We start from the raw sequence: 281,696 nt of genomic DNA, 5'->3' as shown, positions 1-281,696 counted from the left end.
AGAACGGTTAACAAGAGCAACACCTGGAGTACCCATAGTTTGTTTACCCATTTGACATTGGTACATATTTCTTGGCGATTGGTTGAAATCAGAATATGGAGTTAAGTTAGCCAAAATAGATAGAATATTGGTTGGACTGAATTCGACATGAGAATGAACGTTGTTTTCAATTTCTTGTGGAGTAACAGCAATATCCATGTAGACTTGTTCGAATGGACCGACAATATCCTCTTTATCCAATGGTAAGTAACGAACAGGACGCATCATTCTAGAGTGACCACCAAATAAGTATAGACCAGGGTATTGACCTTTAGAAGAAGGTGGTACATAACCGATTTCCATATCCAATGGCAAACCTTGGGTCTTACCTTCAACCTTCAAGTATCTTAAAGTGTCTGCAATAATTCTACCTTGTTCATGAGACACCCAACCGATGATTTTACCATCAATTTGAACACAACATAAAGATGGACCAGCAGCAAAAGTGTGAGATGCAGGGGAGACACCTAAGGAGTATAATAACGCTGGAACCTCACTCAAATCTGTTTGCGTTGTTGAGATACGGCACTTATGGGCAAAATGGTTTAGAAGACCACAAGGAGAACCATCGGGTGTATGGACAGGACATAAGAAACCCCAAGATTCTGGTAACAATTTTCTAACAGTAGTAGTCTTCAATTGTGCGAAGAAAGAACCTCTATGCACCATTCTGAAATGCGAGATGAAACGGTAAAAATTAATCTTTTCAGCAACAACAGTGTAACCTGAAACTTGTTGCAAATCCAGACCAGATTGAGAAACTAGATTACCAGTGGATAGGAAGTATTGTAATTTAGAACCAATGTTTTCATTAATTCTCATCAAAACTCTAGACATGTATTTACGGTCCTTAAAGTTAATGGCCATACCACGGTTAATATCGGTTCTGATTTGTTGTTGAATACCTTGTAGATATTCGTCAATCTTTTCCTTGATGATCATACCATATAAGAACCCACCTAGCAGGACTTCTTGATGTTGAGTAGCATCTGGATTATCGGGAGAACACTCACCAGCAACCAAAGAATAAAGCTTTCTGATCATGAACAGTAACATCTTAGATTTATCTTCATTTTTATCTTGACCTAGATGAACAAGAACAATACGGTTCAAGACTTCTTGACCTACTTCATAATCGGACTTATCTGGAGAGGCTTGGAAGACAAAACGGAACTTATCACCTAAATATTGCAGGACTTGGGTTCTGTTATGTAAGGTTGGGTATTGTTTCTTGAACCCACGTAGTAACAATTCTAGACGATCAGTTAAGAAAGAGTTCGTGACGTCAGAACCAACAATACCATCGAAAATTTCTCTGTCGCTAGTGTCACATAGAGCCTTTAGGATCATAACCACTGGAATTAAATATTCGTTTTTTCTCCAAGAGAATCTGAAAGTAACTTGACCATCATTCAAATAATGCAAAACATTAGTTTGAGACGTTTGATCAGGTCTAACAGATCTCATTTGAATACCATATTGAGTGTAAGAAGTACCTCTGTTGGTGAAACTTGGTCTGATGATAGCCATAGGATGATTTCTACGTTGAACAATCAACATTCTGATCAATTTTTCAATACCATTAATAATGAAATAACCACCCATTTCATCGGATTCTTCCTTGTATTTAACTAAATCATAAGGAGATAGATTATTTAAATGACATCTGTTGGATTGTAACATGACTGGTAACCCACCACAGTCTCTCACTTCAGTGAATGTTTCTTCACCATCATTGATAGACCATTTCAATTTCAATAATAATTTACCTTTATAAGATGTTAGTCTTTGTCTAGATTCAGTGGGGAATACTTTTCTTTCTACAGCAGCTGAGACACCATCATTTGACATAGGCTTTGTGATCGAGACTTGTTCGACACTCACGGAAAGTTTATTCCCCAAATATTTGTCATTGATATGGTCAGGATCTGAACTTTCAGGTTTACCATCAAAGATAATTTTTTCACCAATGTCCTTAGCACCAAGATTCAGTAGACCACCACCTGGACCTTCAGTTAACGCATTGAAGGAACCGACATGTGGTTCCACTGCCTCTGCTAGCAATGGGTATGCAGATTTGTCCTTTGGAGGATTTATGAATCTGTTTTCTCTTTCGAGAGTACGAAAGTCTGCTGTTCTTGCACCGGCAGGAACTTTTATTAAGTTACCCATCGTGTCTTTTGAGTATGAGATCTTTGTAATGCTTTTTCTTTCGGCTAGCTTATCCTTACAGAAGATACTCAAGTGAGGAAACTAATGTGGGCTTAATATGTGTATGTATATGTATATATATATATGTATATATGTATATTTTGATGAGAAAGGAGTTCGAGATGAGATGAGATGAGCTAATCGATTATTTTTGCTCTTTCTTAGGAGGACAACCCAAAGGAAAAAATTTGAGAAAAAAAAATTTGACGAAAAAAAAAATTTTTCAGTCTATTTTCACGTGACCGAGACGGAACAGATTCTACCTTCCACGCTAATTTCAGGTCCGTTCCGTTAATCATTAAAGATAATTAAATAAGCAATACAACGATCATGGTAATTTAAAGAATAGATATTACATAAAATATAATAATTACAATAAAGCAATGACTACTTAGTCCGATGTACTTGAAAGGAAATAAAGTTTGAAGATATAAGTATCAAACCTAATCTGAATATATAAGGGAAGGGAAAGAAAGAAATACTGGTTGACAGATAATAAAATAATATCATATTTTTTTCCAATATATTCGTTGTTTCTTGGGTGTATTATTATATTATATATTCTTGGTTTAAAAATATATCTAATATATAAACATAATAAATTATTGGAAGTTGTGATGAATATGAATGTGTTAAAAGCAACAAAAAAATCAAAGAAAGAGGATATGGATTGTCTCATATAATAATAATAAAAATAATAAAGGATTACCTAACTCTTCAGAAATAATTATTTTTGATTTAAAACTTCCTTCAATCCAGTATTTTCTGGATTATTCTTCAACCTTAGAGTATCATCAGTAGTTAATTTTTTGTAAGTGAAAAAACAACCTGAACCTAAAGCTACACAAACGGCTAAGACTAGAGGAGTTAATTCAACAGGAATTTTTGTACCAGCAGATTTTTTCTATTAAAATATTAATAATAATATAGCATTATCCGTATATATATTCAAAATATATTTGATAATACAAATGTAGATGTGCTGTTAGTAAAAAAAGAAAACTTGAATTATTCAATGTATTAGAAAGAACATACTGCTGAGTTAAGTAATACTCTTGTGGGTAGCATCTTTTTGGAATTGTAGTTGTGTATATATATGTGAATGTATGTTTGTCCTGCAACTATGACTTGTTTAAAACAGACTTGGTTAGCTTAAGAAATATAAGATAAAATCACTTGAAAACTAAAAAAGCAGTAATGAATCGAATATTGAAAATTCTTCTAAAAAATATAGAGAAGGTTGTAAACAAACTATCCGAAAGTATTATTTATACCATCATCGAGAAAGTATACATTATATATATATATATATATACTACAAGTGATAAAGGGAGAGCAACCCCTTAAAACCCGGAGACAAATTACAGAAAATCAGAATTGAAGATGGATTTTTCGGACGATGGAAAGATTCAAAACAAATTCAGTTTTTCATCTATTACTATTTGTATTTTGTGTATATCCTCTATTTGTCTATTTATCTATCTATCCATATTTTGATATGTTGATATTTTGTTAGTTTTCTTCCATCTCTGTGTCCCTTGCCGGATTTTACTGGAAGGGAGAGTGGAGGGAGAGACGGCAGACTGGTTGTTTTTCTTTTGTGAAGGCTGGCCAATCAAATCCACCGAAAGATTATTCTTTTTTCTTGTTTGGTTACGCGGGAAGTAAAGTTAGGGTTTGGTAGTAACCCTGATACGCCCTAAGAATCTAAGGTGTCAACTAGGGTTTGATTTAATTATGTAAGTGCTTATTCAAGAGGAGAAGATGTCACAATCATGAGTATTTGGGATCCACTGTTCAATTGCATATTTCCATGTTGACGGTTATTTAATTAAAAGCTAACATCAGAATAGGGTGAGATTTCTCTTTATCACTTTTGTTTTTTTGTTTACAGAATTCCGTTTCGTTGGAACTTCTCTTTTTAAAGATGAAAAATAATTATTAAACATTAATTTTAAATATTTGGATTAAAAAAAAAAAAAATATGACATTAATGACGATTGTATACTTATAGATACATATATTTACATAGTCGAGTCTTTTTTTAATCAAAAGACCAATCGTGTCCTTATTTGTAAAAATTTACAACTGATTGCATGCTCTCTCTTTCTCATCCATATAGTGGGATATTCAAAGAAAAAACTTACATGGTTTTAATTACATCACATACCACTTCATAAACCAACCAACTAACTGCAGTAGAGGGGACCACTTTAAATAAATTAGCAGTCAGACCTTTATAATAACCTTTGAAACCTTCATTTTTACCAATTGTTCTTAAGGCATCATAAACACCTGTATAATGGAACCCTAATTCATTATTACCCATTGTTAGAATTTGAAATCTTCTTCTTAATAAATCAAATGGATATGTCAACGTTTGTGCAACACCTCCACTCACTGCACCAATACTTAATTTTAGAAAATTATCTTCCCAATATCTTTGTCTGGTGCCATCATTACTTGGAATATATTCTTTTAATTGTTCATAAACTGCAAAATTTAACGCAACATAAGGAACAATGCACAACATTGTAGGCCATACACCTCTGTATAATCCAACAATCTTCCCTTCTTCATGATAAACTCTATTTAATAAATGCCATATCCCAGGTGGTTTACTCATATTATTAGCTTTACCATGTTTTAAATGTTGTAAATTTGCTGTCTGTATAGAAAGTCTTGTCCTAACTAAGTCTAATGGGTAGGTAGCAACTACACTACAACCACCACAGAGACCTCCACTAAATAATCTTTGCCAGTTATTCAATTGTTCCTTACCAATACTACCATCAACATGGAAAAAATGTTTTTTAGAGTATTCATATACTACAAATTGAACAGCACTATATGGAAAAATCCTTAGACAGTTCACTCCATTACCACGGAACAAACCTTTTACGTTTTCTTCCAAGTATACTTGTTTGATAGCTTTGAAGATCCCATTATTGTATGAATTACCGGTGTGATTCTGAACCTGTAATAATATCTTTACTCTCTCAAATGGCGAAACAACTGTTCTAGAGATAGCACCTGCTATACCGCCAGCTATGAAAGCCATATTCGAGTCCTGCTTGATAATAGCTATCGTTGAGTTTGTCATGGTTGTAGCGACAAAATAAATTGAGTAGATAGACTTTCCCTTGGTTGATTTCAAATAGATATGACAACAATTCTTAAATTGAATACTAATCACCTTATTAATAAATAAATAAATATATATTTTTCAAAATTAGATCAAGGTTGTTCCCTATCTGTGATTAACTTTATTTCGGTTCCCTATTATTCAATATTTACCGATGTCGACCTTTTTCTTCCCATGTCGGTCTAATTTTTGCCAAATTCTGAGAAAGTCATGCCGATCTCATTTTCTTATTTTTTTACCAGCTAGCACGCGGTAGATGCCAATCAACCTTAAGTATGAAGAAAAAGATCTATTATTTCTCGATGCTCATTTCACAGAATGAATAATGCCAGTGACAATCAGAAATCATTAGATGACGTTAACTGTTACAGTTAGATATAGAAAAGGTGAAAGGTCTAAAGAAAAATTTATAGTACTGATATTGAAAAAATAATAAACTTCAAAACAATTCTAAATTGTTCTCTTTTTGCGGATAATATATAAAGTAATATCATCGAGAAAATTTCTATCAAACAATATGTATTGTTAAATAATTTAGTAAATCAGATCTTATATGCTATAGTCTGAAAGTGACATATCATGTCCTTCTCCTTTAGTCAATTACAAGAAATTTACAAATCTAAGGAACTTCCATTGAACTGTATTAATTAATGGATAATGAAAATGTACAGGAAAGTCAACTAGGCTATAAAGAGGAAATGTTAGTTCGTCAAATTAACCAAGCGCACATACCATTTATGAGAATCCTGGAGAGGGAACAATTAGTTTCAAATTTTAAACATACACTACTTTACAGAGGATTTCAACACAGGCAAAAGAATAAAAAAGAACTATATATTACGTATTATCTATCAGAAATCAGCACCAATTATACATTTTATTACTACTGAAATATAAGCAGTCCTAAAAGCTCATTTATTATTTCATGTCATCACTAAGTATTATCACAATAAAAGATGTTGTACATTGTCAACACGAGATGGAAATTAAAGATGAAGTTCTGTACGTAAACTATGCACAAATAAAAAAGAACAATCAGTTACACGTTAAAACTATGACTTGCAATATCTCTAGTTCAGATACAGGTTTCTATCAATTACTTTACCTTTTCTTTTTTCAAATCGCCAATTTTTTTTCTTTCGGTAAGTAACGATGTTGTAACTTTCATTGTTTGTTCAGGATCTGTACTAAAAAGTGTGGCGTCAAATATCTTCAGTAGAAATGTTGTAAAAACAGAATAACAGTCAACCACACGTAACAAAATGGCAATTATACAAGTGAATTAATATTGGAGCCTTAGAATACATATAAGTAAGAGGAGTAGTTTCACCTTATGAACCTAACAAGGAATTATTCGTTCGTTCATGAGGGTTGGGTTGTCGATTTATTATCATCAATTGAAATACTTATGGAGACAAAGTAAAGGGGAAATACAATAACACCGGAAGGTTACATGCAATAGTGAAACCAATAATTTCGCTATCACAAGTTCCACCTGACAATTTTCAAAGGAACATGATGGTACTATAGGCTTCCATGGAACTTAAACCTCACGCACACAACAAAAAAAAAATACATCTTATATTTGGCAGTCAATTTGGTATTATCTGATATTCTTATTAATGTTTCATGAAAAAGATCTGCCTGAAAGCCGATATACCGAGGGGGGGCATAATTGAAGCAATTACTTCACAAACTGTCGTATGGTTAAATGCCCAATGTGACCTTTCAACCTCTCGTTAAAAAAGAGATATATAGCAAGGTAATACAACTTTATGGGGTAATTGAAAGTTAATTACCTAATAGTATGCACCGAATCCAGCTATAGAACAACAAATAGAAAAAAAATTAATTAAAAAGGCCTCATTTTCGTATTTCGGTAAGGATATGTAGGTTATGATATGAAATCTCATACTCCCTCCATATGAGTAAATGTCAACGATCTTTCCACACCTTTCAAATGCCATAGGATATTTGCTGTATTATAGGCAACCCTTGCTTACTTTCCTACTGTCTGTCCGGAGGGTATCCCTAGTAAAACTAGGACGACTGACTTGCCAGCATCGATAATCCACATCATTGTTGGGGATGGACATGAATACCATAAGTTCCGTGGAACAAGCCGTGTACTGAAGTTCAGAATCTCTACGTGAATTTCACTGGCACATGCAAAATGATTACTCTATGAGCATTTCCCGGATCACAGTGAAAATCAGAATGTATAGTACAATGGACGTAGATTCACTCTACTTTTTATTTTTATTCGAAAAAAGAGAAAAGTTAACAAAAAAATATAAAAAACGCGTCGAGTGATTAACTTTACGCAGAATGACAAAAGAAGAAGTGAGATGAATCAATTCAATTAACTGTGGAACTTTTTGACTTCCGTGGCAAATTCTCTACGGCATTGTTGTAAAATATCTTATTCGGCATATACATTTCAACAGATGATTTGCAATGAACATGTTCAGATATTCGCGAAGAGAGCTACCTTCATCAATGGACTCCAGCTCAATAAATTTCTTTTTCTTACTCGTTACTTGGTCTAGAAATAAACGTAGTGGGCGTGCCTGAGGAAGGTGAGTCTATTCAATTAAAAAATTCAACGCCTGTAGGGGGAAAGGGATAGCAACTCCAGGAGATAACCTTCTTCCGTGAAAACTCATTTCCTCATTTGTATAAGTTATCTTTCTGGGCGAAATTATTTGTTCGGCATTATCTCTTGATTATTTTTTGATTTTGTAATATATATACTTGTATTTGTTGGGTGGAAGTAGTTAAATGGCAAACACAACAATTTTACCAATATTATTCGTACAACGAATTGAATATTATTATGTGAAGCCTGTCGTTTTTTGACATTCACAGTAAAGGAATATAGCGTAGTATCACTTCACCAAACATAGAAGAGACAGCAGTGTTGCTTGTTTGCTTCCCGTTTTCCTTCTATTTCAAGCTTATTTTCTCTCTTTTCTTTTCCAAATGAATATTTTTACCATTATATTTCATTTAACATACCAATTATAGATCAGTTTCATAAGAGAAGATAAAATTTCTTTTTTTCCACATTTTTCCCACATTTTTTATCTTTCTATGATGTTTCTTTAGGGTAGAGCCAGTTTGTCATTTTGCCTTAAATTCTATTGCTGAAACAATCAGTAGGTCAATGATTGAATACTTCTCCTTTTCTTCTTGTGCGAATTCAGGTAATAGGTTACGGCTATTAAAGCAAAGATCAAACTTAAAATAAATTCGAAATTGGTGGTTTGTAGGCAAGGAAAAAGAAAGAAAAGAGTAGTAAAACGATAATAGAAATAAACTTTATCTAAATGTACAAAACTCCAGTCCTTCAAAATGTATAATACTTTGGTGGGGCTAGGATGAAAAAAAGAAAAGTGTTACATGAAATGAATTTTGTCTTTTAGTTATATTAACAAGTAACATTCTTGTAATTGACCAAGTAATAAAAAGAAAAACGAATAAACTATTCAGTAATTGCTTACATTTGTATTAAGAAAATCCTATCCTATTAAAAAGTTTATTATTATTACCATTATTTTCAAAAATTCTGGAAGCCCCAGTTATTCTCTGAAACTTTTCCGTTTTGATTTTGGCGTCTGGGTTACCACTAATATAGAAAAAGGTATCATTTAAAGACGTTTATTATTAACTTCTAGATCGAGAAAAAGGTTTAAAAAAATGGAGTAAGAATAGGGAACTACAATAGATCAAAGAAGAATCTAGTTGTATTTTTTTGACCAGAAGTAGCAACCAAAAAAAAAAAAGTGATTCAGAAAGGAAAGGATAAAATGATTATCGAATAGACCATGTTCATATCCTTTTCTTGGATAACTATTTTCAACTAACAACTTCAAAGAAATTTCGTAGTGGAGTCATGACCTTTTTTATCAAAAAAAAGAAAACGGTCTTTAAAGCAATGAAGTATTTTGTCACACCACACAGAGAAACACGTACATGGCTTTGAAATAGTTTCCTAAAAGGGTAGTGGTTGCTACTAGTTACCAATTATTATCAATGCACTATGTGCATAAGTACTGCAATTGTGTCTAAGGAACAAAGCCTGATAACCCATCCGTTTGTTTCAAGTTTTTAAAAAAAAGAAAAAAAAGTTTCTGAGGTATAGTTTCCCATGGAGTTCTTTAATATATATATATTTTCTCATAGGTTCAACGAGACGTTAAACCTGTATATCTCCGTACCTCGAGAGGAAAAAAACCTAAAAAAAATTAACAGAGAGAAAAAGGTGTGCGAACTATATTCTTGCAACATTCATTTCAGTGAACTCATTCAAACACAGGTTCTCAACAATATTAATTAAGCAACCACGTAGGACCTCAAGTTTATTTATATACATATATATTGTAATAAAACAAATAATAGTAATATTATTATTTATTTTGTGCCTTTGTTCAACTTGTTTCCTAGAGGGATTTCTTCAGTAAATCATGATTTGCTATGCGGATCGTACTCTTCGTTGTTAGTAGTAACTATGCAAAAACCAGGCTAAAAATTATTATTTTAGAACAGAAAGATTACCTCGTAGTGAAGATAAATGATTGGGACCTAGATTTCAATGGATATTTCAGCTTAATGAGTGCTAAGTCAAAATACCGTAGAACTTCTTAATGAAGTGTCAGTCCTATTTTTCGACTATCTCTCTCCTTTTTTTCTTTTTCTCTTGCCATTTTCAGTAATAAATGAAGTTTCCCATTGTTCAAATATATATACTCAAACAGACATATATGAGTATATATATTTATATATATATATGGTTGATTAAATTATGTTTTTAGAATTGATGGTATGTGTTTCCGTCAAAAAGATGATTTAATGTTAGACACATTTCGTTCTTCATTATTCTTAATATTTCTTTATTTGTATATTTCTCTCAAATATTAATTAAAATATTTACGAAAAAATAAATTTTACTAATAGTGAAGGATAATAAAACAAATTAATCTTTCAATTTCACAATTAACGTATTCATCCTTTTTATATAAATTTAATATAAGTTTATTTTTTTTTTCCAACTAAAAAAGAAAAAAAAAAATTAAAAGAAAGAACTTCTCCAATTTATTTCTTTATATTACATTGATTGAAATAACCAAAGACAATAAATAGGGAATCCAAAAAATAACAACCAACCCCTCAAGTAAAATTTTAATATAAAATTGCCCACCATACCACGAATAAAATAGATTTTCGTTTTATAATATTTTTTTGCTACAATGGATTTAACACCAAGAATTGTTTACAAAAACTACGTCTTCAGTGACAACCCAAATCACTACAGTAATATCGTTGCCCAACAACAACAACAACAACAATTACCAGTTAAGTTTAGTTATTTACCATATCCTAACATGGCAGTAATGTCTGACGGTAATCCAATAGCTGCAGGTTCAGCTATTACGTCAACAATCAATACACCAGGTGTGTATTCGAATTATTATAAACCAACAATTTCTGCTACTTCTTCTCCACCTTATCAATATCAAACTAATATTCCTCAAACTAAATTTTATGATACTCAACAAATTCATTACAGTAGTAATAGTAATAATATTTCACGTGTAAACTCAAACTCTAATTTTAAGTTACCTCCTATCTCCAGTATTATGGGGCCAAATAATAATAAAAATAATAATCAAAATGAATCTGTTGTAAGTACTCCAACAAATGATGGAATTGTGACAGGTCACATCCTTGACAATACTCGTAGTAGTTATTCATCAAGTAATTCATCTCCAATTACACCAAGAAGTAAAATGATGGTTGTAATGGGCAATCCTCTAATGGTTCCCAATGTAGTAACACCCGTTTACCAAGATATGGCAAGTACTGCTAGTACTACTGCTAGTACTTATGCAGCCTTATCACCAGGTTCTTTGACTCCACCTGTGTTTGTTACTCATTCTCCTGTATCTAGTAACAACGGTGAGACAGTTTCTCCAAAGATTGGCAGTGCCGCAACTGTGTCAAATAATACGAAAATTGAACCAAAAATTTATAATTCAAAACCTGAAAGAAAATCAAGAAGAAAGAAATTTGTGTGTGATGGTATCGGTAAACATCTAAGCCCCGAAATCAGACAAAAGAAACAATGTCCTGTTTGTGGAAAGAAATGTTCCAGACCTTCTACATTAAAGACCCACTACCTAATTCATACAGGTGATAATCCTTATTGTTGTACTAGACCAGGTTGTACTAAAAGTTTTAATGTGAAGAGTAACTTACAGAGACACATTAGAAGTCATGATAAAAAACTATCAAAGGCAATAATACAACCCTCTCAAATTACAATGCAGTTACCACATCAACAGCTGTACTGAACTTCAAAAGAAGAAGGTACGAAAATAGAATGTGAAAAAACAACAACAACCACAAAATAATTTAGAGCATGGAAAATAAAAATTACAAAACATAATATAAATTTTGAGGAGAACATACATAAAAAGTTTATTTTATTATTTTGTTGAGAAGGGGAATTACCCAAATCGTATTGTGAAAAAAGGATTTTCCCTTCTCTGAATCTAAAGACGTACATTCGTCAGAGATAACAAACTTTATAGTTTATTTATTTCTGATTCCTCGACATTTTATTTACTACATTTTACAATTAAAGTTAGTAACAAAATTAATTTTTGTATTTCTTTGTAAACGACGCTTTTAATGATGAGGGCGATCCCTTTATTATTATCAATGATAATTCTAAGAATATGAAATATATCTCAGTTACTTTTCAAGACTGTTCGAATGGAGTTATTTCTAAAATAATTCAACAAAGGTCAAATTCCTTTTCATGACCTTTTTATTCTTTTATTCTCTTCTATATTATTCCTTTTTTTATCTGAACATTTCTAATATGCTCATTCGTACCTTGCCATTTGAATTGTACAAACAAGATACACGATACTTTGAAAATAATATCTCTCTTTATAATTAATAATGTAACTTTATTTTTTGTAACTTTCCAAGTGTTTAAGAGGTCGTTCTGTAACTCTTTTTTGTGATGAGTAAAAACTAAAATATGGCTGGACCTTTTTCATAAATTTATTACTCATCATTGATAAAATATTACTAAAACCTGTTTGATCCTTCCTTTTTGTTCTTTTATTTTAAGCTTCATGTGAGAGTTATGATGTAAAATTATACTTTTATTTGCAATCCCTCTCGGGGTCTACTGCGGCAGTGCCTATTTGTTCCGGTATTTCCCCAACAACACGTATGTTTGAGAGTAAAAGAAAAATATTACAAAAGAAAATTTCTGTATGCGCAAAGCAAAATTATTAAGGAAAAAAACAACAAAAGCGAAATGTGAAGAAATGAGGGTGAAGTGAACTGTGACAGAAGAAATTCAGAAGGACGACGTCATTTCTTCAATGCAACATCATCAACAAAAAGAAAAATGAAATTCTACATTTTTTACTCAGTTTATTTTAATGCCAACTTTACGCAGGTAATAATATAACGCAGCTTATTTTTGAACACATCCTTCTTTACAGCTTGTTGTGGGTACTATCGGAGATTGACTGTAATTTTATTTTCTCTGTACATTGTTTATAGGGTGCTGTTTTTTTTCTGGGGAGGTTCGATCTGTCAAACAATGCTTAGAAACTGAATATGCCTGAATTCCGATATGTGCAGACATTTCAAAATCGATGGGCCCATTGTGTATCTTCGATAATAATATTAAAAATATTTTCTTATGGTATTTACATCTTTCTTTTTGGAAGTTTAAAAAATTAGAAAAGATATAATACGGTACCGAATAGATTAATACCGAGTAAGATCCCCTCAACAATGAATTAAGATTATTATTTAGTACTCAAGTAAATGTGAATGTTAAAAGTGTGGCTAGAACAAGCGGAGTTGCTTAAAGTCATCCCCACTTTTAGTGTAATATTCATTTTTTTCTTCTATTATTATTTTATAAAACTATATACCAAGAAGATTAAACTGAATGATGTCGTTTACACTCTATTGTTAACCCTCAAAAATTTAAAGAACAAACAAATTACACTAACCTTTTTTCTTTCTTTTTTGTTTTGGCACACAAGCCAATCAGATTTTCCTTTTTCAAAGATAAAAATAACAAACATACAAGCACACAAGCACATAGAGGCAAGAAAAAAAAGGGTAATCGATGATAGCTAATTACGTAGATATGATAGGAGTTGTGTCATCTAGTGTCATCTTCAATCATATATTACCCTTTAAAAAATAATATTATGACATAGGTTTATTTTCAAACTCCTGTTAAATTGTTGAAAACTTTATATCTAAACTCTTTCCTTTCTATAAATTTAATTCGTCAGATAAAATTGCTAATGATATAGCTTCTTTCTCTCTCCGTCCTCCAAGAAAAAAAAGTAATAACAATATAGTGATCATTTTGTCGTCATTGGCTCGTCAATGCGAAAAAAGCAAGACGTAAGTAACTACCAAATCGTGCATCATAGTATTATTTTTTATTTACTATGGAAAAGCAAAGTTACTTTAATAATGTTTAGGGCAGATCCTATTTCTCGCCTTTAAAATAAGTCAAAGATTGTATTGGTTTCTCTCTAACTGCCCCATCCCTTTTTTCATTTGAGAAAGAAAGAAGGGTATAGAAGGTGTAATAAAAATATCCTCTTTTTTTTTAATAAAAAATGTAAATGTAGACGTCAATATTATGCAGCCGATCTTTTTCTATATTTCTATAATAATTAACCTTTTTTTTAGTATTATTTCATTTCATTTATTTTGTTCTCTTTTATTTTCTGAGGGAATAAGAAATTTTCTATAACATTTCCACAAGGAAAAGAACGAAGAAGACAGGAGAACAATGAGAGACCTCAGAAAAAATAATAATTATTAAATAAAATTTATACATTTATTATCCTTAGCTTCGCATAATGCATACGAAAGGGAGTAATTAAACTAAAAATTACCTGCCGGATCGTTCCCCCATGACAAAAAAGACACAAACTAGAAATTCACACTAAACAAAGGCAGAACTAGAGAAAGAGAAAAAAAAAAGAAGAGGATATTTGTATGTCAACTCATAATAAAACTAACCGTTGTCCTGAACAATGTTCGCTATCTCCCCCCATTCAATCTTCAATAAAACAAACAAACGAAAGGTCACATTATCCCAACAATATTCCATATAAAACGAACAAACAAACGATAATGCACCAAGAAAATAGGGACACAAGCCCCACCCTATTTTAATGGAAAGATTCTTTTTACACGGTTTTTCTTTCTTTTTCTCTTGTATTTTTTTATATTTTCACCAGAGAAAGACAAAGAGGAACAATTAAACTTCATTTACGATCTGAGTGTCTCATTTTGGTTTGAGAGTACGGCATTGATTGATACACGCCGCGACAATATGAGTGATGAACATCTTAATTTTTTCCCTTTTTCTCTCCCTGCGTGAATACCGTGGTGATAAATGATCGATCTATTTCCATCATAATTGAATTGCACAGCTAATCTGTATCTTCCAAGAAAACAATCCCGAGAAAAACCGAAAAAAAAAAAATAAACCCCGTGCCTGGTGCACCGTTTCTCTCTTACCAATCTTCCCACTGAGATATAACTTGGTAAATTTATGTGTACGTCCGCGTCTAGTCTACCCTTTTTGGAAGCATGTAGACAATATGGACAACGCTTTCCAATAATAATAATAATAATAATATCGGTGTCGATTAATAGTTTTTTTTGTTATTTTAATGAATCTGTCTAATTCACTTAAGTCCGTAAGCTTTCTCAAAGAAAAAGAAATAACTGGTAATATCTAAATAGTTTTAAAGTTTTTGTAACAACTAGTTTTACAACTGTACCAAGAAAGAAAGCAAAAAAATTACAAAAGAAAAAGGTATCGACAACAGGAATATAATTTTTGTTAATGATATTAACAAAATGGTTGAATATGGAAGCAAATTAGTGCATAAAAGAATAAGCATTGAATCTGTAACGAATGTGCTACAAGATTCTCACATTTTAAACTTAACTCTGATCATTTTGTTCAATACGATATACATACATAATCATTCTTCATTTTAAAAAAAAATTAACGTAGCTAACAAAGGCAAGAAAAAACAATAAATAATAAAAATAAGACATTTCCAACGATATTCCTCTCTTCTCTTATTCTTCTCAAAACACACACAAGAAACAAACAGTTAGATAATTTCTTCGATTACATTTAAATAACTACCGACATTTATTACTACCGATAGTTACTATCAGTAGTATCCGTAAATATTATTTATGTTGCCTGCAATCTACACTGCTTAATTAAACTATTTTCTTATTTCTCTCTCTTCAACATTCTTTCTATGTTTCTTTAATTTATTTTTACGTCTGCGCTGCATCTTTTCCATTTGTGATCTCATTACAATCACCTTTTTCTGATTTTCTTTCATTCAATAAGTAAATTGGAGAATCAAAAATAATTTATCTTCTTCTTTTTCTTTTCTTTGAGTGATTGGCAAAATAAAATTAGTACTATAGTCACAGAATATATCAAATAAATAAAGTTAATTAATAAAGATCTTATGGTAGATAGGTAGTATTTTTTATAAATATAATTAATTAATTAATTAATGTATAATAATTTATTAAGCTAAAATAGTGAATATCGGTACTACTACTACTCATATTTGAAAATATATATTTTTCTTTTTTACACACACACTTTCCCTTATATGTATTTTTTTTAAAAAACTTTAATCCCTTTTCATCATCATTACAACGACAACATTATTTCTTAAAATTTATTTTTCTTGTCATTTGTAATCATTATATCATTTTGATATCATATATATATATATGGGTATACTTCTTAAGTAAACCGGACTTCCCAAGGTATCATTTATATCCTTCAAATAATCATAGAGAAGAAAGATATTAATAATTTCATTATTTTAATTTCTTTTCAATAATTCAAAAATTACGACATCATTTGTACGATACTTTAATTCAATTTCCATATTCAGTCTATGTGTTGCCTGAATATTAATTAATTAATTTTAAAAATAAATATATATTCAAAAATTCAAAAAGATATCTCTAAGACAACGTCTCATATTATTTATTACTTTCTGAATAATCTTCATCCTAACAGAGAAAAGTGACTGAGATAACATACACTTAACAAACCAACCAAAAAAAAAAGATCTACCGGTAAATCAACATTTTATTGTCATTATCACATACTGTGCCACATTCGAATAAATTTGTACAGATAAATAAATCCTAATATTATCAAATAATATTATTACACTGTCGTTTTAAATCTAATTTATTTTCTTCCTTTAAGTTATAATCATTTTTGAAAACAATATCAACCAAAAAAAAAAAAGATAAGGTTGATCCAATTTAAATCCTAAACATTTTGATTACTTTATTATCATATCATTCTCGTTTTTCTTTCTTTTCTTCAAACTTACTTACTTCAGCAAACTTACCTGTTTAACTTTTATTCTGATTTTCTTAATTTTTTTCTCTTTCACACTTTCAACAAACTCGAAAAGCCAGAAAAAAAAGTATTCAACTAACTACAGACATAAAATAGACTTTTAAAAATAAGAAGATTGATTCTATCTTAAAATAAATTATTTTAACAATTTAAAAATAATAAAAAAGAGATATTTTAGTATATAAAATTAATTCAATTTTTATTCCAAAATTTTTTTATTTCCAAATATTATTTCTTTTTGGATCAACTATTCAGGAAAAATAATAATACTATAACTACTAATCATTTCTATTTCTGTTAAACTGATTAATATCAGCTTTCAAAGTTTTCAAATAATAATATTAATAATATTATTATTATTACCATCATCATAAACTAAAATAATGGAAGATATATATTACTACGTACCATCTAGTCAACGTTCTCAACAGGTACCCCCAAAATTACAACCACTAACACACAGTAATAATCAATTACAACAACCACAATCACAACCGAATCAAATGTTGACATATTACTCTCCAATGTCAAATGTTATGATTCTTCCTCAACAACAAGATTTTACATCACAATTCAGAAACTCTCAATCACATCCTCAATTATATCATTATCCTCAATTAGTATATAATAATCAAATGATCAATCCAAGATATACTAATTCAAATGTTTCTGTATATAATCCAATGATAGCTCAATCACAAATGATTAAAGATATACAACAACCATTAAATAATAGTCCTGACAGGATTCATCATACTACTGGCGGTACATACAATGATGAAAATATTAGTCCCACAACAGTATTACAAAATAATATACCAATTGTGACATTACCACCATTATCATCATTAGTCTCACAAATTAAACCAACTTCTCAATCTTGTCCAGATATTTCCACATTGATGTCTGAATCTAAGTCATCAATTACTACTATGAATGCTAATAATATAAAAGATTTTACACCAACTATAGCGTCAAATTCGTCATCATCACCATCATCATCTGGAATTACAAACAATAGTCAAATTAATCAAAGAAATTGCATTCCTTACATATTAACGTCAACCGTTCAACCAAATTTACAGAATGTCAATAATAATAATAATAATAATAATAATAATAATTCAGAAATTAATTTATCATTAAACTTAAAAAACCAAAATTATCCGTCATTAAACCCAAATCTATTAATAAAACGATCTTCTCCACCAAATTTTACAACTTTTTCACCAAAACAGGAAGAAGCTATCAAATTGAAACAGCTTTCCCCAACAATAATGCCAACAAAAATGTCAAATGACAATTTACAAAATTTAATATTTAAAAATGAAATTAATGTCATGGAACTTACTGGCAACAAACAAATCAAGCGTAAATCACCTTCACAACAAAGGAAACAATGTCCAATTTGTGGTAAAATATGTTCGAGGCCATCAACTCTAAAAACTCATTTCCTAATCCATACAGGTGATAATCCTTTTAAATGTTCCTGGATAGGTTGTAAAAAAAGTTTTAATGTCAAGAGTAATATGTTGAGACATTTAAAGTCGCATCAACATAAACTAGAAAAACTTGCCAAGAAACAAGCCGATCTACTAAATAAACAAAAGTCCAAAAGCTTAGAGAGTACGAAAGGTAAAAAAGTCACAAAGAAAGTTTAAATATAGGATTGAAAAACCCTAAACGATGAATGAATTTTCGTAATTGAATGGAGATGAAGTCTTCTATTTTTTTTTTTGGCCAGACCAGACCATTCAAGAAATTAATAATAATAATAATAATAATAATAATAATAATAATATCCTTATGAGAATAATTGACGCTTTTTCAACAAACTTATTCATATATATTGCTTTCATGCAAAAATACGTAATACTAGATATAGAAATTCTAATTTTTTTTATTAAACGATGACATAAATAGATAGAAAAAATCTTAATTTTTTTCTTAAGTCTCTATAATGGAAAAGGTTACCACCGCCTACCGAAAGGTATAAAAAATATAATAATACTAATTAATTATACAGGAAGCCTAGCCTAGATTGAAACCGTCATGATATCAACTGGGCTGAGAAATAGTTATGTTAAGAATACATACCTAATGTTGAATAACCAAAAAAAAAAAGGAATGCAATTTCTTATATGAATAATTTACACAGTAAATAAAATAAAATGTGATACCATTCTATCCTATCTTCTAATATCTTACAGAACCAAAGGCAAAAACTTCTTTCAGTTAAAAATAGAACAATCAAATAATCATCAATATCTATACATATTTTTTTTAAAAATAGAGATGACTAACATATGCGTCAGAAGATATAAATGAAAGGTAAAAGAAAAATAATAATGAATGATGTAGTCTCTTCTGGCTTTACATTTAATTTGTTCAATTTAAATATGAGGAAGTTAGGAAAATGAAAATAAAGTCGAAAAAAAATATATATATATTTTTCGTCTAATAATATATTATCCCGATATGCTTAAGAATATGTTTCGATTAAGGTATCACGTAGATTACCAGAAATAGATTCCGGTTGAGCATCTTGTAAACGGAAGATACTTTCAATAACACTCAATTCTGGAGCAGTAGTATCTAAACCAGTGACAGCTAAGTAGTCATTAACAACCATACCAGCGCCAACGACTGAAGAACCACGGTTGACGGTACCGGCAACTAATGGAACTTGCAACAGAGAAGAAAGTTCTTCTTGATCTTGAATGGTAGTTTGAGGATGCACTAGACCACCTTGATTACTCAAGGAACAGTATGAACCGACTAGAATATTACCAGAGATGGTTTGACGGAAAACTTCAACACCTAAAACATCACTTATCAGTTCTTCGGTTTCCCTGTCAATATCAGGGTGAACCAAAGCAACATAATCGTTACAACAGATAACGTTACCTAGAGCAGAAAGTCTTTCTTCAACTCTTTGGATCTTAACAGAATCTGGCAAACTGTTTCTTAGATGTTGCAATTCTTGGTCAGTGGTTTGTGTTGGAACCAATAACCCTCTACGGTTACCAGCGGTCATTCTACCAATGATACGTGTACCAGCAATAGTAGTATGAGCAATTGGAATAGAGTCACCTAGTTCAGCTTCGAAAGCAGAGTAAAAGTTTTCGGAACCACCAACAGCGACCAAACAGTATGTGTTAGTCAACTTGGAGAATACACCAATTTCGTTAGAGTTTTCAAATTGAGTTCTGGTAGCCATTTTTTCGTTATTAATCCTTAAAGTTTCGGTTTCTATCAAAATACTAATTAATATGATCACTTGAAGTTTATCTTTCGATATATGTGTTTCAAAGGCTTTTCTTCTTTAGGATGTATTTAAAAAATGTAAGCGCAATAAATAAACACAGTAGAATAAAATACAGTGATTCTTGATTTCTGATAGTCTGAGTTACAATGTAAATACGAAATAAGCGTTCTTATATATAAAGTTTCTTTATGTTCTTTTGTTAAGATCATCGAAGCTGGGGGGGGTAGGAGTTCTGTAAACTCTTCGGATTTTTGCTATTCTAAGCTCATCGCCACTTGAAAGCCAAAGAAAAAAAAAATTTCAGTTTGAAAATTTTTCTTACACGATGGCTATCGCGAACCACGACATTGAAAATTTAGTCGTTGAGGGTAATACTTCATGATATCTTGCTGTATATCCATATAAAATACTATGAACATCTATATACTGTTATTCTAAGGATGTTTTGGATTGATGCCACCTCTATTCAACGAACCATTATAAGATTTTTGACTTGTTCTTCAAGATTACGTCACTTTGCCTCACGCTAATGAGTAACACTCTTGAGACTTAGCATGTGAACAATCTTCTTGTCCGAGCCTGTTGACTTATCAGCAATCTCACATACCATACCTATCGGGCCCTTATCACAGTCAGCACATATGAGATATTTTACACATTTGGTGATTGTCCATATCTTATCTTCATGAGAAAATACAAAGTCGTCTGCAGTTATCAAGGACCCTTCTGTTACATCAGTGATGTTAGTTGCTGGAATATCCCTTGACACACCAATGTTATCAAAGTCCCAGACATCACCCACTATTAGAAAATCACTGTTTTTGTTATTATCTTGTTCAACTTCTTTACGATGTCTCATTAGGCGAAATGTGTCAAGAGCAGTATTTGGTAAACTGATGATATTTGCGTCATTGATAGTAATTATTTTACAACCACAAGCCTCAAATGCACATACAGCTTTAGACATATTTTATTCGCGTTCAATTAAAGCAAACCTTTCGATATTATTTACCTTCTAATTTTATTCAAACATATATATCTAAACCTATATTTAAGTGTTGAGATCTTCTAACTTTTTATCGTTAGAATTGTGTCCCTGCGGCTTTTACGCTTGATAGAAAATTTAAGTTCCTTTGAAATTTTGATATTTCACTATGAGCTAAACATCACTCAATAATATATAAATTCCTTTTGGATGATTGTAGAATTATTTCGAAATTGTTATGCATGTTAATCTTCTTACATAGAAATGTATAAATGTATATAAATAATAGGAACCATCGAGCTTTATTTATTATTATCTTAGTCCTGTTCTGAAACTTCAGTTTCTTTGTGAGCCTCTTTATACATTCTTCTCTTAGATCCTTCGATCATTTCTTGTTTACGTGCTCTCTTCAAACGGTCTACTCTAGGAACTGTACTGATTTGCTTTCTTTCATCTTTACCTTTACCCCTCTTCAATTGTTGTTTCTCCTTCTTTGTCAACTTTGATATTTTGTCCATCCACTCAGATACTTCACAACCACTTTGCTTCATAACGTTAATTATAGGTTTAATAGCAATAGAGTCTAGTTTGGTATAAAGAGTAATAGCCTTACCAGAACGACCACCTCTACCAGTTCTACCAATTCTATGAACATATGCTTGTGCAGTTCGAGGAACATCATAATTGATGACTAAATTAACACCTTTGAAATCAATACCACGGGCTAACACATCTGTACAGATCAAACACCACAATTCACCAGACTTGAATCTTTCAATAATCTTTTCTCTCTGTGTAGGCGTTCTTTCAGCATGAATAACATCAACATTCATTTTATCATACATCAATTCATGATATAAAGCTTTGGCTCTTGTAATCGATTCTAAGAAGATTATTATAGGAGGCTTGAATTCTCCTTCCTGTACGAGTTGTCTGATTGCAATCAATTTACCTTCTTCATTACCACAATAGACCAGTTTTTGTTCAATATTGGAGTTGGCAGCTTCTTTATGACCAATGATGATTCTAATCGGATCCAACATGATGCTATTGGCAATCTCTTCGACACTCGAAGGAATTGTGGCAGAAAACATAGATTTACGTAGATTCTTAGTGTTACAAAGGCCTAAAATTGCATCGGATTGTTCTACAAAAGTCTTGTCAAATAATTTATCAGCCTCATCAAAGATTATATTCTTTAAGTTAGATAAATCTAGAGATTCTGATTTCATTACATCAATTAATCTTAATGGTGTGGAAATGATAAGATCATATTTCTTGTCGCTGATGATTTTATTCTTTAACTTCATACTTAAGGATTTAGAAAGTAATGCAATTTGTAATGGTCTCTTTTTATCCAAATATATTCTACTAGCTAGCTTGATAGATTCAATAAATATCTGATTGGCTAGTTCCTTAGTAGGTGATATTATCAACCCCTTTAATCCGATTGTTTCTTTATCATTAATGATCTGTTGTAATAGAGGGATTAGGAAAGCCAACGTCTTACCAGAACCAGTTGGTGCACATGCTAAGATGTCTCTATTCTTCAAAGTCATAGGAATACCCTCACATTGAATTGGCGTAGGTTCCGTAAATTGGTTTTCAATCAAATTATTTAGTAATCTCTTATCAAACGAGAATCTTGTAATTAAATCTTCGAACGATCCAATTGGTAATGGAATGTCTTCACCTGTTATATTACCCTTGTATGATTTACGTAAAGTTACAGCCTCTTTCTTGGTGGTAATTTTTGGTCCAATATCATTATCTTCAGTAACATCATCATCCTCATTTTTATCTTTGTTTTTTTCATCATCGGAATTATCATTGACATTATCGGAGTCTTTTTTCTTTAAATCGTTGACTTTATGGATAATTTTTTTATTACGAAAAAAGTCCAGTTCTTTAGTCATCCGATGCTCCTGTCTTTCACTAGATTCAATCTTAGTTTCATCCACTTTACTGTAATCTACGGAGTTACCTTTGCTGACACCAGCAACATTTTTGTTGATAGCTGCACCTCTAGTTAGTACTCTAAAAATGTCCATATTTTTGTCCCTATTTGCTTGTTATAGTATTGCTGTACTAATATTCTTCAACTTATGGATATTACGGCTTCATAAAACACCTGTAAGAATCAATGATTGTTCAACTCCAATAGCTCATCTCAAAAAGTACTATTCATTTTCTCTTACATTAGCAGATAAAATTTTTTTTCACCCTGCCGAGTGAAAAATGGCATCTCATCTCATCGCAAAAAAACTTTCATCAAGATTACCCTGAAAATTAAAAAATATATAAAATCGCTGGAACCCATCAGATCGGCCACACTACGAGAAGGAAATAAACAGCATTACTGAATATTGAAATAATCTGATGTTTTGAGTTGAATATATAATGTTTTATGAATGTATATAAGTGTGAATTATAATTGTTAATGTCTTGATCTTTTTAATGGACAAAGAAGAAATTCGTTCTCCTTATATTACCTAGCGCTCCCGATACTCTTCAGGTAATCATTGAACCTAGAATAAACTGATTTGTCAAACCTGGCAAAATTGTTATCCAAATCAATAAAAGTCTTAGCTACTTCACAGCTCTTATAATAGTAGTTTAGATAGTTCGAACTGTAAGGGTCTATAGTAGGTCCATATAACTCCATGCTAGAATTATAAGCAAATTTCTTGGAATTATTCTTAGCTTGTTGAGAGAATATAGCCAAGGAAGCTACAGAAGAGCCAATATCAGTAGATCCTCCAGGTGAGGTTTTAGAGTCACTTCCAAAATTAGGCACCGGGAATGAGTTTTTAAATAGTTCATATGCTGCTAGTGTAAACCCAAATTGAGGTGAACTTCTTAATACTCTAGCACCTCCTCCCTTGAAGAAACTTCTAAAACTTTCTTCTTTCAAGATAGTTTTAAATGCATGGAATATACCGTTATAGCTAGTTTCACCTTGCTTTGGTTCAATCTGAAGTCTTGTCTTTGCAACATCAAATGGAGTCGTTAAGAATGCAGCTGGCATACCTGCAAGACCACCAGCTAATAATAATTCCCAAGTCTTTAATCTATTTCTCTTAGTCTTGTCATTTGGATCGAATTGGAAAAGATCTTTTTTCAAATGAGCATAAGTAGGGAAATATATAGCAGAAAATGGAACATCTCTCATTAGGCATGCTGCCACACCTTTGTATAAACCAGATAGACCTAGCCTTCTAATGATTTGAATTGCCGTAGTATCTGCACTACCCACATATTCCGATTTCACTTGCAATCTAATCTTTACAATTTCAATAGGATTTGTGAAAATGACTTGACACATCCCAGCAGATGCACCTGATAATACTTCTCCGCTTACACTCAATTGATTCTGATTACCGACAAGTCTTTTCCTCATGAAATCATTAACAGTCAATTTAATTGCCTTTTCTGGTGCTACACCTATCAATTGGAATCCAAGACCCGAATATAGGCCTCTAATACCTTCTGCTTTAACAACCTTTAACAAACAGTCAATAGAGTTCTTATATTTTGCATTAGAACGTTGTGCTTGCATTCTTGTTTTGATAAAATCAATAGGATACACGACCGTAGCACCAATACAACCCGCAATTGAGCCCAAACAAAAATTATAGATAGAATCAAATATTGGATAAAAATAATAATTCACATATAGAGAACTATTTTTAACATTTTGCAATTCTAGAATATGAATAATATCATTCAAATAATTTGGATTAATAATTTTTGTAAAATCTTCAATGGTCAAACTATCATCATCTATATCAAAGTCAGATATAACATTACTAGAGCCAAATATTTGTTTAAACAATGATTTTCTATGGCCTGGAATATCCATATATTCTGATATATCCTGACAAAATTCATTAGATTGATCAATATAATTATCATTAAATAATTCCAATTCAGTCTTTGGTTTTTCATTTGTTCCATACATGTATTCCGTTCTAATAAAATCATTTATTTGTGAATCTTCATGGAAATGTTCCATCTTTTGGTCATTATTTTCATCGTGTGAGGTAAGTTTCCTTCTATGCAATTTTTTTGAATTTGAAATTATCTTAAATAATAAATCGATTTGTGTTGGAGAGAATCGTGTTAAATTATTAACTTTATTGTATTGAGTATTTAATAAATCCATCAATGTTTCCTTATCAATTGTATATTCTCTTAAATCGCTGGCGCTCAACCCATTTCCACTTGCATGTTTCAATAATACTTCATTCAATAAATCGAAATTCTCGAACAAATAAGTTACATCTCTAAAGACACCATAAGGAATTGTTTGATCATCTCGTTTCAACGAACCTTGTGGAGTAATATCAACTAAGGAATCGAATATATCATAAGAGACTTTATGAGAATAGAGTCCTTTCAAAAGTTGTATTAATTGATTCCTTGTTATTGTTAGACAATTCTGTCTTGAATCCAATTGAGATAGTTGATCAAAGCCTTGTTTCAATCGATCATTCTTTAAATCGGTTTGTAACATTGTCATTAAAGAGTTCAAACTAATAAATGCATTTTGATTATTATTCATTTGCGAAATCCCACCATATGGGAATGTTTCATAAAGTTTCCAAAGAGGTAGATTATCCCAATCAAATAACAAACCACTACCCTTAAGAGAAATTGTATTATTTTTCATAGAATCCTGTAATAAACCGATTGTCTTTTTAAATTGTGATACATTTAATAATAAATCATTAAAATCTAAGAAACGATCACTATAATTAATAGTTTTCATACGATGAGTATCTATTTGAGTACCACTATTTTCTATTATACCATGTTTTAATTGTTCAATATCGAATTTTCTAAAAAATTCATATAATAAAATTAAATTATAATCGTTACATTCTAAAATATTATTAAAATAGAACCAATCATTAATGGTCAAATACCCTTTATTATGTTCATCAATAGCGAAAAAGATACAACCAAATGTATTTGTAGGTACATGATTTAAATTGAAGGAATGGTCTGTCAAAGTAGAATATAATCTCTGTGAATTCGAGATCAATTCAATAAACTCGTCATATGAAAGTACGAGTTCTCCATTTCCATCTTTAGATTCAGCAGCGTACTTTTTAAATATATCTAATTGTTGCAGTTTTTTCCTGCTATTTGAGTTAATCTGTTCCATGATGTTACAATCGGATCATACGTAACAAAAAACAATAACTGTGTGAATGAATGTATGCTATATAAACATATATATATAAATGTGTGTCGAAATATCAACGGGAGTGTATAACTAAAACAAAAAAATGTAAATTAATGTAGCAAAATAATAAAATATAGTGAGTCTTATTCGTTCATAACAAACGTTCAAATAAACTACCTCTTTCTATATCCATATATATATATATATATATGTAGTTATTCCTCAGCTTTATAACACTCTACCCTCTCCCTTTTCCCCCATACCTTAAATAAAACTTATTACCATAGCTATTCTAATAATACTTTATATAATATTTTCAATATTTTTCAGTATTTTCTTTAACTAATCATCTTTCTGACCCTTTGCTTCCCCTCTCGCTTCCCCCCCCCTTTCTTCACGCCCACCTGCCGTACAAAGAAAGAATCACACAGCGACAATTTCTCGACGACGACTGCGCGGGCAAAAAAATAATTATTTTTCAATTTTCTTAACTATGGCGGTGTTTGCAGCCGTAAATCCGGGGTAGCGGTGACAAACTGAATAGAATAGTACAATATATATATATTTCATAAAACTGAACTAATGTCGATACAACAAACCTAAATGATATATACAGATTTACATGTATGCACGGCTGAACTTCAATCTACGTGCAGAGAACGAATAGTTCATAGTCACGACCATCAGACGTCGTACATGTTGTAACAAGTATGTGAGGCTTTACCTAAAGATCTCTCCAGACAATTCTCTAGAAGACGGTTGAATTCTTTACCTAAGTCCCAGTAACTCGTAGAAAATATCGCAATGATATGCATTAGGAAACCACACATATTTTGTTTTCTTGGAATAGTGGGTATTAAGTTTGCCTTTTGGAAAATTTCGTTGTGGAAGGAGATTACATCTTGATCATTACGAATGTGTAAGTGTTTGTACATGCGGATTAAATAATCATCAAAGGACTCCACAGGAACATATTTTTGTTTCAAATTTTGATTGTACTCGTTACGTAATGCAACTTTTGGATCACTATCACTGGAATAACTTGATGAAATACTTTGACGTTGGTTTAATCCATTATCCCAAATACTAACTTCAGGCCCATATAATACAAAATTTAAACTCCAAATTAATAAAGTCACTAATGCTAATGTGTTTGGACGAGTCATATAGATATCAGTGTTCAAATCATAACTATGATCCACAGTAATATTTGTTGGATCATCTTTATCTACACGAATAAACATTTGGAATAAAAATTGATATGCATAGATTAATGTGACACCACCATTATATTTATCCTGGGCAAAATTTAAAATCTTTTGATAAACTAAATCAAATTCAGTTTCTCCTACTTTAACATTCATACGCCATGGAACACCTGCAAAAATATAATAATCATGATGAAAGATTCTTAATATCACTTGAGACATATGATATACAGGTAATTTACAATCTAATTCATTACGATTCCAATCACATACTTGTAAGATTGGCTCATTAGCAAATTCATCATCTTCATCAATAGTATTATCTGGTGTTAAACAATTAATAGTTTCATTACAACTTTGTTGGATTTCACAAAACCAATAATTAATTGCAAACGCCATCACTTCTCTCCATGTCATTGTCTTCGCAATTTCTTCACCAATACCCTTTATAAATGCACCAACACCAATCAATGGATCAAAAGCTTCTTCTTGACATTGAAACATCATAGATAGGATACCTGCCAACAGAATTTTTTTCCCAAATATACTTTGATTACCATTATCAAATAATAAACTTATTTCATTTTCATTTTCATTACCGTTAGAACTGCCATTAGCACCACGCATAGATGTATCAACTACTTCCTTATTATCCAATTTTTTCAGAACATCTCTTATTAAACACTTCAAAGCAGATAAAAATGTAATATTCTTGTATTTCGATGTACCATCTCCAAAGAATCCAAATTCGGACAATTTTTCAAAACTTAAATCATAACTTGACCATAATTCATCGGGACATGGTAAGTCCAAGTGTATTTGTTTAAAACTAATAAATAAATTCATATAACCAAAGATAACAGCATGGGTCACATCCATATAAAATGCGAAAAATGCTACTCTTTTCAAACTTTCATATTCAACCCACCTTGTTACCACATTTTTAATCTTTTCTTCACTTAAGAAATCATCTAGTTGTGTGCCTTTATCAGCATGATTATGTCTTTTTTTATCTCTTAATGGATGACCACCCAATGAAGGAGTTCTTCTTAATAATTGCATAGTAGTACCATGATGTAAATAGGATCTCTCATGTAAATATCTATTTGTACATGTCTTTTCATAATTCTCTAACAGTAATAATGCCTGAATAATATAAGTATGAGAGGGTGGTTGGAAATCTGGGTGAGAAAAGATCATCCATCTCAATGGACCACAGATAGGATCAGAAATTGTTTCTCTATATTGAGGACCTAAATAACTAGCACCTGTCATAATCAGAGACAAGATCAAAATATCTGGTTCATTATTAACCTGAAACGATGGCTTGTGTAATAAACCATATTTTGGTTGAAAATTATCCCAAAATGATTTCAAAGTGATCTGTAAGACTCTTTGCGGAATAGATTTTATATCAGGAATATGTTGAAATAAGGCCATACATTTAGCCTCCGATAGTGCGTATTTAGTTTTAGGATCTGATGAAAATAAAGATGGAATCGCATTCAACGATGATTTTAGTTGTTCTTTATATGAATCCATTACATCATCGATCTTCGCATCAATATCTAAAGGACGGCTTGGCTGTGTGTCTGCACTATTACTACTTGATGAAGAGGCCTGTCTCCTCATATCATCAATATTTGATTTCTGTTTTCCCAAATTATCAATTACATCTTCACCACGAGTATCAAAATATCTTAATTTTGCCTGTGGAATAACTTTTGTATTATCCTTTGAAGCATCTATTGATGAGCTTTGACGTCTAACATCTTCTTCACTAATTTTAGAGTGTAACCCGGGTTCTGAAGAATGACGTTGTAAATCAGTAAGTGATTGAGCTATCTTGAAATTATTGGGGACATTATGTATTCTACCATGCGGTATCTCAGTAGTAGATAGTTTCCTATCTGGTATTGTTACATTTGTAGGCGATACGTTAGTGCTTATACTTTCTTCTACACTACGATCAGTAACAATATTTTCATTATCGTTATTATTAGTATCAGTGGTTGTAGGCTCATCATTAGTAGAAGTGAATGGGAATATAGAGGAGTTAATCTCACGCATAAAATGCTGTAAGGGATCAGGATTCAAATAATCCACAGAAAATAGATCTTGAGGTGTTCCTATCGGATTAGTCATTGGATGCCCGAATGGTGTTGTCCCTTGACTTCCTATCTGCTGAGACATTTGTTGTGGTGTCTGTTGCACTTGTTGTGATGGATAATGTTGTTGTGACTGCTGTTGCTGCTGCTGTTGTATTTGCTGTTGCATTTGTATTTGTTGCATCTGGTACTGTTGCGCCTCATGGGATACCTGTTGAGGAATAGGTTGCTGCATAGGTTGATGCTGCTGCATATGTTGCTGCTGCATCGGTAACTGTTGTGGGGCAATACCTACATTAACATTCGGTATATTACTATTATTATTGTTAGTACTATTTACATTGACGCCTTGAACATTATTACCATTACTGTTACTATTAATATTTCCATTTATCAAATTCATATTCATTTTAGGCTTTGTATCTGGAGCCCATAACCAATCAAAAAAATTCGAACTACTACCATTATTATTGTTACTATAGAAAGTCGTACCACCGATATTACTGGGGTTATTGTTATTGTTATTGTTATTATTATTATTACTCATGTCATTAGATCCGTTATTAATGTTTGTCATCGTTACAGAACTTCTTGAATTAAACTTCTGTGATAAAAGACCACGCATAGAATTCCCAGTGTTAGCTGAATCTTGTGTAACTGCTGGAACAGAAGCAGATCTATCTATCTTCATAGTAGCTTTCTTAGTTCTTCTCTTTTTTGGTGCAGGAACTGCAGTTGCATCTGGTACAGTCACAGATACAACATTTTTTTTATTTTTCCTCTTCATGACTTTCTTTGGAGTATTAGAACTGACATTATTACCAGCAGTATCAGTGGCACTCTTTGATTTATCTTTATTTTTCTCTTTACTATGTAATCTATTCTTTTCCTTGGTATGTCTTTTTTCATGTCTTACCAATAGATCTTTTCTAACGAATGTCTTCCCACAAGCAACTCCAGTTTCAGGAAATGTATATTGACACGTAAAGATCTCTTTAGGCCAATGGTTCAACTTATGCCTACCCAAATGTTCTTGTCTAGAGAAACTCTTATTACAATCTGGATGAGGACACTCATACCTCTCATGTTGTAGATGTTCACTGCCGTCGTTAGAGCCGTTACTGTTATTAGAACCGGTATTGATTCCGGTTGTGTACATTATAACAGCGTCACCTGACACTGCTTCTGCACTTGTTGATGCACTCGTCGTAGCCATCACCTCTTGCTCTGGTGTCGCAGATACCATCTCTTTCTCACTGAAGCTCTTCTTCTTTTGATCTACTTTCTTGTCGTAAGTTATGAAATATTTATATATATATGACTCTGTTTTATTTATCTGCACTACTATTATTACTAACTTTTCCTCTCTCAGTTTCTTTATTTTGACCAAGAAAAAGGGACCTTTAAATTTCAGCGAGGCAGGAAAAAAAAGAATTTCAGCTGTTACTGAATGAATCGCATACAAGACATTCCAAGTTGCAAATCATCACTTGTTTGGGGTCTCAAGAGGGTTATGGTAGTGGGATGCGGGCCGGAATGAGAACTGAATTAGTAGTAGCAGTAGTAGAAACCTCTTTCTCATTTACTGTCTGTCTGTCTGTCTGTCTCTTTGCTTGCTGTGGATGAGGATAGCAACGGCCAATCAGGGACAAATATGGCAAGAGAGCAACAGAAAAACAAAAAACTTAAAGAAGTGGGAACAGTGACACAGACACAGACATACTTAGTAAGAGACAATAAGACAACGAGATAGATACCGTCAATGTACTGAACCGGTGACTATCATCTGGGAACTATCATGCAAGTTTTTATGTATTTTTGTTCACTCCGGGGGATTATCGACCGCGAAAGCTTCTACCCCATTGTTATATCCGGTTATCTACATTATATATGCATATATACGTATACGCATGTTGCATTGTATTGTATCTGGACTTTGTATTGTTACATAACGAGTACAGAACATGTATTGAATTAGTTGCTACTGATATGGTCGGTTAGCCTCGTGCTGATTACGATATGCACATATTCTTGGTTGGGATGCAGATGACATTGAATTACATTGGATCAACCTTACATACCGAGTGCTAACCCTTCGTATTGACTTGATGTATTGATATAGTACGTGTCTCCATCTTGATCTGGTGTAGACATATCAAATAAGGTGTCTTTGTGTACTGCAAACCACAACAACAGTGATTCGGTTTGACGCACTATCGATTGACAACTTTGGGTGGCCATTGTAGTATCGCTCATTAATTCAGGTAGTACACTTAACAATCTTAACAAGTGTATCGAACCATATACGTTACAAATATCAATTTTAGAAGTAGTGATAATATTAGTAGTATTAGTAGTAGTAATACTACTACTGTCATTCTTCCCACTGGTACCTTCGTCTTGTTTTTTATGTAGTTGTAAATTTTCTTCCAATCGAGCATATTGTAATTTTTCTAGTCTGTAAAGTAATAATTTGGATAAACATTCATTGAAATATAGTTTCAAACCAAGAATATATTCTTCTAATATGGATTGTTCCACTAATGAGGTCATTCCTCCAGATATGACTTCTTGTTGATAACTTTGTAATATTCCATTGATTGTTTGATTATTTGTTTTCGTCGAGGGACGTGGTAATTTGCATAATTTCTTGTTTTTCGTAACGAACTCCCAATCGTCTACTAAGACAGACTTCAGTTTCAATGGAATATGCATAGTAATCTTTGGCAAATTTTGATTTAACATATTATAATATTGTTGTGAATATATTCCATTGTTCCCACTCAACGATCCGTTCCCACTGGCATTGGTGTTGCTACCGTTGCCATTACCAGCATTTGAAGATGAATGTTCATTGGTACCATTGGTACCATTTTTCCTACTATGATCTGTCAATTTGACAGCACTAGCACTTCGACTACGACTTTGGCCTGTCCCTGTATTTCCAGTATTATTTTTACCTGTAGAAGAATCCTGACCACTACCACGTTTCTTACTTACACCACCCGTAGGCGTACTTTGTCTCTGTTTTTGTCTTTTCAATTCTTGTTGTTGTCTCTTAGCATCCTTTGCCTCCTGTACTAATTGCTTCCTTAATGCAATATTAGTGTCATTATATTCCCTAATACGTGTGCTTCCGATCCATTCATCCCAAGTGGCTTTCCACCCTTGATAGTGAATGAAATAACATTGTTCAGAGACCAACTCCTGCGGGATACTCTCGATATCCTGTTTGATTCTCTCTTGATCCTGTTCTTCTTCGACAAAACTAATTTTCTTACTATTGGGATCCCAAATACGTAAAATCTTAGCTTCATAAAGCAATGGTCCATGAAACGCCAGACATTTCCCGTTTAGTTCCAGCATTATTCAAATCTAACTAATCTATATGTTGATATCCTATCTCCAAAACGTTCCCTAAATACAACGACAAGTAACCAAAGTGTTGCACAGTTTCAAATAATAAATAAATGTTTATATATATCACTAGCAACGTGAAATGTATTATCTTGACAATCAAAATTCGCGTTTCTTTCTCTCTCTCTGAAAAATTCGTTGTTTTTTCCTCTTCTTTGTTTTGGCTGTTTGATTAAAATTCCTTACTTTGAGAAAGACCTTTTTTTTCCCTGATAATAAATAATAAATAATATATAATAATAATAATAATCCATTACAATTTTATTTTATTTGGAAAAAAGCATGATAAAAAGGCTGATACAACAGTGAATTTGAATCTGAACTTCGTATAAACACATAACCACTACATACTGCCTGCCATCATCCACAAAGAATGCCTCCACGCCATCAACATATAGTGGGGATACACTACGCTCTGGGTCCCAAGATTGGTGAAGGTTCCTTCGGTGTCATATTCGAAGGGGAGAATCTATTAAACAAGGACGCCAGAGAACCTGTTGCGATTAAATTTGAACCAAGAAACTCGGATACTCCTCAATTGAGAGACGAGTTCAGGGCATACAGGATACTGAACGACTGTCGTGGGATACCGCATGCGTATTACTATGGACAAGAAGGGATGCATAATGTTTTGGTCATCGACCTTTTGGGTCCCTCCTTAGAGGACCTCTTTGAATGGTGTGGCCGTAAATTCAGCGTGAAGACTACTTGTCTATTGGCTAGACAAATGATTCAACGAGTGAGAACCATCCATGAACATGATTTGATATATAGAGACATCAAACCTGATAATTTCCTAGTGTCTGAATTCCAATTGAACCATTCTTCCTCTACCTCAACGTCGTCGTCGTCTTCATCTTCGTCGTCTTCACGTGCCCAGCGTTACGTCACACAGAGTGCTGAGGGAGATCCAAACTTAATATATATGGTGGATTTTGGGATGGCGAAACAATACCGAGACCCTAGAACTAAGCAACATATTCCATATCGAGAAAGAAAATCATTAAGTGGAACCGCTAGATATATGTCAATAAATACACATTTTGGTAGGGAGCAATCGCGAAGAGATGATTTAGAGTCCCTAGGTCATGTATTTTTTTATTTCTTAAGAGGTTCATTACCATGGCAGGGTTTAAAAGCACCAAACAATAAATTAAAATATGAAAAGATTGGGTTAACAAAACAGAAATTGGATCCTAACGATCTATTGATGAATGGTGCTATACCTGAACAATTTGCTACATATTTAAAACATGTAAGATCATTAAAGTTCGAAGAAGAACCAGATTATGATTATTTAATAGGACTTATTGACGATGTATTAACACAATGGCATTTGGAAGATGATAACCATTATGATTGGATGGATCTAAACCATGGTGAAGGTTGGAACATTACGGTGAATAAAAGAGCTAACTTACACGGATATGGTAATGCTACGCCGCGAAACAATAATAACAATCACAACAATAATAATAACAACAACAACAACAATAATAATACTCATCAAGAGACATCACAGCATAATGACACTACTAAATTGAATAGGATATCACAGACAAGCCGTTCAAAGAACAATCATAATTCAAATAGAAGAGCCGAAACACCAACAACAAGTAGACCTATACGCCATACAAACTATGATTCGATGGGGACACATTATCACAATGGGAATCAATCAAATAGATTGGAGAATCATCGTGACAATTATTATCATGAACAGCAACAGCGAGAATGCAGTCCCGATGATAGCATGTCAATAGATAATCGTGATGGAAACATACTGACACGGTTGATTACTGGATTGTGTTGTTGTTGTTGTCGTTAGACAAATATATAAATAACTAAAATAAAATTGAAAATCCAGATATATTTATTTAGGAAAGAAAGAAAAAATGAAAAAGAGTGCATATAATACACCTTTTTTTTTAATTTTTTTTTGGTAGTTTGTGTTATTAGATAATATTAGTACTTGTATAATCAACTATTTAATTAAAATATTGTTGTTGTCTCTACCATTGTTTGACAACTTAAATTCTTTAAAGCCAATTTATTCATTGAAGAATCGTTACCATTCTTTATCGGAGACAAAGGTTCAGGTCTTAAAGTTGCGATATCAGCATGATCATCCTCACTATATGAATCAAACAATGAAGTTGCGTCAGAGTCAACACCTGTAACATTTTCATTAAATGTGATGGGGGAGTCCATGATGGTTATGCTATCCATGGAAGTGCCAGTAGAATAAGTTGGTGATACAGGAGTTTTCGATGAAGTAGGAGACGTAGACATCTCTATGTCGACAATTCTATGCATACTTAATTCATTCAACCCATGAGCAATCACTGCATCCTTCCATAAAGTCATACCTGAAAGATTTCCATTTTTAACCAAAGTGTCACCACATTGCAAGACATTTGAGGCGTTGTGATTACGAGTCACTGAATGTAAACCATTCTTTAAATAGCAATGCTGTGTTGTTGAGTTGAAATTGAAGTTGAAACCAGGACGTGTAGCTAAGTCCCACCTAGTCAATGCACCCATATCGTCCAAAACCGATAAAGTTTTATTGTTTGAGTTATATTTCAAAGAACGTACCGAGCTATTTGAGTCCAAATGACATTCCCATAAAGGTATTGACGTTGTGGAAGGTTGTTGTAACATTCGAATATCGAACAATTGAACAGTCCCGGCATTTGCTTTCCCCAAGGAGATCGTATGGTCGTCTATCCATTCAATAGCAGTAATATTATTGTTGTTGTTACCAACAGAATAAATTGCTGGTTTGTTGGCGTCTCTGACGTCTAAAAAGGAAATTCCATTTACTTGGCCTAATGCTACCAAGGGAGTGTCTTTATGTAGAGCGAATTTATTAATCGAGGGGAAATGATTTAAATACGTTGGTGATTTATTCATTGAAATGTCATAGATGAATAAAGATTCGTTAATCAACGAGACAAATCCGTTATTTGAATTCAAATCACTTTCCAATTGTCTTATTGGCATGGCACCATTTATAACAGTAAGATCATTATCAAAAGTCATAAATTTTGAATGATTAAATCTTGAGACAATTTGAGAACCATCAGTTGCTGAAGTAGTAATTAAATGCACGTAACCATTCTGATGTGCGGTTAACAATAAATCGTTATCATGGTGACGCCTTGAATGAAACTCTACAAAAGACAAAGTTGTCACTGGGTTATTTTTTGGTAAAGTTACATTGTGTAATTTATTCAATGAGATTTTTGAAGAACTGTTGTTGTTGTCGTGTAATTGAAACAAAGATAATTTAGTTTCATTACTTTGGTTTGTGTTCGCAATACATAATCTATTATTACTTTGCGATATTGCGATATCGTTCCATGTATCATTTTCCTCAGTCAATTGTCTTGTTGTCCAATAGTCCGACTTCAATTTTTGTGTCGTATAATGATCATTATAATCTTCTGACACTTTACGTAAATTCTGTTTAAAATGTTGGTCGTTCGCATTATAATGGTTCAACCAACTCTTCTTATTATATGACAAGCTGTTGCTGTTAATATTGTTATACATTGCTGGCTGGCGGAATACACCTATTGGTTCGTAATATTTCATCCTGTGTGTATGTACTATATATGTATATGTATATGTATATGTACTATATCTGTATATATAAACTACATTGCAATAAGAATATTATATACAGAGCTGATCACCACCACCACCCCACCATTCATATATATATATATATATATGAATATGAATATAAATATATAGGAACCTATCATAAAATAGTAAGAATATCACCAGCAAGTAGTCATCACAGGATATATATAGTTACACTCTCCATAAATACATGTAAACATAAACAAACACCAACTAACGAGTTGTGAAGATCGTGATGATGATCTTCACCCAGTGCTTAGTTAACCGTCACTCCTTAATGTAGCATAGTACTAATATTAACAAAACCGCAGCAAATAAATAAACAATTAACTGGCGCGCGCACACACGGCCGTACACACCGCAAAATACATCAGCTGCGGAATGAAAACAAACCGAAAAACCGAAAGAAAATTCATTCAACTTTCACTGCACTGCTGGATGAACTGATGCATTACCTTACTGAATGAATAGATTACTGAATAATGGTTTATCCCCTGGCGATAGCATATCTGCTACTATTACAACATAATACAGCACAGCATACAACACAGCACACAACACCGTCCGTATTCAATGTAATATGGTATAGCCTGTGCTAATACTATAATTATAATGACTTGGCTTAATTTGTAGACAGTGTGGGTGTTACCCTCCCCTATTCACACCCACACACCACGTGCACTCTCCTTCTCTTGCTCGATTTCGCTCATTCTCTTGTCATCATGAGGGAAGTTTGCAGTTGTGGCAAAGGGAAGGTAAGAAAATAATAGCAATAGTAGTAATAGTAATAGTAATAGTAATAGTAATATCGTTCGTTAGTGCTTACGGGTTGTAGTGAGGAAACATAAAAAGTAATTTATATCCCATTAGTAAGTGATCCATATTTGCAGCCTATATACATATATTTGTAAATATAAATATAAATACAAACACAGAACGTTATATACATTTCATTACATATTCTCATTCACAACATACAAGGACTATACAGCATACTGATCAATCATTAAAGCTATGTCTATCTCGGTGAAATTGGTAGCGGCAGAATCCCTATACAAGAGGGATGTATTCAGATCACCGGATCCATTTGCTGTATTAACAGTGGATGGATATCAAACAAAATCTACTTCGGCAGCCAAGAAGACTTTGAACCCATATTGGAATGAAACCTTTAAATTCAACGATATCTCGGAAAGCTCCGTATTGACTATTCAAGTATTCGACCAAAAGAAATTTAAAAAGAAGGATCAAGGCTTTTTAGGTGTAGTTAATATTAAGATTAATGATGTCCTAGGTGATGTTAATGATTCTCACACTGGGAAAGAAGAAACAATCACTAGAGACTTAAAGAGATCAAATGATAATTTGGCTGTCAGTGGTAGATTGATCGTTGTAATGTCAAGAATTAATGATACCACTCCTACTGCTACTGCTACTGGTACCACTGGCACCACTACTAACCGTACTCATGCTGCAACAAGTAGTACTTCGAATTCACGTACTACTGGGAATGGAACTCATAGATCATCTAGAGCAAGTTCTTCTACCAATAATACAAGTAATAACCATTCTACTTCGGGTACGACTACAGCTACCGCTACTACTGCTGCTCAATCTGTAGAAAATACTTTACAAAGTGGTACAGCAGCAACTACCACAACAGCTCAAACTTCTACTACTTCTAATGGTAACAACAATGGTTCAAATAGACAATATTCTTCATTCGAAGATCAATATGGCCGTTTGCCTGCTGGTTGGGAAAGAAGAACAGATAATTTTGGTAGAACATATTATGTCGATCATAATACTCGTACTACTACATGGAAACGTCCTACTGTAGGACAAACGGATGAAGAAAGAAACGCAAACACAGAATTGGAAAGAAGACAACATCGTGGGAGAACTTTACCAGGTTCAAGTTCTTCAACTAATGGTTCTGAAAATAACGTAAGCGTTCAAGTTAATAATAGTAGTACTACACCAGCAGTAAATGGTGCTGTTGCTGCTGCTTTTGCGGTGTCGGGCTCTACAACTTCAGGACTTGGCGAATTACCTTCAGGTTGGGAACAAAGATTTACTCCAGAAGGACGTGCTTATTTTGTTGATCATAATACAAGAACAACAACCTGGGTAGATCCAAGAAGACAACAATACATCCGTACGTATGGTCCAACTAATACTACTATTCAACAACAACCTGTATCTCAACTAGGTCCTTTACCATCAGGTTGGGAAATGAGATTAACAAATACAGCAAGAGTTTATTTTGTTGATCATAATACAAAGACTACGACATGGGATGATCCAAGATTACCTTCATCATTAGATCAAAACGTACCGCAATATAAGAGAGACTTTAGACGTAAAGTGATCTATTTCAGATCACAACCTGCTTTAAGAATCTTACCAGGTCAATGTCACATTAAAGTTCGTAGAAAGAATATCTTTGAAGATGCTTATCAAGAAATAATGAGACAAACTCCAGAAGATTTAAAGAAAAGATTAATGATTAAGTTCGATGGTGAAGAAGGTTTGGATTATGGTGGTGTCTCACGTGAATTCTTCTTCTTATTATCTCATGAAATGTTTAATCCATTCTATTGTTTATTTGAATATTCCGCTCATGATAATTATACTATTCAAATCAATCCAAATTCTGGTATAAACCCTGAACATTTGAATTATTTCAAATTTATCGGAAGAGTCGTCGGATTAGGTGTATTCCATAGAAGATTTTTGGATGCATTCTTTGTCGGTGCGTTATATAAGATGATGTTAAGAAAGAAAGTCATGGTACAGGATATGGAAGGTGTCGATGCCGAAGTGTATAATTCTTTGAATTGGATGCTTGAAAATAGTATTGATGGTGTTCTTGACCTCACGTTTAGTGCCGATGATGAAAGATTCGGTGAAGTGGTTACTGTGGATTTGAAACCAAATGGACGTAACATTGAAGTTACAGATGAAAACAAAAAAGAATACGTTGAATTGTTCAGTCAATGGAAGATCGTAGATAGAGTACAGGAACAATTGAAGGCATTTATGGATGGTTTCAATGAATTAATACCCGAAGACCTTGTTACAGTCTTTGATGAAAGAGAATTGGAACTGTTGATCGGTGGTATTGCAGAGATCGATATCGAAGATTGGAAAAAACATACAGATTACAGAGGTTATCAAGAATCTGATGATGCTATCCAATGGTTCTGGAAGACCGTTAGTGAATGGGACAATGAACAAAGAGCAAGATTATTACAATTTACAACAGGTACATCAAGAATACCAGTCAATGGGTTCAAAGATTTACAAGGGTCTGATGGTCCAAGAAGATTTACAATTGAGAAAGCTGGTGAAATACAACAATTACCAAAATCACATACCTGTTTCAATAGAGTGGATTTACCACCATATACTGATGTTGACTCCTTGAAACAAAAATTAACGTTGGCCGTTGAAGAAACCATAGGTTTTGGTCAAGAATGATGCAATGATATTTTTTCCCCTTTTCTTCTTATTACTTCTTTTATTCCCTTTCACAAACTCCTACTTACTATATATATATACATATGCTCTTTAAATCATCGTTTGGGATGAATGATATAAAGAGCAGCAATTTTTGTCAATCCCCCCTTTTTTTCTATTACAATATAAATTAGTCAAACAACAACGTAAGTTATCTGTTAGAATCAACGATTGCTGATTAAAAATATGGCAAGCAATAATATTATACATAACCGATATATAGATTTATTTAACTTTTTGGTTTTATAATTTCATACCCAAACCAACCAAAAAAAAGAAAAAAAGATTACAATGAATAACTTATAAGATAATAAAGGTTAATGTTTCTATTTAAATTTTATTGTACAAAAGAGGAATTATTATATATATTTAATAAAGGATGCAAAAAGATGAGAACCGATTCAAAAAAATATGTGATTTGATTATTTTTCTAATTAATATTTTACCTGTAGCTTATACAAGTAGAACTGCATTGACACAACCGTCTCTATCTGGTTCGTTAGTAATTTGAGCATATTTACCCCAGACAACTTTACCACCAGAGGTAACCATACCTAACTCCGACACGTTCACTTCAATAATGGTACCTTTCGTCAGTACACCTAATTGTGTATACATTGGAGATTGTGGATTCTTTTTGACACTCAAGATTGGTAAAAACACAGTGACACCTAATTCTGGATGTGTGACGTTGGCCTTCTTTTGTCTTAATGCACTGGGTCTGATGATACGTTCCGTTTTAACCGGTCTTCTAGTGAAACCTTCACCAACAAATGTATGTTTGGTGATCATTCTCTTCCAAGCTTTTGTCTTCGATTTACCAGTTTTCACAACTCTAAACATTTCTTCTTCACTGATACCCCTCACTTTTGGTAAAGGTACTGAGAACTTATCAGCTTTCTCCAATCTCTTCTGTTTAATGGAAGAAGAAATGGCCTTTGCTGTGTTAGTTTGTTCTCTATCCAACAAATATGTAGGTAAAGCGTCTCCATTTTCATCCATTGGCTTGGATTTACCTTTCACCTTAGATTGTTCATGAGCACGGATCTTCTTCTTCATTGCAACCTTCTCAGCATAACGCTTCTTAGCAAATTGCTTACCCTTCCAACCAGTCAGTTTTTGAGCCTTAGTGGAGATCTTGTGAGCTTCCCTGGCCTCTCTCTTACGCTTACGCTCCTCGTAATCTAGACGACGACCATGTTGCTTAATGTGTTGTTCAATATATTCGTTTTGAGGCATTGTACAAAGTTAGTAAAGTGGTTGTGACTATCCTTCTTTTATATAAAAACAAACTGTGTAAAAGAAACGTTTATGACGGTGATGATCATTAGCCATTTATTTAAACCTTTTAAGTTCATCACTTATTACTCTAAAAGCTCATCGCTCCTACAATGAAAATTTTTCTTTTTGGGTTCTCATTGAGACAAAGCTCGTGCTGTGTGATGAGCCGTGAAAATTTTTTTGAATTTTGCGATGAGCTATATAACTATCAATGACAGTAATGAAGGTATAAGAGAGATACATATTATAAGTCGGAGATCAACCAGGATTATTAGGTGTACTAGAGTTAGTAAAATACTCTGAAGATTAAACAAACAATCCAAAAAAATATACAAGGATGTCTGAACTAAACAAATTGTTAAAAGAAATGCATGCGTCTCTAGATGCAACTTCAGAAGCCATCAACAAATTGGAAACAATTTATGAACATCCATCTCAACACAATGATATTGCCTCTCATTTAAAAGTGGATGAGAATGTTAAAGTCTCGTTACTCTCCTTGAAGAATGGATCAATGTTGTCATATCTTTCTTCTTTACTTTCCATTATTGATGATAAGATGGATCCGAAGGTTAAAGACCCTACAACTTCTAAGGGCCGTGAGACAAGTATTGAGAACCGTGTTGTATTAGAACGTGGTGTAAAACCATTAGAAAAGAAGTTAGGCTACCAATTAGATAAACTTGTGAGATCATATACAAGAGCAGAGAAAGAATATAAAGATGTCGAAAAACGTATTACAGAGAAGGGTAACCGTGCGTCAATGCACTCTAGCAGAGGTGTTAACGATGAGGAAGAGGATGCATCAAGTAGTGATGAAGATGATGAGCTGTCTTATAGACCAAACATGATAAATGCAAAGACAAAAACAACCACTAAATCAAGATATACGAGAGAGAGCGAATCTCAATCTAACGACAATAATGAAGAAACAAAGGAAGAAAACCGAGAAAATGATGGTATCTATAGACCGCCAAAGATAAACGCCATGTTACCTCCACAAACTACGATACATTTCGAGGATAAATTTAGTGTCAAGGATCATAAGGACCGTAGTAGTCACTCTAAGATGCAAGCTATGGAAGAATATATCAAAGATCAAGCAGAACAACCAGATTGGGGTACTTCCATCGGTGCTGATATCTTAGATCATGGTAGAGGTGGTATTAAATCATCTAGAGATACAGAGAAGGAACGTAGGGTGACTACCTTTGAAGAAGAAAATTTCACAAGAGTGAATCATATGGGTATGAATAAGACAGAGAGGAAGAAGCAAAAACTAAGACAAAGAAATGCCAAAGCTAATGTTATTGGTGGTGAAGACTTTGGTATTTTCAACTCAAAGAGAAAGATGGAAGAAAGCACCTCTAGGCGGTCAAATAAAAAACCTAGAAGTGCATGGGACAGAGCTAAGAATAGAATGTAGTAGCATTATTATGTATACAAATTTGATAATTAACAAAGTTCGTATTTATTGATAAACAAAAGAGTTCTAATAAAAAAATAACCTTTGTTAAAATAATTTATTTAGTTCTGTGTGTGCCTTGCAATTGCACAATATTTTAAATCGAAATTATATCTGTTCGGCATTATTTTAGAAGAGTGCTATCCGATATTTAAACTTTTATTTTACTACAAGTGAATCGACTTTCTTTACTCACCATTCATATAATCTTCTGATAAAATAATTATAAAATATCACATACACAGGGAATGCAGTATGAGTAACGAATATGTCAAGCGAAAGGTGGCTCTGAAGGACATGAATCCATGCATGATATGTTCTAAACCAGCAACCACCGTTTTGTTCAATCAAACATTAAAAGATTTGATATACACATGTGATATACACCTCATAGAAAATCCAGGTTTTGTTGTACCAATCCACTCTCAAGAATATAATAGCACCGTTGCAGAATTACAACGAGTGAAGCTTCAACTAAAAGTGCAAGCGTCTAATGGTTCCGGTTCATGGGATACGTGGGTTAACAAAATATTTACAAAGAGGAATTCTTCTAAGGACTCAGAAAATTCAGATGATACCAAAAAAGATGAGACTCCAACTCCTGTGAAAGAAGACCAGGATAAACTACCCGCAATAGATTATCAATCAGAGTATAACAAGCTTCTAGATAAGATGACAGAACTTCAAATGAAGGTTAGAAATTTCAAATTGAATGACAATATGTTTCAACACAGACTACAAACTAAAAAAGCTCAACAAATTGCCATTGCAAAGAGAAAGAAAGAAGAAGCGAATTATTCTAATACTAAACCAGAAGAATTAGAAAAGGTGTTCAGCTTCCCAACCGTCCCAAGTAATGATCCAAATAAAAAAGGACAATGACATTCTTAGTCTTAAAAATCTAATTAGATAAAAGCAATCATTTGTAATATACCTGTTTAACCTTGTATTTTTTATTTTAGAAGACTGATGAAACAAAAATAACGCAAACTTATCTGAGTGAATATAAATCACATGCGACGACCGATGTTTTACGGGCCAGGATGGCATTACTTATAGAGGCTATAAATTAGGCTACTATTGCATGTAACTGCTTCAAACTCGAATAGTAGTTACATTGTTTCTCATTTCCTCAATGATAAACACTTTGTGCTATGTCAAATCATTTATAGGTTGTCCTTCTAAGTGAGAAATGGTTCTGATTCAGCGCAAGCGAGAACTGACACAGTTTCTTTCATACACTTGATTACAAAGAATTATATACATATATATATATATTATCTAATTAGTGAAACGAAACAATACCAAAGTTCTAGGTGCTGTATTCGTATTCTCTTGTGTAGTTCTTGTTTCAATTTAGATACTGTAGCATCTCATTATATAAGAATTTCAGCTTATTTCATCAACTTTTTCTCTGTTTTCGCTCTACCTTTGTTTCTGCTCAAATAAGTAACAATTTGAACTAATTTTAGTAGATGAACACATATCACGAATCATTCATTTCACAACAGAAAATAACAAAACAAACACAATTTTTTCTGTATTTAATAATCAATTATTGAGAGATCTCAACAATTCAACAACAAAACACCCTTTTTGAAGTAGTTTACATATTACCTTATCTCACCATATTTATTAAGATAAACTTTTATACAGGAATTTAGTTGCCTAATAAATACAACATCCCATTTCACCTTAGGCCTATACCAAACTAACAAATTTATATATGAAAGCATACTTTTGACATTGATATATTATCACATCATACACATAAAGTTAAACTGGTGAAGAAATAACAAAACCATAATATGTCAGGCGGTGCTTTCGACTCAACAGAAGTAGACATTCCGTTTACATTACAAAATGAACTAAGTTCATCAATGGTAAACAATGACACACCTTTGACATTATCACTTTCCAAGAAGAGTAGCAATCGTACAAAGACATCACAGCACCCATCACATTATTTGCATATTAGAAACCCCAGCATAGACTCACTTAAGTCGAACACCACCATAGATAGAAATATATTAAAAATAGATAGTAAGTCATCAGATAGACTCTCTGAGTTATCGTCTTCCTCAATGGAATCATTGAATATGTTGTTAGAGAAGCAACGATTAAGACAATTAAATCACCCATTGCATCAAGATCATATAATTCCTTCTAATAACCCAAACGTTGAAATAAGGCCAGTAAAGGAAACGAACAGAATTTCATTGACTTATGATCCAGTCTCTAAGAGGAAAGTACTTAACACGTATGAAATAATAAAAGAACTAGGTCATGGCCAGCATGGGAAGGTGAAACTGGCGAAGGACCTAGTAACTGGACGATTGGTGGCAATTAAGATTGTTGACAGACATGAAAAGAGATCGAGAATGGTACCTAAATTGTTTAAAAAAATAATAGAGAATGATAAAATTAAGAAAGAAATTGCTATTATGAAAAAGTTACATCATAAACACGTTGTTAAATTGATTGAAGTTTTAGACGATTTGAAATCAAGAAAGATTTACTTAGTTATAGAGTATTGTTCGAAAGGTGAAATTAAATGGTGTCAAGATGATTGCATGGAAATGGAAGCAGTAGGACCACCTGTGCAAGACTTTCAATCCATCCGGTCAATCACTAGAGGAGTTATCTTAGGTCTGGAATATTTACACTACCAAGGAATTATACATAGAGATATCAAACCAGCAAATCTTTTATTATCAGCTGATAATGTGGTTAAAATATCTGATTTTGGTGTGTCTCTAGCATCTACGAGTATAATGATTGACAATACAGTAGAAAATTTGAATGATCCTGACGCAAGAAAGAAGATATTGAGTAGGAAAAAGTCAAGTGAAGCATTAGATGAGCTAGAACTCGCTAAGACTGCTGGTACACCCGCATTTTTTGCACCCGAAATATGTTTAGGTGATGAAATGTTTACAAAATATAACGTTGATAGGAATGAATTATTCAAGGGATCGTGTATTTCACTAATGATCGATATATGGGCTCTTGGTGTGACATTATATTGTCTCTTATTTGGTAAGTTACCATTTATATCTGATTTTGAATTAGAGTTATTCGAGAAAATCTCAAACGAGGTTGTCGAATGCCCATCGTTCAAAGAACTTTCAACAAATGGAATTTCGATGATATCATGTGAAGAAGAATACAATGCTGCAATTGATCTGGTCAATAAATTATTAGAGAAGAACCCTGCTAAGAGAATCACAATTGCTGGTATTAAAAAACATCCTTTTGTATGTTGGGATTTTGAACATACAGCTGGGTTTGACCAAACACTTGTAAATATGAAGAGTGATGAAAAGGACATCTTCCAACAAGATCAAAAAGATACATATGAACAGATTTCCATCACCAAATCTGAATTGCGTAATGCAGTGTCAGGCGTCGGTAAGAAAATTAAGGAATCAGTCTTAAAATCTTTACCGTTAAGGTATTATTCCGGCAAGACTACTAAACAAAAGGTAGATGATAGATCAAAACCTTCGGAAAATAATTACTCAGGATTTGACTTTTCCAATAGTAGGGATTCATCATCATCCTCGTTGAAGTCCACAACAAATTCAGATCATTCTCTACAAAATGCTTTTTCCGATTCTGAGATTGCTTCCAACATTACCAAAGGTCCAATATCTGATATGAAAACATTAGAGAAGATTGGTAGTGATGCAAGTATATTATTAAGTGAAGGTTCAATAATGACAGACGCATATGGCCATAATGTTCAAACATCTAAATCAGAGTCAGAGATTAGTATGGATGACAAATTGGAAGAATCACGAAGTTACAGTCAAAGTGCTATACCTTCTTATGAAAATGAATTGCGGGCTTTCGAAGAGAGACGGGAAAGAAGCAACAATATGGTAGATTTGCCAATAAATTCATCTTTTGCTTCATTGGACTCTTTTTATATTGACAATTATGCCATGAGTAAAGTTGGTCTTCCTGACGAAAATAAACAAAGCCCCTCGGCCTTCCAAAATTCTGGGAGTTTTTTAAATAATACGCCAAGTATTAATGCGAACGGTTTGAATTATATGTCATTGAGTTCAGCATCTTCCACCCTGAGAAAACCTTCTTCTGCTGCTGCTCTTAACTTATATGGTAGAGGTACTCCATCAACTAGAACATCTACACCTAGGATAGTTAGACCCCAACGATTCCCTGCAAGACCTATCAACCCCCATCCAACGAATTCCGTTAAGAAAAATGACGATGCCCCCATATCTGAGCGTAGGGCTAGACGAGGAAACTTTATCGATATATTGAATGAGAGTGACAGTAACAGTGAATCAGACAGCGATGTCCGTTCGACGTCATCATACTCATCATCTAGCTCAGCAGGCTCTGCATCTTCGTTTGGATCTTCGAGCTCATCAGGTTCGGGTGTATCATATGCATCAGAAGAATCATTACCTTTTGAGTTTGCATAACTATCACTATATTCAAAAGGGATAGTAAATCATGCTAGGATGTACGGAGTTAGATTGCATAAAGAAATATTACCCATATATAGAAATTCACAGGTTTCATTTGCTATTAAATATTTAATTACATAAACTTCTAGTGATATTTATGCATATATATCATCCATGACCAGCTAACTGGCATTAGCAATGATTGGTAATCAAACAAACATTATTGATAGAACCCTCAGTAGTTCTATACATTTTGATTAGGAAATTGCATTTGTTGTTGTTGTAGGTAGAATTGTTGTTGTTGCTGCAGTTGTTGTTGTTGCATTAATAAACGCTGCTGGTCTAATGGGAGTTGAGAAAAGGCGGATTGCGACATAGGTTGGGATACTACTTGCTGTGGTGTAGTTGTAGGTTGGGAAAATAGTTGTTGGTATGGCTGTGGTTGTTGCGATTGTACTTGTTGTAGAGATGACTGCTGTGCTAGATATGGCATTACTTGCTGGAATGGCTGTTGGGCTGCTTGTTGCTGTATTTGTTGTTGTAACATTTGTTGCTTCATTAGTTCTTGTTGCTGTATTTGATATTCAGATATTTGAAGATTGGATGATGCTTCCGGTGCCAAACCATCAAATATTGCTGCCTTCGGTTCTTTAGAAGTAGTAGTGGTAGCTCCATCGAATGAACCATCAAACACCGCATCCTTTGGTCCATTATCGACAGGTCTTCTTGGTAAACTAGGTATACGACCACTTCCATAATTTGAGCCACTATATCTATCGGAATTTAAAGAATTACTGCTACTACGGCTTCTATCATCACTATTATAATATCTAGAATTAACAGCTTCATCATTATATCTTAGAATCTCAATAGCATTTTCAATATTACCATGAGCCATAGATAAAGCCTCTATAATATTATCTTCATTGTTAAACCTTCTATCGTATGATTCAATTTCTCTAACATGTCTTGAATATTTACTTAATTCGTAATCTCTAGCTCTCCTATTTGTCAGTAAAGGATACTTTCTATTGGCTCTTTTTTTTGCCAACCCTGATTCTAGTAATGGATCCATATATTTTCTCTTGATTAGTTGTTCTATATCGTATGAGTTATCTGAAGTTGTATATATATTTCTATTGACAAGGTTGTTCGGCTTGTGAATGAAGTTAAATAATTCATCATCTGTCCAATTATCTAATTTTATGGATTTTATATTTGAATAATATGGATCTTTGTTCAATATCTGCTTATGAACGGATGCACACCTTGAACACAAAAATACATTGAAAGTAGTAGAACACCATGTCGGGTTAGAATTTTTACAATCAGAACATTGGTTGCTTTGTGAAGGAGAATGCAGAAATCTATCAAGTTGTAGTTGATATGCTGTGTTTGATGAAAAGTTCGACATATATTTTACTTGTAATTATGGTTAGAGCAGACTGATTCAATGAGAATTAGATTATTTTATGAATGAATTTTGAGTCTGAGTATCTTGATTGTCTTTGTTAGAAAAAACTATATAGTTCTCTCTGTCTACCAATATTTTTGTTTTGACCGGCGTTAGTATTTTCTGTAATTTTTATCCAAATAGATATTCAGTAGACAGAACAAAAAAAATCAATGAAAGTGTATTTTTATCCAAAATTCTATAAAAATTATCGTCATTCGTTACTTAATGGGTTGTGTCTATATATATATGAAGGGTTCTATATATTGTATACGGCTCTTTTGCTGCTGTCGTTGTAATTACTCGTCATCATGAGTATGAGTCTTTATATGTTGATTCAAATTGTCACTTCTACTGAAATTCTTCTGACAAATATGACAAGTGAAAGGTTTTTCGCAAATATGTAGGGATCTGATATGTCTCTTCAAATGTTCTTGTCTTTTAAATCTCCTGTCACAATAATCACAACAGAATTGTTTACTTGCATCTGGGATCAAAGAAGGTTTACGACCTCTTGTTTTTGGCATTGTATTTGAGACCCTTCTCTTCATTGTTTGTGGTGGTTCGTGTATGACCAGGGTGTCAGATTGTGTATTGCTTTCTACACTAGGATCAACCGTACTTTCTTCCTCATCGTCATCTTCTTCTTTTATAACAACGATAGGTGATCGTTCCATGGTCGTATTACCAGTATTACTAATATCGTAATAATTCATGATATCCTGTTCAAATGGATTCATGGATTTGATTGGTTCTGTCACCGAGCTAGAGACATCATCGTTTGTAACAAGTGATGGCGCAATAGTCATCACTGGGGAAGATGAATTTGCGTCAGCATTTACAGAGGATATATTCTCAAATGCATATGAAGAAGAAGAAGATGTCATGCCGGTAATCGGTTGAGATGGATCCATTATAACCATTGGATTCAGTCCATTCTTGAACATTGGTTTCTGGCGTGGGACACTAGTAATGACGGCAGGTAAAACAGTAGATGTATCTATATCAAAAAAATCGGACAATTCCAATTCTTTTTTCATTCCATTCATATCTATATCGTTTTCTTCTTCGTCATCATCATCATTTTTATTCTTACTATTGTAACGTCTTAAGAAAGGTGTGTTTTTAGGGTTCCAGAAGGATTTCTTCTTCAACGTGAATTGATCGTTCAATTGTGAGTTAGTTTCATCATTCTTTAATAGTATTTCAGATTCCATATTATTATTATTGTTGTTGTTGTTGTTATTATTGCCATTACTATTAGAATTGAACAAATTAAATTTGAAATAGTCACGCATTCTCTTCTTCGACGTTCCATTATTTGTAGTTGTAGTTGCAATTATTGAATCGAATGCAATATCCGGCAGATCGTTATCCATCATATCTATATCAGTTTCATTTCCCATAGATTCGTCATCATCATCATCATCATTATTATTATCAATACTAACCTCATCATTAATATCATAATTTTCTAAATCAATTTCATGATGAGTCAATGGTAATTGTCTTACTGTTGTTGAAGGATATGGAACTTGGTCTAATTGTTTTGATTGTGATTGATCTATTACTCCAATATATCCATTATTATTACCCAATTGTAATTTCATTTCAAAATCTTCATATTCATAATAATTAGCATTATCAAAATTATAATTTGATATCGAGAGTCTTCTACCATTATTATAGTTATTACTACTGTTCAAAGTATTGTTATTATTTATTGAAAGCGTCTTAGTCATTATGGATGGGGACATATTAGAATAATTCATTATATTATTTGTGGTCGCAGGTATTGTACTTGATTGAAATTGATATTGTGGGTCAATTTCATCTATTAACGTATTCCCTGTTAAATCATTATTTACAGTAATATTATTATTTTCAATATCATTCTTTGGAATCAATTGTAGATTGAAATTATAATTAATTCCTGCATTAGCAACGTAACCATTGTTATTATTGTTACTATTACTATTACTATTCATCATTTTATTGTTATTATCCATTAAATAGTTTACAGTATGACTAGAAGTTGATCTCTCTAATCCAAATGACATTATCTTATGTGTAAGTTAAAATATATATTTATCTTTGGAGTAGTATTAATTGATTAATAATGAACACTATACATGTTTTTTATTATATTAGCAAACGAATCAATTTAAGATTTTTAGTCGAATTATAAGATGCGTCTATATATATATAAGGTTCTAAATTACTATTACGTATATCAATTTCAGATTACAACACAGCAAGTGAAGAAACGGCAGCAGAAATAGAAAACCTAGATGTATATGTATATATATCTCAATACATTATCATCCAGACTCTCTCTCTTTTTTTTTTAATGCTTATTACTTCGTTAATTATTACATTATTATAGATAGATAGATAGATTAATTAATTAGGTGTTAGATAGATGAATTAGCCTCTTCTCTTGCAAGATAGATAGAGAAAGGCGTACTATTTATTGTACCTGTACGTAGTATAACATGCTGTGCGTGTATATGTAAATTATTATTGTTATTGTTATTATTACAATCATTAATAAAGGAATTGCGCCTTTTTAACTGCAACAACCTCAATTTTTTCTCTCGCTACCTTTGTTAGCATTATTACTCTTTCTTGACAGAGAGAGAGAGTTATTTTTCAAAAAAGAAGAATATACATATATGTAACAATACCAATGATAACGTGTTATAGACTTTATTTCTTAGAATAAGCCACAGCTAAGAAACCCTTTATTACTATTGTTACAGATATATAAAAACACATATATGCAGAATTTAGAAAAATTACTTTCTTTCTATCTATATATTTTTATCCGTTTAAGAAACGGCATTTATTATGAGATATAACATCATGAGTTGTTGTTTCTCTTGCTTGAAAAAAGATAATTAAGGTGTGCATTTTACTAAAGAGTCTTTACAGGCAACACTGTAACAATAATATATAGTTGAGGAAAGAAAGAGACTTACATATATACACATACACTCACTCACTTGGGTAAATAGTATTAATAATAGCCTATTTCCACATTGTTATTACCATTATGAGTGTGTAACAACATATAATTTCTACGTAATTATAGGTATATATAAATCCATTTTTATATCTTGTAACCCTTAATACTTAACTACTGATGATGATTCTAGATTACGCTATAAAAATTAACCTGTCTGCCTATAGAGATAGTTAATATCGTCGTCATCTTATGCCATTCGCAGAAGTTTTTCATCGATACTTATATATCCTAACCCCGACACGCTCCTCTCTTCTGGTAGTAATTATAAAGAATTCTTATTCAATTCAATAATCATATGAGTTACCTACTTTTCAGACGTTCTCTCTCTCGCTATCCCCGGAGTGTCTCTTAGTTAAGCATTTACCTACCAGATATTTATTGCCATAGAAAGAAAGACCCGGGAATGAGTGGGAGAATTAAGATTATCTATTAACATATTCGGAACGATTTGTCTCCGTCTAGTCTCCGTCTCGGTTTGTCTTTTCAACTCATCAGCGCCTCTTTTTTGCTGTTGTTGTCTGTGAGTAAGGAAGGGAAACGGTTCGTATGTTATTTGTCCATTATTGCGCCCTTTTTCCTTCTTTGTTTCGTTCTTTTAGTACCCGCCGCCGCCCGAGAAGTTCGTTCTTTTCTTCTTAATTTTATATTATTCCGCGGTGCTTTCTTTCATGTGAAATATTTTTTTGATCTTCTTCCTTTTATATATCTATGGTTGGACGGCCGGATAGTTACATCCGTACATTTTTATAACATCCGTACATCGCTATTTTCTCGAATGGATTTGCAAAAAAACAGCGTCCGCTCTCTTTCTTTCATATATTTGATAACATTCTTTTTCGATATATGCCATATACGCGCACACTCATAACAACTATGCGGGAGAAGCAAATACTGAAATTTTCACTAAGTGATGAATTTATTCAATGTGAGTAAGGAAAGGGATTCGATGACCTTGTTCTGCTAACAAACTAAGTAGTACATTCAATTGAATAAAATTTATACTGATATTATCTTTTTTGGAAAACATAATAATAATATTGATGATATGATATGGTATGATATGGGCTATTTACTATTATATTATATGCTCTCTCTCTCTCTCTCATTGTAACGAGTGTTCTTTTCTTAAACTAATTATTATCTCGATTCTATTACGTATGTTTTTTTGATATATAGCGTTCTTCTCTTATATATATATATACCTATTCTTATTTTGTGCTTTCTCTAAATATTTACTCTTTAAATATATAAAGAAACCAAACACATATATATTTATATTCCAGCACAAGATGCCAAAGAAGAGAGCTTCCAACGGTAGAAACAAGAAGGGTAGAGGTCACGTCAAACCAGTCAGATGTGTTAACTGTTCCAAGTCCATTCCAAAGGACAAGGCTATCAAGAGAATGGCTATCAGAAACATTGTCGAAGCTGCTGCTGTCAGAGATATGTCTGAAGCTTCTGTTTACCCAGAATATGCTCTACCAAAGACTTACAACAAGTTGCACTACTGTGTTTCCTGTGCTATTCACGCCAGAATTGTCAGAGTCAGATCTAGAGTCGACAGAAGAAACAGATTGCCACCTCAAAGACCAAGATTCAACAGAGACAACAAGGTTTCTCCAGCCGCTGCTGCTAAGAAGGCTTTATAAGAAGTGTGATGACCTTTCTTTCCTTTTAACGAAAATAATAAATTATATATCTATATATTAAAATTGCGGTAATAAATAAATAATCATCAAATATAACAGAATTTTTAAAACAAAAAATAATTAAACAATTTAAATAGATAAGTTAAAATGTATTAATATCAACAAAAAATATCCGAGGAATAACGTGATTGGTGTTTTATTTTAATTAATGACACAATTTAAACAAATTTAATTAGATTTATCGAATATTGTTATGTTCATGTCTCTCTATATGCATTTATGTATATTTATTTATCTTTACTCTTCTTACCAAAAAATGAGAAGCCACTATTGCTATTGTTATTGCTATTAGCATTGTTATTGCTTAAACCAAGTAACGGATTTTTAAGATCCTTCTTAGTCTTGGGCGACGCTACATTAGATATCGTCGAGGTTATGAATGGTGGATACATTGACAGTTTACTGTTGCTACTCATATCATGACTTAAATTTACCATTGAATTACTGGTCACAGGGTTGTGACCGGTTTTAGCGTTGTTGGATGTGACAACAGATAGCGATGTACGTGGCGAGATTGAATTTAACTTAGATGATTTACGACGTAATGGGTCAATTGGAACATTGTTATTAGAGATTTGTTTCAATTTGAAATTAGGTATAGATGACATAGTACGAACTTTTGGTAAAGCTTGTGTAGTGATAGATCCTTCTTTTCTGCTTGGCACCGCATTGATGGATGACCTATGACCACTTTGTGGCGTAACTAATATACTTGATATTCTTGATTTTTCATTTTTCTTGGTCTTATCTTCAAGTAATTGAACTTCATGTGACATTTTCTTTTTAACTAATTTTAATAATTTCGATAATTCAATACATTCCATACATCGTATCATTATCCGTGAATCATTCACTAATACCGTCGTTCTATAAATTGATTTCATAATATAATCAACAGGTGGTAAAGCATCGGCTGATATGATATTCTCTAAAGTTGGTTCAGTGAAGTTCACACCAGGTTCTCTATAATGACCATTTTGATATAGATTTAATAAATTAGATCCACTTTCAGCATCACTTGGTTTTTTATTCTGCAGAAAGGATCCACTATCATTTTTAAGTGTACCAGTACTAGGATTGTTAACTATATTATTCTTTAGGAACGAATCTTTGTAAAGAGTTGATTTACTTGTCTTGCTTCCTCTTGTTGCATTACCATAGCCTGATGCCCTTAGCGAATCTGAACGTGACATAGAGGCTCCAAATGTTTCAGCCTCACTTTCACTGAATCGATATAATGGATCAATAGATTCATCTAATTCAAAATCTTCTAACTGTTGTCTTTTCATCTTAATCTTGGATAGACCATCGAATTGAGAATCTAGCTCATCTGAATCTGATTGGGACGAATTTTTTTCAATTTCATCATCATTAGCTTCACTTGTGTTTGTTTTATTGTTACCCTTAGATAATTTCGTCTCGGAACCATTATCATTATCATACATCGAATATAATTTCTTAAGACTTTTGGAATTCATATGTCCATCTCTACTAAAATCATAATCAACTTCAGACAAACCTTGTAATCTGGCTTGTTCTAGTTCCTCGTCATTGACACGTTTGAATAAGGAACTATTAGAAGAATGACGTCTTTCTCTATCCTTGGCGACCAAATCCATGCCACGCCTGACAGTATCATTATGATATTTACTATCGGATTGATTAAGAAGTTTCTTTAACAACGATGCCGATACATCTATGTCATTATCATTATTAATAAGTGACGAAAGGCCTGTCGAAATGTTAGAGTTTTGATGAAGTTTCACCATTGGATGGCTTTCGTTGGCCATGTGGATATCTCTAGTTAGAGAAACATTTGATAATGATCGTTGAATTGATTTCAAATCATCTTGGCTTAGGATAGTATCATTATTATCACTATCCTCATTAGTGCTAGTAGAAAGATTTCTTGATAGATCACTTAATAATTTCATAACGAGGTATCCATTATCAATGTCATTTAATGATTTTTTCAGATGTTGTAATTGATGATAAGCTTCATTATTCTCTAAGAATTTGGAAATCTTTGATTCATCATCTTGAAAATAGTTTGTCACTAGTTGATTAAACCCACGATCTATACTATTGCAATTATAATGTAGATTTTCTTCTTTCTTACCAATAATAGCATAAATGACCTCGCAAATCATTTCATACAGTAATGGGATTTCGTAAATTTTGGCCATCACTAATAGATCCATCACTACGGGAACTAATAGCCATTTCTTATTGATTTGACCGGTATAGAAAAATTCAACAAAAGCTTGAACCGTGGCAGTGGGCCAAGGAAGATACAAGGATCTCGGTGTTAATAAAGGTTCTAATTTGTTACCTCCTTCAGCAGCACCAAGACTCTCCAGACTATCCCCATTAGAAGTACACGACGACATACGTCTGGTTCTTGTAGGTGATATAAAACCTTTAGCATCATCAATTGAATACCTAGGTGAATGCATTGAGCTATTTGAATCTGCTACATTTGAACCATGCCTTACTCTAGATGATCGTCTTGACGAGAATGGACTGTCCCTACTCGAACCAAATACTTCAGCGAATGACCCTGCCCTCGAAGTTGTTGACTTTGGGCGATGATTATTTTGAGGGATAGGTATATTAGCAGGTGTGGACGGAATTGGATCATCTGGAATATTACTTAATGGTGGCAATGAAACGTTCAATAAAACAGGGTTGGGAGAAGCAGATCTACTACTACCATTACTACTTGAAGCACTCGTGCTTCTTCTTGCTATGACAGAGTTCCCCATTCTATCAGATTTAGAACTTACAAAGGACATAACACTGCTCTGAGAGGTCACAGATGCCTTTCTAGAATTTGCCGCGCTTGACATCATTCTCCAAGACGGCCTTCTATTGGCTATGTTGTTACTATTAGTAATTGAAGAAGGATTGAAGCTTACTGACAATCCGCTAGGTTTGGGTGACGCACTATTAGAATCCAAAAATGAGGGATTCCATTGCGTAGGGTGTGATGCACGACGAGGGTATTGTCCTGGGCTCTTTGAACCATTTGGATCTACACCTCCTTCAAATTGAACAGCTAATGAAGATCTCCTACGGTCATTCGTACTATTTTGACTATATGAAGTACGTGGATCTTGAAAATCTGTGGTTTGGAATTTTTTGTCGTGGAAGGGAACTCTGAACACCATCCCACTTGAAGAACTTGTTGTTGGTGCCTGCATATTGGAATTTTTAAAGTCTTCGTACCTATTATTAGATAAGTGTGTAGGGATCACATTGATAACATCAGGAGAATTTTCGTGAACACTGACATTATACATTGAGCTTGTCGGAGAAAGTTTATAATTCATATTACTTTTCGATGTTGGGGGTAAGTTAACAGATTGTTCTTTATTATAATTTGACATAGATTTAGGATCCAAATTGTTTTCTTTCTCTTTGAAATATGAATCTAAAGATGTCTGTGAAATGACGTTATTTGTAGGATGTAGTTTCAATATGGAAGTCTCTGGTATATCACTGATCGTGTCAGTTACAGGTTTGACCAAAGCAGAATGGCTTCCAGCTGTCTCATAATTGGCATAAGTCTTTGAATAACTCTTAGATAATAAACAGTCAAAATATCTACCCCACCTCTTTCTCAGTAAATATGATGGAACACCCACAGATTCACCCTCATTGGTAATAAACTCAAAGTCTGCAAATGAATCCCCGTAGATATCAAAACCATCTTTACCTAAAACCATAGCATATGGTGGAAACACAGATGTTGTAGCCTCTATGTCTAATGGAGTTGTGATATATTTTATATAACTCTCGAAATGCGAAGTTGTTGTCGTTGGTCGTATTGGATTTTTGAATGGATTATTATCTAGATTTGAAGGCGTTGCTGGGGTCGTCGAGAGAGATTGATTTCTCGATTGTTTATAATCCGGTAATATTGCAGCCCTATTTAAGACGTTTGTCATTGATAAACCAAATGCAAGTAGATGATCAAATTTTTGAACTGAAGAAGTGTGAAAGTCATCGTGCAGTGTACCTAACAAGAGTGCTTGATAGTGTGACTCCCAAGTAAATACTTTCCAAAATCTATGGTGGGTTATATCGCAATCTGGACAATCGATATTAATCATTGTCCATTTTGAGAAATGCAAATTATAAAAGAAACAGTATAGTTTCGCTTGTGGGCCAATTGAAGTTGTGCCTACAAGAATAAAATTATCGTTGAAATATGACGCCGATTCATAATGAAATGTATTTTGGATATCTTCAAATACTCCATCTTGATTTGCAATCAATGGAACACCTTGTGCGTTCGAAAGCAATGGTAATGCTATAATGGGAGCACATTTTCTTGAATCCTCTTCTGAAGTCAATGTAGCATCTTTCAGTATTTCTTTTTCATCTTCTTGACTATCTGAATCAGATGTCATTGGGGAATTTTCATCGGATGGAGCCTCTTCTGGTGGATTTAATTGTCGTTTCTGTTGAGATAATGGCATATAATAAGCTAAAGTTGGGATTTCTGCTTCATTGTCCTGTAATAGTACGGGGCAATTTTTATTCTTACATAGAGACACCATGTTGCCTTCAATGTTTGTTATTATTCTATTGGACGATCTTACAGATTCCCATTCATTAGTAGTAATATTAAAAACATCGACATATGGTATCGATTGATCCATATTATTTAATCCACCCACGATAATCAATTTCGTTTCTTTCATTTCATCATTACTATTCTTTACAAGTATTGTATGATTAAATCTTCTTGTTATCTGAGGATCTTTACCAATTAAAGACCATTTCATCGTTTGTAAATCCAATCTCCATAATTCATTAGTGGCAATCAACTCATAATCATTTTGTGGTGAGACAATAAGCCCACCAAACATGTATAAGTTGTTATTATAATAACACATTGAATGTAACAATCTTTCCTTTATGATTTCGTCATTATTCTTATTGGTTGTCGGTATTCTTGACCATTCTCTTGTTATTAGATCTAATGAGAACAACTCACTACTTATCCATTCCTGTAAATTCTTAAAATTAGCTCCAGTATGTTTTCTCTTGGCAAAATATAATATCAATTTATTTTGAATTTCCGATGTAGTAATATGTGAAATATTCAATGGGATAGTAAGACCACCATGTACCAATATACTTGATCGACAAATTTCAGTAGCTGCACCTGTCCTACAATCTAAAGAATATCTTCTCTTCACAGTTTCATCTAGATCTTTATTCCTTAGTTCTGGCGGCAAATCGGGTAATTTCAATTTATAACAAACACTAGATGATGGTTGTAAAGTAGGCATTTGGTAATGTATATGTTTATATTTCAATTCGGATGCCTTCTATATGTATGAATGATACATGTCCTAATTTATAAGTAGTTTTATGGACTGAAATTATATGAATTTAATTAATTATCTGTTTAAATGACAGTATTTTATGAAAAAGGAAGTTCACTTTTGTTGGTTTGTTGGTTTTTATCTCGATACTAATTGAGGAAACCTTGAAGAAATGCAGAAAATCAAAGACTCTTAATATTGCAAATATGAAACTGTTGTCAAATATACAGTTAATAATAAGACATTTCAAGAAATTTCAATATTGTTAAAAAAAAAATACTATTTATCGCAACGATATATCTACAATATCATTTACATGTATAAAGTCTGTATAACATTTAAAGGAAAGTAATACAACTACTGGATACATCAATTCAAGAAGAGCTAGCATTATCAAAATGAAAAAATATTAACTAATAAGAATGTAATTCTACATCTACTACTGCTTTGGTATAACCGGATAATTTTCTCACCAAGGTCGCTGCTGTCTTCCTTCAACGAAATACAGAAGTACAATATCTGCATTTCTTCTTTGTATATAGTAAATAGAGACAATCACATTTTACAATTATAGTTTGCATATATGTATTAGAGATTAAAGGTATTGAAGTGGGAGGGACACATAGGTTTTTCCCTGTCCGATGATTTGTCTTACCTTTCTTATATCAACGAGCAAAGTATAAACAAGAGATTTGCTGCCTATGTAATAGAGAGTAGAAACCGAAGATGAACGATGAGTGCCTTATAAGAAGCTGCTGAAATTTTCCTCAATTTAGAAAGGAGAAAGCCTGTCGGAGCACGGAAATAACAACAAACAAAAATATGTTTTTTGATATTTTCACTTTTTTCACTCATTTCATAACTTAAACGGGAATTTGTCTATTTTGCATAATAAATATATGTAATATGTACCCGGGCGAATAGATGTTAGAGTAGTGTATTTTAAGCAAAGCCCAATGATAAAAATGTGATACAGACTGTAGGGGCCCACCCCCACTCCCACACGTACATCGTTGCTATGTGGATTTCGTAACAAAATAGGGCAGAATTTATTAAAGAGAGAAACGTTATTAAGGATCTGCGTCTTTGAAACACCATAACGATTTAATAAATCCCGATAACACGGAAAACATACATAAATTGATAAATTCTTGAATTCGAAGTACTAAGTATGAGTAGGTACTCGATATTTAACTTGGAAACCCCCAAAAAAAAAACTTCATATCAGAAGGAAGGCAACATAAGTTGTTCTAATCATTAAACCCTATTGCTAGGGTTACAGTCAGAGATTGTTCACACGATATGGTTCATCATTATGAAGTATTTTTCATAAGCGTTCAGAAAATGAGCGCTTTATGCGTTTCGAAATCAAAACCTTTTGATAACCTATGTATTTCTCAGATAGCTACGTTTGAATATATGCCTTCGCGTTGCGCGTTAATTTAAAATTAACGTACTTTACAAATGCAGGGAAATTGTTTTGCCGTAAAGCTATCTCGATATACAAATTAGATTATATCTAAAATTTTATAGTTCATTATATACCTAACGAATTTTACCGATTGAAACATTTGTTTTTAAACTTTATAGCTTGTACAAGTGACCTTTTGTAGATATATTTCTATGAGCTTGAAGTATATAAGTTTTTTATGTTATGAGACTTTGTAAGTTGGTCATACCTAAAGTGGGGAGGAATTAATTGAAAGATCAAATAAAATAATATCAACAGAACTTATAAACGTTTCATCCATTTAAGGCTACTTATAATTATATATTGATGGGAAAATTGAATATTAGACATCTTCTATTTAACTGAACAAATTTTATTATATTACAAAATCAACTTATAGTCGTCTGATCTTTTTATATCTTATATAAAAATATATAAAGTAAATTATGGAAGCAATTATATTCATAAATGAAATATTGTTCCATTTATATATGTTGGATTATCATTGTCGTGATTATAAACTCACTCAACAGTGGGGTAAGTAATCTATTATTAAGTTGTTGCGGGATGAAGCTATAAATAGATCATTGCAGGATGAACCTAGCATCAGATCATAACCTTGGTCATTATCCCTCTTGTAATATATTTAAAAGGTGTCTATTTAAGAAGGAATACACTCTAATATTTTGTTATCTTGTCTAAATGTATAGTACGTAATAATAACAATAACAATAGCAATATCAATTGATAAGTAGGCTCGGGGTAAGGAATCTAAGAAGAGTGACTCCATTGAAGAAGAATGAATAAAAAATTAATAAGACTGAAAACAAATATCTTTAATACAATATTAAAGATTTTGGGTACTATTGGTAGCTCTAAGAAAATGGGAAGACGTATCTATATGTATATTCATTTATTATATAAATAATACTAAAAACTTTCATAAGATAGGAGAGTGGCAGAAATTATGTGGAAGCAGGATATCTTAAATATCCTAATAAGAACTAAACATTTCGTTTAGGTAATAAGTGAAACCGAATGTCAAGAAAATAATTAATATATAGAGACGGAGAACTCTAAACTTACATTCCAAGTTAGAATCCATTCGTTCTATAAATCTTACATAATAATGAAACCCCACTTACAATTAATAGAGAGGATTAACATAAAACATTTGCTTTATTTTAACATTTGAACTCAAGCTACGCCTACACCTTTCTACCATGCAAGCTTCAGTTGAGAGAACATAACCCCATCTATTTTATTCTTGCAAGTTGTTTTGACAGAAGAACTAAAACATAAGAGAAAGTATTCATCTCTACAATTGATGAAAGATATACTATTGTAGCTTTCTTTAGTTTATATAATAAGCATTTATTGTTTCGAAATAGATATCATATTCCACGACCGCCTAAGTTGCTACTGTTATTCTTTTTTGTGACTCCGTAAATCTCGTCGTCACAGGGTGTCATATTGTGATTACCCTGATCTTAAGTGTTCGTCAAGAAATTAAACCACTTCCCTGCGTTGTTTTCTTTGTAATGCCTTCAAAGAAAGAAAAATATATATATTTGCAAAGTAAATTCAGCTCTCAAATCGAGAAGGGAGATTTTCGCTTTTACCCAGTTTTGTACAAGGGGAGAAAAGAAACGGAATTTTCTGGTGGTAATTCTCCCCTTCCTCTTTGTTAATTTCGTTTTATTTCATTTTTTTGTTTTTTTGTTTTGTTTTTTTAAATTTTTAGAACTTTTAACACATTCAGAAAAAATTCTGAATGTTTTTTTTTAAATTTTTTTTCACCCTTTTAGCATCATTTTCATGTTAAAGATATTATTACTTGAGGTCTATTATATCCTAATTACTTCAACTATTTTTATTCTTATTTATTCTAATTTGTTATATATCCCTTCTTCTTCTTTTTAGTAAGGGTGTTTTATGTTTATATATACTTCATTTATTTTATTTTGATTATTTAGTCCAAGTAATATATATATATATAACCAGTAGTACAGTTACATTTACTTATTTATTTTTGCCCAACTCCCTTTTTGTTGTCGTCTGTTGTCGTTATTATTCGTTTTTCTTTTATTCTAAAATCTATAAAGAAAAAAAACGAAGCATACTAAAGAATTTAAATTTGGTAAGAAAGAAATATAATATAATATAGAAATTGAATTAATCTTAGTGGGTTATATTTTTCAAAATCTGTACATTTACATTTAGTTATTAATCCTTTGGAAAAAGATCGAAAAAAAAAAGTCGTTCATTTTTAGTTCTTCTTTTTAATTATTTGGAATTTTCATTTAAAAGAACGATAAAGATTATCATTATAAATCCTATTCGTATCCAATACAACTAATAATAATACATCTGTTTTAAAGAATCATGGAGACACAAACAATCGATGTGGATAACATCATCGACAGATTATTAGAAGTTCGTGGTTCAAAACCAGGTCAACAAGTTGATTTAGAAGAACATGAAATTAGATATCTATGTTCAAAGGCAAGATCTATATTCATTAAACAACCCATTCTACTTGAATTAGAAGCTCCAATTAAAGTATGTTGAGAATTTTGTTTTGTTTTGTTTTTGTTTTATTCCCTTTTTGGTTTAACAATATTAGATTGATATAACATTGATTTAGAAGAGTGTATCATGATAGTCTCAGGCTATTTTATTGATTCTTTCTATTCAATGTTTGTCTGATCTGTCTTTTGTTAAGCTCTTCCCCCATTTTTATTTTCTTTGTTTTGATTAGTTCATTATTATTACTCCTTTTTTTTGCCCACGCTTTAAAAGATTTTTTTGCCTCTTTGTTTTTGATTTTGATTACCTAAGAAAAGATTTCAAAATAGCTATAATAAAATATGAAATGATAATTGTTTTAGCACCGCGGATATGACCATAAATGAATAAAATATTTCGAATAATGAACATGATGAACGTTTAGTCATTATTATGGTTATCAAATAATGGGGATAAAACATAACATAAAAAACATCTCTTTTTTTAAAAGATATAAAAAAAAACTTTTTACTAACAAATTCATATTTTAATGAACAATCTTTATTATTTTTTACTTAATATTTAAGTAAATTATGTTTTGTTTATTAAAAACAAAAATTTATGACAGATTTGTGGTGATATTCATGGTCAATATTATGATTTATTACGTCTATTCGAATATGGTGGTTTCCCTCCAGAATCTAATTATCTATTTCTAGGTGATTATGTTGATCGTGGTAAACAATCCTTAGAAACTATTTGTTTATTATTAGCATATAAGATTAAATATCCAGAAAACTTCTTTATCTTAAGAGGTAATCATGAATGTGCTTCCATTAATAGAATATATGGGTTTTATGATGAATGTAAGAGACGTTATAACATTAAATTATGGAAAACTTTCACAGATTGTTTCAATTGTTTACCAATTGCTGCTATTATTGATGAAAAAATTTTCTGTATGCATGGTGGTTTATCTCCAGATTTAAACAGTATGGAACAAATTAGAAGAGTTATGAGGCCAACAGATATTCCAGATGTCGGTTTACTTTGTGATTTACTATGGTCGGATCCAGATAAAGATATTGTAGGTTGGAGTGAAAATGATAGAGGTGTTTCATTTACTTTTGGTCCAGATGTTGTAAACAGATTCTTACAGAAACAAGATATGGAATTAATTTGTAGAGCTCATCAAGTTGTTGAAGATGGTTATGAATTTTTCAGTAAGAGACAATTAGTTACTCTATTTAGTGCTCCAAATTATTGTGGTGAATTCGATAATGCAGGTGCTATGATGAGTGTAGATGAAAGTTTATTATGTTCTTTCCAAATTTTAAAACCCGCTCAGAAGAGTTTACCAAGACAACAAGGTGGTAGAAAGAAGAAATAACTAACGTTATGAAGAAAAAAATTTAACAAATTTTCTTTTTTTTATAATTAAAAAAACATTAGCAAAGAGAGATTAAAGATATAATTTATTAATTATGGTTATCCCATCATCATCCCCCACACTTTTTATTATAGGAGAGAGAAAAGAAAGAAACAGAGACTTATACAATTGTGTTTAACAGAAAACAATAACAACGAAATATATGGTTTAATCATTACATTATTACACCCAATTAAAATTCTTTCAAAACAGAAAGATATAGTATTATTATTATTATTATTATTATTATCACATATCAAATAGAACATAGTTAATAATAAAATAAAATAAAATTCAAGATTTTATTTTTCTCTTTTGTTTGTATGTTTAATGCTATTCCATTCTCATCTATATTCAAGTCTTTCCTGTGTGTGTGTTTTTGACCTAACTTGAACTTATCTTCATAAATATTATGTGCAGATAACTATTGAACTATACTTATGGACAACGACATTTTATTCTCTACGAAGCAAAACATACAAATAGGTGGATACTAAGATATTACAAAATCATTCCCAAAATGCAATTCAAAAGAACATTTTATTCATTTTTATTTTTATTTTTTATTCATTTAATCATTCCATGTCATATCATTTTACTTTTTGCATATATTTCTAATAATGATTGACACAGAATTGCAATTTGGAGTTGTTTTTGATCATCTGTGTGTTCATTCTTAGTATGATTATCCTCATATGTTTCTATTAGTTTGTGAACTATACGATTAATGTAAGTCTCTTAACCCATTCCATAACGATGTTGTTGTTTTAATTGTACCAAATCTTATGCCTTCCTATTTTTCCTATTAATATGGTAACCAAAATGTTAGTTTTTTTCTGTTATCTTTCCCTCTCATCTTTGTTTATCGAATTTCTTTCCCTTCATCTTTTTATATTTCTATATTATGTATACATATCCATTTCTGTATTTTAGCTTAAAGTCTCGTTTTAATATTAGATACAAATTTCTTATTTTACAATTGTTATATACGTAAATAATCTAAATCAATTAAATGAATGAACCTGTCCCTACTGTCTTTTATCATCGGATATATAAAAAAATATTTTACTCAGATTCTCTCAAGCTGAATGGTATCTATTCACAAAATATATTTATACTAAAAAGCCTACTAATTTGTTGTTACCGCCCTTCAAAAAGAAAACTGTTCTTCACCAAGTTAAATATCTTACTTCACAAAATCAGAACTAATTCTTTTTTTTGTTAACAACATTTAGAAACCTATAATGTAACTAAAATATTTTAATTGCATTAATTTCTACATAGATTCATTACGTTAAATTGTTGTTGTTAATTTACCACAAAATAAAATCTCATTGTTCATCCTCTTAATTAAACGAAACATTGGCAAAAACATTTATTTATTCAATATTTTAGGTTAAACGATTTTCAGAAAATAGTAGTTATTTTTTCAAACAGTTTCCTGTGTTAATATTTTGTTTTCTCAATAGTATTGTTATAATTTATTTGAAATGGGAGAAGCCTAGAAAAAGCTTAGCCGCCTAAAAGAAAAACAATCACATATTGAACAGTACATCAGTTTAAAGTAATTTCCCAAATACTACATATAATGATAGCTCAATAATGCATCTACTTATCGACCAAGGTGTTCTCTGTCAGAGGTAATAATAGAATATTATGGCAAAAAAAATAAGAAAAAGAAATGTGCCACCTCCTGGAATCGAACTAGGATTTCATCGGCCACAACGATGTGTACTAACCATTATACTAAGATGGCATTTTTTCTTGGTTTTTTTAAGAAATATTTATATACATGGCTTTAATTGTATATCTAAAATCATAAGTGGGGTTTTTCAGAAAATATGTTCCTTGTAGAAATGTAGCGGCAGCATTAAAAAGGCTAACATTAGCTTAACCTATCTGAAGGTGAAGGTAGCTAATATAAGTATAATTTAGAGTGTGCTGCCTTGCCGTATATAGGATAACACATGGTATATACTGCATAATGTAGTATTCGTTCCCCCTACATTGGGTTTATTGGAGCTACATAGTCCAACGTTACTATGCGCAAAAGATGAGCAGTTTAACAACAACAGCTCTGTTTAACACTAGAGATAAAACCTCTATTTTAGCTTCTCTACAAAAAGGACCACATATTCTACCTTTATATGTATACAATCTTTGTTAGATAGACTTACTTTATATAACATAAAATAAACCACGAGATTATACATTTGAATATCTATATGACAGAAATTATGTGAAATCAAGATATCTAAGATGTCCTAATAAGAAATAAACATTTTATTAGGTAATAGTCGTTTAGGCCATAATCGTTTAGAAAATAAGTTCATTACTTATCGATCGTTTAACCAACAATCGTTTAGGTAACAAATCAATTACTTGACAATCGTTTAGGTAATCAGTTTACTACTTAACAATCGTTTAGGTAATAAGAAGAAACGAAACTTCGATAAAATAAATGATATATAAAGACAAAGAATTCTGAACTTACATTCTAAGTTAGATTCTGTTCGTTCTATAAATTATATACAATAAATAATCACTTACAAATAGAAGAGAAATATAACAAATATATTTTGCTTACCTAACATTAAAACTTAAGCTACACCATTCACCTCTATACCTAACACCTTTAATAATGAACGAATATAAGTCTAACCACAGTATGTCTGCTTCAGCTCAGTTATAGATAGTCAAATGTATAATCTTGTGGTTTATTTTATGTTATATAAAGTAAGTCTATATAAGGAAGATTGTGTATATATATAAAGTTAGAATATGTGTTCCTTTTAAACTTTTGGAAAAGGAAAACAGTCTACCAAATATTGATAGTATTCTTACTAAACATTCTAGAAACATGTTCTAGACACTTATGAAACAATTAGTAATACTTGCTTACTAATCATTCTTAAAGAATGTTCTAGAATCATATTGAACAGTTAGTAATAATTTCTTACTAAACATAAAATTGTAATAACTAAGTATTGCTACTTCTATATTATAACAATATAAAGAGACTGATCGATTATCGTATTAAAAAATATCCGAATTAAATAAAGTAAAGTTTGAAGAGACTAATAGAGGCAAACACTCTATCTCTGATGGGAAAATTGTAAATTAGACATCTTCTATTTAACTGAACAAATTTTATTATATTACAAAATCAACTTATAGTCGTCTCATCTTTTTATATCTTATATAAAAATATATAAAGTAAATTATGGAAACAATTATATTCATAAATGAAATATTGTTCCATTTATATATGTTGGATTATCATTGTCGTGATTATAGACTCACTCGACAGTGGCGTAAGTAATCTATTATTAAGTTGTTGCGGGATGAACCTATCAATAGATCATTGCGGGATGAATCTATCAATAGATCACAACCTTGGTCATTATCCCTCTTCTAATATATTTCCTGTTGACGTAGATTGGCAAGAGAGTAGATCCTAATAGAATTAGGATTGGGAACGATTGTCATTTCTATAAAGATTGCTTGTATAATTTTTATTCGTTGATCTATTACATAAAGTAGTATACAAGCTAATCCTATAAATATATAGATAGATACCCAGATATATCTCGAGGAGATAGTATCTCTTTAATAAATGAAGTAATGTACAATGGGCATCTCATCGCAGGAAAAGTTTTCTTGAAGCGCATCGCGCGTTATCGGAAAAATATCTTCTAATAGTTTTTCCGATATTATAATATACATGTCACGTGATAATTAGTGACCACGTGATCCTTTTAGAACAGTTGCTATAGAACATACAAGTATGTTCTATCTGTTCATGAATTGTTACCATAATAAGTATCGCTACTTAATATTCCCACAACATTTCCGACAATCTCAGACTCTCTACAGAAATGACAATCGTTCCCAATCCTAATTCTATTAGTATCTACTCTTTTGCCAATCTACGTCAACATAAACAACATAGTAATAGTAATTAAATATAACCGTCTGTTATATTTTTGTCTTCAATCATCTGAGATCCCAATATAACAAATTACAGAATTAAACGCGCAAGTGGTTTAGTGGTAAAATCCAACGTTGCCATCGTTGGGCCCCCGGTTCGATTCCGGGCTTGCGCATTTATTTTTATTTTTTTTGAATCTGTCATCAGAAAATGTTAAACACTGTCATTTTTTGACGTTTAAAATTCTATTTTATTAGTAGTTGGTATTGTGTTCTTTTATTCTTTCGGAAAATTTTATAGGAAATGTCATTAATATTTTTAAATCTTAGTTGTCAGTATTTTTGTCGAAATAGACAAAGTTATAAATTCTTCTAACACTTCGAGAATTGAAAACGTATATAGAGGTACTTTGACGTCTTGTTTATTTCATTGGTACAACTTATAAAAAGAAAGCAATAATTTTTTTATGATGAAACTAATTTGTTTATTGAATAACGATTAGTGCAAAATATATATATATATACACATATTATAAAAGAATTGAAATATAAGTAAATGGATAAAAATACAAAAATTTAGTGAACATAATGCGAAACGCACAATCTAATAGTATATCATTTCGAGGATGTAACGTATGTGTTAGCTAGTTTGAAATTTCAAACAGTTAATAATTAATATGAAATGAAATGAAAATTGGACAAAAAGAATGTTTTATGAATGGAATATTTTAATAAAATGTATCAATACAAAATAAAGAAACCTAAGAGTATCTTAATCTGCAATTGATGACATGAATGAGAATTTATTTGGTGAGGATTCATTCGGGCTTAATGCTGTTGGAGTGTAAAAACAACATGAGTCTAATAATGATTTATAGTCTGAATCCAAAGATGGTGTACTTGTAGAATGTTTATTTTTTGTTTTCTTGTTACTAATGTTATCTGAACCATTATCTAAGGGATCTATAATAGATTCTTCTTTATTTTTTCTTGAGACTTTTTTAATTAATGTTGCATCAGTGGCAACACTTTCCGAATAACTTGTAATTGTGTTATTATCATTAAATACATTTTTAGTTTCATATGGCCCCTTTGATGGCGATAAATATAATTGATCTTTAATATCTGCCAATGATGGAGAAAGGTAACTATTAATACATTCTATCCCCGGTGTCGTTGCAGTGTTAAGAATACTATCCTGTATAGAAGTCTTTTCCAAAGGTGACACATCCGGCGGACTACTTTCCCTCCTTCTTGTTCTTCTTTCTGCTAATGGTTGGTCATCATTGATGCTGTTTTTGTCATGTAATTGTAAAATATTTGTTGGTAATGGTTTAATAATGATTGGGGTTGTATCGTTTTCTGTTTGAAATGAATATAAAGATGATGAATCTGTTGATGTAGAGGAAGCTGCCGACGATATAGAACTTGAAGAAATAGATGAAAGGTCCGAATTGAAAGACAAAACATTTTTCTCATTTAGATGAGGTGTACTAGCACTCGTAATAATCCTTGATGCAGTCGGTACTACAACATTAGTACCAGTAGTACTAGTTGTGGTTGTAGTAGTTGATGGAATACTAATCTTTTTATTATAATAAATATTTTTCAATGGAGAAGTATTGAAAAAATCAGTGTCAGCACTAAACGTTCTAGTATGATGTCTTGATACAGGATTCATACTACTTACTCTTCTTAACGAGTCGGCTTTTGATGCAGAAGCGGTGATTTTATCTTGTACGTTTGATATATTTAAAATATCATTTTTATTAGGGATGATTTCATTTTGTTTTTTCATTGGTCTTTTCAATACCATTTTATAATTATTGTAATTATTATTATCATAGTAAGTTTCATGTTTAACATCATATCTACAACAAAGTTCGATATTTAGAATATCATTGATTAATAAATTTTTCAAATTTAAAAAGAATTTAAAAGAATTAATGTCGATAACGAATTTAAATTGATCATAATTTGGAGAGATAATTTTATTAAATGATGCGTTAACGTAATGAATATTTTGCCAATTATTAAAAGTGAATTTAATTTCGATATATTTTTCAAAAGACAAGTTATTAACAATTAAATAACCTGCTAATTTATTTTCATTATTAATTTTCAAAGATTGAATTTTGATGTTTTGATTATGCATAAAATGTTTAATAAAATCGTTAGTTAAAATCAAATTACTATTAATAATATTCGTAGATAATAATTCCCATTTTAAATTTTGATTAGATTGTAATTGTAATAAAGGATCGTCAGTACATGATTTAGTTGGAGATGTAGGATTTGAATTGTTGTTGTTGTCATTTCTTAAAGTACCAGCTTCATTAAAATAATAATTTAAATCTTCGTCATTATCGTAGTTGTAATCCTCATCATCCAGAGAAAATAATTTATTTTTTTTATTATTGAAATGAAATTCATTAAAATTATTTTCAATGTCGATTAATCTTGGGACTAAATTTAAATCGTGAAACCAACAAGAATCGTCGTCATTATCATTATTATTATTTGATGTCATATCTAATGGAATTAATAAAGGTGATAAATCGGGGGATGTTTCATTAGAGATAGTAATAGGTTCGGCAAATTTATCGAATTTCTTAATAGCAATTAAATTTGTTGAAAATCGTACATTTTTTTTACTACCCAAACTTTGTGTACTATTACTTCTAATTCTGATATTCTTAGTAGTGTTATCATTGCTATTATTAAATATTGATGGAGTCTTTTTCAAAATTGAAGATAATTCCTTTGTTGATTTTGATCTAAATCTAGTTTTAATATTACTACTTGGTAATTGTGGTATTATCATATTGTAATGTGATTATTATTAATGTGGGTTTTTAGTATGATTATATATATCTGTTTGTTTGTTTGTTTGTTTGTTTTTTTCTATATCTATCTAGAGATATATATATATATATAATCACAATATTACTCTATTACTTGTAGTGGTAATTTTTTTGATACGTTTCAAAGATATAGTAACAAGAGAAAAGAACAAATAACATAACATAAAATAAAACTCCTTATTCTTTGCAATAAAAATGAAATTAAAGGATAGCAAGTTCAAAGGAAAATGAAATATTTTTAAAAAATAATAATCCATTAAAATTATTAATCACCTTTTAAAAGATAGAAGCCATGTATTTTGAACCAAAAAATAACGATATAATTATATAAAAGTAATATGATGTCAAATCACATCAAATCAAGTCAAATAAAACTAAAATAAAAAAACTCCATAATAATAATAATGATAATAATGTACTGATACTGATACTGTAAATATATTGTGCATATGCAAAGAATGGGCAATGAGTATAGCAAGAACACAGAGAAAAGCAAGTAGATACGTGTAAATATATATACATGTTGTGTGTGTTGGTTTATTGATCTCTTCCCATTTGCAGTGCATTAACCTTTTCAGCTACTTGTTTATTTTTCATTTTCGTTTTCGTTTCCATTTTTCAACCGCTTTCCCCCCTTCTTTCCCCCGCTCTATTAAAATCCCAAAATGTTACAATACCATGCAAAGATTAGACACAGTTGTGCGACACAATCACAGTACAATAAGGTAGCAAACCCAATAAAGTGCGACAACTCTACGACAGTGCGGCAGAACAATTGAAAAACTGTTTGTTGCAATGTTTTCACAAAAGTTGCATTCTTTGTATCTGTTCTCCTCACTTTCTTCCAACAAAACAGCTCGAGCATAATATTAGCAATAATCTGTGTGTGTGCACTTTTAAGGGGGGATGTCAGTGTTTTCTACTAAAATTCAGTAGATTAACGCGCACTCACTCACACACATATATATATATATGTGTGTGAGTGAGTGCGCGTATTTCCCATACGTAATATACATAAGGCATAATACATATATATTATGTATAATGAGAGTTAGAGCAGATTTTCTCGGCAATAATGAGCTACTCAAGGGGAGAAGGGGAGAGGAAGAGGGGAACGATAAAGTGTGAAAAAGGAAATGTCCTGTGCCCGCTGAAATTCGTGCAGTGTTCAGAAGGCATATTTACTTCTCTCTGTAGATGGTATGGTGGTCTGTATATTATATATTATATATATATGTATTGTTTCCTCCCCCTTTAAGACATGCTCTTCCAGAAGGGTGGGGGAACAATTGACAACAAGAAGTCTCAACAAAACGTACTCAGTACAGTGCACACACGCAGTTTGTTCTCCCTCACTCGGTATAGTATCCCCACTATAAGGGAAATGAAAACAATTTTTTGTCTCGGAGAATTATTTTTGTATTTATCACATAGTGGTAGTGAAATGAGCACCTTGCATGAAAATTTATTTGCTTGCTTTGCTTGCTTTGCTTGCTTTGCTTGTTTTGCTTGTTTTGCTTGTTTTGCTTGCTTTATTTAACATAGTGGAGTACGTAATAATTTACCTATGGCAAGAACAGATTCTACACGACCTTTTAAGGGTGCAGAGTCACTCTCTACGACACGCAATTGTTCTAGATCTATTAGTACACTATATTTGCCTGTAGTAATAACTCCTTGTTGACTATCACTAGTACTTGCCGGATTTTTAAACATTTCTCCAAATTGCTCTTCTAATAAAGAGCATATAATATTATTATTACTAGTACTACTAGTACTACTAGAACTATTAGAACTTGGCATATTTTTTGAGAAATTTAGAGTAGAGGCAGCTATTTGTTTGTCTCTTGAATTATTATTAAAACAGCAACTCAATATAATAAGTTTAATAGTGTCATAAAGTGATTCATAAATATTGAGAAGCTTGTCATTTGAGCTCTTACTGTCAAATATTTCAAACTCTAATTGAGTGAATAATTTATTAGTATTATCATCCTCATTACTATTATCTTCTGCAATATTACTAAATTTTATAAAAATTTGATTATCATAATATATTTCAATACTGGTATAATTCGATCTATCCCGTCTTTGAATAGTTATTCCATTATTATTATTATTATTATTATTATTACCTGCCTCTTTATATGAAGTTTCAAAGGCTAATACAAGTTGTTCATATATAGTGGTAATTGAACAAGTTGATGGAATATATAGAGTATGTAATGTCATCGTATTGCTATATTAAATACAAAATTGTTCAACGGTCAGATTTCTAAGTTATGGGTGTTGTTTATTGTTTTTTGGCTCTTTCCATCTTGATATTGGTAATTATGTGTAACTAACTAGCTAATCTTCTTTATCTTGTTTTATTTTCTTTTTCTTTTTTTTTTATATACGTTTTTTTCGCGATGCTTGGGAAATCACTTACAACGGTACATATATATTAATAAAATTAATTAAAAAATGGCTTGTTTTAATATTATTACTATTATATGCTAAATTATTTGATTGTATATATATATATATATATCTTATATATATCATGTCAAAAACCCATAATCATCGTTAACTCTCCAAAACTCTTCTGCAGGTTTATCATCTCTTGTTGTGCCATTATTACTATTACTATTATTAGTAGTATTCGCCTCATTATTATGAGTATTATTATTCTGATTATATTGATAAACATTAACAATATTTACATTGTTATTATTAGTGTTACTGTTATTGTTATCATTATTTGGGTAATCTGTAGGACGAATATTTGTCGTAAATGGTTCGGATTGTATAGTATTAATACCATCTTGTGGCATTTGTCCCGATATTTCATTAATGGAATTGGTAGTCCATGTAGAAATATTATTAATCATATCATGTGTACCATTATTAAATAATATATCATTGGGATTGGGACTCTTTTCAGGTAATGCCACATTCAGACTTGGTCCACTAGAAAATGTTACAGCGGCATTTGGTACATAACTACCAGTACCATTATTATTAGTATTGTGGTGGTGGTTGGGGTTGTGGTGGTTATTGTTCATTGGTATTGGATACAACACATTACCATTGTTATTATTACTATTGTTATTATCAACTACAGGTTCATTAGTTTTACCAACTAGTTCATTCAATTTTTCTCTCATAGATGAAGGATTTGTATTGTTATTGTTATTGTTAATGTTATCATTATGGTTACTATTACCATTATACGATAGTACACTTGATTCTGATGATGATTGTTGTTGTTGTGACGGTGGCATTGTTGCAGGCCTATAGATATTGTTTTCATCTATTGAGAATTGCGGTATGGATGACGAAGCAATCTTGCTGTTGTTATTGAAATTAGATGCCATATCAGTATCCCCACTGTTTGGATTCGTTGTAGTTGTTCCGGACCAATGATTTTGTGCTGTTAAATAAGCTTGTAAATTTTGTTGTGCAAAATGTTGTTGTAAAAAAGCTTGATGTTCAAAATTCTTCCAATTAAATTCGACTATATTTATTGGCTTCTTAACAATATATTGTTTGTCCTTCATATCCATCGCAATAACCTTTGTATCAATTTTGAAGTCCCTAATGTTGTTGTTATTGATTACATTAGGAGTCATATCGGAAATAACATTATTATTCATTCTATTTTCGACACTATAACCATTGAAGGAAGGAAGAATTTTCTCCGAAGATGATGAAACAGAGGAATACGAAGATATTCTAGGGGTGCTGGCATTATTCTCATTGGATTTCTCCTCGGTTTTCTCCTCAGATCTAATATCTGAATCATTATTAGTTAGTAAATGAGATAGACTTCTTGGAACGCTGATCTTTTCAAGCATACCTCTTCTTTGTTTCATTCTCTTTTGTTCATCTAGATCAACTTGCGAATTTTCAACAAATCCAACATGTTCCTCGGCTTGTCTCTTACCAAACGTTCTGTTCATTGCTGGTGGCATACCACTCGTAATTGTTTCAGAATCTTCATTGTTCCCTTCTCCTATATTCTCACTATTAGAATTTAAATCCCCAGCCATATTGTCCTTATTATCATTATTATTACTTTTAGAATTATTTTTATTGTCATTATTATTACTTTTAGCATTCTTTTCTTTCCCTTTAGTCTTCTTAGAGATATTACTTTGTAGATTATCTCCCGTGTTTGACATATAGATTAATTCTGAAGAATTTGGACCACAACGTTCAATTAAATTACCCACCGTAGCATTCATCAATTGATCAAATGTATCTCTAAAGATTCTAGCAAAATCAGAACGTTCAGTCATGACATAAAGACAAACAGAACAGGCCCTCAGATCGTCCATAGTGGAAAATAAACTTGCTGTAACAAGAGGTCTTGTATGTTTTGATACATCACCTAATTTCTTACGTCTTTCATCATCATAATTTCTTGCTAACCACATACAATAAATTAATGTTACACCTGCGACAAATATTGTATGGACTGCTGGGGTCGAATGACCAGTGATTGTTCTTTGATGAAATATCTTGTATAATTGACAAATTTGACCTGCCGCAGCTTGACATTCTCTAAATAAGCGATCTTCGGGGGTTAAAGCTTCTAAGTATGGTTGAATGAGTAATCTCACAGATCGATAGTAATACAATTTTAAAGTCTCATTCTCAAAATTCTTCACATATGTCTGAACACAATTTGATCTCCAAACTTCTAAATCATGGAAAATATTTTTCAATAAAGGTAACTGTTTACGTAATTCTTTTTTATTACTATTGTTTGGTCTACCATTATTCGGTAATATTTTCAATTTTTCAACAAAGTTCGATTCTATTCTTCTTAATTTTAATGATTGATTGATAAAATGTACACCTCTATGGATCTTAGTATTCTTCGTATTAAAAGAATCCTCATTGAAAAATGGTAAATCAATTTCTGATTCAGTTACAGTGTATGGTTTTCCGACAGAGACACAAATCATCCGTTCTAATAAATAGACACACCAAAACAGTCTAAGTTTCTTGTTAGCACTTGGATCCTGTGGATCCCATTTGTTTAAATGTAATTCATTTTTACATATTCTCATAACATCACTAATAATATCATAAAGAATCATGGTATCACGATCCGTTCTCAAAAGATATAAAACTAATAATGTTAATAATTCAATACGTTGACCATAGTTTAATTTCTCACCACATCTAGTGATATGTCTTATTGCTGTAGAAAAATATCGTACTGGTGGTTGGCCTTTATATTTCCCTGTTGTCATGTGTAAACATGCTGCAATGGTATAAACCAACCACATTCTACCACAACAAAAATGAAATTCATTATCAGAATATGAATAGATGGCATTTTTAATATAATTTTCATGAAATTCGTAAATTTCATGCTCATCTAATAATGGATATTTAAATTGCAACCGCGTGAAAAAAGTATCTAAAAATGAGCGAGATAATTCTTCATCAAATTCAAATGCTGGATCATATGAGTAAAATTCCTTTAAGTTATATTTGGCAAAAATACACTTTGAGAAATCTATTGAATCTACTGAGTCTGACGAAAGTAAAGGAATATTAGTATTATTATGTTGTAGTATTGTTGCAACTGGAGTAGCTGATGTATCATTTCTGATACTCGTACTACTTTGATTAGAATGTAAATTTTGTATGCTATTGCGATCTGTTAGAATTTGAGGTTGTGATTGTTGTACAGATTGCTGGTTGATATGATTTCCACTTTGTCTTTGGAAAAATGATGTTGAGACTTTGATAAATGGGGCCAAACCATTTGTGTTCGCAGGTGAAGCCACATTATTTGGAGTTCCCGTTCGTAACACAACTGGACTATTATCTACATGCGGTGCAGGTAAAGTTATTATATTTTCTGGTTCTGGAGAACTGGTGGTTTCCAATAGATGTGAAATTTTCTTATATTGTTCAAGCTTTTTATTGAATATAGGACCATTTGGTTCTAAACTTACTAACTTTTCCAAATATTTTAATTTTTTCTCCAGAACTTTTGTATATTCATCCTTTTTGGTTGGTATTAGTTGATTGTTAGTATTATTTTTCATACTAACTTTTTTATTAGTTGAATTATTTTTCAAAGAATTTTTTTCTAACTGTGGAGATGACGTTATACTCTGTGAGTGTTTATGATCGTTATGGATTATATTATTTGGTTTTATCTCTGAATCCTCTCGATTATCAATATCTTTAGTCAAATGATTATGAATTTTCTCATTACTATTACTATTACTCTTTTGTCTTTGATTAGCCGTATTGTTATTAATTGCATTCACATATCTTACCGGTTGAACACATTTCACACCAGCTTTCAAACAAGCAGTACAACTAGGTACTTTATGATCACACCGTTGTTTCCTTCTTCTACAAAGTAAGCATGATCTTGATCTTCCCTTTTTGTCTTGTAATAAAATATCCGTTCTATCACCTGCCAGTTCCAATTCTCTTTGGAATTGTTCGATTTTCTCTTCACTGACTTCTTTCTTAGGACGTCCCATATCTGTTTGTTTGTTATATGATTAACGTTTGCTCGATCAGGTTTAAAAAGATATATCCGTGTGTGTGTGTGTGTGTTGAAAATATTGTTATGATTAAGGGAGTCCCCTCAAAAAAAAATAAAAAGAATGTTGTTTTCGTTAAATTATGTTAGAGTATAAAATCAATGTGTCTATTGTAAAAGGAACAAAATATATTCTCGAAGATTAAACGTAAAACGGTGAGTGGGGAGAGGTATATGGATTATGAGTAAACAATAAACGGGGGAAAATAAAAGTCAATCTTGTTTGAAGAGTGTGATGTCCTTTGAACAATTCTTAATAATCCGGAATTTTAATAACTTTACTTTTTTGGTTTTAGCTGGAAAGAAATTATATGTCAATTGTTCATATGAGTTTGGTGCACGTACTTGTGTTCCAATATATGTCTCCTTTTAAAAAGTGGTATCCAAATGTAATGAAATATTACTTTGACTAATTGAGTTTGGAATTTCCTGATTAAGTTGAGAATCTTTTGGATTCAATTATTGTCAAAATAATCTTCTAATCTGATAATAAAAAATGATAATAATAATAATAAAAAAGTGTGTTATTATTATGAAAATATTCAATTTACGTATATGGATGTGTTTTTTTCCCAAAACGAGAACTGTGTTTTTTAACCCGTTAAATTGGAATACCCGGTTAATAATGAGAGAAGCAAAAAAAAATTGAAACAAAAAATTGAAATCAACAAAAGATGCCAAAAATTCTTATAACAGTAAAGATAGAGTTGCAGAGTAATAAATAAGCTCGAATTCGTCAATATTTTATTAATATTACTCTTTGAAATGATATAATAAACAATTCTTAACTTTTAAGAAAAGAAGAATGAAAATAAAGAAGTATTATAAAATTTAAGGCAACATATATAAAGTTGTTTTGGTACCTATATTAGGAGGTAATGACGGAAAGAGATAATGATAAACCAAATTAAATTATACGCAGATGGATTTACCCTGTATAAAATATAATAGAATTGTCCATCCATTGTATAATAACATTTTTGTTTGATCTTAAAATGAGGTCTATTTATTATTATTTATTCTTATTTAATAATATAAGATTGTTAATCTAACAGAGAAACTTTCTTTCTTGCTCTGAGTAAGTTCTCAAGAAATGTAGCAACCCTCTCTCTCTCTCTCTCTCTCTATGAAAGGAAGCATAAAATTAGCTGCCTCGTTTCCTATTTAACTAAGATTAAGCAGATGTTATTGTAAGTAGAAATGAAATATTTCATTTCTAATTTATTCCATTTGGTGGGTTTTTGCAAAGAATCTCTCGATGTCTTTAGAACTAACAAACGGGCTTATACAAAAGAAGGAAGGAAAAGAGTTCAATTAAATAAATTGGAAAAGCAACAGTGAAACAATCGGCTCGATACCCCGCTTCAATTTAGAAACTGAACACATTGCACAGTGGAAACCCGAGAAGAAGAAGAAGCAAATAAATCATTTCTCTGTAATAAAAAGAAAAAACAGAAATTTGAAAAACAACTGATAAGCATCAATCTGTAGTGGTGTTGTAGGAGGCCTTCTGTGCACCCTGTGGTTTAAAGAATATAGGTATTTTACATATTTATGTATCTCTGTATATATGTATATATCGCGTACCCTCTCTTGGGGGTTTCTCTGGAGGGTTTTTATCCGGTTAATCGGCAGACACAATCAGCGAACGGCAACAAAAAATAAAGAATAAGAAAACTTTCCTATTCGTTCATTCAATCAATGTATTCTCTTTTGGGGAATCTGCTTGTCTCGCTGCCGGTTTTGTTACCGTTTTAAGATGAAAATTCGGACCGGAAAAATTTGTCCCTGTTTGTCTTTTTCGTTTGAATAATTCCATTCCTTTTTGCTCTCTTTCTCTTCTTTTGCAGCACAAAATGAATAAACAGAAAAATGTGCTATTTAATTTTTACAATTTTGATATTGACAGCGTTCTTCTGAATAATTTGTGGTTCTGCTACAGTCATTTTGTGCACAATTATGTTACTCTGTACAGCATTGGAACATACAACGGACATGAAATATGGACAGCGCAGGCCGTGGATACAGTCATTGCTTGCTACTGACAAATTAATAATTTACTAAATTCTGTAAACCAATATCTACTGTAGTGATTATACATGAACAAGGATAAATGTCCTATATTGTAATGTTATACTTGTCGTTTCAAGTGATGTGATGATGTTTTCACTTGACATTTTTATTTATTATTTATTATTATTATTTTTACTTAAGTATTATTCTCTTATATAAGGTTTTAGACATTGATTTATACTGGTGGGAGTAAGCAATTATATGTATATATATATTTATATATATGGATGGATGGATGGATGGGGGGAAATAATGAGATTGTTGCTATCACAATTTATGTCTTCTCTTCTTTTGTTGTAATTCTCTAAATCTTTTGAATGGCTCCCCATTAATCCAAAATGGTAAAGTTGAATTAGTCTCTAAAGATTGCGCTTGACGTAATTTATTATTAGTTTCAAAACTTAGTAATTTTTTCATTTCTTGAAGACTACCAAGACTCAAATGCTTACTTTTCAATTTTAAATCAGAAATCACTTTAGAATTAAATTTTTTAGTTTGTTCAATATGATCATCGTGATCCTTCCCCAAATTATAATTTTTAACAATTATCTTCTCATTCAATTCTTCAAATGGAATCTTTGTACTGAAAAATAAATGTTCATTTGTGGTATTGATTCCTAATTTATCATACAACGTAACAGAACTACCTACTTCTGCAACAAATCCAAGACTACTAAATGGAAACAATAAATAAACAGAATCATTCATGGAATAAACTATATCACATAAACATACAAGACAGGCACTCAATCCAATGGCAGGCCCGTTTAATGAACATATTATAGGCTTGGTATGTTTAACAAACGCATTCGTCACATATACGTTCGGAGTGGCTACACTTCCGATTAAAGTATACAGTTTTCTTAATTCAGTATTAGCTTCATCTGCCTCTTCTTGGTTTTTATTATTAGTGGAATCCGGCGCTAACTCCAACACAGATGTAAATTTTCCACCAGCACTGAAAAATTTACCTGAACTCTGAATTATGGTAAAATTAATCGAAGAATTTTCATTAGCTAATTCTAAATATGTCGCAATTAAAAGAAAATCCTCGAATGTTAAAGAATTTAAATTATCAGTGTCACAAAGTTCAATAATAAATATATTCTCATCGATTCGGTGTGATACTCTTGGTGAAGACAACATGTTGTGTCTCAGATTTATTTTTTGTTTTGTTTTGTTAGGGGTAGTAGCAGTAGTATATGTGCAAGGTTTAAACCTATATTAATTACAATAAGACATAAACATATTTAGACCATGTAACTTTTTTTTTGTTAGTTATATATATATATTGGAAGATCATTGAAATATATATTTTATTGGAGAAAATAACTGACATCCGGTTCTAATTTCCTTATCCCCATTGTGAAGGTCCGATATTTAATATGTGTCGCTCGCTCTCTCACTCTGTTCTCTGTCTGTCCTTTTACTAGAAATTTCATTTTTTTTTTCTATGTAAGATATATATATATATTTCCGTTATGTAAAGAAAAATCATATTAACCACATAACTATATATATAAATATATAGTTATGTAGTGCCCTAGCTTGGATGGAGATTAAAACGGTTAAAGTATTATTCTTAATGAATGATTATATTACCATGGTAGGAGATCTTGGGTCGGTTTGGGTTAGAAATCTTGGAAAATATTGAATTATCATTTTTGTTTTTTTGTTTACATTCTGAGGTATTCTTGTAAGTTCCTTGGTAGATACCAAAAGTAAAATTTTTAAAATAATAAGATTAATACTTCAGTACCATCCCTTTTATTATTCTTTTCAACAACTCCAGCGAATGACCGTACCAATATTTAATGAATAATTGACAATTTTTCACAATTATATACGTGTTACATTTTATATCATCTAATTTGATTTCGACATTTAATGATTATAGCTTAAAGCAGAAACATTTCTTGACAGGGCTACATTCTTGAATAGATGTAATGAATTTTTTCTATGTTTACTTATACAAGCCAATTCATTAAATGGATAGTAAATTCTCAAAGTTTTCCTCATTTTTAATCTGGCAATTGTTGTTTCTATTAGTTTTAGTTATACCGTTACTTTAAGTATCACTTTCGACGACAGCTACAAGCGATATCGTTTTTTTTGGTCTTTTTTCTTAAAGATCCTACTCTGAAAGGGGTTAACCGTTACTACTGATGAAGTTCCTCATACAGATAGAGTAACCGCTTATAGTCATTTCGAAACTTAAAACAAAAATTTACAGTATAAGCTGCAAAAACTAGTAATACCAATAAAAACACATAGACTTTTCTGTAAAGAAAACATTTTCATCTCTATTTGAGTATAATCAACGTTATACAACCTACAACAACGACTCTATTATCAAGGTTATAGTTTTGACTTTACATTTCTTCATAAATTTTTTAAAAGGTTCATAACGATAAACCTAGAAATATGGGTCTCCTATCCACGCAGGATAAAGAAATCATTAAGAGAGCTCTACCAAAGGGCTCGAACAAGATCCTGGACGTTGCAATTGCCAGACTATACATCGCATACCCTGATCATAATAAATGGAAATACACCGGTCTCTCAGGGGCCCTTGTATTAGTTGATGATTTAGTCGGGAACACTTTTTTCTTAAAATTGATCGATATATATGGACATAGAGGGATCATTTGGGATCAAGAACTTTATGTAGGGTTTGAATATTATCAAGATCGTACATTCTTTCATACTTTTGAAATGGAAGATTGTTTTGCTGGGTTTTTATTTGTGGACATTAATGAAGCACAACATTTCTTAAAGAGAGTTCAAAAACGTGAAAAGTATGGTTCAAGAAAGACTTTGATGAATAAGAATGCAATTGCAATGAAAAAGAAAGTAACAAAGGAGAAAGCTCAACATGTAACACAAGGTCCAAGAGGTGAAACTATAATGGGCGATCAAAGGAAAAGATATAATTATAAGAATGCAGAACATATTCCGGAAACAAGGAAAAAAGCACCTCCACCTCCTCCACCATCAGCTGAGGCAACGAATTCTGCCGATGATGACGATAATGATTACAACTCATATCAGAATTATTCCGATGATGACGAATACGATATGCAAGGGAATAACGACGAAGTAGCATCATCCATTCCGCAGAGTGAAGAAGATACTAGGGAAGCTTCACCACCAAGTACAGCAGAAGAATTTAATAATACTGCGCCAATACTAAAACACAGTGTTCCGCCTTTACCTGCAGAATTTGCTCATCCAACGGGACAAGCTCCACCATTACCGGGTCAGACAACTACTCAGCCACAATCAAATAATCCATTCCCAATACCTGTAGCGCAACCTACTCAACAACAATCTACTACACCATTCCCAATCCCACCAATGGCTCAACCAACCCAATTTCCACCATCATCATTTGGTAACGCGGCCGCAATACAAAATAGTAGACCACTTCCACAAGTACCAGGGATGGCTCCAAATTCTGTGCCTTTACCTCCGAGAAGTGTTCCACAACCACCTGCATTTGGAGCCCAAGCTCAAAGACCAGCTCCATTCGGAACCCAATTACCACCTAGAGCTTCCAACGCACCAGCACCTCCCCCACCTAGAAGAGGACCTGCTCCTCCTCCACCTCCACACAGACATGGAGGTGTACCTGCTCCCATGGGTGGCATGGCCGCAATTAATAATAATAGGCCACCAATACAGCCACCTGCGCCAAGGAGGGGACCTGTTCCACCGCCACCTCCAAGGGGTGGAGCCAGAACCAATACAATTGCGCAATCTCCACCACCTGGTACTCTACCACCTAGAACGGCTATGCCAGTACCTGGTATGTCTCCAGTTAATAATATGAGCTATGCAATGCCTGGAATGACTCAACCTCAAAGTGTGGCCACACCTCCTATGACAACATTTAATACAGGCATGGAGACCCCAACACCACCACCGACATCCTTCGGTATGCAAATTCCACCACCGCCACAACCAATGGCCCAAGCTATTCCACAACCGCCACCTGCACCGGCTATGCATCAGGCTCAAGCCATTCCTCCTGCACCTGTGATGCCTCCTGCACCTCCTATGCCTCAAGCGATGGGCGCTGGCGCAACTCCGGCAGCTCCTGTTCCACCACCGCCTGCCTTCCTAACACAACCTCAAGCTGGTGTTCCTCCACCCCCACCTGCTTTCCTAACGCAACCTCAGGCTGGTGCTCCTCCACCAGCACCTGCACCACCTCCAATGGGTGCTCCAGGTACGAGCATGCCGGAGACTACAGGAGACAATAATAGAGATGCCTTATTGGCATCTATTAGGGGCGCCGGTGGTATTGGTGCATTAAAGAAAGTGGATAAATCTCAACTAGATAGACCATCTGTATTATTACAAGAGTCCAAGGGTGAACCAGTCACAACCACATCGAGTTCCGCTCCTGGTGGACCTCCTGGTGGAGGACCAGGTGGTTCATTAGCAGATGCTCTTGCAGCTGCATTAAGTAAAAGAAAGAATAAAGTCGGAGCTGGTGATGAAGATGAAAATGCTGACGATTGGTAAGAATAGTTGCATATATTGCATAAATATAAATATAAATATAAAGATAAAGATAAAGAAGGGGGTACAATTGTATCTACGTATGTAATCACTAGTGCATATCAAATAAAAAAGACAGTAAGATATAAGTACTTTCAACCTTGTTAATATTTATTTTAGTATTCCCTCTTTCATTATATGGATGAAATATGATATATAATGACATATGTGCTATAAATAACGAAACAAATATAAAATAACATGTGTAAACAGATTGAAAAGATTTAAAATATTCTATAGATATGTATATAATTTAATAAAATGTATTTCTTTTTTTAAAAAACACATATGTAAATTAACTTTATTAAGTATATTTTAAAACCGCTTATTGAGAGGATGGACCTGGGTTCATTCTTCTCTTACCGTTAACTAGAGTGACATTAACGAATCTTCTAGTGTAAAGTAGTCTCTTGTAAGCTCTACCCTTTGGTTTCTTTGGCTTTTCAGTTTTATCAACCTTTGGAGTTTGGGACTTAACTTTACCAGCACGAGCTAGGGAACCGTGAACTTTAGCCTGTATTAAAAATTTGAAGAATTCACATATCTCATAACAAAGAATAAAAAAATAAAAGTATTGTATGTAATAACCATTATTTTTTACATTTTTTTGTGATTGAGGATTGTAAAAGATATTTGTTAGTAAACTATATTCAAACATAGGAAATAAGTAAGACACAGTTGTAGAAAGGGACAAATAAACCATTCAGAATTGATACATATATATATTTCAATAATCAATAATAACTTTAATAGTAATTTTCCATGAATTGCTATGATGTTATTCTTTCACTCATTCATTTAATCACACTTCTTTACAATAACAAAAATAAAGATTGATATATTTCTACTCAGTTGAGACTCATTATTAACGATCTTAATTAAGAATCAAACACACCTTCCATAAGTTTTCCTAATTATTATAATAAAATTTTTCTGACAATCGTCATATTTTCTAACATTTCCGTCTTAGCAGATTCTAGTCTAATATACATCAATAAACATTCATTATTTTCAATGAATAGTAACTATGCTTTCAGATAACTCAATCATTCATGTAAACTCTAATCTTTAATTCAATTCCTCATTTTTTCTATAACTAATCCAACTTAAATTTTATCAATAGATGCTAGTAACATACCATTTTTCCTTTACTTGTATATGTATTTCTTTTATTTGAATAAAATGACAACACTGAAAGTTATAATATACGTAATAAGATCTTATATACTATATAACCTTTAACTATTTAATATACTACTTTCAATAACACTTTACGGTAGTATCATGAATTCGTGTTTATTGAAACTACATAGCTTCACACACAATATGAGGTTTATCTGAATAAACTAACTACACCCATCATATTGCACTTGCTAAACAGCCCTTTCCGCCTCTATTCCTAAAGATGAGATAATATTCAATTTCTTCCCATATTTCCATGTAATAATATTATGATAATTTTCTGAAAAATTCAAGGTTAATGAAAAAAATACTGATCGGCAGGTAATACACCGTACAAAGAAACAAGCGCATATTAAAGCGACCCTCTCAAGAATCGCTCAGAAACAAAAAACAAAAACAAAATTGAAAAGAAAATATCATCATTGATGGATGCACGGATGTGGAAAGGGTGCACGGATGTCCAATTCTAAGAAACAGTCACAACTTCTGAAAATAAAATCAACACCAATTTTTCTTCATTTATTTTCTTAGCAAATTCACGAGAAATATACCAAATTATCCACGCGCACATACAATATATTATTGCCACAGCACTGGACGATGGTAAAAATATCAAAAAGAACCAGGGCCGTCACGAATGAAGGTGTGCGCGGCTTTTCCTGGTCCCCTTTTTTATTTAGCGTCACTCAGAAACGTTCGGTTTTTTTGCTCATAACAAAAAAGAGAGGCGTTTGGATTATTATCCCACGCTAGTTGACTCATATTATAAAGGAAAGAGGTGGGGGAGGGATGAGACGAGAGACGAGAAGAAAAGAGGGTAAACCACGTTTGGTTTGATTGAAAGATTTCACGAGATTTCATAAGATTTCTGACTCTTTTTCTCTTCGTCTCTGTATAGTTCATTTGCAGTCACACGTTACAACTCCTCATGTGCCACGTTAATCTTATGAACTTTGTAGTATAATAATGAATGGTAGCCTCATTGGCTTTGCGATCATTGAAATCGACTAGTCTGTTTGATTTACTTCTTGAAATGTATTGGTTTAACAACAATAATATTGCTCATCTGTAATTAAATTCTTATATATATATAGAGAGAAGAAAGGTATATTGGAAAAGGGGAATTTGTTGCCGAATTGTTTCATTCTTATAAGAATTTCAATTATTATAGCTAACTATATACAAACAATTAATTTCAACCTTAAAGGAAAAACAACAACAACAAATTATGTCTCAATTAGATAGAGAAGAACCAAACTATTTTGGTGCTGGTCCTGCGCAACTACCAACCAATGTCTTGCAACAAGCTGCAATGGATCTTATCAATTATAATGATGTAGGTTTAGGTATTGGTGAAATTTCTCATCGTTCAAAGGACGCTACCGAAGTCATTAACTCTTCAAAAGAAGATTTGCGTAAATTGCTAGCCGTTCCAGAGACTCATGAAGTCTTCTACATGCAAGGTGGTGGTACAACTGGGTTCTCTTCATTGGCTACTAATCTAATGACTGCTTACGTCGGTGCTACTGGAACTACTGCACCAGGTGGGTATTTAGTCACTGGTTCTTGGTCTCAAAAAGCAGAAGAAGAAGCTGCTAGATTAAGATTATCTACTGAGATCATCTTTGACTCAAGAAAATTCGATGCTAATGGTAAATACGGTAATATTCCAGAAGAATCTCAATGGAGTGATAAGATTAAAGGTAAGAAATATTCATACGTTTATTTGTGTGAGAATGAAACTGTACATGGTGTCGAATTCCCAAGTTTACCAAAATGTCTTCAAGATCGTGATGATATTGAAATCGTTGCAGATTTATCCAGTGATATCTTATCAAGAAAAGTAGATATCTCGAAATATGGTGTCATTATGGCTGGTGCTCAAAAGAATATTGGTTTAGCTGGGTTAACTTTATATATCATTAAGAAATCCATTTTAGAGAACATTTCTAAAGCAGAGACTAATGATGCGCTTTTGGCTAAATTGAATGTTCCTGTAACACCAATTGCTTTCGATTACCCAATCGTAGTTAAGAATAACTCAGCTTATAACACTATTCCAATCTTCACTTTACGTATTATGGATTTAGTGTTCCAAAACTTGTTGAAACATGGTGGTGTCGAACATCAACAAAAAGAAAACGAACGTAAGGCAAATATACTATATACTGCATTGGATGCTTGTCCTGATTTTTACAACTTGCCTGTGGACCCTAAATGCAGATCCAAGATGAATGTTGTATTTACATTGAAGAAAGAAGGTCTTGATGAATTATTTTTAAAGGAAGCTGCTGCTCTAAAATTGACAGGTCTTAAGGGTCATCGTTCAGTTGGTGGGTTCAGAGCCTCGATTTACAATGCCGTCAGTGTACAAAGTGTTGAAAAACTAGCTAAATTCGCTACTGAATTTGCTAAAGAACACTCTAACTAGTGTTTTTTTTACATATATGCATACATACATACATATTTTCACGAACTAGTTTAAAATTTACAAGAAAGTGCAATAATAAAACGAGACACTTATAAAATTGTTGATAATGATTTGGTATTCTTAAATTACGATAATAAAAAAAGTATCGTGAGACAACTTGATCGATACCCTCGTACTCAAAAAAGAATTCCTGTTGTGGTTTATTCTAGCCTATTAAAAATCGTAAAGAAGAGAAATTACTCTCCTTGATCATCCAGCTCAAGATCACAATATTGAAGAAATTCGTGATCGAGCGAGGCACAAGGCTGTGAAAGTACTTCATACGACAATATATACGATAATCCAAAAAAAAACTAAGCATACCATGAACACACTTATTAAAAACATCTGTTTTTGGGAGTATCGTTAACATTGACCATATAGTTGTACCAGTTTGTTTGTCTTCGTCTATATTACTAATATCAGTGTATAGATCATAATATATTTGGTAGTATAGTTTAGAGGAAGTAAGTAATAAATAGGTTTTTTAAAAGAAAGACAAAACTTCCCAGTGGTGCCTCTATTTAAATATTTTGTTAGCTTTTTTTTTTCCATCTTCTCTCTCTTCGAGATGCGATAAAGGTGATGCGCGGTGAATGAATGGGGGACTCGTTGAACATGCCATACCAAAAATGCAAACAGACAATAATCGGCAGAAATTACAGTTAGGGTCAGAGTTTATTGGACGTGTGATGTCCAACATAAGCTTTCTAACATTTAAATTAGAGAAAGAATATATAAATATATGGACCTTACACTACATGAATCCATGTCGTACGTGTTTGCAAATAGTTTAGAAACAATGGTAATTTAATTTAATTAAACTTCAGAATGAAAAAAAAGTTAAAGGTTGAATATTTAGATTATTTAAACATAAAATATATACCACAAACGTGATGCGCTTTAAAACTTAGTCAATATGCGTCCTAATATATATATATATGTATGAGTAGACGTAAGGTTGATTTTGGAATATTATCGTTCCATAGAAATAAAAAAAGTAAGAGTTAAGCATATAGTTCAGGGGATATTATAGCGTAGTTGAAATGGGCGTGTGTGTTAGTGATTGAGTGAGAGAGAGAGAGATAGAGATTGAGTGAGAGAAAAAATATATACACAAGTCAATGACACGTATGAATGAATACCATTTTCATTGCTTATATATATCAACTTTCAATTAATGGTGAGATTCTTCTGGTTCATCTTCAATGACTAACCAATCTTCATCTTGAGCAACGTCTTGTTGTACGGCAGCAGCGTCTGCAGCAGTATCCAATGAAGTTTCAACGTTTTCATTAATGTAGTCTTGTAAAGTATCCTTTTGAGCAGCTTCTAAAGTAGGAATCTTTGGTTTGGTTGGAGCTGAGAATTTAATAACATTTTCAGCAATCGATTCAGGGGATTGTAAAGATGCCATATCGAACTTTGTATTTTTCAATTCTTTTAAGAACAGATCTTGTAACAATTCATTCTTATAAGCAGTTACAGTAAATGCTCTGACCGTACTTGGACTAACTGTTCTAACTGTCTTTGTCAGTATGTTTAGGGATGATCTTCTAACTGCAAGCATCTTAAGTGTGTTTATTTCTATTATAGTTGTAGGTATACTGTAATGTGTTTTCTATTGAAAAAAGAGAACTTAAAAACTACAACAGAAGGATATAAAACTATTAAATTAGTACTAATAATAATATGTTTGCATATATAATAATAATAATAGTGGTAATAGTAATAGTGGAATAATCACTTGTATTCTATCAAGATTAAAGATTTATTACTCTCCCTTCCAACAACAATCCATTACTCTACCAGGTTTCACCAGTATTGGTCGATTGGCTTCCCATCCTTCCCTCCCCTTCGAATTGCTGCTATGCGCCAAACTAACAATACTAACCAAATTTCTTTGTTTCTTTCTCTTTCGCTCACACATAAGTTTTTTAAGTAGAGTCCGCGCAATACTTGAATATGATTGGCTGCAGGTAACTTCTACTTCACCGCGCAGAAAATGAAGGTCTCAAAACTCAACCAACATAGGGTTTAAAGAATTACATTCCAAAAAGATTTCTTTTCGACAAGACAAGTTAGGGTCGGGGACATAGAATGGAAAAAAGTGCCTGATTTTGCGCATTTGTAAAACCCTAACGAACGGGTAGTAAAAAAAAGAAAAACGTGATTGTGAACAATTAAAATAAAGAAAATGTCTCAAGATAAAATCTCAGTGCGAGAGAGAATAATTGTACCGGAACGGATGCACGGATGGTCGTTTAACGGTCATTATAAACAAAATTATCTGTAGAATTCTTCCGTTTTTTTCTTGAGCGAAAAATAAGACATTCAGCAGGGGGTCCAATTCCTTCTATAAGACTTTCTTTCTGCCCTAACTACAATATATTCAATCGTTCTTCGTTCTTCTCATTTGGCTGCATAATACTTAAATTATATACACATATATTCTCTCTCTTTCTCTGTAATAATTTACGCAGATCGTGTAAATAGTTTCTTACAGGTAAGAAGAAGAAAAAAAAAAACATTTCTTAATTAGACCGAATGTTATAAGAATTCCTCATTAGGTAATTAACGGATACTAACCGAGCATTGCATGAGTAACCGAGGTAAGGCATAGCCTAACTAAGATGACTTTTATTTTTTTACTCTTCTATTAATTTATTTGCACATCAGCAGAGCCAAACTAATATATATATATAAATATATAAACGTCAAATATATTTCTTATTGAAATGAAGTTTTTCTTTCTATTCGTAAATGTTTTATATGTGATCTAATTAATTATTATTTTTTTATTATTATCTTAGAAGAAGAATAAAAAAATAATAATATCAATAATACTCATAACCATTAAATAAAGATGATGTGTGATCATAATCTTGAAAAAATTGCTGCTACATCAACAACCACTGATGGCAACGAGAAATATATCTCTATATATCAAATGGTGGTCAAATCATTAAATTCTTTAGTTGGTGCTGATAATCAGCATTATGATAATTCAAGAACTATAACTTCAAATGCGGCTACACAGAATGATAAATTAGAATTTGAATTTGAAAATTTCATTGTTAGTACCGTAATTTGGTTCATTGCTATTATCATTTTTATTTTAGTTGCTGCTTTGATAATATTAGTATTTATGAATGCAGGTGATAGAAGATCAAATGATGATAATAAAGAAGAAGAAGATGATGACAAAGATTCATTTGATACTGATTTAGAGAAACAAGAATTACCTGTGCGATTATCAATTATTGAAGAAGAAGAAGAATATGATGATGAGGAATATGACAATCGTATTTAGACAAAAAAAAAACTCTCATCATTATAGTACTTTAATCTTTTCTTTCTTTCATTGTTCTAAAGAAGTTTTCCATGCACCAATTATTCTTAGGGAAAACGAAGTTATTATATAATAATCTCTTTTTCTCTTTTTTCTTTCCCTTCGTCTTCCGCCTACAAACTAACAATATTGTATTAATTTGAAAACAATGTGGCTAGAAGCTAGAAAAAGAAAACTTTTAAAGGGACAATAATAATAATACAACAATACCCCGGAGGAAGTTGAAATTTTTTTAAGGGTAATTGATTGCTACTACTACTATAAAGAGAAACTTCAAAATTTCAAGAATACCCAAATAAATATTCTATATTCGTAAACGCAAATGCAAGATTTAGAATGTTTTAACCATGGATTTACCATAATCAATAAAGATGTAACCTGAAAGACAGGTCAATTTGTCTCATTTCCTATTAAAAAACTGCTTAAAAAGCAAAGAGAAAATACTCAAAAAAAAAGTGTTTCAAAAACTTTATGAAACATACTATACTATCTTTGGTTTTGCTTTAGATATACAATCTTTTTATTCAACACGATCATTGTCCATTCATCATCGTCATAACGGTTTACTTACTTTACTACCTTCATTTTGATAACACCGCTATTTGTTCTTTTACTTTCCCACACACTCATAATCATTTACTTCAAACAAACATCACAGTCATTTCATTCATAATAATAATAACAATAATAATAATAATAATAATAATAATAATAATATATATAATAATTCTTTAATAACTAATAAATTTATTCAATAATATCTACTTCACATAAACATATTATTAATAAAAAAAATCAAAAATTAAATAATTATTACATAATACTCAGAGAAAAGATCATTATCATTCAAGGTTCGTCTTTCAGGTTGCAATGCAGATCTAGACAGCCCTCTCTCCCTTCATTTCAAAACCAAATACTATATAATATGTATACAATTTAGTTACCGAATACGGTAAAAATATGGGAAATTGATAGAGACAATAGATAATTTATTACTAACGCGACCAATAATGTTGTATCTTATCCATCTGTAACATTTAAAAGCAACCTTCTCCATCGTTAAAAGAAGGGTCCTACGGGGTTGTATTATCTTTTTCTAAAGGATACGAGCAACATATTATTTGTAACGAATTACTACAAACTAAATCAGAAAATCAATAGCCGATACTTCGAATACGCACCGTTTATTTGTTTGGGGTCTCTCGCTTTTTTTCATTCTGCATGTACGGACTGCCTCATTCAAAACGTAGAATATTGAGGGTTGTAATTATAGGAACTTTATTCTTGAGAGAAACTTATCTTGCCGTTTAGGGTTCTGAGAGTTCTGCTTCTTCTTTCGCCCAGAAAATTATTGTTTTGTTTTTCCAATATTGAAATATCCGGGGGGGGGGAATTGAGGGCAGAAAAGTGTACTTATTTGGTGGTCGTATTTAGTGACAGAATCCCGGACGTGTCGCTTTTTATCCTGAAATTTGTTATGAGGCGACAGGGGGGGCACCAGAAGCCTTTCTGTTAAATGTAATTTGGTTGGGCATTAGTTGGTGTCTCTTTGCTTTTGGTTTGGTTTGAATCCCACTTGACAACTACGATACATTTAAAATTAATTTATTAAAATTTGTATATATGTATTTATTCATATATTATTGTTGGTGATTCACCTTAACTTTGCTTATTCTTCATTACAGTATTAAAGAGACAAGGAGTAAACAAACTATTTTATCTTTATTACCTCAACAATAATAAGAATAATAATAAGATGTCTATTTTGATGCCAAGGTTGTCAACCAACCTGTTCAAGAATAGTGTTGTCTCTAAGACTATTTTCACTCAAACCTCAAGAGTCACTAAATCTTTCCTATCTACCACATCTGTAAAGTATGCTGCCGCATTTGATCGTTCTAAACCTCATGTAAATATTGGTACCATTGGTCACGTCGATCACGGTAAAACTACTTTAACAGCTGCTATTACTAAGACCTTAGCTAAACATGGTGGTGCTAATTTCTTAGATTATAATGCTATTGACAAAGCTCCTGAAGAAAGAGCTCGTGGTATTACTATTTCTTCTGCTCATGTGGAATACGAAACTGCTAAAAGACATTATTCTCATGTGGATTGTCCTGGTCACGCCGATTATATCAAGAATATGATTACAGGTGCTGCTCAAATGGATGGTGCTATTATCGTTGTTGCTGCCACCGATGGTCAAATGCCTCAAACTAGAGAACATTTGCTATTAGCTAGACAAGTCGGTGTTCAAAAAGTCGTTGTATTCGTCAATAAAGTGGATACCATTGACGATCCAGAAATGTTAGAATTAGTTGAAATGGAAATGAGAGAATTATTATCTCAATATGGTTTTGACGGTGAAAATGCTCCTATTATTATGGGTTCTGCTCTATGTGCTTTAGAAGGTCGTGAACCAGAAATTGGTGAAAAAGCTATAATGAAACTATTAGATGCTGTCGATGAATACATTCCAACTCCAGAAAGAGATCTGGCTAAACCATTCTTGATGCCTGTTGAAGATGTCTTTTCTATCTCCGGTAGAGGTACCGTCGTCACTGGTCGTGTCGAAAGAGGTCATTTGAAGAAAGGTGAAGAATTAGAAATCGTTGGTTTCAACAAGGTCCCATTGAAAACTACTGTCACTGGTATTGAAATGTTCAAAAAAGAACTAGATGAAGCCATGGCCGGTGACAACGCCGGTGTCTTACTAAGAGGTATCAGAAGAGATCAAATTAAGAGAGGTATGGTTATGGCTAAGCCAGGTACTGTTAGTGCCCATACTAAGATTCTAGCTTCTTTTTACATTTTAACCAAGGAAGAAGGTGGTAGACATTCTGGTTTCGGTGAAAACTATAGACCTCAGATGTTCATCAGAACTGCTGATGTCACCGTTGTCATGAAGTTCCCACCGGAAGTTGAGGACCATTCTAGACAAATCATGCCTGGTGACAATGTCGAAATGGAATGTGAATTGATTCACCCTACCCCATTGGAAGTCGGTCAACGTTTCAACATCAGAGAAGGTGGTAAGACCGTAGGTACTGGTCTAGTCACTAGAGTCATCGAATAGATTTGATGGTGGTTACTAACTTGAAATGAAAAAACAACAACAAATTATAACTATAATTCAAAAAAACAAAACAAAACAAGAAAAAAACAGTTTTCGTATTTAATACGTCTACCTTTTTCCCTTAACTTTAAAAGTTCTGTAAATACTTTACAATATATTATTACGTTAATTCCTCACTTTACATAAATAAGTAAATATATATATTTTCTAAATTATTCACCAATTAATCTATCTAGGTAGTCTAATATTCTATGAATTGCGGTGAGCCCTTCTCTCACTCTCTGTCTGTTAGTTTCTTTTTCATTGCGTTGAAGTTAAAGACGAAATTTTTTCTGTATAGTGCCTTTCCTTTCCTTTCAGCTGTTTTAACTGATGTCGGCCAACGAACAGTTTCTTTAATTGTTGTAAAAAAAAATAGAAAATATAAAATAAATGTAAACATGGAGAAGAGGCGTAAATAGCTTGATTTGGTTAGACGTCATCTCGTGGGTAGAGAGATCTTTATAGTTATTTTTACTACTTCAAGAACAAAGACGATAATAGAAGTTTCCTATTAAGGTTATAGTTAGAAGTAGAAAGGTAGTTACTGGTTTGTTTATTCTTTACCACCTCATACTACCTTGTTATACCTTTTGGTTCGTTATTTGTGTTTTTTTTGTATACAGAGAGTGCACTTCCATTAATTGTTATTTGTCTAAATAATACCAACTTTTAGAATAAAGAAGGTCGAACTGTTTATATACTGATGGAACAAATCGTGAAGCCTCTTCCTGATACTCCTCTAGGGTCTGACGGATCATCGTCTAAGTCAGAGCATAACAAACGTTTGTCTAGTAGGCAATCCTCACCCAGAAGAAGAGAAGACAACAGCAAGGTGCAAGAAGAAGAGGATGAAGAGTTTGAATTTTTCCATAAGTTTGATAGGGAGAAAATTAAAGGAGTAATCCATTTGATTACCTCTGAATTAAAAGAAAGAGGTGCAGATGTTGAATATATTATGATTCCATTTAGGCCTGAACAAACTAATGAAAAGTTATTAAAGTTTTTGAATCAATTATTTCCTATGGGGAATGGGCAACCTGTGAATAAGAAGTTGCAACATAAAATCATTACAAAGACGGAAGTATGGACGTTATTCCAAGGGTTGAAGTATATTTGGTGTAGATTACCCAATTCTGAGATTATAGGATGGAACGCTTATCTGGAGTTTAAATATAGAGAGGCTGATAAGGATTATCCTCAAAAGGCGTTTTTGGAAATAATGCCACAATGTTTAGAGTCCTCTAATCATGCCTCTATTGTCTATGATTTTTTTGATTTGATTGTTACTTTGGCTTCAAATTCTAAAGTTAATAAAATGAGCGCAAGGAAAATAAGTAAAATGTGTGCTATATGGGCTTTTAATAAACCATCTAAAGATGATGGCATAGCCTCTTCTGCAAATAACTTGGATTTTGATTCGAATGCCAGTGGAGGCGTCTTACCAAAATACAAGAAAGTGAACAATACTTTCCAAGATGGTTTAGCAGAATGGGTTCCTGCATCAGATGCAATGTTCCATTTGTTACTAGCATTTTTAAAGAGTTTTGTACCTAAGGATCTCGAATCAGCCAAATTACCAAGAGCATTAAAGAGTATCCTATTCAATAATGAATATCCACCAAAGGATTCTACAGCATACACGTCTGAGACAATCTTGACGATTCCACTTGTAACATTATATACAGACCAATTTTCTAGGAAACCTTGGCAATTGTTGGAGAAATGTAATGCTTTGTTGGATTTCTCTGATTATGACGCCTTTGAGGCACGTGAGGATTATGCATTATTGAAATCGTTGTTCAAGAAGAAGAAAAACGTTGAAGGGATTAGTAGGAAGATGTCACAGGAATCTCGAAGATTGATGAAAGCTATGTCGACGAAACATTCTACGTTCCAAGCTGGTTGGGCTCCAAGAAAGTGTTTAGAAAATATCAATCAGTTGGAAGAAAATATACAAGTGAAAAGAGTAGACATTGATGATTACTTTATATGGACATGGTTATCTAGTTTATCATATGAGGAAACTTCCGAAAAGAAAAAAATCTTCGGTAGATCCGTAATATTGGAATTTGAATTCGATGGGTTTAAAAAATGGGTTTGTTTTCAAGAGAGTGATATTACTTTAGATTACAATAGTCAAAGTCAATTGAAGGATAAGAAAAATGAAGAAAAATCTAAAAGTAGAAGCGCCTCACCTGCCAAGAGTAAAAAGAGTACATCATCTTCATCTCTTGAGAGAAAAGAACCTGCCATTATACCGAAAATCAGAGATCAATCAAGAACATACGATAATTTCAAAAGTTCTAATGAAAATGCTACTCGAATGCCATCTGCACAAGCAACGGGACAATATCATACCACGATTAGCTTAGACTCATTAAACAAAAATAGTAAACAACAAAAAACATCGTTCGATAAGATATCCAAATGGAATCCATTACATAATTTGAGGAAAAAAAGTAATAGTAGTGTTGGTGCATCTGTGTCTTCAAGTAACTATGAGGACAGAATTCCATCCAGAGGTGGTTATCTGGAAAATGATGCCACTAATAATAACATGACTGGGCAACGGACGGACAAAGATATCATCCCAATGGTTACAAATGCTAATATGTACGAGTTACCTCCGATCGAAACTGATGAATTTAAAATAGATCTACCTGATATTAATCCTGATATGATTGTTGCACCTTCCGTTAACCAGCCACGTATTGAAATACCATCAGAACAAGTTTCGAATAAGAGAAATACAATGCAATCTAATCCAAATACAATAGAAGAAATCAACGAAATGGTAGAAAATATGATAACTGACGAAATAGCGGAAAATCCATTATTAGATTCAGAAATTCCTGATCCATTTAAGAATGTTACGAAATTTGACCAGTACAAGCCTTCTACTCTTAGAGATCCTGATATGGAGGCATCATTATCCAGTACAGTTCAATCTTTAAAGATCAGTTCACCTCAGGATGCTACACCTACTCATGATAGAAGTGGTTTGGATTATAGACAAAACAATAGTAACTCTACAATCAATCTAAACAAAGCTCAACAAGCTACAAACGCTCCATCAAACAATATCGATAGCCGACAATATAGATCACAAGAACCTTCTAATGACCGGTACGAGACATCCAACAAACCTAAACAAAGCGACACGAGAGTTAACAACATGCCCGGATATAATAATTATAATCAACCACCAAATGGGAATAGATATCAAGACAATAACGGTGGCCACAGAGAAAGGGTACAAGCACAACATATACCTGCAACAAGAAATATCGAACAACCATTACCTCAAAACGCACCTGAATCACAACCACAAGAAAGAGGGCGTTCCCATGGAGAACCAATGCCATCCAACATTCAAATACCTCAAAGTGGTAATAAGAACAGATCTGGAAATAGTGTACCCACTGGCAATTTTGTTCCGCCACCAGGACCTCAACAAGGTGTGTACAATAATTATGGCGGGAGTCCATCTCGTCAAAATGAATCTCCAATGAGACAAGGCCGTGCACAATCTCCAATGAGACAAGGCCGTGCACAATCTCCAATGAGACAAGGCCGTGCACAATCACCTGGAAGACAGCAACCTCGTTCTTCATCGCCAATGCGGAATCCAAATATGTCGAACCAATATGTTAATTCTCCATCTCCAGGTTATCACAATAGTAATATACCGACAGCACCGAATGTTCGTTCATCTTCACCAATGCGCCAAAATGGTATGGGTTATCCACAAATGGGGCCACCACAGGTGCAATATAACAATCATCCGAAGAAACAAGTCGGACCGCAGTACAATATGATGCCTCCACCTGTCCAATCACCAAATATGCAATTTAATCAACATATGTCACCTCAACAGAGAACACATGGATTTAATCAACCAATGCCAATGACTCCAAACTATGGATCCCAACAATTCCAACAAGGTGTAATGCCAATGCCTCCTATGGGAGGTATGCCTATGGGAGGTGTGCCTATGGGAGGTGTGCCTATGGGAGGTGTGCCAGGTCAAGGATATGCACCATATGGTAACGTACCTCCAAATACGATACCTATGCAAATGCCACATGGTGGTGGTAATAAATTACACGGTAATACAAACAGGAGACAAGATAGAAGACAGCTGTATGATAACATCCGTAGCGGTAACTTTGGTATTTAATAAAAAATAAAAAAGGCAAAAAAAAAGTTGTTTCAATTGAATAAATATATAACACATCCGTTTAAATTGGTTAAGTATTCATTGAAAGGTTGCACCTACCTTAGGGTACCGTTATGTATTCCTAAAAGAATATCTGTAGGTCGCATCGCCAACAGTTATAATAATAGACAATAAAATATACATATGTGTATAAATATAGTTAGAATAGTTTTACTTTTCATGAAGTGTTAAATTCTCTTCAAGAGAATCGTATACAACAAACGTTTATCACCTGCTATGTTCATTGACAGAATGAGATATAGATGATGTCACCTCACACCTCTTGAGATTGACCGATCGAGCAAAACAAGGTCAGACGGCAATAAAAAATAGTGAAGAGCCAAACGAACTAAATGCACCGCGTCGGGCTAAACGAATCAGCGAAACGCACACCAAAAGCGGTGTTTACTATAATAGTTTTATCGCTTTTTAGATCAAATGGGGTCCCTTTGCCACTATTAACGAGTATATAAATAAAGAAGATACTAATTATTTCTGATTTTGACAGGTCCTTGAAAGAATAAAGACAAAGATAAATTTTATAAGTATATTATTATTATTATTATTATTAATAGAGGAGAAATATTAAAAGATGTCTGGTTCGCAAGGTCGTAAATCCTCGGATAAAATATTCAATTCTGAATCGATATCGAACTTAACCAAACCACAATTGTTTTCATTATATGATGAAGATATTACCAATCCAACTGAATCGAATTCATTATATCAAATTGTCAATGATTCAAAATTGAAATCCACACAAGATAAAGTTCAACTATCTAATGATAATAGTACATTATTCCAAAAATTGATTCATTTCATTTTCAGTTTATTTGTATTAGGTGTATCAGGTATTATTTATTTAGAGATTTCACAAAATTTACACGACAATCATCAATTACATTCTAGTTTCACATCGAAGCCTGTAATTGTGATCAATAAAATAATTAAATGGGTATTTAATGATAATATTCCATTATTATTACAACATGAATGGATAATATATGCTATTGAAGGGATTCTCTTTGGATCAGTGATACCAATCTTAGATTTAATTTTCTTACAAAAGAGTAAAGCTCAATTAAAAAATGATGACTCATCATTGTTTGGCATTTTAAGAATTGTCAATGCAATGTTAGGTGTTGCATTTGGTATTCGTAAATTAGATTGGTCCTCATCATTACAAGCTGCAGGTGTTTGGGGTCTATTAAATATTGTGATGTGGCTATTCTTTGATGGAACCATCTCGTTATTGATGGAGTCATTGTTAGCAAGTATAGGTGTTACTATAAGTTGTTTACAAGAGTTTCAAAATATTGATAGTACCATAATTAGAAATAGTTATGAAATTTCTCAATTTTTATATTTTGAAGATTTTTATTTCTTAGGGTTTTTAATTTTTGGTAAACTTGGTAGATATTTATTCTTTTAACAAATATACGCACATCAAATTGAATATTGTCTATAATATTATTATAAAATTGGTATGTGTCTATATACTTTATAAAATGATATAGTTGAAATTAAAACAATCAAGATCATGAATAATGTAGGTAATAATTCACTTGGTAAAACACCCCAAATCAATTTACTAATAGAACAATTGATCATAATTGGTGACTGATGTTCTATCGGTGGGTATGAATCACTTTCAAACATGAATGAAATATCATAGGCCACTTCATTAGTTGATGTAAGGTTAGTGTGATTCACCGTAAATGATTGACTCTTATAAGATATTGGTGTTATAGCGGACCAACATATCTTAAAGGAGTATAATTGCAAATCATATTCGTCATATTCATCACTATTATACACCAAATTTAACACAATAGGCTGTAAATCTCTTAAGTTTGATGTTATATCTACTGACCAAATAGTGAGGTCATCAGTAACAGTGGGTTTAAAAAGCACACCTACAGATTTAAGAGCTGCACCAGATGGCAATGCTACTTGAAATGTTTCAGTATTAGCAAAGACACACAGAAAATTTGTCAGTAGAAGGAGTAGTAGCCATGTAAATGATATATTATGATGTCTGAGTATCATACCGGTGCGTGACCAAATATCTATTAGAGTTGGTACTTGTGTGTAATCCTAATTATCTATCTTTTTTCGAGGCATCCCAAAAAAAAATACGTATATAAATTTTTTTTTCATATTAAAGTGCGAAACTGCGTTTGAGGGTTCGTTTATTAAGGGTAAGAGGATATATATAGGGTTCACAGGATAAATTCTATCAGGACAAAGCGAAATGTGATAAATTAGAATAGACAGACAGAGAGACATAGAGACTTTTTGATATTGGTGGATCAAATCAATCGATAAACGATAAGATAGAGAGAGAGAGAGACACACACACATAGACAAAGAGACACATATTCATATATAACTGTACACAGGTTAACATACACAGAAAACTAATACCCCAGAATGGCTAGTTCTACTGAATCCGATGAAGATATACTCTTTGAGCGATTTTTAAGTCTTTCTGAAAGCAATAATAATAACAACAACAATGAATCAAATATACAAAACACATCATCATCATCATCACCATCACAACAACAAAATAGAGTTGCAAATGATGCAATACATCCAATAGTGCGAGGAAATATAGAATTTAGACGTACGTTAGGAGATATCATTAATACTTTCGAAATCGAGTTACAACGACAAGGAGATAATAATAATAATAATAACATAAATAATACCAATAATAATCTGCGTAGACCCCGTGACAGCACACCATCATTTACACCTAGAAGATCCTATTTTGCATCTATGGTTCGTCATTTATTAGTATTAGATTATTTTATAATGGTGATATTATTTCCATTTTCTCTTTATAATATATTAAGAAGTGGTTTCAGTACAGTTACATTATCTGAGAATGATTTTGTCGCAGAAATTATGATATATATGAGATATTCTAGTGTTGTAAGTCATCCAATTGGAGAGAGTGGGATGCTACTAGGATATAATGATAATGGTGTGATGGGATTATTAGGTAAATTTCATAATATAATAGTGTATTATAGTTCCCCAATTGGCAAAAAATTGATGAAACTGTCAATGATTAGGATTAGAACTATCATGATTGAAATATATGAACTTATGGTTAAATTAATTGTAATATCAATATATTTAATCTATGGATTAAGTGGTACAACGTATTTAGCATTATCAGGGTTTTTTTTCATCTTTTGTCTTGCGTTAACTATAATACGCCGTTATAGAAGTGTGCAAAGGTTACTAGTAACAAATCTAGTATTAATTCCAGATGTCAATAGTAATGATACCAATATAGAGAGTAATTATGGTACGAATACAAATACTCGTAACCACGACCAATAGTAACAATAACAATGGTAGTTGAGATACGTCAACGTTTTGAACTGCAATAAAACAAGGAAAACAAACAAACAAACACCACGTTTCTCGACTAATATACATCAGAATGAGGGGGGGGGAGATTAAACAATGGCTAATACAAAAAACAACAACAATAGCAATAACAATAAGAATAAGCAAACGATCAGTTCACGCGGAGTAGGGAGTACCTCCCCACTCCTTACAAATGTCATACACGTACATACACACTGTGGCAAATCTAACGCGTATGAAATTACTTAACCCATCCCTTCCCTTTCCCTTCCTCAATGAGAGAAGTATCTACTGAAAGTTATAATGGAATATATAGAAACGAATTACTTAATTTATAGATGATGAATTTGTATAGTGGAATGAAGTTCCTACCTCAGAACAGCCCGCACCCCGCACTGCCAAGCACATACATACATAGAGATTTGTCCAGCCAAATTTTGTTTTTCCTCAAAACTTTTCAATTTCCTAATTGGGGTGGGGTGGGGTAGTTGGTTGTGCGGTGTGTTCTCTCTCCCTTTCTCCGTATGAACTGGAAATTACTTTCTTTTTTTGATTTTTCCAAATTGAAATTTGCGTTTCCAGAAACTGCTGCTACGGCAGTTTCTCTCTCAGGGGCCTGCTCGTTAAATTGAAATTCCATCGAGAAATTTTTCGTTTTGATTTTTCACACGTTTTGTGATAGTGGCTGTAGGGGCCTGTCTTCGTCATTGGGGGATATAACAAGAGTTCATCACAGACAAATATAATAAAATGGGGCGCGGATTTATTAGTGCTTGTTACCGCACTATCCACTATCCACTGCACATTGCTACTATTAGTACTTTTAGCAGTAGCAGTAGTGGAGTATTTTTATCACATTATTTTAATTTTCTTGCTTTTTTCTATATTATATATATATAATATAGATATTACATTACTTGAGTGCCTTCGTTATCAAGAATTAGTATATATCTTAACTTGCCCCTATATAAATATATATATATATATAAGATAGTTATTAGTTCTGGCTAGAGACAGTTGACGATCGAGTACAAGCTTTTTATTTTTATTTTTTTTGATCTATTTATACATATACTGATTGGCCTGATACCCAAAATATATATATATATATATAATCGATTAATTGATTTTTTATCGATAAGTTTGAAAATGTTGAAAAGTACTAATCCGTTCACTACCGAAAATGTTTTTGATAGTAATTTAAATGTAGGTAATACTACAAATACCATAAATACTATAAATACTATAGAATGGTCGAGAATTAATAAATTACCATCAATAGAATCAGGTGTATCTTTGCAAACTATTGATAGAAGTATGTCTTCTTTAAGTACTAGTACAAGTAGTAGTACTAGTACTACAAGTACTGCTGATAACAACGATGACATTACTTATTTACAAACTGTCGATCCTTTACCAGTAGAACCACCTTTATATGACTCGGTGAATCCTTCGAGGAGAATCACTTTCCCAGTATACGAGACTCGTTCTAATGATAGTAATTTACCAGTTTATACGCCTGCAGTGGATTGCTTGACATTAGCCGCTATCAGATTGGAATATATCGATCCGGAGACTCATGCTAGTCTCTTACGTTCCAAAGTTTGGTCGAATTTTATTGTAGAAATTAATTCTACACAATTAAACCTTTATGCTATTGATCCAATGTTAACTTCATCAATAAAAAATTACAGAGATTCGGTGAATCCATTGACTAGTAAGAAATTATCTACACAACAACCTCAAACTCATAGATTTACATCGGAAGAAAGGGAGAGAATATTAGATACAATTAAAACAACTCCGGATCAATTCTTGAATAGTGCGACTCTGAGAAGAACGTATACTTTACAACATGCAGAGTTTGGTCTTCCATCAGATTTCATTAGGAGGAATAAATTGGGACAAGATCAAGTTAATGTATTAAGAATTAGATGTGAAAATCAACAATTTTTAATTAGGTTGGCTGATATCGATGAATTAATAAATTGGTCTACAAAATTAAGTGAAGGAATCGCAGTCTCTTTGGATTTACAAATTAGAAATATTCCAGATTATAAAGTATTCCCAAGAAGACGTAACAGACATAGACATCGTGATAGAACAGATTCTGTTACATCTAGTGTTGTATCATCGCGTTCTGCATCGCCATCACGTGCTCCTTCATCGTCGTATCCTTTATTTTTAGTCACGGATTCCCCCGCTTCAACTTCGGGTTCGGACTCAGCCTCAGCCTCGGGTTCGGGCTCGGGTTCTCCTACATTCTTATCTAGATCATCTACAAACATCTCATCTACTTCATCATCGGGATCAATATTTAGATTACCATCGTCCACTGCATCTTCAAGCACAGGAAACAATATAGAGTCCAATGGGAAGAACCTCATTATAAAGAGAGTCATAGGCATGTTTAACAAAAAGAAAACAAATAGCGCTCGTAACAATAATAACTCTGTCTCGACTTTGACTTCCGTTTCTGTTTCTGCTTCTGCTTCGGTCTCAGCACTTAGATCTAGAAGCGCATCGATTTCCAATGTATCACAAAGAACAGTGGCTGGTTCACGTTCAAATAGATCTGTCTCAGTGACTAATTCAATTATGGAAACAGAAAGATCTATTCAACACCATTCTAATGAGAGACAAACTGTTATACATGAAAGAGATGAAGAAGATATGGATTTTTATTCTGATGATGAGGATGATGTAGATAACAATGAAGAACTTGATTTAGATGGTGAGGATATTAAATGGCGTCCTGTTCCAAAAATCACTAATCGGGAAAAACATATTAGTACAAGTCTACGTTGTCTACCTGTCTTCAATGAGACTCATAGTTGGCTGGGGAAAATTATCTTGAAGGAATCTCATAATCCAACTAAATACGATACTATTAATTTACCAATTTATTTTATCAATACAGCAACAATGTCAAAAGAAGGTACTCATCATATGCGTATTAAGAATCATTGTTTACATCCATATGTATTGTCTCCAAATGGACTCATTAAGCATGGATCAAAGGTATTTGATCTTTGGTACGAAATGTACAAATAGCTTCTAATTCATTATTACTTCATTTTTTTTATTTTTGCATTATTTCCTTACATCCACCCATTTTAGCAATTTATTCATTTATTTTTACATTAGTTACTTATATAAATACACATACATATACACAATTTTATGACTTTATGATTAGAATTTATGTTATTTTATTTTATTAGGGTAGTATACGTAAATAGGAATATATATATATATTAGTACATATGTATCTAGGCGATAACACAGGCTGGATCCCAGAATACACCCTTGACAATGTAGTTGTCCTTCTTTTCAGAGGAGTTGTTCTTTTGAGAAGCGGAAGTGGAAACAGTAGTTGGTTGCATTTTTAAAAATTGGGTTTTGAGTAGTTGATTGATTGATTGTTGTTGTTGTGTTGAGTCTGTATTAGATAGAAAGGAAAACGAATTATAATTTGGTCAATATAAGTATCAATACCTCATCCTTTTATACCGTTGATTCATTAAAAGAACACCATTGCATCTCTTTTGAATAAAGTAACAACAATATGGTATGCAATGCAGTTAACTATTCATTATTTTATCTTTTCTTTCTTTTTTGGTTTCATCATGTATATATCCTAATCGGGTAGTTACGCTCATATATTAATTTAAGGACCTCAAAAACAGAAAACCGACAAAAAGAAAAATATTCCGAAAAATAAAAACACAACCTATTCAATTTGTAGCACTCATCGAGATTATCTCTTGACTGGCAGATCCTCAATTAGGTAAATTACATCTTCGCTTACTTCAGTATGAAACATTTACCTTCATTATCCCTTTAACACTGATAAAGACAAATTAAAAGAAGAAAGGAACCATAAATGCAAGGCATATGGTAATGAAAACAGCCAATCTCTGGACATTTACTACATTGTAATCATCAAAATCTGTTAAGGATTCGTCAAATATTATACCTGTTCCACCATTCTCTATGGAGGTAACATTCAGGGGACTACTTCTCATGGAATACCACGAAGGCAAACCGTTACTTGCAAATTTCTTGAGCAATAAACAAATTATCACAAACAATAATGTATTTCGTATTATCCTTCTGATATCATTCGTAATTTTTCCTCGTTGGTTGTTGTAGCCAATTATTATGTTCGAAGGTTCGCTATAATCATTATTCTTACCATACATTCTAATTCTGACGAATGGTATAACTTCACTATGGTGTAATCTCAAAAAGTTTTAGGGATCACTCTCAGTTTTATTTACGTTCCCTACAAACAAATATGTTTTGAGTATTATTTTTTAATTTATTTATTTTTGTTTTTGTTTTTGTTTTTTCATTGTTCGCTAGGTCAACAAATGCTTCCGTACCATGCGGAACTTACTATAGTAAAATTTATTTGATATTACATAAACTCAAAAGTACATAATTTTGAAATAAGAGATTACCATAAGCGAATAGACTAATGATTTGCAAGCTTTAATTTTTAAAATTGATATGTAGTGCATTCGAAGCTTCCCCCTATTATCATACGACAGCGGGCCTTGTTACTGAACTAAACCTCAAAAATAGAGAACATAAAACATAATAATAAGAAAAAGAGTATGTCCGTTTAAGGAAATACAAGGTTTTGCAGTTTTGATACCAACTTCATAATACCACTGAAAACTTTCTTAGTCAATAGTATATGTGTTATTAATCATGGTTGCTACTTTTTATTAACTTTAACACTTCAAAAATAATAAAATGATTTCTTCACTATAAACCGACAGGGATATTATCATCATTTTAATTAATGGTCTTCATCTCCCAAAAAGGTAATGAAAACTTAGAATATCCTATATTATATTTCCTTCGTACATATGCGTAGTTTTATTATATAACTATAAGACTCCTGTACTAGTCTCACACTTATGTGCAAATGCACAAACATTGAGAATAGTAGATATAACTTATGGATTTCTACTTTATTTTTCATACATAGGATGTTTATGGCAGGCGTTGTCCTTGCCTTTCTTAATCCATTAACTCTCTTTTTTTTTTGAGGCTCTAACCTCTTTTCATGTAATTACCCGATTAGGATATATACATGCTGTCAGAAAATTGAAGATGAAACGATAAGTATAAACAAAATAGTAATAGATTGACTAACTGTTAATAATTTGAAATTGAATTACCTTTTTAATAAGTTTAATATACCTGATGTTGTGATAAAAATTTCATATATAAGGACTAGTAATTCTTTACAATAATCGTTATTTTTCTTTCAGTTTATACTTTACAATTTATATTACAAAACAAAACTCCATCAACAACAACAACAACATCAACAACAATCAATCAACTACTCAAAACCCAATTTTTAAAAATGCAACCAACTACTGTTTCCACTTCCGCTTCTCAAAAGAACAACTCCTCTGAAAAGAAGGACAACTACATTGTCAAGGGTGTATTCTGGGATCCAGCCTGTGTTATCGCCTAGATATATTTTAAAACGTATATATATTTTCTAAATATTCTTTCTAAGTACCTTCTAGTTCATTAATAAAAAACATCTTTTTTCTAAAACTCTCATATTGTTATATATCAAATAATTTTTAAATTTATATTGGACTTCAAATCCGATAGAGTATATTTAGATTACACATCTTCAATATATATATATATATATATATATTACAATTTTTTTGCTATACTGGACCTAGGATCGAGATGAAATTGATATCTCTCTGTTCTTCTTTTAAAATATTGGGCAAGCGTTAAGAAGCAGGTTGATCCCAGTATCATGACACCACTCCATAATTGGCCTTTATAAAACTCTCGCTTATCTACGTCTATCAATTTACCTGCAACAGGGTTACCAATTAGTGTACCAAACCCTGCAAAAAAAAAAGCTGTACCTAACCTACTACCAATTTCTGTAATATCATCGGTCACCGAACTTATAGCAGAAGGTGGCAATGAGACTACTGTACCACTAGAAATACCATATAATACAGAGAATACTATTAAACCAGGAGTATTCTTGATCCCAATCCACACCAAAGCCAACAACCCACTAATTAAAGAAGCAAATATCATAGTATTGATTGGCCCAACTCTATCAGCATAATAATTTGGAACAATTCTACCGCTTAAACTAGCATTAATGATACTAATCATATAGTAACTTAGATTTACACTTGTATGAGCAATTCTATTTGCATATGATGAAATATAATAAAACGGAATATAAATACCAGTGAATGACAGAAATAAACCTATTGTTAAAAATAGATAAGCCGGTTCCTTAAAAGAATTTAACAATAAAATTTTCCTATGAGTCTCAGGAAGAGTTCTTTGTTTCATAATACTTGCCAGGGTAAATAACATAACAAAACATATTAATCCAATCGCTCTGCAGGTCCAACCAAATCCGATTTTTGGTATCAATCTCTTAATAATTATGGGGAAAATAACGCCACCAATCGAACCACCACTAGCAGCTAAGGTAATGACAATAGACCTATATTTTTGAAAATATTGCATACATATACCGAGACTTGGAACCCACAATATACCCATGCCAATACCCATACAAATACCTTGTGATAACATAACTTGGTAGTACTGAGTTGAAAGGCTGTTCATCATTATCCCAAAAATAATGAAAAAAGAACCTACAAGGAGTAATGCCCTAAAGTAACCTCGATCAAAGAGGGGACCTGTTAAAATGCCAACAAGCATTAACAAATAAGCTTGAATAGACCCAATCCAGGAGATGTTAGAAGATGTCTCAGTAAATAGTTCACCAGTTTCATAATAGGTTTGATAAGCACCAAAACTATTTGTCAAACCCCAAGTACAAAATATCAATATAAAAGATCCAACAACTTGCAACCATGCAAAGATACCACCATCTGGAGGTGGTTCAATGATAACTTCTAATTCATGTTCATTGTCACTTAAATTATTGGGTTTATCAAGGTCTGATTCAGTGACCATACTTTCCTTCTTCTTATCTCTTACAATAATATTTACTCCTACTCTTGGGATTAATTCGTATTTATTGGGCTTATTATATACATATATATCAGTATTAATCCTTATATATTTGTAATAATTAATTAAATATCCAATATTAACAGCACATTTCTTGTTCTGAACTCGAATTTTTTTAAAGAAGACTATTTTATTTATTTATCATGTGGTCTAGGACACTCTTCTTATTGGGAATCGGTATTTATATAAACAAATAAAGTTTGAAACCTCCCAAATTTAAGGTACCCAAGCATTTAGCAAATTAAAGGAATTGATATCATAGATCAGTACATGATGCTCACTGAAATAAAAACAAGAGATAATGTGTCAGGATATTTGTAATCTCCATCACCTAGGAAACGTTTTTTTAACTGACTAAGTCAAGAAGTTATCATTAAAATCTGTACCTGATTTTTCTGTCAAAATACCTGTCCACTGTCATACCCTATTAGCTAATTCAGTTTCTTTTCATTATTAATCAATAGGCGTCGCTTTGTCACGGTATTAGTAATTTTCAATGTAACTGAATAAGCAAACGGACTAACAAAGATTCGCAGAAAAATTGAAAGGCGAAGAAGTATTGTTAGGTCATGTGATTTGTAGTCAGAATGAGACTTGACTAAATCAGGAACGTTGATGCTGACATTAAATTATTATTCGTAATATGAATAAACATTTATTAGTCAGGTCTGAATTAGTAACTTTATAAACCCGAGGTTAAACAGAAATCTTCGAGATTTAATAAATAAACGTATATAGGGCATCAAAATTCTATGTATTATTCAAATACTTGTGATTCAATTAGATACTCTCTTGATATAAGACAATAACAACAAGACCAGATTTACCATCTAACTCCCTCCAAAGCTACAAAATAATGAAAATGTCCACTACAAGAAACATTCTTTACACTCATGATATGTATATCAGAACTATTGTTCCAGAATGTTTAATTTCCCACTTCAATTTGGATTTCAATATTGTTGAAATCGATGAAGCAAAAGAAAAATATGTTAAAGACTTCCCTGTCAAAACAACCCCAGCTGTGAAATTAAAGGATGGATCTAAATTCTTTGAACAACTCGCTGTTAATGAATACTTAATACGTTCTACTGGTAACAATGTTGAAATCAAGCAATTGCTTGGTTCTTCAGATGATTTGATTCATCAAGCCAACATAAACTGCATTGCTTCATTTAGTGGTTCTGATGTTTTGAATGTTTTAGCAGGTTATGTGAAGCCTTATATTGGTATGTTGCCTTACGACAATACTCTCGAACAAAAATATTTAGAAAAATTAAGTATCTTTTACAAGATATTCGAAGAGAAACTAGCCACCCAAAAGTATTTGACTGGGGATGAAATAACTATTGCTGACTTAATTACCGCCACTAGTTTAAAACTAGGTTTCGCCTTCATATTTGGTAAGGAATGGAGAAATGAACACAAATCAATTACTGAATGGTTCGAAAACGTTATCCACTCTAAGTACTTGGAATCACATTTTAAAGACTTCAGATACCCTGAAGTACCAGCCACTCTTTGAAATTATTTTTAATATATATATTATTTTTTTCCTGGTGTCATATAGATTGCCTTTTATACATTTTTATAAACCAACCAATTTTAAGAAGATTTTTTTAACAAACAATGGTTATTTATGATGTCACTGAAAAGGTTGCGGAATCGAATTTTTTTTAATTTTTTAAGAGCAGACAGAGATTAGTTAATTTATGGGGAAAAGACTCGAACATGCCGTTGAAGAGAAATGCAGTTATGAAACAATGCAATTAAAATACATATGGTAGTAACTCAAAATCTGTACCAAGACATAATTTAATAATAAGTTCATAAGACACTCCAATAATGAGCTCTAAAAGATCACTAAAGGAAATATTAGACTCGGAATATGTGGAAAATAGTGATTCTGAAGTCGAAGAGCAAAACGATGATATTAATGAAGCAGATGAGTCAAATGAGGTAGTTGATCCATCGTTCTGTATTGAATGTAAAGATATGAAGACTGAGATTCTATGTAAGGATTGTGATGAGCATTTTTGTGTGGTTTGTTTTGAAATGTTGCATAGAGGAGGTAAGCGTAAATTTCATGAGTATATGAAAATTAAAACCGATAATGGTAAAGAAGATTCAAACCAAAGTGAGCAAGAACAAAAGACTGTTCAAGATTCTGCCAATGGTGAACTAAATGATAATGCGCAAGAAGAAACTCCAAACCCTCAGTCAATCCCAGAGAATGCAAACTCCATGAATGAAAAACTTCTCGGAATATTGAGAGGTAATGCTAAATTCATACCTATGAGATTGTCTTACGACGAGAGACATCTTTTAAGATTGTTAGAGGCTGCATTACAAGTATCTGAATATACAGATCGTGTTGATATTCTTTCAAACAGACCAAAATCTAAAAGAATCGTAGATCAATTAAAAGAGATTTGTTCTGTCTTGACTGGTTTAGTTATTGCATCCAATCTAAAAATTGGTAAAAAACTTTTAGAAATGAGAAATTTCTCTGATAATGCCAAATGGTTCCAGGATGTATTTGAAATCGGGAGACGTTACAAAATTATGAACCCTGAGAGAATGAGAGATACTTACGGTAAACTTTGTTATATGGTTATGGATTCTAGATTACCTCAAATTGAGGACCATATGGAATTTCATCTTTTCAAGCCTATCCAGACTGTCGAAACATTCCTTACGTCAAGAGATGTGACGGATAAGAACCCTATGGATCTGTTTGACGATACCATGATATTCTATGCAACAAGCCATATATCTCCAGTAGGGAAAACAAGATCTTACATTAATAAACTAATTAAACAAAAGGAACAAGCCATTGAAACATTAGCATCGAAATACTCTAGTTCACTGTACTCCAAGGATGATATCCGTCAAGTACTTTATTCAATTGGTGATTACAATGCATTTGTAAATATGAACAGAAAACCGGTAATGAGAATGCTAGAAAGGTTAGAAGTATTCCTCCAACCAGAAGTTGAAACAAAATATTCCATTGGGATTCAATATGGTAGAGATGGTGCACGTTTAACGCATGATCATAAGAGGCAATGGCACTACGTACAACAATCACTAACTATTTGGTCAATTATTCAAAGAGAGATGATCCATCTTTGGTATATTGCTGATTCTGATTTATTCGATGGTTCTGCATACAGACTAACATCTACTGGACATGGTCTTAACCGTATAAAACCATGCCCAGGTATTTATAGAGAAATGCATAAGATCCTAACTGAATGTAGATCAAGAACTGAAACTTGGATCGGTTCCTCTGTCGTTCACTTGGGAGATGACGCGGTACCAAATGCTCTCTTTTTCCTTGATAAATATACACAAGTTCCAAGCATATTGATTCCATTCGATCAAACGTTATTAAAGATAAATGAGCTTGTTAAAAATGATCCATATATTCTAGATTATATCAATAAAGAATACGGTTCAGTTGACGATTTAAAATTAACTATTCTTCAAGATGCATTTGCACACATGTTCGATGGTTCAGGTGCTGATAATTTCTATATGAGTGGTTCCTGCATTGATGGTAGATTAACATCTGCTTGGAATCATTGCAATGAAATAGCTAAGAAAAAGTATTTCAATATATTCCTCCTAACAGGCTTTAATGGTTTTAATGGTAGTGAAGGATTTTAAATTAGAGACACATTTAAAGCATCTGAATATTGGTAATAATATAAAGATATATATAAAATTTACTGTGATAAATTTTTTCTACGCAACGCAAACCAAGTAACGTTATTTTTGATTACTCTATTATACAAAATTGTAGAATAATGTACATATTTAGTATTTATTTTATATTGATATTTAACTCATAAAAAGACTATTTTGTCATTGGATCTTTACCGTCGCTATCGTAAGCAGAATCATCAATATTTTCATAAGATATAGTTCTATCTTCCAACGAAATGTCACCTATTTCATTCTTTAAATTATTAACCAAATTGGACTTAATTTCTAAATGTTCTTCTTCATCGGAAGAATGTACATCTAGTAATTTTTCTTCTTCGTTTTGTCTATCTATCAATTCTTTAGCAAGATCGCTAGAAATACTATTCCTTGGTGTTAGACCAGTCTTGGTACCACCGATCCTGTGTGTTCTCTTTTCCTCTTCTGACAATTCCAGAATATTAGCGGTAAAATTAACCAATGATTTAGCACTCTTACGTCTTGCCCATCTTCTGCTTTGGTTACCATCTACTATTGGAGATTCGGTTAAGGATGGAGATGTGGCGGATGACAATGAGACAGATGATCTTGGAGTACGTGGCAACCTAGCGCATGATAAACCGACATCATTAATCAATTTAGCGACAACAGCAGTCCAACCACATTGATGAGAGGCACCTAACCCTCTACCAGTATCACCATCAAAATATTCATAGAAGGATATATAATCCTTGAAATTTTTATCATTCGACAACAGGTCGGAATGTTCACCATAGTAGATAGCACGCTCACCATTTTCATCCTTAATAAACATCGAGATCATACGATAAGCGATTTCTTCGGCAACCTCAACAAGATTCAAGTACTCACCAGAACCAACTGGACATTCAACTTTAAAATCAGATCCATAGTAAAGGTAAAATCTTTGTAATGATTCAATAAGTAAGAACGATGTTGGGAACCAAATTGGGCCTCTCCAATTAGAATTACCACCAAACATACCAGAATTTGATTCTGCAGGTAAATAACTAACTTCATATTCAGAGTTGTGAACTTCCATTGTAAATGGGTGTTTTTCATGAAATTTGGACAAGGAACGAATACCATAATCGGAGAAGAATTCATTTTCATCTAGCATTCTTGTTAAAATAGCTTGTAATCTTTCCTTTGTCACCAAAGATAATAACAATCTTTCACCAACACCTCTCTTTGACATCGATGCAATATTTCTACCAAATATTTCTGGTCTATTTTCAACAAACCAATCAACTCTTTTCTTGAAAGATGGGAAACGATTAATAATACCAGGTTCTAGAGTCATGGCAGCATACAATGGGATTAAACCAACTAGAGATCTAATTGGTAATTGCTGTTTATTATCGTCACCCCAAGAAATAGCGTCATAATAGAATTGATCTTTTTCGTTCCACAAATTTTGCTTAATGAAATCAACGCAACCCTTCTCATCACCTTCCACAGTATATTCAAATGACATCGAATCACTAATTAAAATGAAATGTTCAAAGAACTTAGAGGCAATAGATTCATAAACTGGGTTTTCCTTTGCCAGTTCTAATGCCATATTTAGCATCTGTAAAGAGAAGAAAGCCATCCACCCGGTAGAATCTGCTTGTTCTAAAGTACCACCAGTTGGTAAAGGTTCTGATCTATTGAAAACACCGATATTATCTAAACCTAAGAAACCACCTTCGAAGACATTGTTATCGTTACCATCTTTACGATTGACCCACCAAGTGAAATTCAGGAGTAATTTTTGGAAAACAGATTCCAAGAAAGGACGATCTTCACGACCATACAAGTTTCTTTCGATTTTGAATACACGATATGTTGCCCATGCATGAACTGGAGGATTAACATCATTAAAATTCCATTCATATGCAGGAATTTGACCATTTGGATGCATATACCATTCTCTGGTTAATAAATCCAATTGCTTTTTAGCAAATTCTGGATCAATCATAGCTAATGGGATACAATGAAAAGCAGAATCCCAAGAGGCAAAAAATGGATATTCCCATTTATCAGGCATTGAAAGAATATCTTCGATATACATATGTTGCCATTTTTTGTTTCTACCATTAGCTCTATTTGGAGGCGGTTTAACCTTAGCGTTCCTGTCACCGTTATACCATTCTCTCCAGACAAAGTTATAGAATTGTTTCGTCCATAAAAGACCTGCCATTGCTTGTCTTTGAATCAATCTCAATTCTTCACTCACTGGTAAAGGATTAATCCTCCAGTAGAAGTTGTCGGCTTCTTCTTCACGTCTATCAAAAGTTTGATCAAATTCATCTTCATCAACCACTGCCATTCCAGGGACATGATAAATCTTATTCTTGAAATCATCAGTAAACTTATATCTTACAGTAACATATTCACCAGGAGGAATATTTTTGAAATGATAACAAGCGCCAGCTTTAGTACCCACATTTTCTGGATTGACCGCTTTCTTATCGCCGTTGACCAAATATTCTTCAAAGGCATCCTTAGTGTATTTTGATGGATTTTCTTTTTCTTTAAATAATTTAACTAAATTACTTTCATTTTCAGTAAATAGCAATTCGGGGTCAATATCTTCAGCTTCATCCGCATCGTCCTCTCCGAAACCACCTGGAGATGGCTGAAAAACAATTTGAGTTTCTCCGAATTTTGGATGCTTAACGTGAATTAAATTTGAATCCTCTGAATCCTTTTCGAGAACAGGTTTCACACATTTATTAGTACTTTCAAAAGCCCAAGTATTTCTGAAAAATATTTGAGGCATAATATATAGTTCGCCGGTATCTTTCTCACTTCTGTTATGTACTGTGATCCTAAAATTCAATTCATCAGAATTTTCATCATCTTTAGCCATTTCAAAAAAGACATCGTAATAAGGACTGTCACCAGTTTTTGAATCCTTGAATAGACCATCTATATCATAAATTTCATACTCTAGATCTTCATAACCACGTCTCCCATTTTCTTCTACCAATTCTTTGTATGGGAAAGGTTTCTTGAAAGGATATTTGTAAAGAGCCTTCATATAAGCATGAGAAGGTAAATTATCCAAATAATAATATAATTCTTTGACATCTTCACCGTGATTCCCCTGAGGACCTGTTAACCCAAACATTCTTTCTTTTAACCTTTCATCTTTCCCATTCCATAAAGCAACATTCATACAGACCAATTGTTTATTGTCCGAGACACCGAAGATACCATCTTCACCCCATCTGAAGACTCTAGCGTTAGCATGTTCGAAGGGGAAGTTAGTCCAGGCGTCACCATTAAAGGAGTAATCTTCACGAACAGTAGCCCAACTTCTTTCACTTAAATAGGGACCCCATCTATACCAAAACTTCTCGTGATTCTTGTTCTGATGTAATCTTTTTTCTTCGACAGTCGAGTCAATTAATTGTTGATTCATAATGATTTTTCTTTTCTTTTCTTTTTTATTGCTGTTATGACTGATGTCTTTGAACGTTCTCAATTAGTAGTAAGACTATTTCTTAAAAAGATAAATAAATAATTGTGAATATGTGTTATTAACTAAAAAAAAAGTATACTCTGATATCCCTGTTATTTATATATAGATATGTAAGAACTTGGTGGTTAATTCATTATCAATTCATTATTATTTAATTTCTTCCTTTATTAATTTTTTAAGGGATGGCGGGGGAAGGAGGGGTTGGAAAAAGAAAATATAAATGTAGATTTAAGAACAAGGAGATATAAATTAAGTGATAGATAAAGATAAAGATAAAGGCGAAATATTAAGTCGATTTGAGTTTCATACTTAATTGATAATGAATCCATCTAGTTATATAATGTGTATTAATCGTGTATATTTAATACAGAAAGTTAGATATAACAGTCTTTAGAAAAGATGAATTATTATCATTAGTTACAGAAAATATCTATATATATCGATGTATACTAGTAATGTATATATACGATGAATAAAAAGATGGAATTTAAAATAAGTATGAATTAATGAAATAATATCATCTGGATCCTTTCTAATAAAAAAAAATCTAAAAAAATTGCTTAATTAAAAAAAAAAAGTTTCAAAAAAAAATTATATTTGTAAAATTATCGTTAAAATGTGTTGTTGGTCATGAATGGATGTTTGTAAATATGTGTTTGTTGATACAGACTCCTCTTTTTATAGGAAAGTGAGAATGAATAATGAATGGAATAATATCTTAGTATGGAGGGTGATGAAGTGGTATGAAGTGATGTGATTAATTATATCAATCTTATTAAAACGATGACAGCCATAATCTATAATTTTGTTGAGCGACGTTTGCATATGAATCTATTATATTTTCATAAGAACCTTTAGTACTTGATAATAAATTATTTTGATTTTTAGATTCAATTTCTCTGTTATTCATATTTTGACCAACATCATAATTTTCAAAACCGCCAGTGATAAAATTAACGTTAGGTGTAATAATTGTAGGATTGTAATTATTATTATTATTATTATTACTATTGTTATTAATATCATTATTATAAGTATCTAAATCCATAATGAAGTCTTCATGGAAAGAATCTCCATTATTATTTGAATCCAGTAAATCTGGTGGATTTTCAGTATTACTTATTAAATCCATTGGATGATTTGCAAATGATAATGCAAACATATTATTATCATCTATCGTACTAGTAGTAGCAGTAGTATTATTGTTGAGACTATCTTTAATTAGTGACATTGTAAGTTTGTAGTATGTAATAGTTTAGTATTATTATTATTTTCAAATAAAATAAAATAAAAGTGATTTAAATTTAAGTGAATGGAATCAGTTTAATGATAATAAAAATTAAATGAATGTGAAATAATATTAGTTAGAATCACACAGATATATATAACTAATTTATATTAATGGTTTATGATAATATGTTATGTGGTTTAAGGTATAAACTATAATTAATTTAATTAAGTCAAAATACAAGTCAAAACTGAAGAATATATAGATTGAATTAAATCAAACTTGTTCTTATATATATAATTCTTTTGATATGATCATTCTTTAACGAATCAGTTTATCTAATCATAATAAATTGAAATAAACCAGGTGTTCCGTATGACCCATGCATGCACGAACATAAAGAAAGATAAACACGGAATGTTGATGATAATAATTAAAATACGATATTTGAGTTCATTAATAATGCAAGTAAAAGGAAATAAAATTTTCACTCTGTTCACTATCTTTAGTCTACAAATAAACCAATTTAATTATTTAACGCATTCCTTTATTATTAATTAATACAGCAATAATAACAATCTACATATGCATGTAAAATGGAGAACATGTGTTTAACATCCTCAGATGATAATAATAATAATAGTGAGAATCTAGAAAATTAAATTTTTACATTAAAAATGCATCCATTACTAAGGGATTTTATTATACTGTATTGCATTCTTATCCTTCTTCTTATTCGATTTCCTTCACGTTCTATCGTTTCCCCCCGTCTCCCTCTCTATTTGTCTCTGGTTATTCTTTACAAAACGTGGTTCAGTATTATTATTACGGCAACGTGATAATAAATGTGTGGAGAACCGGGTGAAAGCCACATGAGTTGTTTTTTCTTTCTTTCGGTATCGTTTTTTTGACCTCGTGCGGTCAATAAACAAATATTGCTGCTAATTATAAGAAAAACTGTGGTGGTTTTATTATGCACCCACAAGAAACGTGTGCTACCACGAGTTTAAAGTGGATATAGTATGTTCGTATATTATTTATCTATTCATTTATTTCGTATGAAGTTGAAACCGGTCTCGTTTGGTATAATTTGTGGTGGTGTGCATAGAAAAGTTTATATTAAGCGTAATTTAAAGAAAATTTCGCGGGTATAACCTGAATATTTTCTTTCTTTACTATGTATATTGTGAGATCTCTCTCTCCTTGTTGCGTATATTTTTATTTTTCGTGTTAGAGTAAATTGTTCAGGCGTTATGTCCTCCGTGGGTAATATTAATAATGGCAATAATAATGTTGTGCAGTACTAGTTTGTTTACTTATTCCCATGTGGGGTAGACCCCCCCTGGATTTGGCGACACGTTAGTCCCTTTTAATGATGAAAATAACAACGATTTGCCCTCGTGGTTTATGATATAGTACTACTGTCGTTTGCGGCGCTAATAATAAGAAACCAAACGTTTGGCCACAGCGTGATGTACTATAATTTAACAGATACAAGTGGTCATTCTTTTGGATATTGCAACGATATAATACAATTAAACAAGATGAACTCGTTGGTATATGAAGAGAAGGAAATGTTATAATTATAATTATAATGATATCCCACGTGATGTAAAAGACTACTATTACTATTGTTTTTACACGGGTGTATATTATCACAGTTACCCTGTCGGATATACAATCATATTATGAACTGTTTTTGTTAATTACATACCATAAAATATTGTAGAAAGAGAGGGGAAAGGGCTCTCCCTCTCTACCTCGGATTGTTTATTACTGAGAGGGGGAGGAGTCTCTCTCCCTGTATATCCTTGCATTTCTTTATATGGTGGAAAGTTTCAAGCTTGAAAGTTTGAAATAATAAACAAAGGAAATATAAGGAAAAGTTAACTGTATTCAATGTTTTAGATAGCAACTGAATCTTACCTATTTGTAGCAGTAACAAATACTTCCAACGAGTCGCTTAATTTTTATTTATATATAATTAAATCGTTCTTATTAGTAAGGACTGATTGTAATTGCTACGTGTAGACATTTTAAGATTACAGTACTTAGTAGATAGGGGTTTTGATTGGAACTATCTTTTTTATTTGGCCTGATAGTTGTTGTTGTTTTTATCTACAAACACTTTCTTGGCTCCACCATATAATGAATAATTGATAAATGGGAGAAAACAATTCCCAATTGCAACCTCTTCAAAAGGCTTAACCTTAATCATTGGACAAATCTATATATGTATGCAAGACATACAAACAAATAACTTTTCGTTAAAAGAAAGGTAAAAATGTGCATGAAGAAATATCTAATCATAACTTATATTAATTCACAGTTCTAGTGTAGATACTTTTCAGACTTCTCATTCCACTTCCATTAGATGAAAGATTAAAAATGAAAATTTATCTAAGATCTGCCGCGAGCACGACAGTGAAGTAGCTAGTACCCCACCGTACCATTTTACGAATAAAAAGTATAGGTCCACTGGCTTATTTCATCCCGTACAAACCGTGACTCTGGGCGTCTAAATTGAAAAACATTGTACCCTCTTTAGCAAAAAAAGTTATAAAATAAATAATTTTAGAAATAAAACTTATAATAATTATCTTTTATTAATTTGGACCAGCACCTCTCCTTTTATATGCATATATTAAACCATGAAAAATGAAAAAGCGTAAAAAAAAATCAACGAAAAAAAAAAATTAGTTAGAGGGTAACTCTGAAAAATGTTACAGATATTTATTCAGGGCTTGTAAAATATTTTAATATACCAAACTTTTTAGCACGTATTAAGAACATCGATACTACCAATATTACGTCATGGCTTCTTATTGTAACTGGTCTTCTTTCACTGAGGTTTAACTAGAAATTACGACCATTACAAATAATTAATAATAAGCTTATATACTACATTATTTCCGTCCTGTAAATAAACAATACACAGAAGCAAAGAAAAAATAATACTTGAAAATATAACTATTGAGATTAATTTATTTTTATATTGGTGATTATATTAATGAATATCATGATATACCAGTATCCTTTAATAATAATTATGATAAAGAATGTAAGAAGAGAAAAAATGAACGTGAAAATCAAAAAAAAAATATAAAAATAACAAATATGGATAATTAATTAATAATTAATAACCAGAGTTTTTAATATATTTTCATTCTAAATTATTACAAAATTCCTATACATCGCTTAATGACGACGAGAAGCAGAAATGACATTGTTCATTTCTTCAACCTTAGCCTTAGCTCTCTTTAGAGAACCTAGTCTCTTCTTGGCAATCTTCTTGGCCTTCTTTTCACCGGTGTTTCTTAGAACATCGATCAATCTTCTTTCATATGGAGCTAGACCAGCGATTTCTCTGACTAGAGAACGGACGAACTTAGTTCTGTTAGAAGCAACACCCTTCTTGTAAGAAATCTTAGCAGCTGGGGTCATAGCAGTAACTTGCTTACCCTTGTTCAAACCAACAGCGATACCTGTAAAAAATTATAGTACGACAATAAACCATTCATAATTTGAATGATTAATTATTGTTATTTTAATATTGTTAGTATTGCGAAAATTAAGTAACGTCTTGCATATTTATATGCATTCAACCGTATAATCTTTCAATTATATTGTATGATAATAACAGGGCGCGTTTGAGAAATATGGTAAATTTTCTTTGAATTTGGTTCAATATGTAATATAAATAACCCATATCTGATTGAGATGCCTTAGAATGGAAATTCAATTATTTAATCTATTGCATTATCCACTCTTACAATCGATTAAAAAGGTATCTAGAGATGTCCTAATATTATATCAAATATTTCGTAGTTCATTAAAATAATGTGTATCAATTTCTAATACAGGTTCATAGTCTCCTTTGGATATTATCTAAACATCTGGTCATATATTCCATTCAAAGTCCATCCATAATTTATTCATGCGATTATTGCTATTCTATCGTCTACTACATACCAGTCTTGACAGCCATTTTTGTTATACTTGTATATGGTTCTGTTTATTGTGATAGCAGAATTCAATATACTGTTCTTTAATAAGTGAGGTTCTTGTATAAGAGTAGAGATTGAAAGTTTCAATATTGCGCGGTCCGTTATCTTCCAGTTTTACTCGAAAATTGTATGCAATCCGAAACAGAAAAATAAAAAACAAATATAAAAAAATAAATATATTTCAAAAAAAAGTTGTTTTCTTTAAAAGATGTACGGATGCACAAAAACAGTCACAAATGCTTCTAGTTTCATAGGATACCCCCATGCGTAAACAAGCAACTTTAATTATAATAATAATGTTATTTCTTGCTATACAGATATTTACTTATTTACATGTATTTCACGACATTTGCATTCCTGTACAAGATTCTTATAAATCAGATATCCACATATCTCATTAATTTTCTTGTAACGATACAGCAGATAGATCGAAATTATATTCGTCTAATTTACTCAAAACCTGTTCAATGGTACAACCGTAATATAAATCACTATATGATTTTCTGGTAATGACGATACCATCAGCGCGTTTTTCCAATTTCTCCAATGGGAATAATAAACTTAACAGACTATTCTTACTCTTCGTGATTTTTAGAGGTTTGCCATTGATGATTCCATCATAGTAGATAACTACATCCTTGCCATCTTTACCCTTCATCGTTTGCATGTCTTTTAAGTAATCCTTACTTCTTCTTTCCTTCTCTTTTAATATACTATAACGTAATTTCCAGCCAGCAGGTCCTAACTCCTTAATTCTGGCAGGTTTATCCTTTATCAGATAGTTATCAATCCCACCTTCCTTACTGATGGTTCGAAGAACACTAGCTGTTAATTTTATGTCAATCTTCTTGTTCAACACTTCACTCCATAATCCTTTTTTAACGATGTTTGGAAGCCAAGTTCTTCTAGTTTTATGTTTACTTTCTGATATACTATTACCAAATTGAATAAAAGAACCTCCAAATAAACCCTTAGCACTTCTCTTAAAAACGGTGGGATCACCAAATTTGTAATCAGGGAATTTTTTATCTCTTCTTGGAACATAATGGGGTTTGGGATCTCCTACTTTGTAATCTGGCTGAACTGCAATCCTTCTTGTTTCTACTAACTTCCATTGTTTCGCGACAGAAGACACAGAGGAAAAGGTTCTCTTACTACAGTAATCCTTTAATACATTCATATTTGAATTCTCGCAACTTGACCTGATAGCTTTTCTTGTTGGGTTTCTTAGTTGTTCTGTTGTTGTTTTAGCTATACTCCCTTTATCTTATACTATACTTCAAATTGGTCGAATTCCAATCGGCCTTCATCAAGAAATCATCCATAACATCCGTACACCCCTTAACAATAATAAACCTAAACCCTAATTGTACATACCACTTTAGGTGAGTATTCTTACAAAGGAGCTGATAAACTAGAATTGATTTCTATATAATTAATTATGTAAATTGTTTGTATACGAATTAAATTAATTCTATTTAAAGACTTTTTTGAAACCAGTCCATCCACCAGAGAGAAGTGGACTTTTAAATGCGCCAGATGAGATGCCATTGGCAGCATCATAATCGATTCCTTCAGCAGTAGCTGTCTTTATGTCACTTATCAGTTTCTCTAGAGTAGTTATACGATCTTGGTAAATTAAGTTTTGTTGCATGACCTTACCATTCTTTTTTAAGGTCATTTCTAAATCTTTTTGGATATCACTAGGGACTAGAACACTGCTATTACTATTATTTTTCTGTATCTGTGTATCCAATTGCTTTCTCAATTGTAAAATTTCCATTTTCATCCTCGTATTTGCTTCCGTAACACCTTCAATTTTTATATCATTTTGTAATAGCTCGTTAGCTATTGTGACGTGTTCCCTATTTAGCGAAGTGTAATCCCTCTCTAATTCACGTACTTCGTTCTGTAATTTAGAATTTTCATCTCTCATCTGTTGAAATTGTTCCTCTTGGGCAAGCTCATTTCTATGGATCTCCACATATTCGTCACTATAACGATTTATTAATTCTGGTGTAATCCTTGTCTTCTCGATCGCGTCAACTAAGAATTGTTGGATATCAAAGTTATCATTTCTTAATACAACAAGTCTCGTATGTTCAACACTAGATGTTTCACTCTCTTCATTTGCATCTTCATTTTCCTCATTATCCGCAATGGTTCCATTTTCATCAGTTAAAGCACCCTTTAATAGGTATGGTTCAAATAGTCTTTTCCTACAGTAGAAAAACAGATCATCAAATTCGAGTTGTAACAAGATATCTTCATTCTTCATCATTAAAGCTAATGAAAACTTCAGCAGAGCCGGTATACCTTCAAGAATAACTACATCTAGGATCTGAGGAATATAATTCAAAGGTAGTACCGATGCAAAACTGCTTAAGAGCCAATCAGCGGCAAACATTGAAGAGCGAAGCCCCTTCTTGATCAGATGCGTATATAGATCGTGGCAGTTTTCTTCCAGTAATCTATCAAACTGATATAGTAACATTGCAAGAGTCTCACTGTTTTCTGAGTACAAAGCTGCACCCTCATATGTTTTTAACAATGTCACCATCACATCAAAGGCATCTAGTTCGTTTTCATATACCCTATATATTGCCACTGCCAATGCTATTGATTGGGGTGTAGGTTGGATTGTAGAATCCAGTGATACTAATGCAGAAATGGCGTTGTAAATAGAATCGATATCATTTTCTTGTAAGTCTTGATAGTTTTTGATTTCAGACACAATAGCATATTTATTCTGAATACTTGTTCTACCAACAAGAGCCTTGTATATTGGTTCCCAATCACGACAATACCCTAACGTAAGAGATTTCCATAATAAAGGACGCAAAGTTGGGTCAATCCCTTTCACTATTTCATTTTCCAAAGTTTCAGCTGAAATAGGTATATTTTGAACGGGATCATTTATTATATTGGTCCAAATTGAATCCTTTAAGTTCTGTGGCGATATTAGATCTCCTTTTGGTTTATCGACAAATCTGTCGTTATCCTTTAAATATTTTATCGTCAAATCTAATCTATTTAGGATCATACTCTTTTGATTTAAAGGCTCTGTATTATAAACATGCGAAGCATTATCTTCTACAGATGATTGTCTTGCAGGTAATGGTGGAGGAGCCAGTTCAGCTTGCGATGTAGACTCAGTATTTGCATGTCTTGGAGGTAGCACTGGAACTGAAGAAGTGATTGTAGATTCTGTTCCGTCATTCTGTTGGGCAGTTTCTATTGTGTTATCGTCCATTGATTCTGCGACATCTTTTTGCATTTGTTCTTCTTCTTTATCTTTGTCTTCTGCATTATCAAGTTCTATACCAAATTCAGGTTCTTCTTCAGGAAAGTTTTCATTTATTTGTTTTTGAATTGCAATACTTTCTTTTTCCACTAAATCGGTGCTATTATTTTCGACAGTTGCATCTTCTGAAGCAGTAGCAGGAGTAGTAGCTACAGTATCAACAGATTCTTCTATTGCACCATTCTCAATATTTGTGGTTTGTTCTTCAATTACAGGTGACCCAGGAATGTTTATTTCTTCTTCTGCTTCTTCTTCTGCTTCTGCTTCTTCCTCCTCATTTTCATTCGACCCCTTTTCAAAATGGTCCTCTGTTTCAGTTGTAACATTATGTTCAACCTCCTTTGCAATTTTCTCATTTTCTGGAACATTACTAATTTCATTGACAGTTTCATCCCCCATTGCAACCTCATCATTCATTTTATGTTCTACTGGTAGATCATTCAAATCAGTTTCAGGAGCATCATTAAGATCTGTGTTCACTTGATTGGCACCTACTACCACTTCTTCTCCTTCTCCTTCTCCTTCTTCCTTTTTATTATCAATTGGTTGCTCCATTTCGAGTTCGGTATTGTTATCATCGTTACTGTTATCCTCGACTATATTATCGTCAGTCACTACATTTTCAGTCGAGCCATTCAAATCCACTTGAGAGTTACTCATTTTATTCTTATTCTTCTTATTTCTTTGTTTCTTCTTATTATTATTTCTCGCCATCTTTAAAATATCGGTATTACAATTCGTTTTAGAGGTTACTCAATCGAACATCTATATTTATAATATTTATCTAGATAGAACACAATGTTACCGCTCCTTAAATATATATTGTTCTTTTTAAATAATAGCAAGCTCAAGACTATCTTTCCAGATACTGCTATCCAAAACGAAATGAAATCCCCCTACGTACGACGCCCTTCTTTTTCTTCTCTTCCTACCTCCGAGAGCTAACAAATATATAATCATTATATATTTTGCCCGTCATTTTGTTCGTTTCTCGCTATTCATCATCCATCGTCACAAAAATGGTACAATTTATATGAGATATACACCTTAAAGAGTTGTTTTCTGTGTGCTTTCTAGAAAAAGTCTCGTGGATTAGTTATATAGCTGTGATACTGCGTCTGTATGTATGTAATGGGTGCTCATACTAGTGATCTCGATGTTGTTAAACAAACAGATCTATATATATTATCGTTGTTACTCTTGGCAAGCTTTTTTCAATGATATTTCTGTTGGGAATACGCTATGGAACAAGACAACTCAGATGAGAAAATTGTTTGATATGCATTGTTACAACACTTCATTATCTCATGTATAGACTATAATAGACTATGCCCTTCTTGATCAAAAGTTTATTCATCAATTATATGTACTTCTCTCTCTATATGATAGACGCGATTCTCAAATATATATGTGTATATACGCGAAATTCTCACTACCATAAATTCATTTATTTAACCGCATAGCACTATAGTATTTTTTTTTGTATGCGATGGATGAGGTAATGGATAAATAAATATTTACACTGATTTAACACATATCACCAATTTTTTGATCTAGGATTAAATAAAGATACTTATACAGGCTGATTTGGCTTACTATTTATTATTATTGGATAACAAATTAATTTCCTTTGTTTATTATCAGTCGTTTTCGTTTTCGTTAGGCTTATAACTAGTCCATAATTAGAAGCAACTAAAGAACTAGTTCTATGATGGTGACCAAACCATCTCATAATTTACGTAGAGAACATAAATGGTTGAAAGAAACTGAATCTATACAACAGGACCATGATTTATTAGTATCGATATTGGGGAAGACATTTACAGATACTAATGTACGAAGGTCTACTACTTATGGCGAGAAAACTTCTTCTGTGGTAAGGGATTCAAATAATAGCACTCCAATATCACCCGTTATCCCTTGGAGTATACCTCAACCATCAAATGTGGTTACAAGTAATAACACAATTAGTAGTGGTTCAATTGCAGCTTCTCCTGTGGCAATTATATCAAGTACACCTACTTTTAACAATCAAAATCATCCTAATAATAATAAGAATTATAATAATAATAACATTCAATACAACAATAATAATAATAATATTAATTATACGGCTGCAATTACAGCTGCAATCAAAACACCTAATACTGTATCTATACAAGCGATAAGGCCCAATGTTGGTATTCCTTCAAATTTAAATAATAAAACACAAATACAAAGATTTCAAAAGAATTCTAGAAAGGAAGTTTTACCTTCAGCAATTATCACTAGTCCATATAATAAGGATATTATAAACTCACAAAAAAAATTGATCGATATATTGAAATCTCATTCTATTTTATTATTATCTAAATGTAATATTATGGAATCGACTTCTTTATCTGAAGATTCTAAGAAAAGTAAACTAAACAATGAGATTAATCCCCATATTATTAAAGGTGAGGCTCAAATTAAAATATTAGAAACAGAACTAAAGAATTTATATGAGAAATACAAAAATTCACAATCTGTAGTTAGCAGCAGACCAATAAATACTCAATCCAATATATTGGAATCTCAACAACAAAGCAGCAATAATAGCAATAATTCTCAACTGGATTCAACGATTACTACACCGCAAGGAACGTCAACAAACACCATTACTCAGTCTATACCCGGTAATACAACAAGTACCACACAGGATGAACTAATTGAAGTTTTGGATGAAGAAGATGACGACGACAATGAGCCTACGATTATATATGATAAGAATGATGAATCACCAAAACCAGGGGAGAACGTAAATGACGATGACCAAACTACTGGTAGATCTATGAGATCCAGAAACAATAAAATTAATTATCGAATACCAGAGAAGAATGATCCATTTGACTATAAAGTTGGAAAAATTGATCATAGTCGGACTCAGGAACAAGAGGGAACTGATAATGAAGATGATTTCGGCTCTAGTTATATCATGTCAGTTAGAGCAGAAGATAAAATGGCTAATGATGCTCTGAATGATAGTGATCGACAATTTGTAGTGGATGATTCAGTGATGGAGGATTCGGATTCAGATTTCTCTGACGAAAGTAATTTCTTAACAGCTACAACTACCACTACGAATGAAATACAAACGCAAACACAGGATAAACGTAGCATCACAGATACCAATTTTGAGATAATCATGTCTTCGCCCTTAAAATCATTAAGCCAACACCAAGCTAACAAGAGTAATCCAGGTGATATCCATCTTTCGGGTAATAAATCGACACGACTTCCATCTCAATTTATAGAACCAATATCAGTCATAGACAGCAATATGGAATATATTCTTAATGAAAATGGTGGGAATGATGCGGATGAAGATACTGATAGCGACGAAGGTGATAATCTCTCAGATAGTGACCTTGAAAAGTTCGATGATGAGAGAGAAAATGATACACAGGCCTTAAATATGAAGGAAGTTGATAATGAATTAAAGATTATAGCAGAGAGAAAATTAAACGAAGAAGAAGTAAGTGACTTTAAAGATGATATTCCACTTATTAAACAAGAACGCACAGAACAAGTTCATGAAGCAGATATATTGATAGAAGATCTGGATGATGACTTTTCTATTCTGGATGATATCGATGTGCTTAAATCAGGCTCTAATAATGTAGAATCTACTCCTAACAACGTTATAGAACATAAATATCCGTGGTCAGAGGAAGTAGAATTTCGGCTTCATGAAGTATTCAAATTGCCAGGGTTTAGACCTAACCAAGAAGATGCCATTAATGCAACATTGAACGGGAGAGACGTTTTTGTCTTGATGCCCACTGGTGGTGGTAAATCTCTATGTTATCAATTGCCGGCAGTTGTAAAATCCGGGAAAACAAATGGTACTACTATTGTGATATCACCATTAATTTCATTAATGCAGGATCAAGTTGAACATTTACTCGCTAAGAATATTAAAGCAAGCATGTTTAGTTCGAAGGGTACCGCCGAGGAAAGAAGACAGACATTTAATTTATTTATCCACGGCTTATTAGATCTAATTTACATTTCCCCTGAAATGATAAGTGCCTCCGAGCAATGTAAGAGAGCCATCAGAAAACTGTATAGTGATGGTAAACTTGCGAGGGTTGTTGTTGATGAGGCACATTGTGTGTCTAATTGGGGTCACGATTTTAGACCCGATTATAAGGAACTTAATATTTTCAAAAGAGAATACCCAGATATCCCAATGATGGCTTTGACCGCAACTGCAAGTGAGCAAGTTAGACTTGATATCAAGCATAATTTGGAATTGAAGGACCCCGTGTTTCTGAAACAAAGTTTTAACAGAACCAATTTGTTCTATTCAGTTAAGCCCAAAAACAAAAATACGATTAACGAAATTTGTCAGGAAATTAAAACGAAATTCAAAAATCAAACTGGAATTATATATTGCCATTCGAAAAATTCATGTGAACAAACTAGCGCACAACTACAAAATGCAGGTATCAAAAGTGCATTCTACCATGCGGGCATGGAACCAGATGATAGATTAAGTGTTCAAAGGGCTTGGCAATCCAATGAAATCCGTTTGATTTGTGCAACTGTTGCATTCGGTATGGGTATCGATAAGCCTGATGTCAGGTTCGTATATCATTTCACCGTTCCACGTACACTTGAGGGATATTATCAAGAGACTGGTCGTGCAGGAAGAGATGGCAAATACTCTTATTGTACAACTTACTTTAGTTTTCGGGATATTAAAACAATTCAAACTATGATTCAGAAGGATGAGAACCTTGACGAAGAAAATAGGCATAAACATTTAGATAAACTGCAACAAGTTATGTCATATTGTGATAATTTATCTGATTGTAGAAGGAAACTTATCCTATCTTACTTCAATGAAAATTTTGACTCTAAACTATGTGGAAAGAATTGTGATAATTGTAGAGACAAGGGAAACTTCGAAACAGAAGAACGAGATATCACTGACACGGCTAAAAGAATAGCAAATATGATTGAAAAGATACAAAATGATAGAGTGACTCTAATACATTGTCAGGATATATTTAAGGGATCTAGAAACTCAAGAATGATGCAATCCGGACATGCGACATTGGACGAGCACGGGCTTGGTAAAGACATGCTGAAATCTGAGATTGAAAGAATCTTTTTCCACCTTGTTACAATCGGTGTGTTACAAGAATATTCAGTGATGAATAATAGTGGATTTGCTTCAAGTTATGTACGTATTGGTCCAAATTTTTACAAACTGAGGGATGGGAAAATGAAGGTTAACATGAAATTTAACGTCTCGCAGAGAAACTCAAGAACAAATACAAGAGGCACCAATAGTTCCTTTCATTCCCATGATAATCAGACTCGAGGCGTCCATATTCCAGAATTCACAAACGCTAAAGCTCATATTCAATCATTTACATATGATGAAAGTACTCAACCTCAAAGAAGTAAAAATGGACCAATATCCTTGGCGAACAATGCATCCACAAAATCTCTTGAGGAATTAAATGACATTACTTTTGCATATAATAAATTAAGAGAGGCCTCTTTGGAAATTGCGAATAGGGCAAATCCACCAATTAGAAATTTCTTACCTGACGGATTACTAAGAAAATTAGCCACAATTCTTCCTGCTACTCAGGAAGAATACATAAGCATTCCAGATGTTCAAGGTAATCTCAGAAATAAATTTAGACTTATCAAGCCTACGATCATGGACTTACGTAAACGGAGAATCCAGTTAAATGCATCTATGGATTTTATGGACAGCTCAAATAGTCTCATAGCTACACAAGTTAGTAGTTTACCAGAATTTCCGAGTAGTCTGGGAAATAAGAAATATGGGACAGAGACGAGGTCAAGGTTTTTCCAACAAACTCAGGACGAGAGAAATAAGGATGAAATGATTTTGAAGCAAATAAAGGAAACTCACTCTAAGAATATTCCTGCAAAAAGTAATTATCTGAATAATAATAATAATCAACGTCAGAAAGATCGTTATACTGGGAATAAGTATAATAAAAATAGGGTGAACAAAGGTAAATATAGGCGTTAATCTAGCCTCATAGCATATATAAAATTTAGCATAATATTTAGCATATTTTCATTTAATTGAAGATCAAGATATTACATACACGCGAACTTCAAATAGAAGAAAAGGTACTAGAGTTGGAGTTTTTTATTCCAAGTATAATGATAATGCGTATGAAGTTATGATGCATTATGTAAATTTACAACATTTTTATATATTTATTTTTGAGAGCTTACAACATCCTCAACACTAGGACAGGTACACATTAAATTCATGTCACCATACATGTCATCAACTCTAGCGACAACAGGCCAGAATTTATTTTGTCTTAGGAAAGGAAGTGGATATGCGGCTTGTTCACGAGTGTACCCACGATTATCCCAATCTTTTGATAGAAGTAGATCCTCCAATGAGTGTGGAGCATTTTTTAAAACCATTCCCTTCGGTTGATTATTAACAAAGTCATCTATTTCGGATCTGATCGATATCATTGTATCAACAAATCTGTTCAATTCATTCAAGTCCTCGGATTCAGTTGGTTCAACCATCAATGTACCAGGAACAGGGAAAGCTAAAGTAGGAGCATGGAAACTGTAGTCTTGTAACCTTTTTGCAATATCAATAGCCTCTACATGTTTGTCCTTAAACTCTCTCAGATCGATAATAAACTCATGGGCACAATGCTTTGACACTCTGTCTTCTTCATCAATAAACAAGATTTTGTAATGTTTCTTCAAACGTTCCACTAAGTAGTTTGCATTTAGAATAGCCATGGAACTAACAAGAGGAACACCTTGGTTACCTAGCATCTTAATAAAGGCAAAGGATATTGGTAGTACTAGCGAATTACCAAATGCTGAAGAACAAACGGCATCAATTGACTTTTCGCCAGCTCCTTCAATTTCAGTTATGTCATGGCCTGGTAAGAATGGTTGTAAGTGAGACTTTACACCTATAGCACCAACACCAGGACCACCACCACCATGAGGAATAGCAAATGTTTTATGTAGATTTAAATGACAAACATCGGCTCCAAGGAAAGCTGGGGAAGTCAATCCTAATTGGGCATTCATGTTAGCACCATCCAGATAAACTTGTCCACCATTCTCATGAACAATATCAATAGCATCTTTGACACCTGGTTCATATAGACCGTAAGTTGATGGATACGTAATCATAACAGCTGCTAGATTATCCTTATATTGTTCTGCTTTTTCCTTCAAATCGACTAAATCCAAAGAACCATTCTTCAGGCAAGCAATTGGTACAACTTTTAACCCACACATAGCCGCTGAGGCTGGGTTTGTACCGTGTGCTGAAACAGGAATTAAACATATATTTCTATGAGTTTGTCCTTGTTCCTTTAAATATGATGTAATTACACGCAAACCAGAGAATTCACCTTGAGCCCCAGAATTTGGTTGAAGTGAAATAGCGTCGAATCCAGTAATTTCACATAAATCGTATTCTAATGACTTTGTAAGTTCATAGTAACCTTGGACTTGAGATTTTGGTTGAAATGGGTGAATATTTGCAAATTGAGGCCAAGTAATTGGAATCATTTCAGTGGTAGCATTTAGTTTCATTGTACATGAGCCTAATGGAATCATAGAATTTGCTAAAGAAAGATCTCTCGTCTGTAAACGTGTCATATATCTCAGCATTGCAGTTTCGTTATGATAAGTATTAAATACAGGTTGAGTCAAAAATTCAGTTGAACGTCTCAAATCAGTTGGGAATTCTTCAAATTTGCTCTTGGTTACTAATCTTGTGATATCTATTTGAGAATCATTGGAAAACAATTTAATTAAAGTCTCCAAATCCTTTTGGGTTGTAGTTTCATCGATTGCGAGTGACACAGTAGTATCATTAACTTTGTAAAGATTTGTGTTATATTCTTTTAGAGCAATTTCAAGTACGGCATCAGATGTGATTCCATTTGGTAATTCAATTGTCAACGTATCAAACCAATTTTCATTTAGAATTTTAAAATTAGATTTTTCAGAATTGATAAATTTGGCCAAGATAGATGTAATTGCAAAGATTCTCTGCGATATATTTTTCAACCCCTCTGGGCCATGGTATACAACATACATGGCGGCAATATTGGCCAGCAAAGCTTGGGCAGTACATATATTAGAAGTAGCTTTATCACGTTTTATATGTTGTTCTCTTGTTTGAAGTGCTAATCTGTAAGCCTGGTTCCCTAATCTATCTTTACTGACACCAACAATTCTACCAGGGATCTTTCTACTTAACTTGTTTGTAACTGAGAAGAAAGCAGCGTGAGGGCCACCGAATCCCATTGGAACACCAAATCTTTGAGAGGAGCCTAATACCACATCTGCATTAAACTCTGAAGGAGATTTCAATAAAGTTAAAGCCATTAAATCAGATGCTGCAGAGACAATACCTTTCTTTTCATGAACCAATTTTGAAATTTTTTGTAATTTTTCCATGGAGCCAATTGAACCATCTGTAGCTGGATATTGTAACAAGACACCAGATACATCGTCGGTGGATAATTCTTTCTCTAGGGAATTCAAATCAAAAAGATCAATTTCTTTAATTTCAATATTTGTTGGAATAGCTCTGGTTCTAAGGACAGATTTGGTTTGTTTATGAACTTTTGAATCAATCAAATAAGTTTTTTTCTTCCCTTTAGCTAAATGGAAAGATAATAGCATAGCTTCAGCAGCAGCTGTACCTTCATCTAATAAAGAAGCATTAGCAATTGGTAAGCCTGTCAATTCAGTAATAATAGTTTGAAAATTTAATAATGATTCTAATCTACCTTGAGATATTTCAGGTTGATAAGGGGTATAAGAAGTATACCACTGTGGATTTTCTAATAAGTTTCTTTGAATTACTGGGGGTAAAATAGTACCGTAGTAACCTTTACCAATTAAATTTTTAACTTCAAAATTATTTAAATCAGCTAATTTTTTCAATTCTTCTAACATCTTCTGTTCTGTATATCCTTGTTCTGGAGCCTCTAGATTTAATGGTCTCTTTTCAAGAATTTTTCCAGGGATCACAGATGAAATAAATGTTGAAAGATCATCATAATTCAAAGTCTTCAACATTTTATTAATATCCTTTGGAGATGGACCTACATGACGTTTTAGAAATCCATCTAATTCTCTAGAAAGATCCTTGTAATCACCATTGTATACCGAAGCAAATTGTTTTGAAGTGATATTGGCTGTTTTATATGCAATGGCGTCTATATGAAAGGATCTTTGTTGTAATAATTTAATGTTAGAAATCCATCTTAAGGAAATAGTTTTTTTTGTAACTGTAGTCATTGGGAATATTATGGAGGAATCTTAGTACAGTGTTATAAAAGTTCCTTTTCGCTCAGAATTGAATCAAACAACCTCTTTATTATAAAAATAAGGGTACAAGAAAGAACAAAAAATACCTATTTTTTATCAATTTTTTTTTCTAGAGAACAGTAGACAAACAATTAGTCTTCCTTATATTTATTTATTTTTTTTGGTTCTTGGTGAATACCTAATACTGTTCAAAGGAAGAAATGTGGAGAACAAATAACCAAAATATTTCTGAACTTTATAAAAGGTCTGTTTATATATATATATATATATACAAAATAAAGTTGTTGAAATTATATAGATAGTCATTATTTTTATCAAAATGTATCAATCAGGACAAAATATATAATACAATAGATACCCAGTGAATCAAGAGAGGTCATCACCAAATAGAAACATTTGATATCTTTACAGAGGTCATCATCACAAAATCATGTTAACATTTTCTTCTCCACGACATAGTTTGAACAAAAGATAGTGAGATGTGTTCAAAGTTTGTCAATCTTTTCTTTCATTTCAAGGACTACCGGAGATTAAGCACCAAAATTGTGTATATCTCGATGTCTATCTGTTGCTATCTGTTGCTATCTCTCTATCTAATCTTCCCATCAAAAAATGCTCGATGAGGGCAAAAGTGGAAGGAGTCAAACGGTTTACCTCTCTCTCTCACAACACACAAAAAGTAATCGTTTCTTTCTGTTTGGAGGGGCGGAAACGTGCCGAAAGACGATTGTCCGCATAACTGTGTGGGAAACAAACATAAGGATGGGAGAGATAACGAGGTGGAGTCAGTAATTCATAGTGTGGCGATAGCCGGGGTCCCTTTGCAACAGATAATGTTAATTTTGACTCCTTTTCTTTTGGTTAGCTGCGTTGGTCAAGTGACATTGCAAATGAGTACAATGGCACTACGTCTTCGATATATCAAATAATAGTCGTCTGTGCTTAGATGGTGACTGATATGAACTTGTTCGAGATATGTGAAGAGAGAGGGAGATGAGACACATTCGGATGATTGGTGTCACAAATTAGAAAATGGACAGTATATATTTCTCTAATGGTGAGTCGGTTATACAAGCGATATTGATAAATGTACAAAAATGGTGATATCGACACTTCAATGATATCTTCAACTATCTTGAGTCTGATTCTTGAGCACTATATTTATATACTGACGTTAAATAGAATTATCTGACTTACTGGTAAGAAAGAGCACTATTTCAGAAATTTTATTTGTTTATTTTAGTTAAATAATTGTGTTTTGAAAAGGAGGAAGCAATGTACAAGATTCTAATAGAAACATATTCTCCTTTTATATAAGAAGTTAATGAAAATACGCTTTTGGACAATATTATCGTTTTTATTTTTTGTTTACTATAGACACTATTTTTAAACGTTTGTAATTAGACACTAAACATGAAAATTTAATGTATCTTCTTTTTATAATAATAAAGGAATAATCCCAAAATATCGTCAGTTGTGGCATATACATTAAGTTTAATAATATTATATTTTTTGTATAACAGATATATATATATACGTATATATATGTCGGATGTCCTCTTTATGGACGCAACACTTCATGTGATTCTAATAAAATCATCTTTATTTGAGTTACATATTGTTAACAACTACTAAAATTGTACATTTCTAAGTGCAGATATGAATAGTTTAATATATTTATATTAATCATATGAAAGTTATCGTGCAAGTACTTTATTTATTAAACTTTCTCAACCTTCAATTATAACAATTTTCAATTATTGTCTTCCATTATCACTTTCTACGTCATACATATCAAGAATCGTCATTTCTAGGCCCGATTTTCCAATGAAAAGAAAATAAGGACATTCTTAAATACGAAAATTCATATTATTGAGTGTTGAAAGACAAATTAAACAAATGAAAAATAAAATAAAATTCAAGGCAATAGTCATTATTCTAGAATAACCCTCCTATCCTAATTTAGAACCCATCTGAGAATAGCTTTAACTTAGAAGATTATAAGCTCTGAATATACTTTTTTTTGTTAAATAATACTGACAAGAATCATATAGAGAAGCAAAATGGCTCGTCAAAATTTCATTGGGATGGTCATCTCTCAAGGTAAGATGCAAAAGACAGTAAAAGTACGTGTGGAAACCAAGATATTTAACAAGAGGATTAATAAAGAATTGATTCATAGAAAGGATTACCTTGTTCATGACGAAGCTGATATCTCACGTGAAGGTGATTTAGTAAGAATCGAAACTACTAGGCCGCTTTCAAAACGTAAGTTCTTTGCGATAGCCGAAATCTTAAAGAACAAAGGTCAACAGTTTGCCAAATTTGAGAAAGAAGCTAAGATTAATGTAGCAAGAGAAGAAGCAGCAAAATCAGAAATTTTCCTAGAAAGAAGAAAACAAATAGAAAATGAAAATCTATCTTTATTAGAAGACATTAGAAGGATTCAAAACTGTTTGAATAAATCGGGATCACAGGAAGAATTAAAGGAAATCAAGGAGAAATATGGTATTACTGATTTCTCTCAGGATGCAGTTAAGGAATTATTAAAACTAAACGTGTCATCAATACAAGAAGATTTAATTCAAGAACGTACAGCAATAGATTCTATACAGACAAAGCTACAAGAACTTCTCGCTGATGATACTTTAGCAAACGAGTTTTTAACAAAGAACGGTGTTGAGGGACCAGAAGCTTTGAAGAAGAATATAAAGAAAAACATTTTAAGAAAGTATTTGCTGCAGGGCCAAACTGATCACCAATCTCAACCACAGTTATGAATAATGAAAAAAAGATCTTGCACTACTCCAACATTCGTGCATATATTAGTAAATACCTGTATATAATACATTCATATAAATATCAATAGTATCATTATTCTCTTTCGACAAAGACGTTCTGTCTTCTCTCATTCCTCTATTTTATTTTCTTTAAAACTGTTTTTAATCATTACATCAAATTTAAGGGCTAAGGGATTACGCAATAAAAAAATCGAAAACAGTAACAGAACTACTTCCACTTTGAAGACACCTAACATTTAAAAGAAAATAAAAAGAGTTGTACATTGAAACTCAGTTAATATTACTTATTCATCCCACATATTTAACGAGGTGGTATATTCTATCATGCTATTTTGGAACACACTACGGAAACAACCGCCAACAAGTTATACTTGTTGGATTTGCCTAGAAGAAGAAGTAATAACAGATAATGATATTAAATTTAAGTGGATCAAACACTCGTGTGGTTGCAATTTGGAAATACATAAAATTTGTTATTTAAAATATTTGAACAATATGATGGAAAAATCTTACATAGAGGAAATACATTTTGATGGAGATGTTAGAGGTCCAAATATCACAATATATGATTTGAATAGAATACATCTATTTGATTTTGTGGATACCAATAAGAAACTTTCTCAAGATTCAAATACCTTGCTAGATATTTTACCAAAGTCTGTTAGGCGCTTAATATCTATATATTTGCAGATGATAAAGTTACCATTCTTATTATTGGGACCTAATCCCTTTGAAGGTTTATTAAGTGAAACATTCCAAGATAATGTACACACCTTAACAAACATTCCTTCAAAAAAATGTCCTCAGTGTAAGAGAAATTTTATCCCCTCGAACACTAAATATTTGAGGGGCTCATCTACCATTCTATCTATTTACTTTAAAATCCAAAAAGTAATTCAACATTTAATTCCACTGGGGCTAGGGATATCAGTTTTAACTAATCCATCTAAATTACTTTTGAAACTGGGTCTATATCAATTAAGGACGCTCTTTCCAGAGTCAATATTGAGAACTATCCTAAATATCAGTTCGACTAAGGCACTAGATGTATATACCGAAACGTTTAATGGTATACACAGTATATCAAAATTTAATAAGTTTTTGATAATGGGATTTCCATGTTATCTTCTAAGTTTAGTGAAAAATCAAAGTTCAATGTTCGAATTTTCGGGATTAGTACTAGATGACTTCGAATTAATGTATCCATTCTTATTCATGTTACATCTTCGATCTTACGAAGATGCCTCGATCTCTACAATTTCATTAATATCCAACTGTGTCCTATTTTCCAAAATAACGCTATACATATATAGAGGTATCATAAAACCCTACTACAAGAAAAGGTTTTATAATAAGTGGCTATCACAAAACAATGTTACACCACAAGCATATTTCAAAGAACATTTACAACCAACGAACAAAGATTTTGGCGACCCATCGGTTGGGATAACTGCCCGTTTAATTTTCGATTACTATTGCAGTCTGACTACATATTGTGATGAGCTGGCAAGAGCTTCTGTAATTTGGCCAACAATATCTAAATACTTTTCCAATACCATTCTTGATAAATTAGCACCATCATTAAATATCCTACCAGTTAGTTGGTTGAAATACACTTCCCCTGATGAAATAAAAATGTGTTTGAATTTTACAAGTTATGGAATTGTTGGGTCTTTCTATTTTCTATTCAAGGGCTGGTTGGCAAAACAAAGAATATCTGAAATCGGTAAATTGAATAAACTTGTCGATAGAGTCATCGAGGACTCTGATGATACAGATACATCTCTTTAATCCCTACATATATTCTAAATAGAATTTTCATCTTCAATACCATTTGCATTATTCAACAGCACAACTAATTAATAGGTTTAAATGTTTTCGTTTTTTTCATTCTTTAGAATTTATAATATTTTACTTTATATATAACCGTATATATATGTGATGTACGTTACATGACTTTGTTTATAAATGAAGACATAGCTATGAAAATAGTAATTGGAAAAATGTGATTTTTAATTTCTTTAATCAACCTCTTCCATTTCGGTGTCAGCTGGTACTTCTTCAACGTTAGCTTCGACAGCTGGGGCAGCTTCTTCAGTCTTTTCTTCTTCTTCATCAATGTTTAGACCTAGGGAGATCAATCTGTTAATTCTAGAAGCGAAAGAAGTTGGTTCGTCCAAAGTGAAACCAGAAGTCAATAGAGCGGTTTCGTATAACAAATTAGTCAAGTCCTTAACGGTCTTGTCTTGAGCACCACCATCATCAACTCTCTTCTTCAATTCCTTAATAATTGGGGAAGCTGGAGAAATTTCGAAAGTCTTCTTCGAGGACATGTATGAGGACATGGAAGAGTCTCTTAGGGCTTGAGCCTTCATAATTCTTTCCATGTTAGCGGACCAACCGAATTGACCAGTTCTGATAGCAGCTGGAGCATCAACAAGCATGTAAGAAACAACAACCTTTTCGACTTGTTCACCTAGAATTTCCTTTAGGGCCTTAGTCAATGGTTCGTATTCCTTGATTTCAGTTTCTCTTGCAGCCTTTTCTTCATCGGTTTCTTCTAGTTCAAAGTCCTTGGTGATATCGACTAAAGTCTTACCATCGAATTCCTTCATTTGAGTAAAAGCGTATTCATCAATTGGGTCAACTAGGTATAGAACTTCAAAGTTCTTAGCCTTTAGAGCATCCAAAAATGGAGATTTTTCAACAGCCTTTAGAGATTCACCTGTGATGTAGTAAACGTTCTTTTGATGTTCTGGCATTCTAGTGACGTAGTCAGTTAGAGAGGTCATTTCATCACCAGATTTGGTAGAGTTGTATCTTAGTAACTTGGCTAAAGCTTGTCTGTTTTGAGTATCTTCGTGAATACCAAGCTTAATGTTCTTGGCGAATGCAGAGTAGAACTTCTCGAATTCTTCGGCATCTTCAGCAATTTCATTGAAGGCTTCAATCAATTTCTTGACGATGTTCTTTCTGATGACCTTCATGATCTTGTTTTGTTGTAGCATTTCTCTGGATAAGTTCAATGGCAGATCTTCAGAGTCAACAACACCTCTAACAAAGGACATCCATTCTGGGATCAAATCTTCAGCTTCATCGGTGATGAAAACACGACGGACGTACAACTTGATGTTGTGCTTCTTCTTCTTGTTTTCGAATAGATCCATTGGAGCTCTCTTTGGAACGAATAAAATAGCTCTGAATTCTAATTGACCTTCAACAGAGAAATGCTTAACATAAAGTGGATCTTCCCAGTCGTTAGAGATAGACTTGTAGAAAGCATTGTATTCATCCTTTGTGATATCAGTTGGGTTTCTAGTCCATAGAGGTTTAGTCTTGTTTAATTCTTCTAGTTCCTTAACTTCTTCCTTAACGGTCTTCTTTTCTTTCTTTTCTTCACCTTCTTCATCGACTTCTTCCAACTTTGGCTTCTTGTCGTCTTCGTCCTTCTTTTCTTCTTCAGTTTCTGGGACTTCCTTTTCAACTTCCTTAGTGACTAACAATTGAATTGGGTAAGAGACGAACTCAGAGTGTCTCTTAACAACTTCCTTGATTTTCTTTTCTTCAAGGTATTCTAGTTGATCATCCTTTAGGAATAATCTTAGAACGGTACCTCTACCAATCTTTTCGTTACTTTCATCTTGAGTAACAGTGAAAGAACCACCAGCATTAGATTCCCAAATGTATTGTTCGTCATCGTTGTTCTTAGAGATAACTTGAACCTTGTCAGCGACCAAGAAAAGGGAGTAGAAACCAACACCGAATTGACCGATCATAGAGACATCGGCACCAGCAGATAAAGCTTCCATAAAGGCCTTAGTACCGGACTTAGCAATAGTACCCAAATTGTTAATCAAGTCAGATTTGGTCATACCAATACCGGAATCTCTAAGTTCTAGAACTTTTTCTTCTGGCTTTGGAGTTAATCTGATGAATAATTCTGGTTCAGATTCCAACTCCTTTGGATTGGATAGGGCTTGGTATCTAATCTTATCTAAGGCATCGGAAGCGTTAGAGATCAATTCTCTTAAGAAAATTTCTTTGTTAGAATAGACTGTGTTGATGATCAAACTCATCAATTGAGTGATCTCAGCTTGAAATTCAAAAGTTTCAGAGGACATTGTTTTGCTAATAACTGATTTGACTTGATTTACTAATAAATGTTAGAAGAATATTAACAAATAAATAACTTAAAAACAGAACAAAAAATTATGTAAGAGGTACAAATGGTTATATTAATCTTTCAACGTCCATCCAACCCCCTCCATATATATATATGTTAGGTTGTTCAATTGCCACCGACGTCCCCTCCCTGCTAAATCCCCTCCTCCTTCACTCGACATTCAAAACCTATTTTGTCGTCGGATATGGTAATTCTATGAGAGAAACGGTGAGTGAAGAATTTGTTCTATAACGTTCTAGAAAAAATGGAAAAATTGAGAGAGAGAGACCCAAAATTTTCAGTGGGCGGCAGAGCGGTGAACTTAACAAATTGAGCAGGAGAGAAAAAAGAAAAACATTCTGTCACTTTTCGTTCCTAGTGATTTCCTGATTTTTAGTTTCATATTTATTCTTTCTTTTTCTAGAAGGATTTTGAGACACATAGCCATATATGTGACGGTTCATTCGTTAATAACATCAGGTAAGGACACTAATGGGGGTTTTCCCTATTATTCAGATAACGTCAATTTCTCCAACGTAGTTTCTGGCATGACCTCGTTAATTGTCTTGATCACTTGAACTATTTGTTCACATACAAGGTAATCGTTTTCTTTATCCTTAATATATTCTAACAACGTTAACAATCGTTCAATATTATATTTCTCTGGTAACAAAGAAGGTTCAAAATCGTAAAATAAATCATATATTAAACGTATAGCGCTTCTTCTCATAATGAATGTGTCATTTTGTTTATCATTAGCAGCTTCATCTGTTTCTAATTGTAAAATACCAAATACACAATCTAACATCTCACTAATCCTTGTAGACACACCCTTTGCATTGACTTGAAGACAGACACCCAGAATAGACATGGCTGACATACGGATCTTATTGTCAACTTTTGAGTGACCTTGAATTCTTTCTAAACAAACATCGATGATCATATTAGCATACTTGCCTTGGAATAATTGGTTCTCTCTTTGAATAAAATTTATAAACACTTCACCAACTTTCAAAATATCATCTATTTTGTTCCTACGTCTAAGATCTTGATAAAATTCAATTAATACTCCCAAGGTCATCTCAGGTTGACATTCACATAATGATGACAAACCTTTAATTACATTTAGATAAATAAATGGATCAGGATTTCTTAAATATTGAAGATGCAATTTGAAGACTCTATCAGTAGCAATGATGGTAGAACCGTCTTCAACAAATTTACGCAATTCCATCAAACCATGTACTTTGATTGGAACTAAGGGATCTGCAATATTTCGAAGTGCTTTATCTAACCTTTCATTATCATCCATTTCATTCTGTGAACTTTCAGTATGTTCGTCTTGCTTTGTGACGGAAGTCCTTAAAGCAGTGGCTAAAGATGAAGAAATTAGTTCTTGAGGTATTGTCCTATTCTTTTTAATCTTTTCATTTATTTGCAATAATAATGATTTGTTCTTTTGGAGAACAGAGGGCGGCGTTTGGTCTATAATTGTTTTCAATAACTCAAATATGATATCTAGTGTATTCATATGCCCATTCATTTCATTATTATCATCCTGTTCACTGACCTCTTCATCATCGCTATCATCGTCAGAATTATCGTCATCATCATCATCATCATCATCTTTTTGCATCCCTTCAATATTGTTCAGATGTAGATCTAATAAATCATTAATCACTTCAAGTATGTCCGAAACATTCCTAATTAACCCAGACTTGAAATTCTCGTTCATCTTCTCAAGTAACTTTATATCAGTTAATATTAAAATATTTTTTGTCTGAACGTCTTCTGGAAGGTTTACCAAAGAATCCTTCTGTCCATTGTCTAGGTTGAAAGTTTGTTGAACCCATCTTTTCAGGACACTCAAAAAATTATCTTTAATACATTCTTCATTGTCTAATAATTTCAAAAGCTCTATAAATAAATCAATAGATATATCCATATCTTGAAACAGTTTCGACATCTTATTCATATTTTCTCCAGACATTGAATTATAACTGATATTAAGATCATTCAGATTTAGATTATTGGTATTCTTCACATTGATATATGCCAGCTGTGTTTCTAAATTTATTCGGTATTCCCATTCTTCATGATCCGAATTAAGCAGATGTATGCAAAGATAATCTAAAGCATCATATTCATCCAAAATAAAAAGAAATGATTTCATAAGTGAAAGAATAACCTCATAATAAGGTCCAAAGTTATCTTTTTTCAAATTATTAGCAATCAATGGATCAACCTTTTGGTTTTTTTTCAAGAATAATGCATACATCCATAGCGCCAAAAAAAATCCATCTTTATCTAGACCGCAAACCAAATCTTTAACAACATCCACTGATGAATTCTTTGATAGTGATATTAATACATTAATCATATCATTTAATTCCTTTGAGGTGTGATTATTTATTGGGCTATTGAATAAAATCTGGTATATTCTTTTAAACAAGAAATCTCTCACAATTCGCCTATTCCTTAAAAAAAAATCTTTAATAACATTGTTAACACACATAAGAACAATCGGTCTATTAACATATGTCAATGAATCGTATATTTGGTCGAATAGGTTTTGCAAATATATTTTATTTGGAATACTTTTAGGGGGTCTTGACAATAAAATTTGATTTACTCGACTCAACTTTTCTGCATCAATATCTTCATTTTCTCTCACACCAAGGATAAAATCAATCAAACTCAAGAGACCATCTTCTTTCCTTCTAATAACTAGCGTAGAGAGCAAATCGATAACTTTTACTTTTGCTTCTTTATTAATGAGAGTCTCTGTCAAGAGCGTATACATCGAAAACAGAGTATAAGTTTCTTGGATTGTTTCCAGAGAGTCGAGCTTTTCCTCATAACTTACTGTACCTATAAATAAAAGGACCAAGATTCCCAGAAATATGTTTGTATATGCCGAACCTTTCAGAATGATAGAGCGCAAATAATCCGCTTCAGTTTCGTTATCATTCTTACTATGGATTAGTATTCCATACATATAATCTGTTACGGATTTTAAAGTAGGAATATTCATCCTATGATCTTTTGGAATTTCATATCTTTTGTCATCTTCTTTAAATTGAGTCAATCTTTTGGAATCCATCGGTATCCTCATATCAAGTGGGATGTTTGCATCAATCCCATGTATCACTATGAGGTTTATTAACGCATCAACATACCTCATATCATGCAATGATATGGGCAATAAATCAGATTCATCCGTTGTTACCTTTTTCTGATTATCTAGAACTAATACATGCAATTTGTTGAAGTATTTAAGTAGTTTCGAAACGAATAAGCCATTACTTTCAAACCCTAAAAACTGATACACAGATCGACTATTGTCTTCTTCTTTTTGTAGTTGAGCTAGTGGTTTAAATAATTCATCGTTCAGTTGTTCAAAAAATATATCTAGTTGGGTATCCTTAACAAACTCGGGCCCTTTGTTTAAAATATCCTTTACAGATCGTTTCCCTTCCATTGAGTATGATTTTCGATAGTGCTTGATATTAACTTTTGGCATTTTCGACATTGCAAACATAGTAAATGTGTGTTAAAAATGAATTTCCAGTTTTTTTTGTTTATATATTAGTTAAGCGGATCTACAACATCGCGAGATTGACATATTTTTCCCACATTACCATAAACACAAGAACAGAAGGTGTCGAGATCATATAACTTCTTGTACGTTTATATTATATATGATATGTACCTATACAATATTATCAACTATTTTAATAAATGCCGGGCACCATGTCCCTATAGAGGTGTCTGATACCATCCATTGAGTCAACAACCTCTTTGCAGCAGTACTATCATTCTCAATACTTCCAAAAATTTGGGACAAAGTGTTTACAGTTGATACATTATCTAAACTTTTCTTAATATTGTTGTTTACTTTATTTTTGTAAAATATAAATTCTTTCTCCGACAGTTTCGATTCTTTGGCAAGTAATTCCGTTATTCTAGATTCAAGTTCATCTTTCGTCAATACGTTAATTTTATTACTATCATTATTTTTATTTGGATCAAGCTGGCTGGAAAGCTTTCTTTTTGTAATTAACGGTGGTGGTGAAACAGCCGATTTAGTGTTGCCAGAAATATCTCTTACTTTGGTGGTAATAATATTATCTGCACTCGAAAGTGTGGTGGTACTACTAGATAAGTTGACTGATGAAGAACTCTTCTTGTTCGATACTTGGAATAAAAACGTAGGACAATCGTTATAACCTGGAACTTCTGATTCAGCACAGTTTTGAAAACTTTTGGAATTTTTTGACATCCTTTAAACGATATTTTGGTAGCGATTGATTAGCAAGTTTAAACTTGGTATCTTAATGGTTCAGGTAAGAGCAATCTTGAACAGACTTTAAATCAAAAAATTAATCTCTTTCCTTTAGGTTTTTAGTTTTTAGTTCTTCTCTACCTATTAAACTTTCACTTGTAAACAAATTAAAGAAAGACTAAAGTAACAGGTTTAAGTGTTCTACCTTGGTTAGTGATTACGTGTTCTATATTGACAGTATACTATACATTTTCTGCCTCTCCTTTGTTTGTCTTTCTGATCTTAGCGTTCAATATTTTTTCTTATATTGTTCTTCAACGTATCGAAAAAAAGCCCGAAGAGGGAGCCACACGCGCAATTAAATGAAGGAATGCTGAGAAGACAAGTGAAAATAATCCAGAATGTACCTATTGCTGCTAGCTTTAAGGGTCTGGTTTTGAGAGGATGAGATAAAGTGAGAGAAGAACAATAGATATTTTATAAATATTCAACTTAGAAAATAACTTTTCAGTATGTCACACTGAAGTTTGGCTAAGGAAGTTGTAAGATATGAAGGAAACGCTAACCCTTTTTTAAACGAACGATACCCATTGTGGATCATATCTCTTCTAATCTCACAATTAATGGATGCCGAGTAAAAAGATCGAAACCCTTTTATCGACCACATCGTAGTATATAAGAATCTCTTAGTTAAAAGGTTTTTAATGTTCAATGCCCAATAAGATCTACTCAAAATATAAGCTTACCGGTTATATCCCTCCTCAAGAAAGGAAAAAAAAGAAACACAATTATTGTAAATCATAACCTCTACGAAGAATCGAATATAATTAGATAAAAGTGTAAAACCCTACTTTCGAAAATCAGATTTACCCCTCTTATCTTCTGTTTCAACTAAAGATCCAGGTTCAATCGAATACAAAGTCGTTAATTCCTCAAACAATTAATATGTTTATCAAAAATTGATCGAAAGTAGGGAAGGCTGGAAGTTTCAGAGGTTGTTATTATCATGCTATTATTTCCAGAACATCTCAATTAATTGAGAATATAATTGGAGCATAATCGATTGCAAATGATCCCCTCTTTACTAACCCAAGAAAAATGTGTTGAAGATCTCTTTTTTTGAATAAACACATACACATTCAATTGTATTAAAAAATGGATCTTCCTGGTAGAGTAGCAACATTGTAATATTTTATGTATACAATCATTATATGGTATTTACTAATATATGAATTATTGACTTTCCCGTAGTTCGAATTAGTCGAGTTTGTAAGTACGATAACTTAAGCTAAGTAAACGATAGGTTCGAATAATAATTCACAGGGCCAAATAATGAGTTTCCAGGACGGATTTCCTAAACCAGGCAACGAGAAAGAAAGATAGTGGGGGAAACCAAAAATCTTTTTATTAAAATGATCTGCAAAGATTATCAAAGCATCTCTTCTTTAAACTTCTCCTCTCTCTCCCATTTATCCGATGTCTCCACGGAAGAGAAAAGAAAACATAGGTGCTGTTGCGATTAGTAATATTAAGCGGAAAAGTCTAGGTACTCAGATCCGTGGTTGTGACCATAAAATATTTTTTCTTTACAAATAATTTTAATATACCACGGAAGTTAGAAATGCAAGTCAGTACCTTAATAAGATCTTTTTCGTACTACAGTTAATAATACTGATAATAATACTATATCGCAAACATTTTATGAACGGATCCTTTTTCTCCTGATCGTTACTGAGAGGTAATATGAGATAAAGGTACTTCTCCGTTCTATCGCATTTTCTTCTTTGTATACTCTTTTAAATGGCTTCGAAGAATATGTTCTAAAACTACTGTACAACTTACTATAAACTTTTGAATTTGTAATACTCTTTATTAAGTTTTTTTTACGAAGAAACTCACGTGAGATCTCTCGAAATATTAACTACGAATAAGTTATTGTAAAGACTAACAACGCGCAATTTTGTTTTTCGTTTGTGCATTGTTTTAAGTACACTCCAAAGGCAAATCTGTAGCGGCGATCTACCTGAATATCACGGTGACATCACCTTTACCGCATTGTAGCTCTGTATGAGTATAGCCAACCGTTTTATCTCTACATTAGTTTCTTTGTAATATTCGTTCGTTGGTCAATCTTTTTTCTCACTAGGAGCCACGTTCTCTTGCAAAGATTCCATATATATTCATAATATAGAGATTAAGATATTACTTATAGGTATGGCAAACATACTATTTTAACAATTGAAACAAATGTTAGAATGGAGTATGTACATGTTCCTGTACATGGTGTGACCTGAGTAATATGCACAATTTATGAGTTGAAAACTTTGATATTCAAACTGCTAGGTCCTTCAAAGAAACACAAGATTATCAAAATAAATAACTAACAAAATAAAAAAGGGCGTAGTGACAACAAAAAGAAAAGCTTATAGCCAGCGGTGGCATATATATGAACTTTTGACCGAAATACTACAATTAATTGTAACTCTATCAATATTTCAAACGTTTACCAACTACACACAGAAAACAAAGAAATAAATTGAGTTACGGCAAAATGTTTTTATAATTACGAATAAAAAACATGGAGATATACTCCCAGTATACATTCAAAGTACTGTAAATCAAAACAATAAATAGTTTCATTGAGAGATTCTCTTTATTACAAGAATTTAACCCTCATAATTAAGAAAAAAAGAGCAGAAAGTAAAAATAATTATGTAATCCCTTTCCACTAAGTTCCAAATGTTTGGATTTAACATATGTTCGCAATTCAATAATTCTGGTCTTATAAGTAACTATTATTTTATCATAATAATTTACGGTACAGTTTCTTCTTATTTTCAATACTTAAACATTCCCCTCACTTAGATTGTACGTTAAAAAAAAACGTTGAGTAATATTCCAATGTATCGCTGCAGGAACAATTCAATATTGAAAGGTCCAAAATTTTTTAAAATTTAAATCGGAATGTTCAAAATAAGAACAATAGAAGAAGAATGATGACGAGTGTAAAATTTTGGAATAAGGGGAGGAAATTTATTAGAGACTATTATATTAATAGAGTAAATTTCCGCGGAAATTAAAAAAAAACACATACACACATACCCACACGCGCCGGCACCACAAAATTTCCATAGTACGTTTTGTGTGGCCCCTCTTTGGTTGTGATTAGTCGTGAGATAACTAGCTGCACCCCCTTCTCAGGAAAGAGGAACAGTAACCCAATTCTTCGTACATTCTTGAACATCTAAGATATACACAGTTATCCCACACAAAGCATTCTCTTTGATAGTTTTTTATCTTTTAATGAATTGTTAGACAATTGCTAGCGATATTTCTCTGTATCCATTCTTAAAAGTATGTACAACAGGTGTCTCATAATATTTCATAGATACTGATAGTGAACTAACAAAAACACACGATTACAAAATTATGCGCGCATATATATATATGTATATGGTTTTTAATTGTTCGTAGAACCGATGTATTGCTTACTTCACAGACCCCTACGTCGAACTGACACACAACAGTAATATTGACAAATTATTATAAAAAAATAATAGTTTTAGTTCTCAATTTAAGCTTTTTGTCTTGGAAATTTATTTATGCTGCGGTCGTCGTTTTTATATTTACATCCATTCTCCTTTTTTTATGGTTTGTCGTTCTGTTTCCGTGCATTGACTACATGTGATTCAGTGGAATAACCAGAACTCTATCTCTGTTATGATGGTCATAAAACTACAGAGTTTACAATATTCTTCATCAATTTTCCAATGATGTGCAGCATACTATTAAAAAAAAAGTCATTGTTACTTTGTTGTCTGTCAAAAGATAAGGATAATAGTAAATAATCGTAGCACAAGTCGGTATTAGTATAAATGTTTTTAATGCCGATTTTATATCAATATATATACTTAAAAATATCTTAAGATAGAAGAAGGTAATAAACTGGGTTAAATTTCAAAGATATTTTCTTTATTTCTTTATTATTTTTCTTTAGAGAATGATGAATGTTCCCTGGTTTGTTAATTAGGAACAGACCAGGTGGAGGAGAAGGAATTATCTCATTCAATTCTTCAACCGATCAAGTTATTTTCTTTTGTTTTCATCGTCACCATTGAGGAATATTTACAGTATAAATTGTTTTAAAGAAGCTTAAAAAACTCTTTGTTAAAGGTATGTACACAATTAAGCTTTGTTGATTGAACACTCTTTATGCCCAATTTTCTCTGCCCAACTTTCTTTTTTCAAGTTTATTTCATTGTCCTTGTCAACGATCGTAGATAATCTTTTTAGCTATTTCCTCGTACAAGTTGTTGTTTCTGAGAAAAAATAAACAACACAATACTGATGCAGAGTCACCCATCTCCGTTATTTACAGGGCATTTGTCAGATACTTTCTGTAGTTAACGGTCAAAAGAGGGGTATAATGTCTCCCAATCTACCGTGCTCCATCACTACCATTATCATTTCTATTATCTTTCTTATCTTCTTTTTCTTCTGTGTCCCTGCCAATATATATTAGTAACGCACAAGAAATCCATTAACATATATCGATCCAATTGAAAGTCCTTAATCTACACAATAGAATATATGGAGTTTATTTTCTTCACAGTAGTAAAATTAATATATCTTCGGTATGGCCATTTCTTTGTAAAACTCAAATGAACAATATATCTGTAATAAACATTTTACATTTAAAGTTTATTGAACTCTTTCGCCGTACATCTATTATTCCTTTTAAAAATTTCCTTCAAATTCAAAATAACTGGTAATGAATATGTAATAATAACGGAATATAATTATTGAAAGACAGAATTAATTTCCGTGATGTTTTATCGCTTGGCTACTTCCGATGGCCCTGTTCCCGATGGTCCCTGCCCTGTTTTCTCATTTGATATTTTCATTTATTTGAGCACTCTTATTTCTTTTTCTTTTTCTTTTTTTCCTCTCATTAACACAGAATATAATATAATTTAATTAGTGTTTAATTAGTATTTACTGTTTTCTTTAAATGAGGCTCTACTTTGTATTCTTTTTTATTCGTATATTCTTTTTTTTTAAATCCATTGAATCCGGTGATCAATTTCAAAGTATTTATATAATCATAAATTTCTAGAATTACAAGTATCTTGATATCAAAAATTCTCTTTTAATTTAAAAGAACCACAATTCCGTCACTTTAACAATAATATTTGCAAAAAACCCACTTATTGATTATATTATATATACAGATATCTATACACATAAAGTTTTTAATTAACCATTTCATTAACTGATCTTGATCCAATTATTGAACAAACACACACGCACAAACACAAAAAAAGATATATATATATATTCCAGTTAATTATTTCCCACCTATATCCCAATACCAAAACTCCCATTTTCTATTCATATTCTTAAAATAAATTTACCATTCCACATTATAATATCATTCTTTCTGACCCTGTTCCCCCCTCCTACTGAACTTTCATTACAAATATCTATTATTATATTATTTAAAATTAAATTATGGGGAGTTTTAAAAGAAGTCCTACCTTATCGACGGATCATCCATCGTTAACAAATAATGCTAGTAATAAAAAAATGTTTAAATGTGAAGGTTATAAAGATTGCAATATGGCTTTCACAAGAGCAGAACATTTAGCTAGACATATTAGAAAACATACAGGTGAAAAACCTTTTCAATGCTATATTTGTTTAAAATATTTTAGTAGAGTTGATAATTTAAAACAGCATAGAGATTCTGTTCATGCAAAATTAAATTATCCACCATCATATTTTAATGAAATACAAATCCCTCCATCATCAATACAACAACAACCTAATAACAATAGCAACAATAATATACATTTTGAAAAGAGAATAATTGGTTTACCAAATAATGGTAACTATACGATAGATGAACCACCAATTCAACAACAACAACAACAACAACAACGACATCGTCCTGATATACGAATGATTGGACATCCACAATATATGTATAGTAGTAACACAACAACAACAAATGCCACTACTACTAATAATAATACATATAACCAAGCTGGTTATATTTCTTATCTTCAACAAGCTAGATCCAACACACAATCACAACAACAACCTTTGCATTATACATCATCCACATCACCATCAACATTTAATCATATTCGTGGACAAGAACCTATATATTCTACATCATCACAACCATTAACCTCATCTGCACAAGCTTATAATATTAATATTCAAAATCCTAGAAATCATCCAGCAATAATTACAACTCAACAACAACAAGAACAAAATATAATGATACCGTCGATGCATCACCAACCACAGCATAATTCTATTGAGAATGTACCATTAAGTCCTATGAGTAAACCATGGAATACAACTAATATTATGGCATTTCCTGTTACTCAACAAATGCATTTGGAATCTCAACGGTCGGTACCACAACAAATGCAACCACAGCAAATGATGCAACAACCTATGACTAATATTGGTATACCTTCTGTTCATCAATATTATGATACAAGTCATACAGGTACATTGTTACCAAGTCATTATTCTCCTACTAGGACCACAATGATTGAACCTGTGATTCCTTTAACTCAAAATCAAAATGAGAATCAAAATTCCATGAATACAGGGTCAAAAAATTCCAAGAGAGTTGGTCGTAAACGTAAACTAACTAGTAGTAAAGGATCACCGTCTGCTATGAGCAATAATAATAGTACAAACCCTGATTCGCAAGATGTCAATACTCATGATAAGTTACAATCAAAGAAAAGTTCAGTCGATAACAGTGGCAGTAACAACGGCAATAATAATGATAAAGAATCAATCGGTCCTCCTGTTACCACTAATGATAAGAATACTACTACTATTACTACCACTTCACAGATTAAAACTGAACCAGATAGTAATGAAGAGTTCCAGACTGGTAATAAGACTGTTAAAGATCGTCTAAGTGTTAATTACATCATATTGTAAAAGTAATAATCGTTAAGATTCCAATAGCCTAACTTTTTTCTTACTACCATTCATTATATATTTATATAACCTAAATAACATGTCGTCACTATGTAATATAATAATAATTTAACCATACACGCACAATTAATGATTAATAATCTTCTCAATAGAAGTACATCCTTCCCTAACTATATTATTACATCACAATTGCTCTATACATACATCATACTATTATAACTAAAATTAAAACTAAAACTAAAACCAGAACTAAAATAAATGAACAACATACGTATATGTGACAATTCGGTATAGATAAAATGAAAGACCAGCACTAAATGTATGTGGGCTGGTCTTCCTTCCACCTTTCTCCGAGATCTCAATTATTTCTATCGATTTTCACATTAATCAACGATGAGGACGACAAGAAGAACGAGAGAGGGGACGGTTAGAAAAACTCCGCCCGTTCGTACAACAGCATACATTGTTGCTGCTGCGGCCCGTTTTGTCACGTGTGTACATCACTGTTCACGACACAAAATATATGTAAATACTGAAACCCACACACCCCACCGAATAAGCAGAAATAAAATCTTTCTCGGAGTATGTAGAAACACCGAAGAAAAGACGGAAGGAAGAGGGGTATACTAATTCCCATACTATACGATCCCTTCTAATTCTGTGCGGCGACTTCATTAGAAGAATGTGAAAGTAATAGGAGAAAGAATAACAAGAATTTGTATTTATTTCCCTCAACCACACTATATATTCTCCAACAAGAAACTACATCGTATCCAATAAGTATATATATATATATATATATATATATATATATATAATAGTTACTGGTGTAACTATTTTGTACTTCTTTCAGTAGTATGAGCAGGGAAATAGAAACCAGAGTTGTTGAACGTTAAAGCAATGTATAGATATTGTTGAATTCATAGTTAAAAAGTAATTCTTATATACTGTGAAGTATTCATATTCATATATATTCAAATTTCTAATCTTGTCTTCTATACTCCACATAATAAATATCTCCGAAAAATTCTTTTCTTTATCTCTCTTTCATGTTGTCAACGGAACAAGCGGCATATTATATATATCTTTTTACAATAAGCTGGACATAGAAAAAGAGGAAAAAATATATATATTATTAGTCAAAGGAAAATTAGACTGTAAATATTACTATTACAGAATAAGATTATACAAACAGTTCCTTTATTATAAAACTTGTTTTTTCTTTTACTTATACACATAGCTATAAAGTAAATATTATTATCAAGACTCCAAAGATATCATCTATTAGTATTATAATAATAATAATAATAATAAAAAAATGCCTCTATTAAATTCTAATATACCACCTATACAACAACAACAAAATTACCTTCTTCAAATGAACAATATAAATGGTAATAATGCAACAACTTTACAAGATTTTGATTATCAACAACAACATCTATCACCTCTATTAATGCAGCAACAACAACAAGTTATGATGTATAGTAATAATGATAGAATATCGTCATCATCTGCAACAAGAAAATTTAATGTAAATGCAACAAGAAGTAATTCTAGTTCGAGTTCAAATTCTAGTGTTTTAAGTGCATTAAGAACAACAAATAATATTAGTAGTCTATCATCATCACCAGGCTCAAATATTGGTAATAATACATTTGGTAAACATTATGATTTATTAAATATTAAGAATAGAAATAAATTATTTGAAGATGATGTATTGTTTTGCCCTAGAGCTTTATTATCACAAAGTGAACTGAAAACAAGAGATGAATTAGATAAATTCTTAATGGATAGATATAATGAATATATGATATTTAATGGACAACAACAGCAACTTCATATAGATGAAAAGAAAAATAGTAACAACGGTAGTATTAATAATGGACCAAAATTTAATCCTTACGCTTCAAAGAGTTTCACCCCTGGTAATTAATGTCATTTCTGTTTTATTTATTTTCAAACAATACTTTTAATCTTTGTTTTCATTTCATTTCATCATGGCTCATATACATTCACAAACATGTTAAACTTCATTTCATTTTCTCATTCATTTTCTCTTTCTATATATTTTAACGACCCTTATCTTCATTTAAACTCCTATATTATTTCTTTATATTACTTATTATAGAGTTCATTTATACTATTATTCATTTACAATTTATAAAAAAACATAAATCATATTATTATACTAAATAATTTACACCTACTTTATCATCGTCCTACTACTCCCCTAAAATTGCATAGTTGTATCAATTTGTTTTTGAAAAAAAAATGTTGCCTTAGAAAGAATAAGAATTATTATTATTATTTTTAATTTTATATAGCTGATAAAATGTATATATAGTTTTTAAACTTATTTAGGATCACTACTACAGTTATTTGTAGCAGGTGTGTCATGACTTACTCCATCATTACTGCCATTAACAAATGACGAAAAGATATCATCACCATCATAATTATCATTTTCATCATCCTGATTCCCATGTAACGTATGTTTGTATCCAAACATCATCCCAGGCGATGAAGGCATAATGCCATGACGTTTATTAGAATTATCTTCCTCCTCCTCTTCCTCCTCGTTTGCTTCATCCTCACTCTTGGAATAACTTACTAATACAGTTGCATCACTATTTGGTACAGTTGCATCTGCAGGTATGACATTTGCGATATCAACAAATTCCTTCTGTTGACCAGATAGTAATGGTAACCGACGTAATTGATCATGGCATGAAGTAACCTTATGTTTCATTGTAACCGTATTACTATTACTACCACTAGTACTCTTCTTTCTCATATCTGTCATAGTACCGTTTTCGTTAGATTTTTCATTATTTCGGCTAGCATTTACCCCAACATTCTGAAGTTTCCCCGCTTGTTCTAATTCCATTAATGGCATCGATAATGTATCAATTGGAGATGTTCTATCCATATCTTCAACAGTTGGAATATCCCTTGGTGTATTTTTAGAATTTGTTAGATTTGCCATTGCCATTGGTGTAGTATTACTTGGAGGTTCCATCATTCCGACTAAATCCAATCCCTTTGTAGCATCATTGAATTCATTCAACCAATCAATAGTATTTTCATTGAAATTTAATAGATTCGTATACATGTCCCTACTCATATTTTCATTGTCCATTGGTGGAGGAATATTTTCTTTATTGTTACTATTATTGTTGTTGATGATCTCATTATCATCGTCACATGGAGTCTTACCTGTTATGGTTTCATTTAGACCACTAGTTATTGTAGTTAAGGGTGAAGGTACTGCTTGTGATATTTGCATAGTAGCCATTGTAGGAAGAATTTTCCCTGATTTGGTTCTGCTGGCCTTTGTGACTTTTTTGTTTGATTTCTTTGTAGTACTAATACTAGTAGGTTTCATTGTTGTTATACTATTTGTAGAATTATCCTTTTTCTTATTCATGAAATCAAATCTTTTACTGATGGCGTCATCAACTTTAATTTTATGTTCAGAATTATCTGATTGTGAAGAATTTATCTCATAGGTCAATGCATTGGAATGTTTTTCTTGTCTTTGTTGCTGTCGCTGTTGCTGTTGCTGTTGCTGTTGCTGCTGTTGCTGGTGTCTACCTAGAGTCTCCGTTTGCCTGTCTGCCATATATATCTTATGCGCAATCGATGTCTTCATGAAACCAGAACCAGCTGGATTCATACGAGTATCCCAAATGGGCAATGACTGAGTTCTGATAGCCTTTGGCGCAGGTTTCGGATTTGTTTGTCTTTTATTCACTCTCACAGATTTTGTTACATTTGTTATTGTTGGAGGGGCATATCGATGAGGTTTTACAGATGGAGTCGAGACCTTCGGTATTTCAGATGTCTCTTTAGGCCTATTTATAACAACTCTTTTAAGTTTTAATTTCACTTCAAGGGTCTCTGGAGTAGCTACAGATTCAGATTCCAATGTTTCTTTATTATTACTTTGCTTTCTCTTCTTGGAAGCATTACTATATGTTCTTCTTAACATAGCAGAAAAATTGGAGCAAACTCTACCAATCACCATGAATTCGTCATCATATTCATCAAGATCTTCCTCTTCTTCATTAGTTGTATCTTCACTGATTGTAGACAGTTTATCTTGGTTCTGTTTCTGTAGCTTAGATCGTATCTTGGATAATAGGCCTAGACTTACTAATGGTTCGTTAGCTTCACAAATATCGTGGTAATAAAGATTATAATCTAACACAATATCCGTGTTTGTTGATTGTTTATTTGTGTATATTTCCATAACTTCTGGGGAATTCAATTGTATTTCTTCTAGAACAAATGAAAGATTCACTGCACCTATACGTAGTTTTAATTCAGTATCTGTTGGAGCTGATGGATTTGAAATGTTAGCGACTCTTACTTCGTGAGGTTTCTTGGAACGTGCTAGATAACTCCCACTTGATCCATCTTCTAATGAGTAGAGGATCTTTAAGGTCATACGTGAGACTTCCGCCATCTTCTTAATTTGTATTGATTTGTATTATTGTGTTGATATGGATATCTTAGAATAGCCTTGTGTTAATTTATATCGATGTCAAATTCTTTTAGTAATATGATGTTTTTTAAAGTGATTTAGAATAACAAAGCAGGTTATGAGTAATGTGATGGTATGTATTGCAGCACCAGGAAAATATATTTATATATTTGTATTAGGTATGTTGTTGTTCTTGAGAAGTAAAATAATTGGAAAAGAAAAATAAATAAATCGAATCAGAGGGATGTATTAATAACACCAAAATAGTAAATCTTATTTTACAATTGTAAGAATTCTCAATCCTGTAATATAATAAAATATAATAGAATAACTTCACTGAAAAAAAAAAATCAAGCAATTTTGTTTAGGACATTCAACTCAATCAAAACTATATACGCGTTTACAAGACTGGTCAAAACAACGATCTTTCAACCCAACAATAGGCTCAAATGAAACTAGACAGACAGAGAAGAATCTGTTGAAGTTCGACATCCTTTAGAGGGAGAGACACTAATTGAGTTCGTTTTTTGCAGGTCGTAAGATGATTAAGCTACTTAGTTTTCGTGACGCGTCTCCTTCTACTAGCATATCTTTCCCTTTTCTTCTTTTTTGTTTGTTTATATTTCTTCGCTTTCATCAATTAACTGTGAATGGGAGAGGTAATTGAGTCTATTGTTTTACGCGTCGCGTTTCCTCAGAGGAAATTTCCAATGGCAGCAGCAGCAAAAACTGGAATGAGGGTGTTCGCTAGCTCACTGACCAGGTTTATACTGGATACATGGATTGAAGGAGCTCAATGAGGTTTACAGATTGTTATATAAATACTTTGGATATAACACTTGAATATTCTCGTCATTTACAGATGTAAAGCCTCTCATGATTAAAAATTCCACTTATTTATTTAGTTTACCGACTTTTTAATAAGAAAAATAAGTTTAATATATTTGTTAGTAAATGTCTTGGTATTTATTGAAAAAGTTCATATATATATATATATATATATTAGTTAGCGTCTTATTTAGGTTAGATTAGATGATTTTCATAAATCAATATTAAAGGTAAAATGTTCAAAAATATATATATCATTAAATCATAGAATGATATTGCTGGCATGAAGGTTAACGAACCTTCTTAGCAGGATTGAAGTAAATACTTCAAAAAGAATATTAGTAGCTATTCCCAGTTCGTAATAGATTGAATGTAGAAGGGGTTTAGGGAATAGAAATTTTGTTGGCTTAGTTATTTCACTTTTTATTTTATTGTAATCTTTTGTCAAAGTAATCCATTTTTGGTTGTCTGTAGAAAGGCGGGTTCTGCGAGCTTGCATTTGGCTCTTTCTCACTATCAGAACTTGGTACAATAGGGCTGATTGGTTCCTGATTGAACGTTTTAACTGATGTGCCAGAATATTTTCTTACAATATTTTCAATATCCTCGATGGATTTCCAAAAAGGACTATTGGAGAGAACACTTTTAATTTTATTGGGATCACCGTCGCCTATATTTAACAAGCTTTCCCGTATTTCGTTGACAAAATGCTGATAATAAGAAACTTCTGCATTCCTGAACTGTCCATCTTCTCCCTTAAGTGTTTGAAATGCATCTACTGCATTTCTCAACCTATCAATATTGTCTTGATCACTATCAACCTTGGTGGACTGTTGACTGTCTAATGAATCACCAACTTCCATAGACATAGATCCACGAAGAACTGCTGGTCTATTAAACCCTTCATCGAAACTTGGTAATAATCTTGGCTGATTTGTAGTTGGAGCCACATTTGGAGCCAATTCCATAGGAACAGCAGTCTGAGGAGTATATTGAACGGTTCCATTATTAAAATTAGTCAATGAAGGTAAAATCGGTGTTTGTAGTAATTGAAAAGGCATAACTGCAGCAGAAGCAGGTTGAGGTGGGGTTCGTATTTTCCTATACTGAGGGATTTGACTTAATATAGGTACATCTTGTTGCTGATGAAGCTGCAGTTGTTGGTGTTGATGTTGAAAATCGGCATGAATACTTGGAAGGGAGTTATTATTATTATTATTATTATTATTATTACTGGAATACTTTGATTGGAAATAAGGATCATTATTCGAAAAAGCGGTTTGAGGGTTATAATTTTGGATATTAGGAACGGCAGTATTAGCACTTTGTTGATAATAAATTGGTGGCATTATACTAGTAGGGTATTGATAAGTTATAGCTGGTTGACAACCAATAGATTGTCCCACTCCAGTCATTACAGAGTTTGCACTCATAGTTGTAACATTATTTGGAATTGTATTGATTGTGTATAATGGTGCTGTTGTAGCAACTGCTGGTACCGAAGTATTATCGATTTTCATATTATGAACAGTAGTTGTGTCAACAATATTATCTTTCTTAGAAAATCCAGCCTTGGTTAAAGTTGGAACAGGAATATTAACATTATGATTAATTCTATGAATTAAATCTAATTCGACAAATGCGTATCTATCCTTGTATTTAAAGATAAATCTTGAACCGCAATGAAATTGTTTCAAATTGGAGCCTTTACCACTCTTGCTGACATCACCTCTACTATCTTGACGACAAATGTATCTTTTACTTCTAGTAACGTTATCTTTTGCTCTATCTGTATGGTTTAACACTAAAGCAATGCCACAACCATCATAAATATCTTCTCTAATCTTGTCATATAATGCGTCGACTGCTTCGGGAGTTGGATGAAATGGTAAATTGAAAGAAGAGAAAGGGATAGTAGCCCTAATGTGAAATGATAGATTATTTATATTTTTCTTAGCAGTCAAAATATGAAGCAATTCTTCCATTGAATGAATAGTCGACCTTTCAAATGTTTCTACTCTATTTTTTTTCTTTTTCATCGTTAAATGTTTTGATGAGCCTAATATATCATCATATTTAGCATATTTACTGACTTTATCTTGTCTTTGTCGTGGAGCAGGAGGCGCCAGACCAATAATCTCTGGAGAGTTCGAGAATTGAGGTGAAGAGTAAGCCATTTCTATGTGTTTTTTTAAATTTTATTATTAATTTTGGAAACTTTTTGAAGATTGTAGTAATATAATGACAGTAAATTTTTTATTAGTTTTTTAACAGATAAGGAGGTAAAGAAAGAAAGAAATGGTGAAAAATTAAAGGAATAATACACAACTATAATGTCTATTAGTTATGTATATAACGTTCTGTAAGAGCTTGCAATAGACGATAATCAAAATAAAATAAACGAGCCAGGAATAAGACTAAAAATAAAATAAAAATAAATTAGAATAAAGTTTCTTTGCTTTTATATAGAACAATTAAATTTACACAAATAGCTTACCTATATTGATACATTAACCTATTCAAGGAAACATATCTATAAAGATATAGGAAGAATGATAAAGGGCATCAAGTATTACCAAGCTGCATGTCATACCTAGAGGAATATTTTTTGAATATTGATGCAATTATGTTAATGACTGAACTCCTTCTTTCCCATTTTTACTGAATTAAGATTGAAATACATATAAAATAAAACAAATTATTTTTATTTTCATTTACTGCAAAGAGCAACAGTCAAAAGAGGAGAGGAATAAAAAGAAAAAAATATCATCTGGTAATAACTAACACACATATCTTTTTAATCATTACTTGTTAACTTAATGAAGAACGTTATTAACAAAGATATTAAGTAGAAAATTGAAAGGATTTATTAATCGATTAAACCTTTCTCCATTCAGAAATATATGAAGTAAAATAGAAAAAAATAAAATTGTGGACTGTTAAGTTAATTATTGTTTGTGCTTTCACTTAATTGACAAATTTAAAAATTTAAAATCTGTTCTTGATGAAGGGAGGGAGAGATATATAGATGGAATTAGAACTTTATAAAAGTAATAAAAATACAAAATGATAAAATTTTGGGAACTAAATATCAGAGGAGAAAATGGCAAATCTTAATAATTCTACGACCATTTTTTCCTAATATGATAAAGTTTTCATTATATCTATTGATACAAAAGAGAATAACAGAGAAAATTGTGTAGGAGTGTAAGAATGAGGCCAGATTCTGTAGTATGTCGTCAATAAAATAACAATAACAACAATAAATGTGCACGTACTTACTAATAATTCTAATACAGATAATAAATTGTTTGTTGTTTTTTGAGAGAGGGGAGTGTAGAGGAAAGAAAACAGCAAAATCATATGTGGTTTTTAAGTCATTTCTAATGTTGCTTTACGTTCAACACAATAGTGCTGCAGTACAAAATTCTAAGAAAATAGTAAAAAACGAATGATACTATACTGAACTTTGCGTCGAGCTGAGAAATTAAGGTAGAAGAAGAAAAAAGCAACAAATTTGGAGGAGCGAGTCACAGACAAACCCGTGTATCATATCGTATCTATTTTTACAGAAAAACAGAAACTAATCGAATCGAAAAATTAAGAATTAGATTTTCTGAACTACGACTAGTTCTGAGAAGTTGGAGAACTTCATTGTTCTCAATTTTATTACTTTTGCAGCGAAGAACGGACAGTTATGGCACTTGGCGTAGGATCTTCTCCATTCAAGAATATCCAGATTCAGAAATAAAGTTGGAGAGTAAAATATTTGGTCTAAAAAAAAAAAAGAAATAGATATTTCTCTGGAATTATTGTTGGCTGCAAATATTTTGATAATTTTCGACCAATAGAAAAACGTTGAATTTCTTATCTCCTGTACATATATGTACGTCCTTTTTTCTCTTTGATAAAAAACCAAGTAACTGTGGATATGGCTCATTTTTCTTGTGCCACTTTCCTACCCCTTTCCCCTAAAAAAAATAATCATGACAATGAACGAAGTACTCAACATATATTTTTTTGCTTTTTTGTAGTGTATTTTTCAAGTTCCTAAGATTGTTTTACTGTGCCTTTTCTCAGTATCTTCTTTGAAAAAGAGGAGAATTCGACGACAGAGACGTTATCTGTTTTTAGGGATATGTACCTGTTCTCCTTAATTTTATGTGGGTCATTTCAATTTTGTTGTGGCCAAAAACAAACAAACAAACAAATAATATTTAAAAAGTCTTTCATTTTATTCTTTTGCTCTGGCTGTTTTACGGTGGCTTGATGCAAGCTTTGCCGTAGAAGGGTTTCTCCAGTGTTTTATATTTCCCATTAATTTTATTTATTGAATTATCGGTTCTAGTTTTTAAGAATGCATATTGGAGAAATAGAAAGAAAAATTTAAAAATGTGAATTCAATAGACATTTACTTCCTTTGTGCGACAAGAATACTGGGAACTAAATATTATTTGTTTACCTGCTTGTGTTACTATTACAAATGACATCAAACCTACATATTACACTTAACTACCTTATTTTAGGTTCGGTAAAAAAAAACTGAAAAAAAGCAGAAGCGCTAATTTGGCATTAAGAATACATCATTACCTCAATTTCCTCTTTTGGTTCACAAATGGATTGATTCAAATTCTTTTTTAAACGTTGTTCTGGATCCCCTCTTGACAACTCCACCGTATTTTCATTTCTTTCTTGAACTATATTTCTACACTCTGAATAAAGAACTAATAGTCTATAGTTATTAATACCGGACCCAGATATACTCCAAATTATATATAAATATCTATCATTAATGTATATAATGCTATAAATAAAGTAAGAAATATATACAATGTTTATTTTCGTCATTGAATATTAGAATGACCTCACTACTACTTCAAAATGGTTGTAAAAAATAAGACCTACTTAGAGATTAAAGTTCCACTTTGTGTTCATGTAATACTAATTAATTAATTTTAGAGTAACTGATAATTCTAAATAAAAGAAAACTTTGAAGTACATATCTTTGGATATTTATTATCATCATATAATTATTGTTTACCATATACAGCTTTTACATCTTATACAAGGAATAAAGGAACATTTAGAAAATATATAAAGATAAACATATCTTGTATAATTCACTGATCATCAACTATATTTCTGTAGTTCCTAATTGGTACATACATTCTTTCTAATTGTATTATTTCCCCAAATCTAATAAAATTACACGTACTTCAAAAGAGAATGTGTGAACAATGAAAAGATCGGCTAAGAATATATTCTATCATTTTTTTTCTATTATGAACGTTTAAAAACTTCCATCTACCATTTCTACTTCTCCACTTATGATATAACTATTGTTAAAGTTCATCAAGGGGGGAATAAGTAAACAGTAGACACCTATATATCTATTAGTAAAATAAGAAAGCAGTAAGTTTAATAAAATTTAAAGTTTAAGAATTGGAAAGTTGGGTATTGGGGTCTAAATCCATCAAGAAATCTTAATTATTTGTTAACCTACATTAAAGTAATTAATTTTATTATTTTCCACCTAATCTTAAAAATAAGTTTAGTGTCCCATTTTTTTAGTTCATCATGAAAATCAGGGTATACCAAACATTTCAATGACAAATCTCAATATGTTTTAGGTTCTTTGCTAATAAACCTCTACATATGTCACCCTTAATTTCGTTAATCAAAAAAGAATCTTTTCATTACAAGACGATATATATATATACATACATATGAAACGACACTTTAAGACGGTTAGTGTAATAGCCTAAATTGAACTCTAAAAGTGGTAAATTTGAGTTTTTATCTTACATAGTATCGACAATTGAAACCCAATTAATTACTATTGTTTCCACCGAATGAAATGTAATATAACTTATACTAACCACGAGGTCTAAAATAGTTAATTTAAAAGTGCTACCTATCATAATCAGAAAATATACCTCGCCTGGTTGCTACCAAAATTTCTGTGTGGAGCCGCTTGACATGCGGGTAATGAAAAAAAGTTTTATCTCAAAGAGCGTAAATTGGCGGTCAAACACCCATTTAATAATAGTAAAATTTTCATTTGAACCTGCAGCTGCCCATCGGGAAAATTTTTCACTTCCGCCATATAATCTTGTAGTAAGTAATACTTACAGTTACATAATATCTATTATAAATAAACAATATTATTAATTAATCTTACCCACTTATTCAGTTCTTAATATCATTTATATCTATATGTCTACATAAGTAACGAAGAATACAAAACTTGAATAGAAAATAATGCCTCCAAAGAAATTTCAAGCTCTGGACGATTTCATCGATAAGCAACCAGCTGATCCAAGTATGGTTAAATCACCATTCGGTGGTTATTTCAAGAAGAATAACAACAATTATCAACAACAACGTAATTTGAACCAAGGTAGCAACTACCAAAACTATAACCAAGGTAGCAACTATCAAAATTATAACCAAGGCAGTAACTATCAAAACTATAAACAAAATAGTTATGTCCCAGCTACTACCACTCCAAATACTAGTAGTACACCAACCCCATCTGCCTCTAGTGCATCTTTGACATCATTGAACACTTCAATCTCTAATTTGAATTTGAACGTGACCCCAGTTACCAACTATTTGTTAAAGATGACTGAAGCTTCCAACATTACTGAATGTAAAACATTAATTAAATCCATTGTCGAAGAATTCAACGGTGAGTTCTCATCTATGAAGAACGTCGAAGATTGGGGTATCCATGATGTCATCAACAAATTGATTAAAGCAAAGAATCCAGCTTTAATTAAAGAATCGGCATACTTACTTATTTCTAATCTAGCTCAAAACTGTGTTAACAAATCTCCTCAAGAGGCTTACTTGTTACCATTTTTCAACTTGGCTCTAGATGGTACTGCTGAAAAGGATAACACTGTGAAGCGTGCTGCTCAACATGCTATCGATGCATTATTGAACACCTTCCCAATCGAATCTTTGTCTACAAATGTTCTTCCAGTCATCCTAGAATACCTATCTTCCGGTGCCAAATGGCAATCTAAAATCGCTGCTTTAGCTATCGTCGATAGAATCAGAGAAGACTCTCCAAACGATTTATTAGAATTAACATTCAGACAAACTGTACCAATTCTTACTGATGTCTCCACTGATTTCAAACCAGAACTTGCTAAACAAGGTCACCAAACATTATTGGACTTCGTCTCCATCCTTGACAACTTGGATCTTTCACCACGTTTTAAATTAATTGTTGACACCTTACAGAATCCTCAAAAGGTTCCAGAATCTGTCAAAGCCTTATCTAGTGTCACTTTCGTTGCCGAAGTTACTGAACCTTCTTTGTCGTTATTAGTTCCAATTTTAAACAGATCCCTAAATCTGTCATCTTCATCCCAAGAACAATTAAGACAAACTGTTATTGTCATCGAAAATTTGACTAGATTGGTTAACAACAGAATTGAAATTGAAAGCTTCGTCCCATTATTATTACCTGGTATCGAAAAAGTTGTCAATACTGCTTCTTTACCAGAAGTTAGAGAATTAGCTGAAAAAGCTTTAGTAGTTTTAAAGGGTGACGAAGGCGAAACTTCTGGTCAATCTAGCAGTGGTCCTATTAGACTAACAAAGGAAGATGCTAAGAAGTTCCTATTGGACAATTTGGCAAAAGTATCTGCTGAAGGGGACTTCCTATTGAAACCATTCCTAGATGATATCAAAAACAATAACGAAATCGTTATCACTGAATACTTAACCAATTTCATCACAGGTGTTGCTAATGTTAATGATTGGAAAAGACTGGAAGAGTACTTTAACTCTATCCTTGGTGATAATAATAAGGATGTTGTTTCTAACGATTTCATTGCTGCTATCAGAGGTATTTTCCACCAAGAAAAGGTCAAATACGATGAAAATGAGGGTATTGAAATTGTCAACACTGATTTCTCTTTAGCTTACGGTTCACGTATGTTATTAAACAAGACCAACCTACGTCTATTGAAGGGTCACAGATACGGTCTTTGTGGTAGAAATGGTGCTGGTAAATCCACATTGATGAGAGCTATTGCAAATGGTCAATTAGATGGTTTCCCAGATAAGGATACTCTACGTACTTGTTTTGTTGAACATAAACTTCAAGGTGAAGAAGGTGACCTAGATTTGGTTTCTTTCATTGCTTTAGATGATGAGTTGCAAAGCACTTCTCGTGATGAAATTGCTGCCGCTTTAGAATCTGTTGGTTTTGACGATGAAAGGAGAGCTCAAACTGTGGGTTCTTTATCTGGTGGTTGGAAGATGAAATTAGAATTGGCCAGAGCTATGCTGCAAAAGGCTGATATCTTACTATTAGATGAACCTACCAATCATTTGGATGTGTCTAACGTTAAATGGCTTGAAGAATATTTATTGGAACACACTGACATCACATCTTTAATTGTTTCTCATGACTCAGGATTTTTAGATACCGTATGTACCGACATTATTCATTACGAAAACAAAAAATTGGCTTATTATAAGGGTAACTTGGCTGCATTTGTTGAACAAAAGCCCGAAGCTAAGGCTTACTATACCTTGACTGACTCGAATGCTCAAATGCACTTCCCACCACCTGGTATCTTGACTGGTATCAAATCCAGAACAAAGGCTGTTGCAAAATTGACAGATGTCACCTTCACATACGCTGGTGGTAACAAACCATCCTTGGCTAATGTCTCATGTGCTCTATCTTTGTCCTCTCGTGTTGCTGTTCTAGGTCCAAATGGTGCTGGTAAATCTACTTTAATTAAGCTTTTGACAGGTGAATTAGTTCCTCAAGAAGGTAAGGTTGAAAAACATCCAAACTTACGTATCGGTTACATTGCTCAACACGCTTTGCAACACGTTAACGAACATAAGGAAAAAACTGCTAACCAATACTTACAATGGCGTTATCAATTCGGTGATGATCGTGAAGTTTTGCTAAAGGAATCTAGAAAGATTTCCGAAGAAGAAAAAGAAATGATGACCAAGGAGATCGATGTTGATGATGGTAGAGGTGCTAGAACCATTGAAGCTATTGTTGGTAGACAAAAATTAAAGAAGTCCTTCCAATATGAAGTTAAATGGAAATGGTGGAAACCAAAATATAATTCTTGGGTTCCAAGAGATCTTTTGATCAGCCATGGTTTCGAGAAGTTGGTTCAAAAGTTTGATGATCATGAAGCTTCTAGAGAAGGTTTAGGTTATCGTCAATTGATCCCATCTGTTATCACTAAACATTTCGAAGATGTTGGTCTAGATTCTGAAATTGCTAACCACACTCCATTAGGTTCCTTATCGGGTGGTCAATTAGTTAAGGTTGTTATCGCCGGTGCCATGTGGAACAATCCGCATTTGTTGGTTCTGGATGAACCTACTAACTATCTAGATAGAGATTCTTTAGGTGCCTTAGCTGTTGCTATTCGTGATTGGACTGGTGGTGTTGTCATGATTTCACATAACAACGAGTTCGTTGGTGCTTTATGTCCAGAACAATGGATTGTTGAGAATGGTACTATGGTTCAAAAGGGTATTAACCAAATTGATCAAAGTAGATTTGAAGATGGTGGTAATTCTAATGCTGTTGGTGTCAAGTCCGACCAAATGATTACTCCATCCGTTGATGATGACGATTCTCCTGCCAATATCAAGGTTAGACAAAGAAAGAAGAAAATGACTAGAAACGAAAAGAAGTTACAAGCAGAACGTCGTCGTCTACGTTACATCGAATGGCTGTCTTCTCCAAAGGGTACTCCAAAACCAGTTGATACTGATGACGAAGATGAGGATTAAACAATTTTGATAGAAATATAATACATATTAAAAATTAATTGGTTATACACCAACGTGGTTTACTATATAATAGTGTAAGGTTTTGTAAAATAAAATAAATATATATACGTACTTTGAAAGAGCACATAAATTAAATGCTTATATATTGAGAAATATGTGGATTCAGCTCAATTATTTTACCTTGTATTTGATACTTCATCTTCTTCCTCGGTGGAGAGTTGTTGACCTTCAAATTCCACCTCAGCACGTTTCATTAACTCAAGTAGATATTTATCGTCCTTCTTTTCACCTAATATACTAATTGTATTAAAACCTTTACCGTAATGAGGATATGATCCAATCTTAATCTCAGATGATACGTCCAACGCATCCTCCTGCAACAATTTTAAATTATGTGAAATTTGCGATTCGGTCATACTAGTTTTAATAAAATATCTGACATATTCTATATCCTTTTCCCCTAAATGATATAAGGATTTAACTATAGGTGTTAAACCACTCAATAATCTTTCGAATAATTGTGGGATACCGGGAAAAATAAAGACCTGTTGATTGAGACTACAGACTGGAACCCACAAATCGTCATATAAATAATAATTCTTCACTGTTGGACCAGAAGGTAAAGTAGCCATTTTATAATAATCACTTAATGCTTGCGGACTTAATCTTCCTTCAGGATTTGATTTTTCTTGCATCCTCAATTTACATTGTTCATTTATCATACAAGGTAAGTTAAACGATTTGGCTACACATTTATAAGTGATATCATCGTGTGTACTACCAATCCCACCAGTGGTAATAATAAATTGATATTTCTCCTTTAAGTTCCTTAATGTTGTCATAATTTGCTCTTCATCATCTCCAATGGTGATGATTTCTCGTAATTTAATACCAAGTCTAAAACAGAATTGGGCAAAATATCTGGAATTTGTGTCGTTGATTTTACCATTCAGAACCTCATCTCCGATGATAATACATGCTGCATTGATTTTATTCATAGTATGGAATATATGGATCTTGAATACTCTAGTTTATTCTCGAAATGAAATTACCAAATAATCTTTTAGACACCCTTTAAACGCCTAATGTACTACGTATCTAGTAGTTAGAAGCTTTATATTTAATAGTTCTCCTGGATCTTGAAACAGCTTATTATTTAAGGCTGTCAAAATTGAAAGAGTTAAAATGTTACTCGTTAGTTAGGGCTTGATTAAACAAAATATAGGGTCCTACGATTTAGAACACATGATCAATAAGTTAGAATCGTTTTACACGAGTAGAGTCGCAAAAAGAAATTCACTGAATAAAAAAAAGTGAAAAATTTCGCTTGACTGACGAGAGAATAGAAAGGCGTTCCCGATGAGGTAACAATAGTGAACTTTCTAGTACATTCTAGCATTAATGATGTAGGTTGGATTGCATCACGGGGCCAAGGTATATATATATAAGGCAATTTAAATTATTTAATTTAAAGGGGTGTATTTTTGAATTGGTTGGTCTGCTATTCTGTTCTTGTGCAATATTAAACGATACTGTACCACCGTTGGAGAATAGCTATCAAACAGTACTATTGAACGAGCAGGATAAAATATACAAGCACATAACATGTCAGCAACAACTTTTGACGCCGAAAAAGCTGATAATTTAGAAGATATTGAAAGACAATTTGCTGTCGTCGCAGTTGAACAAGCTGAAACCTATTGGAATATATTAACCAAAATCAAAGGTTCTAAATTACGTCTAACTAAATTTGACAATGATATATATGACACATTTATCGAACATTTCCCAGAATATAAGGACGTTGAAAGAGTGAAAAACTTCAAAGAAGAAGAACTAAAGTCAAAGGAACAAAAGGTTAAATGGAGAAAGTTCTGTGGAGAATTCGAAGAAAATATCGAAGATTACAATTTTGGTACTCTGTTAAGAACTAGTTCTAATGACGAATACGGTCAAGAAGGTACTATTTTTGTTGTTAGAATCCAATTTTACGCTTTTGAAATTGCCAGAAACAGAGCAGGTTTGAATGACTGGATCTGTGGTAAATAGATATTCAACTTTATCTGTGAAACTTGGGGACCCTAGATTCTAATGCACCGATATTTGCTTATTTATATACGTACATTTACAAATATACACCTGATACATAATTCATTTTAAAAAACATTTAAAAATATAAATCAATATGTTAAACATACGCTTGATTCTTGTATATTGTTTTAGAATCCTACAATTTCTATGTAAATAAAATATAAATGATTGTGCCACTATTACTAGTATCAATCAACATTTGAAGAATATACTTTCATTTTTCTTTCTAATGAGTGTGCGAATGATGAGTAGACGTAGAATGACTATGGGAATGTGTTGCGCTGTGCTCCGGCAAGGTTGGATTTACTTTATATTGCGTAAACTGAGGTTTACGATTGTTATTTTCTTCAACATATTCTATCTTAATTTCTTTGAAATTATCAACATTCTTTTCTAATGCTGATCGTATGTGACTTGATACTCTTGATAATTCGCTGATGGTGAAAATATGAGAATGTTCAGAAGGAACTAAAATTTTTGCATGTGCCATCAAATTTGGTCCTGATGCCAAAACTATTAATTCTTCTAATTTTAATGGTGATGAATTTATAGTATGGGTAAGTTTATGCAACGAATTATTCAAACTATGTTCTATTTCCTCATATATTTCATCGTCCTTTTCCAAGGATTGATCAATTAACTCTCTAATTGATGTATTCATACCTTCTGCACCGGCTTTCACTACTAAACCAGAAACAATGAGACCACCAATGGTGTCTAATGATTGAATATTAAACAAATAACCAGAGGAAATGGTTACCAAAGCGACCAAGGAAGTTAACGAATCCACCCTATGATGCCATGCATTAGCCATGAGAACATTGGATTTGGTCTCAATAGCTACTTTCTTTGTAGCTCTAAATATCCATTCTTTAGCAACAATAGATAATGCTGCGATCCACGCAGCATTAATATTGGTGACTTCTTGCGTTGTTGTATCTGATGCTGTCGAATGTACCATGCTTTGTGACTCTGACCCAAATATTGCTAATGTCTCCAGAATTGTATGTGGTATTATGGGCCCTACAATTGTACATAAAGAAGACCAACCAATAGAAATACCTGCAGTCAATAAAATTGTAGATACAGCCAGTGAACCTACTGTTTCAATCTTGCCATAACCGAATGGATAATCTATTGTAGGTTTATTGGCAGCTAAACGAACCGAAAATAATGTTAAAAAATCTGATATCATATCACTTAGTGCATGAATTGAATCAGCAAATAATGCTTGCGAGTGGAAAACTATACCACCAATAAATTTACCAATCGCTATGGCAACATTAATCCCTAAACCTATCCATGTGACCCTCACACCTGCATTTTTTCTTATCTCTTCTGCATCCAGAACTAACATTGGATTGGCGTGAGAATGACTATGAGAATGGCCATGAGAGTGTTCATGGCTATGTGGCAGTATATTAACGGTTTGATGACTATGAGTATGGGAATACAACCCTTGTGCTAAGGATTTCAGGAAGGAATCATCTTGAGATGTTTCAGATGGTGAAGTTTTTATATTTTTAGTTTTTAATTCTAACTCTGGCCTACTAAACGATAGAGAACTATGAAAACCTCTTCTATTCACTTGGAAATTAGATAGAATTGTTTTAAATGATCCATTTCTTATAGGCGAGGTCCTAACCGCGACTTTTAATAAATTTGTGTTGAAATTGAATTGTAACCCAACAAAACATACTCGCTGCATTGCTGCGTTTATCATTAGATATTTGTTTATGAAGCCAATTAATACCTTTCTCAAACGTAAAAACAGATATCAAACTGTATAGTTTATTTTATATGTAAATTTTGTAGTATTTTCTGTTAATTTCCCCTAGGTGTACATCCCTACCAAACCAGTCAATCTGTGGATAAATGTATTATGTGTCTACACTTAATTGGGAAATTATTAAATAATGAGCTTTAAAAAATTTAGCAAATTTGTTTGATCTCTCGATAATTGCAATAATATCCCTTTAATATCGTTCTAATAAATGATTCAACTTGAAATGGAAGGGAAGTAGGAGATGTATGAATTAAAAAATTCTTATTTCTCGATTCCAAATATATTAATTTACTTCCACCATTGGCCATCGAAACTTTCGTAATTAAACTGTTTACTCGTTTGTCCAGACAGTTAACCGGAGAAAGTAAAAAAAATAAATTGAAAGACATTCGCGCGTCTTCCGTCATTATTGTACGTGGTCGCCATAGCAAAAACAACAACAAAATTGACAAATTTCGTTTGGAATCTCAAACTCTCATCGTCTTTCAAACAAAGGATAGGAGCAGTACGTTGTTGCAACAACCAAAAAAGAAAAGAGATAATTAACTGATCTTGTTACCATTACTTTTTTATTTTTATTAATAAGATTAATAATATTATCCTTGGGTATTAGCAATTAAATATCACCCTTTTATTGGTAGTATTTGGTATTTACTGTTTATGTAATCTATAAAAGAGATTATACTTCGGGTATGTATCGATCAGATACCAGTGAGACTCTGTTGAAGCCATCCGATGGTCCTTCTTTTGATCTCACCATTTTCATCCTTATATAGACGTTTCTCCTCTAACGTTTTCATCATTTCATCTGCCGTCTTACCTTTATCTATACCATTCAGAATGAATTTATATAATCTTTTTCTACGGGAGAAAGTCTTACGATTCTTCGTGAGTCTCCATTTATTACCATATTTTTCTTCTAGACCACGAATAGATGGATTACCATCTATGCCATAAACATATTCTTCCCATATAGTTCTAACATTATTAGGAGCTTTGATAAGAGTATAGTTAATTTCGCTATTAATATCTGTATCATTTGCAGGCTCTGTTTTCTTCGAATCATCCTTTCTTGGAGACTCCTTGGGACCATCTATTATCTTTTTAATTATACGTTTCTTCTTGGCTGCAACAGTCTTCTTGACGGGATTTGTTTTCTTATTTTTGCCCCTTGCACCATTTATATCTTCATCAACTTCATCCTCTTCGAAGTTTTCGTCATCCATATCATCATCTTCATCATCTTCTTCATCATATTCCTCATTCTCATCATCATCCTCATCCTCATCGTCATTAGGGATACCCCTAGCACTATTACCTTTCGAAGTGGCATCCTTTGAGAAATCAGTAGAACCGATTTTGTTCCCATTAGCATTTACATTATCACTCTCATCATCTTCCTGATACCCATCGTCATCGTCGTCATCTTCCTGATTATTCTTATTTTTAGATTCCTTATGTATTGAAGTTGCATTTGTATTAGCGATTTGAGGTTGTCCATGTGATGGAAGAGGTAATTGCATTGATATTGGTAAAGCAATTGATGTTGAAACGTTTGTTTGATCTTGTTGCAGCGAATTGTTATTATTACCATTCGCAGTAGTTCTATCATTTCCGTTCTTTACAGTTCCATTGGTATTATTACGAGATAAAGTTATAGGAACCTGTAATGTTTGAGGTAAAGTTGGAATACCGTTTGGATGGTTAGCTCTAGTATTACCATTTATTATATGAGCCGGTACAGGAACAATTGGGTTAGTAACTGGATTTTGAACTAATGGAGCAAGCCCAGTGAATGGGTCGGTGGGTAAGATGATTGGCATATTTAATAAGTCCGCAGGTGGTGCACTGCTTTGGAAATTTGGTGTAGTTTTATTTAATTTATTTGGATGTAGATTTTCATTTTGATGGGGATTATTATTATTATTACTGTTATTATTACTGTTATTGTTATTGCTATTATTATTATTATTATTATTATTATTATTACTATTATTATTATTGGTGTTGCTGTGATGATGTCTCTTCCTCTTCTTGATTCCGTTGGGGTTCAATGTAAATGTCTTGTTTCTATTTGTGAAGGAAGGTAATTGATACAATGGCGAAGTGTTGTTACTACTGGAAGTGTTATTATCTTTGAGATTTGACTTACTATTTGAAGAATGTAAATTTATTCTAGAGTTTGAATTTGTATTGGATTTATTAAGAGGTGAAGGTTGACCATCTTGAGTATGAATCGAAACACCATTACCTACGAATCCTTGTTGACGATGTGCTAAATAATTTGCACTGATGTTAGATATGGAATTAAGTAAATCAAGAGCAAATTTCGTTTCATCTTCTTGTTGAGGTTGTATTGATTGTTGTAAAGTGATCAATCTATGGAAGTGATTATTAAACATTGTTTCATTTTGTTTTTGTAACACTTTAAATTGGTCGTTGATAGTGGATTGAAGAATTTGAGTCATTGATATTTTTAAATTCGATATCATTGATGTCTGTTGTTCCATTTTGCCTGTCAAATTCTGAAATTGTTCCTCCATAGCGATCAGCCTAGCAGATAATTCTTCCATTCTTTGAAACAATCTCAATCGATTCGAAGTAGATTCTGTGTTTGTTGAAGATATTGACAAGGATGGTGTCACATTGGCGTTCCTAGTAAATTGCCGTATATTCAAATTTGGTAAACTATTTACACTTGAAATATCATTCCCAACATTCACATTTGCATTTGCATTTGCATTCGTGTTAGTATTACTCTGGCTACGAATTGTTGGGTTTGCATTATAATTCATAGCAGCAAGTGGGGATCTTGCATGTTGACCATTTTCAATCATATTTGATTCCTGTTGTTTCTGTTTATCTAATCCTAATAGATCCAACGGTTGCATTCCATTCATCGGTACAGGTATCGGTACCACCACATTGTTATCAATGTTGCTATTATTGTTGTTACTGCTGTTGTTATTCATTTGTTGTTTTAATACATCAGTGGTAACATTATCTGCTTGTTTCTCATCCATTTTAAGTTTCTGTTCAAAAGATAACAACAACAAACACTTGTAGTATTGGTGGCCAAAATGAGAGTTTTCTACAATTTTTATAAGGTAGAAAGATATATATGTATGTAACAAAGCAATGTAAAGCGAACCACAATGACAGTCTCGAGTTCTCGTAGGATCTGTATTACAACCAATGAATAAAAAGAAGACGATGTGTGAAGGTACAGGGAAAAAACACATAATATTTCTATGTTAGAATTGGCAATATACGGCAACAACCTCATCGCCACCAAATTTCGCGGAACAACTAGAAGCACGAATATGTATATACGTATATTATTTATTTTTCACCAATTTAATGGTGCTTGGCGGTGTTATAAAGGGAAGACACATATACACACATATATATTTACGAATATACAAGGAACAATATCTCAACTCGATCTGTTATTATTTTAGATTATCATATCTATACAGATACTCATACCTACAGCTATAAACTTTTTCGATTGATGTTATATAATATTGCATACACGTACATCAATCTCCATTTTCATTTCTATAAGTAATTGATGTAATCCTTTCCATCCATATCAAATGCACATATATTTAAATACTCTTTGAGTCGAAACCTCCTGTGTGATGATCTATGACGTATAAGTCCATCATCTTGTTCTTGATGAACCGTTGTATACTATACATCACCCCTAAGTAAATTGAACGAAACCCAACCTTGTATATACACCAGGGTCCAACTTTTAGGAAAACTACGAGGAATAGAATAGATTGAACAACCCTAGTCTACATCACGCTGTACGACACGGGACCTCTCTCTGTCTCTTTCAATCATCTGACGGGGCACGACAGACTATATAATGTGGACCGTACAGCGTGACTTCCCGGAGAGGAGGCGCGAGGAGAAATCATTTTTTTACGCTTTCGCTAACGGATTTGGCAGTGTTTAAATAGTCATCGGCGCAGTAATAAAACAAAGCAAATACTGAGCTGTTTGCTCATTGTAAGGATGCATACACAGAATACACAACCAGGGAGAGGGATGCTGAGAATGTAATTCTGTTGGTTGGCATGAATTGTATTGATATAAACATTATCAGCTTAAGTTCATTCTTTTAATAGACAGAGACAAGATATATAGTGTAATAATAGCGGACGATCAGAGACTTCAGTTTTTGGACTACTACTACTACTATCGTGTATGCATAGGCGGTGGGCTAAGTTAAGCTACACGTACACATTGTTTGATGCAATATTACATTTAATAACCAGGGGTAATTTACTTTCTTGAAATATAATTTCTATTAACATAAGCATATATATAGAAGTATACTTATATATTCTTGTATTTATTAATTATCTTGCAATATACAAACGGTATCGTTACTCTTAGTCACTGTGTTTGTTTATTATACTTCAAAAGTAAATAACCAAATATACTTCAAATAGTACTACTAAAACTCAAGAGAAGGCTGTTTCTATTTTTATTTTTTTCAATACATCACTATTTTTTTTTCACTATATGAAAAACAAACAAACAACAAACTAGAAAAAAAGAAAAAAAACAAACATAACATCTGAGAAGAGCTGGATAATCATAACAACATAGATACTTTCAACTTTAGTACATATTAGAACAAGTTTTTACAATCACTCTGAAAACATTTATTTATATTTTTATTGAAAGACACACAAGAAGACAAACAGACTATTATCACTACTATCCTTTTTGCTATATACTTATATCCATCATATTTTTTTTTATTACAAGGATGCAGACGTTAGTGAAATATATAGTACAGTTATTACTATTATCACAGTACGTAGTGGCAAAAAGAAACCTGGTGGCGACTTCCTTAGTAACATGTATGGAAGGATCCCAAATATCGTCAAATAGTTTCGACGTTATATTTAAACCAGATGACCGATCATTACATTACACCTTAGATTTAACAACTCAAATTGATTCTTACATTTTGGCTTATATCGACGTTTATGCTTATGGATTCAAGATTATTACCAAAAATTTCAATGTTTGTTCAGAAAATTGGAAACAATTTTGTCCTGTTCATCCAGGGAATATCGAAATCGATTCTATCGAATACATCTCTAAAGATTTAACAGATGAAATCCCTGGGATCGCATATAACGTTCCAGATATTGATGCATACGCTATCGTGAAAGTATATTCGGCTAATACTACCGAATATTTAGCTTGTATCCAAGTATTTTTCTCAAATGGGAAGACTGTCTCTCAAACAGGTGTGAAATGGACTACAGCTGTCGTTGCCGGTATCGGTTTATTATTATCTGCCGTATTATCTACGTTTGGGAACTCTACTGCAGCATCCCATATCTCCGCAAACACGATGTCCTTATTTCTTTATTTCCAATCTGTTGCAGTTGTTGCCATGCAACATGTTCATAGAGTCCCACCTATTGCAGCTGCATGGGCAGAAAATTTGGCTTGGTCCATGGGTTTGATTAGAGTCACATTTATGCAAAAAATCTTTAGATGGTACGTTCAATCTACAGGTGGTACTCCAACCTTATATTTGACCGCAACAACAATGTCCGTCTTGACTCAAAGAGCTGTTGATTTTACAAGTCCTTTATGGAAACGTGCAGAGAATGTCCTATACGGGAATCAAAATACTTTGATCTTTAGAGGTATTAGAAGACTAGGTTATAGAATGAATATCGAGAATACTGCCATTGTTTGTACCGGGTTCACTTTCTTTGTTCTCTGTGGGTATGTCCTTGCAGGGTTTATTATGGTTTGTAAATATTCATTCGAATTAGGTATACGTGCTGGTTGGATCAACCCAAATAGATTCCAACAATTTAGAACAAGTTGGAGAATCATCTTGAAAGGTGCTTTGTTAAGATATATATACATTGGTTTCACTCAACTGACTATCTTAAGTTTCTGGGAATTCACAGAAAGAGACTCTGGTGCTGTGATCACAATCGCTTGTTTGTTTATTGTATTATCTGTCGGGTTAATGGGTTGGGCAATGTTTAGAACTCATTCTTTTGCTCAACTTTCAATCAAACAATATAACAATCCTGCTGCTATCCTATATGGTGATGAAAGAATCTTACACAAATACGGATTTTTCTATACCATGTTCAATGCTTCTCATTATTGGTGGAATGCTGTGTTATTGACATATATCTTTGTCAAATCATTATTCATTGGTTTTGCTCAGGCTTCAGGTAAAACACAAGCATTGGCAATTTTCATTCTCGATCTAGGATATTTCATTGCCATCATTTATTACAAACCATATTTAGATAAACCTACAAACATTATGAATATCTTCATTTGTACCGTGACTTTAGTGAACTCTTTCCTTTTCATGTTCTTCTCAGATCTGTTCCATCAAAACTATACCGTCTCTGCGATCATGGGGTGGGTATTCTTTATCATGAATGCTGCGTTCTCATTTATATTGTTGCTGATGATCCTTGCATTCACTCTGATGATTGTCTGTTCAAAGAATCCTGACTTAAGATTCAAACCAGCTAATGACGATAGAACGTCCTTCCAAAGAAACGCTACGCAATTGACACACGACGATATGGCTAAGAATTCTTCAGCTGCAAAGGAATTGTTGGAGTTAGGTAACGTCGCCAAGGAACACAATGCCAATTGGGAGAGTGATTTATTCCACAATAACGATGAAGAAAATAATAATGTCTATAGAAACAAATCATTTTCGAGCTCAGCAAATTTCATTAAGAGGCTCTCGTCATTCAAGCTAGGGAAAAATGCCAGTAGAATAAGTGTACCATCAAATCCATTCGCAGATAGATCAGCAATGGCTGATCCAAATACTAATACGCTATCCAATCTGAACACAATGTCGAATTTGAATTCTCGTGAAGTGACGCCGTCAGTTACTCGTTTAACTTCGCAGATGAACCTAGAATCTAGTACAGGATCAGAATCAAATATCCAACTCAACACAAATTTAAATACCAATTCTAGTATTGCTATGAATACATCATCTGATCTAAGCGATCCTTTCAGGGATGCCAACGGCGAAAAAGCTGTTTAGCTTAAAAATGAGTTTTCCCTTTTCTATTTTCTTATACTTTCATTTTTCAGTTCTTTCTTGATTGTTGAAAATAGCCAACGATCAAAGTCTTTTACCCTTTATCACACCTTTCTTTTGCATTTATGAACATTTTTAAATCATAATCTTTATAACAATACATATTTATATATTGCGTGCCATGTATAATTAGCTCACCCTCATAAAAAATGAAAATAAAATAAATATATCTATATATTTGAAAATTTGATTCCTTTTGAAATTAGCACTTTTCATCTACATCAATTGAATTACACCATTTACCGACGCATCCAACTAAACTATTACCCTGTCGATATTATCCTTTCTCAAACAAATCTTGAACATATTTCTTTGGGGCCCTATGTCTTTTCTTATCCGATAGCAAATACTTCAATTGTTGTTTAGAATTTATATTATCGTTTGAGGTTGACACTAAAGGAATATACTTATGGATTGTCCAATTAGTTAAGGAGTGCCCTCTGATTGTCTCCGTCCACATCTTTTTATGCGTATAGGAATAAACTGGCAATAACGGTCTAGAACTTGTAGTGGTACAATTTGAATCGTAGCATTGAAACAATCCACCAATAACTGATCCTGGAAGGACATATGTCTTATCATGATTGATATAACCATCCCTTCTGGATAATTTAAAGAAGGACATTTTATCTCCAGATTGAATCGGAAACGATTCTTTCCAATATATATCGTTACTCTTTTTATCTTCCTGAATTATTCTCTTCTGATACACCTTCTTGCCATCTTCACAATAAACGAGTTGTACAGATTTCTCAATATTAAACGGTTGTGAAGTCACTGTAAATACTTTGAAAACTCGTACTCCTGTAAATTTAGTAAATACAAAATTATTCAGTCTGTGGCCTTTTAAGTATTTGTCTGTTTCACACATCTGATCATCTGACTCAAGAACTTCAAAGATTTCAGGAATTAAGAGATACGAACTTCCTACGGTAGTTAACAACACTAAAATCATTAAACTCAATAGCATCTTCTTTAAAATAGAGTCTGGCATACCAATTTCCAACCTTCTAAACATAAAATTAACTATAGTGATAAATTCACAAATTGAACTCAGAGTCTAAAAATAAACTCTTTGTAATGGCTTAATTGTAAGACTGAAGTTACTCTAATTTCTGACACAAGCTTTTCTTTATTGGAACGCAAGAAAAGCCAGATATTGTTACCCTCACAATCGGTTAAGGTTTTTTTTTTCTTAATATGATATTACCCTCTCGGTTTGTTAAAAAAAGAATTACTGAGTGAGAATAGTGCAGAAAGCACGAAGTGACGGAAACTCGAGAATATAGGCGATTGAACAACTAAGCGACTTGATCGAAAATAAAACAGCAAAATACATACTAGATACATTTTGGTGGATATGTACGTGTTGACAACGTATCGATCTATACAAAGATAGACATATCAAGAACCTACAAGAACACAGATAGGTGGATTTAATTTGTATTTCTGATCCTTCAATCAATTGCAAGTAAATTTCCTAAGAATGAAGTTGGATATTACAGTATGTTTAAAGATTCAATTCTACTTTTTTTTGCATTCGTTCCACTCAATCCTTATTTTAAATAAGGCCTATTGACTGATCCTTTATTATAATTTTACATTTATACTAACAGAAATATATTCTCATTGAATTTTATATATTATTTTTTTCTTTAGAAAACATTTACCAATCGTACTAATAGAGTCAAGGGGATTGATTTTCACCCTAAGGAACCTTGGGTTCTAACTACGTTATACACAGGCCAAGTAGAAATATGGAATTATGAAACTAAACAAGAAGTGAGATCAATCCAAGTTACCGAAACTCCAGTTAGAGCTGGTAAGTTTATTGCCAGAAAGAATTGGATTGTGGTTGGTTGTGATGATTTCAGAATCAAAGTATTCAATTATAATACAGGTGAAAAAGTGGCAGATTTTGAAGCTCATCCAGATTATATCCGTTCTATTGCGGTACACCCAACTAAACCATACATTTTATCTGGTAGTGATGATTTAACTATCAAATTATGGAATTGGGAGAAGAACTGGGCACTTGAACAAACTTTTGAAGGCCATGAACATTTTGTTATGTGTGTAACTTTCAATCCAAAAGATCCAAACACTTTTGCCTCCGCATGTCTTGATCGTACTGTCAAGGTCTGGTCTCTTGGTCAATCTACTCCAAACTATACATTAGAGACTAAACAAGAAAAAGGTGTAAACTACGTTGATTATTATCCTTCCCCAGATAAACCATATTTGATTACATCCTCAGATGACTTGACCATTAAAGTCTGGGATTACCAAACAAAGTCGTGTGTTGCAACTCTGGAAGGCCATATGTCCAATGTCTCATACGCCGTTTTCCATCCAACATTACCTGTTATTATTTCTGGTTCCGAAGATGGTACTGTCAAGGTCTGGAATTCTGCTACCTACAAGGTTGAAAAGACCTTAAACTTAGGTTTAGAAAGAAGTTGGTGTATTGCAGTCCACCCAGCAGGTAAAAAGAACTACATTGCATCTGGTTTCGATGGTGGTTTCACAGTTTTATCTCTAGGTAATGACGAACCTGCTTTATCTCTTGACCCAGCTGGTAAACTTGTATGGTCTGGTGGTAGAACTGGTAGTGCCAATGATATATTTACTGCAGCAATTAGAGGAAACGAAGAAGCCGAAGAAGGTGAACCATTACCTCTACAATCCAAAGAATTAGGTTCCGTTGACATCTACCCTCAAAGCTTGGCCCATTCTCCAAACGGTAGATTTGTTGCTGTCGTTGGTGATGGTGAATATGTTATTTACACCGCCCTTGCCTGGAGAAATAAGGATTTTGGTAAGTGTAAAGACTTTGTATGGGGCCCAGATTCCAACAGTTATGCTATTATCGACCCAGAAGGGAAGATCAAACTTTACAAAAACTTCAAGTTAGTAAGTAACTGGGAAGCTGAGCAAAAAGAAGGGCGTGCCGAAAAATTATACCCTGGTACTTTACTTGGTGTTAGCATGTATAAGATGACATATTTCTTCTCATGGGAAACTGGTACATTGGTAAGAAGATTAGATATAAACCCGGGAAGTATTTACTGGTCAGAAGGTGGAGAATTGTTAATGGTTACTAACGGTAACCCAGACCCTGCTGTAGACGAAGCTAAAGCACATGCTTTGATCTACGACAGAGAGAAATATTTGGAAGTCATGGAATCCCATGAGAGTGATAAATGGGCAAGTAGTAACGATATAGATGACGTAATGGAAACCGTTTATGAAGTAAATGAGAATATTACATCTGGTAAATGGGTTGGAGACGTTTTCATCTTTACGACATTAAGTAACAGATTGAACTACTTTGTTGGTGGTAAGACATATAATTTAGCACATTACACCAAGGATATATTCCTATTAGGATACATAGCACGTGATAACAAAGTATATGTTGCTGATAGACAAGTACATGTTTATGCTGAAGATATTGCACTTGAGGTTCTGGAATTCCAAACTTTGACATTAAGAGGTGAACTTGAGGATGCCATTGAAAACGTTCTGCCTAATATCAACAGTAAACGTTCGTTGCTAAAATTATCCAGATTTTTGGAAGGTCAAGAATACTTTGAAGAAGCATTAAAGATATCTCCAGATAATGAACAAAAATTTGAGTTAGCTTTGAAAACTAAGAAACTTCAAATGGCTCGTGACTTATTGAACGATGATGATACGGAAAATAAATGGATAGCGCTAGGTGATATGTCTCTACAGCTATTTAATTTTAAATTAGCCATTGAAGCATATACTAATGCTCATGATCTCGAATCATTATTTTTATTGTATTCTTCATTCAACAATAAGGATGCATTAATCCAAGTTGGTAAAGATTCTGAGGCTCTGGGTAAATTCAATTTGGCATTTAACAGTTACTGGGCTGCTGGCTCTATTGAAGACGCTAAAAACCTACTAGTTAAGGTTAATAGATTTTCTGAGGCTGCTATTTTAAGTTCTACATATGGTTTAAATGAAAAAGAAATCAACGAGGTTGTCGATTTGTGGAAAAATCAATTAAACCTTGATGGTAAAAGTGCAATTGCCGAGAGAATCATCAAGCCAACCGAGACACAAACTGCATCCGATTCTAAAGTCGAAGAACAAACTTTAATTGATTTAGATAGTAAACCAGTTGTTGAACCAGTTGTTGAACAAGAAATCCCAGAAAAGGAAGAAGAAGTAAAAGAAGAAAAAACTGAAACAGTAACTGTTGACGACGATGATTCTGAAAAAAGCGAGAATGTTAAAGAAATAGAAGAGACAGATGATGCTAAAGACAAATAGGTTAGTTTAAACGATCTGGAAGTACATGAATTTTGTATACGCTTGGATTCAAATAGTACTTCCCCCCCTTTTTTGATGTACACTAATCACCTGATATGCATAAACTAACCATGTTATGTAAATGTATCCAACCACACAATTCTAAGTGTGTACTGGAATACAAATATGTATATATATCTCATACATAAAAGATATAGACCATACAAAAATATATAAATAAAGAACTAATTAAAAGATAAAATAGCACCAAAATTCAAGAAACATGTAGAAATTTATGAATATATATGCAAGTGTTAAATCATCGATATAGAGTCTTAAGCAGTGAACACACCAACTTTATCAATTTGAGTTTTCTTCTCCAATCCAACGTAATAAACTTCTTTTGACATCGATCTAGATGAATCAGGTTTAAATTTATGAACTTTTTTAAAAACTTTATGCAATCTCTTCTTAAAGAGGTCTTCTTCCCGTCCCGTGTATAGTTTACAAACGAAACTTCCATTTGGTCTTAAGAGATCAATTGCAGTGACTAAAGCTGCGTCACATAAATCTACTGATCGCAAATGATCTCTAATAGCAACACCTGAAGTGTTCATCAGCCTATAATATGGCATATTAGTAAGATTGGACGTAATATTTGAATTTTCAAAATCTTTTGGGTAAGGTACATACATGTCGCTAATAATTATATTAACAGGGTATATTTTTTCTATCTCATTTGATTCTCCAGTCATATAAGGTTTATCAAGGTAACCAAGTTTCTGATTCAGATTATCTTCTTCATTTAAATTGAATTTTTCATTAAAAAATAACCTAATAATATTATGAGTTGTCTTTGACAAGATATTTGCTTGTAATGCATGGACACCTTCGATAGGTTTACAAGGTAAGATATCTACACCCATAATAATTGATGTCGGATTAGTACGTTTACGAGCCACTTGAGACCAAGATCCAGGTGCAAACCCTAAATCCAATACGTTTTGTTTAATATCTTTATTAAATAACTTAAATTTATCATCAATTTCTATTAATTTAAATGCAGCACGAGATCTCCAATTCTTCAATTTAGCTTCTCGAGTATAAACATCATTCTTACTTCTTTGTAACCATCTACTTTGAGAGTTTGAATTGAATCGCACAGAAGTGATGGCTAAAGAACGTAATAAGTATGAAGATCGACTCGGAGTTAACCTCCAAATATTATATAATGATCCCGACCCTATAAGCATATTTATGGAAAAAAAAAAAGTGGGGTGAGATAGTCAGTATTTTTCTTTTTTTAATAAACTCTGGATTTCCCTTAAAAAACAACAACAACCTTTATTATCTGGTATCGTTATGACTTAAACCTTTATAAAATCAAATTTGGCAATAAACTGTTTAATGTTATTATTTAAAAAATTTAAAACTTTTTCAGCTAAATGAAAATTATATATATTCTGTACCACGGAGTCCTTTCGACCGCAATAATAGTACGTCCGCTCAGCTAGGATTATCATAGAAATCAGGTTATTTACCAAATCAAAGCAAGGAGATGATCCTACCCTTCCCAAACATTGTCGATGATTACCGTAATGTTGACATCTTTTGGCAAACTGGAGGGAGACGATGTTTTTCCCCATGCACCTTGAGATGACCTAACATGGTAACCTAACAATATTTTCCTTGCTCATTTAACAACCGACGGCAAAGAAAAAAACGCAACCCGAAAAACCATATTACGAGCTGTGTTGCCGATCTCCGGAAGAGTAAGTACCGAGATGAGATCATTTGAAACGAGCAGCACGGAGATAATAATTACACTGCAGTAATAGTACGTCAGTATATACGTAAATTTATTTACTATAGTTATAATACCGCTTTGCACAGCCTATTGATCTACCTCCTCATATTATCAGAAAGTATAATGTGATTTCTATAAACAATGTGGGGTAGTTGATGTTCACTAACAATAATAAGGAACGCTTACATATATTCAAATATATATATATATATACATTTTTTGACTGGTCGCTCATCTTCTAAGATATTTCCTTTCGCCGTGCGTAAAAATTCATTCCAATGAAAATATTTGATGCTATCGCTGCTGGTTGCTATCGCTATATTTAATACATCAACTAAGATACCGTAGAAATAAAAACAACACAATATTTTAGATTGTAAGACATATAAAATTTAGAAAACATTGACTTTGAAATACAATTGAGGTGAATAATGAGTACATCTAACAGTAATTACAGTTATACTCTCGATAATGAAGTGCTAGGCGTTCCATTTGCTGGTATAGAAGACGCTGGCCTTTCGGATCTACGATTGGATAAAATATCGATGCATTTACCATTGAAAGCAAGCGTTGCAGATTTATCAGATGAGTGGGATTCATCATTTCCAGAGACTCCGAATACTGAGTTTGGATCATCGACGGGGGATTCTCTCGCAACATCAATGACAAATTTGAATTTGAATCTAAATATGGCATCGGCTAAAAATGTGAGATTTGGTGAAGATCCAGCTTTGTTATTAAATGAATTAAATGACGGACATCATCATCATCAATTACATAGACCTATGATATTACCTGTAAGTGATGTAAAACGAACTAGAAACGTCGAGGATTTGATACGATCTGCAACATCGATGAATGATTTTGTACAAGATAAAATTGGTAAAATCAATGATTTTAGAACTCATTTGGACCAGAATGGATTATATAACAATAATTCTACTGTGAAGAAAAATGATATCTATTTAAGGTCACATATCGGATCCGTTTCTAATTTTGAATTAAGTGATGCTGAAACTGTTCCCACAGAAGATACTTTGAATTATGATATTCAAGATAATATTGACTTCAATTTTAATTTAGAAAGTCATGACATTAAAAATAATGAAATGGATTCTGCTCAAGTAGAACTGAATAGAAATATACGAAAATATGCAGAACTGAAACAGGTTCCTAAGGACGAAAATTTACAAAACTCTATTTCAAAGTTTGAAGCTTATGAGTTCGATCCATCTAATTTAATTCAAATTAATAAAGTAACAATAAATGAAGCTATTAGATATTTTACAATAACTATAGAGAAACTATTACAATTGTCACAGAATATTAACAATCAATCACTAGATAAGCGTAAACGTGATCATGATCGTTCCGATTTGTCAAGTTTCAAAATGAAAAGTATTCCATCTCTCTCATATCATGATCTAATCACAAGAATTCAAAAAAAATGTGAATTTGAACCTGTTATTTTTTTACAAAGCTCACATTTATTACAGATACTGTTCATCGACAGATCAATTGAAGACACAGAAGAAATACATTTAAAGAATAAATTGGAATTGCATCACGTCCATAGACTCATTATTGCATTAGTTAGAATCAGTTGTAAATTGTTACAAGATAAACAATATTCTCATGAATACTTCAGTAAAGTATGTGGCATTACAAAAAGATTACTTACAAAGCTAGAAGTTTCATTAATGATTGCAGTGAGAAACAACGAATTGATGTGCCGTAATAGAGACTTGTTACACGCAGTATTTACAGTAACACTATTGGAAAATGCCTGTAATCAATAATTGTTTTAATTCATATCATCTTTCTTCCTGGATACTACATCACCATCTTAATGACCATCTCAATGACCTTTTTTTTTTATGCATTTTTCTTTATAGACTATTTATAAACTAATTCAAAAATAAATTATTCATGACATTTCAAATGCTAATATTGTTCTTTGTATGTAATATTGTTTTCCATTGCTGAAGTATTTTTAATTGATTAATTCATGGACATTATTGCGGCAACGCGCTTCTTTAGACTCAATCTATAAATTTCCTCTCTTCGTTACTTTTCTTCACTTGTTTTGGCGTTCTTTGTCTAAAAAATAAACAACTCTTCCTCCAAGCAAAACTAAATAAAAAAAAAATAATAACCCAATAATTTTCAAATTTATAAAATTAAGTGGAAAAACAGTTTTTTTATCTATTTCAAAGTAACAAGAAAACAAGTATAATTATAAATATTACCAAAGAACTAATCATTACAAGGGCTAATAAATTATATATTATACCTAATATAGCCGCCCTGTCACCCTTAGATCACGTTTTTTTAACGTCATACCTAGGTTTTACATTGCAACAACGACAATTAAAAATTATTGATATATTTCAAAACCATTGCAGCGATAAATAAAGGAAAACATTGTACAATATTAGCATATACAAATTAACATGGTTTTATACAAGAGAAAACCAATAATTCTTCCAGATCCGCTACCTCTACCGGCTGACCTCAATGTTTATGTGTGGCATATTGATGAAACTGGAGAATGGTTTTATTCTTATGAAGAATATTTAAGAAGATTGGATTTTTATATGAGACACCATTTCACATGTGAAATTACTGGTACTTCGTGTCTAACCTTTTTCCAAGCTTTAGATAGTGAAGAAGCACAATTTAAATATGTCGAAGAAAAATTCCCATTGAAACTTAGAGAACCAGTAGCAAGATTTTTGCATTTCAACGTAATTAAAAGATTAGATTCTCTAGTGGAACAGGTGTACGGAAAGTTTAAGAATGATTACTTCCCAGGGGAAGTAGTATATTTGCGTAGGCCCAAAGATTTAAACCCAGCGGTTGGAGCTGGAGCTGCTACTGTCTCTACTATATCATCGTCATCATCGTCATCACATAATCCTACAACAAGTGGATTAGATGCTACTGGCCAACCACAATATCAAAGTCCTTACATTGTAAAAGAGAAGGCGCAATTTAACGCAACAGTAGATCCACGAACTGGCTCTGTATTGGTTCCAGGTCATTGTAAATATATGCTAATCGAGGATGATAACCATTTGTATGAAAATGGACAACGTTCGCAACCAACTCGGGAACCTACTGGAAAATCTATCATCGTAGATCAGTCTCAGATATACAGAGATAGATCATCTTTTACTAAACACCTTATTAAATGTTTCTTCAAGATTACACTTCATAAAGCGTCTTCGAAAACTGGTGCTCCTTGGTCTGTGAAACCAGAATATTTGAGTATGTATGGACTAACAATGAATTGGCCACCCGAGTTGGTTCAATATAAGGATGACGAACCTGCAATCGAAGAAATTTCTGTTTTAGAAGCTCCTGTTGACGAAACTAATGGAGATAGTAAGAAAACTAAAGGAAAAAATAAAAGAAAGAAAGACTCTGAATCTAATGAAAATGATATTGAGGATGAAACGAATGGAAAATCTAACAAGAAGAAGAAACCTAGTAATAATGATATTCCGGATGTTGAAAATGTTGCTGTGAAGACCGAACCATCTATCGAACCACCTGTTGTGCTAAATACAATTATAGATGATCTAGAAATACCTTTCAAACAAGACGAGGAACCATTTATGGCTAATTTACAGTATTACAACAACAACCTGGAAAGTGTACATTTATCAGATATCACTACAAATCCTCTCCATAATCTTCCTCATTTCGAAAGAGTCTTACAAATATACCAATTTTTGATTAGTTTTAGCGATACATTACTGTTATCAAGATTTAATTTTGATCAATTTATCACTTCTATTAAGTGTACAAATGGATATGAACTAATCGGAGAAGTCGTAGAAGTTTCTGTTCAAAAAGAAATGGATTCAAAAATTGAGTCTATCGAAAATGGTGATGGCGAGAACGGTTCTGAATCTGATCAGTCGGAGGATGGAAACAATAGTGATATGGAATCTGATCCAATAAGTGATTGGAATAGAAACTCCAAAATTCGTAAAATGATTGAAGCAAAAACATTGAATTCAAATGAACCTTTAAAATACGATATATTAAAAAATGACCCAGCATCGGATGATGTTATTGATGACGTGAATAATAACGGTTCGGCTATTCTCGTGGAGTCCTTTGTGTCGTTACTGTCATTATTTATTAATGAAAAGGGGGAATGGATTACAATTGTCTCTGAAGATTGGTATGACTTGCCCCATGAATTTCCAGAGATAATAGTCGATGAAGAAGAGAAGGCAACGATTCATGGAGTTCAGAATAATATGAAAACAGAAAATGAAGACGATACAAAAGATAGTCCAAAAGAAGGTGAACAAAAAATTAATAAAGATGAACATGAACAGGAGAGTTCTGATGATGAAATGTCTGAAGAAGAGGAACGTGTAGAAAAATGTTTGAATTTCCGTAACGTACATTGGAGTGAAAGACTGACAAAAAGACAATTCAGCAACCATTTTTGGTTGATTATTTTACTAGGTATTTTCCAAGATAGTTCAGCAGTGCCAAAATACACGAAGTTTATCAAGCTCGTCACCGAAAAATTAATTCCGGCACATATATCTGCCTCACACTTACCAAAGCAGTTATGGAGAAACTTCTGTCGCGAACTCTCCTTTTCCGAAAAAATTGAAGCGTTATGGGTATTAGTAGATATGGTCACACATTATTCTCAGGATATCAAACAAGCTGTTGATGACTCCCTAGAGCTATCTAACCAAATTAGATCTGAAAAATTTAAAATAGCTAGAGAAATTAAAAGTTTGATCTCTGAGCTATGTAAAATTAACTCTGATACAGATGTTCAACAATATAGGGATCTCCAGGCTAAAATCGATAGCCTTCAAAACGATAAGACATTTTTAGAAAAACAAATTTTAGAAACTGAACTACAAAGATTAAAGCCGCTTGGTGTAGACCGTTATGGTAATCGTTTCTTTTGGTTTGGTCTTTCAGGTGTACCAGTAAATACATATACGGAGGAAGAATTAAATGAAAACAATACTGAACTCAATTATTCCACGGGTAGATTATTCATCCAAGGACCATCAAGACAAATGGTAAAATATCTTTTAAAGATATCAGACGAAGAAATAAGTAATTGGAAATGGATAAGTGAAAAGGCTGGTAAAACTTCTGCGACAAAGGAAGTCTTCCAAGTTTATAGGCGTGAGGATGGTTCTATGTGGCATATTAGTCCTGAAAATAATGGTGTTGAAGTTGAACTTCTATCTAACAAAGGGAAATTAAATTCTTCATTTGAATTATCAAATATTCAAAAGATGATATTAGACGAAACACCTGAGTATCTTCTATTAGATGATGAAATGTGGTACTCTGTTAACAATGTTGATGATTTAGCTTCGATACTTAACAGACTCAATATTTGGGGTAGAAGGGAGCACGACCTTTTAAGACAATTTAGAAACACCACCTTGGATATCGAGAACACTATGCTTGTACGAAACAAAATTTTAAATCCACCTGAGTTCAGCAATGAAGAAAATGACTTACTTGAGGAATTAAATAAGAACGCACTAACGACCACTGAACTTCTGGTAGGTAAAGAAGGACAGAACAAAACAACTTTCGAAAACAAGGAAAAAACCAAAGAAGAAGTTGATGAAGATAGACTCGATATCGTAGAAGTAAGATTAGATGAAATTGCAGATGAGATTATGAATCTAGAAGATTCTTCAAAAACGCGAACCATATTAACTCAAATCAAATCTCTAGAAGATGAAAGGGATGAACTCTTAGAAGAGAAAGAACAAAAGAAGAACCTACAGAGACCAGGTGGACGTATCTTAGCCCGCTCTGAAAAAAGGAGAAATACAATCTCTAGAGACAACAAATTGTCCAAACAATCGGAGTTACTTACTGATCTTATAAATTACAGACATTTCAAAGCTATGGAGGATGTCATACGATGGAAGAATAATATCGCAATAAAACGTTTTGGATCAGAATTGAGAAAGTCTACTTCTAGCAAGAAAAATTACAGTATGAAGGAATTAGTACCCACGATATCTGAGAAAATGGAAAATATTTTAAAAGAATTAGATTCAATGAAATGACCTGATAGATAGTTGTCTTGTATTGATTGCATCGTTTTTCTGTAAATAGATACTATTTAATTTAATTAGAACTTTAACCACATGAGTGTACTGTAAATATTAAAGTAATGCATGTCCATATTATTGCAAACGAAGCAGTCAAAACACCAACATGTAAATGTTTGTCTTGCTAGGGAGTCATTCAATATAGTTACATATTTTAGCATATTTAAAAATATTTAGTAACTCAATTTCAGAGATCAGTCAAAAGAATTAAATCAAGAGGGTATATCTCGACAATACTATTGAATAAAAAACACATTTTACAGAATCTGATATTTCTCAAGAGCATTTTGCTCATTGAGTCAATCGATAATACGTAATTCTTCTTTCAATTGTTTGGGTTAAATATAAGTAGGTCCACGACAGTTCAAACTGTGACGCCGGATTACCAGAAAAAAAATGAAATATCGAGAGATGGAAAAATAACGAACTTGGGTCATCTAGAAATAGAAAAACAACAAATAGAGCTCTCCCAAATAATAGACCAACTTTAGTGACAGGAGCATAAAACATACATTGAAGAGTACAAAATTATTCGATTGTTTAACGTTTGATAAATCACAAATCTTAGCTTTTTCACTCATCACTATACGGAGATTCACTCATCAAACACTGCGAGATATATAACTTGCATAACGTCAAGCAATAAAAATGGAAAATAGAATTGCACCAGAAATACCAGGTATTGTTCAACCTGGTAACGTTACACAGGACCTGAAAGGAGTCGTTTGTAAACTCTTGAATTCGCCTAAACCAGTAAAGACATTTCCTGGTTCGCAGCCTGTTTCTTTTCAACATTCGGATATTCAAGATAAATTGCTTGCTCAGGATTACTATGTATGTGAAAAAACTGATGGATTACGTGTTTTGATGTTGATCATTGTCAACAATATGACAGGAGAACAGGGTTGTTTTATGATAGATAGAGAGAACAATTATTATATGGTGTCTGGCTTTAGATTCCCTAAACTACCGAGCAAGAAGAAGGAAGAATTACTCGAGACTCTACAAGATGGAACCTTATTGGATGGTGAATTAGTTATTCAAACGAACCCTGTTACAAAATTACAAGAAATGAGATATCTGATGTTTGATTGTCTTGCTATTAATGGTAGATGCTTGACATCATCACCAACCAGTTCTAGATTGGCACATTTAGGTAAAGATTTTTTTAAACCTTACTACGACTTAAGAGCATTCTATGCAGATCGTTGTTCAACTTTCCCATTTAAGTTATCAATGAAACATATGGATTTTAGCTACCAATTAACTAGGGTGGCAGACAGTTTGGAGCATCTCCCTCATATGTCGGATGGTTTGATCTTTACACCCGTGAGAACTGCGTATTCAATAGGTGGTAAGGACTCCTTACTTCTAAAATGGAAGCCAAAGCAAGAAAATACAGTAGATTTCAAATTAATTCTGGATATTCCGATGGTAGAAGATACATCCTTACCCAAAAGAGATGCTAACAGATGGTATTATAATTATGATGATAAACCTACTTTCCACCTATATGTATGGTTAGGAGGGCCAGATGTTAACACTAAATTAAGAGTTTTTGATAAACCATTTGACGGTAAAGAATTACAATTACTAGAGAAGACTTATAAAAAGTTTGCCGAATTACAAATCGATGATACTAAATGGGAGGAATTAAAGAGTATGGGACAACCAATAAATGGGAGAATTGTGGAATGTTCAAAGGATCAAGAAACTGGTGAGTGGATGATGTTGAGATTTAGAGATGATAAATTGAATGGTAATCACACGTCTGTTGTACAGAAAGTTCTAGAAAGTATAAATGACTCTGTCTCTATCGACGATTTGAACGAAATTGTTCCAGATATTAAGAATGCTTGGGATGATCGTAAGGCCAATGGTAGAACACATTCTGGATCATATGGAGCACCATCCTCTTCTACGAATCCTCAATCTGCACCAACAAATACGGCTCCACAACAACCAAAATATGTTGATGACGAGGACGATTGGTTTGATTAGACACATCTTCTCTGATGTATATGTTTTTCTCAGTATATACATTAAAATTCACAAATCTTGGAAAATTATTAAAACTCCATATTGTATTACTAGTAAATAGTAAATTTTGTTATGTGTTCTGCAGATGTTGATATTGAATCAAATATTTACATGATTTTTTAAATTATATACATCACTATGTATTTATACCAATATACGATAATGACTAATATTTGTGTTTTGAATATTTTTATTTGGTGTTAATTTTTCCACTCTATTTATGAGTAAGAACAATACTCTTCAGAAGTTCTCTAGGATTACCACTACCGCTCATAAAGTACTTCTCATCTGTCATTTGTTCCAATGTTTTAGTTTCAACATCTCTATTCAACACAATCTTAGCATCTATATAATATTGAATTAACTTTTTAGCTTCCTCTCTTGAAAGTTTAGGAACTTCAAACTCTTCAACTTTCCCTTTTTGTAAAATATCTACAAAATTTGGTTCATATATGTTTCTCTTCATATATGGATCCGCAGGAATTTTACCCAGGGCGACTGGTAATGTTCTATTCGTTTTATCGATACCTGATATTGCTAAAATAACACAACTCTTTTTATTGTTCAATTTTCGTTCGTTTGAAACTATATCCATAATGGTTTTTCCCATTTGTAATTCCATTAAGTAAATATTCTTATTATTAACATCCTTATAATCAGAAAACGCACCAGTCAACATTCTTGAAAAATTATCGACAGTAAAACAAATAGGAACTTTATCCTGAAAAAATAGTTCATTTATTAAACCTTCAAATTGTTCACCACGAATGTTTGAGTTAATAGATACATTCAGCAAGTCGAATAAAGAGTTCTTACCTTTGGAAAGGTTAATGTTATCTGTTCCCTTAAGAGTTGTTTTCACAAAATTATAATCTTTAGATAATTTGATGGAATTTAGTACATTTTCGTCATTAGCCTTAATTATCTTTCGTATTAGAGACTTTAGATACATCGGTTGTACATATGTTTTTAAATTTTTGTCAAAGAAAAAATCGTTTCTACCATTTAGAAATAGTTCTGGGTAGGATATATTTACAACGATATAATCAGACTCTACAGCACATGAATGCATTTGAGCTAATAAAGAAGTCTTACCAATCCCAGATTCACCGGTTATAATCACTCTTTGAGACCCAGTGGTTGATAGTTTTTTCCATAATTGTTCAGTTGAATTCTTTCTAATTAAAGATATTGGTTTGGTGAATAATTCATTATATTGACCTTTCTTAAAGGAGCCTAAATAACGTAATGCCTTTGTTTGTTTATCACTGAAGTGTGTTACAGAGTTTATACATGAATCCATATTAATTGGATTAAATGTTGGGATTCCTGAAACTTGTGTTGCATTACGATTCAGTTTTGAGCTATGAATGGTGTTCACCCAGTTTTTATACAAAGTAGTAGGTGTTATTCTCTTTGGAGCTGGTCTTTTACTAGTTGATGCAGCCTTTGAAAACCCTTGGGATTTCCCTTTCCCGGCTACACCAGCATTTTTCACAACTGTTTGGCATATGTTTCTTGATTGAATTCTTAACATCTGAAATAATATAATGGGTTAGTCCGCTAAGATTTATCAACAGAAGAAAAACTAATTTGGTATTGGGTCTCCCTCAGTAAATAATGTATATATTATATATTATATTGTCCCGAATTTCTATCCTCAAGTTAAGGAAGGATTAGTTTACCTGTGCAGGAAGAACGATTGGTTCATTATTGATATTTTGTTTAGTTCCCTTTCACTGTTTTTTTCTCTGCTTCTCATTCGGTTTTGAGAGCGAAATCCGCTAAAAGAAGAGAGAAATAATCTTTTCAAAATGGACGAGAGTCGAATGGTGGCCATTTTTTTAATTATCATAATAGACCTCAACGAAAAGGTCATCAGAGTTAATGTATACGTGATTACATAAGATATTTAAGTAAACTATTAATTAGTGAATAATGGGTTTCTTATCTCCAACTTGATACAACCGTCAGCGCTATTTTCTACTACGGAAACTTGTGATAAATCTTTGACAACAAAATTAGCACCAACTTCAGCTAACTTTTCAGGTGGATATGAGGACGCGATACCTATTGTTATGGCACCCATACTGTTACCTGCTTTGATTCCGACTGGAGCATCTTCGAATACCACTGAACGGCATGGGATATCGTAATTCCATGTCTTAGACAATGCTTCACGGGCCTTCATATACCCCATTGGATGTGGTTTCCCCTCGCTGACATCGTTACCAGTAACAAATACAGCAGGTTTCCCTACCTCCTTTAAGATGTTTGCAAACCAAGAGAATGCCAGATATGGGGAACCAGAAGTAACGATAGCCCATTTTCTCTTTTCTTGATCCTTATAATTGACAGTAGTATCATTTGGATTTTTATCCAAGGCTAATAACAATTCTTTAGCACCAGGTACAAGTTTCACTGTATCAAGATAGTTGTCGGCCATATCTTTTTCAAGGAGCATTGCACCTTTGTTATCGGTGTTATCATATTCGGGGAAAAATCTTTCTAGCATCTCTGCTGATTTTGAACCATGAGATACCTTAAATAATTCTTCTGGGTCGACATTATATTGTTTGCATAACTTTCTCCATGTAGATTCTGCAGCAATAGTTGTATCGACGATTGTACCATCTAAGTCGAATAAACACACGTCTGTGTCAATTGTATGATGAGATGTAGGGGTAGAGACTGTCATAGCTGAATATAATATTATTAATAACTAAAGTTTATGCTTAAAATATCAAATATATATTTTTTAATTTGTTATAATAGATGAAAAGTAGTAGTTGAAATAGAGAGGTTGTCTTGTATAAGGGATAGGGTTCTATTAGCAAATATATAATTAGTTAGTTAGTATTATAAACAGCAGAAGAAAATATAACAATATGTAGATCAAGCATCTTATATGTGTATGTATATATATATATATATATATAGAAGTAAAAACTTCCAGTTAAAGTCAAAACAGTTTATCCCTAACACATATTCAATTGTCTGTGACCGACACAGAAAGCACAAACTGGTAAAGGTCACCAAAACGTGCTTTGATTGATGTAATGATTAGAAGACAGAAGTTTGTTCAGGTCGTCGTCATGTTGCTTACCAAAGGAAATCCACAAAGGAATGACCCGTTCAGTTCAGTTCCGTGTTTTCTTATCTCCGTGCTTAATTTTCTGTGTCTCTTTTAGATCCGTCCCTCCGTCTTTCTTTCCGCCAGCGTTTATTTCTTTTTATTGCTGACTGGAAAATGTGGGGCACACACGGACCACAAGGATCCGACTTGTTCATTGCACTTTGTTGTTCTTCGATTGAACAACAGTTCGATCGATCGATCGATTGTTTGGATTATTGAATTTTGTTTGTCATTATATATATGTATATATATATTAGAGAGGGATGTTCTTTGGTTCATCCTTTGTGGGCAATTGGATCTGAAATTTTCAAAGTAATGGCACCAGTTTCAGGGTTGCTGATAACAGTGACATGGGTTAAATCCTCGACCACATAGTCCGCACCTGCTTCGATTAGCTTCTCAGGGGAGTATGAGGATGCAATACCGATTGTGGTAGCACCCATACTATTCCCTGCTTGAATCCCTACCGGTGCATCTTCAAAGACTACGGAACGACATTTGTCCTTGTTTACGTTTAATATACACGATAGTTTCTCTTTAGCCATGTTATAACCTAACGGGTTCGGTTTTCCGACATGAACATCTTCACCGGTGATGAAAACTGTGGGTTTACCAACATCTTTTAAGATTGTCTTGAACCATGAAAATGCAATGTATCTAGTACCCGAAGTAACAATAGCCCATTTCCTCTCACCTTTTAGATTATAATTGGCAGTCTGGTCTTGAGGATTACTATCCAATGCCAACAGTAATTCTTTCGCACCAGGGATTAATCTAATAGTATCCAAGTAATTGTCAGCGATATCCTTCTCTAATTCAAAGACACCTTTATTATCGGTGTTATCAACTTCCGGGAAATATATCTTTAACATCTCCTCTGTTCTTGACCCATGCGACACTTTAAAGAATTCTATTGGATTAACATTATATTTTGAGCATAATTTTTTCCATGCAGATTCTGCTGCAACTGTAGTGCTTACGATAGTACCATCTAAATCAAACAGGCAGACATCAGTATCGACAGTATATGACATAATTCTTGTTTTTTGTACTTGTTCTTGTTTATTGTAAAAAAATCTGATTTCCTTTTATGTTTGAAGTGGTATATCTATAGAACAGTTGCAATTCCTATTGCATGTATATAATATATATTTATATATAATAATCTTTTGATTATTGGATCGATCGTAGTAGTTCTCTCGTCTGCCCTGCAATCAATGAACTAAATTCAATCTTTCCATTATTGATCACTGTCTTATAAATAAAGGTAGACAACTTGTGTTCTCTCCCCTTCCTAAACCCCCACACTTCTCTCTCAGGAAACTAACAACATACTTCGATTCCTAAATGTGAATCTGCTCACCATTGGTAACAACAGAACGCACCCCACCAATGTCAAGGACAGAGAGGAAGTAGCAAAATGAATCCACGTAATCTGTGACCCTTTGCACCTGTCAGATTTGAATAATTTGTCAAGAAAAGAAAAGATAGATAAGTCTGTTGTTTACTTCATCATTCTCTAAAAAATATCGCAGGGGAAGGAAAGCACCCAATTATATTCCGATTCAAGGTCGTGGGACGGTATTAAGAGCGGAGATAAAGCCCAGTTCTTAACCTAAGTAAAAATATACATATTCATTCAGGTTTACACTCAAACCTTTTGATTGGATTGAGAGGGCATAATAACGACCTTGGTCTCTCATGTAAGATCGTGGAGTTGATAGTGTTTCCTGTTAATTGTAGTCAGTTGGACTGCAGGGTTATCATTCATTAGCTCTGTGATCGTTCGATACGAGCTGTGGAATCAGTGATCAAGAAAAAGAAGAAGAAGAGGTCTTGCTTCTTTTGTTTTATTGACATCTTTAACTGCAATTGTAAAGTATCAATGGGATAAAGGGCTTCAATAAAGTGTGTTTAACTTTATAAAATGAAGTAGAATGATTAAGCACATCGATTTTGCATCAGTACCTCCTCTGTTATTCTGAAAGTTATTTTAACCTTCAAATAATTTAAGAAATAGGGCATCATTATTATTTGCTTTTAAGAAATCTTGGTAAAAAAATACCATATAATATTTACAAGATGCTAACTAAGTATATGCAATGTGGCATATCACTTACTACTAATGTACTTGTTCGATCTATATTTGTTCAGGTAGGTATTACTACAAGGACGTATGCCACAGGTCCAAAGACAGGAGCAAGAGGTGCAGTGTCTAGAAATCAACTGAATTTGTCAAGTAGTATGAAAAATAAAAAACCAAGTTATGACAAAACAAAACAAAAACTAAAGAAACATTCTGATCAGAGAACAAATTCAACAATAAAACCATTTCATTATGGTGAATTTGGAGGTCTTAAGGTTAATAAAACTGTCGATAAGAAACTCGATTTAGCTACTGCATTAGTGAATAAAATATCAAGTTTTGATGAATTAAAATTATTGCCTCAAGTTAGAGAGGCAATAAGAGTTATTGTTGCGAAAGATACTACAGTCTCTGATGTTAAGCAAGAGGGTATATTACCATCGCCAATTCAAATTCTAACAGTTAAACGGATGTCCAAATCATTGATGGACCCGAAATTGCAAACACATGCCATTGCTGCAGACACTGGCTCAGGGAAAACTGTTGCATATTTATTACCAATTGTTGACTATATGATGAGAGAACAGTTGGAGACACCCGAATTATGGGATGAAATTCACAATAAAACTTCTATTAGATCCATTATATTGGTACCTACCCATGAATTAGTCGATCAGGTATATAACACAATACAAAAGACTGAAGACACACTAGGGTTACATACATATAAATGGGACATTTATACCAAATACCCTGATCTTATTGAAGCAATCAAGAATCGTATTGATATACTTGTAACAACCCCATCCAAATTGCTCACATTGTTCAATATTAAAATGATAAGTAACCCTGAACGTCTTTTGTATAATGTTAAAAATTTAGTAATTGATGAGGCTGATACACTTATGGATCCATCGTGGGTTAATGATACTCATTCAGTAATACGGAGAATGAAGAATTTAAATCATTTAATATTTTGTTCAGCAACTATACCAAATGAATTTAATAAAACAATTACAAGATTATTTCCATCATATGTATCTATCACAACTGCAAGGCTTCATAAATTACCAAGAAAACTTGAGTTTAAGATCATTGATTCTAGTTTAAATCCATTTAAGGGCTCAAAGATGAAGGCGTTGGCACAAATCCTTTATGCTGTAAATAAAGATAATTCAGAAGAAGGTTATCAAAAGAGGTGTGTAGTGTTTGTTAATGAAAAGGATGATGTTACAAAAATTGTTGAGAATATGTGTACTAAATACGGTCTAAATGTTATGGGTCTGACTGGTAATAATAAAGTTGAAGAACGTCTTGAAACCATTAAGTTGTTTACCTCTCCTCCCAGGTTGATGTCTGATGTAAATAAGGAAGAGAATACTACTAAACAAGATCATAAGGAAGATGCTACTAAATCCATTACTATACCAGGTTCAAATATTACCATCAGCCAAACTAAGGACAACAAAGTTCACAAGAATAATAAATCCATAATCCTTGTCACTACTGATTTAATGGCTAGAGGTCTGAATTTTCAGGGTTTAAGAAATGTTATTCTATATGATGTTCCAAAAACCTCTATAGATTTAGTTCATCGTGCTGGTAGAACGGCAAGAATGAGACAAGGTGGAAGATTATTCATGATTACGGATAAAAAGACCAAATCATGGGCCAAGGCGCTACCGAAGATCGTTAAAAATAATTTGGCATTGACATAATCGTACTTATACTTATACTTATATAACTATATCATTTTCTAGGTCTATACCTACCCATACTGTAAATATATGAAGCATTTTAATAATTTAACTTCCGTCTTCTTGCACTTTACTTCACAGTAATTTAATGTCAACAATTTTCAACTTTCTTTATGTTTGCTATTTAGCAATAAATAAATAAATGTTGGCTACTGGTGGTCCGCGTCTGTTATGTTAAGTGAAAAATAACCGTAATAATAAATGATTACACAGGAATTTCACCAACACTTAAACAATCATTCCTTAAGTATAATAGCTGCATGGTTCAGTTACATATCAATTAGTTTGATTTAATACCCTAACACCCATAATAGTAGGTACTAATGACTGATCAGAAAGTTAATACGCCTATTAAGGTAGCATTTATCCATCCAGATCTAGGTATTGGTGGTGCAGAGAGATTGGTTGTAGATGCAGCACTGGGCTTACAAGAAAAAGGTTATGAGGTGAAAATGTTCACCTCCCACTGTGACAAAGATCATTGTTTCGAAGAAATTAAGAATGGTACACTAGAGGTTGAAGTGTTTGGAGATAACCTTCCAACTAATTTCAATAAAAAGTTTTTTATAGTTTTTGCGACTCTAAGGCAGTTATTTTTAACTTGGAAATTATACACTACAGGCCAATTAAACAATTACGATTTATACATTGTTGATCAACTCTCGACATGTCTTCCATTTTTACATCTATTCTCCAATGCAAAATTACTTTTCTATTGCCATTTCCCTGATAAATTTTTAAGTTATAGAACTTCTTTGTTAAAAACATTGTACAGAATCCCATTCGATTTGACCGAACAGTTTGCTTTGAGCTGTGCTGATAAGATTGTCGTTAATTCCAAATTCACAAGGTCTATGTATCATAAAGCGTTTAGCTTGTTAAGAAATGAGCCAGATGTTATTTATCCATGTGTGGACCTAGAGCCCATAAAAATTGAAGATGTTGATAAAAATTTGTTTGATCAAATGTTCAATGATGGAGATAAATATTATTTGAGTATAAATAGATATGAAGGGAAGAAAAATGTTAAACTAGCTTTAAGGGCCTTTGCATTATCTAGTGCTGCATCGGATGATAAACTCAAGTTGGTGATTTGTGGTGGGTATGATCCAAGAATAAGTGAAAATGTAGCAAACTTGCAAACTTTAGAGAAAGAAGCCAAGGAATTGAAGTTACCATATTCAACTATAGCATATGCTACTTATAGGAAAGACTTTGATTCATTTAACATTGATGCAAAGGATAAGAAAGTCATTTTTCTGACCTCCATATCTACGTCATTAAAAGAGTTATTACTAAGTAAGACAGAAATGTTAATGTATACTCCAACAAACGAACATTTTGGTATTGTTCCTCTGGAAGCTATGAAGTATGGTAAACCTGTATTGGCTACAAATACGGGTGGTCCGTTGGAAACTATTATTTCCTATATTCCAAATAAAAATGAGCAAGAGACTACTGGTTGGTTAAGAGCCCCAATCCCGGGATCATGGGCTAATGTAATTGATGAAATGAGAACTCTTCCTGATATTGATTTTGCCAGTAATGGTGAGAAGAGAGTGAAATCTAAGTTCACTCGTGATGTTATGACATGGACTTTCGACGAAAATATTGATAAAATAATTTGGACAAAAAAGACAAAGTTATTCTGGGAAAATATCCTATTTTCACTATTGCGTTTAATGTTTCATCTCATAATTGTGAAGGTATATCCTGAGGCTTCTCTGCCATTTTTATTTCTAGCAGCTATATCTTTCCTTTATTTCAAAGATTTTATTGGCACATTATATTGGTCATTCATTTTCATTTTGACTTCTGATTTATTAACCAACTATTTAAATAAATGATTATTTATAATAAATCCTTAATGGTTACAATTACATAAAAAATTAAATATATTAAAAATACTTCAATTTTATATTACATATATGCAATAAAGTATACAATCATAGACCCATTCAATTAACTCTACCCCCATTATTATTTACTTGATTACCAAGTCCAATATTAACTCTACCACTATTGGGGCTCTCAGCCTGAGAATTCTGTTTATTGGACAAGCCGTCGTCATGTTCTGGGCTACCATTATTTATCGAAGCGGGCGATCCACCATTACTTGTGTTTTGCATCAATTTTGAAGCGTTTGCAAGGTGGAAAGCTGCAGCCTCAAATTTCTGTTGTTGAAGTTGTTGTTGACGCAATTTTTGTTGCTGGAGTTGAATCTCCTGAGGTGTCAGTCCTTTCTCTTGTGAAATATTATCTGTAGGTAATTTATTTGTAACAGGGTTTGGGGCAGGGTTCGGTAGTTTATTTGAATTTGTTGAAACTGGAAATTGTTGGTTAGGATTTTGTCCTTGAGCCTGTTGTTGTTTTGCCAACATTTGTGCCTGTAGCATACGATGTTGTTGTAATTTTTGTATTTGTTGTGGGGTGAGATTAGAAGTTCCTGATACTGGGTTAACAGGTTGAGGGATACGGATACGAAATTTATAATCAGTAGTTCTATCAATGTCTAAACAACCGACACGAGAATGGATGGCGCCATAACCAGGGGAGGTAAATCCAGGTTTTACCGAAAATGCGGAAGCAAACATTTCCCTCATTCGGATATACTTGGTCCTGACCCTAGTTGAAGATAATACTGAAGTCTCTAATGGCAATGGAAATGACCTTGAAACACCATTTAAGACTTGTGTTGTCTCCTCCTCTGGAGTTAGGGTAGGAATGGAATTATTTATAGATTTTGATGCATTTGACTTCCCATTAGAAGAAGATTTTGTCCTAGTAGCATTTGTACTTTTTTCTTTATTACGTGTTTGTTTCTGTATTTGTCTCTGTTTCTGTTGAAGCAATTTCTTCTGTTCTTTTTGTTCTTTTAGTTGTGCTTTCTGTATCTTTTGTAGCTCTTGTTGTTTGGCACGTTTTTCTGCTGCTGCACCAATCTTCGTTTGATGCTCTCTATGGTAATTTGCCAGTAATTCATCAAATGTCTTTGTTCTACCCTCCACTGATCTTTTAGCGCCCATGGAGTGCGATTTACAGGTGAGCGATCTAGCACAATATCCACCTTCTGGTAAACCAACACCACATTGTTTATCAAAGTCTATTAGATGTTTGTCAGTTGGATTCCTTTGTTTGATATTTCTTTGTTTCCTCTTCTTATTGTGATTCTTGGCTTTCTTTGTATAAGATTGTGACTCACCTGGTGTAGGTGGAGGTCTCTTTTTACCTGAAGATGAACTTCTCATCGAAGAATTTATATCGTCGTCGTCATCATCATCTTCTTCGTCATCGTCGTCGTCATCGTCATCATCATCATCATCGTCTTCGTCATCGTCTTCGTCGTCATCGTCTTCGTCGTCTTCGTCGTCTTCGTCATCATCATCATCGTCGTCGTTGTCATCGTCACCCCTTCTATTGCTATTCTTTGCAGATCCTACCTTATTTGTGTCATTATAATTATAATTTGATTGTATTATACTGTTTTTTGTAGAATTTTGAGAGCTCCCAATACTATTACTACTACCCACGGAGAACCCATTCGTAGATGTAGAATGGTTCTCTTTATCGGTGCCGGGTAGTGTCTTCGATGCACTATCCCTATCGACTAGTGTACTTGCGCTACTACTAGATGTCCCACCGTCAGTAGATCCAGGACAATGGTTCTGTATGTGATCCATTATTGAGTTTAACAAAATAGGTTTCCCACAATTCTTACAAATTCTATAACCTGCAAAAGCATTCTCCATTGGTATAATATTTGTATTAGGATTGAAGTGTTGTTTTAATAGATCATTATTGATACTTGGATATTGAATTTTATTGGTTTTTGCTGTCTTTAGAAGACTCTTCCAGTTCTTGTTGTCATTATCTGAGTTACTGAGGACTGCTATATCACTCTTTAAGCCAGTGACTCTTGACATTCTATTGCAACAGATGCGTAACTATTATGTTCAGTCGATAAAAATTATAAGTTATAATCACTCCACTCTATTAAAAAAAAAGTTATTTGTTATTAATAGTAATACTGTGATTGACAGTATTTTCTTCGAACAGTTCGGTTAGTATATGTCGTGCCGATACAATGCTTATTATCGGGTAATATAGCCTAAGATGCTAGAAAATGTACAATAACAAATAAGGTTCCAAATTTTGCGAATATTATTTGCTTTACAGATACTTTTAGTGTCGCTTTGGTTCTAGTAAGTCTTTCCTTTCGAATCTACAATTTGTCTATGTTCCTTAGTCGTGTTTTGGTTTAAATCTAATTGTAAGATGATATTTCGCATTTGAGAACCATTCTGATTGTTTATTTTTTTTACCTACCGAAATTTTATTTTGGTTAACTAAAAGGGCGATTTTATTACCTTTTTTAAGCCCATCGCCAGTATTCATAAAAGAGATGATATATGGCACATTTCATAATAATTAAAATATATATTGTTAATTTTTATATATTTTTATAATTCGCAAGGCGTTAATTGTGTTGCTTGTAATATTGTTGAGCTACATATTCAAACATGTTATGAGCGACAGCTTGGCTACCTGGCAAATAATAATTCTTGACAAAAGGGACAAAAAATCCACCTTTATGAGCTTTCAGAGCAATGGCAAGATCGGATATTTCAAACCATTGAGCGTCCAGTAATTCAGGATCATGGTTTAGATTTACTTTTTCGTTGGAACCATTGAACTTTACTTTCGCGACACATCCCATCATTAAATTTACAGGGTATGGCCATGGTTGAGATGCAATAATTTCGACATCAGTAGATTCACAATCGATACCAGTTTCTTCCCATATTTCTCTGACACAAGCATTTTCGACAGTTTCACCAGGTTCCATGAATCCAGCAACATGGGAGTAAAAAGGGTGTTTGTCATCAATCTTACGTTTTGAACGAACAAGGCAAATCTTTTCGTATGATTCATCAACAATTGCAACAATTGCAATTGGATCAGTACGTGGGAAACAAAAGTTGTTGACACGTGCATCTCTTACATGACATTTGATCAACATATCGCTATTACCACATTTCACTTTTGTACCTGCTTCAACAGGATATGTAAAATGACCACAACCAGTACAGAATCGAGTATTTCTTAACCAATCAATATACATTTTCGCATGAGAAAATAATGAAGCATGGAATTTTGTCATTAGACAACTATCTATAAATTCCAGCTTAGTGCCTTCATTGCGAAATAGGGTCTCTAGATCACTTGGAGGCTCATCGAAATCAATTGCATAATATGGAATACCCCTGTAAGTAATATCGTTACGTCCATATGTAAGAACATGGTCATTAGAAACCTTATCATCTTGCTTCAAGCCTAGGAATGAGAGAGAGATATGAGTCTTCGATAATCTCGATTCTGGTTTATTCAGAACAGTACTGTAATTATCGATAATCTTTTGAAATGTTGGTGTAGCACTACTGTACGATACCATCAGTAACGAATGCGAGCCAGGATTACCATCATTACGACAAAGAGCGTTTCCTTTTATAAATGGCACATACACAGAATGTTCGCATGCTAGTGTTCGTCTGATAAACTCTTCTTCTGTTCTAAGAAAAGAGACTCTATTTAAATCATTTTCACCAAAATATGTAGTAACCATAGTTATACTGTTATGCTGCCACTATAATTTCTGAGTTTAACGAAGATCAATTGTGAGGTTGGACGTCACTATTGAAGCATTAATTACCACCACTATATATAATGCCTTTTCTTGTGAACGTTATTTGCTCGATGAGATATCTTAGTCAGCGCTGAGCGTGGAAAAAAGTCAAAGAAAACGAAATACAAAAAGAAGTAAGACGACAAATATCGATTATCATTTCAATGTTAAATGAGGTATCTAAAATATGTTGAGACGAGTAAATTACAAGCTTTTAATACATTTCTAATAAATGGAAATAATTTTGTTAGGGATATAAAGAAGAATATGAGATGGCGGTGGTTATTTTAGAGCAAAGAAATGTCTTGAATGTTTATTAATAATTTTAATTTTAAAATTCTCAAAAAATCATATTTGTAGATCACTTGACTCTTCAATTTTTTATTATGTAGACAGAGAAATAGTAAAATATAAAACTGTAATTAAGAGGGTACAAATCATATATGAGACATCTTGGAGTTTTATTAAGAAAGAATTCAAAAAAATAATTGATTTCGCCCAGGATCGAACTGGGGACGTTCTGCGTGTTAAGCAGATGCCATAACCAACTAGACCACGAAACCATAAATTATTGAAAAAAAAACTCAACATTTAACTAACTCAAGTAGTTTAATAATTGACGTTGCTACGAAGTATATATCAGATTTCTTGCTGCATTTAACATGTTTCTTAAACAAACTGTTAGAAATTAATAGTAGTATACACCACACATAATTTCAATAGGTAAAGATGTTGAATATGTTAAATATATAGCGGCAGCACTAAAAAGGCTAACATTAGCTTTAACCTATCTGAAGGTGAAGGTAGCTAATATAAGTAGAATTTAGAGTGTGCTGCACTGTCGTATATATAATAACACATGATATATACTGCATAATTTAGTATTCGTTACCCCTACATTGGGTTTATTGGAGCTATATAGTCCAACGTTACTATGCACAAAAGATGAGCAGTTTAACAACAGCACCTCTGTTTAACAAAAGAAATACCTTTAAGCACAGTTATAGATAAGAGTCAACAATAGATAAGAATCTACAATATAAAAGTCAACCATTAATAAAAATCAAACTGAACAGAGATGAAAGGTGTGATTGAGGATATAAAAACCTTTAAAGAAAATGATATAAAAGTGTCAGAAATTAAGAGTAATATGCACAACACTTAATTTCAATTGGTAAAGAACTATCTTTAAGCACAGTTATTATGAAGTGTGTTAAAAAATGAAACAAAATATGTGGCAACATGAAACAAAGTTAATCGCATTATGAAACAAAACATAATTCGAACCTCAATTGAGATTAGAATAAAACATATATAAAGACAAAGAATTCTGAACTTACATTCGAAGTTAGATTCTATTCGTTCTATAAATTATATATAATATAAAGAGACTGATCGATTATCATATTAAAATTTTTCCGAATGAAAATATACGAAACTTGAAGAGGCTAATGGACGGAAAAACTCTATCTCAGATTTTTTGCAAATATTTAAATAATAATACAGACTACTACAACTATGAAAGCAGTTAAAGAGTAATCCTTTCGTCTTTAGTTTGTACTTGACTATCATAACCCCTAGAGTAAGTTGTATAATATACTAACTGATTATTGGGCTTTTCTTATATATTTACAGACGACTCTAAGACATTTAATTACCAGAAGATAAAATCCACATCTAATACAATCAGGATCTGGGAAATAAATAGTTGTTAATAGCATACAATGCATATGGATACTATATATATTCGATATCGGTAATCTATATTGTGTTGAAAGTGTAAAATTCAAATATTGTCATAATTTTTAAAATTTATCTCGTAAACAAGATCTTTATTTTTCAGCTGACGTTAGAGAGCCCGAAATCAGCCAAATATTTTCTTGGAGCCCTTCCTTCTCAATTACAGGGACTCAATCAACGTTAAGTCAAGCACCCACCATAGCAATGGTCCCAAATAATATATAGACAGAAAACTGTGCGAATGATGTATTTATAGAAATCACTCTGTCTACATATATAAAATATATATAAATAAATTGAGCTGAAAAGAAGAAAAGAGACGGAAAAAGGAAAAATTTTCAGATAGAAAGAAAAAAAGAAACGTCGACGCTGCGGCCATTTCTTTGCGCAGCGACAGACCTCCGCCAAGTTTTTGTGATCTGCGACTGAGAGAGGGAAGCATTACCTGCCAGACAGAGGTGATGGTCATTTTCATCAGCCATCAGCTGTCTTTGATCAATTATTGTTAACCATCGAATCACCTTTTTTTTGTTTAGTTTATTTTGATTTAAAGATAGCATACTGAATTGTCCTCTAGTGAACCATAAAAAGATAGTACGCTCATTCATTCTGCATATTTGTTTCGGTTTTGTCTTTATAGAAGTTCTTGATTTTATGATAATCATTTCATAAACGAGAATAACTATACGTGCGACAGATTTAAATTACATTTGCATACTGCATTTATAATTAAGATAGTGAAACAACACCAGTCATGGATTTAAGAGTAGGAAGGAAATTCAGAATAGGTAGAAAGATCGGAAGTGGATCCTTTGGTGATATTTATCACGGTACCAACCTTATCAGTGGTGAAGAGGTTGCTGTCAAACTAGAGTCTATCCGTTCAAGACATCCACAATTAGATTACGAATCCCGTGTTTACAAATATCTTAGTGGTGGTGTTGGGATTCCATTCATTAGATGGTTTGGCCGTGAAGGTGAGTACAATGCTTTAGTGATCGATTTACTTGGACCATCATTAGAGGACCTTTTCAATTACTGTCATAGACAATTTTCTTATAAGACAGTGATCATGTTAGCACTACAAATGATATGCCGAATCCAATATATGCATGGTAGATCTTTCATCCATCGTGATATTAAGCCTGATAATTTTTTAATGGGAACTGGAAGACGTGGTAGCACTGTACATGCTATTGATTTTGGGTTATCTAAAAAATACAGAGATTTCAACACACATCGTCATATTCCATACAGAGAAAACAAATCATTGACAGGTACAGCTCGTTATGCAAGTTTGAACACCCATTTAGGGATAGAACAAAGCAGAAGAGACGATTTGGAATCTCTAGGTTACATGTTGATCTACTTTTGTAAGAGTTCTCTTCCATGGCAAGGTTTGAAGGCTACTACAAAGAAACAGAAATATGATAGGATTTTGGAAAAGAAACTATGCATTAGTATCGATACATTATGTCAAGGTCTACCAATTGAATTCGCTCAATATATGAGTTATTGCAGAAACTTGGTATTTGATGAAAAACCAGATTATTTATATTTGGCAAGATTATTCAAGGATCTAAGTATTAAGTTAGATTATCATAATGATCATTTGTTTGATTGGACTATGTTACGTTACACCAAGGCGATGTTTGAAAAACAAAAAGATTTGTTGAAGGACTCTGGAGCTGGCGTAGACGTTTCTGGTATCGATAAAGATGGCTCTGGTCCGAATTCAAAGAGTTTCAAAACAGAACAATTCAATAAAATTAAAACTTTGGCAATGAAAAAATTTGCAGCTCATTTCCATTATTATGTTAGTGACGATATACATAATCCAACAGTAGAAGACATTAAAAAACAATCTGTGGAGAATAGTTTAGCAATGGTTAACATGCCTCCAGATTTATTGAAAGCTATAGATAACGGAATGGAGCATTTGAAGAATAAACAAAAGGCGCCAGAACAAGACACTGTAGAGCAACCACTTTTGCAAACACAACAACAAGAACAATTAGCATTTACCACACCTATGCCACAGGCAAACAATCATCAATTTACAAAGGGCAAGTCATACTACCCACAACAACAATATCAGCAACCTCTTCAGGCAAACCCTGTGACGGTTACTGCTACCGTTATGGGAAATCATTCAGGTAATGACAACATCCGCACTAGTAGTAATAATATTAATAACAGTAATAATAACCAATCACAATCTAAACCATCAGGTTCGCATAACATATGGTTATAACAAAATAAAAAGTTGTGCTATATTTTCTCTTTTTCCCTCCATTTATCTACTTTCTATCCTTCAAAATATAAATATTATATAAATACATAACCAAGGTTTAAAGTATAACAGCATAAATATAACGATATTTAAGCATCAGTCATGTAAAGAATAAATATATCAGTTGATTGAAAAAAGATTATTTACAGAATGTGGTCTACTAATTAATATATATACTATAGCGTGAATTATTATTATTATTATTTGTTCTTTTGTTATCTTGTTAAATTTTAATTCAAATATGCTATTATCAGATGTTATGGAATAAGAAAGAAAGAAAAGTGAAAGTTATTCTATAATCATTCCATACTGACCTTAGCACCCAGTTTCTCTAGGGTTTCCTTCATTGCGTCAGCATCTGCCTTGGAGACATTATCCTTAACAATCTTGGGAGCGGCTTCGACGAACTTCTTGGCTTCCACAAGAGAAAGACCAAGGACAGATTTGATCTCCTTTATGATCTTAGCTTTACTCTTAGCATCAAAACTCTCAAGTTTTACAGCAAATGTAGATTTTTCCTCCTCCTTTGGAGCTTCTTCGGCAACGCTAGCACCTGCATCACCACCGGCAACACCTGCACCACCGAATGCACCCATTGGTGCCATTGGTGCGATATCTGGAATATTAAGTTTAGTTTTCAATTCAGTTATAAGTTGCGAAGTCTCGAGGATAGTAAGCTTGGAGATAGAGTCTACAATTGTAGCAATTTTAGGATCTACTGGAGTGGCAACCGGGGTCGATGTGGCAGCAGCTGTGGTTGTAGCTTCGCTAGCAACTGTAGAGTTGAAACGGTAAATTTGCATCAAGGGACGTGCAATCCTTGGGGTAGAACGTCTGGCAACAGAAAGCATAGTTGTTGTTATTGTGATGATATAATGTGATCGTGATGGAGTATCTTAGATATATAATACTCTGTAAATTGTTATAACCTTTTCAAATAACTGTGTTGAGTCCCTTTATTGATCCAGTACCATCATAATATATCTTCAAACTTTGAAGCAGGGGAGTCGAAAACAAATATGAGAAGTAAATTTGTTACGAAGCTTCATTTCGCCAATTACTTTGAAAAAGAAAGAAGACCCGAATACCCTCAACATCGTGTTGCACGAGCCTGTTGTTGATGAAAAATTCCAAATTTCTTAAAAATGAACAAAATATTTGTAGAAATTTCATTTATAAGGATAAAGACATTATTATTGAGGTGTTGAATGAGGACTAGATGTATATAAGGGAAAGTGGAACGTGTGAGTGTGATTAAGTGAGTTACTATCTGTGGTTTGTGGTCGATAATACAGTGTTGCATAGGATAGTATTTGTTGAGAGAGAAGATGACTACCTTTAGATTTTGCCGTGATTGCAACAATATGTTGTATCCAAGAGAGGATAAAGAGAGTAGGAGGTTACTGTTTGAATGTAGAACATGTTCATATGTGGAAGAAGCTGGTAGTCCGCTTGTTTATAGACATGAACTTATTACAAATATTGGTGAGACGGCAGGTGTTGTGCAGGATATTGGGTCTGATCCAACACTACCGAGATCTGATAGGGAATGTCCCAAATGTCATGCTCATGAGAACGTGTTCTTTCAATCACAACAGAGAAGAGGTGACACATCCATGGTCCTTTTCTTTGTATGTCTAAATTGTTCACATATATTCACATCAGATCAAAAAAACACAAGAACACAATTCGAATAAGGAGGTATTTTCATCAAATAGGCTTATAAGGATGAAACTTACTGTAATGAAGCATCCATACACACACATATATATATATATATGTATTATACTATGTAATATTAAATTTACTAATAGATAAAAGAATAATGTTGTTTTTTTTGAAAAAATTAGAGTAAACAAATGTTGTCATTAATGAATATGTAGCACAAAAGAATATTGTGTATGTGTGTATCACTTGCTTTGGGTTGATAGTGATGAGTTATGTACATGTATGTATAACTAAAAGAAGAATTTGATTTTATTATTTTCAACTAATATCCTAGCGAAATATGTGGAGAAAGTTACAATTCCAAAATGTATGTATGCAGAGTGTGATGATAAATTATTTTCTATCCGGTTCTTTGTAACTAGGTTCCTTTTTTCTGCTTTCTTTTAAAAGAAAGTAATGAACCTTTATGATTAGTTTTATCAATGTGGTTGATACAAAGATGATAACCAGTTATTTATCTGATCGTCAGATTCATGAATCTTAACTAGTGGGTCGTCACTTACGTTCAGATGGGCTTGAATATTTATATCAGAGGGAAGATGTTCTGGTGGTTCATTCTTTATTTGATAGTTTTCCATATCAAAAACATCTCTTGACATTACACTGGGAGAAGGTGAGTTTGTTGTGTGCAAGATGTCCAGTTCTTTGTTCAAATATAACGGGCTACCTTTATGTGGAATACCTGTATGGTTTGGTTGGAGAATATTTGGTAAATGTTGCATCTGTGAATCATTTGAGCCATTTATTGGTTGCATTCCAACATTTCTTGCAATATGATGTGGACTTGAATAATTCATTGCCGGTGTATGATTAGAACCTAAACGACTTTGTGGTTCATTTAATATAGATTCTGTATGATTAATATAATCATTGTGGAACATAGATAATGATGAAACCGGTGTCAAATTATCAATTAAATCCAACTCAGTCCTAGTTAATCCATTATGATTTGTTTCGTTTGACGCTATACCATGAGATGTATCATTCTCTATTGTCGTTGGTGTAGTTGTTGATTGAATATTCATATTACCATTGAAGGATTTTGTGAAAATATTTGTAAAATCTATTTCATTCAGATCCATAATATCTTCAGATTCTGTTAATGTCATTGGAAGCAGACTCGAATTATTTGTATAAAGGAAATTATCCGTAGAATCATAATTTTTAGCTTGATCAAATGGATCATCTATGAAATCTGGTATATTAGAAACCGTTGGTAATTGATTTTCTTGTTTTATATTTGAATTTGAATTTGAATTTGATTTATTTTCGTTATTATAATGAACTGCAATGAATTTCTTTTTAGCTGTTTGTTGTAATAGAGAATCAGTTATTTTCTTTTTTAATTGTGGTTTATGAATCAAATTATTTTTGGTTGTTGTTGTTGTTGAAGATGATGTATTTGGTAACACAATATTAAAACTTTGAATTTCACTAGTCATACCACAATCACATGGAATCATTGTATTTTGAATTGGTAAATGAACTCTAATTCTATATTCCAATTCATCGAATTTCTTAATTGCTTCAACATCATTATCAGATTTCAATTTATCTTTAAATTTTTTATATTCTTCTGAATTTGGATTAAATTCCAAATCATGAGAATGTGAATTATTTAATACGACTATCCCCCATTTTTTCCTTTTTAAAGAATATGTGGCTCTTATTCTAAATGGACAAACATTAAATCGTGATACAGATCTTTTCTTTTTCTTTTTCTTCTCCTTTTTCTGTCCTGTTGAATCCTCCTGAGGTGAATCATCTTCCGAAGTATTGCTATTATTATGATCGTGTTTTGATAATTTTTCATGATGATCATTAGAAAACATAGGTTCTTTAGCATTTTTCCCTCTCTTTGAAGCTTTACATTTAAACACGACTTTTGTATTATCCGATCGTTCAATAACGAGTTCGATACCTTGAGGATAAAAAATTTTTTGTAACCACGGTTTAATATCTGCTTTATCCAAGAAGTTCGGTACCGGATCCAAATGAATCAATTTATTGTCTTCATTTTTATTATTTAACAAAGCTAAATGAATATTCTCCGGGTTTGTCACTGTTCCCAACGTCCCTTCAATGCTCACAGCATGGCCTTGCACCATTATATTATCATTCCCCGTGGGGGTCAGCACATTGTAATTATATTCGAGAAATGCATGCGAATGGCTATGTGAGGTATCATAGGGATGCGAATGTGTATGCGGTTGTGGGTATGGATGTGAATGTGAATATGAATCTTTCGACAGTTGTGATGGAATATGAGTCATTGTATCTATAGGTTTATTATCAATAATATTATCATATTGATTATTCCAATCAATATTGGGTACGAATGGAGGTGTCACCATTAGTATATATGTATATGATTATTGTATTATTAACGAAATGAATTATATTTATAACTATTGTAAAATTATGGATCATTCCAACAAAGAAAGTAAACTAATAAATAGAAATGAAGGTATTCTCTTATATGGTTATTATTTCGTTAAACAAAAAAAAAATCTGGTTGGTTGGTTGGTTGGTTGCTATAGTAAACCGTATGAAAATGAACAGTAATTCAGTTCAATTTGATGCTGTAATAAATTAATATTATATGAATTTCTTTTAAAACACGATATATTTCAAAAATGTGTTCAGAAACAAAATCAAACTCTTTAAACGGTATCTATAGTCGCATTAATTTAATTAATGCGATTAATTTACAGTCTGTGTGTTTTTCTCAATGATGTTGTCAAAATACAGATGATTATAATGATATATGTCTTTCTAATATCTAAATAATCAATGAGTAAAAAAAAAAGCAAGCATTTCTTAAGGGTACTTTGCAAATAGCAAATAGCAAATAGCAAATAGCAAGTAGCAAGTAGTTTACTAACTAGCGTGTCTGAGTTGTAGTAAGTCATATTAATTTAGTGCCCTCTAGTGAAAAATGCATCTCAACTAATCCAATGTTCTAATTACTTCAATTCTCCCTCCCTCTATAGCAGCTACACTAATTGTGCACCCTCAAACTACCCAGACACACACAGAACGAGCCCATTGAAAAATTTATCACCAAATTCCGCCATCGAGACAGACGAGACACCCGAATTTGTATGAGCCGTGCGTGCAGTGCACTGTTTTTTACATGGCACAACAAACTGTGTTACAGCTTTCGGGGTGCAGTTCTTAAACGGTGCGCGCCGGTAATCGTCGTTATACGTTTATTACTATTACGATTATTATATATGAAATGATTTATGTATGAAGAGTTTGTGGGCAGTGGCAGTGGAAGAAGGTGCGATCACTGGCTACGAGGAGGAGCCAATAAGAGTTGCTGTCTCATGTCAGCAATATGGAAATCTTGATTAGTCTTAAAAGAGCTGAAAAATCCTGATTCTTCTAATTTATCACAAGAGACATGAGTACGACGAAACTCTGTGAAATTTAGTTTAGTTTCATAATATGGTACTAAATCATGTTCGACTATGACACGAACAATGAACTCGTTGCAATTGGGGAACCTCTTGATGAAATCAGGTTTTGTACCTTGAAAGATATATATACCACCACGTTTAGTGAATGAACAAAATGCTGTCACTTCATATGCTTGCGCATTTACTTCATAGGGAAATGGCCTATAGGCAATTGTAGCCATAACATTTTCCATATGAAATCTATAATCTTTAATGTACGTTTCATTGATTTCATATAATATAAAATCAGCATTCTCTTCGGTGTCAATGATTCTCAATGGACCACCAACATCTTGAACATCTTTAATCATAATATATACTAGACATGTCTTTGGTTTTAATGATAAATCAGTGAAAAAGGAATCATTGTCATGAATACGTGGATTCACAACAATACCATATTTCACAATTTGTTTTCTATACCCTTCATTCACTACATATGTTAAATCTGCAATAGCATCCTCTGAAAAATTTTCTAATTGTTCAATTGGCAAAACTATAATATTATGTGTCATTTGTTAATGTTCGATGATTCGCTTGTTTTTATTAAATTAAAAACAAATAAAAATAAAATAGTTAGACATATTTCATAACATATTGTGTTTTATATCTATATCTTATATAACTTTTATTATTTTTAATATATATATATATATTTAGATTACTCATCGCATTTGGATTATTTTTATTATGCTTTTCATTTTTTTAGAAAACAAATTATTGCGAAAATCTTCTCGAAGATCACGTGAAATTATACGAATTTAGAACGTTTGAGGTTTGGTTCAGGCGATAATTCTTCAATTTTGGCATCATTAGATTTATTATCATTATTATTGTCTATTGATTTACGTTTACGGTTTGATGATCTTATATTATCAACAGAGTTCGTTGGTGCCGTGTCTGTCGGTAATGATGCCTCTCCAACATGTAATAACGTATTATCATCATAAAATAATGGTGTTAAACCCTCACCTTGTGATTCTTGTGTTGGATGAGATATACTGGCAGTAGTAGCAGTAGTATGTGTTTCTGGTAATACATCACTAGTAAAATAATCCTGTAAACTGAAGCCACTACCATTATCTTGTTTATCTTTAATTGGAGATAACCCTTTAACCATATCTTCTAAATGTTGAATACGAAGATCTTGCTCATCTATATTAGATTGGATATTCCCTAAAAATTTGGTTGATGCCATATCAGGATCATCACTTTTAATGTTGTTGTCCTCGTCATTGTCGTCTTTTGCTGACATGGTGGGGGGGTTTGTGGCTGGTTCAGTATCGTCTTCTTCTTCTTCTTCGTCATCATCATCTAATGGAAGTTCTGATATTTTACTATCTCTATTTAAATTATCAGGTGAAATTGTAGGTACATTAGTAGATGAACTAGAATTTGATCTGTTTTTCAATAATAATCGAGCCTTTTGACTAGGACGTGCAATATAATCATATGGATTATAAGAATTATATGTTTGAAAGTTTGAATAGGTATTATTGTCTTGTATACCTTCATTACTAGTATTATTATTGTTGTTGTTCGCCGTATTAAACTCATTGTAGATTTGTGTAGATGGAGAATCAAACGCTGGGTTACGTCTGTTGGTATTCCCCATATAGTAACTATTGTGATCATTTAAATCGATATTCGTAATGTTATTGTTGGTATTGTTACCATCTTTGGCATTCTTCTTAGTATTATCAATTACTTCATCAAATACATCTTCATGGAATCTTGAATTGCCCCCATCATTGAAGTCTGTATAACCATTAGAGAAACGATTGCTATTATTAGTACCGTTATTGTCGAACGTCGTATTTTTATCTATTGGGTTCACATTATTATTACTATTATTATCATTGTTACTGTTGTTGCTGTTGTTGTTGTCATTGTTGTTCGGATTGTTGTTGTTGCTACCCCCGTTCGTATCTGTAAAATTCATTATCCCATCCATTAACATCTTTTGATCCATATGAGGTACCATTGAAGTTAAAAATCTAAATATTTTTTCTAAAGTTTGCTGTTGTGTTCTATGACGATCACGAGCTACCATATTTTCTTTCCAAAGTAATTCATTATCTTTATTTATCCGTAACAAATCCTTAGATATTGCAATTTGGTTATATTTAATGGTCTCTAATTCATTCAACACTGTAGAGACATCCTTTTTAACATCCATCCCACTATACGTACTTGGTTCATTCATTAGATGTAGTATCGGTTTGTTATTGTTGTTGTTGTTGTTGTTATGATTGTTCTCCATACCTGTCATTAACCTATTGAATTCATTTCCTTCATTGAAATTGAAATTGCCATTGCCATTATTGTTGTTGTTGTTATGATGTTGATTTGCACTGTTACCTTTTTGTCTCATGATATTAATTAACAAATCTTCTCTGCCTCTAATGAAATTTGGATTTTCAAATTGCCACCTATCATCTGAACTGTTTTGAATAGATCCAGCTTTGACATCTTGAACTTTATGCCAACCATACATATTCAATTGTCTAACAAAACTAGCGAAATTTGAATGTTTAAAATATCTCGGAAGTACTTCATGTACAAATTCTTCTCTTCGTGTCACAATAAAAGATTGTCCATCATAGGACCATTGTATCAAATGTTCATTCGTCTCATCGTTCAACATACTCCATAATTTATTCACAAATGCAGGTCTTGTCTTATGTGGTTGTGGTTGTGATGGTTTTGACGATTGTTGATGTTGTTGTTGAGTGGTCATGCTTCCATACATTGTCTCCGTCATGGATGGGGCTCGTGTTGTTTGATGAATAGCTTGTTCCATCCTACTTTGATTAGCAGTAGAATGTGTCGGTGGTAAATCATTGGATAATCTACCGTTAATTATATTCATAGAATGTAATTCTTGTCGTGGAGGTTGTTGTTCGGATTGTTGTTGTTGTTGTTGATTATTATTATTATTATATATTCCAAGCATTCTATTATTATGTCTTACTAAGTCTGTCATTGGTTCATTCCGTAGCGTAATGGATTTATTATAAAGGGATTCATTCTCTATATTCGTACTAGTATTGTTATTGTTATTAATTGTTCCGTCTATAGTTTCAATATTCGACGGAGTATTAGAGTCATTGTTACTTGGAGTAATTATTTCATCAGGGAATAACTCAGTGGGTTGAAGGATTTTCTCTATCTCTTCGTCATTTAACATAGGCATATCCGTTGTTTGTCCATGATTATTATCAGGTTTAATTTCCTTTATAGTTTCCTTCATCGTATGAAGTCTTCGGAAAGTAAAAATGTATTGAAAGTGATGATAGTAAAAACCTTTTATTTATATATATTCTGTAATGGTAAGGATGCTATTATTAGTGCCATTAACCCATTTGAGTGACCTGTCTTTTGTATATGATACCCTTATGAATTACATAACAAGTTGCTCATTGTAGATGATGTATGTATCCCATTAGCAAGAACCCTCGCTATGTTTTTCCGTAAGAACAACGATATTTGTTATTATTTATTTCGGGTCTTTTTCCTCTCGTTGAAATTTTGAATTTCACGACAGAGAGACAGAAATGCGTGCCCTAATTATAAGCCCTAGGGATACCTTTCCCGATGGTGGGCAGTGGTGATGGGCGGTTTGTGATCCGTTTAGGAATGAGAAATGGAGATGATCATTTGATTGGTTTATAGGAATATTGTGTTTCGATATGGTAGGTTGGTAAGTGTCTAGTATTCAGTGTTAGTGTGTTGTGTATAGGATGGAACTGAGAGGTTTGTCATTAACAGCATATATAATGTATTACGATATTACAAGTCATACAAAAATATAAAAGATTGTGGGCTTACTATTAGTATACTTCTTGTTTCAGTCTCGATAATGTTCATAAAGTTAATAGAAAGACTGAGTCCATTTGGGTATCTTTCAAGTTTCAAAATAGGACTGTTTCCCTATAAAGTTGCAATGAGAAACAGCTACTATTTTGAAATAATAAAGAGTTACCTCATGGATTCATCATACCGGTTGTTATACTTGAGAGGCCCAACTCTAGAAGATATTATTCATTATCTTCTTGCTCTGTTATGTGCATTAATTATCACGACATATGAAAAGATTTATGTAAGGTTACCGTAAACGAACGCGCCTTTAAAACGCGAACAATTTTTATCATCATATAATTATATATATATATATATATATATATACAGATAGATAGAAAGACATAATTTATGCATAGGGAACAAACATACCTAATTGGATATAAGAGGAATACCATTACTCTTCGATCGGTTTGAATAGTATCATAAAATTGAACAATTGAAAAATAAAATACGCACATTATTATGTCTTCTAAGGACGAGTTATTCCAAAGTATATGGTTAGAGTTGGATAGTACCAAGAAAGGTTTTATTTATGGGAAAGATCTTCCAGATCTTGTCACTAAAACATTAGATGCATCTAATGGGAGTATTGAAACTATTGAGAAAGATAAAAGGTTGTTGCTTGAGAAGTTTGCAAAAGAGCAGTCTTATACAAAGTTATATAAAGTCATAGTGGATGATACTTTAAAGAAATTGATCGGAATGACATGTTCTGACCTTGTTTCTGATCGTAGTATTAATATTGTCAAACCATCAATACCCATAAGAAAAGTTGGGACAGGTGAAGAAAATAAGGATAAAAATGAATTATATGCCTTGAAACAACAATTGAGGGAAAAGGAAGTCATAATTAAATCGAAAGATGAAAAATTGGATGCTTTACAAGAAAATGTAGAATTATACAAGAAAAAATATGATCATTTAGTTGATGAATTCAAATATTATAAAAAGACAATAGGTAAACAGAGACGACTTTCTGAGGAGATGAATGTAAACTCTGAGAATTCGATATCGAGTGAAGAGAACGTAGAAAATAAAAATTTCGACCTTAGAAATGAGTTTTTCATTGAAGAATTTAGAAGACAAATTAATGAACAATCTAAAGTTATCAACAAATTAAAGGATCAAATACAAACCAACCCTGCAATATCTGGATATGATGGGACAAAGACTAAACAGAACAACTCATTTTATTGGAATAATATCCCTGTGTTTATATCGAGACAATTCACTACATTTTTAGTAATAATATCAGTATTAGGGTTTGTGTCGTCCCTATACTTTAGGTTTATAACAACCGACGATTCTCTTCTTATTGGTCTGGATAATGTGGATGGCGGAGAGAGTTGGTTTCGCCGTAATCCTTTAATTAGTAGTATCGATTGGTTAGTAGGAGAGAAAATTTCGGAAGATAATGATAATGGAGGAGCTTCATATAGGGAAATGACAAAGGAAGATATCGAGGCATATAATAAAATATTTTCGAGGTCATAAACCCGGTACCCTTTTTAGGAGGGCATTACTGGTATTGATTATCCAGTAGTAATTATATATCCCTATTTCATATTGCAGTTCAATATATTGAAATCTACAAATTATATTGTTTATTTATTTGGTTTTAGCTGGTACTTAATTGAATGCTTTTGAATTCTTATTTTTAAATATGAACGATTGAATTATTATTGTTTGGAACTAATATAATTTATTGTAAATATTTTTATTGTTGATTGAAGTTTTCTTAATATGAATCTTTTTTAATAATATTTTGATATGAAGTGGCTGTGGTATATTTATTTATAAACAGGTTATACAAAAAATCAACCGAATAATAAGAAGTTTCAAACTGTACCATCTTACATAATCTAGCTGACATTAGAATTCCTTTTTTCTGAAATTTAGTTTCTTATTTCTAACAATCGTTTTATTGTTTATATTTTTTATGTACAGCTTAGTAAGAAAAGTTAGAAAATTGAATTCGCTTCATTTCTAATAAAATATAAATATTTTTATAAATTGTATCATCAAAATTAATTACCATTAATTCTCATTAAAAAGACAAATCTTTCACTACATGATACTATTCACACACACAAAAAGAGCATTCTTAATTTTGCTTATTTATATTTCTCAAGAGCAGAAATCACCAACGTTTTTTTAACTGTCATATAATGGACAAGACCACCAAAAAGAACGTTTTAAGACTTAAGGATACTATTACTACATATCTGCTAAAGAAAATATACAACCGGTAGTGAAGTTTAAAAACCAAGTCATAATTATCAGTGAATATATCTTCTTCCCTTTCACCATATTGCAAATGATTATCAACCGTAATGACCTAATTGATATTTACGACGCTGACACTATTTGAAAAATGACCTAGTAAGGTTACGGCACCTGTCCGGCCGTTCAGTAAATTTTCAATTTCATTTTCAATTTTTTTCGCTTTTTCAATATTTTTTCAGTCACTTTACAATTACTATATAAACCGTCAAGGAAAACATAATTGTCAAAGAAATATTTTTATTTACTTTCTCATTTTACTACTCCAGTGCTACGTTTTCTTTTAATATTTAATAAATATCCAAACAAAGTTAAAATATAAAATGAAGTACTTGTGTACACCAGATAACTATAGAACGAACAACGAAAATGTCGAGGGTCATGTGAGGTCACGTAGCTAAGCATTTCAGTTTTCGGATTATTTTTATCGTAATATTTTTTACTTTGCAAAAACAAACATTATAATTTAGTGATGATATATGTCAATCTGACATACTAAGAAGTGACTAGCAAACTTTTGTTTGCGATGCTGTTTACTTAAATTACACCATCTTTCGGGGCTGATTTATTTTATAAATGTTTATTCTTATGTTCTTATTAATTTAAAGTTGTATCATTTTCTTCAATGTAACCTATGTGTCCTGTTTCTAATGTAAAAACTAGTATATGTCGTCTGAATAATAATGATGTAAACTTGATTATTGGAACAAATACAATACAACGATTCTGTCATATTTTCGTAAAAAGAGGCAAAATATATTAGGACTGCCTATATTTATAAAACCCATACATATTTTTAAACATCTGTGAACTCCATACACTATTTTACTGAGAAAATCTTATAAAAAAATAATTTTCTTGAAAATAACAAAAAAAGCTCGTAATAAAAAAACAAAAAATAAAAAATCCTCGCAAGCCCTAAGAAATTTATTATCGCTTTGTGAGATACCCAAGCACTGCTACTTTTTTTTTCATCTTTCGAATAATGTTGCAAATTGTTTGTCGCAATAGTATAGCAAAGGAATTTTGCAAAACTTTTCTTTAGAACAAGCAGATATATAAGCATCGCTTAATCGATATTTTAAGTTTCAGAATATTTCGTTATTATTTTGTAATAATTATCTTCTCTTTTGTACTAAGCTCAATCACTCAACCAAGCAAACAACTATTACAATGGCTGCTCAGTATGTTATAAGAATATTATTTTTGATTAAGTTACATTGAATATTTGAATTCACGTTTGGATATTTCAATTGTTTATTATTTCTTACATCTCTTAAAAAAGAGATGTAAAATAATTAGTAGGGGATTACCAATTTAATTTGGTCATAGATTTCTCATGTTGGATTTCCAGTTTTATGAATACTCTCATCTCAACTTTTTACCACCATTAAATTTTTGTTCATAAACTGTTAATCTTCCTGGTTGTCTCTGTCATTACTCCCTCGCGTCGAATGAAATGTGGTGTTTTCAGTTCGATGTAACTTTGTATCTCAATGCTCTTATTGAACTTTTTTTCTAACAATTTATGTATTTTTTACTTCTTATTTCAACAGAAAGATCCTAAAACCAGAATCCCAAGTCAAGAAGACTAAGGCTAACCAAAAGACTGCTGAACAAGTCGCTGCCGAAAGAGTTACCCGTAAGGCCGTATGTTTTTAAAATATTATTATCTATTCTCGAACTTACTTTCAATGCTGAGATTGTATTTTGTTAATTATCTGTGAGTTCACAGATAGGTACTAAGTTATATCCTTTCCATTATCACAATTTATTGTTTTTTCAATATGTTACACTTTTGTTTGAACCCGATATTTTTTGTAAGTGATGAAGAACATTTGTATCCCATATACACTATCGACTAGTCCTTGTGGCAATGCTGTCGTAAATTACACCATCTTTCGACTGATATTAATTATTTCGGATTATTTTTACAATAGTAACATCATGAAAAGGCATATTGTTTTGAGTCAAATTTGGATATATTCTTTGCTACCATTGCAATAAATCTTAACAAGAAGTAGTTCTACCGATTCAAAAATAAATTACTAACAATATTTATTTCTACTTTTTTCATCTTTAAAAAAGAGAAATTCCTTTTTATAATTAGGCTAACAAGGAAAAGAGAGCTATCATTCTGCAAAGAAACGCTGCTTACCAAAAGGAGTACGAAACTGCTGAAAGATCTGTCATCCAAGCTAAGCGTGATGCTAAGGCTGCTGGTTCCTTCTACGTTGAAGCTCAACACAAGTTGGTCTTCGTCGTCAGAATTAAGGGTATCAACAAGATTGCTCCAAAGCCAAGAAAGGTTCTACAACTTCTAAGATTGAACCAAATCAACTCTGGTACTTTCGTCAAGGTCACCAAGGCTACCGTTGAATTGCTAAAGTTGATTGAACCATACGTCGCTTACGGTTACCCATCCTACTCTACTGTTAGACAACTTCTATACAAGAGAGGTTACGGTAAGATCAACAAGCAAAGAGTTCCTCTATCCGACAACGCTATCATTGAAGCTAACCTAGGTAAGTACGGTATTCTATCTATCGATGATTTGATTCACGAAATCGTCACTGTTGGTCCACACTTCAAGCAAGCTAACAACTTCCTATGGCCATTCAAGCTATCCAACCCATCCGGTGGTTGGGGTGTTCCAAGAAAGTTCAAGCACTTCATCCAAGGTGGTTCTTTCGGTAACCGTGAAGAATTCATCAACAAATTGGTTAAGTCCATGAACTAAGCGTATTAAAAATTGAATAATATTATCAATTACCAATTTTTTATATATGTATAGTTTCTAGTTTTTAACAAGTTTGAATTTTTTAACTCTCTTTATTTTTTTGAGAAGTTTCACATAAGGAGGTCTATATATTAAAGTTTTGCCTATGTAGCATTTCATATTCTGTACAATATTACATTTATCAATCATTAATTTTTTACCTTCAAATGTTCTATATATGAAATATTCTGTCTGTATACATTGCAGTCTTTTGAATCGATCGTTACGAATTTATAAGTATATACGTCTCGTTCCAGTTGTAAGAAAACTGCGCAGCGTGTTTAAAAATTTTTCTATGGAAGCTGAAAATTTTTCGTTTGCTAGATGCTCATCGCGCTTATTATTATGTAACTTATTCTAATTCTGCATACATACAAGATATTTAGTTACCTTATATATATAATTAAATTGCTGGAAGGGTTATTGTGGATGGTTAATCTTTATTACATAATGCCTAAGTGAATAAAGACAAATACAGTATCACAGTATGAGTAAAGACGAGATCAAAGACAGAAAGAGAAAGGTTGAAGGTTCCGAGGTGACCGAACATAAGACAAAGCACCACAAGAAGGAAAAGAAGCACCACAAGAAAGAAAAGAAGGAAAAGAAGGAAAAAAAACATAAGAAAGAAAAGGAATCTGAAGAAACTGAAACTACTGCCGAACCAGTTACTGAATCGAAGCCAGTTTCTAATACTTCTGGTTACGTTCAAAATGAGGAATTGACCAACGTTGCTCAATCCGAAATTGATGAATTTTTAAAAGAGAATGAAGTTGCTATTGAAGATCCAGCTAAGATGAACTTACGTCCATTACTATCATTTTCTCATGTTTCCTTAAACAAAGAAATTCAAAGTGAAATTGCTAAGTTCCCTAAACCAACTCCAATTCAAGCCGCTTCATGGCCATATCTATTATCCGGTAGAGATGTTATTGGTGTTGCCGAGACTGGTTCTGGTAAGACTTTTGCTTTCGGTGTTCCAGCTGTCAATGCATTAGTTCAAAATGGTGATAACAAGAAGCAATATAACGGTATCAAGGTTCTTGCTATCTCCCCAACTAGAGAATTGGCTTCTCAAATTTATGATAATTTAATCATTTTAACTGATAAAGTTGGTTTAGAATGTTGTTGTGTCTATGGTGGTGTTCCAAAGGATGATCAAAGAAGGCAATTGAAGAAGTCCGACATAGTAGTAGCCACTCCAGGTAGACTATTGGACTTGTTACAAGAAGGTTCTGTCGATCTATCTAATGTCAACTACCTTGTCCTCGATGAAGGTGATAGAATGCTGGAAAAGGGTTTCGAAGAAGATATTAAAAGAATCATCGGTGAAACTAACTCCAAGAAGAGACAAACTCTTATGTTCACAGCTACCTGGCCAAAGGAAGTTCGTGAGTTAGCCTCCACTTTCATGAACCAACCTGTTAAAGTCTCTATTGGTAACAGAGACGAACTGACAGCTAACAAGAGAATCACTCAAATTGTTGAAGTTGTTGACCCACGTTCCAAGGAAAGAAAACTGTTAGAATTATTGAAGAAATATCATTCCGGTCCAAAGAAGAATGATAAAGTGTTGATTTTCTGTCTTTACAAGAAGGAAGCTGCTCGTGTTGAAAGAAACTTGCAATATAACGGTTACCAAGTATCCGCTATTCATGGTGATTTAACACAACAACAAAGAACCCAAGCTCTAAATGAATTCAAGAGTGGGAAATCCAATTTGTTACTAGCTACTGATGTTGCTGCTAGAGGTCTTGATATTCCAAATGTCAAGACTGTTATCAATTTAACTTTCCCATTGACTGTTGAAGATTATGTGCACAGAATCGGTAGAACTGGTAGAGCCGGTCAAACCGGTACTTCTCATACTTTGTTTACAGATCAAGAGAAACATTTGGCTGGTGGTCTGGTCAATGTATTAAACGGTGCCAACCAAGCCGTTCCAGAAGATTTAATCAAATTCGGTACTCACACTAAGAAGAAAGAACATGGTGCATACGGTGCTTTCTTTAAAGATGTCGACATGTCTAAGAAACCAAAGAAGATTACCTTCGATTAGAAAATACAAGAATTATTTTGATATGTATTAGATATTATTAACTTCCTTACCACACCCATTTTATGTAACATATAATCTATAAAAAATAAAATACACTAAAAACGAAAGATGATATACTTTAAGTCTATACTTTGAGATCTAATTCTTAAATTTATACCCATGGGTGGGATCATTAGTAGTATAACATCATAAGCAGATTATGAATCCTCCTCAAAATGTCTCTCTAAAACTTTATCTCTTGCTTGATTAAATTCTATTGGGTATTCTGTACCTAACATACTATTTATTTCATCAATTTTCTTTCTTGAATAATCTAAATTTTCTTTCAATTTATTAGACACTACAACACCAGATTCATACCTTTGTCGTAAATGTAATAGTTTTTCCTGTGTTTTATCTATTAAATCCTTCAATTCCAAACTCTTAAAATTTATTGTACCTGAAATTCTTGTCTGTAATGCCAACGTTTCTGAAAAGTCTGTTTCTTCAATTGCATGAGACAGAGAATCAAATATGTATTTAGAGATATCAATCATTGCTGGCGGTGTATCATTCCCATTATCTATAGTAGTTAATTTATTAGCCAGGGGTAAGTTTTCATGTAAGAATTCATCAGTGCTAGCCTCATTGAACTCTGAAGACATTGCACTATCAACAGCACCAAACGATCGAGAATCCAACGGTGATATAGATCGTACTGCATCATCATCACTCTGAGAAGTATTACTGCTAGATGAATCCTCATCAGATTGTCTCATAGAGGATGAATAGTCTGTATCATCGTTAATTATAGGAATCACATATGTTTGAGAGCTTATACTGGGAGTATGAGACCTTCTTGACTCATTGACGGGGATGTCACCACTCTCATAACTTCCATCACTGTTTATCATTTCTTCGTACTTATAAATAGATATTTTATATCGTAGACTTGACTCGTTATATTGTCGCTATTCTCTTTGTAAATATATGATGACACTCTTCTTTATTTAGCTTGTTTAAATAATACTAAGGTATTTTTTTTTACGTAGTTGCCAAATGTAATTATTGGCCCTTAACTTCGAAAATGACACAGATTTATTGTTTTACAGATACATATATATATATATATATAAATTAAGTGGAAGGTTCCAGAGCCTGACACGTAGCAGTAGCAGTAGCGGTAGCAACTACCACTCAGGGTTGTTGTTCATATTTAGATGCTATCTTAGCTTTTTCTTCATCCGATGTAAAGTATGTGTAATTGAGATATCTATAACCTTGTCCCATTTGAGCAATTTCATTGGTCAAATGACATCCAAACAACAAGTAGTTCTTTGGTGACACAGCCAACGCATACCTCATAAAGACACCAGAGTAAGCAATCAATGCAAATGTCATTGGACCCGATATCAAAGTCGGATCCTTCTTTAGATCATATATGGCGGCAATTGGAATCCCGAAGTTGGAAACAGGTCCCCAAAAATGAGTTGTAAATACGTATTTCATGGTCTCTTTGTTAATGTATTTTTGAATGAACGAACGCATAGCGGCACGTTGAACTGGCTGAGACATTTCGATATTCTATTTTGATGTGTGTATATAACGATATATCTTCCTTTTCTCTTTTCTTAGATGGTTGCTGTTAGGAAAAATCTGTTATACAGAACTTTTCTTAACTCAATTTATAACTAATTCTATGACCCCAAATTTGTTATACTTGAATCCACAAATAGAGTTTTTAATATAGCAATTGACAAATTGATAACTTACTGCACTCCCCTCATCTGCCATCCTCATTGTCAGAAGGGGTCAAACCAAGTCGTTAATATTAGACAGTTTAGATCACAAATTTCATCCCGCGTAACGAAATTTGTTTTGGGATTTTTCTGCTTTTCGGTTGAGCAACTGCGCCTGTTTGTGTGAACTGGTCCTGTTGGGCCAACCAGAGGTGAAAGCGTTACAGGACCAGCACCACGACGAAGGGTTGAGTCATGTTTACAACAATAATGACGACAATTATGTGTATTCCAGTGTGTCTGGGTCGGCTAATAGTCTGATATATATATATATTAAAATGTATGTTTATATTGTGTTACATTAGATTTGCAATAGGGCTGTAGCTGCGGCTGGGAAGAGATGAAGTTGAGAGTGATGACAATATAGTGTACAATTGTTCTTTCTACATAATGATACAACTCTTCTTTTTCTTGTGTTTCTTATTCTCACGAATAGCATTATTGATATTCCCTCCTTCCAAAGTACTATTTTCGACGTTCTCATTACTGTTTTTATTCTTCTTCCCACCTAAGAAGAAGCTCTTACGTTTAGACTTCTTTTGTTCTGTCTTCTTTTGTTGTTGTTGATGGCTTGCCTGCATCAAAGCAATTCCTTGCATACGATCCGCAGCAACTCTATCTTCTTCCTCTTGTAACATTCTTGCTAGCTCTTCATCATCTTCCATTTGCCCCGCTGGTGGAGCACTAGATTGAGGTAAATGTGACATACCACCATCGTAGGCGGTGCCATCATTTGGATGATCATCATCACCGAATGGGTTTGAAACTTCTGCAGTTAAATTCTGTGCACTAGTAACGTTACTTGCTGTGGCTGGAATAAATGAACCTGTTTGATATGTATCCTGACTACCGTTTACTGACTTCAACGACTTCCACACCACATCACTGTTTAATTTATGAGCATAATCACTCACCAAAGTATATAATTCACCGTTGTTCTTGTATAATGTATAGAAATGCTCATTTCTGTATAGGACGGCAAACGATCTTTCCACTAACAATTCCTTTAGATGTTCAAGACCATACTCTGTGAACTGAGATGCAGACCTAGCCAAAAATGATTTCAAATATGTGGCATCTTCAACAATTTCACGTTGTTCCGCATCCAATCGTTGCTGTTGTTCTAGTTTCATCAAGTCGTAGGATTGGACTATAATTCTTTGTGCCTCCTGATACGAATATTTCGAGACATGTTCAGAAGCTACTGGATCTCTTGCACTATCGAAGATCCAACCATGGACTATACCGGTACTGTACAATCTAAATATTGAAATCTCAACGCTGTCTTCGAAGGATCCGTTAAATTCAGGGTTAACCATCAGTCCATTCTGTAACTGAGGTAGGATTTGTAACAATTGGTTTATATTGGTGTTAATACCATTGGGGTTTTGAATACCGATGTTAGCCAGAGTCTCAACAAGTTCATACATCGCAACAGAACGTTTGCTACCGACGAGATTGATTAGATTTCGTGCAAAACTAGATAAACTTGGAGATAACAATAGTACATTAGTCAAAGCCACTAGTGCACTGGGTTCTTCATCGTTGGTTTGCAATAGGATGTAGTGGCTACTTCCATTGACACTGATCTCCTTGGTCTCGAAATTGACATTCATCTTGTAACTATTTTATATTAATAAACAACACACTTATTATTACCTGTGGATATATCGCCTTCCTCTTGTTATTTAGGAAGCCCCCTCTTTGCTCGAGAACTGCTAACCCTTATTTATTTGTTCATTTATAATGCAAATAACCTTGTTAGAAAAGATAAACTGAAAGTTCGCCTTAATTGAGTGAAACTGTCTCAGAGTAGCCTGTGCGTGGACTAATCTCGCGGTCCGTGGTAAGCTCGGCTGTTGTTGTGTAGTTACAGTCTGTAAATAATAAAGAGAGACAGAAAGCAAGAGTCAATGTTGCTACGTGAGTTTGTATTCTTTTTCTTAGTTATTTATATAATGTATGAATGTATTATAATCTATTGTTGTTGTAATCCATTATGAATTCTGCATTTATGCACTTCAATTCCTTGTTTATTACTTTACGCCCGATAGTTTCATCATAGTGCATGCCGAACGATGCTGAGTTATCGTCCGGTTGAGCCCAACTCATAGGAGAGGGACCCCATGATGGAGTATAGCATATTTCATTCCATTCACATTTACGGTCGCATTTATAATCCAATGCAATCCAGTTCAATTTTGAGATCAAAGAAGATATTAGTTCGCCAGATTTCTTGATTGCATTTTGTGCATCGATTTTATCCTCACCATAATCACTAGTTTTTGTACCAAGATCTGCAGTGACAATTGGCATCAACATATCATGTATATTGTATATTGTATCGACCACTTCAGTTACCACATTGACTGCAGATGACCAGATCAAATAATCTGAATCTGTCACTAAATCTGCTAGTGGTCTTGTATACTGATACACAGCAAATTGTCTTCCAAATCCAAATTCTCCAGAGTTTCTGGTTGATATCATGACAGCGTTGTCATTACCTGTAAATCTATTCACAAAATTTAAAGTATATCTTGTAGTCTTGAGTGCCATTTGGCTAATGGTCATCTCTGATTGATCAGGGTTTAGAATATTATCCATCATCTTTATCATAGGAGCAAATTTATCTACAATTTCATCTATAACTTGTTGCCAGTTTGTTGACAACTCAGGGTAGAATCCGTCATTGTGTAAAGAAGTCTCTAGGTCATTGACTAATAGTAGTTGTTGTTCAAAACTGAAATGATCATTCAATAATCTACGATTATTAGGATTAATATCCCCAAGGGTACGATTTATCCCAGTGATTAAATATCTATAATCTAATTGAATTCTATTATCTCCAGAATCATGAACGATACCTGCTCTAATTTGATCAAACCCTCTCATTGAGGAATATTCATCTAGAACAGACTGCCAATAATCTTCTTGATCCATAATTTCACTTTGTTTTTCGGTAAGTTCATTCTCAATCAGTTTTCCCTCACCATCAAGAGGCCAACCAGTGGCCTTACTAACATTAGCGGGAGCAGGTAATCCTAATACATCATTTAGATTCGGTATTGTAATATTAGATACTAATTCAGTACTACCATTCAAGAAATCACACAAAACTACTTCAAACCCTACTTCTACTCTAATAAATCCATCAAGACCAAATGGCATACCCCACTTACATATTCTTTCAGCATACAATCTTTCCGCCATCACAAATTTCTTCCCTGAATCAGAATTGTCCTGATCATCATCATTATCGTTTTTTCCATCTCCATTTTCCATCTTGTATGCAATTACATCAGATAATAACTTTTGGGTATCCATCTCACCTGTCTCCGATTTGGCTGCAGATGCGCCATCCAAGTAAATCATTTTATTTAGATCTCTGGTGGCTCTAAAGGTTAAGAAATGTTTTCTATCCCATTTGAACTCCTTAGGAGGTTCGGGCGGTTCAGACGAAGCATCGTCCTTCTTCTTTCCAATTCCCGGTGGACCATGATGATTGAAGTTACTTGCATTTCTACCATACCGTTGACCATGCATAGCAAAATTATAACTAAATTCATGATCCATGGCTAACCATTCAAGACCAGTTGGAATATCTTTTCCACCCGCATGATACATTAAAGTTCCCTTCGGTATCATTGCAGGGAAATATGAAAGACCAATTGGATGTATATCTGAACTTGCTTGTCTTAATGCAGCATATACAGCATTGAATAATGTAGTACTATTTGTAATATCTATAGGTCTCAATAATTCTGTGTATGTCTCCCAGGTAACCTTTTGGTTGGTAGTTTCATCCTGGTTTGCCGAGGGACTATAGTCATAAAGTTTACCTAACACAAACACATCCTTATAGCTAATATATGCAGAGCTGAGTATTGTAATAAACGTGATGAGAGTAAGTAGTATCACCACTGTAGCACTTCTGTTATTAGAAAGCATTTTCTACACCAATTGGTAGCAAATATCAATTTAAAAATAGCGAATAACGAATGCTATAATTAACTTCGAGGTATTATCAATAATGAAACCCATCCAAACCTTGAATCTAACGTGTAAATAAATAATATATGCTATCTTTTATATCTAAATATGTATTGGATGTTACATAACATAAGAGGAAGGACTGTCAATCCATGCGATGAAAAAGAAAAAAGAAAGAAAATGTCCTGTCTGGAGGGTTGCCCAGTTGTGCGAATGTTTCTTAACGGAAAATTCAATTGCCCCATATAAAAGTGAGCAAAAAGTCTTGGCAAAATTCAAGGATCATAAAAGATTTAAATTTTGTTGTGCATATGATATTGAATTCACCATTCCTTGGGGGAATATCGATGACCTATTCTGATTCATTTCCCTTCTCGGAGGAGTAAAAAAGATAATGAGCCTCCTTTTGAAATCAGGCAAAAAACTAAACAATTATCTAAGTTAGAGCATCTCATATCAGAGAATCTGACGTTCTTGTTGAGCCGTATGCAGTCGAGGTCGGTGTATCCTTTCTATTAGGAGTCAACAGCATATCGGAGAAACCAGGAGGCAGAGAACCACTGGATGCATTTGGTTGCAATGGTTTGTGGGATAGTTGTGTTGAGGAAACGAAATTATCAAAATCATCGTCCTCGTCGTTTGTAGTATCATGATATGATATTTTCAGAGATGTACGTACCGATTTGGTTGGTCCTTGAGGTGTAGACGCCATCACCGAAGGATAACCTAAGTTACTAACAGGAGGGCTTTTAACGTTAGTAGGAGGATTCGTCATGGAAGACATTGGAACCGAACTTGGTGGGTGTTTATTTGTCGTAATATTAATCTTCTTTTTAGGATTCATAACTGGCGCAGTCACACTTCTACTAGCTATCAAATCCGGATCCTCATGTTTTTTCGACTCATTTTCTTGAATAATCTTTGTGAAACCTTTGGAACTATCCATTTCACGGATTGATGGCATATCTGACAGTTTTTCCATATGCTCCTTTTGAATATCACTGGATAATTTATTGATGATCTTTATAAACTGCATATAATCAGCTTTTCCCAGAGTAGAGGCCATAGAATAGGTCCATAAGAGAGGTAATAATTGGTCTACTAATGTGTCTTCGTCAGTAATCAATTGTGGAATCATTTCAAATAATTTTAGAGATTTCATTAGGATCCTAGCATCTCTTGTCTTCATGGTCTTAAATAATGGTAAAATACTATCATTGCAAGTAAATTTATCAATCGTTTTCGTAGTTACCATTGTCTCAAAACAGTCAACACATGATACCTTAACGGTAAGGCTTGTAGTCTTCACAAAAAGTTTAGATAAAAGAGGTAATAAAAAGTTTTTCACATTGGCAAAATCATAACTCTCAAGGATTAACTTAATTTGATTCAAAACATTTTCTTGGACAGTAATACAATTTTCTTTGATATTGTCCTGCAAAGTATATGTTAACAAAGGGTTCAAAATTGCATCTAAAAAATCGGTAGTCCGAATCTTCTCCTTAAGTACTTGAAGGTTATCCACTAAGCTGTCAGTCGCATTTTCCAATAAAATTTGGAAATTGATCTTATCGGATATTACAGGTAAGATCTTTTCACTAAATGATAATTGGGACAACGTAGACCCTATCTTAATGATAATTTCAAGGTCCTTGGCCACACATCTACTATCCACAGGGTTTTCACTGCACAACAGATTAATTAATTCTAATAAAACAGGTAAAAATTTCTTTTGTAAGATAGTACTTGGAAATTGCGGTAGCAATTCAACCAGACCATCTAAGAAGACAAATTTTTCTTCATTTGATTTTGTAGGGAGCCCATCAAGAAAATTTAAAACTTTTATTAATGGATCATGGAAAAATTCACTATCTGCAAATTCTGAAATATTATCGTAACGAGAATAAATATCTCTGGTCATTAACTTTGGTATACAAGGTTTTAATTTTGGAGGTAGTTTATTAAATATATTATCCCATGACATTGAACTGATCTTTTTTTCAAGTTTCTTATATTCATCTTTGTATTGACTAGTGGAATTTTCTGTTTTTAGAAGTACGTTTTTACCATTGTATAAAAAATTCATCAATAACCCCAGGGAGAAGTAATCATTCTTAAAAGAAACTGTGTTTTCAAATATTAGTTCTGGAGCGGTGTAATCTAAATTTAATGTCATGAATTTCGGAGTTCTTGGATCATATTGGGGAAAATAATAATCTGCTGTACTTGTACCTTGTGGTAGCTTAAATAAGTGTCCTAGACCAGAAAGTTTCCAATCTGAATTATCATTAATAAAAATTGCATTTGGTCTAATATTTAAATGAACAGAACTAGCTCGATTATGGATGAAATCTAACCCGTTCACTATTTGTAGTATACCTCGTTGAATAACAATGTCTTCTTTTATATGGCCCTTCAAAAAATCCTGTTCTTCGGTGTCATCATTAGAAAAGACAGTTTCTAAGGTGCCAGTAACATACTCTGTAACAAACATAAAATTTTTACTATGTTCTTCTAGAGGTTCCACAAGGGTCAAAATATTCGGATGCTTTAGTTTTGCTAAATTATTTACTTGATTTCTCAATATATCGTAACCCTCTTGAATAAATTTCTTATCATGAGAAGATGATTTTGATTTAATAATATTGAACCTTAGAAGATAATTCTCAAAGTTCTTCTTATCGAATATGAATACCGAAACTTTAGCAGAATTGGAAGAACTAGGAGCATTTTTCAAACGTCCTGTATATACATCCCATGACCCTGTCACAAAAGTAGGAGATGAGGAGAATGAATACTTGGAACTGATACCACCTTTAGACGACCAAAACCCCATCATTGGATAGCCTATTAATATGTATTAAAGTTTTCTTTCTGATTTAAAAACTTGCAATATAATGCTGATACTTGGGAGCCAATATACAATAGATAAAACACAACTTGAGTAACAGACGACTAATAAGGTAGACTTCCAAAGTTATGTCCCTTTAACTTAAGTTTGACACTATTTATTGACTATTAGAAGACGCAACGAAAGTGAAGAAAAAAAAGACGCCTTATGAAAAATTCACGTTATTGTTAGCAAACAATTGGTTTATTGTCTTTAAATTGGGATGTATTGTATGTACATATGAATATATTTACAACTATGAACTACTGAGTGCAAGTCGATTCTCCACCTTCTATAAAATTAAGGTTGTAGGACTCATGACTTTTGCCGTTTCTTATATTGACCTGGGGTTTCGACTTTCTTCTGAGCCCACAGACCTCTTGACTTGGATTTCGAGATAAACTCATTTAATCTGTAAACACTCTCTCGTCCATCAAATTGCGCACCTGTCTTAGCCTCATATACCGTCGCTAACCCTTCTTTCAACATTTGGAGACTAACATCTGTCCATCCACTATACCAATTCCAATATACTGCCCTTGCAACACATCTATTATATTGATCGATAGAGAGCGGTTTAATCCATATCCTCTTTCCTAATATAACGTACCTTAACCAATTCAATGCTTCATCTCCAAAAGGCTGTGTTTCTCCTCCAAAATGTGCTCTCTCTGGAGCGTCAATTCCAGATAGTCGTACTGAAATTGTTGGAACGTTTCTTTTACCTTTATAAGGTACCTCTAAGCTCATATAATACTTGGAAATATCTTTCACCTTTTTTTTCCTATAAATGAATAAACGATTTAGAAAAGAGCTTGATGTAGGATTCCGAGAATTATAGGTTGACTTCGAAGTGAACCCGATTGTATTCTTATCTAATTGAGGAATACGTCTGAAAGTCCCCCAACCTCCGAGTATTCCTCCTGGAGTATGGTAAAAACGGAAATTATCACCGTCACCAACTGCTGTTACTTTTCCATATAACCATCTGCGCTTGAATGCTCTCGAAGGAATATCTCTTGCGTCTCGATATTGTTTTAGAAATCGGGAATATCCATTTTTTGTGCCAAATAATAAACTAGTAAGAATTATGCTCCCTACGACAACATCACTAGACACGTTTAATCCTTTCGATTGTTTATCATTATTCATAATCAATAGGTCCTGTTCATACCATAGAAAATTGATTGCAATGAGCTCTATTATTTTCAGAACGTTAGGAAACCAATTTTTTGTATACTGGTTCTTTTTTATATAAATATATCTGAACCTATTTATATATCGAATGCTCAATCAAGACTTCAGAAATTCATGATCCGAAGAAATATAAACAAAGGAAATATACACGAAATTTTTGAAATAAGATCATTTTACAGAGTAATAAGTCACAAAATATGTCAAAGATGTCAAAGTCGATTAAGTTTTTTAGTGGTATACATAAATTACTGAAATGAGTATGTTTGGATGCAAATATATAAATAATTATGTATTAGAACTAATAGTGTGCGACGCGTTCCATAGTTGCAACGTGATTGTTGCTAAAAAACATGGTATTTGTCCCCTTTTTTCTATCCATATTTCCAAAAGTTCATCCCAATTATCTACAGCCAAATTTGATTCAAGTGTGTTACGTTTTAAATCCACCACCAAGTATTTTTTGGGCATATAACATGAATATATTTTTACTTTATTATCAGGCCTAAATTCTAATTTAAAACCGAGAATCGAATTTACTACTTCAATGAATTCTAAGGATTTTTTATTGTAAACTTCCTTTAATCTAGTAAATTTCTTATTCGCTTTAAAAATTTCTTGTTCCTGTTGTTTGATATCAAAATTTAGAGATTCATAAACAGAAACAGGAATGGTCTTTACGTTAATGTCAGATTGGAGTTGGGCAAGCAAATCTTTATTCTCTTGTAGTAGTAGTTCCAATTGTTTTCTTTTAACGAATTGATCCTTCATTAGAGGATTCTCACGAAGTTCTAAAATCCTAATCTTCTTTTCCTTCAAGTTTATTAACTTCATAAGCTTTGTTTCTAGTAAACTATTTAGATTATGATATTTTTGTAAGTCTCTAGTCAACTTTCCATTCTCTAATTGCAATTCATTTATTCTTTGAGAATAATATGTCATACCATTTGTATCTTTTAACTTCCTCTTTTTAAAATTCTGAGCCTCTGCTTCTTGGGAAGCTAACATCTGTTGGTTTAACTTTTTTAATTCACCCGTCAATTCATCGGTTCTATTCTTATAATTTTCAATTAAATTGTTGCTATCATTATCGATTTTAGGAGGGGCTATCTTCTCATCCACGTTATCTTTTTCAGTCTCTATACCCTTCATACTATTATTTGTAAAATTATCAAGATCTTGTAATTGTTGGCGTAATAATTTGCATTCTTCAAATGATAAAAATTTTTGTTGCTCCAATTCATAATTTAATCTTTTCAAATTAATAATGCTATTTTCATAATCTTTATTTAGATTCAACAGTTGTGTCCTCTCAAGGGCCAGTTCTTCATTTAATATCTTCACATTGCTCATATTTATGTTTAATTTAGAATTTTCATCGATCACTACTAAGTTTTCTTTTTTTAATAAATCTAATTCATTAATTACCTCCTCAGGTTGAATGTTAAACATATCTCTACCTTTCAATTCCTCGGTAAACATATTATATTGCGTAAGTTTAGACTTTAATTCTAATAATTCAACTTGCCCATCCTCGTATTTTTTTTCAAGATATTCAAATTGTTGAACTTTCAATTCTAATTTCTCACTTTCATTTTTCCAAAAACTGGAGGAATCTTCTGAATTTCTATATTTTTTCAATTCATTAGCTTGTTTCAAGTTAATTTCTTCTAATTCCTTACAATATTGCGCTTGTTCTTTGAAAAGTTTATTCATTGTAGATAAATCTCTAAATTCTTCTGTATTATAATTTGGATGAGAATTCAAGATATTTGAATTCTTCAATTCCAATATTTCATCTTCTTTACTATTAAGCTCCTTTGAAAGTTTTTTGATATCAGCAGCTTGTCTAATGATCTCTGCATTATATTTCTGTACCAGTTCATCAACATTCCCTTTCTCATCCCGTAAACTTTCTAATTCATAATTAAACTTTGAAATGTCTGATTCATGTTTGAATTTCAAATCATCTATTGTTTTATCCCTCTCATGCAATTTTAGTTCTAGATCATGCATTTGAGAATCCTTGTTATTATCGGTATTTTGTAATTCAGACTTCAATCTATCCAACTCATTTACCACATGTTCATTCTCATCATGTAAGAACCTTGAATTATCCATCGCACCCTCTAGTTGCTCAAGGGTATCTCGATGTTTCTTCTCTAAATCATTGAATTGTCGTTGTGCTTGTAATTTTTCCAATTCGTAAGTATTCTGCAACGTACTTAATTTATACTCCAAATTCAATAACTCTCTGACCTTTTCTCTAGCCACTGTTGGAACTATATCGTCTTTTTTCTCAAGTAGAGACGAACTCTGTTTGCCTTGTACTTGAATAGTATCGGGAGAGTCCAGAAATGGCGACGATCCACCACTTATTTCACTTTCATCATCCATTATAGCACCACAGTGTAATCTATCAGAATTAAAACCAAGTCACCCAATTGCACAAATGAAATGAAATAAGAATAAAGGAAAATCTGGATGACTAAGTACAACTACATGTACGTCTTGATCGACTATTCAAGAGATGACTATTGTCTTAAAATTATAACCGTATAGAATGTTAATGGGAAAACGCGCCCGGAGAGCCACTCATATAGACTTTACGTACAAACAAATAATGTAATCCTCTCGACAGTTGCTGGTGCCACTGATACTTCAATCATATCCAGTCGCTACTTTAAGTTCTATGATTAACAAGTTCATGGCAAGACTTATATTTAACTTAACTTGAATATATACCATGCCTTCTTGGTTACCTAACTGTTAATTCAAAAAGTATCGATATATGTTTTGACTATACTATCACTTAATACGATGAGAGATTCTGCTTGACAGTATACCAACCAAAGCAATAAGGGCACCATGAACTGCCCGATCTAAAAGACTTTTTTTTTGGTGTAACAAGGGAGTGGAAAGGGCTTTAAAGGCAATAATAGATAGGACGCAACAACAAAGGGTTGGACATATGTACCTACGTCACTAATCTACGCAGGATAAAATAAATAACCATCGCAGTGAATATCACTCTACTATAAATAACATATATTATAGAAATAATGTCAAAAATGTATGTATAACTTAGAATAATCGATAAAGGAGTTTATATGGTGCCTTTGCAAAAATCATCATCGAGAGATCTAAATAGTAATTGATTTGATGATAATCCATATTTTTTCCACGTATTATTGAAAAATTATTTAATGGGAGATTGCTATTTTATATTTTATTTTATTTTTTACTGATTACTAACACAGATGTATGACTACCTTGGTTGGGGTTCTTTTCTGCTATATGCTTATTAATCCTTTATTCTCGAAGGAATCGCTATAGGAACATTACCCAATACAGAACTAAATACAATTGATATTTTACAGTCCAAGAAGTTTTAGATTGTTAGAAGAATTAGAAAATGGTGAGAAAGGTCTAGGCCCCGAATCATGTAGCTATGGGTTAGCCGATGCAGATGACAACACAATGACAAATTGGAATGGTACAATATTAGGTCCACCTCATAGCAACCATGAAAACAGAATATATTCACTGGCTATTGAATGTGGTCCAGAATATCCAGATCAACCACCAAAGGTCAAGTTTATTTCAAAGGTGAATTTACCTTGCGTGGATCAAACCACTGGAGATGTTATAATTGGAGATTTTCATACATTGAAGGAATGGAAGAGATCATATTCTATGCAAACTGTACTATTGGATTTAAGAAAAGAAATGGCAACGCCAACAAATAAGAAATTACCTCAACCAAAGGAAGGTGCAACTTTTTAAAGAGAGTTGGACAAGATTATTTAAATTCATATCATCGAATCTTTATTCTAATATTATTTGAATGCGACTACTATTTATTGAATGCTAAAAAGATAGCTGTTGTTATTATGTATTTACCCAAATCTAAAATCTCCCTTGTTAAAATTTACATAATTAAAAAAAATGAAGAGAAAAGCATATTATTGATACATTTTTAAATAATTCATTTAAACCAGGTAATATAAGATATACAATGACTTAAACATATTTTAATACCATTCTTGAAATTTAAGTTTTCGATAATACTCTTATAATAGATCAAAATATTTTTATAGTATGTCCAAATATGCTGAATTTGGGGCCCAAAAACACTTTAGAATAACTAATTCTATCGTGGAAAGTTTGTATTCTGCGATCGGTTTCCTAAAAACATAATCTTTGAGCGACTATTATTTTAGTTAATATTACTTTATTACTTTGTCACAAACTCATACAAAGTCAGATAACTCACCTCATTACATTTAGTTGAAATATTCCTTAAAGGGTAAACATTTTTCAAATCTGATAAAACAGAAGAAGTATATTAATGATTTTGTCGTACTTATAAGTATGGCAATACCTCAATATATGTATTAAAAGTTTCAAAAGTTTCAAAAGTTCATATTTTATTAACTCTCTCATGTCAGACTTTCCTATTTGGGCCCTCAATGACTATTTTATCTTGTTTTTTTATAAAAAAAAAAGAAACATTTAATATAATCAAATATATGCAACTATTAATTACAATAAAATGTCGGACCTAATTATATTATATACCGTTGAGGTTTTTACAATTTATCTTGATGCAATTTGAAACATGATGATTAGTTTTACTAAAAACATTATGATATGCTATTAAAATTCCATTAGATCGAAGGCCCCAAACAAAATGATAAAACTGTATCCCATTAAGAAATAGAAACACGATTAATATAAAAAGATAACACATTTTAATATATATCTAGATTGACTTCATAAATATGTTACATAATATGCTATATATAATCATCATCCATAAACAAAATCGATAAGGAATACTCACATCACTCAAACTAAAATGAAATTTGCTAATGCCCTATCATTAATAGCAACAACAGCAATTGCCTTAGCTGCCCCGGTTAACTTGACTGAATCCTCCGAGTCTTCCATAACTGATATCCCAGCTGAGGCTGTTCTTGGTTACCTAGACTTGGAAGGCGATAAAGATGTTGCATTGCTTCCATTTCATAATGAAACTTCGAATGGTCTTATGTTTGTGAACACCACCATCGTTAACAATGCGCTTGCAGAAACGAAGGATACCGAATTAGCTAAGAGAGACGCTAAGTGGCACTGGTTAGAATTAGATTGGGGTCAACCATTATACAAGAGAGACGCTATTGCAGATGCAGATGCCAACTGGCATTGGTTGGAACTGGACTGGGGTCAACCTTTGTATAAGAGAGATGCTGTTGCTGATGCTGATGCTAAGTGGCATTGGCTTGAATTAGACTGGGGTCAACCTTTATACAAGAGAGATGCGGATGCAGATGCAGACGCCAAATGGCATTGGCTTGAATTGGACTGGGGTCAACCATTATACTAGTTCCAAAAGTCTAACTCTTACCAAGAGAGTCTTCCTCAGTTTTAAAGTTATTCGCTCACCATCTATACGTTCATTTTTATAATATTTGATTATCCTTCTATATATCAAACACCGTTTTTGTTTATTTTTATATTCAATAAATATTATTCTCACATTAATCACAAACTAATTATTAAATTCATCATTGTTAAACTGTTAATATTTAGAATGATTTTCTAAAGAATGCATTCCCCAGAGTCAATTTATAAGCTAAATATCTTTCGTTTTAAAAATCGCTCGTTTCAGTTTCCACATCACTATCAGAAGTGGAGTAGTTTCCCTTATTATGTATATCTTTAATTCCAATATTTTCATGTGAATTTCTTCCTTTATTAGTATTGATTTTCCCTTTAGTTTCGACGGTGTTGTCGGCGTCGGTTTCGGATTCAAAGTCTGATGTGGTAATTGACTTTGTTAAATATTTTCGATCTACTTTAACGTCATCTGATTCATCAGATGTATTTAGGGATTCTTCTCCTGGTTCAACTTTTACTAGGGGTTCTATAGTTTCCTGAAGAAAAATATTTGGATCTTCTGTAGGTAGTTTTGAAATCCCATAGAAATTAAATTCTGGGGAAAATTCGTGACCCTCAATCTTTTCCTTTTTCAGACTATCTCTTTGAAGAATATCTTCATATTTTAGCTTCCTTTTGATGCCCTTATCACTACTTCCTTTAGCTCTAATTTTCCTCCTCTTACCAGGAGAATTTAGTTCATTCACAGCATCCAGTATATGAGTATTTATAACTTCTGAATCTGGTTTACTTTCAGGTAAAAGATTCCCAAAACCTTTACTTTCAATAAGCTGTTCAAGATGAAATATCTTTTTCTTTTTCTCATTCAATAATTCAACTACCACTGTTTTAGTTTTTTTATCTCGTTCATCCAGAATTTTATCTAGAATTTTGCGTTCAGATGTTAAAGTTGACAGCTCAATACTTGATACAGCAAATTCTTCTTTTATTTTGTGATGTGTCTCGTTTAAGTTCCTAAATCTTTGAAATAAACGATTCGTTAAATCAAATAAATCCAATTCAGCATTTTCAACCGATGTGAATGATATCTCTGCCATTTTTTTAACTATAGTTTCTGATGCCATTTGAAATACTAAATTACATTGGTTCAGACCTTGTATTTCGAATTTCCAGTAAGCTGAGTCTAATTTAACGTCCAGATACTGAGCCAATACATCACTGCCTGTAAGTAATTTAATTAGATGATACCAAATATTGATTTTTTTTATACCTGGAATATTGAAATGTTCAAATGTTTGTAAATGATTAAATGTTAGGGATTTGCTTTCAAATATCGTTGAACCTTCACTCATTAATATTTGATTAATAGTTATATCTTGAATTCCTTGTTCAGTTGTAACATCTTTAACGGGTTCTTTTAGTAAAGCTTTGCAAATGCATATATCATTTTCTTCTATTGGCGCGTCAGAAACCTTTTCAATGATTAAATTATTAAATGGAATACAACATATATATTCCTGTTCTGACGTCTTATTCATGGTGACCTCTTATTATTAACAAACTCCCTTAATCCAGTCATTGATGTGGTACCACTTTTCAATATCTACCTCTATAATCCAAGTTAAACCAAACCACTCCCACTTTGGCAAAAAAAGTTTCCAACGTGTAAAGTCTGTTATAGTTCCCTCTTCGAATTGTATAAAAACCAAAAGAAATTATACGCCAAGGTTCTATCGATGAACCATGATCAACGATTATACTGTAATTCTTATGGAAGACTCTCTGACAATTTGACTTCACGTGAAATTTTCGGTTTTGGCGCATTGTCCAAATATTTCACAATATTAGTATTGATGTCCGAAATAGTTCTTAGTAAAAAGTGATTACTAATTAGGCATCGCATTTAAGAAGAACTTTATTGAGATCCTATATTTTCATATTTTTGATTTAACTGAATATACATCTCTATTTCTATCTTATTTAGAGTTAAAAGAGTATATCCTAACATTAAGTCCAGCAAACTAAATATACATAAATAAAATGGCCGCAGAAGTTCTTCCACCAGTGACCAACAGCGATGACAGGGTCTTACCTCCTGAATATGAATTGAATGAGCCAGAACCTGAACATTGTCCTGGTCCAGAGTCCGAGATGGCTGGTAAAGCAGATGCATGTGATGGCTGTGCTAATAAGGAAATATGTGAGAGTTTACCAAAGGGACCTGATCTGGATATTCCATTGATTACTGAAAATTTGGCTGGTATTAAACACAAAATCTTGGTTCTATCTGGTAAAGGTGGTGTTGGTAAATCAACATTTTCTACAATGTTAAGTTGGGCTTTATCTGCCGATGAGGATCTTCAGGTAGGTGCAATGGATTTAGATATATGTGGTCCATCTCTCCCAAGAATGTTAGGATGCTCTGATGAATTAGTCCATGAATCTAATTCTGGATGGACACCTGTTTACGTAGCTGATAATTTAGCTGCTATGTCAATCCAATTTATGCTACCTGATGATGACTCAGCCGTGATATGGAGAGGGTCCAAAAAGAACCAACTTATTAAAAAGTTTTTAAAGGATGTTGATTGGGATGAACTGGATTATTTAATTGTGGATACACCTCCAGGAACTTCAGATGAACATATTTCAATTAATAAATTTATGGGAGAGTCTGGTATTGATGGTGCTTTGATTGTCACAACTCCACAGGAAGTTGCATTACTGGATGTTAGAAAAGAAATAGATTTTTGTAAGAAGGCAGGAATTAATATCCTTGGCCTTGTTGAAAATATGAGTGGATTTGTTTGTCCAGGTTGTAAAGGTGAATCACAGATTTTCAAAGCAACTACAGGTGGTGGTAAAGCCTTATGTGAGGAACTAGATATTAGATTCCTTGGTTCTGTTCCATTAGATCCAAGAATAGGTAAATGTTCCGACCAGGGAGAAAGTTTCTTAGATGCATATCCTGAATCACCTGCTTCTGTCGCTGTCCTGAATGTAGTGGAGAGTCTGAGAGATGCTGTTGGAGATATTTAATACCATTGTCCTTGGAATGGAGAAGTGAGGATGGTTTTAGTGCATCTCCACAGGAATCAAGTTGATATTGAACATTATGATTAATCGATAAAGATTTAGTTCTTTGGTAGAGTTCAGCTACTGCAAAATATGAACGGATTATTTGTCATGTTTATTCTTAACATTTAAAATATGACTGAAGAAAATTGATACTTCAATCTACAATATTGTGTGTTAGATCAAGACCTTCATATATATATATATATAGCTACTGCTATTATGCTTCGTACATACCAATTATATACAATATTATTAGTAAAAGTGACTTAAAATTAATTACCAATTATTAAAAATATTTTCGTAAATCTATCTAAAATTGCATAGCTTTTAATTTCTTTTTTATTATGTTACAACATGCAGGTACCAGTTTATGGTTGTGAAATTTCATCAGTAATTTCAAACTGTCCTCTATGCTCTTAACTTTAACATTATCTTGGTTGTCTTTTAATATGATATCTACAAATTCTTCGTAAACTTGTAATGTATTTCTCCAGTTATCCATCTTATCCTTTGGAAATTTTCCAAGGAATGTACCCAGTGTTTCAATCGCATCAGTATTACATTTAACATTGTACTTTAGTACTAATTTAGGACCTACAGTTAACATCATTTCCTTTTCAGCATCTTTAAAGGAACCGGCTCTTAAAAGGTTTTGAATTTCCGATAAATAGTTTCCATTGTACTTATCAAACACCGCTGCAGCAGAATATATAACACTTTCTGGAATTTGTAACCTTTCAAGCAGCATTTTGTTTTGAAGAAATTCTGATATATTCCTAGAGACTAGATCGGATATCTGCTGTACTGCAACTCTGTCATTTTTTATAAAACAAGATACGAATAAAGCTTGCTCAGTAAATCCTTCTATCCTTAAGTCTTCTATTAAATCCAAGGTTAAAATATCACAATACTCGTTGGAAAAGTTTTTTGCATTATTAAATTTCAAAATTTGAATATAGTACCATGAAAATTGAGTTCCCAATTGTTGGTTTTGATATCTCAATGTTTTAAACAATTGTTCGACGTCACTGTTGCAGCTATAGAGTTGTAAAGTAACATAACGAAGGTCTTCTTCCAAATTAGGGATCTTTGTTATCAATGAAAATACAAGATCCTCTAACGAATTTTCATCGATTCTTCCATAAAAAAGACCGAGTCCAAAAACTGCCAGCCATGAGAAGTCTTCCAGTAATTTCAGAATAGCCGTCCTAGAGTTAAAGAATGTCTCTCCTAGAATTTCATAAATTCTTCTAACTTTTGGCTCAACTTGATGGCCCGATACTTCCCATGCTTCCAATTGATGTGACGCAAATTCTGCGACACGCGGATCATTGGACCCTAAGAATGACAGAACAACTGAAAGATAAGCGTTGTTTGAACTCATAGCCACCTTAGCGGCAGTAATATTGTCGTTTAAGAAAAGTAAATAGAAAATCTTATCTAAAGGATCACTTGTATTCTTGATTTTTAAGTTTAACTCATCTTTAATTTGATCTAAGACCCAGTCACACAATGATCTGTATCTAGATTCCTTCCATAAAGTTGCTTTCACAGTTTCATTTTTAACTTCCTGAGGAAAGATAAGTCTGTCATGTAAAATGGAACATAGTCTCCATACTTCATATTCTGGGGACAAAAGATGGATTAGTGGTAAAATTCCAGTAAAATTTAAGGTATGGCTTTTTACTATTGGATACTTGTTTGTTTTTCTTTGTTCAATGGCGACAGATTTTAAATGGAGGTCAAGTAAGGAGGATTTCATGATTAAATCATCGTTATTGAGAGACGATCTCATGGGGGAAAGTTGAGTTCCAGAAATTTGATTAATATTTTTAATTAATAATTTTGATCGGGAATCAAATTTGGCAAATGTGTAATTAGTGCTCATTCTTCTTTCTTTGACTATTTTCTTCATTGTTTCAAAATTTTGATTAAAATCTGAAAATAGTAGTGTCATTGCGTTCTCTTCTATCTTGGACTGGGAAAAGCGTTTGACAAATACAGAATTGTTAGATGAACTGGCAATTCGCAACTGTTCCATCCAATCACCGGTAATTTCGAGAGATGGCTCGCCTTCCATTAATTCAATATCCTTTTCATCTACATCAGGTTCAAAAGCTTTTTCTTCAACAAGTTCACTATCATTAGTGTTTTTATATTCTTGATCGTCAAAACTCCTATCCTGCAATACCAATAGATCAGCTTGAGTATCGTTCCCAAATGTTTGTCTTGCATTAGATGTATTGGACTGTGCAAGAGTTCTAGTTTGTATAATTTTATCGTATTGTATATTATTTTCCAACCTTTCTTCTTCTTTGAGATCTTCTGAATCCATTTCCACATCTTCTGAATCGACAAGCCCCCAAATACTAAAATGGTTAACTCTAAAAGTCCAGATACCTCCAAATGGGTTGTATGAAATAAATTCCATCTCTTTCATGTTTTTTAACCTTCTAATTATTAGTTGGATTTCGGATGATTTTTGGGGATTTACATGTGGCTTTTTAGTTTTCTTATCGATTGGATATACACCCTCGATGGAAATGGTAGCTGGAATGTTAAGGCCATATCCTACACCTGGTTTGGTACTATGATCAGGATAAACCTCGACAGTTTTTGAGGAGTTAAAAATAACAATATTACCAAACAACTGGGCCTCCACGTCTCTGGCAACTGAAGTCAGGTCAACATCATAATTGAATGAAATTGTTCCATATCCTTTTCTACCTATAATAAAATTGGAAACAGAAGCCAATTGTTCTGATGATAATTTTTTTAACTCATCTGGGGAAGGTGAACACCAATAATCACTAGGCGTGTCATTGATATCTTTCTCAGACGTGTCTATATTTTCTTCAGTTGGTTTGCTGTCTCTAAGAGAGGATGTTTCAGAAGCAACGACTTCCGTTTGCTCTTTAACAACGATCGGATTGTTCTCTTCAGGATATAAAGAAATTGGATGTTTTAAATTATCAACAGACTGAACTACCTGTTGGGTAGGTACAGCGATATTCGGTAGTAATTTCAGTTTCTTAGCAGCGCTTCTATTTGGATCGATTTTCAGAACACGTAAGTTTCTGACATCTTGGTCTTCCAGAGAATTAATCGATAATAAATGCATAGGTTGACATTTTTTCTTGTCTAGTGCTACTGTATGGTAGACAATTGGTCTGTGATCATTGTATGGTAAATGTGACCAACCCTTTGAAGATGAAGAAAATATGCCTTTAGTTGATTTTTCCTTAATATATTTTAATCTCGTATTTAATTTGCCAAATATGTTCGATGGTAACATCTGGTGTTCAGAATGACTTTTCGATGGCAGAGAAAAGGATGTACGGTTGCTGTGAGATGGTATATTTGTAGCCTCTTGTTTCTGTACCGAAGGTGTGATAGATTTGGGCATGTTTGACATATCAAATTTAATAGTATTAGATGGACCAGATGATAAGTTGTTATTTCCTTGGGCAGGATTACCGAATAAACCACCACCAACTTGTGGTTTGTTGCCGAACATACTTTGACTACCTGCCAAATTAGAAGTAGCGGGTTTGTTTTCAAACAAACCACCGCCCATTGAATTGGTAGCTGTATTTCCGAATTGGCCAGCTGTTGTAGGTAACACATTCGTTGTTGAAGAATTTCCAAATAAACTGGTCCCAGCAGGTTTGACAGTTGTGTTTGAGTTTCCAAAGACCGATCCAGTCTGTAACCCATTTTGAGGTGCCGTGGTATTATTACCAAATAGACTACCTCCACCAACAGGTTTATTTGCATTTCCAAACAGACCTCCAACGGAACCTAATCCACCTGTATTATTGGAATTACCAAACAATCCTGTGTTACTTGTTGTAGCTGGAGGTTGAGCTTTAGATCCAAATAAGCCACCTGTAGTACTTGTCTGAGGGGCATTTGAAGTATTTGTGTTACCAAATAGATTATTAGAAGGTTGCTTATTAGGTTGTGTCGTGTTTCCAAATAGTCCTCCAGTTGGTGGTTTATTTTGGTTGGCCGTGTTACCAAATATTCCAGACGGACTTGGCGTTGAGGTCCCAAAATTTGTAGTTGTATTACCAAATAGACTGTTAGTCTTTTGAGGTAATTGGTTATTCATAGCTGGTGCTGGTGTTGATGTTGGTGTAGAAGCACTTTGAATTCCCAAGGTCGATTGACCACCTAAAGTTTTCCCAAACATAAGATTACGTCGCAATTAAGTATTGGCTGTGGTTGTTGTTGGATATTTGATAATACTTAATGTCAATCACAAATTGGGATAACCCTCTACTCATCTCAGTTTGTTGTTGGTAAAAATCACAAATATATTTTCGAAGCTTCTGATTTTCAGATTTGAAACTTTTGTTGATTTAGGCGGAAGAAGAAAAAACATCCCGACGCACGACGCTGAAATAAAATGAACGAAAAGTTAATGTGTATAGAGAGAGAAGTTAGATATGAACTGTTTCTGAGAGGAATCCATTTGACATTTACGAAATATGTGATTACGTATGACAGTATATATGCATCAGTTATTTTAAAATGATTTTTATGCGGTCTTCATTAAACCAAGGCAATATTTTCTGAGTTTTGGAAGTAAGACGTGACATAATATCCGATGTTTCCAGTGTCTCTCCATTGACTGTTTGTGCCGTCAGTGTCACTTTGTTATTATTGGTCATCACGACTTGCACAAACGCGCTTATATCTATTTCGAATATAATTTCTTCATTTAATGAAGTATTGTAATCAAAAAATTGAATCGCACTGTCATTGGTAATTTTGGTAAGGAATAATGTGTCAAGGAATTCGAATTCTTTAAACACTTTTGTCATGTTTCTTATGTTGTTTATTAGGTGACAGATGTTATCAAGAGTTTTGACGTTATTGGTAGCTTTACCTTCAGTTGATAAAAGATCAATAATGAATGGGAGTAATTTATTGGACTTAAGTTCCGAATCAACAGTGATGATGTTTTCATCTTCCAAATCTAAGTTCACATGTATTATTGAATTGGATATATCCTGTAATTTCAATGATAATATAGAATTCTTGAACTCCAAAACATCTATACCTGTTAAACTCTCTAATATATGTAACATATTTTGTGACCCATTGAGTTGTGGGATGATCTCTATATTATCTATACCATGGTCCACCTTTGACATAATGTCATCTTTCAAATTTCTTAGTTTGGTTTGATTTACTACTATTGCGCTAGCTAATTTTTCTTCCTGGTCACACAATTTTGGATACTGTTCAATTGATAACTTATTTCGTTGAAGTTCTTGCTTCAGCCAAGTTAAATGGATTTTTTGAGATAAATTAAAATCATCACCTTGTTCTTTTGTCGAAGAAGTTTTGATAGCTTGTAATTCTGCCTTTAATAAATTCTTAATATTACCTACATTTGAATGAATCAATTTGATATCTTCAAGTGTACTTCTAATCTTTTGATATTCTTGTTCTAACAGTGTTTCATTTTCGAGAAGCACGTTTTTCAAATTTTTCAACTGTGATAGATACCATTCACTGAACGACTTTTTAGCGTTCAATTTTGCAAAGTATTTGATCAATTGAAGTTGTTCTTTCATTGTTTCTTTGGTCCTATCATCAGAATTAAAATAATCCTGCAATAGTAAAGGAGGATTAGAAGAATTTTTAATTTGTTGATCAAGATTTTCGAAAGATATTGATGATTGAGAACCAATTGAGAGTAACTCTTTTATAATAAATGTGTTCATCTGGACCATTGGTATATCATTGTATAAAGCATTGCATAAGCTTTGAGCTTTAAAAACTGAATCTTCTGTTTGTGTAATTATGGGGAATGGGATAGCTTTTACATCCTGTTTAAGAATATTTATATCTGTCAAAAATCCTACATCAGTATCTTTAATAAACGTTTTTAGAGAATAATCAGACTTTTGATTCAGATTTTCTTTATCAGATTCATTAAGTTGAGTTATCTTTATGGGTGACATTTTTTCCATTTCTTCGATATTTGATTCAGTGTTCGCCGTGTTTGGTTTTTTGTTGGTCAGTTCTTCTTGAATATTAACTACAGGTGTAATTGGATCTTCTAAATTTTTTCTTTTCCTAATTATCCTTGGTATACTACTTGGAGGAGGAATTTTCGATTCTAAGTTAGATTGAGCAGTGTCCTTTTCCTTTACAATATTTCTGTTGGAGTCAGTATCACTAGACAGAGTAGAATTTAACGATGTTCCAGTATGATTAGGTTGAGGGGCAATGTCCTTTGAGGACTTTGAATCATCTCCCGAAGTGGCGAGCAACTTTGGAAGAGTTGATAATGGGTATTTTTTACTAGTTTTTGTTTCATTTTGTTTGGAACTGCTATGAATAACTTGTGTTAGTTCCATTGGTTGTGATTCAACGTTGTCTGTTTTCTTACTATTCTGTGGATTGTATATCTGAGTAAAATCCATAGATTGCGAATCTGTAATTTTGTTGAGAGATTCAGATGAAATTTGTGTAAAATCCATTAGCTTAGATCCTTGAATACTCTTATAACCTGTTATACTTTCTTCATTGGTTGTTGATTTATCTATTTGACTTAAATCAACATTATCATTAAAATTGACCACCTCTGTCAATTCCATGGGTTCCTCATCGTTGGCGTTGTCATCTTCAGATTCGTTGTTTGGTAAAATATTTCCCTTACGAAGATCCATCTGAGGGATGTAACTTTTAGCAGAATCCACTGCAATCATGATCGGTGTTAGTTGCTCCTGTCTCTCTGTAAGTTCCACTGACTCTTCATCTTCGTTATTCGTATTGTTTTTAATTTGTATCTCCGTCATATCTAACGATTCATCCATGTCATTTGAGGACTTCGTATCTTTGTTAAATTCATAAATAGGAGTCGGTTGTGTGAAATCCATTATTGATGTATCATTTGTAAGAGGATCATTCTTATTTAAAGCTCGTTGCGGAACAGATTCAAACCTATGTAAAGTCACATCGGGCGCAAAGGAAACCCTACGGTTTATTTTTCCTGACTGAGGTCTAGTAACACTCAATTTTGATGTTGTGTTGTTGGAATGAGATAGCAGTTCTGGTTGTGAGAAAGATTGTAGTATTGGTTCTGTTTGATCATGGGTCCTTGTACTCGTACTGGCAGGTAAAGTAGGTTGACTAAAGCTCATTTTCAGTATGCTTCTCATTCCTTTCGATACATCATTCTCCAGCGTTAGATCCATCTGAGAATCATCCTGATCGTTCATTGTCATGTAATTGTTTTGGTTCCTATTGTTTATAAATAGATTGGGAGTTTTTTACTCTCTTATTCGTTTTAAAACATGCCTCACTTTGAGTTAGAGAACCTGTTAAAAATGATGTAAACAAAGAAATATATTTATCGCGTATATCTTACTTTGTATGCGAAATGCAATAAGTGCATAAACAGAGACAACAAATAATAATATTGCATATATAAATAAAAACAGAGTATGTAGATGTTGTCCATTTTTGTACTTTTTAAATTCTATATTGAAGAACTTGGGAAATTATATTAGTTGTATTCAGATTACAAATGAAAATATGTTTATTCTTCTAAATTATAATTTATTCCCCAAAATATAAAATTTTATTGTTTCCAAACCAGTTTACAAACGTACATTCTCTTTCAATCATTTATCCATTAACTAATATCGCACTTACATTTATTACCATCATCCGACACATACAAGAGTTACTCCACAACCAAACTATTAACTTGTCAGTAATAGACTAATATCGTTCTAAATCTCATTTTGATCGTAGTACAATCAATACTTTGTCTATATACACGAAAACACTGATTTTCCTGTGAATTTCAAACTTCTAGCGCCCCGAAAATTGACTACTTGAAACAAAATACTCACTCATTAAAGAACTAATGATAAAGGTGACATATTCGTCAAAGAGGAGAGAAGGATCGATATCTAATCGACCACTAGAATACCGTCATTTTGGAAATAAACAAACCAGATATTATACTAAACTGGTTATATTGAAGTACCAGGAAAAACTTTATTCTTAGTACCCCTCTCTCGTTTTATTATTATTTCGTGTAACCAAGTGCAACACTTATTATCGTTCCGTATTCAAATATAACATACAACCTTTACAACAATACTGTTAATAGTAGTCAATTATGAATAATTGGCAACATGTATTTAATAATACAGCTGATCTTTCAGTACATTTAAAGAAACCCTACTTTCGTTATGATAACAAAGAAAAAGAAGTTACAAACCTAGTGTTTGATGATAGAGCCAATCTGATTTGGGCTGGTGATACATATGGTTGTATGACAGCTTACAATCCAAATTTTCAAATGTATAGTCGTTATAAAGCTCATATTGGGGACGTTAAAGTGAATGACATCTTAACGACAAGGGAAGGTGTATTATCACTGAGTAGCGATTCTGTGCATATGAGTAATAGAAGAGGTGTAACGTTATTTAATCTTACTTGTGCAGACGTATCCACTTTTAGTGGTTTGAGAACCATGTGCACAATCTCACCAGAGAATGAGACACAAATATATTGTGCTGGTGATGTTGCCAGTTCAGGGATTACCGGAATTGATTTAAATAAAGCCATCGTATCAAATTTAATTCATTATCCCAACAAAGTGAAATTTATGAAATCTAATAGTAAAATGATTACCATTGGACAACAATCTGGTAAGATAGATTTACTTGATCAGAATTCTAATCAAATAATTAAATCATTCAATGGACATTCAGAGACCATATCTTCCATAGATATTCGTGGACATACTTTAATTACAACGGGCACTTCAAGAAGATTTACAAGTTCATTTGCCGATCCGTTTGTTAATGTGTATGATTTGAGAATAATGAGACAATTAACACCAATATCATTTTCGAAAGGTACTACAATGGGTTCTGGTGGGGCAGATTTTGCCGAATTACATCCCGTATTACCGACTGTCATGATTGTCGGGTCTTACTCTGGCTCCTTTGACTTCATAGATCTTTCGAACCCTGCTTTACGGACCCAATATGTTCATCCAGGTCAAGAGATACGAAGTTTGAAAATATCTCCCAATGGTAACTATATGAGCGTGTTGGAAGTAGATAATCATGCTAGTCTATGGAGTAGAACAATGAATACCCCAACCATATTCACAAACACTCAAGAGTTGCTAGAGTATCCAGATTTTGCGGATGATAGGATATATCCAACACCTATATCCGTTGATAATGAGGATTTCCCATTAAGTAGCATTGGCCTTCCATATTACCACGAAAGGCTCTTATCCGGTTGGTCACCAGTAGTATTCGATAGCGATGGTACAATTCCTAAACATAGTGAGCAAAAATATCTGCCTTTATCATCAGGAAAACAAATAGCTAATAAAGCTCATCTAGTTTTACAAGGATTAAATCTGTCTTCGAAGGAATTTCCCTTTCATAAATACAACAGAGAAAAATTTGGTGCCAGGAATGAAATACCAAAATACATTAGTTTAAAGGATGAAAGAAGATTATTAACGTTGCCAATAAACAAGGATACAATATTAGTGTATAAAACTACAGACGAAACTCAAATCCCCAATGCATATTCAAAATTACCATTCACATCTGGTAAATTTGGTTCAGATAACTTTGATTTTAATGCCTTTAATAAAACTGAGCATTCTGGGTTAGATACAGACATTGATAACTTATATACAAATGCCATTCTACAACTCTACAGGTTCGTTCCAGAAATTTACAACTTTATAGTAGGTTGTCTAAAGGATGAAAATTTTGAAATATCGTTATTGTTACAGCTTGGTTACCTTTATGATATGATGGGTCGTTCAAAGAATAGGGTATGCAGGTCAACTAATTTCCAAGTTGCACTGAATGCTCTTCCTGAAGCAGAAGAAGCTGGTATAATCGAAAGTTCCCCAAAGAGTCTAATGTGTGATGAAAACAGTAGTGTCCAATGCCATGGAACATTATCAAGGAGTCTAGGTCAGAAGTTTAATAAATTTCTACTAAGTAGATTACGGAATGAAGAATTTCAAAATAATCGCCATAATACAACTTTACAACAATGTTTTGGAATAGACTTAAATGTCCAATTAAGAAGAAAGTGTAGGCATGATGAACGTCGCAACGAGATTCTACCTAGTTTAACGTTAATGTCACCCTCAAAGAATGGCATCAAAACAAATGGTAGAAAATCTCCTAACGACACTATTTTAACTTACATAGAATCATCAATGAAACGGATACACCATGTAGAAAATGTGTGTGACAAATGTAGTAAGAAAGATATAGCTGAGATAGAAAAAATTGCTACTAATTTACCTCCTATATTATCTTTTGAACTTTTGCTAACAGACTCCGAATGGCAAACAACAAAGAAGACAAGAAATTGGCTGTCAAAATCATTCTTTGCCGCAATGACCCCACAAGATGCTCTCTTGAGAAATACGTCTGCAGAACTAAAACAATTCTCACCAATATTTAAATACGATCTATGTGGTTATGTCGCAAGAATTACTGATCCAAGTGGATCGACGAGACTAGTCACATACTCTAAAATATATGACGGTAACACTAATACATTTAAATGGTACCTTTTCAATAACTATTTAGTGGTGGAGATAGATGAGGAAGAAGCATTAAATACATCACAACCATGGAAATGTCTGGAGATTGTTTTATATTGTGACTCAGAGGAGATAAGAAAGCCGTTCTTTTCTGTAGATACGTATCAGATCGATAGAAGTATTTTGTTCAGGGACCATTTTGCAGCCGGAATTAGGGAAACAAAAAAGAAAGAATATACATTACTAACCCTAGAAGAAGCACCAAAAGCTGGAACTCTAATTGCGATTGATGCGGAGTTCGTTACGTTAAATAACGAATTAAACGAAATTGATTGTAAAGGAATAAAGACTGTGATAAAATCAAAGAAAACTGCTCTCGCAAGACTCTCTATTGTGAGAGGTGAAGATGGTGAAGGTTTTGGGAAACCATTTATTGATGATTACGTTGTTAATACCAATCACATTGAAGATTACCTAACTAAATTTAGCGGTATTGAGCCTGGTGATTTGGATCCATCTAGAAGTGACAAAACTTTAGTCACATTAGAGGTGATATATAGAAAAGTCTGGTTATTAATGCAACTCGGGTGTGTATTCGTTGGTCATGGTTTGAGCAACGACTTTAAACACATCAACATTAATGTTCCAAAAGAACAAATAAGAGATACTGCTATATACTTCCTACAAGGGAAGAGATTTTTATCGTTAAGATATCTCGCCTTTGTATTACTTGGTCAAAATATTCAAGAAGGTAATCATGATTCAATTGAAGATGCATACACTGCGTTAATCCTTTATAAACGGTATCTAGTGTTAAAGGAAAATGGGTCATTGAATACCGTTATCGATTCTCTTTATGAAGAAGGGAGAGCAACTAATTATAGAGTCCCTGACTCAAATAACAAATTTCCCAAAATATGATACAAAATACCTTATTTATAGATATATATATCTTACGAACAGTAGTTGGAAGAGAAGTACAATTATCAACATTATTGAAATTTAAATAATTAATTATTTTTATCTCAGTGTATTAATATTAATATGTATATCTAGAAGATAAAAACAATATAAAGGTTCATTAAATATACCTTATGTACTAGTGTTATCTTTCTTTAGAGTAATGCTTTTCCCAATTTAATAATTTTTGAGTTAAGTCATTCATCACCGTCAATGCTTCTTTATTTTGTGAAAATATGTTATCAATCTTTTCAATAAACTGATCATTTTCTACAAATCGTATTAGGTCATCTCTCTCCAGTTGTACATTCTCCAAATCCCATTGTGTTCTTGATATGAATTCCAAGATAGCTGATGTTCTCCTTCTCATTTCGTTCATAGTGGTTCTCTGCGAAGGTAATCTTGGTTTTACTGAGTTATTGGCAGTCACATCCACCAACTTATCCTTAGATTTAGAATTGGAATTATTACGTTTATCAGTAAGGTTTCTCCTACTGTTAGTTCTTCTTGGTTTCTTTGTGATTCTATTTGGTTTTCTTATTATTTTTTGTCTTTCCTTTGTTGGTGCAGTATTTTCGTCCTCTGTTATAACCTTTGATGATTGATTAACTTCATCCTCTGGGACATCGGTTTGCGATTCAGGTTCAGTAGTAGCAGTATTATCTTCAAGAGACTTGATTGAAATTTGTTCTTTGCTTTCCGAGGCACCGTGCTCATCAGTTTTAAGTTCCAGTTTTGGGGTATCTCCATTTGCTAATTCTTCATCACCTGGTGTATCCATCTGGCTCTCTTTAATAGCTTGCTCCAACATTCGTTGATATTGTTGTTCTTCTCTAGAAGAACGACTAGCTCTTTTACTCAAAGCATGGAGATCAGTATCTTCATCATCGATATCTTCTTCATTTTCGTAAGCGATGGATTCAGCCGTTTGTTCCTGTTCGTTTGATTCTTGTTCTTCCTCTTTAACATCCTCATTTCTCTTTTCTGGCTGCGTCTCTTCAGGTATTGCAACTTCTTCTGGCTCAATTATCTCATGCTCTGATTCCTGTGGTTCTAATGTTTCTTGAACTGGCAGATAATGCGACCGTTTACGACCTTCTTCATCTGTATATAAATCATGCAACTCTGGTTTACATTGTTCACACCAGTATTTATCAGGAACTTCTTCTACAATACCGACACAAAACCCATGCTGCCATACTGAACATTGCTCACATTGGATATATAGCCCTGATTCGTCAGCAGGCTCTTGTTCACCACAGACACAACGGGTGATTTCTTCTTCTTCTTGATCAGACATTGCAGATAATTGAGTTTAATAAAATTATATGCAGAAAATGATAGAGAATATGTGTAGTTAATAAAGATAGTGCAGATAGCTCTCTAAGATATAGCAAGTGAGTGAAAAAGGGCTGAATATCTATCTATCTATCTATTTCTTGTTACTTTTGTTTCAAGGGTTAAATATGTAAACAGTTGATTATGCATTTAATTTCACCATCTTTCATTAATTTAATCATTGACGATAAACGTAGTAAACCGTAGATAGGGTTTCAATTAAGGTCTTTACTTCTCACTCACACAGCGCAATTCAAAAAAATCGAAAAAAAAAAATTAAAATTCGAATTTTGTTTTGCTGAGAGGGAATCGATTAACTTACCTAACGTAACACAAAGGATAACGTTCAAAGGTAGTTAAAGGGTTAACAAGTGGAAGAGACAGAACAAGGAAATTCAAAACTTTAAAAGGTTACTATTTTGATTATATTGTTTAAAAGATATTTTCCGATTTGAATAAGAATAATTGTTATTCGATTCTGCTTGTTAAACCACTTCCGAAATATAATAAGACAAACAATAATAATGAGTAGCACATTAGCAGAATTCGACGAATTAAAATGGGATCATTCCATAAAGAGACTTGATAAACCTTCCTCCTATTTGCTACGTAAGGCAAGAAGGAACCCTAATGGTTTACAAGATCTACGCCACTCTTTGGTTTCTGCCACCATATATGTTGGTAATCTATCCTTCTATACAAGTGAAGAACAAATATATGAATTATTTAGTAAATGTGGGATGGTTAAAAGAATCATTATGGGTTTGGATAGATTCAAATTTACACCATGTGGGTTCTGTTTCATTATTTATAACGAACCTAAGGAAGCTTTGAATGCAGTTAAATATTTATCAGATACAAAATTAGATGATAAGAATATTTCTATTGATTTAGATCCTGGATTTGAGGATGGAAGACAATTTGGTCGTGGTAAAAATGGTGGTCAAGTGGGTGACGAATTAAAGTTTGAATATGATGCTGCAAGAGGAGGGTTTGCTATCCCATTAGCAGAACGTATAGCACCAAGATTCGGTCAACCAAAACATATATCTCATAGAGGAGGACGTAGGAATCAAACTCGTTTCCGTAGTCAATTCGAAAATTATCCAAGTAATGAAGATTCAATGGGTTCTGGTAAATCTAGATACTCTGGTAATGACAATACTAATGAACTGGCTAATGGAGAAGAGAATATACCTGAATTATCAGGAGCTCAAGGAGACGAAGACGAAGATAACTACGTACCACAATAGAGTTAAAAAAACAACTAAAACCACCAAAATTTTCTAAGTCTATCTATATAAAAAACATATATTTATAGCTATTAAATTGTAATATATAATAATACGAAACATGCAAAAAAAGAACTAGTACAACACATAAAAGAGATAATAATGATATCGTTTTCAAAAAATAGAATATATAATTTTTTAAAATATACATATAAAGAATACATTACATTAATAATAATGATGTATCCTAAGGAAATATATATAAAGAGTTAGAACCTATCATAAAATAGAACAAAATTTATTGATGTATATCATCATCTCACTAAAATATTCTATTAAATGTATCGTTACAATAAAGACACCGTTTTCGATTATTCCCGAACCTGTATGGCACAACATATTCACTTGTATATGTTAGCTTACCCTTGCGATTATCTTCAATGGGGGAATACCTGCTACACAATCAAAAAAAAGTGATGGAAACCTATTTTCTTTTTCTTTTGGTAGGTAATTTTAAACAGATTGTGCAGATGGTGAACTTTCATTAGACGAAGACATTTTATTTTGAACAAATTTCTTATCGAAATGATCAGTAAAGACTTTTCTTCTTCTAACGTTAATAAACCAATTAGATAATTGAATCTTAGTCAAACCGGTCTGACTCAAAAGTACATTTTTTTCAGCAGGTGTTGGATAAGGATTATTTAAATGATTAACCAACCAGTTATTCAATATCTTTACAGTTTCTTTTGGTAGATTCGATCTTTTCCCTGTCATTCTGTGACTCTTCTTTTCTTTATGTAAAGTAGATGAATGTCCAGTTAAAACGAGTTGTGCTCCAATATTTGCAGGATGATGCATATGAGGAGACATTATCATAGGAACACCGGCTGGACCTGCAGCCACATTCATATGTAAAGAAGAAGGAGCATCACTTCTTGGGATTTCGTTATGATTAGAAGAACCGACTATATTAGCAGTATACCTTTGAGATTGGTAATGGTTTTGATAAGGAATATGAGAATGCACTGAAGTAGATTGCGTTGGCATTATTGGTTGTCTAATATAATTATAATAGTTTGAATATTCAGAATAATTCAATGGAGAATTCGAAGCAGACGAATTTCCATTATTATTAATAGTGTATCCAATATTACTATTATTATTTGTATTACTAAACAAAGGTGATAATTGTGGTGCCTTTATTGTATGTATTCCATTTAATGATGGTTGTATATCATTAATATGAATATTTTTCATCGGAGGAGTTTTATTTAATTCATTTATATCTAATGCATCAAATAAATTCTTAATTGGTGGTAATGAAATTTTAGTTTGTTTTGTTTGAAAACTCATAATGTATTATGTTCGTGTTCGTATTTGTGTTTGTGTATGTTTGTATTTATATGTATTTGTAATAATTTAAATTATTATCTTGGTTTATTTAAAGTTTGAAATAAACTAAAAAAAAAAATTATAGTAATGAAAAGAGTAGTTTCGAGAAAGAAAAATGATAAACAGATGATATACCTCAAGGTTTATATAAGTTTAAGTTTCCAAATATATATGTATTAAAATTAATTATCATTTGCCTGTCATTAGAATTAAAATTAAAATTAAATTAAATTTATTGACCCAGAAAGAAGAAACTCCTCAAATTAACTATTCCTTTAAGTGTATATCTCCAAAGTAAGAAAGAGGAGGGGCGAACAAGTAAGATAAATGTGCTCCAAAAAAGGAAAGAAAGAGATGCCTTCCTTATTTTCTCATCAACTAAGAATATTTTATTGACTACAGAAAGAAAGTAGAAGAGCGAGAGATAGCATTAAAACTCCTTCACTCCTCATGTTTGAAAATGATGATGATGATGTATGAGTTCTATTCTATAAGGTTAATATGCAATGTCTGTATTAGTTTAAAAAACTGTCTTTCTCTCTCCCTCCCTTTTTTTTCGAAATATTTTAAAGCGATCTACCCATCCCATTCCATTTTCATTCATCTATCCATCAATATTTTTCTCTAGTCCAATTTGGTTGCACATCATAACATCTTTGAACACAGGTACTTGATAGTTGAAATGGCTGTAGAAGAAGTGCAAAGTAGTATTAACGACGAATGTACAAAGTTACAGAAGTAGAATAAAAAATGGATTATCCGGAATTTACGAAATTAGCTGAAATTATCTGAATATTTTGCGATTATTCTTAGTAACAATAAATGAAAAGAGCCTGATGACACTATTCCGGTCACAGAAAGCACAGAAGCAAACAAAAGAATAAAAAGGGTTGATGAAACGTTTCTGACACGGATAATAAGTCTAAGCTGCGATGATTTGTTTGTTCCCCCGATGGGAAATGAAGGATTAGACAAGCAAATAACAGTAATATTGGAAGAAAGTATAACAATACCGTCATATTAAAGTTTTCAAATTTATAGTTGTCGGTCATTGAGGGATTGGTTAAACACAAAGAGTAGCCTGCACAGAGTCGGGCAGAAGGGGGGGGAGAGTGAGGGATTGCTCACTCGCTCACCAAGGAGATTATTAAATTGATTCTCCCCGCGGATGCTTTTTTGTCACTCGCCGCCCCTCAAAAGAAAATGGCCGCACTGGAAATATATGTTGTGTACGCTACTAATGTTTTCTAGAAATTAGGTAAAACGATCGACACTCATTTATATTTATTGTTTGATTACGCTACAGAATGACACAGAAGAAGCGTAAGCGAGACCGAAATTCCCCATGGCAAGTCTGTCAAAGTATCGAGGGCAAAAAAGACAAACACATGCACCCACGTAGTATGCACTTTTTTGGGTTATTGTTTTGTCTGACAGCAGAGAAATGTACGTATTATCGGAAAATATAATCTATTATTGATGATGAAATTAACAACGATTTCATTTTATCACTACCTATGTTTGTTACTGTAATGTTGTAAATTTGACTCTTACTCTTGGAATTCTATTTTATTATTGACTGCATTTTTCTTCTTGGCTAAAAAATATTTGTAATTTTTTGAAAAAGGTTCCACGGCTCGCCCGCTCTATATTTCTCTCTATTTCCAATGAATGACCCGCATTAAGCATAAACAAATTAAAAACCCCATGGAACCAAAAGGAAACCTTCCCCCTCCCCCCCAAACAGCATTCCTTATGTTTGTATTTTTTTAATACCTGGTGCGGAGTAAACATACCATGTGTGTGTGACTAGTCATGCTATATATTTACTAGAAGACCGGTTCCTGTTCTCTCTTTTTTTTGGAGGAAGAGGGAGAGTAGAATGTGAGAGAAATTACCGTAGTGGAGCAGTTTATCTGTAATATACATTCCAGGTGATATCATATTATAGTTTATTTGTTAGTTGTGAATTTTCCATTTTTTGTTTTCTGGAAAGAGAACCTGCAGAACAAGAAAACGTTGCATGCATTGCAGCTTGCTATTTTGACAGCTTACTCAATTGTGTTTGTTTTAAAAAGTAACGACGTGGCGTTGTGAGAAGGAATCCCGCTAAAAAGAAATTAGTTTATTTGATTGAGGTCATCAGTATTTTTTTTTTGAAGCTGTGCTATCTGGATGAGTGGCATTTTCGGGTTTAGGAAGGCTTGGCTTTCTTTATTTAATGACAATAGATATGTATTAGTTAATTGTTTGAGGGTTACCCAATACATACAGATTATACTATAAGCAGGTAGGGAGAAAATAATACCTTAATCGTTTGTTAGTTTTAAAATTTATTACAAATTTCCATTTACATAAGTCAGTTAAATTATTGTATAATATAGAATGTTTATGTTATATTGCATAATAAATGTCGTTGAACTTGCATTATTCAGTTATGTAGTATATTCTTCTATTCGTTAGCTGTTGTAGGAATATCAACATGTGCATTTTTTTAATGAAGATTAGTATATATGAAATAGGTACCAGTTTATCATGCAGAGGGAAAATAATGAAATTTTATTTTTAATGTAGGTGGTACTGTAACCAAATAATGAATAGTTTTAATAAAATACGTTTCGAGAAGCTTTGAGAAGATAGAATTTATCTAATGATTAGCTGCACAGTAAGTACTGTACCACACGGTAGGAAACCTCCCTAAAGACAAATCATAATATATATTTTATTATATAAAATTTTATGACAGTTATATTTAGGTTGATCCCTATGCACCAAAAAGGGTATAGAGAAACCGTTTACGGATGAACCACATATCTTTCTCTGTCTCTTCTCTCTTAATATCAATAAATACCATCGCGTAGGTCATGTCTGCTGCCCTACTTGGCTTTTTTTCTCTACTAATAGAATCCGCGGGCGTCACCATCCCACGTGGGAGCATCGTTTGCCTCTTGTTGCATCTGTTTCTGAGAAAGTGTTCGAAAATAGAAAAAAAAGTTCCGTGGCAGTAAGGCTGACATATTAACAATCGTAACTACTCTGCAAAAACACGCTCTCTGCGTAATATTTACTAGTAATACACATACTTTCTCTAACGTTCAAGTCATTTTTTTTGACTGACTAATGCTAATCGGTTCTCGATTTGTGTTACCGGAACAACGGGTGTTGTTTGGTCATTTTTTTTGTTTTTTTCTCGGGAACGTAAGCAGCGATATATGACTGCTTCTGTCTGGCCAAGTTACTAAAATTTTTCTCTTTCGTTTTTCGTCGTACGTATTGATTTGATAATCTTTAGGTACTGTCCGTTCTCGTAGATCGTTCGAAGGGTTAAGTATAATATTTTTTTCTTTGACTTGCGTTATCTGCTCTTTCGATAACTAAGAAATTGTCATAGAAAGGGGTGTTTCATTTTGTACAAGAATTGATGACATACCCTACTTTTAGGGGAGACGAAGGGGGAAGTAGCTGATGTAAAGTATTTACAGCATAAAGAGACATTTAGTTCGTGAATAAAAATAAGGCAAAAGGGTTTTTAAAGGGTGTTTACAGACAAAACCATACTATAATTACAACGTATATAGTTCAAATTAACCACTCAAAAAATTAAAAAAAGAATTAAATGATGGTTTTACTGAAATAAGATATGTATAGTTGGAATTATAACCAGTATGATGTTATTATTTTTTGTTTCGTATACTTTATTGGGACTTATTCACATAGGAAAAACAGGAAGATGAAAAATAAATACATAAATATATTTGCCTGATAGTTTCATATTTGACCATCCTTCTTTCCATGTTATCCTCTTCTTAATGTTGTTACATCGAGGAAATATTTATTTTAATAGAGACGAGTCATCTGCGTACTACATTTTTTGTGAGACTAAAAAATATTACTGAGCAAAAGTGAACTATTTATGTTATAATATGGTATACATTTCCCTGCGGTATTTCTTAGTATAAATTATTATTGCCGTTATACCGGCACATTCTTTTCACGTTTCTGTTATTGGTGCCTATTTGACGATCCTTTTTATTTATTTTTGTCTTATTAAGTAATTTGTATTTGTTCGAATATTCTTATGCTGTGGGATATGCGCTTTTTTTGTTTTTTTATTTACGCTGTCGTTGATTATATTATCCGAAGTGATCACGGGAAATTGAAGAAAAACATGTAGAAAGCGTTAAGAAAAAAAGTTTAATGGATCGATACCATTGATGTAATATTAAAGTTTTAATATTAACCTTTTTTGTTTGTCTTTGTTACAATAGATTGAATGATCTACAGTTTTATATCTTACTTCTTGTTATAGCCGACAAGTTTCATTAATTTTAATATAGCTCTTTTATTTATTCTGTACATAGTTAAAGAATTGGGCATCGAAACTGTCATCGTTGTCTTTTTGTTTTCTCTCGAACACTATAATTCAATGCTGTCGCTATTCTCTCTATATTACAATTTACTCCTCACACCGTCATACTTATTATTACCAAATTTGTAGTCCATGTCCTAGAAAGGATATACTATATAGCACGTACATAATCGTACTCCCTTTTTGTTTGTTTGTTTGTTTTTATTTCATATAATATTTACCTACACAATGTTTTTACACATACTTACAGTATGTTGTGTTATCTTATGAGATTTTAGCATTACTATGATTAATATTCATCGTTTTCCTTTAGAATTACAATCCTAATCTCCGAGGACTTATGTATACATATCTATATAGTATTTCTCTAAGTACTCTTTTTACTCCTCATCACCCATCTCTTTGGAACGTTTTTCATTTTCCACGGAACTTAATGGTACCCCACCACTAACACTGAATTGACCACCACAACCGACAAAGACAATTCTATGGTCCTTGGTGGCAGTATTCTTAATTCTTGTTGGTATTTCAATATCCTCATCATTTGGACCTAATCCGACTGCATAAGTTTCACCAAATCCCCAACTATAAGCAATACCATTTTGTGAAATAGCAACACTATGATGAGACCCAGCAGAAATACCCTTAAATAGCGGAACGTTCTCTAACTTGGTAAAAATTGGAACAGATCTTGCTTTATCATGCTCATCCTTATAAGTGGACTCAGGTAAGTTGTCACGTGCAATACCAACTTCACACATATCTAAACGACCACAACTGAATAAAGATCCGTCTTCTAAAAGAAGCAAACTGTGATGTTCACCAGCACTAATGGATCTAATCTTTTGAGAACCTTGACCAACACCTGGTGGTAAGATAACTGTAGTTGGCTTGGTGACAAGAGAACCATCTTCAACAGTGGTAGAAGTACCACATTGACCGAATTGGTTTAACCCCCAACTGACTAATTTGCCCTTGTCGGTTAGTGCAAAACAATGATTTTCACCACTTGCAATGTACTTGACGTGTCTTAAACCAAATGGTCTTGGATCTAAAGTTTTCAAACGGAATCGGTCCATGATTTTACGACCCAATTGGTTTTGTTGACCATTACCCCATGCGAATACAACACCTTCCTCATCAAGGAAAAGAATATGATCTTTACCACTAGCTAATTGAACAATGTTAAACTTTGAGAAACTTGGTACTTTCCATGGTGTGGCTTGTACTTTAATTTGGTCTTGGTAGAAACCTAAGATACCTTCGTTACAACGGAATGTACCCCATGCAAATACGTCACCATTATCTAACAAGGCACAACTCAAATTATCTAAAGCTGCCAACTGGACCACTTTGGCACCTTCAGGGAAAACACTCATATCAATCTTGTTTGGTGTAGACTCCAATTCATTCAAATCACCATCGTCATCATCACTGGAATCTTCGCCATCCATATCTTTCAATTTTTCCTTGGCACCACTGGTATCTCTGCCTAGAGCACCAACATCATTACAACCCCATGACCAGATCGTGTTGTTTGCGTCCAATGCAATGGTATGCATACCACCTACAGCAAAAGAGACAATCTTAACGTCATCTCTAGATAAGAAGGGATTCAATCTTGGTCTCTTAACTTCCTTGTTTTTGGATAATGGACCTAAACCTAGTTCACACATAGAACCGGTACCCCAGCAAAAAATGTCGAGAGGTTCTGCACTAATATATCTAGCAGAATAATCTTTTTGTTCGTTGATAATATGAGCGGCATGGGTCTTGGAGACCTTCTTAGTTGTGCCCTCTGCACCTGTATGTGTTCTTTTACTCATTGTGAAATAGTATATTTTTAACACGCTTTGCTATATATATATATCTTTATATTTTGTTTAGAACAAAGCAAACGTTATTAAATCTGGTATATACCTATATATGCATACATCACAGATCAAACCCATATGTATTCATCGTTTATATAAACAAATAGCACCACGATGCCTTCATTTTCCTCGAAATTCTTAGTTGAAGATTTGATCTGATATTTTTCGCTTTACCAAAAATTTTCACCCGGACAAAAAAATTATCAATATAATATAACGGAACTCATCTTATATAATAATATTGACCTACTCTGTTACTATAATGCTGGGAACAGTTTGATGATTACGAAGGTCAGGATTAGACCAATGAACATGAATAGGAATGTAGTTATGTAGAACATGTAACCAAGCTTCTTCTTGTCATATTTAGTCAACTTACCTGTGACATCTAAGAGACCTCTCGATGCCACTTGAATCCCAATCTCCGCCGCTCCCAGAACCTTTTCATCCTCATCAAGAGCATTTTGGAACGCAACTGCCCCTTCCTTTAAGTTACGAACAAGTTTACTCATATTATCAACTAGTTCATTTTGCATATTATCTTGATCCTCAATTTGTTTATCCACAGACTTCGCAATCCCGTTTTCATCTAAATCCACTCTATTCTGTCTATTACCTAAAAGTCTTTCTCTTAATTCCTGTACACTGTCATCATTTCCATCAGTACCGGTACTTTTTACCGACTCATTTCTGGCAGAATTTATCGTTTCTAAGCCCGTTTGTTCTTTATCAAAATCTATACTGTAACGTCTCGTCCGTAGTTTCATTTCTTTTTCTTTATATTCCTGACGTAAGAGATTCAGAGAATCATATTGTGCTCTCTCTATATCAAATTCCAATTGTCCATATTTTGTCTGGTATGTTGTTACCTTTTCTGTGTTTGTAATATCGTCGATATTTAGCGATCTTTCCCTTACCTTGGATAGGTTTACAGCTGCTTTGGTGGAAAGTAAGTATCTCAAAAATGGAGTTTCAATCTTTGTCTCATCCATATTAAGTAAATATGTATATATGTGTATTGATTTTGTTGTTATTAGTGTCTAATCTAATAACGCTCTTCAACATAAATTATCTCAACGTAATTCTTATCCATCATCACTCAATCCATTAACCGTTCATGATGCAATATTATTGAATTTATCTTTGGTAGGCTGCCATATATTTCTCAACGCGTAATCCCTTTTGTAACGGGACAACCGCGCCCAATTGAGATGGAATGCGACTGAAAAATTTTGTTTGTTTCTTAGACAGTATTATCAGCAATATATATATATATATATTGATATTTATTACTGATATAATAAATAGATACTACAATCGATACCTCTTCATTACTAGGATTCAAGCGAATTAAAGTACCCTATTTCATATATGTAGTAATTGATCTGTAGCGTTGTGAAGGTCAATGTTCTTAGTGTTGATTATTTATGAGCTGAATGTCTCACTACAAGAATTTTAAGTAAGATAATCTAGTTTTATTCCTATATAAGTAGTTCAATGTCTATCTTTGTAATGCTCTTATCAATCCATTGTTAGAATGTTTCCTATTTTTTGTGAATGGTTTCTCTCTAGAATGCAAAAAAAAAGTTGCAATACATTTACGCACATCATGAAACATCACTTAGCGGTTCGATCCCAGTGGAAGAAACGCCAAAACCAAAGAAAGTGAAATAACAAACTACTTAAAATTTTAAAATAATTCAGAAGACATACTTTTTTAACGGACATATACCCAATAATTATTACACACAAACACAGAAGCAGTAATCACATTATCATTTATCATTGAATATTCATATATTCGATTTGTTTGTTGATATCCTTTTGCGAAATATTGTGTGTTTACCTATCAGCTATTATTTGTTGAACTGCTTGACGAGAACTGATACGATTTACAAGCAATAATGGTACAAATGGCAGAACCAATCGCTGAATATACTGAAAGGTTGAAACCTTACAGTGAAAACGTTTCCACATTGTCTGTAGAAGAACGGAAATTGAAATATTTAGTGAATAATCTAAATGAGGATCAAAAATTGGAATCGAAACAGAAAGATATAAACAATACTGAAAAGAGATTGAAAGAACTGTTATCTATTAGTCCTCTGTTCAGACACTTTATCGAAAATAAAGCCAATGAAGATCCTACTTTTAAGTCAATTTTGGATGATTTGGATAAAAAGAGTAATGTTGTGAGTACTACAAGAAAGAGAAAGACAGAAAGAGAAGAAGATGCAGAATTATTAATGGAAGAAGAACACGAAGAAAACGATGAGGACAATATCGAATTTGAATTTAGAGAATCTCCAGGTTATGTTGATGGCCAACTAAGACCATATCAAATCCAGGGTCTAAATTGGCTGATTTCTTTACATAATAATGGTCTTTCAGGTATCTTGGCAGATGAGATGGGTCTTGGTAAGACTTTACAAACTATATCCTTCCTAGGTTACTTGCGTTATATTAAAAACGTTAGTGGTCCATTTCTAGTCATTGCTCCTAAGTCTACTTTAAATAATTGGTTGAGAGAAATTAATAAATGGACTCCAGAAGTTAATGCTATTGTCCTTCAAGGTGACAAAGAGGAAAGAGCACATTTGATTAAAGACAAGATTATGGAATGTGATTTTGATGTAGTAATTGCATCATACGAAATTATTATAAGAGAGAAAGCTACATTCAGAAAATTTGATTGGGAATATCTTATCATCGACGAGGCTCATAGAATTAAAAATGAAGAATCTATGTTATCACAAGTCCTAAGAGAATTCAGATCAAGAAATAGACTGCTAATCACAGGTACACCTCTACAAAACAATCTACACGAATTGTGGGCATTGCTAAATTTCTTATTACCTGATATCTTTTCTAGTTCACAGGATTTTGATAGTTGGTTTTCTTCTGAATCAACATCTGATGATAATCAAGACACAATTGTGAGACAATTGCATACAGTATTGAAACCTTTCTTATTACGTCGTATTAAGAATGATGTCGAAACGTCATTATTACCAAAACAAGAATTGAATGTTTACGTCGGTATGTCTTCTATGCAAAAGAAATGGTATAGACAAATTCTAGAGAAAGATATAGATGCAGTAAATGGTACAAATGCTACTGAATCCAAGACAAGATTATTAAATATCGTTATGCAATTGAGAAAGTGTTGTAATCATCCTTATTTATTCGATGGGGCGGAACCTGGTCCTCCATATACTACAGATGAGCACCTGATTTACAATTCTGCAAAATTGAAAGTCTTAGATAGACTATTGAAAAAATTAAAGGCACAAGGATCTAGAGTGTTGATCTTCAGTCAAATGTCCCGTTTGTTAGATATTCTGGAGGATTATTGTTTCTTCAGAGAATATAAATATTGTAGAATCGATGGTTCCACTGATCATGAAGATAGAATTAAGGCTATTGATGATTATAATGCGCCAGACTCTGATAAATTCCTTTTCTTACTAACGACTCGTGCCGGTGGTTTAGGTATCAATTTAACATCCGCAGACACAGTTGTCCTATTTGATTCAGACTGGAATCCACAAGCCGATTTACAAGCCATGGACAGAGCTCATCGTATTGGTCAAAAGAAACAAGTAAGGGTATTTAGATTTGTTACTAATAACTCCGTAGAGGAGAAGATTATCGAAAGAGCAACTCAAAAGTTGAGATTAGATAAATTAGTTATCCAACAAAATAGAACAGCCTCTAATAAGAAGAAAGAAGGTAAGAATGACTCTAAGGATGCATTATTATCTATGATCCAACATGGTGCTGCTGATGTGTTTACTAGTAATAGTAATACCCCGAACGTAAGTGGTACACCCGAACCAAATGCAGAATCAAATATATCTGATAATAAATCAAATGTAGACCCTGATCCAGAGGTCGATTTAGATGCTATTTTATCATTATCTGAAAACAAAACACAATCATTGAATAAGAAGTACGATTCTCTTGGGTTAGATGATTTACAAAAAGTCAACCAAGAATCAGCGTATGAATGGGATGGTCAAAATTTCAAGAAGCAAAATGTCGAGAAACAAGTTATTGATCCACTATGGCTTATTACCAACACATCTAGAAAGCGTGAACGTAAAGAAAACTATTCTGTTGATAATTACTATAAGGATATACTTTATACAAAGAAAGTTGTAACTCCGTTACAACCAAGAATGCCTAAACCACATGTGTTTAGTACTCATCAAATGCAACGTCCGGAATTGAAAGATCTATACGAAAGAGAAAGAATGTACATTGCAAAAAGGACTAAATATGTTCCAACTATTGATGATATTAAGGTGCTAGATAATGAAGACTTGTCAATTGATGAACAAAAATTAAAACTGAAAGAATTGAAGAAAATTATAGCTGCTGCAGAGCCTCTAACAGAAGAAGAAGAAATGCAAAAGGCAGAATGGGAGAAAGAAGGATTCAGTAACTGGAATAAGATCGATTTCAGAAAATTTATATCCTTATCGGGTAAGTACGGAAGGAATTCCATACAGGCTATTGCTATGGAAATGGAAGGTAATAAAACATTCGAAGAAGTACAAGCATATGCCAAAGCATTTTGGATTAATTATAAAAGCATTGAGGGATACGAGAAATTAATTAAGAATATCGAAGAAGATGAAGCAAAACTGAGACATCTTAAATACCAAGAAAAATTATTACAACGTAAACTGACTGAATGCACTAATCCATTCTTTGATTTTAAATTAAAATATCCCCCTTCTACTAACAATAAAAGAGTTTTTTCAGAGGAGGAAGATAGATTCTTATTAATAACATTATCGAAATATGGTCTGCAAAGAAATGATATATATGAAGTCATTAGAGATGAAATTCGTGATTGTCCGATGTTTGAATTTAATTTCTTCTTTTCAAGTAGAACACCGCTGGAGATTAGTAGAAGAATATATACCCTCTTACAATGTTTGGAAAAGGAAGCTAATCAACCCGTTAAAGATGAAATGAAGTCTATCAATAAGAAAAAGAGTGAAACAATCTCTAAAACGAACAAATCGAATGGTATAGAAACCACACGCGTTAGTATTGAGGATATTAAAGAGGAGATAGTTGAAAATGATGACAACGAAAAGAAGAGATCAATGGATAATAGAGTTGATGCAACCAAAAAGGATGAATATACGAAGGAAGAGAGTGATCCAAAGAAGCCGAAAATCGAGGCTTGATCATGTACATTACATAAACTCTAGAAAAATTAACTAGGCCTTTTAAAGCTTAATCAATAATAAAACGATGAATTAACGTTTAGACGACGTTCTTGGTATATAAATCTACAGAAAAATATACTATAAAAGTAATTTACAATGCCAAATTATTTGAAAATATGTTACATTTAGATAAAATATATAAACTACCATTTCACTGTTGTGCATTAATAACCGACATACATTTAAACTCATTAGAATATGTCGATTTCCATAAACGGACTTTACCATCTTCCCCTGCACTACTTAAAATTGTGCCTGTTAAATTCCAAGAGACAGACCATACCTCAGATTTGTGATCATCATGTTCACTTAATAATTCAATTTCTAAAGTTGGTTCTAAATTTTCTTTATCTGGTGTACCATCAACTAATAGATTATCACTTGACTCAGATATAGATTCTCCGTTTCCTAATCTTTCGGTCAATTTGTAAATACGAACTTTCCCATCTTTGCAACCAGTGGCAATCAATTGATACCATCTACCAATAGATGGAGCCCAACTTATACTTCTTACTAGACCCTTATGTCCTAATAATTTTCCTATGATTTGGAATTTATTATCCTTCCCCCTTTGATATATAAGAGCTTGATCTAGAACACATACAGCCAATTTTTCTGTAGAGAATCTCGAAGGACACCACGATAAACAGAAATCTGATTGTAAATTGTTAGCTGGTGGGGTCTGTAAAGTTTTAATTTCGATAGTTAAAGTCCACGATCTTAAATCAGAAGGTTCCAAAGCGTCGTATATTCTTAAAATACCATCGTTACCGATACATGCCAATCTCAAACCTAAATGGGAAGGAGCAAACTTGACATCGTAAAGAGAACCATTAGAATCATTTAAGGTACATAATTTATTCCAACGACGACCCGAATTTTCATTCTGATCAGGATTTTCTTCCCATATTTTTACTGTCTTGTCGTATGAGGCAGATGCAATGATACGTCCATATTCCGGACTAGCCCAATCAATCGATACAATACTACTATTGTGAGCTTTCCATGAGTCACTTATTTCCCACTTAGTAGTTTCTTTATCTAATTTGAAGACCTTAATGTGTTGATCTGATGAACATGTTGCAACGAATCTTCCGTAAAAATCGTAAGCAACGTCGTGTATCAAATCTTCGTGTCCACTGTCAAAGGGTCTCATATTAAAGGAAAAGAGGTGTTGAGGCAATTATATATTGAACGAACTAAGTATAATATACTATTAGCTTACTTGATTGATCAATTACCGTATCTTTTTATGTGTGTTTACTATGCTTCTTTCATCTCTTCATTTTTTTACAATGAAGACTATCTGTGTTATTTTGTTATTTTCTTTTTTTCACTACTTTCTGCCATAATAGATGATAAAGATATTTCAAAAACTATATTGTCCATCATATGAATAGAAAGAAGCCTTGTAAGAAGTACAGTGAATTGAATATTGCAAATAAAATTACGTTAATATATATATACCTATACATTGATATATTTTTGTTCAGAAAGATTCAAATTTTTAAACTCTCAAAATATTGTTTTCTCTCTTGCATTAAATCTTTAGCCCATTGAGAAACTTCATCGGTGGTAATCTCATTAAGACAACCGTAAAATTGAGATAAATCTTTCTTTCCCTTGTATATTTTTTCGTATTCGAAACATTGTACCAACATTTCAAATTTATCTAGATCCTTTACATATTTAGCCTCAATAGTGGTTTGATCTTCATACTCATGCCATGCTGCCAATATATCCTGGGCTGCAATTGGATTATATGGTTTAATAAGTTCATTGCACAGATACTCTATTGTCGATAATTCTCTTAAATGTTTTTCGTTCTTATCAATCTTTACATCGAATGGAGTTATATCACCTACTATGGACTCTGCCATATCGTGAGCCAGAGAAATTTTCATACAACGTGCAGGACTAATTTCATTACTTCTTAGAATCCAAGACATTATACTCATTCTATACATATGATCGGATATAGATTCAGGATTCTCGATCCCGTTGTTGATCCATCCTGTACGTCTTTGTAATTTCAACTTGTGAATGATATCGAATAATGCTAAGGTATAATTAGGTGATTTCCTATCAATGAGATCCTTAATCTCCTGATGTACATGTTCCTTGGGGTTCCAGGCAGTCATAGTGGTTGAATATATACGTGTAATGTGGCTTGTGATGAGCTGTTTAGTAACATTGTAACTTGCTGAAATGATTTTATTTTTCATTATACATTACTTTTCTTTATATAAGCGTTAATTATCCCAATGAAAAATTCGTTAAGCATAGAAATAAAAATAGAGAGAGAAATAGTTGAAATAGTTCCTTATTTTAATATAAAGTTTAATCTATTTAGATGTGTCTGTGTGGGTATGATAATATACATTCCGAACTATGTACTATTTATTATTTATTTTTTTATAACTTATTGTCTTAATATATCCTCCATAAATTTCTTGTAATCGATTCCACCATCAGAATCAATCTCTACACCTTTCAATAACTCGTCGACTTCTTCATCAGATAGTTTTTCACCTAACCCAGTCAACATGTATCTAATATCACCGACAGTGACCTTCCCAGTGTTTTCTTTATCAAACACTTGGAATGCTTTAATGAAATCGTCAACTTTAGCAGTAGTAGTAGCATCTAACAACTGCTGGTTAGACTCGATCAATGAAGAGATATCTTCCAGAGATAAGGCGTCCTGGGAGGCTCCACTGAGTATCTCTTCGACCTGTGCATTTGTAGGGTTGTAACCAATGGCTCTCAAGTAATCACCGAATTGAGGCTTTGTAATGGAACCTTGACCTTTCTTATCAAATAGAGTGAAGATATCTTTGTTATTCTTAGCAATTGAAGACATGGTGGATAATATATTGTGTTCCTGACAAGGTCAACTGAACTAACCTAAGCGTGGAATCTTTGCCTATTTACTGAACGTATTACTCCTTCTGGTTAACTTATAATTATAGATCAATGTATATTTTCTATTTTCATCTCAGTAAAATGTAAACAAACCAAAGAAATGAAATCAGAAACTGAAAGCACAGATTCCCCTCCCTGCTCGTCAGTAGTGATATACAATGGGGCTGCCAATATCATGTTGTACGACATACTCATGTTTCAAAATACGTAAGTAAATATCCCGATACCATTAGAAGTACCGATATATTGCTGAAGATATCGTCGAGGTAGCGGGATTAAATTTCAAGAACTAATAGCCTGATAACTGACAATGTTGTTAGAATGTGCGTACTACTACTACTACTATCCAACCAGTTAATATTCAGCCGTAATCACCGGGTAAGTTTTTGCTGAATTTTAACTGGTTGGAAATTTCGCTGTGTTACTCAAACCGAGAGACAGAACCCGTTCAATCAGAGCGACAGGAAGAAAATAAAGGCTCACATCCACACCATAACAGCAGTTTCTCGAATACTCTTTTCTTATATATACATACTAGAGACATGAAAGTTTGCAGTTGGTTATCAGCTGTAGCATATTGAATATAAGAAGATAGTAAAGAACTAATACGTGTTTGTCTAATATATAAGAAGCATTTCCAGATTAGAGAAGACACCCAGTTACAAGCTAAATATATCAAAATGTTTTTAAGAATTAGTAGAAACTCATCGCAATTAGGGTACAATGGGAAAAAATCATTGAAGTTATTGAGTTCTGCATCAAAGGGGTTTGTTGCTGATAATAATGACACTACTGAGAAGTTGCAGTCTTCTTTCACTTATAAAAGGTTCAATTCTACTACTTCAACAGATGGTATTAAACCTACCACTATTTCTAAAAATGATGATCTAGATAAATTAAATTCTTTACAAACTAAAAACAATAATAATAAGAAGAACTATAACAACACACAGCTATATAATAGGAAAAATAATGGTAACAATAAAAATAGACGTAACTCTATCACCCATTCAGATGAGGTTCAAACATCTTCTCCATGGTATAACCAAATATGTGCATTTGATGATTGTGTATTGCAATCATTATCATTTTCTAGAGACCTGCCAAGACAAAATAAATCTAATGGTACTGGTAGTGAATCTTTAATGTTTTGGGATTCGTTAGCTAGAGCGATGTCCCTATATAATGAATTAATAGAATGTCCGGATTTGAATGCATACAGGGTGTGTACATTAATTAATCTTTTGCATAATGGTCTTAGAATTAATAGAGGTCAACTGATGAGACTAAATAAAAAACCTGATTTTGATTCAAAATCATTTAATATGGAAATCTCTAAAAATATTACTCTGTATTTAAGAGAAATTTCTAATAATATTTTGGATGGTAAAGTAAAATGTAATGAATATGGTGCTATGCATCTATTGACCTCATTCAAAGAATTGAATAAAATCGATGAAGCTGTAAATGTTTGGAAACAAGCAATGAAGAAACCTGAATTGGTTGATTTCTTCATTCATCCAAAAGTTGTCGGTGTGATGTTGCCTCTTCTAATGGACACACAAACATTTACATTTGAACAATGTAAACAACTTTATGAATCAAGTAAACAAAGAATCGATTATCAACATCCAAACCTAAGTTCAGGATTTATCATAACATGTTTATTGGCTAAAGAAAATTTATTGGCATTGGAAACTTATTCTAAATTTTGTGACCATTGTAGAACCGATCATTTCAATTATTTAGCAGAAGCTCATTTGGCATTTATTGGTCAATGTAAAGATATTGATATTGCATATTCTTTCTTTGAAAGAGCCATTAATTCTGATATGCCATACAGAGTAAATTTAAACGTTTCCCAAGTGAATAGTCTATTGGGTAATACATGGACTGAACTACAAGATTTTGAAAGAGTTAATAAGACTTGGTTAACAGCATTGAAATTTTATAAAACCAATGCGGCTTACAAGAATCGTAAGATCATAGGGATATTATCATCTTTGAATAATGTTTATTTCGAAATTTTTTTCCAAAAATATCAAGATGATCCTATAGAAGGTTTTAAACAATTGCAAAACTCTGTCAATTCATATATAGAGATTAATGGTACTCTTGATGAACCTTTCTTAAACATTATCCTTACTCAGTCTGCAACTTGGAAGAACCTAGATATCATTAATTCATTACTGAAAAATTTTGAATTACACAGTGTACCACAAACAATAATTACTAAAAGAATTACTTTGAAAAACTTAGGTTCAATTGATGATATTACCCCAAATGATATTATTAACAAGTGGAACGAGTTGATAACAAAGGGGGATCAAATGGGTCAAACCTATATTGCAAATGCGGATTGGGCAGCTCTAAGAGATGCCACTTTGGGATGGGCTCAAAAACATACCGGAGTTCCTGAAGCTGAAATTAGAGTTGAGTTGTATTACAAACTTCTAAAACTTTACAAGGTATATTGTCGTGACGCACGTCAAATAAATAGAATAACTGTTGGTGTAAGTGCTCAACTACCAATGGCTCAAAAATTCCAAGAAGAAAACAATATTAATACAATTAATACAGATGATATTCCATTCCTTGAAAACTTACATAGTTTAGAGATCAATGACTCTCTGACTGGAAATTAAATCTGAACATAGAAGGGGTAAGAATACAAATAAATTATTATTCATAACTCATGTAAATATATATCAATAATATTATATAATAGCACTGTTAAAATTCATTCTTCCGTTTTTTGTTTTAGATTTGATGACTTGAGAGCATATTATGTATGTGTAGGTAGATGTTAAGTCTTTTTTTTTCGCTTTGGTAATACTATATAGAAATTAGGAGCTTGATGAAAAGAAGTTCAATATAATTGCATCTGCCCTCTCTAGCCCCGTACAAAATGGGTTTCTAATTGGAATCGATTGATTGGAATCAATTGTTGTATCGTCATCAGATATTCTATAAACTGGATACTGATAACACAATTTTGCTTTATACTTTTACAAAAAATAGATTAAAAAATTGGATAATAATGGGGTTATGTGGTAGTAAGACTGAGACCGTATCGACAACTACTAATACGACAAGTAAGAAGCCTCAACTTTCTCAAAGGGCCAATAAAACAAAAAATGCAGGAAAGAGCAAAAAAATAGCTACTGAGTCAAAGGCTAAGACCATTGGTAAGCCAGGTGTTAAATTATCAGATGAACATGGCACAGAAAGTCAGAATATATCACCTGCAGAGGCAGCTCGACTTGCTGCTGAGAAAAGACAAAAGAAACAGAATGATTCTTTGACTCAAGGAGAGCTTGGGAAGAAATTGGCAAAAGAGAGGGCAAAAACTTACAGTTCCTATAGAAAAGACGAATAGAGGTTATTATATTATTTTTAATAACAGTACGACCTTAAACACTTCAAAGTTAGCAACAAGGCAAATATTAGTGTGTGTGTATATTTGAAACATATTATGCATCACTTTACTGTAAATTCTGATGTGTAATTTAAAAGATTGGTGAGGGCTACCTGGTCATATAAAAAAATTGGGGCAAACCTTCAATAAACATTCCTATCGTAATCCAAAAGTTTCAACAGGCAAATACAATCCAAGTACTCGATATCACTACTATATTAAACTGCATTGTATATAGAGGAGTGCGAAAGATGTAAATTTTGTTGTTACGATCGCTTTGTAGTATTTGCGAGATTAGGTAAGAGTTTAATTTAGGAATAATCGCATATTTTTAAGATAACGATCTACTTATAATTATATTATCATCGCCAGTAGAACATTGTTGAATATATATATATATTTAGTTTAGTCTATATTATCTCCTTACAATTTCTAATTTTGTCATTGAATCTTTCAATTGAACTAGTATAAACCCCATAGAAACGGCCTAAAAAATGTATACGCTCAGATTTCTTGACTGGTGAAAATTATGTGGTAAGAAAATACTACTAACTATAAAGAACTTCGACATTAAAAGACAGTTGTTTAGAATAGGGAAAAAGTTCACAAAATATCGATTATATAATATATATCACGATAAATACATATTCAATTATTGTATAATGGCACCCAAAGTTCTAGAGGTTGAAGGAAAAATTGAACAACTGACACTCCCAATTGTAACTTTCCCACCTTTCAAGTTGAGAGCACAATTGATAGAAAAAGATCCAGTGGTATGGTTACATTTATTAGATACCTACATCCAATACTTTCAATTTTTGAATACTGAGGAGAATCTTTCAAAATTGGATGATTCTACGCTTGATCATTTATGCATGTTTATGAGAAGCTATATAAATGAAATGGGTAATGAAGAAGGTAAACTATTAAGTTTGGGTATAAACCATGATGTTCAAGAAAATCTAACTGTACTGAGAGCATGGGTACTTACAGCATTGAAAACCTGTGGCTTGTTTTACTTGCAGATATTTGGAGAAACGTTATGGAATTTTGTGATTCTTTATGTCGAGAAGAATCCCGTTAGTGTTAGATCTTTAATCGATGGTTCTGCCAAGCCTAAAATAACAAATATTCCTAGAGTTCAGGTAAACAGAATAAGTCAAATACAACAGCACATCAAATCAATGGTGGAACAAAATAAATTTACCAGGATTGACCTTAAATCATTTCAATTTTTAATAGAGGATAAAGATTTTGCAGACAAATTTTTAACTATTAATTGGATAGAATATTTAGAGAGTTGGTGGGATAAAGGAAATAACAAGTTTTCAAAAATAGCAGAACAACTGATGATTACATGTTTACTTCAAGTTCGAAGGAAAACAGTAGTGGATGTCACTAAGTCTCTTGGAGTTAGCTCATTGGATACATTATCTATATATCCACTTCTTGGTTCGATTCTGATTAGTGAAAGGTTCAATATTTTAAGACCGGATATCAAACAAGAAATGGTATATTTGAATTTTTCTAAACCTAATGAGGAAGTGGTTAACGAGTCGAGTACAAGTGACATATTTCATAATGAATCAAATGAAGTGGAAGTATCTCAAAAGGACATATCTGCATTAGCTGATTTCTTCCCAGGTTATTCCACCTATCAATTAAGTGAATTATTAAGACGATATGATAATAATGTCGAATTAATTACAAATTTAATGTTTGAAGACCCAACAATTGTGGACTCAATTCCTAGCGAGAAACCTGCCTCCAATCATGTAAAATCAGTGGTAGATAAGGAATCTCTACCAGCATTAGAAGAATTAGAGTTACATGAAAATAGTTTGAGAGATTCTGAGATGGAGTTATCAGAACTGACAAAGAAACATGTTCCTGACGAAATTAAAAATAAAACTTTGACGAGAGCTTTGCAACTATTGTATGATGATGATGAAGATGAGAGAGATGATACATATGACGAAGCTGAAACAGACCGTTCTAAAGTATCGGGTAAAATTTCTTTTGGAGAAGATATCGACGAGAACAATGATAGCGCTGAGGCTACTGAAAAAGAGCGGGTATCCAAGTACGACCAGATTGAAGGTTACCTATGGCAATTGTTGAAAGAAGATGCAACACTATTTGAAAGAACCAAGAGAGGTAGCAAGATGAGGAAGAGTATTAAACAAGAGACAACTTGGTCTGATGAACAAATAGAAGGATGGGCTAGAATGTTACAAAAATCACCACAAAGAGCTAGAATATTAGAGGAGAAATATATGTTCAGAGGAAACGTCAAATCAGGGAAAAGATCATATGTCAAAAACCGTGACGGTGAGAATGATATAGACAACAAAAGAAGGAACGAAAGGTATGTAAGGAAACCTAAAGTTAATGTGAATGTGAATAACAATGAGAATAGTAAGGAAAGTACTCCTAAAAATGATGTTAATCAGAAGCGAAAGAATGCTAGAAATGAGAAAAACAAGGCATCTAGGGGCAATCATAATCGTAAGGCTGGACATGATAAAAAGGCATTAAGAGCGATGCCATAGTAAGAACATCGAATGGTATTTCACGTCTGCCTAAATGATTCTACCAAGTAGCATTGTCTGAATATGCTGTTATTGTCTTGGTAAACTATTCAATAACACATAATTTATTAATATATTTATAGTTTACATAATTAATACACTTTGCATTCCTCCATCCCATCAATCAATTGAGCTTGTGTGTACCCGTGGTTCTTGGCAGAACAAATATATAATACACAATGAATGCGCAGTGCGTAATAAAATTTACTATCTGGCTCGTTTAACGAGTCATTAGAAAATTAAACTTGACGTGATATATAGGTAGCAGTTGCATAAGGATTTGGAGTTTTAGCAACCTAAATTTCTATACTCTATTACCAGGTTCACTCTACTATTGCTAAATTTAAGTACTATAAATATTTAATTACAAACACAACATATTGAGCATTATACGTCGGAAAAATGTTCATATCTATAATGTTGCTACTGCAACTTTCGGTACTATATGTGCAGGCCCAGCAATGTGCGATGTACGGTAATTGTGGTAAGAAGAGTATGTTTGGTGGTGAATTACCATGTCCAGTTACAGATTTAGAATTTAGTGCACCGGCCATATCTGATGATATACGGCAGATATTGGTCGATCTATGTGGTGATGAATGGAAGAACATAGATAATGTTTGTTGCACCAAGGACCAGGTAGTGAGTCTTCGTGATAATTTGGAGAAGGCTTCACCTTTGATACAGTCATGTCCTGCATGTGTTCAAAATTTCAACAACTTATTCTGTAAGTTTACATGTTCACCTGAGCAGGGCTCATTTGTTAATGTCACAGATACAGCAATATCCCAAACCAATAAGGTAGTGGTGAATGAACTGAGTGTTTTTATAGATGATTCGTGGGCTTCTTCATTTTATGACTCTTGTAAGAATGTTAAATTTTCCGCTACGAATGGTTATGCAATGGATTTATTGGGTGGTGGCGCTAAGAATTATTCCCAATTTTTGAAATTTCTTGGCGATGCAAAACCAATGCTAGGAGGTTCTCCATTTCAAATTAATTATAAATACAAAAATGCTGATGACTTTATTACTTTTAATGATACAGTGTACGCATGTAACGATCCCGAATATAAATGTGCCTGTCCAGATTGTGAGGAAACGTGCCCAATTTTGGAGCCTTTGAAATCTAGTGTTTGCGAAATAGGAGGAGTTTCTTGCTATAATATCGGAATAGGAACTTTCTTCTTAACATTATTTGTTTTATCATTATTATTAAGTGGTGCTTATACTGGTGCTAAATATGGTCTAAATTCAGCACAATCAAATATTGATATTGTTGATAATGGAGACGAACCTGGAACGACTTCCCAGGAAATTGACGGTAATCAAAATCCACAGTCTGAAATAATTCAAAAACATAGTATAAATGATAAAATTGCTTCTTGTGCACAAAACATTGCTAAAATAGCAATCATACATCCACTAACTATAATATGGACTGCAGTTTCGGTTGTCATAATGTGTGGTGTACTGCTAATAATGTTTGGAAAATTGGAGACAAATCCAATAAAATTATGGGTAAGTGAAAGTTCACCTCAATATCAGGAGAAAGTATATTTTGATGAAAATTTTGGACCATTTTATAGAACAGAACAAATATTTGTTGTAAATGAAACAGGTCCAGTACTTTCGTATGATACGTTGAAATGGTGGTTCCAGATTGAAAAGAACATTACAGAAACATTTTTATCTACTGATAATACTACTACTTATCAAGATCTATGTTTTAGAGCAAC

General features: G+C 32.7%; 113 protein-coding genes and 3 non-coding genes across 116 annotated transcripts in view; 49 read left to right on the top strand and 67 right to left on the bottom strand.

The window, feature by feature from the left end:
* The window catches only part of RPA135 (DNA-directed RNA polymerase I core subunit RPA135), a gene marked incomplete at both ends in the record, with an annotated part of 3,612 nt that extends 1,401 nt beyond the window's left edge, over positions 1-2,211 (bottom strand). The window contains one exon of the mRNA XM_041550277.1: positions 1-2,211. This exon is cut by the window's left edge and continues 1,401 nt beyond it. Coding sequence (XP_041406211.1) covers positions 1-2,211 — 2,211 coding nt within the window.
* A 766-nt stretch (positions 2,212-2,977) lies between these two features.
* On the bottom strand, positions 2,978-3,318 carry MRA1 (Min8p; the record flags this gene model as incomplete). Its single annotated transcript, XM_041550276.1, has 2 exons — positions 2,978-3,154; positions 3,286-3,318. The coding sequence occupies 2 exons, from the start codon at positions 3,316-3,318 to the stop codon at positions 2,978-2,980; spliced, it is 210 nt and encodes a 69-aa protein (XP_041406210.1).
* A 1,075-nt stretch (positions 3,319-4,393) lies between these two features.
* MRX21 (Mrx21p) lies at positions 4,394-5,353 on the bottom strand (the record flags this gene model as incomplete). The annotated part of the gene is made up of 1 exon (XM_041550275.1): positions 4,394-5,353. The coding sequence occupies one exon, from the start codon at positions 5,351-5,353 to the stop codon at positions 4,394-4,396; it is 960 nt and encodes a 319-aa protein (XP_041406209.1).
* A 5,291-nt stretch (positions 5,354-10,644) lies between these two features.
* Positions 10,645-11,748, top strand: KABA2_04S04576 (C2H2-type zinc finger protein; the record flags this gene model as incomplete). The annotated part of the gene is made up of 1 exon (XM_041550274.1): positions 10,645-11,748. The coding sequence occupies one exon, from the start codon at positions 10,645-10,647 to the stop codon at positions 11,746-11,748; it is 1,104 nt and encodes a 367-aa protein (XP_041406208.1).
* A 5,524-nt stretch (positions 11,749-17,272) lies between these two features.
* KABA2_04S04554 (C2H2-type zinc finger protein) lies at positions 17,273-18,550 on the top strand (the record flags this gene model as incomplete). Its single annotated transcript, XM_041550273.1, has 1 exon — positions 17,273-18,550. One exon carries the CDS (start codon positions 17,273-17,275, stop codon positions 18,548-18,550), a length of 1,278 nt encoding a protein of 425 aa, XP_041406207.1.
* An 821-nt stretch (positions 18,551-19,371) lies between these two features.
* Positions 19,372-20,109, bottom strand: TIF6 (translation initiation factor 6; the record flags this gene model as incomplete). Its single annotated transcript, XM_041550272.1, has 1 exon — positions 19,372-20,109. One exon carries the CDS (start codon positions 20,107-20,109, stop codon positions 19,372-19,374), a length of 738 nt encoding a protein of 245 aa, XP_041406206.1.
* A 574-nt stretch (positions 20,110-20,683) lies between these two features.
* DSS4 (guanine nucleotide exchange factor DSS4) lies at positions 20,684-21,124 on the bottom strand (the record flags this gene model as incomplete). Its single annotated transcript, XM_041550271.1, has 1 exon — positions 20,684-21,124. The coding sequence occupies one exon, from the start codon at positions 21,122-21,124 to the stop codon at positions 20,684-20,686; it is 441 nt and encodes a 146-aa protein (XP_041406205.1).
* Positions 21,125-21,459: 335 nt separating this feature from the next.
* Positions 21,460-23,193, bottom strand: ROK1 (RNA-dependent ATPase ROK1; the record flags this gene model as incomplete). The annotated part of the gene is made up of 1 exon (XM_041550270.1): positions 21,460-23,193. The coding sequence occupies one exon, from the start codon at positions 23,191-23,193 to the stop codon at positions 21,460-21,462; it is 1,734 nt and encodes a 577-aa protein (XP_041406204.1).
* Positions 23,194-23,630: 437 nt separating this feature from the next.
* AGC1 (citrin) lies at positions 23,631-26,312 on the bottom strand (the record flags this gene model as incomplete). Its single annotated transcript, XM_041550269.1, has 1 exon — positions 23,631-26,312. The coding sequence occupies one exon, from the start codon at positions 26,310-26,312 to the stop codon at positions 23,631-23,633; it is 2,682 nt and encodes an 893-aa protein (XP_041406203.1).
* A 704-nt stretch (positions 26,313-27,016) lies between these two features.
* On the bottom strand, positions 27,017-30,895 carry SDD4 (Sdd4p; the record flags this gene model as incomplete). Its single annotated transcript, XM_041550268.1, has 1 exon — positions 27,017-30,895. The coding sequence occupies one exon, from the start codon at positions 30,893-30,895 to the stop codon at positions 27,017-27,019; it is 3,879 nt and encodes a 1,292-aa protein (XP_041406202.1).
* Positions 30,896-31,722: 827 nt separating this feature from the next.
* Positions 31,723-33,015, bottom strand: EAF3 (Eaf3p; the record flags this gene model as incomplete). The annotated part of the gene is made up of 1 exon (XM_041550267.1): positions 31,723-33,015. The coding sequence occupies one exon, from the start codon at positions 33,013-33,015 to the stop codon at positions 31,723-31,725; it is 1,293 nt and encodes a 430-aa protein (XP_041406201.1).
* A 424-nt stretch (positions 33,016-33,439) lies between these two features.
* YCK3 (casein kinase YCK3) lies at positions 33,440-34,894 on the top strand (the record flags this gene model as incomplete). Its single annotated transcript, XM_041550266.1, has 1 exon — positions 33,440-34,894. One exon carries the CDS (start codon positions 33,440-33,442, stop codon positions 34,892-34,894), a length of 1,455 nt encoding a protein of 484 aa, XP_041406200.1.
* A 164-nt stretch (positions 34,895-35,058) lies between these two features.
* On the bottom strand, positions 35,059-36,666 carry DSE1 (Dse1p; the record flags this gene model as incomplete). The annotated part of the gene is made up of 1 exon (XM_041550265.1): positions 35,059-36,666. The coding sequence occupies one exon, from the start codon at positions 36,664-36,666 to the stop codon at positions 35,059-35,061; it is 1,608 nt and encodes a 535-aa protein (XP_041406199.1).
* A 1,065-nt stretch (positions 36,667-37,731) lies between these two features.
* Positions 37,732-40,200, top strand: RSP5 (NEDD4 family E3 ubiquitin-protein ligase; the record flags this gene model as incomplete). The annotated part of the gene is made up of 1 exon (XM_041550264.1): positions 37,732-40,200. One exon carries the CDS (start codon positions 37,732-37,734, stop codon positions 40,198-40,200), a length of 2,469 nt encoding a protein of 822 aa, XP_041406198.1.
* Positions 40,201-40,692: 492 nt separating this feature from the next.
* NSA2 (rRNA-processing protein NSA2) lies at positions 40,693-41,478 on the bottom strand (the record flags this gene model as incomplete). The annotated part of the gene is made up of 1 exon (XM_041550263.1): positions 40,693-41,478. The coding sequence occupies one exon, from the start codon at positions 41,476-41,478 to the stop codon at positions 40,693-40,695; it is 786 nt and encodes a 261-aa protein (XP_041406197.1).
* A 379-nt stretch (positions 41,479-41,857) lies between these two features.
* LCP5 (Lcp5p) lies at positions 41,858-42,946 on the top strand (the record flags this gene model as incomplete). Its single annotated transcript, XM_041550262.1, has 1 exon — positions 41,858-42,946. The coding sequence occupies one exon, from the start codon at positions 41,858-41,860 to the stop codon at positions 42,944-42,946; it is 1,089 nt and encodes a 362-aa protein (XP_041406196.1).
* Positions 42,947-43,240: 294 nt separating this feature from the next.
* Positions 43,241-43,867, top strand: VFA1 (Vfa1p; the record flags this gene model as incomplete). Its single annotated transcript, XM_041550261.1, has 1 exon — positions 43,241-43,867. One exon carries the CDS (start codon positions 43,241-43,243, stop codon positions 43,865-43,867), a length of 627 nt encoding a protein of 208 aa, XP_041406195.1.
* Positions 43,868-44,793: 926 nt separating this feature from the next.
* SAK1 (serine/threonine protein kinase SAK1) lies at positions 44,794-47,439 on the top strand (the record flags this gene model as incomplete). Its single annotated transcript, XM_041550260.1, has 1 exon — positions 44,794-47,439. One exon carries the CDS (start codon positions 44,794-44,796, stop codon positions 47,437-47,439), a length of 2,646 nt encoding a protein of 881 aa, XP_041406194.1.
* Positions 47,440-47,668: 229 nt separating this feature from the next.
* KABA2_04S04246 (uncharacterized protein) lies at positions 47,669-48,838 on the bottom strand (the record flags this gene model as incomplete). The annotated part of the gene is made up of 1 exon (XM_041550259.1): positions 47,669-48,838. The coding sequence occupies one exon, from the start codon at positions 48,836-48,838 to the stop codon at positions 47,669-47,671; it is 1,170 nt and encodes a 389-aa protein (XP_041406193.1).
* Positions 48,839-49,176: 338 nt separating this feature from the next.
* COM2 (Com2p) lies at positions 49,177-50,937 on the bottom strand (the record flags this gene model as incomplete). The annotated part of the gene is made up of 1 exon (XM_041550258.1): positions 49,177-50,937. One exon carries the CDS (start codon positions 50,935-50,937, stop codon positions 49,177-49,179), a length of 1,761 nt encoding a protein of 586 aa, XP_041406192.1.
* Positions 50,938-53,194: 2,257 nt separating this feature from the next.
* On the top strand, positions 53,195-53,554 carry RPS26B (40S ribosomal protein eS26; the record flags this gene model as incomplete). The annotated part of the gene is made up of 1 exon (XM_041550257.1): positions 53,195-53,554. One exon carries the CDS (start codon positions 53,195-53,197, stop codon positions 53,552-53,554), a length of 360 nt encoding a protein of 119 aa, XP_041406191.1.
* A 287-nt stretch (positions 53,555-53,841) lies between these two features.
* On the bottom strand, positions 53,842-58,917 carry PMD1 (Pmd1p; the record flags this gene model as incomplete). Its single annotated transcript, XM_041550256.1, has 1 exon — positions 53,842-58,917. One exon carries the CDS (start codon positions 58,915-58,917, stop codon positions 53,842-53,844), a length of 5,076 nt encoding a protein of 1,691 aa, XP_041406190.1.
* A 3,871-nt stretch (positions 58,918-62,788) lies between these two features.
* GLC7 (type 1 serine/threonine-protein phosphatase catalytic subunit GLC7) lies at positions 62,789-64,301 on the top strand (the record flags this gene model as incomplete). Its single annotated transcript, XM_041550255.1, has 2 exons — positions 62,789-62,965; positions 63,540-64,301. 2 exons carry the CDS (start codon positions 62,789-62,791, stop codon positions 64,299-64,301), a joined length of 939 nt encoding a protein of 312 aa, XP_041406189.1.
* Positions 64,302-66,024: 1,723 nt separating this feature from the next.
* On the bottom strand, positions 66,025-66,096 carry KABA2_04S04136. Its single transcript has one exon. It is a non-coding gene; the product is annotated as a tRNA-His (tRNA).
* A 2,279-nt stretch (positions 66,097-68,375) lies between these two features.
* On the top strand, positions 68,376-68,446 carry KABA2_04S04114. The gene has a single exon. It is a non-coding gene; the product is annotated as a tRNA-Gly (tRNA).
* Positions 68,447-69,042: 596 nt separating this feature from the next.
* Positions 69,043-71,094, bottom strand: GAC1 (protein phosphatase regulator GAC1; the record flags this gene model as incomplete). Its single annotated transcript, XM_041550254.1, has 1 exon — positions 69,043-71,094. The coding sequence occupies one exon, from the start codon at positions 71,092-71,094 to the stop codon at positions 69,043-69,045; it is 2,052 nt and encodes a 683-aa protein (XP_041406188.1).
* A 1,576-nt stretch (positions 71,095-72,670) lies between these two features.
* Positions 72,671-73,366, bottom strand: SYC1 (cleavage polyadenylation factor subunit SYC1; the record flags this gene model as incomplete). The annotated part of the gene is made up of 1 exon (XM_041550253.1): positions 72,671-73,366. The coding sequence occupies one exon, from the start codon at positions 73,364-73,366 to the stop codon at positions 72,671-72,673; it is 696 nt and encodes a 231-aa protein (XP_041406187.1).
* Positions 73,367-73,677: 311 nt separating this feature from the next.
* On the bottom strand, positions 73,678-77,637 carry KABA2_04S04048 (uncharacterized protein; the record flags this gene model as incomplete). Its single annotated transcript, XM_041550252.1, has 1 exon — positions 73,678-77,637. The coding sequence occupies one exon, from the start codon at positions 77,635-77,637 to the stop codon at positions 73,678-73,680; it is 3,960 nt and encodes a 1,319-aa protein (XP_041406186.1).
* A 2,402-nt stretch (positions 77,638-80,039) lies between these two features.
* On the bottom strand, positions 80,040-80,918 carry DCI1 (putative dodecenoyl-CoA isomerase DCI1; the record flags this gene model as incomplete). The annotated part of the gene is made up of 1 exon (XM_041550251.1): positions 80,040-80,918. The coding sequence occupies one exon, from the start codon at positions 80,916-80,918 to the stop codon at positions 80,040-80,042; it is 879 nt and encodes a 292-aa protein (XP_041406185.1).
* A 1,278-nt stretch (positions 80,919-82,196) lies between these two features.
* LAS17 (actin-binding protein LAS17) lies at positions 82,197-84,302 on the top strand (the record flags this gene model as incomplete). Its single annotated transcript, XM_041550250.1, has 1 exon — positions 82,197-84,302. One exon carries the CDS (start codon positions 82,197-82,199, stop codon positions 84,300-84,302), a length of 2,106 nt encoding a protein of 701 aa, XP_041406184.1.
* Positions 84,303-84,663: 361 nt separating this feature from the next.
* On the bottom strand, positions 84,664-85,479 carry RPS30B (40S ribosomal protein eS30; the record flags this gene model as incomplete). The annotated part of the gene is made up of 2 exons (XM_041550249.1): positions 84,664-84,852; positions 85,477-85,479. 2 exons carry the CDS (start codon positions 85,477-85,479, stop codon positions 84,664-84,666), a joined length of 192 nt encoding a protein of 63 aa, XP_041406183.1.
* A 1,269-nt stretch (positions 85,480-86,748) lies between these two features.
* SER1 (O-phospho-L-serine:2-oxoglutarate transaminase) lies at positions 86,749-87,951 on the top strand (the record flags this gene model as incomplete). The annotated part of the gene is made up of 1 exon (XM_041550248.1): positions 86,749-87,951. One exon carries the CDS (start codon positions 86,749-86,751, stop codon positions 87,949-87,951), a length of 1,203 nt encoding a protein of 400 aa, XP_041406182.1.
* A 1,216-nt stretch (positions 87,952-89,167) lies between these two features.
* ATP14 (F1F0 ATP synthase subunit h) lies at positions 89,168-89,560 on the bottom strand (the record flags this gene model as incomplete). The annotated part of the gene is made up of 1 exon (XM_041550247.1): positions 89,168-89,560. The coding sequence occupies one exon, from the start codon at positions 89,558-89,560 to the stop codon at positions 89,168-89,170; it is 393 nt and encodes a 130-aa protein (XP_041406181.1).
* A 3,538-nt stretch (positions 89,561-93,098) lies between these two features.
* Positions 93,099-94,421, top strand: TUF1 (translation elongation factor Tu; the record flags this gene model as incomplete). Its single annotated transcript, XM_041550246.1, has 1 exon — positions 93,099-94,421. One exon carries the CDS (start codon positions 93,099-93,101, stop codon positions 94,419-94,421), a length of 1,323 nt encoding a protein of 440 aa, XP_041406180.1.
* A 745-nt stretch (positions 94,422-95,166) lies between these two features.
* MSB1 (Msb1p) lies at positions 95,167-98,643 on the top strand (the record flags this gene model as incomplete). Its single annotated transcript, XM_041550245.1, has 1 exon — positions 95,167-98,643. One exon carries the CDS (start codon positions 95,167-95,169, stop codon positions 98,641-98,643), a length of 3,477 nt encoding a protein of 1,158 aa, XP_041406179.1.
* A 631-nt stretch (positions 98,644-99,274) lies between these two features.
* On the top strand, positions 99,275-100,114 carry NSG2 (Nsg2p; the record flags this gene model as incomplete). Its single annotated transcript, XM_041550244.1, has 1 exon — positions 99,275-100,114. The coding sequence occupies one exon, from the start codon at positions 99,275-99,277 to the stop codon at positions 100,112-100,114; it is 840 nt and encodes a 279-aa protein (XP_041406178.1).
* Positions 100,115-100,155: 41 nt separating this feature from the next.
* On the bottom strand, positions 100,156-100,731 carry PGA1 (Pga1p; the record flags this gene model as incomplete). The annotated part of the gene is made up of 1 exon (XM_041550243.1): positions 100,156-100,731. One exon carries the CDS (start codon positions 100,729-100,731, stop codon positions 100,156-100,158), a length of 576 nt encoding a protein of 191 aa, XP_041406177.1.
* A 384-nt stretch (positions 100,732-101,115) lies between these two features.
* ASI2 (Asi2p) lies at positions 101,116-102,039 on the top strand (the record flags this gene model as incomplete). Its single annotated transcript, XM_041550242.1, has 1 exon — positions 101,116-102,039. One exon carries the CDS (start codon positions 101,116-101,118, stop codon positions 102,037-102,039), a length of 924 nt encoding a protein of 307 aa, XP_041406176.1.
* Positions 102,040-103,218: 1,179 nt separating this feature from the next.
* Positions 103,219-105,123, top strand: KABA2_04S03806 (uncharacterized protein; the record flags this gene model as incomplete). Its single annotated transcript, XM_041550241.1, has 1 exon — positions 103,219-105,123. One exon carries the CDS (start codon positions 103,219-103,221, stop codon positions 105,121-105,123), a length of 1,905 nt encoding a protein of 634 aa, XP_041406175.1.
* A 218-nt stretch (positions 105,124-105,341) lies between these two features.
* On the bottom strand, positions 105,342-105,455 carry KABA2_04S03784 (uncharacterized protein; the record flags this gene model as incomplete). Its single annotated transcript, XM_041550240.1, has 1 exon — positions 105,342-105,455. The coding sequence occupies one exon, from the start codon at positions 105,453-105,455 to the stop codon at positions 105,342-105,344; it is 114 nt and encodes a 37-aa protein (XP_041406174.1).
* A 2,000-nt stretch (positions 105,456-107,455) lies between these two features.
* KABA2_04S03762 (uncharacterized protein) lies at positions 107,456-107,569 on the top strand (the record flags this gene model as incomplete). The annotated part of the gene is made up of 1 exon (XM_041550239.1): positions 107,456-107,569. The coding sequence occupies one exon, from the start codon at positions 107,456-107,458 to the stop codon at positions 107,567-107,569; it is 114 nt and encodes a 37-aa protein (XP_041406173.1).
* A 194-nt stretch (positions 107,570-107,763) lies between these two features.
* Positions 107,764-109,071, bottom strand: KABA2_04S03740 (MCT family MFS transporter; the record flags this gene model as incomplete). The annotated part of the gene is made up of 1 exon (XM_041550238.1): positions 107,764-109,071. One exon carries the CDS (start codon positions 109,069-109,071, stop codon positions 107,764-107,766), a length of 1,308 nt encoding a protein of 435 aa, XP_041406172.1.
* Positions 109,072-109,984: 913 nt separating this feature from the next.
* Positions 109,985-110,653, top strand: KABA2_04S03718 (uncharacterized protein; the record flags this gene model as incomplete). Its single annotated transcript, XM_041550237.1, has 1 exon — positions 109,985-110,653. The coding sequence occupies one exon, from the start codon at positions 109,985-109,987 to the stop codon at positions 110,651-110,653; it is 669 nt and encodes a 222-aa protein (XP_041406171.1).
* A 320-nt stretch (positions 110,654-110,973) lies between these two features.
* On the top strand, positions 110,974-112,800 carry KABA2_04S03696 (uncharacterized protein; the record flags this gene model as incomplete). The annotated part of the gene is made up of 1 exon (XM_041550236.1): positions 110,974-112,800. The coding sequence occupies one exon, from the start codon at positions 110,974-110,976 to the stop codon at positions 112,798-112,800; it is 1,827 nt and encodes a 608-aa protein (XP_041406170.1).
* Positions 112,801-112,990: 190 nt separating this feature from the next.
* KABA2_04S03674 (uncharacterized protein) lies at positions 112,991-116,266 on the bottom strand (the record flags this gene model as incomplete). Its single annotated transcript, XM_041550235.1, has 1 exon — positions 112,991-116,266. One exon carries the CDS (start codon positions 116,264-116,266, stop codon positions 112,991-112,993), a length of 3,276 nt encoding a protein of 1,091 aa, XP_041406169.1.
* Positions 116,267-117,101: 835 nt separating this feature from the next.
* On the bottom strand, positions 117,102-117,557 carry ICY1 (Icy1p; the record flags this gene model as incomplete). Its single annotated transcript, XM_041550234.1, has 1 exon — positions 117,102-117,557. The coding sequence occupies one exon, from the start codon at positions 117,555-117,557 to the stop codon at positions 117,102-117,104; it is 456 nt and encodes a 151-aa protein (XP_041406168.1).
* Positions 117,558-120,752: 3,195 nt separating this feature from the next.
* On the bottom strand, positions 120,753-121,542 carry RPL36A (60S ribosomal protein eL36; the record flags this gene model as incomplete). Its single annotated transcript, XM_041550233.1, has 2 exons — positions 120,753-121,039; positions 121,527-121,542. The coding sequence occupies 2 exons, from the start codon at positions 121,540-121,542 to the stop codon at positions 120,753-120,755; spliced, it is 303 nt and encodes a 100-aa protein (XP_041406167.1).
* Positions 121,543-121,958: 416 nt separating this feature from the next.
* Positions 121,959-122,741, bottom strand: MRPL24 (mitochondrial 54S ribosomal protein bL28m; the record flags this gene model as incomplete). Its single annotated transcript, XM_041550232.1, has 1 exon — positions 121,959-122,741. The coding sequence occupies one exon, from the start codon at positions 122,739-122,741 to the stop codon at positions 121,959-121,961; it is 783 nt and encodes a 260-aa protein (XP_041406166.1).
* Positions 122,742-123,035: 294 nt separating this feature from the next.
* Positions 123,036-125,579, bottom strand: GYL1 (Gyl1p; the record flags this gene model as incomplete). Its single annotated transcript, XM_041550231.1, has 1 exon — positions 123,036-125,579. One exon carries the CDS (start codon positions 125,577-125,579, stop codon positions 123,036-123,038), a length of 2,544 nt encoding a protein of 847 aa, XP_041406165.1.
* Positions 125,580-126,576: 997 nt separating this feature from the next.
* On the top strand, positions 126,577-130,908 carry SGS1 (ATP-dependent DNA helicase SGS1; the record flags this gene model as incomplete). The annotated part of the gene is made up of 1 exon (XM_041550230.1): positions 126,577-130,908. One exon carries the CDS (start codon positions 126,577-126,579, stop codon positions 130,906-130,908), a length of 4,332 nt encoding a protein of 1,443 aa, XP_041406164.1.
* A 194-nt stretch (positions 130,909-131,102) lies between these two features.
* Positions 131,103-134,192, bottom strand: GCV2 (glycine decarboxylase subunit P; the record flags this gene model as incomplete). The annotated part of the gene is made up of 1 exon (XM_041550229.1): positions 131,103-134,192. The coding sequence occupies one exon, from the start codon at positions 134,190-134,192 to the stop codon at positions 131,103-131,105; it is 3,090 nt and encodes a 1,029-aa protein (XP_041406163.1).
* A 2,093-nt stretch (positions 134,193-136,285) lies between these two features.
* MRPS17 (mitochondrial 37S ribosomal protein uS17m) lies at positions 136,286-137,002 on the top strand (the record flags this gene model as incomplete). The annotated part of the gene is made up of 1 exon (XM_041550228.1): positions 136,286-137,002. The coding sequence occupies one exon, from the start codon at positions 136,286-136,288 to the stop codon at positions 137,000-137,002; it is 717 nt and encodes a 238-aa protein (XP_041406162.1).
* A 345-nt stretch (positions 137,003-137,347) lies between these two features.
* On the top strand, positions 137,348-138,814 carry KABA2_04S03498 (uncharacterized protein; the record flags this gene model as incomplete). The annotated part of the gene is made up of 1 exon (XM_041550227.1): positions 137,348-138,814. One exon carries the CDS (start codon positions 137,348-137,350, stop codon positions 138,812-138,814), a length of 1,467 nt encoding a protein of 488 aa, XP_041406161.1.
* A 230-nt stretch (positions 138,815-139,044) lies between these two features.
* On the bottom strand, positions 139,045-141,144 carry HSC82 (Hsp90 family chaperone HSC82; the record flags this gene model as incomplete). The annotated part of the gene is made up of 1 exon (XM_041550226.1): positions 139,045-141,144. One exon carries the CDS (start codon positions 141,142-141,144, stop codon positions 139,045-139,047), a length of 2,100 nt encoding a protein of 699 aa, XP_041406160.1.
* Positions 141,145-141,693: 549 nt separating this feature from the next.
* RTP1 (Rtp1p) lies at positions 141,694-144,726 on the bottom strand (the record flags this gene model as incomplete). The annotated part of the gene is made up of 1 exon (XM_041550225.1): positions 141,694-144,726. One exon carries the CDS (start codon positions 144,724-144,726, stop codon positions 141,694-141,696), a length of 3,033 nt encoding a protein of 1,010 aa, XP_041406159.1.
* A 171-nt stretch (positions 144,727-144,897) lies between these two features.
* Positions 144,898-145,467, bottom strand: ADD37 (Add37p; the record flags this gene model as incomplete). Its single annotated transcript, XM_041550224.1, has 1 exon — positions 144,898-145,467. The coding sequence occupies one exon, from the start codon at positions 145,465-145,467 to the stop codon at positions 144,898-144,900; it is 570 nt and encodes a 189-aa protein (XP_041406158.1).
* Positions 145,468-150,981: 5,514 nt separating this feature from the next.
* Positions 150,982-152,442, top strand: RGM1 (Rgm1p; the record flags this gene model as incomplete). Its single annotated transcript, XM_041550223.1, has 1 exon — positions 150,982-152,442. The coding sequence occupies one exon, from the start codon at positions 150,982-150,984 to the stop codon at positions 152,440-152,442; it is 1,461 nt and encodes a 486-aa protein (XP_041406157.1).
* Positions 152,443-153,760: 1,318 nt separating this feature from the next.
* On the top strand, positions 153,761-154,378 carry KABA2_04S03388 (uncharacterized protein; the record flags this gene model as incomplete). The annotated part of the gene is made up of 1 exon (XM_041550222.1): positions 153,761-154,378. The coding sequence occupies one exon, from the start codon at positions 153,761-153,763 to the stop codon at positions 154,376-154,378; it is 618 nt and encodes a 205-aa protein (XP_041406156.1).
* Positions 154,379-154,798: 420 nt separating this feature from the next.
* SPT21 (Spt21p) lies at positions 154,799-156,913 on the bottom strand (the record flags this gene model as incomplete). The annotated part of the gene is made up of 1 exon (XM_041550221.1): positions 154,799-156,913. One exon carries the CDS (start codon positions 156,911-156,913, stop codon positions 154,799-154,801), a length of 2,115 nt encoding a protein of 704 aa, XP_041406155.1.
* Positions 156,914-158,187: 1,274 nt separating this feature from the next.
* On the bottom strand, positions 158,188-159,936 carry KABA2_04S03344 (uncharacterized protein; the record flags this gene model as incomplete). The annotated part of the gene is made up of 1 exon (XM_041550220.1): positions 158,188-159,936. The coding sequence occupies one exon, from the start codon at positions 159,934-159,936 to the stop codon at positions 158,188-158,190; it is 1,749 nt and encodes a 582-aa protein (XP_041406154.1).
* Positions 159,937-164,020: 4,084 nt separating this feature from the next.
* Positions 164,021-167,551, top strand: NEW1 (New1p; the record flags this gene model as incomplete). The annotated part of the gene is made up of 1 exon (XM_041550219.1): positions 164,021-167,551. The coding sequence occupies one exon, from the start codon at positions 164,021-164,023 to the stop codon at positions 167,549-167,551; it is 3,531 nt and encodes a 1,176-aa protein (XP_041406153.1).
* A 176-nt stretch (positions 167,552-167,727) lies between these two features.
* Positions 167,728-168,549, bottom strand: FPY1 (Fpy1p; the record flags this gene model as incomplete). Its single annotated transcript, XM_041550218.1, has 1 exon — positions 167,728-168,549. The coding sequence occupies one exon, from the start codon at positions 168,547-168,549 to the stop codon at positions 167,728-167,730; it is 822 nt and encodes a 273-aa protein (XP_041406152.1).
* A 607-nt stretch (positions 168,550-169,156) lies between these two features.
* Positions 169,157-169,600, top strand: CHP1 (ribosome-associated Tef1p biogenesis chaperone CHP1; the record flags this gene model as incomplete). The annotated part of the gene is made up of 1 exon (XM_041550217.1): positions 169,157-169,600. The coding sequence occupies one exon, from the start codon at positions 169,157-169,159 to the stop codon at positions 169,598-169,600; it is 444 nt and encodes a 147-aa protein (XP_041406151.1).
* A 268-nt stretch (positions 169,601-169,868) lies between these two features.
* KABA2_04S03256 (cation diffusion facilitator family transporter) lies at positions 169,869-171,365 on the bottom strand (the record flags this gene model as incomplete). The annotated part of the gene is made up of 1 exon (XM_041550216.1): positions 169,869-171,365. The coding sequence occupies one exon, from the start codon at positions 171,363-171,365 to the stop codon at positions 169,869-169,871; it is 1,497 nt and encodes a 498-aa protein (XP_041406150.1).
* Positions 171,366-172,129: 764 nt separating this feature from the next.
* HOT1 (Hot1p) lies at positions 172,130-174,670 on the bottom strand (the record flags this gene model as incomplete). Its single annotated transcript, XM_041550215.1, has 1 exon — positions 172,130-174,670. The coding sequence occupies one exon, from the start codon at positions 174,668-174,670 to the stop codon at positions 172,130-172,132; it is 2,541 nt and encodes an 846-aa protein (XP_041406149.1).
* A 1,547-nt stretch (positions 174,671-176,217) lies between these two features.
* FLC3 (putative flavin adenine dinucleotide transporter) lies at positions 176,218-178,509 on the top strand (the record flags this gene model as incomplete). Its single annotated transcript, XM_041550214.1, has 1 exon — positions 176,218-178,509. The coding sequence occupies one exon, from the start codon at positions 176,218-176,220 to the stop codon at positions 178,507-178,509; it is 2,292 nt and encodes a 763-aa protein (XP_041406148.1).
* Positions 178,510-178,843: 334 nt separating this feature from the next.
* On the bottom strand, positions 178,844-179,584 carry KABA2_04S03190 (uncharacterized protein; the record flags this gene model as incomplete). Its single annotated transcript, XM_041550213.1, has 1 exon — positions 178,844-179,584. The coding sequence occupies one exon, from the start codon at positions 179,582-179,584 to the stop codon at positions 178,844-178,846; it is 741 nt and encodes a 246-aa protein (XP_041406147.1).
* A 468-nt stretch (positions 179,585-180,052) lies between these two features.
* SEC27 (coatomer subunit beta') lies at positions 180,053-182,871 on the top strand (the record flags this gene model as incomplete). Its single annotated transcript, XM_041550212.1, has 2 exons — positions 180,053-180,070; positions 180,226-182,871. 2 exons carry the CDS (start codon positions 180,053-180,055, stop codon positions 182,869-182,871), a joined length of 2,664 nt encoding a protein of 887 aa, XP_041406146.1.
* A 314-nt stretch (positions 182,872-183,185) lies between these two features.
* Positions 183,186-184,103, bottom strand: MRM2 (21S rRNA (uridine2791-2'-O) methyltransferase; the record flags this gene model as incomplete). The annotated part of the gene is made up of 1 exon (XM_041550211.1): positions 183,186-184,103. The coding sequence occupies one exon, from the start codon at positions 184,101-184,103 to the stop codon at positions 183,186-183,188; it is 918 nt and encodes a 305-aa protein (XP_041406145.1).
* Positions 184,104-185,088: 985 nt separating this feature from the next.
* Positions 185,089-186,456, top strand: PCL10 (Pcl10p; the record flags this gene model as incomplete). Its single annotated transcript, XM_041550210.1, has 1 exon — positions 185,089-186,456. One exon carries the CDS (start codon positions 185,089-185,091, stop codon positions 186,454-186,456), a length of 1,368 nt encoding a protein of 455 aa, XP_041406144.1.
* Positions 186,457-187,110: 654 nt separating this feature from the next.
* ITC1 (Itc1p) lies at positions 187,111-190,743 on the top strand (the record flags this gene model as incomplete). Its single annotated transcript, XM_041550209.1, has 1 exon — positions 187,111-190,743. The coding sequence occupies one exon, from the start codon at positions 187,111-187,113 to the stop codon at positions 190,741-190,743; it is 3,633 nt and encodes a 1,210-aa protein (XP_041406143.1).
* Positions 190,744-191,436: 693 nt separating this feature from the next.
* CEG1 (mRNA guanylyltransferase) lies at positions 191,437-192,789 on the top strand (the record flags this gene model as incomplete). Its single annotated transcript, XM_041550208.1, has 1 exon — positions 191,437-192,789. The coding sequence occupies one exon, from the start codon at positions 191,437-191,439 to the stop codon at positions 192,787-192,789; it is 1,353 nt and encodes a 450-aa protein (XP_041406142.1).
* Positions 192,790-193,042: 253 nt separating this feature from the next.
* RSM23 (mitochondrial 37S ribosomal protein mS29) lies at positions 193,043-194,365 on the bottom strand (the record flags this gene model as incomplete). Its single annotated transcript, XM_041550207.1, has 1 exon — positions 193,043-194,365. One exon carries the CDS (start codon positions 194,363-194,365, stop codon positions 193,043-193,045), a length of 1,323 nt encoding a protein of 440 aa, XP_041406141.1.
* A 387-nt stretch (positions 194,366-194,752) lies between these two features.
* KABA2_04S03036 (HAD family hydrolase) lies at positions 194,753-195,526 on the bottom strand (the record flags this gene model as incomplete). Its single annotated transcript, XM_041550206.1, has 1 exon — positions 194,753-195,526. The coding sequence occupies one exon, from the start codon at positions 195,524-195,526 to the stop codon at positions 194,753-194,755; it is 774 nt and encodes a 257-aa protein (XP_041406140.1).
* Positions 195,527-196,239: 713 nt separating this feature from the next.
* KABA2_04S03014 (HAD family hydrolase) lies at positions 196,240-196,998 on the bottom strand (the record flags this gene model as incomplete). The annotated part of the gene is made up of 1 exon (XM_041550205.1): positions 196,240-196,998. The coding sequence occupies one exon, from the start codon at positions 196,996-196,998 to the stop codon at positions 196,240-196,242; it is 759 nt and encodes a 252-aa protein (XP_041406139.1).
* A 1,048-nt stretch (positions 196,999-198,046) lies between these two features.
* Positions 198,047-199,768, top strand: MRH4 (ATP-dependent RNA helicase; the record flags this gene model as incomplete). Its single annotated transcript, XM_041550204.1, has 1 exon — positions 198,047-199,768. One exon carries the CDS (start codon positions 198,047-198,049, stop codon positions 199,766-199,768), a length of 1,722 nt encoding a protein of 573 aa, XP_041406138.1.
* Positions 199,769-200,130: 362 nt separating this feature from the next.
* On the top strand, positions 200,131-201,654 carry ALG2 (GDP-Man:Man(1)GlcNAc(2)-PP-dolichol alpha-1,3-mannosyltransferase; the record flags this gene model as incomplete). Its single annotated transcript, XM_041550203.1, has 1 exon — positions 200,131-201,654. The coding sequence occupies one exon, from the start codon at positions 200,131-200,133 to the stop codon at positions 201,652-201,654; it is 1,524 nt and encodes a 507-aa protein (XP_041406137.1).
* A 111-nt stretch (positions 201,655-201,765) lies between these two features.
* SGF73 (deubiquitination module subunit SGF73) lies at positions 201,766-203,730 on the bottom strand (the record flags this gene model as incomplete). Its single annotated transcript, XM_041550202.1, has 1 exon — positions 201,766-203,730. One exon carries the CDS (start codon positions 203,728-203,730, stop codon positions 201,766-201,768), a length of 1,965 nt encoding a protein of 654 aa, XP_041406136.1.
* Positions 203,731-204,284: 554 nt separating this feature from the next.
* NPY1 (NAD(+) diphosphatase) lies at positions 204,285-205,430 on the bottom strand (the record flags this gene model as incomplete). The annotated part of the gene is made up of 1 exon (XM_041550201.1): positions 204,285-205,430. The coding sequence occupies one exon, from the start codon at positions 205,428-205,430 to the stop codon at positions 204,285-204,287; it is 1,146 nt and encodes a 381-aa protein (XP_041406135.1).
* A 549-nt stretch (positions 205,431-205,979) lies between these two features.
* Positions 205,980-206,053, bottom strand: KABA2_04S02904. Its single transcript has one exon. It is a non-coding gene; the product is annotated as a tRNA-Val (tRNA).
* A 1,931-nt stretch (positions 206,054-207,984) lies between these two features.
* Positions 207,985-209,484, top strand: KABA2_04S02882 (uncharacterized protein; the record flags this gene model as incomplete). The annotated part of the gene is made up of 1 exon (XM_041550200.1): positions 207,985-209,484. One exon carries the CDS (start codon positions 207,985-207,987, stop codon positions 209,482-209,484), a length of 1,500 nt encoding a protein of 499 aa, XP_041406134.1.
* A 338-nt stretch (positions 209,485-209,822) lies between these two features.
* Positions 209,823-210,374, bottom strand: MNP1 (mitochondrial 54S ribosomal protein bL12m; the record flags this gene model as incomplete). Its single annotated transcript, XM_041550199.1, has 1 exon — positions 209,823-210,374. The coding sequence occupies one exon, from the start codon at positions 210,372-210,374 to the stop codon at positions 209,823-209,825; it is 552 nt and encodes a 183-aa protein (XP_041406133.1).
* A 477-nt stretch (positions 210,375-210,851) lies between these two features.
* RPB9 (DNA-directed RNA polymerase II core subunit RPB9) lies at positions 210,852-211,220 on the top strand (the record flags this gene model as incomplete). Its single annotated transcript, XM_041550198.1, has 1 exon — positions 210,852-211,220. The coding sequence occupies one exon, from the start codon at positions 210,852-210,854 to the stop codon at positions 211,218-211,220; it is 369 nt and encodes a 122-aa protein (XP_041406132.1).
* A 450-nt stretch (positions 211,221-211,670) lies between these two features.
* On the bottom strand, positions 211,671-213,605 carry AFT1 (DNA-binding transcription factor AFT1; the record flags this gene model as incomplete). Its single annotated transcript, XM_041550197.1, has 1 exon — positions 211,671-213,605. One exon carries the CDS (start codon positions 213,603-213,605, stop codon positions 211,671-211,673), a length of 1,935 nt encoding a protein of 644 aa, XP_041406131.1.
* Positions 213,606-214,543: 938 nt separating this feature from the next.
* On the bottom strand, positions 214,544-215,230 carry KABA2_04S02794 (uncharacterized protein; the record flags this gene model as incomplete). The annotated part of the gene is made up of 1 exon (XM_041550196.1): positions 214,544-215,230. The coding sequence occupies one exon, from the start codon at positions 215,228-215,230 to the stop codon at positions 214,544-214,546; it is 687 nt and encodes a 228-aa protein (XP_041406130.1).
* A 236-nt stretch (positions 215,231-215,466) lies between these two features.
* On the bottom strand, positions 215,467-217,968 carry HSF1 (stress-responsive transcription factor HSF1; the record flags this gene model as incomplete). The annotated part of the gene is made up of 1 exon (XM_041550195.1): positions 215,467-217,968. One exon carries the CDS (start codon positions 217,966-217,968, stop codon positions 215,467-215,469), a length of 2,502 nt encoding a protein of 833 aa, XP_041406129.1.
* Positions 217,969-219,041: 1,073 nt separating this feature from the next.
* On the top strand, positions 219,042-220,073 carry MPS2 (Mps2p; the record flags this gene model as incomplete). The annotated part of the gene is made up of 1 exon (XM_041550194.1): positions 219,042-220,073. One exon carries the CDS (start codon positions 219,042-219,044, stop codon positions 220,071-220,073), a length of 1,032 nt encoding a protein of 343 aa, XP_041406128.1.
* Positions 220,074-222,035: 1,962 nt separating this feature from the next.
* On the top strand, positions 222,036-223,602 carry RPL7A (60S ribosomal protein uL30; the record flags this gene model as incomplete). Its single annotated transcript, XM_041550193.1, has 3 exons — positions 222,036-222,046; positions 222,419-222,512; positions 222,973-223,602. The coding sequence occupies 3 exons, from the start codon at positions 222,036-222,038 to the stop codon at positions 223,600-223,602; spliced, it is 735 nt and encodes a 244-aa protein (XP_041406127.1).
* A 526-nt stretch (positions 223,603-224,128) lies between these two features.
* DBP3 (RNA-dependent ATPase DBP3) lies at positions 224,129-225,700 on the top strand (the record flags this gene model as incomplete). Its single annotated transcript, XM_041550192.1, has 1 exon — positions 224,129-225,700. One exon carries the CDS (start codon positions 224,129-224,131, stop codon positions 225,698-225,700), a length of 1,572 nt encoding a protein of 523 aa, XP_041406126.1.
* Positions 225,701-225,897: 197 nt separating this feature from the next.
* KXD1 (Kxd1p) lies at positions 225,898-226,593 on the bottom strand (the record flags this gene model as incomplete). Its single annotated transcript, XM_041550191.1, has 1 exon — positions 225,898-226,593. The coding sequence occupies one exon, from the start codon at positions 226,591-226,593 to the stop codon at positions 225,898-225,900; it is 696 nt and encodes a 231-aa protein (XP_041406125.1).
* Positions 226,594-226,876: 283 nt separating this feature from the next.
* On the bottom strand, positions 226,877-227,254 carry MPC1 (pyruvate transporter MPC1; the record flags this gene model as incomplete). The annotated part of the gene is made up of 1 exon (XM_041550190.1): positions 226,877-227,254. One exon carries the CDS (start codon positions 227,252-227,254, stop codon positions 226,877-226,879), a length of 378 nt encoding a protein of 125 aa, XP_041406124.1.
* A 607-nt stretch (positions 227,255-227,861) lies between these two features.
* Positions 227,862-229,094, bottom strand: MIY3 (Miy3p; the record flags this gene model as incomplete). The annotated part of the gene is made up of 1 exon (XM_041550189.1): positions 227,862-229,094. One exon carries the CDS (start codon positions 229,092-229,094, stop codon positions 227,862-227,864), a length of 1,233 nt encoding a protein of 410 aa, XP_041406123.1.
* A 355-nt stretch (positions 229,095-229,449) lies between these two features.
* KABA2_04S02618 (uncharacterized protein) lies at positions 229,450-231,429 on the bottom strand (the record flags this gene model as incomplete). Its single annotated transcript, XM_041550188.1, has 1 exon — positions 229,450-231,429. One exon carries the CDS (start codon positions 231,427-231,429, stop codon positions 229,450-229,452), a length of 1,980 nt encoding a protein of 659 aa, XP_041406122.1.
* Positions 231,430-231,922: 493 nt separating this feature from the next.
* Positions 231,923-234,307, bottom strand: SCY1 (Scy1p; the record flags this gene model as incomplete). Its single annotated transcript, XM_041550187.1, has 1 exon — positions 231,923-234,307. One exon carries the CDS (start codon positions 234,305-234,307, stop codon positions 231,923-231,925), a length of 2,385 nt encoding a protein of 794 aa, XP_041406121.1.
* A 369-nt stretch (positions 234,308-234,676) lies between these two features.
* On the bottom strand, positions 234,677-235,513 carry LCL3 (Lcl3p; the record flags this gene model as incomplete). Its single annotated transcript, XM_041550186.1, has 1 exon — positions 234,677-235,513. The coding sequence occupies one exon, from the start codon at positions 235,511-235,513 to the stop codon at positions 234,677-234,679; it is 837 nt and encodes a 278-aa protein (XP_041406120.1).
* A 330-nt stretch (positions 235,514-235,843) lies between these two features.
* On the bottom strand, positions 235,844-237,952 carry MAD1 (coiled-coil domain-containing protein MAD1; the record flags this gene model as incomplete). The annotated part of the gene is made up of 1 exon (XM_041550185.1): positions 235,844-237,952. One exon carries the CDS (start codon positions 237,950-237,952, stop codon positions 235,844-235,846), a length of 2,109 nt encoding a protein of 702 aa, XP_041406119.1.
* A 665-nt stretch (positions 237,953-238,617) lies between these two features.
* Positions 238,618-239,341, top strand: MMS2 (E2 ubiquitin-conjugating protein MMS2; the record flags this gene model as incomplete). Its single annotated transcript, XM_041550184.1, has 2 exons — positions 238,618-238,628; positions 238,936-239,341. The coding sequence occupies 2 exons, from the start codon at positions 238,618-238,620 to the stop codon at positions 239,339-239,341; spliced, it is 417 nt and encodes a 138-aa protein (XP_041406118.1).
* A 1,075-nt stretch (positions 239,342-240,416) lies between these two features.
* On the top strand, positions 240,417-240,944 carry KABA2_04S02508 (uncharacterized protein; the record flags this gene model as incomplete). Its single annotated transcript, XM_041550183.1, has 1 exon — positions 240,417-240,944. The coding sequence occupies one exon, from the start codon at positions 240,417-240,419 to the stop codon at positions 240,942-240,944; it is 528 nt and encodes a 175-aa protein (XP_041406117.1).
* Positions 240,945-241,209: 265 nt separating this feature from the next.
* LIF1 (Lif1p) lies at positions 241,210-242,496 on the bottom strand (the record flags this gene model as incomplete). Its single annotated transcript, XM_041550182.1, has 1 exon — positions 241,210-242,496. The coding sequence occupies one exon, from the start codon at positions 242,494-242,496 to the stop codon at positions 241,210-241,212; it is 1,287 nt and encodes a 428-aa protein (XP_041406116.1).
* A 502-nt stretch (positions 242,497-242,998) lies between these two features.
* NBP35 (Fe-S cluster-binding ATPase) lies at positions 242,999-243,997 on the top strand (the record flags this gene model as incomplete). The annotated part of the gene is made up of 1 exon (XM_041550181.1): positions 242,999-243,997. One exon carries the CDS (start codon positions 242,999-243,001, stop codon positions 243,995-243,997), a length of 999 nt encoding a protein of 332 aa, XP_041406115.1.
* Positions 243,998-244,346: 349 nt separating this feature from the next.
* Positions 244,347-248,231, bottom strand: NUP145 (nucleocytoplasmic transporter NUP145; the record flags this gene model as incomplete). Its single annotated transcript, XM_041550180.1, has 1 exon — positions 244,347-248,231. The coding sequence occupies one exon, from the start codon at positions 248,229-248,231 to the stop codon at positions 244,347-244,349; it is 3,885 nt and encodes a 1,294-aa protein (XP_041406114.1).
* Positions 248,232-248,562: 331 nt separating this feature from the next.
* Positions 248,563-251,283, bottom strand: SPC105 (Spc105p; the record flags this gene model as incomplete). The annotated part of the gene is made up of 1 exon (XM_041550179.1): positions 248,563-251,283. One exon carries the CDS (start codon positions 251,281-251,283, stop codon positions 248,563-248,565), a length of 2,721 nt encoding a protein of 906 aa, XP_041406113.1.
* Positions 251,284-252,188: 905 nt separating this feature from the next.
* On the top strand, positions 252,189-255,530 carry PAN2 (poly(A)-specific ribonuclease; the record flags this gene model as incomplete). The annotated part of the gene is made up of 1 exon (XM_041550178.1): positions 252,189-255,530. One exon carries the CDS (start codon positions 252,189-252,191, stop codon positions 255,528-255,530), a length of 3,342 nt encoding a protein of 1,113 aa, XP_041406112.1.
* A 184-nt stretch (positions 255,531-255,714) lies between these two features.
* Positions 255,715-256,869, bottom strand: CTI6 (Cti6p; the record flags this gene model as incomplete). The annotated part of the gene is made up of 1 exon (XM_041550177.1): positions 255,715-256,869. One exon carries the CDS (start codon positions 256,867-256,869, stop codon positions 255,715-255,717), a length of 1,155 nt encoding a protein of 384 aa, XP_041406111.1.
* A 562-nt stretch (positions 256,870-257,431) lies between these two features.
* CBC2 (nuclear cap-binding protein subunit CBC2) lies at positions 257,432-258,160 on the top strand (the record flags this gene model as incomplete). The annotated part of the gene is made up of 1 exon (XM_041550176.1): positions 257,432-258,160. The coding sequence occupies one exon, from the start codon at positions 257,432-257,434 to the stop codon at positions 258,158-258,160; it is 729 nt and encodes a 242-aa protein (XP_041406110.1).
* A 492-nt stretch (positions 258,161-258,652) lies between these two features.
* On the bottom strand, positions 258,653-259,495 carry TOS8 (Tos8p; the record flags this gene model as incomplete). The annotated part of the gene is made up of 1 exon (XM_041550175.1): positions 258,653-259,495. The coding sequence occupies one exon, from the start codon at positions 259,493-259,495 to the stop codon at positions 258,653-258,655; it is 843 nt and encodes a 280-aa protein (XP_041406109.1).
* A 4,788-nt stretch (positions 259,496-264,283) lies between these two features.
* On the bottom strand, positions 264,284-265,729 carry SRM1 (Ran guanyl-nucleotide exchange factor; the record flags this gene model as incomplete). Its single annotated transcript, XM_041550174.1, has 1 exon — positions 264,284-265,729. The coding sequence occupies one exon, from the start codon at positions 265,727-265,729 to the stop codon at positions 264,284-264,286; it is 1,446 nt and encodes a 481-aa protein (XP_041406108.1).
* A 305-nt stretch (positions 265,730-266,034) lies between these two features.
* On the bottom strand, positions 266,035-266,769 carry USE1 (SNAP receptor USE1; the record flags this gene model as incomplete). The annotated part of the gene is made up of 1 exon (XM_041550173.1): positions 266,035-266,769. One exon carries the CDS (start codon positions 266,767-266,769, stop codon positions 266,035-266,037), a length of 735 nt encoding a protein of 244 aa, XP_041406107.1.
* Positions 266,770-267,681: 912 nt separating this feature from the next.
* KABA2_04S02266 (uncharacterized protein) lies at positions 267,682-270,981 on the top strand (the record flags this gene model as incomplete). Its single annotated transcript, XM_041550172.1, has 1 exon — positions 267,682-270,981. One exon carries the CDS (start codon positions 267,682-267,684, stop codon positions 270,979-270,981), a length of 3,300 nt encoding a protein of 1,099 aa, XP_041406106.1.
* A 193-nt stretch (positions 270,982-271,174) lies between these two features.
* SEH1 (Seh1p) lies at positions 271,175-272,179 on the bottom strand (the record flags this gene model as incomplete). Its single annotated transcript, XM_041550171.1, has 1 exon — positions 271,175-272,179. One exon carries the CDS (start codon positions 272,177-272,179, stop codon positions 271,175-271,177), a length of 1,005 nt encoding a protein of 334 aa, XP_041406105.1.
* A 343-nt stretch (positions 272,180-272,522) lies between these two features.
* YGK1 (5'-deoxynucleotidase) lies at positions 272,523-273,248 on the bottom strand (the record flags this gene model as incomplete). Its single annotated transcript, XM_041550170.1, has 1 exon — positions 272,523-273,248. The coding sequence occupies one exon, from the start codon at positions 273,246-273,248 to the stop codon at positions 272,523-272,525; it is 726 nt and encodes a 241-aa protein (XP_041406104.1).
* Positions 273,249-273,445: 197 nt separating this feature from the next.
* On the bottom strand, positions 273,446-273,886 carry MLC1 (Mlc1p; the record flags this gene model as incomplete). The annotated part of the gene is made up of 1 exon (XM_041550169.1): positions 273,446-273,886. The coding sequence occupies one exon, from the start codon at positions 273,884-273,886 to the stop codon at positions 273,446-273,448; it is 441 nt and encodes a 146-aa protein (XP_041406103.1).
* Positions 273,887-274,628: 742 nt separating this feature from the next.
* On the top strand, positions 274,629-276,593 carry KABA2_04S02178 (Rmd9p; the record flags this gene model as incomplete). Its single annotated transcript, XM_041550168.1, has 1 exon — positions 274,629-276,593. One exon carries the CDS (start codon positions 274,629-274,631, stop codon positions 276,591-276,593), a length of 1,965 nt encoding a protein of 654 aa, XP_041406102.1.
* A 395-nt stretch (positions 276,594-276,988) lies between these two features.
* KABA2_04S02156 (uncharacterized protein) lies at positions 276,989-277,327 on the top strand (the record flags this gene model as incomplete). Its single annotated transcript, XM_041550167.1, has 1 exon — positions 276,989-277,327. The coding sequence occupies one exon, from the start codon at positions 276,989-276,991 to the stop codon at positions 277,325-277,327; it is 339 nt and encodes a 112-aa protein (XP_041406101.1).
* Positions 277,328-278,028: 701 nt separating this feature from the next.
* CUE3 (Cue3p) lies at positions 278,029-279,918 on the top strand (the record flags this gene model as incomplete). The annotated part of the gene is made up of 1 exon (XM_041550166.1): positions 278,029-279,918. The coding sequence occupies one exon, from the start codon at positions 278,029-278,031 to the stop codon at positions 279,916-279,918; it is 1,890 nt and encodes a 629-aa protein (XP_041406100.1).
* Positions 279,919-280,359: 441 nt separating this feature from the next.
* The window catches only part of NCR1 (sphingolipid transporter), a gene marked incomplete at both ends in the record, with an annotated part of 3,615 nt that continues 2,278 nt past the window's right edge, over positions 280,360-281,696 (top strand). Inside the window, one exon of the mRNA XM_041550165.1 lies at positions 280,360-281,696. This exon is cut by the window's right edge and continues 2,278 nt beyond it. Coding sequence (XP_041406099.1) covers positions 280,360-281,696 — 1,337 coding nt within the window.

Source organism: Maudiozyma barnettii (assembly GCF_903064755.1).
Source record: "Maudiozyma barnettii strain CLIB 1767 genome assembly, contig: KABA2_04, whole genome shotgun sequence".
Taxonomy (NCBI): domain Eukaryota; kingdom Fungi; phylum Ascomycota; class Saccharomycetes; order Saccharomycetales; family Saccharomycetaceae; genus Maudiozyma; species Maudiozyma barnettii.
Note: the sequence above shows the minus strand (reverse complement) of the source record. Positions and strands in the feature narration are given on the sequence as shown.